Below are 284446 nucleotides of genomic sequence, written 5' to 3' on the forward strand. Positions count from 1 at the left end.
TTTATGTCAATCTTCTGACTTTTCATTTTAAGACTGGCGGTTTTTTATTTATTTGATGTATAGCGTTGGGCCTGGCTTGGGTTGTGGATAATCTGCGCTTAGAGCTTTTTGATCCATTTTCCAAAAAGATTATTTTAATCTCTTCCGCCCTTCCCCCAGCCCGTCTCGCCACACCAAAGGATAATTATTTATCCTCTTGGCTCACCTCGCTTCCACGAGGCCACCGTTTAATACTGGCCAGATGCTAGGGGCAGAGGAGTCGGGGTCACTTTTCGTACAAGGGATGCAATATGGCACAGTAGCAACAATTTGAGGCAGCGGGACAAAAGGACTAAATCCCTATTTAAGTAAACTCTTGCAAAACACAGTTTTCTTGCTTGTCTGTACCCTGGGCCAGGCAGAGGCCAGACTGACCCTGGGACCGTTTTGAGCAGTCCCTGGGATGCTCTGGTTTGCTGTGACAAGTTGTTGGACCAAGCGAGCAGAGAGCAAGCAAACAGGCAAAACCTTCAGCCAGAGCCAGGCAGCTCCACAGCACCCAACTTTGCCTCCGCTCCCTAAATTCTACCTCCAAAGAAAGGCAGCAGCAAAGACCTTCTGCCTCGTCAGCTGCTCAATTTTAACAGCTCTGAGGTTGTTCTGGAAGAAATGACCATATTCATATTCAAAAGCTCTAAACTGTCCCAAAACAACAGCCAGTGCTATTTCCTTCAAAGGCATCTCTAAAGCCGAGCACTGGAAATGGCTGGGTTTGGTGTTCAAGCCGATGATTAGGGTGAATGTCACCAATCTCGGGACAGACAGAGCCGGGAAGTACGTACAGGCTGATAAAGGAAACTGGAAATCCCATCAAAAATATGATTCAGAATATTTTCCCTTTCTCTTCTTCCTTCTTTTGTCGTTAGCAATCCTCCTCTTCCTTCTCACCCGGTCCCGGAGGGTAATTTGTCTCTATGGCTTGTGGAGGCTACTTGAAAAACTTCAATTAGCGAAGAAAGGTTCGAGCCCTGTATTTGCAGCACTTCCATTTCTTGGTTTTGCTGAACCTCTGTCTTCATGGAGATTACACACTAATCTTAATTAGGAAGTGGAAAAGAGGGGCTTTTTAGCCTGTGTTATTCAACTTTGATCTGACTCGCTCTCTTTCATTCTGGCAGAAAAACATTTCAAAGGCTTCCAGGAGCTTTCGTCTAATGGCATTGACCAGAGGCACTGTCAGTCTTGCTGTAGAAGAGAAAAATGCACCGATATTGGCAGTTTCTCATGGAGTGTAATAATGCCCTTAGCAGCTAGCTCTGATTAGACATATTTTTAAATTTAAGGTCATATGCTTTTCCTTGGGTGGTTCACATTTAAGAGTCTATAATACATCTCATGTTATGTTTTGGTTAGCTTTTTAGCCAGTCAAAGAGAAATTCGCAGTCTCTTACTTTAGGTTTCACAGGCAGCTATTAAACACGCTTAAATACACTGAATATTTTTAAGAAACCTCAGGCACTTTATCCCCAAAAAGGAGTAGGGACTCCACATCCAATCTTCCTTCCTTCTGGTGTAGCATTGACATGTTGAGTGGATTTGTTTACAAGGTGGGCTGAGCTAGATGGTCCCGTCCTGCTCATTAATGTTTATTTAGCAAGTATCAGAACCACAACCAGCTTAATAGGAGAGGGTTGGGTTTTTTGCCATCTTTTCTGGAAGATGATGTTTGCGTCGGACACGTAAATGCAGTCATGGGGGACAGCAGTGCACTGATTGGAACCCCGGGAGATGTCACCTTCTGTAGAGGAAATGCACATAGTACAATAGGTCATCGCATCTACATTGAATTAAGTTGTAGTACAAATCTTCACAGTCTCTGTCATTATTTTGGTTTTAAGAGTAAATGGTACGATGGAAATGCACTGGTGGACGTCTCTGGTTTTTGTGCTCACACTCGTGCCTCACTGCTTTAGCTGTCATGCCGATGTCCTCCTCTCCAGGCTGTGTAGAGCCCTCAGCAATAATACATTATCAACATCCTCTTTGTGGGCACCAGCAATCAAACACTGATAGACTCATACAAAGTGTTTCAGTTCAGACTACTCCTTTCTTCCTTCTGTTTTGCTAACGGGGGTTGTCAATACAAAGCGCACGCTGAGCTGGGAATTGGGCCCAGCCTGGAATTTCACTCTGAAGTTACTGTTGGAGAAGGGGGAGGTTTGGTGACGTTAGTCAAAACTATATACCTGTTTACTGCAAGATGGAAAATCCAGGTTTTGCTAATATGTGAAACATGGGCCTTCAGATGAGGTTTAGTAATTAAAACAAGCAAAACAACCACCCCGAGACAGGATACTCTCTTCCTTGTCATGTTCTTCTTGTTGAGCAGCCCAGATGGTTTCTCACTGGGATCTCCCGCTACCTTTATTGAAAATAATAATTAAAAAAAGAAATAAATATGGGGTTTTCAAAAGCAGGCAAACCTCCCCAGCAAAAGCTCCCATTCAGTGCTAACAATTCCTCTTGATTTCAATAGAGGAAGACCTGGGGCGACCCTAAGCATGTGTGGAAGTCTTCACCCTGTCTCTGGGAAAGAAAGAAGTTTTACGGTTGGCTAAACTTCCTCAGTCCCTCAGCTGTCTTCCTCCTTTCCCAGGACGCAAGCGTCTCCTCCCTTCAGATGCCAAAGAGCTGTTTTTTGGTAAATAGTCCAAGCCATAGTGGCAATGACCTCTGTCTGCGGAACTGTCAGATTGTCTTTTGCAAGAGCCATGGGAAATGCGTCAGGAGAAGGGATGCCAAGGGATGCCAAAGTGGGTCACTTTGGCACCTCGCTGCCCTTCTTCTTAATTACAGGTAATTCAGCATTACAAATATCACCGTATGTAATAAGCAGGCTAGAGTGTGGAAACTAGCTTCCCAGGCTGTCCAAAATGCAGAAGACCTCACAGCTCCAACCCTAAATTTTCTATCCCGGAAAAAATGGCCCAACAGCATCCTTCAGGGACAGGCTAGTACCAATTTCTGATCTAGAGATGCTCGGGCAGCTACAGAGGCTGGGAAAGAGGCCAGGATCAGCCATCCGAAGGGGTAGCCGAGGATGCTATTTATAGGACTGTTCTGCTAGCAAATGAAACGTGAACCCTGCCTGGTCAGGGCTGAGGGCAGAGCCTGCCCTGAAGGGGCTGTGCAAAAGTCTGTTCCCCCCCTCGGGACATTGTCAGAGACATAAACCGAGCGGTGTCATCTCCCAAGCCTTCAGCGAGCGGTGCCGTATTATCAGTGCCGCATCCGTGCAGCCATGTATGAATTAAATATCACATGAATACATTCATCCTACCTGTAGAGCTTGATCTGACATCCCGAGAAACCAGTCAGCTATGTATAATAAAGAGCTATTGGTGCTTCAAAGGACCCAGGTTACACGAATCAATTCTCTCTTTCAAAAGTAGCCTGAGATTTGACTTCCCTTCTTTTTTTTATTTTAACAAGACCCAACAAGAAGAGAGATAGGGAGAGTCCTCAGATTGTACTGAATTTTGGATTAGTTCCTGTAATACAGGAAACTTAAATATATTTCTAACTATAGCAGGATATATTTTATATTTAGGAAAGGGCAGCAATGAGTGATTCTAAATGTAGCCTAGCTGAAGATGGACAATTTAGCAATAAATAGATTTCCAAGTTGTAATGAGGAGGAAATAATTGGTAAGGGGAAGTGTTTATCCTTGCAGAGTTGCCTCGAGAAAGGAGGACCTGCTTGTTCAGCTCAGGCGTGTTGGCACACGCAGCGCTGTCACGCTGGAGTGCAGGAGAAGGGACAAACCCATCATGAAAAAGAGCAATATTTTCTCCATTTCACCCCTGAATTTGACTTCAGCGCAACATCTGGGGGAAGGAGCCCTGATCACTGCAACGGTGAAAGACGCCGTGTGCTCGGTGGTTCTTGCTCCAAGCATTGAGCAAGTTTCCGTTTTTTATTTTAATGGGATGGGGTTTCCTCTTACTGAATGAGGCACAACCAAACCAGGTTTACATCTGCCTCTGTAGTTCAGCTCCTTCCTTTGTATTCCTTTGTATTCCTTTGTATTCCTTTGTAGTCCTTCAGGATAGGATGCTCTCTCTCTCTTCTGCCTCCCTAAATGACTCATTAGCTTCTCATGGTATTTTGCTGTCTTAGCTGGCTTCCAATTTTCTTGAAGTATCATTTTGATCACCTCAACCGCTCCAGTCCCTCCCTGTGTCACGCCTAGCAGAGGTAGGGCCAGACCATCAGAGATACTCGTCAGCATGACTCCAGTGAAAACCGTGAAATTCAGCTGCTTTTTGACAATGTGTGGATGTGACGGAGAGATCTTGCCGGAGCCAAACGAGGTTCTGATACACCTTAGATTGTGCATGTCAGAGTGACTCACAGCCCGTGGAGGTGGGAACAGCAGTTGGGGGGCAAATAAAATTTTATTTTTCCTTTGTTTTCTTTGCTTAAGATGAAAGAATGAACCCAAATCCTTTTCAATATTTTTTTCCCCTCACTTTATAACTCCCCTTCCCATAATGATTTTTCCTCCAAGGTGTCAATGGGGGCATCCTTCAGGACAAAATACCAATCAAGAGGATCCCAGTTAATTGTTTCAGGCAAACCTGTATAAGGTAAATGAATCAACCCCACTGAATGTTTTTTCCTTCCCTTTTGCTTTTTCTTATTATGGGTTGGTCAGTACTTAGGGATGGTGTTGATAAGCTAATAGCCAATTAGGAGTCTAATCACGTGCCATCTGGAATGAAAGGAAAATGCCAGGGAGAAGTGAAACGCAGATTTAATATTTCTGAAGGAGAAAACCACCGCAGTGCTTGCAGTGTGCCTTATGGAAGCGCCTGGGTCTGCAGGGACTGCCAGGCAGGGCTGTCCTAGGGATAGGCGTAGGCATAGGGATAGGGATAGGGATGGGGACAAGGACGGGGACAGTCCCTTGCTGCTTTCAGTGGAGGCAGATCTCGCTTCCCCTCCCGATGGGCTCCAGCTGCACGCACACGGAAGGCAGAGCTGGTTTTGCAGCGTGAAACTGTTGCCACTTCTCTTTGAAGTGTTCAGTGAATATAATCTTGTTTTTCCAGACCCTTATCTACCTCGTATAAACTAAGGATTGGCAAACATTTCATCCCTGCCAGGGAAGGTGTGAGAAGGAGATTAATACATCTGTCTTTCAGCCCTAAGATGGGTCCTGCCTCACTTTTCCGAGACAGGGTTTGGGTCTTTGTGCTACAAAACGCTTCTTGACTCCGTGAGCGACTGTAACCTGAGCATCTGAAAGTCTGACCTGCACCAGCTCATCACAGGCTTCCTTTGGGCCAACTTGAACGGTCAGGACCCAAGTGCCATGCCTTGAATGCAATTAGCACCCCATCCTCTTTCCCGTTGCTTGCGGTGACTGTGGTGGAAGCAGGCATCCCAGGCTTACTGCCCAGATCCACGAAGCAACTTCTCCCCAGGAAGGCTCTGCTGTCTAGGACCTGGGGTTCAAGAGAAATCCTCTACTAGTACAGCGTGTAACCTCCGGTTAGAAAGACAGCATGTCAGAAAAAAAAGATGTCTTCTGGACAAAGTCCTGTGAGCTCCTTCCTCAGGGCACAAAGCAAACCACAGCTCAGGGATTTGGCCCCTTCGGGAGAAAAACTGCAGCCTTCCCCTCTCCCAGAGGGATGTGCCCAGCTACAACACTGTCCCTGGTGGTCCCTGTCTCCAAGAGGAGAGAAAGCTGCCCTGGGGTCAGGGCAGAGTGCAACAAGGCAGGTACCTTGCCCTTGGACCTGTTTAAAAGGTGGAGATGGTCTTCACTTTTTCACAGCCCATGACTCTGCAAAAATGGCTGTGAAAGAATAAATCTGCCTTTTTGTGTTTTTTGTCGTGTGTTTAAGGAAAGACTTATGAGGCAGCGGCGGCAGCCAGGTGTCTGAGGTGGGGCACTGTAGGAGGGAGGGATGGAGAGGCACCGACCACAGTTGGAGACCAGAAATAGTGGAGCCCCATGTGGGGAGCTGCTGTTGATGGGAGCTGGCAGTCACCAGAGGCTTGATCAGGGCGATCAGCGTCGTTCCTCCAAATGGAGGGAGGAACAGGCACAAACACCTGCCGTGAGCTGCCTGCCTGCAACAGATAGCTGTTCCGCTGGATTGCTCTGCGTGACCAGACAAGGCTTAAAGGATAAACGCAGAGGCTTTGTGTTCAGGTAACTTAATGCACATTCAGAAACAGAGAAAGCAGTGATCTCGGGCAGTGACTTTCTCCAAGCTCTCAATGCAGGCAGGTTTCCTCTTCCATAAACTTGCGTCTTAATGGGTGAAGGAGGGAATCTGTGCTTCCCCCCCACCCCCTTTCTTTTTTTTAGTGGGATTTTTGTATTTTCCACTTAAATAAGTATTTGGTATTTGGTAGTTGGTATTTGGATGGCTTATCCAAGCAATTCTGCTTCCTACTTCCTCTGCCCTCTCCCACCCAGAAGATCTCAGCATCTCATGGCCTGGATGGAGAAAAACTGCCGTTTTCATTTTACAGGGAACCGATGGACAGAGAAACAAAGTGATTGATCAAGATTAATCTGTGGCAAAGCAGAGTCCCCAACCCTGAATCCTACCTTGTGGGTTATTCTTGCTCTGTATGCCTTTAATAAGAGCAGATTTGGACCTAGAAATCAGGCTACATTCATGCTCAATGTAGCATGAAATCCCCCAGTCTATACAACATCTCTGGAGATTTGGGTTGCTTGTATGCAAGATCTGGCTTTCAGTTCTGGCTCCTGATTTTAATTTCCGATCGAATACAGGTGCTTGGCTCGGGAGCCTGCATTGCTTCTGGTCCTGAATGCTAATTCCAACCAAGCCGTACGAAAGAGCTATTGTAAATGTGATAAGGAAGCACTGAGAGCTAGCGTTAGAGTCTCAGCTGATTGTAAACTGATACTGCTCCCTTGTTTAAGTGGAAAATTAGCTGGAAAAAAATCATTAAAATATGGTAGACATTTTCTTCAGGCTCTTCTGAGGGCTGTTGTTTCTTGATGCATTCAAATAAGGTCTGTATTCCCTGTGCCCTTGTAATACAGAGCAACTGTCTGTCAAAAAGTACATGACTATCTGCTGTCTGTTCTCTGTTCTATTGTAATTAAGGCACTAGGAATGTTTATGGGATTTGGGCCCTTGCATTTAATGAATGTTGGACTTGTGCCTCCATTTTAATCAAGTGTGGGACTGGTTATTATTAACGCAGGACTTCGGATGCACATGGCTGCTTACAGAGTTAATGAAGATAGATTCCTTTCCCGGAATAGATTACAAGCCCAGGTCCTGCAACCACTGACTCTGAGGTGTTCTTGGTGAGTAAGTCATCGCAGAAAATCATGAGCTCCTGCAAGATGAGCAAACTCTGAAGAACAGCAAGAACTGCCCCTGCGAAGGATGCTCTTGTGGTGGGAAATGAGTAGGAGACCAGTGGGATTTTCTTGCTTTGGATTAAAGTTGGGCTGGACTCTAGAAAACAAAAGATAGCAAGAGATGAATTTTGGGCAGCACCAATCGTTTTGAACTCTGATGAGGCAATTTGTTCCAGGCACCAGGGTACCGAGGTCTTGACACTCTGCTGCACGCGCTCCCCATCCATCACACCCCCCAGCATGACACAGGCTCAGTCCCTTGTTTGTCACAGCGTTCCTTCTTCTTGTGTCCCTTCTGCCCTTCATCTGCCTTAAGGCACATAATGTATGGATCTGTACCTCCTTGTGTCTCCAACTGCAAAATAAAGATAGTACTAGTTCTTGCCTACTTAGGCAGTTTTCAGGCAAATCCCATCTATTATGTGTCTGTGCATCATTTTGCACAGTGGAGCATGGTGGTAGTTAGGGGTTCTTGGTTGCAGAATAATACAAACACTAACCGAGTGGAAAAAATACGGGAAAATAGGACAACGTGAAGGGCATGGATAAAACCCATGAGGTCAGGGATTTCAGGCCATGGCTGGCATGATCAAGTGTTGGCAACAGTTCTGCTTCAAGCTGGAGGTTGGATTAGAGACTTCCAGAAGCCCTTTCCAGCCAACACTGCTATAATTTGGTGATTACTAATAAAGTTAGCACACTCTGAATTTCGTTATTTTTAAAAGAGAGCAGTTAGGTGAATAAACCTACGCCTCCTGAGATTCATGTCTGAATTGCATTGGAAGAAAGATACTTGGTGTTTAATCCATTGTAAGGCAGCTCTGCGGCCTGACACCTGAAGGTACTGTTTAAATGGTCTGAAAAGACTGGATGGATGGATGGATGGATGGATGGATGGATGGATGGGTGGGTGGATGGAGGGATGGATGCTCCAGAAAGCTCACAAAGGACAAGCTCACAGATGCAGCCAGACACGACTGCCTCCTCTTTTAATTTAAAAAACAAGTCTAGGATTCTAAGGTAACAGAAAGAGTCACAACATTGCATTTTAGGCTAAGAAACCAGGATTTAAGACACCTGGGACCTTTTTGGACTCCTTTGTAATGCTGTGGATGCTGTGTTGACCCCAGCAGCCAGTACCTGCGGAGCAGAAATTTCAGTGCATTGGCGACTTTTGGACATTTTTGGGGTAGATATTATCAAGGTAATATTTTTTGTCTGTCAAAAGTTTTTTTTCTCTTCCACCACAGGGGATGAATTTTGACTTTTGACTCATTTCCTTGGGTTTCCCACTGAGACCAGATCTGTCAGCTGTAATGCAGGAAAGGGACTTGAATGCAGTCGCTCTTGGTGTGACAAAATAACAGTATGCTCATTATCATAGTCTGAAATCACACCATATTGTGGTTCTCAGGATAGCAAAATATCTCCTTCCCTTAGCTGTCTGGCTGAATGACGTTATTTGTGTCCAGATGCTATCGTACTGGATCGGATTGTGCTGTTGCAAAAAGCACTAAATTAAAGCTCCCAAACCACTGCTTACTGCCCAAAGACTGTCTCCTGCTGCCATATTCAGCGCTTATCACCCAGTAAAAGGGAATAGCATCTTTTTCCATGATCCTGATGCCTGACAAAGCTACGTTCATTTTTGCAATATTTGCCTTGTCTTACATTGTAGAGAGGAAAAGGACTGACGGGAGGGCGGTGATTAGGTTCCGTAATCCTAGCCTCCACATCAGCATGGATGGGTCCAGGGTGCCAGCTCAAATGATCATGTTAGATTGACTTAATGAGAGAAGCCTAAGCAAATACATTTCACCGTCTGAAGGGATAAAAGCGTATATAAGGTTTTCCACTCTGCTCATCTGGTGAGCTTAACCTTGTCATGCCATAACTTGATTTCATTTGATTATGTGCTTATGTGATTTAGCAGAAAAACTGAAAAGGGAGAGTACAGCACTTGCATATGGGTCTATGCAGTTTAGATAACCAAGTGCTGTTTCTATTTTGATAAGAACAGCCACCACTGGGTCATCAGCGGAGTCAACTTTGTGTCTACCCTTCTGCTGTTCAGCTGCCCAGGGAGGCTGTGAAGTCTCCATCCTTGGAGACATTCAAAAATTGATTGCAAAAGGGCCCGAGCAACCTGGTTTGACGTCAAAGCTTGGTCTAACGTTGCAGTCCTCCTTGCTTGGGGAGGGTGCCTGGAGAAGGAGGCACCCAGAGGTTTCCTCCAGCTTCAGCAACTCTGCATGGAGTCGCATGGGGGAAATGAGCTGCGTTTTCCTCGGGAAAACCACTCCTTTCAGCACTTCAGTGGTTACACAGACGGGGCCCATATAAATTACAATGTCAAGAAAAGTAACCAAAGCATGAAATTCCTTCTTCACCCTGAGTATATTGGAATTGATTCATTGTCATGAGAAATGTGCTCACGCTTGGCAATAAATCCTTTCACCTCTCTTTCAATGTGCACTGAACACCCATATGCAAAAGCTGATTCTTTTTCCGATGTTTTTTTTTGACGTGAGTTTCTGTGCAGTTTTGTAGTAACAAAGGGACCTGGTAGCTACAATGGGCTGTTGCAATAAACACCCTTAGAAAAGAAAGTGATGAAACAGCCCTTAACATGCCATCTTGCAAATCTGTCGTCATACTCTGAGCAAACGTGGTAGGCTGTGTGCCTATCCTTATTTACGCATATAAACTGGATTCTGCTTTCAGGCAAATCGTGGTGTGTATAAAACTGGACATAGGCTGTCCCTTTGAAAACTTCACGCTGAACTGTGTGACTCCATATTTTGCTGGCTTTAACCTAAACTTTGAAAACTGAAGAGAGTTGTCTGCATAAATGCATTTATACTAACTGGTAGTAGCACTCACCCTCCCTAACACATCGCTAATTTGATTAGAATTCCAATTTTTAAAAAATGTTGGAGGAACCTGACATGAAGAAGACCCAATATATCATCTTTCATTTCTGCTATATTCTCATGGTGGTTTGTTTTCAAGCAAAGCAGAATAAGTCTGTTTGATCATCTACAATATATCTTATTCTTACTGCAGGATATAATGCTTGGTAGAAGCTAATTCACGCTGAACGACCAGCTGTTCTTACATGCCTTTGAGAAAACAAAATGGTTTGATTACAGCTCCCAAGCCACAAAACCAGGAAGAAAAAAAAAAAAAAGAGATTAGGAATACGAGCGTGCCAGAAATGGTCCTTTCCCCAGGCACTGCTTTGTGAGGACTGGGCTTTTCTTGTTGGGATGAATCTTGGCAGCGAGGAGGGCAGCATCATCCTTTTACTGAGGTGTTTCAAGAACTGCATGTCCTGGGGACACGGGCAAAGCTCCCAGGGACATCCTGGTGTCTCGAATGCTCCTGTAGAATTGCAGAGTTGATAGAGCTGCAGAGGGGGCGGCAACAGAGTTAAGGAAACGCAAACTCATTTCAAATGCGAATACCAAGGCAACAGTTTGCATTAAAAGTTAGCAGCTCTGAATGTCAGGGAAAGAGTTTTACAGGCTTCATCTGCTTCATTTCAGGCAAGACCTCCAAATGTAGGCAGGCTGCTATTTCCAGAAATCTGGGCTGGAAAGGGAAAAGTTGCCCGGAAAGGGCCTGTAATCATTTCCGTGGTAGCAGTGACCCGGGTAACTCTCATGTCCCATGAGGGAGCTCTGCAGGGGGCCTGGGAGGATGGGGGGTCCCAAAGGAGGACTACAATGGCAGGAGTGGAGAGAGGATGGTCCAAACTTACGGAGACAGTAACGACTGAGACAGTATGACTTGGGAACTGGCTACAGACTTGCTGGAGAGCGGCAGCAGAAGAGGAGATGTCTGGCAATGCCGGAAGGCTGCAGTTTGAAAAACAGGAGGACAAGAACCCCAGATGGGCCAAGATTCATGTTGCTTTGGAAGAGGAAGGTTCAAGGGTCTGGCTCATCCTGTGACCTCACGCTTCTTCCTCATGTGCTGTAGAATCTCCATTTTTTTGCAACAGGATTTCAGGTTAAAAAGAAAAATAAACACAGCTTTCAAATTAAACAGAAGCTGATGTTATCTCAACAGTTTCAGCCGCCACTTGCCAAGTTCTGCTCTGGCACAAACGGGTCTCTTCCATCTGGTGTGTATTTCCAGCTCTCTAAATTGAAGTTCTGTCCATGTGATCCATTTTCTGTAACACAAAACTTCACGGACCATTTCTAGCATCTCCCTCTGCCTCTCTGTCCCTCTATTTCCTGGCTTTGCAGGCGATAACGGGATTTCTCCTGCCAGCACGGGCCATCACCATAGACTGCTGCATAGTCTCTGCACTGAGAACATGGGCTGGGATCCCACCGGAGGTCCCTGGGTACCACTTTAAAAAAATACAAGCCCAAGTGGAACAGCATCTCCAGCACACGAAGAAGCTCTGAGATGCAAGATGCTTGTTTCCTCCAGGACACCGTGCTCAGATCTGGAGGATAGGATTTAAACCTTTCAAAAACGCTACCTGATTTCTGTTTCTTTTAGTTTTGTGCCTCAGCCACCATTACAGTTAATAATGTCTGTAACTGTTGTTATTGCATACATTTTCTTTAAAAAGAATTTTTCTATTGAAGAAAGACCGGAGGCACTGGATAACATTTTCTTTAAACTGTGCAATTAAAAACAAAGTGTCCGAGAGTTAATAACCAAAGCAGATGTTAGCTCAAAATCTAAACCTATTATTTTTAAAATCTGCTCTTGATTGACTTATGCTAATGCACTATTTTATTATCATGAGAAATTGTAGCTTGCCTTGTGGTTTAACATTCTAATTACAGAGATAACACTTGTTTTGTGTGCCTGCGATAAACGCAGACTTTTAATTCACTCAGCAAATAGTAGCATGGCAGGGACTGGCCAGGGTTATGCGTCTGCAGCTCTACAGAGGGCAAAACCCAGGAGCTCTCAACATCTGAAGAAGCTATCAGAGTGTCTTTATGCCTTGTCTACATGGGGAATTAATGAGAGTGTCTCCAGCAAAGTCTTTCTTTCCGTGGTTGTCCCTGTGCACGCCCAAAGACAAGCTGGCTCGACTGTGCATAAAGCCGGTGGCCGGGAGTACTAGGACTAAGAGATATTTACGATATTTATTTATTGTCTACATCCCCCGTTACTGCTCCAGAGGGGGAGATACACTGGAGATAGTATCCATGAGAGGTGAAGAGCAGGCTGTGATGCTGTTCTGCTGGCTTTTGATTTCTGAACAGGGAACTCATTAAATGCTTTTAAAAACCCTCGCAAAGAAAGCAGCTTCTTGTAACAACCCCCAGCCAAGGTGAAAGGCGAAAGTCTCTGTGCCTAGGAGGGACAGGTCACGAGTCAGTTTGGAGCTTTCTTCGCAAGCCCTCCATCTGTCTGCCCACCCTTCTGTGAAAAACAAAGCTTGGGTTTTTTCTTCTATTTTGCCAACATTACTAAAGATACTTTAGCCAAAGGCAAGAGAACACAACCTCTTTTTTCCTTTTTTCCTCTGTAGAAATTGCTTTTTTTTTTTTTTTTTTTTGCTTAGCACAAATAATATCTTGCACAAAATTGAAAACTACAGTGCAAGGACTCACAAGAACATAAATTTCCAGGAATCAGATACCCATCTCATCAGCCACTACATCTATGAGATGCCTGGAGATTTATCTGACTACACATTAATACGACACCCATAACCAGAAAGGTTTTAAGACTTTTTCCAAAACCGCGTGAGCAAAAGTCTGTGCTGTGTCTTCAGTAGACTCTGACCGTACCAGATGCCTTCACCGTAGGAGCCCACAAACTGTGGTTATGCTCAGTCATGGTCACTAGATCACCAGTCCATGCGTGTGTCTTGTGATGCCCTTCATGTACTGCTGTTTACTAAGGATGTACCTGGTTTGCTTAGCGGGATGTGAGAGGTGCTTGGGAGCATCTTCGTTGCTATCCAAAAGCCACACGTGGCATTGGAGAGTGTCCCTGGGCAAAGCCCAGCTGTGTGGCTCCTGAGAAGGATGCTGGGCATCCCACATGATATGGATTAGAGGAACGGATCTGGGCAGGGGTAATGAGGGACCTCATCAGCTCTTATAAATGCGAGCAGCTCCAATGGAGGTGCACCCATTGGCCAGCAGACAACTGAGAACCACCTTCAGGCAAAACCAGTGACCTCAACTCTTTGTCCAAAGGGCTGAATAGGACAAAGAAATCACTGTATATCCTCTGGAACAAGTCTTTCTTCAGATTACAGAGGCAAGTTCTGCTGCTTGTGTTGCCTCCTGCCCACATCAGCTGCCCTGCCTTTCTGCTGCGGAGCGGCTGGAGAAAATTGCCAGGCTATAATCAAGATATTTTTCAAGTGACTCCAACTGTTAAAAAAATGTGAAGGTCATGGGGCTGTTTTCTCCCCTCCTTCTTCTAAAATCCATTTTTATACAGATCAATATCTGTGAAGATTGAAGGAGAAAACAGACTTTGGGAAGCAAACCTTATCTGCTTGGAAGCAGGGCAAGAACACGATGCTCCCCAGCAGTGTTGTATTAAGGAGCAGGATTTATTGTCAGAGGCCAAGGTTGGCTTCTCTTTCATTCTTCAGCCACCTCCTTCCTTTCAGTGTCTCTCATTTCTGCCCAGCACAGCAAGAGGGTGAGCAGCAAATACAGCTCGGCACCTCTGGCACATCCATTCCCCTACATTTCAGAGGAATTTTCACTTTGCATGGAAAAGGACTGAGCTTTCATGCCACCAGCTGGAACAGGCGGTTTCTGGTTATTGGAAATCTTGGAAATGAAAGGAATAGGAAGGGTTCTTGGTGTTTGGTTTTGGTTTTTTTGTTTTTGTTTTTTTTTTTTCCCTCTCCCCCCCACCATTTAGCCAGTATGGTTGAGGTGGAGTTTTGAGATTCAGCCAGTTTGATCAAATTTCCCCTTTTGCAGCCAATGTGGTGAAGAGCCTATTTAAGATTTACTCTTGGAACCCCCTCACAATGCGGCAGATAACACTCCCGAATGCTGCTGAACTTTGTGTTAGCGATCCAGTGCTTGGCTTTTTCCCCCTCCTTCTCCAAGAAAAGCCTCGGCTGCTGGGCAGCAGCAGGACCTTCCCCACGTCCCCGTGCTGTCCCTGTGCCTGGGTGCGAGTGCACAGGCTGGTCTGCCATAGGAGGCGGCAGCCTGAGATTCCAGGGGGAAATGGGATGGCTGAAGAGCTCATATTTCTGCAGAACCTGTGGTTTTTAGTCCCGCCTTTGCAAAAACTCCAACCCATTAAAGCAGTTTCTCTGGCATTTTGGATAAAGCCACCTTGCACACTTTGTGCCCTAGCAACCTGCAGAAATTTGATTTGAAAAAAAGCCACCCCTATTCTTCTCTCAGCCATCCCATTTCTGTATCAAATACCCTATCGATATCCATCACATAGCATCTCCTCCAAAGATGAGCTTCAGCATCCCAAACCTCTCTCCATTAGGAAGAGATGAAGTAAATCAGCTCCCCGGCTGGTCCCCAAGGCATCCACCCTGTAGTGGAAGATTGAATTGCACCATTGCCTTTTATGACTAATGCAGAGTAATCATACTAAGGCTTTACAAAGTGCCATATGTCTTCAAAGAGCTGTACGTCCATTAGCTAAATAGCACTGCTCAACACAGGAAAGCAAGCCATAATGCAAGCTGGGGACAAACAGTGCACATTCTCCTCCCTTTGAAATACAACTTGTGGGACCTTGACCCCTTTTTCGCAGGACAGTGTCCCAAGTCTTTGGATACAGAGGAGATGAGCACAACCCCCATAATCCGCAGGAGAAAATGCAAGCGAGAGAAGGCAGGACCCAATTAGTACCACCGCACTAATAAATATCCCAAATTAACCAAATAATGCATCGACTCTGGAAATAAAGCTCCTGCACCCTCTGCTGGGGAGAGAGTCACGGATGCACAGCCTGGCATGCCAACGCTGTCCTGGTCGGACGCTGTCCTTTAAAAGGAATTTAAAAAGTGCTTATTTTACCAGGGAAATACCAGCAGGGCTGTGGCTGAGCTGCCCTTGCAGGGTCAAAGGGGTCCATGCATTTAAAGAGGCACCATAGGTTGGACAGGAGGAAGTGGGACCATCCTGCTTCACCTCTCCTTTATTGCTCCCTTATTTTCAGGACAGAAAACCCAGATTTTTTCCTTTAATTCCTTTCCTCGAACCTCCCCACTCGAGCCCAAGCGAGGACCCGTGCAAATGGGACATCTGACATTTCAGTGCAGCGATGGGCGGTGGGGATGCGGTGGCAGCGACAGACATGTGCGCGTCCGGGTCTGCTGCTCCCGAGGGATTCACACACCAACTGAGACCTCTGCAGACACTCGGCTTTGCCATGTGCCACCAGCAGACGAACGGGCCGGAGCAGGAGAAGACCTGATGTGCAGGTGGTGCTCACACCACCCCTGACTCATGCCAGGAGCTCTTCATCCTTCAACTGAGAAACAGACGACTAATAAAGACCTCGTCTTTTCTTTCCTGACACTAGAAAAATTTGTTATTTTATGTAAGAATGAAAATCAGGACAGACCTGAGCATACCCCAGACCTGAGTCCCTGCTCTGGTACCCCCTCCCTGGACCGGTGCATCCCCCAATTCACTGGTGGACCTGCAGCTGGACCTACAGGTATCTGAGCTGCAGCATGATCAGGGGCATCGAGGCACCCACAGCAAAACCAGGTGTGAAACTCAGCTGGTGGAGACAGGAAAGTCTATCCCCTACCCCAGCCTTCCCTGCCATGCTGAAGGAGAAAGCCTGCAGACCCCGGATGAGAAGGAAGATTTGAATAATATATTTGATGCTATCAATAAATCATGGAATAAAACCAAAATAGTTTTCTTGTCCTAGGGCAAGAAGACAGGAGACATGAGTACTTGAGTCTTTGGTAGTTGCCTAGCCGGCAGCTTTGCATACTTCACAGAATACCTTTTTCACAGAATACCACAGAATTCCTTAAAGAATACAGATTTTGCCCCGTTTAGGAAGCCAATCTCACTGAATCCCTTTGATTTTGCCAACAATGCTGTTTCCACTCTACAAACAGCAAGGGTGAGACATCCTAAGGGAGATCTCCGAAAACCAGGGAAGACCCCAGACTTTGCCTGTGTTCCTCCCTTATTTAGGAGAAAGGAAATCCAGACGCTTTGCCCTGCTGAGCTGGGATTGCGGGCACAGCCTGTGTGTGTGCTCAATTCTGGGAGCAATCTCCTGCTTCTCCCAGGAAAAAAACAGCTCTGAGGTGGCTGGTCGTAAGGGATGCTTCCCTGGGAGCCCCCAGAAACTCCACTGTGTTTGTCCAAGTGGTGCTTAACTATAATTACCGAGCACGTAGGTGGCTTTCTGGACTCCGAAAGACTCAGAAGTTCAGGTGGAAAAGGGAGCAAGTGAGTCTGCTCCCACGAAGGTGATGCTCTGCGGCAGCAGGCGGGTTCCCGGCGCGGTTCTTCGGCAGCGTGGTCGCTCTGCCATCTAGGGTCTGGCTCCGCGGCGGGTGCACGCCTCCAGCGAGCCTGCCTGCCTCGCCAAGAGGAGCTCTGACTTTTCTGCAGGACGGACTGGAGGGGAAATTCCAGCTTTGAGCTCCTTCTGGGGGCAGTTCATGCGACGCACGCCATGCACGCGTGCAGCAGCGCGCTGCTCGGGGACGAGCCTTGAAGCGGCAACGCTGCCTGCATCTCTGCAGGCGGTTGCAAGTGCATCTGCAAATGCATCTTTGACCCTGCTCGGGCAGGGGCGTTGGACTAGATGATCTCCAGAGGTCCCTTCCAACCCTATGATTCTATGATTCTGGCAGAGGGAGATCCAGAGGGATCATCACCTCCTTCGGTCACGTCACCACTGGGCAGAAGCTGTTCTGTCTGACTTTACTTTTTTATTCACTATTTCAAACCCTTTCCACCCAAGGAAAACGTGCCTCCGTGTGTTTGCCCCAGCGAAGCCCTCTTTGTGCGTAGCAGGGAGCTGGGATTACACGGCGCACCAGTTAATCTATCTATCACGCCTCGGTGTGTGCTGCCGTTTGGCTTAACCACTTAATTAAAACTGCCCTAATTGATTTATATTCACTGGCTCCTTCATGCTCTGATTTCAGGAAAAGCTTCAGCTGAGTCAGGAGAAGGCAAAGAATAAAAACCACATTTTAGTATTCGTCTTCTACAGAAGAAACCAGGACCCAAAAAGACACAGACGTGGCGTTTGTATCTTGGTGAGGAGAACCGGCCCCAAACCTACGCACCACTTTTGTGATTAAAAAGGAATTGAGCAGAAAGCTACAAAAATGAAAGGAATGCCAGGTCAACAAAAACTTGACATCAGTGCTGACGAGTGGCTGAGGGAGAAAAAGAAACGGCAAGGATTTCTACTCATTTTGGGTACTAGAAAGTTGGAGTGACAAAGTGCATCAGTGCAGCTAAAACATTTGTTCAATAAATCATCAGGAAATATGTAATTCATAAATTTGGTCCTGGGGGAGTACCTGGGACTGACTCACCTGAAGCTGAGAAATCCCTGAAAGCCAAAGGGGAAAGAGGAGCTCGGGGGCATTTGTTTGTTTCCTTTAGTTTAATAGTTTAAAGAGTAATCTTGCTGGCTTTGCAGCAGTATCCAAAACTCTCCTCTCTCTGTCTCTGACTTGCCTCCTGTTAACAGTCCTTCGAGGGCAAGGAGGTGAAAAATTTGCTCATGAGTTTTGTGTGAAAAATCCCATGTTCCATTATTCACCGAGTTCTTTATTCGTGCCAAATTATATAACCTTTTAAAGCGTGTCCCATGCTCTCTTCCTCTTCCTTCCACTTCATTTTATGTCTTTCTCTTTAGCTATGTATTACTAACTTCCTCATATAAAAAGAGAGCGACCACCTTGCTGAAAAAGGTTCCTCTTTCCAGAAAGATACTGTATGGCCAAAACCACCATTAGGTTACTATTGATGGAAACAGGAGAGAGCTGCCAAGAACGTAATGAGGGTAAATGATACCCCAGAGCAGTGCTGGAGTAGCATTAAATGGATCGGAGAGATTTCATTCACGGTTCTGCCACTGAGTTATTGCGCATTTTTGGAAAGAAGAAAGGTTTCTGCCCAGCCAGGGCTGGAAACCCAAATGCTGGAGTCAGGTGTGTTGGTGGCATCAAAAACCAGAGTTGTGGGTTTTTGTCTTTTTCACCTTGGACTGAGAAGCTTCAGGTGTCTTAAACTGAGTGCCCAAAAGTAGGACTCAGATTTTACGACCTGACCCCTCCTCTTGTGACGACTCCTGCTTACCCCTCCGGTGAATAAGGAAGAAATGTTTCTTTAATTTTCAAGGATAGTATATGGTTTAATTAGTCAGGGAACGAGGCACAGAAATACCCAGGTTGGGATTCTGCTTAGGAAGAGAGCTTGGCAGAGTTTTGGGCAATGTGTTCATCCTGCAGAAGCTCATACCCTGTCACTGCATATGCCATCCCAAATAACCATGCTCATTCGGGAACACAACTTTTACTTTACTCCTTAAACCAGCTGCTTTTGCCCAGTTGGAGTCAGTGGGCTGTAAACCCCTGTGGGAGCATCCCCGTGTTACCGCCATGTCCTTGTGTTATCGCAGCTCCTCAGGACCCAGTGCCTGGCATCCCAATAGATCATGCGGTAAAAAGCACGGAGGGTAAAATATCCCTGCCCAGAGAAATTAAATAAAAATAATTTCCCCTTAAGCAGCTTTAGCTGTGAGAAGACCAGGTAGATATTTTCCTATGATAGCCAGGGCAACTGCAATCCTAAGGAATTTGGATGCCTTGTATTCATATGTATTTCTTCTAAAGCTCCAGCGTTTACTTCTGCTCCGCAAAAAAGGGACATTTCCCACTGCAGGGAAAAGGGTCTTCCTGATTTTTCCTCTGGACCAGACTATCGGGGCACTGGAGGCCAATTGCCAAGAGACAGCAATGCCTCTTTCTGCGTGGTCTCCCCTGGCGGGGTGGTGAACCTGCGAGCGAGGACTCTGGGTCTGCTGGGCAGCTCTGCTCCGCTCCAGCACAGGAGGTACCACGTCTGGCTCCACCAGCATCCCTGCCCGGGCGGTGGGAGAAGCTGCAGGACAGCGTCTGGGCACAGCACACGCCAACGCACCGGCCTGTTCAGGTGATGGGGGAACATGATTTAGCAAGCCGAGAATTTTCCTGCTTATCTCACTGGAGTGGAACATAACGAGATAAAACACAAGGATGTTATTTAAGTACGCCTTAATGTGCTGCCTCCATTGGGAAACGCTCGCACCTGGCCTCCTTTAATAGCTTTGGGGAGGACGGGAGCTGCCGAGGGCTTGGAGCCAAGTCATCTGGTACAACCAGGGGGCTGCTGTGCCTGAAGCAAACCGGTTTTTCTGCCAAGCCTCTTCCCCCGCCATGTCCAGATGACTGGCAGGCTTTTTAAAATCCAGGCACTGGTTCATCTCGATTCTCGTACTTCATCTTTCTGGGAAAAAAAAAAAAATCAGGGTGGAGGGAGGGATTTTACTTTTTCCTTTTCTCTTGCAAAATGGAAGCACTGGTTCATCAGCCAACCTCACTACAGAAAACAGCGTCAGTCCGTACACTTCGCTCCTAGAGAGCTCTCCAAAAGCCAGCATGCGCTTACTTAACTTAGGACAGAGGCCTGCTAAGCAAGATAACTCGTGGGACAGATACAGGTCCCTTTCCAGTGCCATTCCTTGGATCCGAGCCCCATTGGGTGACACCAGCCTCAATTTTTAGCACGGTGATAAGGAGCTGGCACGGGGGGCAAAGAGCTTCGGTAGCCATCCTTCATCTGTCAGGATGCGGCTGATGTCCAACCTTAAGAAAATCAATATTGTTAAAGGATTGTCTAAGGGACACTGAGGGCACTTGAGATTTCTAAGCTTGGATTTTATATGTCAGAAAGACAAACATTGTCTTGCGTTGGAAATAAGAAAGGGAGGTGTGAAGGTTTAATGCCAGGAAGGGTCAGGCCCTCGGTCACCATCTCGGTCTCCTCCATCAGCCATTAAACATGTCCCCAAAGCACCAAGAAATCACCAGAAATAAACAAACAAAGTGAACAGAAGTGCAAAGAAAAATAAATGTGTATTTCATCTCATGAAGGTTAAATCTCTGGTATTTTTACTGAATGCAAATTTTCCATTCTGATGCTTTGAGGCTTAAATTAATGATTGTGATTATTTAATTTTCCTCCGTTTCCCTTCCAATTGCAACCGTCACTCTTGTTTTTAGCATCACACGTACACAGTTTTGCAGCTGCCACAGTCATTCGCGTGAAGGTACACGCTGCATCATGCTCAACGCTTCGGTGTAAAAGTCTGGGCTACGTCGCTCTTCGGCGGTGCTAATGTAAAACCGTCTGTGACTGTGTCATTCGGCTTCTAGCTATTCCCTTAGAAAACTACAGGTCATTCCCTTGGCATCTGTCCCTATAAAATGTACATCGCACAAAGTCATGATTGAAAATGTACAGAGGAAATTACACATTCACCAAAAAAAAAAAAAAGGGGGAAAAAAAAAAGAAAAATAAAAAGTCCGATCGCTATTTTACAAGAGAAAGTGTGTACCATTCAATACATACAAAATGTTTTAAAATTGTACATAAGTACCAAAGGCATTATGAGAGATTCTTTGGAGATGAAACGAAAGTGCAAAAAAAGCCAAGGCAACAGAGCAAATTAAAGGAAGCAAAGCAGCAGCTGCCTTTGCTTTCTAAAGGACAACCAAACTCCCATGCTCAGCTGGGCCCCGGGTTTGCTCCGGCGGGAGGTGAGGGGGTGCAGCACCCGCGCTCGCCCCAAGCGAGAAGGGCCTGTCCCACTCCGAAATCCACCCCTCGGCTCACCCCCAGCACAAAGGCATCAACCGTTTTTCAGCCTAGTTAAGGCCAAATGAGCCAGATGCTGTTATAAACCGTGAGAGCTTCGAGGCATCTCAGGGAAACGGCAACATTCTCCAGCAATGGATGTACCCTTTGCTTAGAAACCTATTTGGGACCGAAGTGGCTCTTACTGCTGACAACTTTGGACCTAAAGATGAATTCCAGGCCAATGTAAAAATCTGATTGCTATTTTTTCATTGGCATCCATCAGTATTTAACTGGAAAAGTTAGCTCTTCATGCCTTTGTTTATTTAGATTGAACACTGAAGGGTAAGTTCTACCCAATATAGCTCTTATATCTGAAAACACGGGCAAAATTAAACCCCAGAGGATGATTCATTTGTTGAGGTTGGCGAAATCTCTGCATAGGGGCAATTGGAATCTGCGGGCTGATCTGCTTGGAAAATCAGATTTATTGATTTGTCATTTCTTTCATAACTCTAAGATCAAAAATGGGCTTTTGATGACTCTTTTCTTAAATGTCTCTTAACTAGGGGCTTTTTAAAATACATAGGCAAAGGTACGAGCAGGACCCACAGGGCAGCAGGATCCTCTGCCTGGGCATTAGCCCATACCCGGACGATGCCGGGTTTGTGGCAGACCATGGCACTGCCCACCTGGGTGTCACCCAGGGTGACCGGTGGCACTGCTGCCATCAGGGTCACCCTGTCACAGCACGTCCAGCCTTTGCCCTTGGCTCTCTGATGGCCCAGGACAGCGGTTTGGCTACACGTCCCGGGAATGGGCTTTTTGGTTTGGAGTTGGAATTGGCACTGGCCGCTATATGCTTTTGTTTGTTCGTTCCAAAGGAAGCCAAAGAAATTATCATCTGAAGCAACTACACCGCTCCGCTGCATGGCCCGTGCTGCCTTCGGAGGTGGGATTTCTCCTCGGGATGGGCAGTTGCGCATCAATCCCCTTTGCAAATCTTCCTTTTTATTAGAAACACGTTATTGAAATACTCTTTTGTTTTGGTCTTACCCACTCTCCCACCTCCAAAAAAAAAGAACGTTTTGGTCCCCTGTGCATCTCAGATGCAGCTTTATCTGGTTTGAAGCGCGTGCGCGCATGTGTTTGTGTAAACATACACGTACAGCAAGACATACATGCATGTACGCAAACAGCACGCACACACTTTTGCAGCCAAAGTTGTGTTGTCCTTTTATCTTGCAGGTTATGACAAAGATAAACTGTGAGCTTCATTCAATCTGTACAGAATTTACAGTTCAGATGAATAGCAATGAAGAAAATATAGAAATACAGCAGTTGTGAAGTATTCTCGGGCTGTGTGTGTTTGTTTTGTTCAGGTATTTTTTAAGTAACGTTACAGAGGCAATCTCATGTATTTTAGTTTCCCAGTAAAATCTGTTTAAAGAAGCATTCAAACGAAGTGTATTTCTTAACGAAACAGGATCTTCCTTTTTCTCTTTTCCCACTTATGTCGAGTCACGTCACAAACTAGGCAGGTAACACTTGGTGTGGTGTCTGTTCGACGCACATACGCGTATTACAGGTAGTGATACTTATCAGCGTTTGGCATGTAATGTGCAATCTGTGTGCGGTATATGTGGACAGTGTGCCAAAGAGACACTAAGCAAGATAAATTTCATAAATACAATGTCTATAGCGGAGAAACAGGAATATAGTTTTCGTGTGTGGAGCGTCGCTGTATAAGAACAGTGGCACCCACCTATACGAATTACCGATAAAAGAATAAAACATTTATAAGAATAATTTATTGAATCTCCTAAAGCATTTGATATACCACGCAGCAACTGCAACTATGTTTAAAATCTGCTCTTGACTTAAAATAACAAAATCTCTGTCATTTATCAGCTGTATCTTCCTTTACCTTGGTGTTCCTGAAAGTCTCAGGTTCTCTACCCTGTGCGTGAATTTTTTGAGAAAAAGTGAAGAAACTCGAAATTCTAGGGTCTGGGTTTGGGTGGTGGGGAAGAGTAACCAACACAGAAGGGTCCCCATCCTGCCTGACGACAGGAGAACGGGATATCTTCAGCTCCAGGGAAGATGCTGGAGCAGCGGGAATAACCGGGCAGGACAGAAAAGACCTGTCACTTCCTTTGATGACTTCTCAGGTCATCAGCAAGGCTGAACATGGTGTCTACAGAGATGCGAAAGGACTGAGCCTTCTATATCCACATCTGTAACTAACCCCTTTCACGAGCATCACTGCATACGTGAAACACTGGGTCACGGCCACTGTGTTGGTCAGGTTTAAGGGATCACCGTGAAATGCTGCTTCTACTTTTAATGGGAGGTGCTCATGGCACGCTAAAATAAGGAGGCATTTTCTCATCTTGGCTTGCAAGGCATGTGCCCACCTTTTCTCGTGTGGAGCATCTCCCCAGGTCCACAGTCGTCAGTGTCAAATGGAGATGAAATTCCAGGGGAGGCTTCACCAGCAGCATGACATTCAGCCTTGGTTTGGGGCCAGAACCATCCAAACTGGAGATTTTGGCATGGCTTCTACCTGAAACCATTAACCCTGCCCTAAAATTATAGGCGTAGCTGCAGGTGAAACCTAGCCTGAGCTTGGCACTGAGTTTCGGAAAGCTTTGCGGTTAGCTCAAGTTTCTCAGGACTAGGCAAAGAGATGCTGCTTGAACAATTCATCTGCGTCTGTATTTACAGGAATTAGGAGAGGGCAAGATGCTCCCACATTCACTGGCAGCATTGGAAATAGCACACCATGGACCGGCTGCTTTCCGTTTGTCCCCACTACCGAGCTGGAGCCTGGCATGCAAAGCCACACGCGTGGACCGCTGAAGGGGACTGGGGTCTTTGAAAGCAGCTCTTGCTTCAGGGAGCAAAAGCATCAACGCTGTTAGAGTCTGTAAGACGTTCAGCTTGACCAGAAAACCTGAACCGAACCCTCATCCCTGTTTCACTGCAATCAGCCAAAGCCAAGGGGACAAACCCTCGCAGGGCGCTGCACCGCACGGCAAATCGGACTCCATCCCTGCGCTGGAAGGCTCCAGCAGAACAAACCAGGGATGTGTTGAGGCCACGGTGGCTCAATGACGAAGCAAATAAATTGCCAATAAAAAGCAAAACTGTCATGCTAACAAAACATGAAGGTTCTCTGGTACATCTAGTGAGGCCAGGCCAAAAGCAAGTCTCAGAGCAGAGTTCTGGCATTACATCTTCACTTGTATATAGTCTGGACAAGGAAGGTGAGGACACGGGACCAGTGTCAAACTAGGTTATGGCAGCGGCGTGAAGAGATACAAGAGACTGCAAACACCAGTGAGGTGAGCAAACCCCGAAGGCCTCATGACAGTCTGGTGTTACAGCGGGGAGAACTCTGGCAAAACATTTACAGAGATATGAAGGTAGCTCCACGCCTCTCCATAAGGAGAGTAAGAGCTGCCTCCGCAAGGAATGGACATGGCACAGCTGCAGGGTCCCGAGAGCCCCAGGGGCTGTAGACAAGGGTGGATGCAATTTCCGAAGTGGGGTTTCCAAAGTTTGGGAGTCACATTCCCCCTGTGCCGGCCTGCGGGCACAAACGCTCATGCACGCCAGAGCTGGATGCAGGCGAGAGAACCCTATGGGAATTAAACCAGACATATGGCAAGTCCCACACACGTGGGATCAAACGGCATCTCCGAAACGAAGACCAGGCCTCCATCCTTGGCACTGCCTGCCTTGTCCTGCCTGCTCCTCCAAACCCTCAGAAAGGGGTACCTGGGATGCTCTTCCTCAGAGGCATCTGGGTGGAAAAGAGGTTTTTATACACAGCCAACACAATTTGTATTTTTTCCTCCCCGAGTACACGTTTCAAGGAACCACAGGTACAAATGTGGTTTTCTTCCCCCTACTTTACAAGCAGTATCAGCGGAGTTCGTGCATGCTGTATGGGAGGGATGGGGCGATGACCAGCCGCAGCATGAAAGACACTTGGTATATCAGTGTTACCTACAGAAGCACCGCAGCACCCTACGTGATGGGTCGCTGGGAGGACGGCCTCTCCCCAAAATGATGCTTTTGGCAATGTCACCTCGTTGGGTACTACAGCAATCTGGGAGTGCAGATACAGCTGGAGCACGTTGCTGTCTACTCATCTCAGGCTGCATGCAGTAGCAGGCAAAATTGAGAGTACAGTCCGTGAGATAGTCCGGAAAGCACATTCATACGTTAAAAAGGACCCGGCTGCTCCTCCTGCAGCAGCCGCTCCTTGCTGCTACCTAAATTATAAGCGTGATTAATATTGTATCAAAACGTGTGTAATCCCTCTCCCTCTAGACACTAATATAAGGCAAGCAGTATTGTGTCACTGGGGCATCAAACACTAAGATATACTAAAGAAGATTCCTATGCGTTATTATTATCCTTATTATTAAAAAAAAAAAAAAAACCAACCCTATTGTTATTGTTAAAAAAACCAACGAACCCACACCCGCGCTCTAAGCAGATTTTGCTCCGTGGCGCAGAAAAGTCGGGGTGTTTGTGTGCTAAAAGCAAGAGTTTGCTTTTCCAAAGCTCCGAGCAGCAGCGACCCACGCGGGGCTCGGGGTGGGGGGCTGCTGCCCTCACCCCCGCGCCACGGAGCCCCGCATCGCAGCCTCCGCGTTACTGCAGGTGAAGGAGCTTTTGTATCTGATTTCCTTGTTTTTCATTCACGAAAAGGAAGCGGATGACAACAGAAGATGCCGACCCACGGCGGAGAGCGGGTGAGAGGAGGCGGGGGGCGCGGGTCGGGGGACCACAGGGGTGACGGAGAGAAAGGGCTGGAGGCTCGGGGCTCGCTCAGCCCGAGCGTGGATGGAGGAAAAGAAGTCCTTAGCCTGCTCCTGGGCTTTTCAACATTCCCAATAAAACACTCACTGCTAAGGGTCTAACTCCTGGAAAACTCCTTAGGAATTTCAGGTTCTCTTTTAATACTTGTATTTTGTTTTTAGCAACAATGTCGCCGTGACCATAGCAGATAGAAGGGAAATGAGGTTTGCAGTAGCTCCCTCTTGAGAAAAATAGAAGTAAATGTGTTTTTCTTCTCTCTTGGGTAACTGTTAGGAAGGGGAGCGTTTGCATCTGAGGTGATGCTCTGGCTTCTCAGGCAGATTACACAAACTTGTTCTAAAAATCCACGTAATTTAAAATCTTAAAAATCAATTAAAAATTTAAAAATATACCTATTTAGCTGTAAATAGCAACGGCCCCACAGAATTTATTCGGATCTATTAGTCAGCATTTGAAATAAAATACATTTTTAGAAAACCTGATCTATCACATAGTCTGTCTAAAGAAATATAATGGCTTTCTGAGCTGGACAAGAGGTTTGTTTTCAGTGAGTTCCTTGACAGTTTTGTTTTAAAAATTATCAATAAGAAAATGAGTCAACAAGGAAATTCACACACAAAATCTGCACTTGAGTAACACCGAAGTCCCTTCCCAAATATTGGGAAGCACTTATGGCTAGTGCTCTGTTCCTATGTCTCGGGGTCACATCATGGAAGGCCGCCTGCACAGAGATGGCAACATCTGCAGCCACATCTCCTGTTCGGAGACATGAACTCCTTGACGACTTGAACTCCCGCTCGGACCTGAAGCACCCAAAAACTGACTGTGGCTTCAGGTCCCAGTCTCAGGGACTGCTCCATCCTGCAGGTGGGACCATTTGCAGTATTTCTCTCCGCACCCAGACCCAGATTGTGAAAAAAAAAAAAAAAAAAAAAAGTCCAAAGGTTTCTTGGAGACCAGATCCCAGGCTCTGGTCCAAGGCCACGGCTTCACATTCAGCACAGAGGCACCTCGAACCCAGGCTCTGTGCACACGACCACGTGTGGGCACAGGCACCCCCGCAGCACTTCAGCATGGCCTGCTGGAAATTCGGCTTTCACATCTCCTTCAGCTCCTCTTGGTCTCCTCTGTCCACACTCGGCATTGGCTAAAACTTGTTTCTGTCCTCCAAAAAATGCAGAACCGGATTTGGGAGGAACAGGGGAGCAAAGACCGGACCAAGAGAGGCTCAGCAGAGGGACAAAATTTGCCTAATGCTCCATTTAAAGGTCTTTATCATCGGGATTGTTTTATTAGCAAAACAAAACACGCTTATTTTCTTTTAATCCAGTGATTATGACTTCTTGTGGGAGATCACCACCAGGAGTGTGTGACACAGGCACGGGGGAATCGAGGGATTGTAAGTGAAGAAGTATTGGACTGTGATTTAGGACACGAATGAAATTATTTATGTCAATAAGCAACAAGCAGGCTCTGTTATCATTTACGCAGGCATAAATAATTCCATGGAAATAAGGAGCATTATTTGGAGCTAATTCTGGTGCAAGTTAACCCCAAAATCCAGGTCTTTTTGCCTGTTTGAATGAGAATTGATGATTTATGGCATGGTTGTGGATGGAGGCATGTGTCAGAATTCCTTTGGAATGATGCCACAGATAAAGGTGGGATATTTCTTACACCTTCCAAATAAAATTCTCTGTGAAATTTGTAACAGTAAGACACAATCTGTGCTGCATGTATATAAAACCAGTTTTCTCTAATCGGTGATTACGGGACAAATCCAACACCTTTTAAAGGTACAAATCAGAAGATCTCTATAAACTCTGGTGTAGTAACTTGAAGAGGGAAAACACAATTCTTCCTAAAGGACGTAAAAGACTGCCGGACGTCAATCTGTGGAAAACTCACGAGGACACAGCGGAACTGCATCTCCTTGGGACACACTCGCAATATCTGCTTTCAAGGGTGTAACATCGTCTGGGCAGGAGAAAGGGATTTTTCAATAAGAACTAGGAAATGGACATTCAAAATAGAGCCAACAGGGCTTCAACACCAGGACACGATGCAAATTACATCCCATAAAAATTGTGCCTGTGCCTTGAAGTCCTGTTCACTTTGCCTCCTATAGTAAAACCCAGTCATGTACCTGTGCTGCAATAGGGCTGCATGTCATCATCTTCATCCTCATCTGGTTATCGGACCCTTTATATCATATCCTTCTGCACCAAATTTCCAGCAGGCCTTGAAAAGTAATTGCAAACAAATAAGATAATAAAACTTTGCTATCTCTGACTTGGGCAAAAATTTGCAGAGAGCAGCTGGCTGGAGCAACGTTGACTTTTGCCTCATCCGATTCAATTTCCGTTCTTGTGGTCACCAGAAAACACACGCCATCAAGTCTGATTTGGGACCTGCTGACGTTTCTTGCCCTACCAGAAGGCATCATTTTGCAACACGCCAGGGGCAAATCTGCACAATTTGCAGCCATTTTGCATTCAAAGATTTCTCTGTATGGAAGTCAAGGGCATCCCTGGGGTCACTCTGCACAAAGAAATCTGGAGCCAAAAAGGAGTTTGGGAGCACAAGCAGAGAGGGAAAAATTGCAGGAGGTAACAAAAAAATGGATCAAATGGGAAAGAAAGGAACTAGCATGGCTGGAAGCCTACGTTCCCTCTAAGAAAAATGTTTTCCCCTCCTGAACGGTGAAAAATGGCAGGAAAAATTGTGCAGAGCCTTTCCCCACCCCTCAATCTCACGTGAAGACCTGCGTGTTGGTCCTGAGCATTAGCAAAAAGGATGGTTTTATTTCCCACCTGCAAGCTGCCGGACTGCACCCACATCTTCCCTAAGGCCAAAATAGTCCTGGGTCTCCCCTGGTTGCTGCCTCTGGTCAAACAACCAGGAGGAGAGAAAAAGGCTGTGATTCTCCTTTCACCTCAAGCAAGTCAGCGTACAACCTCTCAAAGGCCACACCAAAATGAAATTGTCACCTAAATATCCTTAACAGGCTCTTGATACGACACAGGGAAAATGTGGAGAGATGGGGTTTGAAACCACAGGCACAGCCCCAGCAGAAACACACACGGGATTTGGGCTGGAGATGCACGAGAGGGTTCAGAGGCACAATGCCAGCCACAGTGTCCCAGCCCTGGAGATGGATCCCAAACACAACTTTTCCTGACCCACCCCCTTGCAAAAACCCCCCACCAACCTATCCATGTAAAGGATCACTTTGTGACTTTGTTCTGGTCCCAAAAGAAACTTTGAGCATCACTTTTTCCCGTGCCTTCCCCCAGCTAAACGTGCTGTTGAGGTTCCTGGTAACAACACAAAGATCCTTCCAAGAGAAAGTACTTTAACAACAACGAAACGGGGCAGACTTGGACTGGCACAGCTTGCGGGCAAGCACAGGTAAGAGGCTTCTGAAAGACCATGAAGAAACGAAGAAGCACCTCTTAACTCAGCTTGAGGGACCCAAACAAAACCAAAGGATGTCCCAAGAACATGGGTGTGAGATTCTTGGCAGGGCAGAAGAAGAAAGGGAAGATTTTCACGGGGCATAGTGTGTGCAAAAGTGTTCAGGCACGATGCAAACTGTAAGAAAAGTGCCCGCTCTGACCAACAGGGCTTCAAAAGGATGGAGCTCAGCACTTAACTCGCAGCAACGCGGGGACCACAGTGTCTCGCATACCCCCCCTCTCTCTGTGGCCCGGTGTGGCTGTGAATCCACAGCACCGCTGCTGGCCACGAGACTGGCTTCACACCGTGGCAGCCCTCCAGAGGGGTTGCCTTTGGTTTGCCTATGCTTCCAAAGCACCTCCAGGTCCGTTGTCAACGGGAGGAGAGATAATTACATATAATACATGGTTTAAAACATAAAATTCCAGCCCCACAGTCTGTTATCCTCCTCCTCTGTCTCATTTCTCTGCCCTCTGGGTTGTCTCTCTTCTTACACTCAAGCTCGTATTTCTTAGTTTTCCAGTCTCATAAGATGGGATAATTTCCAAACCATTCTGGTTCAGAGCAGTATCCCAACCTGTCCCACTCTGAGGCCATGTCTTCTGTTCATGCAAGTATTCCAGCCACCATCCCCCTCCTCCAGGGGCCTATGCAACATTTCCATGTATTATACTGGAATTATTCCACCTTCCTGACAGTTAATGAAGAACCAGAAAGTAACAACCCCCCTGTAATGACACGTGACCTGAAATCTAAGCCAGAAACAGACACATGTTCATTCTGCGACCCCAAAATACCTAAAGGTGTAATTACCAGTGCCATGACATGGCAATTCCCACCTAACACTCCAAAAGCCCTGGCTGGGTGATTTATTCCTGCCCTGCACTTCTGAAAATTCCCAAGAAATGCAAATTGCCTACCCTGCACCATGACATAATTTCACCTAATGATCTTAGAAAGAGAGTATGAAAGAAATCTGGACTTCACGGCTCCAGTTCGCTCACCACCGTGACCTCTTCCACAAATGCAGGCTTGGACCTGCTCATTCACCCCCCAGAGTAAGCTGCAAGAAAGTATCCGCCAGCTAAGGATGTCCTAGAGGGAGGAAAACCTTAGCTGTCAATCTCCTTGAGAAGTTCAACACGTGGACAGCTGGAGTGGGCAGCTGCCAGCGCTTGGTCGTGGCTCGGTGGTTGCGAGAAGGCTTCACTGCCTGGGGGCCGACCAGCCCATGTCACTGAAGGGTCCCTCGCCCGTGGCCGACCTGGGAGGAGGACCGCAGGGCGTGCAGAGGTCAGAATCGGTGTCTGATTCCCCTTCTGCAATGTAGGGTCTGATTTTGGCCACGGCTGCATAGCAACCGTTGTTAAGGATGTCCAAATTCTCTTTGGACTGGGAGATGCTAAAGCCGCTGAAAGAGCGCTCCAGTTCCTCGTGGTCTACCGAGGGGATGGAGATGGACGTGTCGCTGTCTCTCATGGCACTCTCGTGGTGTTTGGTTGTAATGTCTTCGTTCCTCAGGTACTCTGCGCTCGCCCTGTGCCCACCGCTGTACGCTGACAAGGAGCGCTCGTGGGAGGGCGGAGGTGGGATGCGGACCAGCGAGCCGGGGTCTCCGACGGGCGAGGAGCCATGGCTTTGCCGCTGGTAGACCTGCTGCTGGCATGACGTCGAGGGCGGGCACGTGTTGGTTGGGGCTGGTGGGGCAGAGAAGTTCTTCTGACCCATGGAGCTGGTAGACCTGATGATCTTGATGATGCAGCCGTTCTTGTCAATGTGCTCCCTGCTGTCTTCGGGGCTGTGGTAGGGAGGGGCTGGGTCTGGTTCTTTGGACCCAAAATAAGCCTCCGTCTCCGTTGGTGGGATGCCCATCCGCTGCATGTAAATGTTCACCAGGAAGTCTAGCTTCTTCTCCATTGACTGAACCTGCAAAACACCACAGTTCAGTGCTACACGCTGCACGCAGGTGGAAGCACCTTAACATCCTGAGTACAAGCAACTTCCAACCCATCTAGGCAGAAGTGTGGGGCTGGGCTTCATAGATGACCTCAGCCTACACCGACCTACACCAAACCGAAACTTTTAGTAAATACTAATTTATTCTGAAGCGTAATCTATTCTGGAGCATTTAATTCTCCACCTTGTTACAGGGTTTTCCATAAGCTCCTATAATCTTTTTGACAGGCGCCAAATTCCAGGAAAGCTGGAGCACACTCGCATCCTTTCAGTTCCTTACTGCATTTGGCACTTGCCTGGGCTCAGGTGGCCACGGGGATTTCTGAGCCTTATCCTCTAGGAAGATTTTAATCTTTGGCAAGGCCAGCAGCTACAGCAGTCAGGCTCACGGACTCGTTTGAAACATGTCTAGTATGGTGGCAAAGAAATCAATGTGACATTTTCAAAAATAATGTAGACTTTTGGTAAAATCTCTAAAAAAGAAAGACTATATGCCAAGGACTCCAAAGCGCCTGTTTTGAAAGTAGTCCTTAGGCTTCTAAGACATTTAGTGCCCTTTCATAACATTCACCTTGTTTCTTCTTCAAAATATTCTTAGCTCTTACTTGTTTTTTCTAAATGGGAAAATTTGCCCACTGGGGAAAAATAAGGCAAGAAAAAAACTAACACAATGCATGCAACACCTTCTACTAAGAACTTCCTCCTGACCCAATATACCTGTTTTTCAACTTTTCCAAGCCTGCCCATCATGCTGGGGTCTTCAGGCAGCTCCCCCTCCGCCGGCCCTTTGGTCCGATCCTTGTCAGTCATGGAGGATCCTCTCCCAACGATCTGGTCAACTCTACCGGGATCAGAAAATCCCCCCGCCCCCGGAAAAGGACCTGGAGTCAGTTGGAGGCAGCAGGCGAGGAAGGCTCCACTCGTCGCGCCTCCATGGGACAAAGCAACAGCCTTTCGCCCAACTAACACTCCAAATTACTCACAGACACGCAGTGGCACTGAAGTGTTAATTCAGATGCAAAATTCAGAGCAGTATTAGCAGAGTTTGAAATTATCCATTTCTGTTTATACAGATAAAACCTGGCACATTATGCACAGTAAATTTACCCGCTGCAAAGAATTTCTTTAACTGGCTTTCTTCCAAATCATTTAACTTCTTATTTGCACTGAAAAATTATTATTTTGGGGGAAGATCAAGTTTTCTGTCTAGCATATGTCAACGGGATTTTTTTCAGTCCTTGCAGCAGTTTCTTCTTCTCGATGCAAATGTAAGTGTATAATTCTCATGCCCATGAAAATGAGCCGCTTGCCCTAAGATCCAGACAAAGGGATGTCGTGCTAACTGGTTTAGTGGAGTTACATCAAGTCTGAATTTGGTCATAACTCACCAAATATTCCCAAATTGTCTTCATCTCAATGCTATGGCAATTCACACCTGTATCATTAGACAGTTTCTATTAGCAGGGCTCCAAGCTGGTAACAGCAGAGGACGCTCCTGCCAAATCAGCAGCTAAAGCTACTGGGCATGTTGTTGGCACTAACTTCTTTACGCACGTTACATTTGCAACTCCTCGTTCCCAGTCTAGAAACACCTGGGTTGATATACAGCTCCATATGGAAAGGAAGACGGATGGCAGAGCCAGTTTGGAGGCTGGAAGTCAATTTTATTTGAGGCATCAAATATAAATTTTATAGAGAGTAAACACTGGGGCTTCTTGATCCCTCAAAAGTCAGAGGAGCAACTCGGTTTTGGAAGAGCTTCTTAACGGCAGCCCTGTTTATAACCTAATTCTACACCAGGCAAACTTTACTCTTGCATAATGCACCAAACGTAAGGGTGGCGGGGGAAAAGAAGGGTTAATTAATCTGACTGAAACCAAGTTGAGGTATCTTGAGCGGAAAACTCAAAATGCTTCTTACGCAGTTCTGCCGTGTGGGCCATGGGTCCATGCACCAGGAGGAGGAAAAGGAAGGAGCTGAACACAGACAGACAGGGAAAATGAACAAACAAAAACCAAGGAAAGGAATGAGACGTGAGGCTATTTCCAACACAAGAGCCATCTCTTTTCTTTACATTTGACAGGGACTTAATACGTATGTTGGCTGTTGACATTAAGGGGCAGATATCGGTGGGTATGGACCAGCGGGGCTCCCTTGGCTTATATTAGACCAACAGCAGTTTACAGCACCAGAAGATCTGGCTCAAAGAGATGAAGTGGATGAGCACATCACACCAAAGACAGAAAATATAAGCCAACAATTATTTTAGAGTTTATCTTTGATCCCAGAAGATACTTCATTTGGGCAGGGATGCGACAGAATACCGTTCCGTTTAAAAAGTCATGTTTGATCCTTTGCTTAGCAACATAAGCACAGGAGTACAAGGAGCACCAAGTGCTATAATTACAAGTGTGAGGAATATGCATGCCTTATTTCTCTCTTGTAATGGGAGAAGCAAATTATTGACACGTACAGGAACTCCCCACAAGGGATGCAATTACTGACATGACATACAGCACAAGAAATCCTACGACAATGTTGCTACCATGTAAGCAAAGAGGTATTAAATTGGATACCTCGGGCTACCTTGGTTTGGAATCACAAGTCAAGGCGTAGTACAGCCACTGTACGATCTCCTCTCCTGTATGCACAAGCAAGTAGACTAGTAAAACAATGAACATGCATTTAAAGAGGCCCAAAGTCTAAATGCTACTGAATATTGTGGAAGGCCAAGAAAAAACCGGGTGCTCTGTCCTCGTGTCCCATCTAGCCCAGCACTAACACTGAAACGTGTCCACTAATGCAAATGAGATGTCCTTCAACAGCTGCTGAGTAGAGCAGGGAGGCAGGACAGACTGTAACACAGAGAGGAAAACTGAACATTGCCATGCTATGGAGTATCGTAATAGCAGAAATAGTCTTGTACAACGCTATTTCTAATCTCGCGGAAACTGAGGAAGGACAGCTTCTGCTCTCTGCTACGTCCTTAAGAGGAGAGCTATCCTGTAAGTGAGCCTTGCACGATCCATGTAAAGCACAGGAGGCCAGCTGGCACTTCACAGATGAAGTGATCACTAGTACCATATAGAAAAACACCATCTTCTTCCATCACCTTCAGGCTGGACACAACTTGCCTGTGGACCTGCTGTGATTTAAAAGCAGGACTGCAGCACTTCATAGAGCTCACCCACAAAGCATTCAGAAGCCCTTGCCCATATGCTGTTGATATCAGAGCCCAGGACAAATCCTGCTGGATTTATTCCCTTTGTGTCTATACTTTAACATAGTCCTGACCCCTGAGGTGGTCATCTTCCACAGCTCTGAGGAACTGGAGAGCCAGATCTCACCTTGGAGGCAGGGTCTGCACCGAGGAGGTGCAATGGGCAGCTGTGAACAACTGACTTCAGCGCAGGGAGGGGAGAAGGTGGTGAACCAATCTTCTTTTGACGGGAGAAACCAGGCTCAAGGTCTCCCACTCCTTTGCTCCCCACGGCAGAAGTCAGACCAGAGGAGAGTGCTCCTACCCTCAGCAAAGTGCACAGATTTCATTTGTGCCTTATCTGATACAAGAGAAGAGAGGAATTTCCTTGCGAGCTCCCAACCTACCTGTGCCTGGCTGGGCACTGCACAGAGCAGGAGGTCCTCTTAGCCACTATAAAAGAATTTGAAGTTTTGTCCAAATTGGGCAGCAAAGCTCAAAAGATGAAGAAGAGAGAACATATTCCACCTTGGCAAGCACAGGGGAATAGTGTATGTTCCTACTGCGTGACAAAGGACCACGAATCTTCTGAGATGCCAAATCCCACCTCTGCACTACATCCCGCGGGGAGCCTTGTGCCTTCCCAACACTGATCTTGGCTGTGTCGAATACACACATGCAGAGGGAAGAATTCGGCTGAGGCTTTGGAAGAGTCAGCCCTCTGCTTTTGCCTGCGTGGCAGAAGAGGATTCAGAGATTTCTAACGATGCGTGACAAACTGTGCCATCTGCTGTCCTTGATAGGCTCTGCTGGGTCTTAGTTTGGGAGGGAGAGAGAAAGAGGGTTGCTCTTTAAAGTGCACTTTGATATCTTTCCTTCTTTCTAATGGTACAAAAAAAATGTAAAGTCTTGCATCAGCCACAGTGCAGGTTTTCTCATGCTTCATTATGCTTCATGCTAACAGTGCATGCAAAGAGGTGTAATATGTCACCCTCGGGCCAGAAGCAGACATCAAAAGGTCAAACGGCTCAAATGAGATAAAAATGAAGTGTTTGGGAATATATATTCGATTCTTTTCTTTTTTTTTTTTTCTTTATCTCTTATAATTTTTTGTACACAATCCAGGCATTGAAGCCAAACCCCCTTCATCCATGTCACAGGACTGGCTACTTACCTCCTCATTTCACAATAAAGTTTGCTCTAGACATATTTTGACCAATATCTCTTGGCTAAAAATTACAGCTGAGGTTGCACCTATTCTGTGTTAAATCAGCCGATCAAGGGAATTCGATCCGAATTGTCCCTGTGTGCAACTGTCTATGTTTGCGTGGAGCAAACACCTTCAGCCAAACCACAGCCGTGGACCTCCACTGGAATCCAGCTGCCTTTGCTGGGAGATACTTGCAGAAACCTTTTTGGCTGAACCGAGCCCTTGTCACTAGAGCACCACAGCGCAATCCACGGGGTGGAGACAGCTCACGGGACATCATTCCGTTTTGCTGGGCAGCATTTGGCTGAAACAGGGGTGCGCAGGCTAAAAAGGAGAAGCCGGTAGAGCCCATGGGGACCCCACAGCATGTGTCCCCCTGGCGCAGACCCACGTGGCGCTGAGATGATGAAGGCCAATGGCAGCAGCAGAGCCTGACCCAGAGTTTTTGGAGTTGGGCTTGGGGCTGCTCAGAGCTCTGGTTCCCATCCATCGGGCACCTCGAGAACCTCACAAGTGCCACCGGTGTCTGTGGGAGGATGCAGCTGCCGAAAATTAAGCACAGCATAAGGCTTTTAATGGGTGGGAGCAGAGATTTCAGCAGCCTTCTGTGCTCTGCTGCTTTCTGGAGCCTCTCAGCCACAGCTCAATACAGAAGAAATGAGGGAATTCAATGAAAAAGGGAGCAATTATTAAGTTTCAATGTCCCAGGAGCCTAGTGGGCATGTGCAAATAGATTTTTAATCTGGCCATCAGTATTAGAAACTGTAAAAACAGGGGGGGGAAACTCATTGACGTTAAGCTGATACAGCAACAGGCTTGGATTGAATAAAATAAATATCCCAGTGTGAGGTGTTGGGCTTCCTCCCCCGTTATCCCTCAATCACCTTTTCTGGCTGCGAGGCACAAGCTTTCACATGAAAATCTTACTTCTAATGAAGGCTTGTCGCACAGCTGATCTTATAGGTTAAATACAACAAAATCCATCTGTATGTATTTTTGTAGGTATTTTCATTTTAAAATCAAAATGTTTTGGCAGATAAGAAAGTTATTTCCTTTTTGAAACTAGTTTTGGGCCTCATCATTTGGCAGGGAGGAGAAATGGGAAAAATGCTTTTCTGGGAGCATCTTTTTTCCAAGCATAATGCTTTGGGCTTCTGGAAAATTCCCTTTTTTTTTTTTTTTTTTTTTTTAATCTTTGAGCTAGCTGAGTGGGAAAAGGTAAGCTTTCAATATTCCTTTTACTCACATTCCTCTAGCGAAGATTACTCAGAGCAGCTTAAATAAAAATCAAGAGATTTGTCATGTATTAGCTCTTAGGGAGGGCAAATATATTTAGAAAAAAAAAAAAAATACTTGAGGCTAAGCTTGCTGCATTTAAAAATCACCTACTATTTGTGCTGGGAAAATGACTTTCTGGCAAATATTTATACCTGCCCTGGGCTCCAGTGGTCTCAATACAAGGTGAAAATAGAGCTCGGCTCGTGGCCCCGCTGACCAGACCTCAGGATGCCCTCAAATGGGAACTTCAGTGAGAATACGTTCCTCGTGGCATCAGCTTCAGGTACAGCTTTACTTAAGGAGAGAACTTAATGAGGGCAATGAGAAAAACCTCGCTGCACGACTGAGGGCTGGGTTTGATTCCTGCTCTTCTTTTTGCTTGCAAAAACAGGATTTTTTTTTTTTTTTTTTTTTTGAATATGAGTCCCGCATCTGAAATATTTCAACACCGTTTGTTCCTCCGTGGTCGGTGGAGTCGCATCGGCAAGAAAAAGAGACCACTTTGTTCTTCGGGTATGAAACACTTTAAACACTTCATTCTTACTTTGCCCACTGAAGTAAACTCACTTCGTAGCACAAAGAGCTGCAGAGGCTCCTTCGCTCGTGTGTGGAGTGTTTCATCTTTTAGCCAGTAGATCATTTATATTGGCTTTGTGGGTAAATATTCCACCTTTTACATTTGAAGAGAGCCTTATAAAATATGGGATTTTAAAAAGATACATTTTTGCTTTCTAACACCTAGAAGAAGACTGAAAATAGAAAATACGCTAGCTGAAGAAACTGATGATTATTGATGACTGTATGAAAATCCTCTTTTTTTTTTTTCCTTTCTTTTTTTTTTTTTTGCCTTTGGCTTGCCTAGTGTGAAAGCTCATTACGGAAAGTAAATCAGAGCGTACCCAGAGTGGCAAGCCCTTCTGAGTCACGATTTAGCAAGCTGCACTGCTAAGTGATAAATGCCGTCATATAACTGGCATGAAAGGGGTTTGACATTAAGCAAATGAAAAATCCAGAGAAAGCGGCGTTTGGTGAATCCTAACCTAGGCGAGTATTGGGGAGATTCTTTGGAAGAATACATGGGTCCTTTGGTTGGATACTTCTTATGCCGGGGAGTTGAAGGGGGCGGGGGACCCACAATCATATCTATCCTGGCAAAGTAAATAAGAAAAAAAGACACCAGCAAAATGCATAATGAAGAAACACGTAGAGAAAAGTTGGTCAGAAAAGTTGCAGAAAGAAACAACTGAAAAACAGAACGACAGAGAAAGAAAGAGAGAGACGCTGAAAATATATTCCGCTGGAAACAGAAGGCTCTGTCCTACCACCTGGTTGTCGGTGAAAGCCAGAGTCTTACCCACCCTGGTGTAAGATTTGGGGATTTAGGCACCACTGAAACATCATTAGGAGATCCCCCCGCCCCAGATATAACAGGCAACATGCTTTACCCTCTGGAATATATTTGTATATGTGTAGAATATCCCATTGAGGTGGTTGGATATGAACCAACAACAAATATTCATTCTCCTTTAAGTTCCAGTGCTAGATAACACATCCTCAGCTAGTTCAGAAAAGCATGAGTTGCCGGAGTCGGTGAGACACGCTGCGGGATTGTACAACTCAATGAATGGGAGACATCCATGGCTGGCAAGGTGTCAGGATGAGACACGGGACAATGTCAACACAACACTAAAAAGAGCACATTACAGACACACCACAGTGACAGAGACATTCATGATTAAAGAGGAAAGTGCATGTAACACCCCAGAAATTTGCTGGAATGCAGCTTTAATCCACTAAAGCCCTGTCTACGGGAGGTCACAGCCAGCCCTGCCAAGCTGGGCTGGCAGGGAGAACACAGTGCTTTGATTGCTGATGGAAAAGGAAATAAAAATATCTGCTCTCCTCTGAGCAGGCCCGTGATGACCTCCCTGGAGTCCACCGTATGGGTGCACTGTACTTCTAGCACCAGCTGGGTCATGCCCCAACGTTGCCCATGGCCACCCCAGGCACACACCTCGTCTACAGGGTGTCCCTTCCAGTTCTACTGGACAAGTGATCAGCCACGGGACCTCTTGGTGCCCACCTGGCTTTGATGATGAGTGCTTCGAAGGATGACCCCAAGGGGCTCTGCTCCCATCACCATCACTGGTCTCCTGCTCAGTGGGGACAGTGAAACCAGTGAAGCTTCCTGGTAGCCCTGGAGCCCAAATCCAGGTACTTCACACTTTTAAAGCAGTTCCTGGTCCTCCTGACTTCCCTGTGCTGGGGTGGATAGCCTAGCCCAGCCTCAGCAACCTCAGCCTCGCCGTCCCATGGGTACAGCTGAAAGGAGAATTCAGTTTGGTCTTTGAAAGTTGATATTCCTTACCCCCAACCTCCCCCAGAGAAGCAGCCAACCAAACCGCTTTGTCTGTGCAGCACATCACCTCGGAGGACCGGCAATGGGAGACTTGGGTGGACGGTGAGGCAACCTGCCACACCAGCTTGGGGGGCTGAAAACTCAGGTGTCCCCCCTGGAGCCAGTGGAGACGACAACCCCAACGGCTCACTACCCACTGAGGCAGCCGGGACGCCTCACATTTCAGGTCATTAAAGTTAGGAAATATAAATCCCCCTCCTCCCTCTCCAGATTCAGCTACATGTCTTGGATCTATAACCGTTGAATTTGTACTGAACAGGGGGTGAGAGGCTCAACCAGAGGAAATTCTCCAGGATATTTTAGTCTCCCTCGCAAGGGAGAATTTACCTTCTGGCTGCATATCTGGAAATGGGAAACGCACAGCGTGCAGCAAGGCTGAGAAAGTTACCTCTGCTGCTTGAAGATCAAAAATAGCAGAGTTAAAATGGTCTCTGAGAGGTTAATGGGAGAAGAGAGATTCCTCTTTTTCCTAAGACAATTTTCCTGTTCCACTCCTGGGGTTCCCATTAACTGCCTGCGTACCCAGACACACTTTTTTGCACATTTTCTGACTCTGCCAGGGACCTAGATGGGTTTGAAATTAAAGGAAAACGTCTCAAATGGCTTCCAGAGGAAGCTGGGCTGCCACAGCCATCAAGGGAGATACTCCCAGTATACAAATAAATGGAAAATTATTTTGACTGGAGATAGCCTATGGCCAAGCCTTGGCTCTGTTCTGGATGTCCTTCGAGCTCAGCAGAACTGGGGCTACTTCTGCTGAGCCGACACAGCTGGGGGGTGCTGGGGGCTTGGGGTCCAGCGTCCAACGTGGGACGTCAGGGCGGAGGGAGGAGTGGTCAGGCAAAAAGGTTTAGCTCAGGTCCTCTGGTCAGGGGACCGAATTCACCTGGGTTTCTTTGCAGGAGAAATAATTGGGTGACTGTAGTGAAAAATGAAATTTTAAATGCCCTTCTTGGTTCCATTTGCCCCTTTTTTGCATTTTTTCCCCTGCTAAAACTAACTCATCTCCCCCTAAAATTTGAGCACAGAGGACGAAAGGCAGCTCGGTGAAACCACACCTACGTCGGTGGGCTTGGATGAGAAAGCCCCATCTGCACGTACTTTTGCCGGACTGCACCATCCCAGGAGGGATTTCTCCTGAAACAGCTTAGCATCCGACGGGCGGGAGGAAGGTGCTGCTTCCTCGCTGCCCCCTCTGCCCATCACAGCCGGCTCACACCCAGCACACCAGATTTTATTTTCTATCGCTCCCAGAAAGGTACCCAATTGTCCAGATCAGCCTTAAAACTGGGGCACTGAACCTTTGCTATCCTGCCAGGAAGATCACTGAGATATGGACCTGCTGTACTTATAGGATATAATATAATAACAGAAACTCCCAAAGTAAGGCCTGGAGGAGGACGAGCCGTGTTTTATGTGTGTATGCCCTGGGGTGGGCATTAAGGCAGTTTTAGTGGCATAACACCCCCCTTTGCAGTCCCTGTCCTGCTCATCCCTGTGGGTTCCAGCCACAAGCACCGAAGTTTTCCTTGAGGCTTTCTCTTAGGAAGAAAAAGAATAAGTGGTAGCTGCAAAGGAAAGTGTCTCTCTCCTGGGAACACCTCCACAACGAACAAAAAACAGGGAAAAAATGAAGCAAAGGGAGGGGTCTCTTGCCTGGCCTGAAGGTTTTTAATCCGGGAGAGCATGTCCAGGTGACCAGCTGAATACTGCTCGATGACATCCATCACGTCGTAGGGACGAAGGCTCTCCTTAAACTTGCGCTTGGAGACCAGAAATCTCATAATGCTGCAGGAGACGGAGAGGAAAGAGAAAATATAGTCCCTGGGCTGCAGCCTGACCTGCTTAGTGGCAGATAAAAAACACCACGGGGAGCAGCTGTGGAAGGAAAATGGAATAAATCCCAACCCTGTGGGTGTGGGAGAGGATGCGGCAATAGGAGAGGGGAAGGGGGTTGCGGGGGCCGAAGCCCTGTCTGCAACGGGGGGTCCCCGATGCCCCTCGGACTATCAGCTGTGCGAATGTCCTCTCTGCATTGCTTTTCTAAATGTCAGCGTTAAATCTCAAAGCTGGTGAGAATGATCATTTGGATGCATCCCTGCGGGGGATTTTCCTGTTTCTCCATTTATTCCTTCCCTCAGCAAAAATTGCCCTTTCTGGCAGAATTTTCTGTAAAGGAGGGCAGGCCACCCAGGGGAAAAACAGCCTGCAGCACAGACATTTCAGCATTTGCCACCTTTGCTTGGACTTTAAATTTTTTAGATTCCACCCCCCCCCCATTATTTATTTTTCCAGACCGCTTTCCCGCTCTCCCTCTCTTACCACACTGCCCTGATGCTGACTTTCAGTCCTGGTGTCAAATCTTCCGTCACAAACTCGCAGTTGCAGCTTTTGTTCTCATCAGGAATGTCTTCTCCGGGGAGGCTTGCTTCTGGGTTTGGGAGAGGGAGAAACAAAGACAACGTGTTACCATTTCCCGTGCCGCGCGAGAAAACGCAAGTCGGATTACAAACAGCGATCCCAGGAGATATCTTTGTTGAGCATCCCCATGGGAGCATTTCCCAAGACGTGTTATGGTGACATCCAGCAATGCCAACTGCAGCTCTCATCCATCTCTAGATGCCTGACCCTTCCTCCTTTCCCCACCCCTATATACATAAATATATACATTATCACGGGTGCCAACAGGGGTTTTCTTATCTCTTATTATACTCTGAGCTGAAGGACTGGAAGGGGCAGGAGACCTGGCTGGCAGCTCTGCCCTTCCTGGGTGGAGATGGAGAAGACGTTGGGGCTGGATGAGGCTTTGGGATCCGGCGCAGCGTCCCAAGTCCTCACCTTCTGAGTTTTGCCGCGACGCCGCTCCCTTGATGCGGAAAGCTTGCCGGGCTCGGCTGCGGTCTCCGAAGCTCCAGCTCTTGGGGACTTTGCTCGGGCTGTCCTCGATGCTCTGGTCAGCGCTGGGGGACCTCCGGATGCCCTGAGCCTGTGGAGAGCCTTTCCCTTTGGTGCCAGCACCGCGGGGACTGGAGAAGACACGATCTTTCAAACTGACCTTCTGACTGTTCAGAGAAACACGTTGAAACAAAGACAAAAAGGAGACAGCAGGAGGAGTCATTCTGGAAACCACGCAGTCCTTCCCCACCAGCCATTAGAAACCAAGAGCACTTCCAAGCAGCAGTGAGATGTAGTTTTGCTGTTGGCTTTTTTTTTTTTCCAAAAAAAAAAAATTAATATTTATTTTCTTTCTTTTTTTTTTTTTTTTTTTTTTTTTAAAGAAAGCATTGTAGAAATGTTTCCACCATAATGAGTGAAATGGGGATGATTATTAAGAGAGAGAAAATAATGAGGACTTAAACAGAAGCCCCTCGTGGGATGCCAGGGCTGGCGGGACAGAATGACGTTAAACAATGAAGTTATGACTCCTTAAATCACTGATCGGCTCCGATCACGAGCGAGGAAGCTTTTCTTTCACAACTGCCTTCCAAAACCCTACATCTAATAAGAAAATACTAATTAAAAACAGCCTTTATCTTGAACTTTTAACTTTCTTGGAAACACTTCACTTCTCGTGCTCAGATCTGCCCTTTCCCTTTCTGCAACTCCTGTGTTTCCTCCCTCTTCAAACATGATCTGCCCCTTTTATATGTTCTGAAGAGTTTCTCTTTTCCCAGTCGTATATTTAAATACTTAAATACAAACACTTAAATGTGCAACTCCCTTGTATCCTATAAAGATTCGATCTAAAAGCTAGCTAACATCTAGCTGCAGCTCTGCTACCGGTGTCATGAACACGCAAAGCAAAATTTTACAACTTCGGAATATGGCATTTTATTGTTGTTTTTCTATTAGAATCCCACTTCTTTAAAACCTTGCAATTATGGTTTGAAAAGAAAATCTCTCCAGAAACAGAGATGATCTCACTGGGAAATAGTCCGCGGACCACCCAGCTGGAATTATTTTCCAAATTCTGAAATTTGTACTTAAAAAACTTTCACCCAAATGAAGATGATGAATTTTCACGTGAAAATTGCAAAACAAAAAAAAAAAAAAAAGATTTTGTGACTCTTTATGAAAGGGCAAACTTTATAGAGACAGCGCTGGGGAAACCAAACTGCAATTAGTTTTGGATAATTTGGTATTTTCTGAATAGCAATTGAATATTAAAATACACTAATAGAGGTTAGACAACCAGTGCAAGGCACTTGCACGTACAGACAATATTTTTTATATAGGTGAGTCAAAGCTGAGTAAAAATGCAGATTTAATTCCCGATACTCTGCGCCATCGCAGTAGCCACTTATCGTTTTGCCGCCAATGCTCTGACTCAATTTGCGGGAAGAACATTGCAGGAATTCTGGTTTCCACACCAGATTTCCAGGTCACCAACCAAAGACCTGGGTGGTTTTTTTTTCTGTCTCCCAGCATCGCCACCTCAAAACTCAGAGCCAAACAGTCCTCCTTTGCCTTCCAAACTGGCACAAGGTTCTTCAACCAGAACTTAAGTGCTGATATTTGAAGCAAAGCAAAACCCAGCTCCCTTTTCCCCAGCCATGTCGGCTGCACCGTGCTGACGGGAACAGACGCTTGTTTTTGCCAGTAAAGGAAGAAGACGTGACTCGAAGACACACAGGGAGCAGATTTGTTGAGTAAGAAGGTGCTATTTTTACAAAGTCACTTCACATTGCGAGACGCCGAACATTTACAGGGAGAGAAAGGTGCTTAGGCAGCATTTTCGGGAGTGGCGCAGCGCGATCCCGGGGGGGTCACCGCTGTCCTGATGAACGACCCCCAGGGAACGGGCTGCCAGGCAGGGCTATCCGTGGCCACCGGCTGGGCAACGATTTCACATCGAAAGATTGGTTTGAGAGAAAATACAATTTGTTCATGACCAAGTCAGAAAAGGCGGAATTCTTCCAATTAATGACGCATTTTTAAAATTCAGGGAAGTACTGGAGAGGTCATGCCCAGCGTGCTGCCCACCTGCAGGGTCTGTCTGAAAGCCCCGGGGCCAACAGATGTTGAGCGTAGCTGAAAATCAGATCAGAGGTACAAATCCACACAGGAATCTAGGAACAAGCACGTGCCTAAATACCTTTCTGGATGTAAGCCTTAGTTGCTAATGCTACCAAAATCCTCGCACACAATGAGCCAAACGGTTAAAAGCAATTCTGATTCTGTGTTTCCTGGATTAGAAACCAGATTGAAAATTTTTTTGTCGTTTAAGCCTAAATAGGCCAATTGGATTTTTTTTTTTTTCCCTTTATTTTAGTTGATTTTACAGAAGAATATTCCTGGATTCTACTGCATTCCAGTAGTACTAATAGTTTGAACTACCTGGTCTTTTTTAAAAGCAAGTTTTATAAAAACAAATCGGCAACACACCAATATCCAGAATTCAAAGCGATCTCTTTATGCCTTGTCCTCTGCTGAGTTGCTCCCATCACCGACCTCAGCGTGAAACCAATTGCCTGTCCCTGAGTAAAGCAGGGCCTTTTCTTTGGGCCCCTTTTCCACTCCCACCATAAATGTGCCGCAAACGTTTGCGAGAATCACAAAAGGCAAGAAAGAACGCGTTGAACTCGGCGAGGAATATGAGCAAGGAGTTTCAAGCCTGCTAGCATGAGGTGCAACGCTTCTACACATGAAAAAATCGCTTAGAAATCTGATGAACAATTAAGATCTGGGTGGGTTTTGCTCCTGAGTACTCACTACTCAGAAAAAAACCCGACGCTTCTTTGTTTTAACGTAGACAACATGAGACAACACGGACAATTAATAGAATTTTTCCTTCTGCCATGCAATTCTCTCATTGGAAATGACACCTGGAATCACATGCAAGTACAACCCCTGCAGAGGAGGATGCTGTTGGGGTCTGCAGGAGCTGGTAGGAAAGAGTCCAAAAGAAATACAGACATATATAGAGATATATGTTGTCAGCTAATCCAAGATCATGTTCTCATTCAACCAGAACGTCATGCAGAGTGACGCAGAGTGTCTGGGAGGAGGGGTCTTTGGATGGCGCTCGAGCGGATGGAAAATGAGCCTCAGTTGGGTGGGAAGTGCCCGTGTCGGTGACATGAGCGTGAGGAGCGCAGTAAATCCAGCCACACACGACAACATGAACTGAAGCTTGGAACTGTGATAGCTAAGAGGGGGGTGAGCACGGGGCAGGCGCCCTGCTCGTTCCAGGGGAAAGAAAACCGTGGCTTTGCAACCACAGACAAAGATTATGGGAAGCCGTAACAGCGTAATGGGGCGGGGGCTTTAGTTCCTGGGTCTTCAGAACCAATTTCAGTTGGCATCTATTAAAAACATTCAACAACAAAACAATTATGTTTCCAAGCTGACTCTGGGGAAAGTTTACAAAACTTTCAGCTTTTCACTTGAATACAGCAAAGGACAGAAACTGAGTTGACCTTTTCTCTGCTGCCAGTCGGAACACGAGAGCCCACGCTGGACGACCACGCTAAGGACCAACCCGCGGTCCCACCGCTGATGGAAAGATGCTCGTTGCATTAGTGGGCTGTGCATTTAGGTTCGTTTAGGTCCAAGAGCCCAGCACTCAGCAGCCAAATATGTGTGATATGAACTAACCTTCAAATATGAATATTAACTAACCTTCAAATAAGCTGCCATCAGCCTCCTTAGGATGCTGGGGACTTCAGCTCCTGTTTGAAACCCTCTGGTCTGGGGCTCATTCCACAGTCCTCTACAGTGTCAAACCAGCACTTTTAAAGAATGTGGACTCATTACGTGAGCCGTAATTTCGGGTCAATAAAAAGTATCACCTGTAATGTCTCATCATTGATTCTAAACTACTCCTGAGCAATTATTTCACTTTCTCCTTTCATTTTGTAGGCAGCAAATGTTAGCCAAACCGAGTCGGACTAGGGTGGACTCAGATCCGTCTCTGCATACGAACTCAAGCAGGAACAGCGTTCATTCTTCTGAGAAGCCATGGCCAGGAGAAAGAGGTTCTCTCCTGTTGGGAAATGAGTCTGGTTTTAAATCCAGAGTTTGTGCTGAGCTCGTGGCGTATGAGAACAGCTTGTTAAAACCAGGCGGGAGCGCTGGGAATGAATGACAGCCTTTGTGGCTATGGCTGGGCTCCAGTCTGGTCGCAGCTGTGAATAAGAGGCAGAAACCAATTACTGGAGACATGGAGGAAGGGAAAATACATTTGTGTGTGCAAAACTTGCCACGACTAGAGCAGAAATCAAGAGAGGACCAGGCTCAAGCCTGGTTTGCCTCCAGTGATTTCAGAAAAGCCACTGCAAAGGTGAATTCAGCCCAGAGAATGGAGTTTCTAGGAGGAGAGGAACCTGGGCATAAGGAAAACAAAAGGTCAGCCAATGATCAATGCCATGGTGAGTAATCCCTCTTCTCTTCCTCGTCGACAACCACGGTGTTAGACGTGGGTTGAAGGGAGTCATAACGAGACAGACCAGAGCTGCACCATCCCCACAGCCACCACTTAAGGCTGGCCGAGCATGGGGCCTCGGGTGAGCAAAGGGACACTGGAGCCAGACACGTCTTTAACCTCGGCCTTTGGTATTTTGCAGCACTGCTGTTACGATCACCCCTCTCTTCCTAACTCACAGCCTTTCTTCCCCAAACTGACGTTGAGCGCTCTCAAACACCACATCACACATACCCTGCAGCTTCTCGCAACCTTTTGCTGTTTGCCAGCTCAGCTCTTCTGCATTTCAGGAGCAGGGCAAAACCAGCTAGATTGCATCTTTGAGCTGGCTGATTATTCCTAAACAAGACTTTAAGAAACACACCACAGCCAGACCCGCAGGCCAGCCAAGGGCTCTGCAAAACACCTTTCTTTCCCCGGCCTGCGTGCCATTTCTTCCCACTGTCAGGTCTCCGTGGTGCCTTCATCTCTCCGAGTAGACGCCAGGAAAGTCTCTAACAAAGCAGAATACGATAGGCCTGATAATCTGGCTTGGTATAGTTACATTACTGTCTGAAAATGCAGGCATTATTGCATTTATTGACTAGAGATCATTGGTTTAGTACATTAAGAAACCACAGCTTCTAAGCAGTTTTCTATTAATTTACCTACATTGAGTTTTCCATGATTGCCTCATCGTTTACTGTTATTTTGTTATATGCATCCTAGATGAAGGCTTTTAGCACTCAGCCTTAGATGCATCAAAGGGCTGGCATCTGCCCCTAAGAGTTTGTGCAGTGGGGGATTGCAGGCAGGTAGCCCAAGGGTCCAGGAAAACAGGAGATTTGAATTATCCTTACGTCCCTTCAAGGTTAACCTATAGTTTTCCTAAAGCACAGTGTATAAAACACTACGCTCAGGATGGATGCAGGTATCAAAGATGCTCTTGTAGCTAACCTGAAGTTCAAGACTTCTCTTTCAGTGGAAGAACCAGTCTGTAACCCTCCGTCTCAGGGTCTCCAATGGATTAAGATGAACTTGAGACAATAATTTGTTTCATCCTCCCTTTCCCTTGCAGAACTCAAGATGGGGGAGATGAAATGAGGACCACAGTGGGAAGGAATTCAGTAGGAAATAGAAAACAATTATACTGGCGTTACCAATTAACAATTCATGCCTAGGAAGACATGCAAGGAAGACATTACGATCAGAGTGGCTGATTTTCCAGAAAACAGAACTGGACGCGGACAGGTGAGAGGACAGCATTACGAATATCACTGCTTGCTTTAATCTCTGCCAAAAACAACCCCAACGTTAAGCCATTAAAAGGAGCCTTTCTCTGGGGAGCAGTCCCTACTTGCACTACGCCTCTGCCTCCAAGGATGAAACAGCCTCACCTGGCAAGCGGCAACACCACACAAGTCATGATAACTTTATTTTTTTTCAGCTAGACTATTGACCAAATCTTTGCCACTTGGGAACGTATTGAAATGCTGCCTGTGCAACTGATGATCACCCAATATTTAAACCAGACCTTTCATGGATAAGCTTCAAGGAAGGCCACAGTACCGTCAAAACACGTAGCAGGAGGCTAACTCAAAGATTCAGGCTATTTATCCAGGGACAAGGGATTTTCTACCATGGAGAACTGCTTATTATGAAACCTCGATGATGCCCCCGTCCTCTTTGTTACCCATTCGGAGATGGGATTTACCACACTACTCCTGAGTTCTGGTACACTCAAGTCTCAGGCGTGAGTCTTAGCCTCCAGACTGACAGATAATAAAAATAGCCAGCAGGGAAAAAAATAGCAAGAAAAGAAAAGATACAAGTTGGAACAATTAATGGAGAAAATCAGAGATACATATACTTTTTGAAACTGCAGTTTGTTGGCTTTCTGAGGGAGACAGAGACTGGTGATTTTGAGAATTAAAACGGACTCCAAAAAAGAGCATGCAAAAATCCGATTTCACAAACATGCGGCATCGCTCAGTGCCCTGCCACTCCTGGGCTTCCACCTGCCTGGCTGCGGGGGGAAGAGCTGATGGGGTTCACCTGCCAGCATTCACCGCATGCAAACTCTGGGCGTTGCTAATTCAAGAAGGTGCACGTTTGCTGCTGAGAAGCAGTGTCTGGGGCGGGGGAAGAGGCTCTTCCAGCGCAGGCGCGGAAGTAGACGCCGTATTTGTGCGTAAGTAAAATCTGTGTACCCTTACGGCCATCAGATGGGTGCGCTAAGGGATGCTCACTGGGAATTCTCTGAAGCCGCCTAACAATTGTCAGCTTGATGAAAAAGATGAAAACTCTGCCCGAACGAAACCCCCTGCTCTAGCTAGCTGTTCCCCACGGGATCTAGAAACAGAACCATTCACAATGCCAATGTCAACGCTACGGGGAACCCGTATCCCCTACGCCTGGTGGGACAGGCTGAGATTAGTCCTTCTCTAGCTGCGTAGTAGAGGTGCTAGATAGGTAAGCCATGGCTTCCAAAGGCCACAAGACCAGGAAAAGTCAATTTGTAGTGTTCAGAGAGCCAAAGGAACGGTGATTGAGCAGAGGTAGGAAGCTGGTATTTCTATTGCTACTAACTCGATATTGCCGTCCAGTGCAATTCAATTTGCAAGGATTCCCTGCACCTTGAGGAGGGATGGAGTGATAGGGAGGAAGGGGTCTTTTAAAAAAAAAAAAAAAAATTAATTTTTTTAATTTTTAATTTTTTTTCCATCGTTTGTTAATCTTCAGTTCCTGGCCTCCTTCCTTGCTGAGCAGACACTGCTTGCTAGCCCAGACCAAATTCCCCATCCTCGTCTCTTTGATTCACATGTTCTGCACGATTAGCAGACAAGGAAGCCTCTAATTTCTGAGCGGGCAATGGGGAGGCTCTTTCACCTTTTTTTTTTTTTTTTTTTTTTCCACTCATCTAGTACCTCTATTAAGCAGAGAAGTGATCAGAACGGGTGGTAGCAGGGTAGAGGGAGAATGAGCCGTGCAGCTTTTGATTAGTTCCGTGCGACGCATTTCCCGTGGTACCTAGAGTTTCCTGAGCAGCATCCGCATAGTGACTCTCTGCACGGTTTGCTTTTACTGGAAATGAGGGGAGAGTAAAAATTAGACCTGGAAGCAAATGCCAGACAGGAAACTTTTGATTACTGACTCTAGGTTTAAAAGACAGGTGTTTTGAGGGCCGGGTTCATGACAGGATTTTTCTGTTTGAGCGTTAAATGGGAAAAAAAAATAAAATATAAAAATCAAGGGGGTTTCCAAAATTTGTCTCACTGTGGTCAATAAGTTAGAAATGATGCACTCTGCATTGAATGGGTGGCGTCAGCTCATCTACAATTGACTGAGTCCTGCAGGAAGACTTTTTTTCATCCGCCTTGGAAACAAAAAGTAGTCTCTTCCTCTAAACAGATAAAAAAGACTTTTTTTTCAATTGTCTAAGCCATGGAGAGCCAAAACTTTAACTTATTTTGGTCAACGACATCCAAAAGTTTCAAATTTCTTTTTTTTTTTTTTCAAAAGAAAAAAAAATCACAAAAAGAGCAAGTTTATCTGCAAATTATTTGCACTTCTCATAGAGGAAATGGCATTATATTAAGCCTGGCATTAAAAAAAAAATAGAGATATAGAAACGGAGTGTGGTGCGGTCTTTTATAGGAAAGGATTTGAAAAATCTGCGTTCACGCATCTGGTTCTCGTTAATGCTTTTTAGACGGGCCCTACCACTTCTGGGGAGTCGCTGGCTCGGCTGAGGCACCACCACAGCTCCTGTGAGCGCCCATCCCAAATCGCTGCTCAGGCACTGCCCTGCCAGGAGATCGCCACCACGACCAGGGTCCTCCACGCCATGGAGCAGCCCTCTACCTGCGGAAGGGTAATGACGTGGCCCCCGTCACCCCACCTGGCCCCCAGCGGGCGTCACTTGCTGAGCTCATGGACAGACCGAAAAGGCTGAAGGGCATAAAAACCCAACCTCGTTTTACACTTGAACTCAGCAATCGGAGGAGCTCGTGGGCACACACAGAAGGAATTCGCAGGAATTCTTTCTGCTTCGCAGCGCCCCGTGCAAGCTCAGCCGACACCCCCCTCTCCATCCTGGGGACTCCTCAGGTACCCGCAATGGGACCCCGCATCCCCGGGGACCGGTGGTGCTACGGGGGCTGTTCTGGAGCCGGGGTCTGAGCATCGCGGCGGGGGAGTGGGATATTCAGCATGCAGAGCCTCAGGGAGACAGGTGGGTTACTCTCCTCTTAGTCTCCTCTGTGGTCCCCATGGAAAGATGCAGTCCCTTCTGCGCAAATAATCCGCTCCCCTAAAGGCAACTGATTATTTCCAGATTACTGTCAGTCCCAGCATGAGTCTCTGACACCAGCTGAGGTGGTTAGGAGGTCAAACGCCAACCCAGACTAACACGGCCCATCGGGCTCCTGTGATTGACACCGGTTTCCATGGGCTTAGTGACACCTCGGACACCCTAGGCTGGATGAGCAGGGGCCCACTGAGTCACCCAAAGGCATCCTCCAGTGCCTACAAAAGCCTTAATCACACCCCTGAACGGAGATATTAATGTAGTGTGTATCTCAGACAGACATATACATACACTGATATATAGATAGGTATACGCACAGATATACACACACATTACAAGGCGGCCCAGCCCAGCATTCACTCAATGTTAACGGCCAAGGTCTTGCTGGGTTCATTAGGGTCGAGAACGAGCCACAGCTGTGGACGACCTTCCAAAGAGGTTCCTCTCATCACCTACAGGACTGAACTCATGCTGGACAAAGTAATCTGAGTTTTAGCTTCCCAGTTCCCTGGAATCCTTCTGTTTCTTTTTCTCTGATATTAATGCATTATCACGATCATTTGGGTCATTGATTTTTAGCTTTTCACCCAATCGCACTTTGGAAAATACAAGAGGAAAAAATGTGGTCACGGATGCCTTCAGATGTTGATCAAACCATCTGTTAAAGAGCATCTGCAGCTCACATTTCGTATAGAAGCCTCCGTAGTCCTGGCTAACCGTACCTTCGTCTTTTTGACATTACAATCAGAAGACAAAATAAACAGAGACGAGATGCCACAGCGAATTTCCAGCCTGATTCACATGGGAGCAATCGAACCCCGTTACCACTCTGGTTTGCTGGCTTTTTGCAGCAGGAGGGGTGAGACAAGCCCCGTCAGAGAGCAGCCCTCCTTCCCTGGGGTTAGGAGGCAGAGAGGACTCATCGATGGACCCTGCACGAGAGCAGCCTGGGCTCAGATGGGCACTACCTGCTCCTGCAGCAGCAGCTGGGCCGGGGAAGGGCAGGAGCCGCTTCTCCTGGCCAAGGCAGATGGTAGGGCGGACGCGGCACCCGAAGCGACGGGCAACAGAGGAGGCTCCGTAAGCAGTTTTTTTAAAAAGGGAGGAAAGTAAAGGAAAAAGGGGGAAGAGGTAGGTAGCATGTAGAAAACGGCCAGCATCTTTTCCGCTCATCGCAGCTCCACGTCACGGGGAGGTGAGCTCCGGCCCCCCCGCCCCGAGCAGGTCAGCTCCCAGCTTCCCGGCACTCGGGCATAGATGGATGCAGACAAGCTCGTGGTGGAAAACAAAACAGAAATGACAGAGAAAGGACGTAACCTGTCTCTCAGATCGGCTGTCCCATGTTACACCAACTCCAAATCAAAAGCCACCCGAGTAATTCCAGGTGACCCTGAGCCTCCGCCACGCTAACCCCATCGTCTCCCCGTGTCCTCCCGTCCCAGGCAGCAGCTCCGCGAGCTCTGCCTGGGCAGAAATCAGCACGGCCACAGCGGCACCGGAGCCAGAGGGCAAGACCCCGCGTGCTGGGGCGCCTGAGATGCTCCTGACCTTGCAAGGCAATGCTGGTCTGGCACAGCACGTTCCCACGAGCCGTGCCAGCATCCCTTCTCTGACTTAAAATGCATTAAGATGCAAAATAGCGGAAAAAACGTTCCTGTTCTGTTTGCTGTAAGGACTTTGCGGTGTATCAGTTACGGAAAGAGGGATATAGGAAATCAGCCACTCTCTACACATAACTACAACGGGAGGAAGATCCAGCTATCTCCAGATGAGAGACTGTGTCTCCTTACATCGATGGGAAGTGGAAAATCCTTTGCCAGCTGAAGCAATAAAAGTGTGGTGCTGGGGTCGCCTATGAGAGAAGATTCATGCCGAGGAGTTTCCTAAGAGAAACAGTCATCAGCGACAGACCACGGCGGGATGATTAACCCGTGGGTGGGCTGAGAAACAGGACAAGCTTTCTGTTCTAAGGGCAGGATGACACATCGAGCATCATTGACAGCCTGCTGGAAATCAAAGCGGGTGGGAGATTTGGGATGTGAATCTAAAAGATCCAGAAACTTTTATTTGTGAGGCCCCCTGAATGTAGGGACCATTGTGCGAAATTCCTTCCGGAGGTCTGAGACATTATCAGATGGAAAAGGGCAGCGGGAGCAGGTAGAAAAACAAAACACAGAAGGGAAGAGCTTTGCTGTGGCAGCTGAACTGAACAATACGGCAAGGACTCTAACGCCATGTCCACGGCAGCTGCAGACCCTCAGCTTCAGGGTCTGGTTTAGCACCTTACAACAGAGGGCAACAAAACCCTCAGTGCCACAAGAGACAGACGCGCTACAGGAGCAGGAAAGCAGCATTTGGAAACGACCCCGACAAAGGAGCTATATATAGTAAAAAAAAAAAACTCTGAAAAAGGGCAGTGAAAGGCTATATTTACTTCCTTCTGTGACACGAGATTAAGAAAGCAATGTAGAGAATGGGTGTAGAAAGGGAAAAATCTGCAACCTTTACAAAGAAACACATCCAACCTGGAGTTTTAACTGGTGAAAATGAACCCTGGAAGATGGGACTGAAATTTAAAAATAAGAAATAAGACTACTGCCTCAGAAATAAGACTAGGGCCTGCGATTGCAGGGATGATGGCTGGTGTGACCCTACGAGGGACCGCCCGTCCTAAGATTTCCTCGGCTAACGGAGCCGATGGGGTTGGAAAGAGATTTTGTCTCATCGCACGGTCGTATGCCTGTGAGAAATGTGGATCTACCCTTGGATGCATCCAACGTGTGTCACTGCTGAGACAGGGCAGTGGAGCAGCCAGGCCCCTGGGACGGAACGCCGACCCTCCTGATGGCATGGGCGGGTGGCCAGGATTTCAGTCCTGCTCTGCTCCCAGGGAACGCTTCCCATGAAATGCTCCCCCTGCTTTAATACGGCTGGATGGAGGCTGCCTTCGCTCTCGCCACACAGGCTGAGACCCCACGTAGGAAAAAAAAATAAAAAATAGTAATTCTGGATAGTTGAAACATGATCTTGGCGATTTGGATTATTTGGTAGGAAAAGTGGATGGAGCGCCGTGGAGGTTCTGCTTGCAAAGAAAAGCTCAAATTAAAGACAGAAAAAAGAGGGAGGGAAGGGGCAAAAAGGAAGGAAGGATGAAATTTTCCTCCCTTTACTCAGCACCGTATCTACCCAGATATCTTTAGTTGGATTTAATGCCAGGGAAAAATTAGTTTCTGGCCTCTTATAAGCTAAAAGGCACAGCAGAAAATTACATCTGCAAAATGCCAGGCTCCAGTTATACTTCTGGAAAACGTACTCAGTCTTTACAATATTTAGGCTGTAAGCTGTGTTTTGAGATATGAGATGGAAGATCCGAAAGCCAAGCAGATGATCTCCACAGATCATCGGTTCTGCGTCTTGCCTCCCAAGAAAAAAAAAATGAGATTCAGCCCCAGAACTACTTCTTAAAAAAAAAAAAAAAAAAAAGGGAAAATATCGGACAAAAAATCCCAGAATTAAATACTTCTAAGGTGATGAAAAGCATCCGAAAAGTGTCCCAAATACCAGCCCTGTTGCTTTCCCTGGGACATGTGAATAGAGAAAAGCTCTCCCCTCGGTGAGATTTATGGCTGCCCTTGGAAGGTGCTCGCCACGTCTCAGAGGGCGCCCGGCTGAGTGCGCTCTGCGTGGTGGACTGGAGGCGTGGAGGGAGGACGGAGCGGGGACCGTGCTTCATCCAGAGGTTGTGAGGCCAAAGGGAATGGGGTGGAGACAGGGTGTCCCTGCCATGCAACGTCGTGCCGGGCCAGAGAACCCTCCTGCGTCCCACGGCGCAGCAGGTCCCACGCAGCCCCGTGCAGCGCCCTGCAGCGAGAGGAGCTCAGGAGAAGTCGCTAACTCGGTGACATGGTGACGGCTTCGTGTTCCCATGTCACCTCCGCCTGGCGCGGCGTTGGGTGATGGAGACATCGGCAAAGCACCACCTACCCATCGGCACTCACTGAGCCTGCGTTATACTCCTTCAGCTACGACTCCAGCAACAAAAGTAAATAAAAAAGCAGCATAAACCAAAGCCCTGCCATCACCCGGAGGAGTGTCCGCCGGCTCTGCCCGTGCTGCCCACCGCTCTCTCTAGCCCCCGCAGCCTGGCTATCCTCGCAGCTACAGCCCGAGGCAGACTGGAAGGAAGACAGGATTTAAGGTCCAGCATACACGTAGATACGTTGGACTGCCACAGCACAGAAAAAGCACGTTAATACCTAGAATGCTTCCCTCGATGGCGCCACGACATGGTACACACACGCACACACGTACATAGAAATCTACAGGGAATGCATGGGAATGGCGTGTTGGCAGTGATACAGACCTTGGCGATGGTTCGGGCTGCTGCTCTTTCCTTTAAACAGAAGCAATAGTACATTAGCATGGTGTCAGGTGGCAAAAGATGTTGCTGCTTCACTGTTAAAACATAACGAAAGGACAATACCAAACAATACAACTAAGTGGAAGTTGTGGACAGAAGAGAGGGAAAGGAGCACTTAATTCCCGGAGTTTCTGGCCCGGACAGAAGATCACTGGAGACTCACACAACCTCAGAGAAGACACATACAACGCACAGGGTTGAAGAGTTTATCCCAACCCATCCTTGTGCCTAGGCATGACTGGGACACCTGACGGTCGTGTGATTTGTGTGAGCACAGGAGGACTTCTGTGGGCTCAGAGAGCGGCCCCCTCTCCTTCGGAAATGCACCTCCCTGTCTTGTTTCTGCACACAGGGAAGGACCCGCACGGCTCCCGTGGCCCTGGTGCTTTTCTTTCCTGGCCATTGGGACTGAGCTAATGACAGATCTCTTGATGCATGGCTTCATGCTGCCATGATAACGCGTGGTGCTGGGGGGACACTGGCGGGAAGGAGTACGGACCCCTGCCCTGACCCCCTGACACCCCAGGTGGGGCTGCTGCCTCCAAAACCCTTGGCGGCTACTTTACCAAAGGAGCTGGCAAAGGCTAGGCGGAGGGAGTGGGACACCACAATTTTTGTATGCGGTTTTGTCCTGAGAACCCAAGCCGCTTGATTGCCCTGAAAAACCATTGACACTGAGGACAAAGTGAGCCAAACACTTCCAAAGGGGTGGGCGTAACACTGCAAGCCAAGCTAAGCAGAAAAAAATAATCTCACCTTCACTGACAAGGCATCTTGGTGGCATTTCCCTCCACCAGTGAGGGAAACCTCCTCTGCCTTCAACTACTCTGATTCATGGGTTCTTCACACTGGGAAACTGCATTCAATCTGGGGGCTCGAAGCAGCCTTGCCCCTGCAGCCCCACAAGAGAGGGAGCAGGCTGCGTTCCTCGGCGGATAAGGGTCTGCCTGCCCTGTCACCGGGCAGTCTAAGGGACAAATCTGACTGTGAGAAGACCTGGGCAGGAGGAGCTCGGTTCCCTCCGAGCAGGATGCTGTACCAGCCCTGGCCCTGCCTCCACCCTGCAGCGACCGCTGGGATCTGCGCAGACCCCGACCCCTCTCCCTTAGGCTGAAGGCGGGAGCCTGAAGAGGCTGAAAAAAAATACCCCTCCACCCTCTGCTCCTTGCTCAGACAAGCTTGGAAGCCCAGCCTCAGTCATTAGCTCAAATACTCACATTTTAAAGTTAGAAGTCTGACCCACGGGTTTACAGATCTCTACCCTCTGCCAAGACGCACAGCCCAGGACAGGTCCCGTCCCACACCTCCCCAGGTGGCCCCGATGCCCACCGGCACGGCCAGCATCTCTCCATCCCTCCCAGGGTCTGCACACTCCCCATTCAACTGGGGCAACCTCACCTGCTTCAAAAAAACCCACGAGAATTACCCCTCCTGAGCGTAGTTTTAAGCTGCAGGGTTCCTGGCCTTCTGGGCCAATCCTGTACACCTTGCCACAGCAAATTTAGCAAAAATTTCTCACCGCTCCAACCTTGCCTGCTCTCGAGGGCGGCGAGGGAAGGCTGGAGGGAACGGAGAATGAACTAACACATCGTGGGCCTGAGTCTCCTCTGAGGGTGGTGAGGAGGGAGAAAGGTCAGACGAAAACTGTGAACACTGCCTGGCTGAGAACCTCTGAAAATACGACTTTGCATTTTCAGTCAAGCACTGTAACATCACTCCAGAGCCAAGCTAGGCTGAAGAAATTCAGGTACAGCATGGGAGAGGGATGGGGAGGAGGTCGCTGAACAACCCAGGGGGGACCTGCTGCCAAAACCTCTCACATCTTCAAGGCTGTCCATATGCAAAAAGGCAGGAAGGAAAAAAAAAAAAAAAAAAACAAAAGGAAAAAAAATAAGAAAAAAAAAAAAAACAAAACCAAAAGAAAAAGGTTGCAAAGTGTGTGCTTTCCAAGCTCTCTTAACTCTGCTGCTAACCTGAATGTCAGTCCCGATTTGCTCTTCAGGTTCCTCAGGAGCTCCAGCTGGTTCAGAGGAGGGATGAGTCTAGAGGGAGAAAATAAAGACCGTTAATATTCCAGCAGAACTGATTTCAGAGCCTCCTGTCTTGGAAACTTCCCCCGCTGCCCCATCCTTTCAACTAGAACCAGCTTTGTGCCACCAACTGCAACCAGGGGACAGCTCGGGAAGGATGGAGAAGGGTTTGGCTGCTACTTCCAACAGTGTCCTACGGCAGAGCGGTGGGGTAAGAGAGAGAGAGCGACAGCAAGAGAGAGAGAGAAACTTGTCTGCACCACCGGATTTCAAACCTCCCAAAAAAACAAGCGGCTGCCAGGGTTTCTGAGCAGCACGGCGGTGTTTTGGCAGGAGAGCTCTGTCACCACCTGTAAGTCTAGAGGTTGCCGTTGCTTTGTTTGGAGCTTTGGTTGTGCGTTAAGTGGAGAGAAGCTCCAGTTTTGGAGGTAAAAGGGAAAACTCAACCCTGGTGCTCTTGGGAATGCGGGGAGGAATGGCAGGGAGCAGCTTATAGGGCAGAGAAAACAGGGACCTGGGGTCGGTAGCATCCCAGGATGCTCTGGGGTCAAGTTTAGCCAATTCCCTACTGTTTGTGTTAGGTTTTACCCCAAAATGAGGCAAAATCATGTATCGTTGCCTTCTGGATCAGGAAGGAATCTTTTTCAGGAAGAAAAAGAACCTGACAATGGGAATCCTGGCTAATAATAATAAAAAAACACCCAATGCACAAACACCCTGTTGCCTATCCTGCTGTCGTGCTAAAAGATGCTGAATTAGCTCCCGCATCCGCTTTTGCTTTCTTCCCTCAGCCCCGGGCAGACCGGGGCTTGCTCTGTAAATATTTAACGCTGACATTCACAGTCAAGTTTTCAAGCGAGAGAGACGTGAGGTGTCGGGGGAAGGACGGAGAACGCTGCACGCGGTTGGGAAGAGTCGCATCTACTTCAGAGCGCGCCTGGGGACCCTGCAGTCGAGGTCAAGGCCAACGGGGCTCATCCCGTGGCTTGCTGCAAACTCCTTTCTGGGCCACCAGCGGTGCCCTTGTCAAAGCATTGACGTGCCACACGCCATCGCTGTGCCCAGAGGGTGCAAAGTCAGCAGAGCAGTTGCCTCCGGTCGCGCTTGTGACAAGCGAGGGGGAGGATGCACCAGGGCAGGGATGAAGGGGAGGATGAGGGGTTGCTGGCGGGCTGGGAACGGGCTGCCTCCAGTTGCCCATATCTGGGTGATCGGGGCCACAGCCCAAAGAGCCACAACCCCAAGGCAGCGTATACTTATGGCTTTGCCGGAAAACGAGCCACGAATGTTTTAATGAAAGCAAGAAGGACCTACTCAAACTGTCCCAAACCTGCGGCTTAGGACTGGAAGGAAAGGGGTGTAAGTGGTTGCACACTAACAGACCAGTCTCGGCTGAGGTGCTGTAAGAAACGGGGCTGTTTCGTACTGTAAAATAAAAGTAGACATATTCATGTCCACACTTTTTTCAGCCATTACGAGACCAATAGTTTCACATTTTTCCTCTAACTGGAAAAAAAAAACAAAACAGAAAACCACCTGGAAAAGCCTCTCCTCTGCATGCACAAAACTCATCCTCCAACCCGCAGTTGCTCAGCACAGCAGATTTGCTGTTCCCAAGATTGAGGCAATCAGAAAATTTTCCAATCCTAAGTATGGAGGAAAGAATAAAAATAGGCCTGAAAATTTTGGCTCGGCTCCCCAGTCCAGCCCTGTTCGCTTCCATCCAGAGAAGAGCACATCTTGATCTGACGAATTAATGATCCTCTTCACTCAAGACGTCAGGAAGAAGCTGACCTTGGTGCAGCGGAGCAGCGCGCGAGCGCTGGGCTGTCACCTCCCTTCAAACCCACCAGAGGGTTTGCAGATTCCTTCCAAGATAGGAGATGGTGGTGCATAAAATCAAGCACAAAGTGTACCCAGCAGTTAATGAAGGGTGCACAACTCTTCTTCTTTGGTGAGTTAGTTTTTCAGGGAGGTCCATACTCAGCAGAACATAGGACAACAGCCCCGCTTTTTCCAGCTGAGATCACAAATCCAGTGCTCCCAGCGATGCAAGTCTCAGAGCTGAAGAGCTCATTACCTCGCTGGATTGAAGGATTCCGGATCCCAGAAGGAGCTCCTGCCTTTGCATTAGCCCATAACACAAGCCTACAGCGTGCTGAAGGTGGCAACCTCCTGGGCCACCACAGGTGAAGACACAAAAGCAAGCACAGAAATTTACCATTTCTGTGGTTGGGTGATGGGCCGGGTGCACGTGTGGTGGAAAAAAAACCAGTGTTTTACCGAAACAATAATTATTAAAAATGGGTGTAAACTCACCCATGTGCTTGACGTGAAATTTAATCTGCGTTGAAAGCTCAGCATAACCCGTCTTGGCTTGGGGAACAGCTACTGCATTGCACTATTTCACCAGAACCTCAAAGAAAAGGCAGGGCTCAGCACAACGCTTTAACTGAGCTTTGCTAGGAAATGCTGGATGGAGGGCACCCTGCACTGGTGTCTGCGCGCCCGGGGGACAGGTGCCACCGGTGCCACCGTGTCCTCCAGAGACGTGGAGAACAGACCTCCGGCTGGGGCATCTCACATTTTCTCTCTCTCCTCCTGGTCCGTATGTCACTTGTTAGCAAGGGAAGGACGTTTGGGTTAAAAGGGAGCGAGGTGAGAAGATCTGCACGCCACGGGAACACACACAGCTCATGCTACCCACCACAGCAACGCTTCTGAGTTTTCGGGAACTCGGAAGAGGACCCAGCAGTACCTAGAGCTGCATCCCACCACCCCTCCAAGCACAGCACAGAGAAACGCCACACTAACTCCAGGTGCCGGCTCACCCCGTCCAAAGGGAAGGGAAAATTTCTATTCCTGGAAGCACAGATAACGTTCAAGCATCTGGGGACGGCAGGGATATCATGCCTCTGGCCAGGACACCATCAAAACCCCACAACACGAGGAGGGCAGCAGCACACAACAGTGGGTGGGAGCACACACAGAACCGCGCACGCACCGCGACACGCACGCAGAGACCACGATGATTTTGTTGAACAGCCCCAATGTGAACAATTAGGAAAAGGGTGACAAGGAGATGGATGCCGGAATGGGATGGGGACTTAAATGAGTTTCCATGCTGTGTTGGAGTTCCTATAATGAGCCAATTACTGTGCTAACCATGACTTTACGTCCCCAACCTAAGCTATTTTTCATAACTGAGAACATTTATGAAACTTATAAAATATTTTACTGTAAGAAATGGGATGGAAGTGACACATCCTTATTTCACGCCCAGCAGTAGAAAAGTGTCTGGTTCTCACAACAGGCTGTTGATTAGGACAACAGGAAAATACATTCATAATATTATGCTTGCAATTCATTGATGCCATTTGCTGCAAATTAGCCACACAAAGTGGTAAGTGTGATTTACTAAGGCCGTAAAATTTGCATCTGCGAAAACTGGAACCAGGTTTGGAAATCAGGCACTAAATCACATCAGCTCGAACGGCATTAATGCATCTAGTGAGGATTTAAACCGCTCTAAGAACAGAGCTTGGCTCACAGTCTTGAAATGCAAGCCATTTATTCCCCATCTTAAAATATTGACTTTACCCCTTCAGATACCCGCCTCACATAAAACACACCTGCGACTTGAAAATCTACTCTTTTCTGCAGAACCTGAGATAATATTATTTATAATAAATCTTACCCAGCCACACACAGGTCTTTTCGTTTGGATTCATCCCAAAAGGCTAAGCCTCAGAGTGAAGAACTGGGGCTAAGAACTGCTTGGCTTTAGGTCAGTCTTGGAAGAAAACACTGAAATGGAAAAGTCCTGCTGAGATGGGGCATCCCTTTCCCAAAAATCAGGCCGGATTACTAGGAGAAATGAATGACCATTTCAGTTTAGCATTCCAGATCTCTCTCTCCTCCAGATGTTGTCCTCAAAAGCAGGCACGGCTGCTGCTGGGATTTGACCCTGTGCTACCACTGATGCGTCCCACGGTGCCACCACACCAGCACACTCAGCAAACGCAGCGTTACTTGGTGGGCACAGCTCCTACAGCACGAAGTGAGGTAGATGACACAATGAAGGGTGGGAAAAGAGGGACGGAGGAAGGGGAACACGCAGGAGCGATGGCAGAGGGAAAATGGAAGCGTGAACGGGGAAGTTTTCTTGCTAAGCGTTGTACGAATTGGAGGAGGTTGGTAAGACCATCAAGAAATCATCCTTAAAAAAGCAAGCTTATCAAGCGCTCTCCCAGTCTCCTTCCTTAAATTGTCCTTTTGGCAGACAGTTTCCCAACACTTGTGTGTACCAATAGCTAAGATGTACATGGAGGTGCATGGAGTTAGTCTGTAGGCAGCAGGATGGGGCGTCTGTTTGGGCTTTCACTCATTCCTTTGAAAAAACTGATCTTCAGAGCTTTCTTTTTTTTTTTTTTTTTTTTTTTAATTAAAGGCTTTGCACGTTACAGTCCCAAACGAAGAACAAGGAGTGACATGACACACAGTTTCAGAGTCACATGCACTTCATACCTGGAGGCACCGTACGTTTGCGTTTGCGTGCTTTTCAAGTGTTTTCACCAAAGAAAACCAAAGGGATAAGAGAAAGAAAAAAAATAAGGGGGAAAGACAGGGTGGAGGAAAGGGGAAAAGAAACAGAATAAAGAAAATTAGCATATGAACGAAGTGTATCCCCGGGAGCAGATGCGCTGTGACCAGGCAGCGGGGTCAGAAACCACCGTGTGCCCGTGTCACCCTCAGGGACAGGCAGCTGGCACCTTGCTCCGAAAGCAAACGGGCACCAGAGAGCAGGGAAAATACGGGGGCCTCCGAGAGACCGCTCATGAGACATGCACAGCCCTCGGTCCCAGCAGCCAGCGACTCCTCGGGCTGCGCTGCTGACTCGGGCACGATGTGCTGGTGGCTTTTGTTAAAGACCAATACATGGACATCGGCGAGACCAAGGTCTTGTTCTCACGAGTGACAATAAAGAGCAGATTTTTTTTTTTTTCCAGCAAATCTAGTGGCTGATGCACAACAGGTTACGGAGTCTGGGCGCACCAAGCTATGCATGCATTACAAGCCCAAACCCTACCTGCACACGCAGGAGCCTCATGCAAATTTCAGATTTGGTTCTACCCACGTTTTCAATTTAAAGATGAAATCTGAAATAACTCTCAGAGGCCACCATATTTTCCCCCGAACGAGTGAGACCAGCTCTACTGCAGTGATTTGAGTGATGTTCTGGAGACACGTCAGCTCCTCCAAGGCATGTGGAACAATTTTCTCTTATCAAGCATATCAGTCTTTTTGGAGATGCCTTGGGCAGATAGGAACGCTCAAGTCACAGGGCTCCCGCTAAGAGGAATAAGCAGCCCGGTGTTGAGCAGAAAGGGTCCCAGGCATCCGGGAGGGAGACGGGGATATTGTGTTCCTCCAACCCACTCCCTAACGCCGCTGTGCATCGCAGCGGCAGGGCAGCGGCCATCGCCTTCCTGCGGCGCTGGGCTCCACGTGCCGCTGAGGCTGCACCAGCGCATCCGCCAGCCGGCTTAGAGAAGTGGGTAGACGAGGACAGATGGACAGTGTGAGTGATGGAAGCTGCAGCCAGAACATACAGTTACCCCCTCTTTTTTTATAGTTGGGTTGGTTTTTTTTTTTTTCCTAGTTGTTTTTTTTTTTTTCTCTGATTAATTTATCTGCCTGCATCCAAAATATATTCGAAAGAGGTTCGCTGCTTTCTCGGTTAAAAAAATAAAAAAATAAAATCCAATTCAACTAACGGCTGAATCCATCGGTGCGCCCACACCTCACCCTCCCAGGTGATCTTCGCTTCGCCTGCGCACAGACAGGAGTTGGGATTTAAGGGTGAAGCTGGGAGAGCAGAAACCTGTGTCCAGGGAAGCCCAGGGAGCAGCAGCACCCGCGGCATCAGCCAGCAAAACTGCTACAACTTTATCCCGGCGTTTTATTCAAGACAGCCAGGCGCTTCACCACACTACATTTTTTTTGCTCTTTCACCACCCCAAAAGTTTTTATTTAGCCTGTTCTGGAGCTCTTTAGTTTAGTTTTCATGCGTGTCTTAGCTCCATGGGAAATACAGGTTTCCTGGATTAAGCAGCAAGTATTTACCCCAGCACGCCCTCGTGCAAGAGGGTGTCGCTGTACGTCTGGCCGCGTGGTAAGTTCAGTCTTTCGAATGGCAGTAAAACCTGACCAAGTCCACTGAAACCGGCCCCTGGCTTTCTGCGTTTTGCAGCGGACTTTGGACCAGGCTCCGGTCCTCACCCTCCCCAGTAGCTGATCTCAGCCAGCGCCGCCAACGCGCGGCGAGAAGGTCAAGTACTGGGAGAGGGGGTGGGTTTAATGCTATTGGAAAACAGGTTTGGTCTGTTTTGTTGGGTTGTTGGTTTGGGTTTTTTTTTTTTTTTAAGCAAAATCGTGAAGTCGGTTCATAAATCTCTGGGGGGGGGTGGAAATAATCGATCAGACACACACCGGGAACAAATCCAATGAAAACTTACTGACCACGACAATGTGACTTCCAACAGGTTTTTAAGATGGTTTAAGAGGCTGGCTGCTGCGCTTCAAATACAGGCTAATGCTTACCCTAGGAAATACATCCAGATTGCCTGGCCAAGGGCTAAAAGGCACCACTTTTCGTGGCAAAACATAAAGGGATTCACACCTGCAGTGGCACGACCCGGTGCTGGAGCGCAGCCCTGCGTGGGAGCAGGGAGATGGAGCACAGTGAGCCCCATCACAGCCAAGAAAACCCCGCGAAGCTACGGGAACATCTAACCAACACGCCCGACTCCTGCACAAACCCAAAGAGATCTGGGTAGCCCCTAAAAACACGCGAGAAAGGGATGCAACAGCCCTGCCCGGGATGCAGTGCAGTGGAAAATGAAAAGCAATCTTTTGCATTTTAGGTGCTGGGGAAGCCTCCTCCTCCTCGATGCCACCAACCCCAAGAGCGGCATGGGGGATGCAGTGCTTCCCCACGTCCCGGAGGCACAGCGCAGGACTCTGTCCCCATCTCCATGAAGCTCCAAATCCCAAGAGGCTGTGAATTCCCACAGCCCTGCTATAACCTGTGTTGTTTCAGCTGAAAGAGCTGCCTGGGTACAGTGACGAGTTACCTCTCCTCAAAGCAAGACAGATGGACGCTGCTAAAAGACAGCGGTGCTTTATCAGCATCATCCGTCACGGCTCCGCCGTCCCTTCCCCACTCATGTCAACAGATCGTGATGGATAAATGAAATCCAAGAAATGGGAAAACGCTCACTGAATCCCGATTTGGTTTTCCTCCTCTTACAGAACAAAAGAAAAAAAAGGAAAGGAAAGGAGGAGCCAGGGCAAATGCACCTGGGGAGAGAGCTGGGCCAGGCGAGGGAGGGAGAGAAGTTTGCTGAAAGGCAGAAGGACCATTAGAGACCAGCTGGAGCGGTGAGGAGAGCCCGGGCAAGGGCACAAGGAGGGGGGCATTTACCTACGATCCAGAGCAGCTCGGGAGGGAGGTCTTCACACCTGGGCACGGCAACTGTCACAACACAACGCAACTACCAGCGGACGTGGAGAAATAAAGGTGAAAAGAAGAGCACGTACACACACAAACACAAAAAGAAGAAAAAACAAAAAACACACAACAGGGAAATTAAAATCAAGTCAAAAAGAAATACACCAAAAAAACAAAACCAAAAAAAAACCAAAGCAAAAAAACTCCAAAAGAAAAAGCATATACCGGCCTTTAAGAGGCCTTCAAATCAACTTTTTCAACTTAAAAAAATAAAGAAACGAAACAATATATCCAGATAACAAAAATAAATATGGAGACGGTGGCACCATGAGGAAGGCGGTGGAAGAGGGAGGTGGAGGAGGAGGTACCTGTACATGGGGACGGTGACGGTGCGTTCGTAGTACTGCCAGGTGGAGTGCAGGTCCGTCCGGGACAGGTTGGTGGCATAAAATCTCCAAGCCGCCTGTGGAGGAGACACGGTGGGATGGTGGCCCCAGGTGTGCCCAGCACTACCCTGGGTTTTATAAACCTCAGCCAACACCGAGTCCTCCCTCTGTTTTCTGTGGGACGGTTCTGACATTCTGCCTTTTCCTTGATTTGAGACATGACAAATTCGGGGCGGTACCACGATACTCCGGACGATGTGAGCCCGGGTAAAAGTGCTGTGGGTCCCAGGCGTTCGCTGCCAGGGTGAGGTCAGGGATCAAATGGGTGTTGTCGCACGTCAGGGAGTTAAAAAAATTTGGAGAGAGAGGAGCAGGGGAATGTCAAATGACTCTAATTTCAAATCACCAAGGCCAGCCTTCTGCGCAGACATCTGTTATCGTGAAGAAAATGCTCCCAATGGTAACTTTATATCAGTATAAATAATCTCTTTGGGGAGGGGAAAAAAAAAAATTTGGTGAAAACAGACTGTCCTAATGCATTTGTCTTGCTGCGCTGGGCTGGATTTCGTTCCTTTTCTCCCCCGGATTGCCTACAACATACGCTATTTTCCCATGGTTGATTTCCTGGCATTTATTCCCAGACAAGACCAGTCACCAGCTGCTGTCTCACACCTCACACACACAGCCCCGTTTTTCACCTGACCGTCTCCTCCTCTATTTCTAAAAAAAAAAAAAAAATAATTAAGCCTCCCCAAACTGGGGTGACAACCCCCCAGGGCTCCTCGGATGCGCTCCTCACCTGAATCAGGCCCGCTGCTGGGTTTCGCCTCTTCTCAAAGTGCTTTTGTCGATGCTGCTCTTGAACCTTCAGAGCAAACCCCGAACCCAAGATGCCCTGGGCAAGAGAACGAAAACCTGCAGTTAGCAGGGTGTTAGTTTCCACTAAAAAGTTGCAGCAAACTTTCCCTCCAAAGGTTTATTCTGGATCATTTTTCGCTTGGAACGCACGGGGGGAAGAAGGAGAAGCCTCCATCCGAGGCAGCACTGGCAGAAGCTCCCCCTGAAGGGGCTGCAGACTCTGCTGGCGCTCACGGGAATTGCTGCTTTTACCAAACTACCTCCAGCTGGCTGATAAAATACAACACAACCACACCGTGCTGGCATTCAGCAAATTATCCCCGCGGGGGAAAATCAGATCCATGCAACACGCTGAAATTTGCTGCGAAAGGGTTGGGGGTAATTTGCTGAAATGGCGTAATCGCCCCTAGGAAGAGCCCTTGGCAGGAAAAAAAATGGTTTCACTTCAATAAATATTTCTGCAGAGCCAAATCTAGAGTTTCCATCCCGTTCGCTCATACACACAGTGCCCGAGCTGTGGATATTCAGACAGGTTTTCCCCTCTTCTCCCGTTTTTGACTCAAAAGCCACGGAGCAGCCGCGGTCGGGAGGTCTCTGGGTGCATCACGCCGCTGTTACGTTGCCACCAGCTCCTGGGGCTGGGGACAACGCGCAGCCGAGCTCAGCCCCACTCTCCCCAGCGAGGTGCTTACGGCAGGAAGGGCGAAGAAGGAGACGCCGATGAGCGTGAACGTCGCCGCCAGCAGCCGCCCGTTCCAGGTCTGCGGGTACTTGTCCCCGTAGCCGATGGTGGTGAGAGTAATCTGCAGGGAGGAGAGAGATCACCGCACAGCCCTCGGTCAGATAGCCCTAAAACTGAACCAACACAGCCAAAACTCCCACCAACACCGGAGTGGGACATGGAGGAGCCAGGGCCACCACGTGCCCCGAGCTGAGCAAGTCGAGGTGCGGCTCGGAGGACACCGGCTGCTCGGGACGGGCACCTGGGCGGGCAGGAGCGATGCCCTGCCACCCTCCCTGCTCCACACACTGAGTTTTCAAGGCCGGTCGGGAGCGTTTTCTCGCCTTCGGCTGACACGGAGGGAGCTGCCATCTGGCGCAGAGGCTTGCGGCAGCTCGGAGCCTCCCCTGGGAGATGGGGTTGCGCCTTCGGCAGGGGAAGGGAACCGGCAGAGCTCCCGCAAACTCCCTTTTCGGCATCTCACGAAAGAACGCAGGGCGAGCTGCATGCATAAAGAACTGATGCTATTTATTCCTAATGAAAAAAGCTGATGTTGTTTATTCCTAATCTTCCCAGCACTGCCTATTAGCCGGTCTCCTTTCCTATTTAAACACAGCGTATTAGCCCAACAGGGTGAATTACGGCTGCTTCATACAACCTAATTTAGGGATGTTTTTTCCCCCTCCTCGGTATTTTTGCAGTGCACCAGGAGAGCGCTGGCAAGCTGCCGTGCGTGCATTTTGGGGAAGGAACCGAGAGATTTGTTGGAGACAAAGAATCCCCAGAACTCCAAATTGCAGGAAAAGATGCATTTGCCCACTTCGGTCCACGGACATCACTAATGGGAAATGTTGGGTATTCCCTGAGGCTTCCGAGAGGATTTAGAGAGCCTGGGACTGGCAGGGCAAGGCAGGGAGAGATTAGGAACATCTTCTTGTGAGAATTCTGCTCAACGGACCCCAACATCCCTGTTGTCTCCGTCCCAAAGCCACCACGGACAAAGCTGCCCCCAGGGACAGGAGCCGACACCGTGCTGATGTGGCTTTAGAAACCTCATGCCTTCAACTTAGAATAAAATCATTTTTACACAAATGGAAGTATGATCCCAAAGCACTGTTTAATTGGACCCACTAAAAGCCCTATCAATTAGACGCCATTTGGACAAAGTGGTTAGAGAATGCATCTACATGGCTATTCCTCACTGAAACACAATGTCGAAGCAACGCGCTCTCCATAATCACTGCACAGTTGAATAAATTTTTTTTTTTTTTATAATTTATATAGACATCTACAAGGATTGCATCTACTAAGATCCGACCAAGGGATAAGTTTCTGAACATGACATTTAATTTATTTTGCCCATCTTTTAACATCTGTCTGTATTGGACCCGTCAGTTGGACCACAGCAAAATCTGTTTATTTTCATGAAGCTCAAATTTTACTCCCAGCAGCTTCTCAGTGGCAAAACAGTCTGGTGCATCTCCATGTCCTGAAATGGGGAAGGGGTGATCCTCTGCCAACGGCTCGCACAGCCTGGGAAGCAGGAGGGATGAATCTGCGCATGGCTCTCCCGAGACTGAGCGCTAATTATGGGCTGCCACTTTTTCCTCATTGTTTATTTTCTAGTTATGTCAAATTGGGCTTTGTTTTTGTTTTTCTGTCATAACCAAGGGGCTCGAAAGGCAATTTACTGCTTCTTTCCCTTTGTTGGAACAGAGGAGCTGCTTGATCAGCCGATTCCTCCCCAAGCCTGTTATTGGGATTTGATCACATCTGGGGGCTTTTCATTACGTGCTTTGTAATCAAGGCCAAAGTAGCGCCACAGTGTCGGAGCAGAAGAACAATAACGCAAGAAGATTAGAACGTCATTAAGTCTCTCTTTGTTAATCGGGTAATCCAATAATTCACACGCACACACAGAGCAAACTGAAAGTATTGCCCTTTCCTCCTTTCTCAGCAAAGATGTGAAGGGGGAATGCTTTCAGCGCTCAAGTCTTTCTGGTACTTAGACCCTATTAATTTTATAAAATTTATTCCAGCATGTTTAACAACGCGTTGCCCGAGGGTGATTATAAATAATTAAAGGACGGCAGCGCTTGTCAAAACTATGATCAAAGCACGCCGTAGCACGGGGCCTTCATCTGACCTGCCTCTGCTGTCGCGACAGAGCTCAATCTCACGACTGAGAGCACGCCCAGAGTTCCCAGTTTCTTTGCAGCTCCAGCTAATTCAAGACGTTCGAACCCCTAACATTTTCTATGAGGTTTATTTAAGAAAAAAAGAGCTAAATGGAGCAGCCTGAAGCCTTTTAATAAAAATGTTAACTAAGCACTCCGTAAGTTGATTCCTCGCATAAGTGATAGAAGATGGAGGGTTAATGGACATTTTATTTTAATAACCAGCAGCTGTTCTAGGAAAATTACTTACCAGACCCCACCAGAGTGCATCTGCGTATGTATCAAAGTGCTCATTTTCTCCTTTCTCGGCCAAGTATACCAGGAAAGAGGCCAGGATGAGGCACAGGAAGCCAATATACCAGGCAGTAATCAGCTCCTGCAAGATCATTAAGGAATAGAAGAGAATAATTGCAATCCTGGTGTCCGTCTCCGAAAGCCGAGTTACTTTGCTTGCGGATGGGCCTCAGATCTGAACTTCCCCTGCATTTTCTTAGGTTTCGGGGCTCCGGTTGGAGATCAGTAGTGACACTTTTTTGAGACGGAAACACGTAGCGGTGGTGGCCCCGCCACACGCATGGGGCAATCCCTGTCCTGAAGACCCCCATCATCTAAACACACACAGCAAATGGAGAAGGAAAGGGAGTCTTAATAGCTCCATTATTTCAAGATGCCAAACTGGGACTAAAAAAGAAAAAATAATATTTCCCCAGTTCTCACAGGGAAGGGGGGTTAAAACTGAAATGGGAACCCCAAATCCCTGGGGACTCTGCTTAGGGCAGGTCCCTTCTGCTAACTGGAGGGGAGCTACAAAGCTGGGGTCTGGATAGAATATCCCCCAATTTCAGGGAAGTTTTAATTCAGAATTCACAGGAGTGATTGGTTTTGGATGAAGTTAATACAGCAATGGACAAAAAAGCCACAAAATCCCTGTGATTTTTACGTAGATCCGGACAAGCTGGCTAAGCTTTTCAATGGGAAAAGTGCAGGAAACAGGAGAAAATTCAAATTAATAATTCAGCAGCAGGGAACAAAAAAAGCGATCAACAAACTCTTCCCAAACCGGAGAACGGTGCCTTACACCCGGGACCAGTTCTGCAACTGGTCCATGATCTCACACTGGGAGGAGGAACCCAGCACAACACTCGTGCCTGCGAGAGGCTGCCGCTCGCAGGATGCGCTTTCAGAAACGCTTTGAAGCATAGACAAAGAGCTGGCAACACCACCTGTGCTTAACGAGGCTGCTGGCTAATTGCTAACTCTTTGAAATGAGCTGTGTCAGTGTGCAGGTGGTCGCTATGTTCAAGATACTCCCTGCAAACATCCGAACATCCCTCCTTTCTCTCCTCTGCTGGTCGGAGGGCTCCATCGGACCTGGTGTCTGACTTTGCATTGCTCCCCGCATTACTCTGCGGTGACTTTCCAATCTCCCCAGGCCTGGGAGATGTCTGGGGTGGAGAACTGAACCAAAGGGGCGTCTCTGGTGGGGAGAAACACGAAGAGCAACTCAACATCCTTGCCTAGGGCTTGCTCACCTTACTGTGTGCGTAGACCACAGAGCCCAGGAGCTTCCAGGTGCCTCCCCGCCGGTCCATGCGGATCATGCGCAGGATCTGCAGGAACCTCAAACTCCTGAGCGCCGAGGTGGCAAAGACGTTCCCTTGGGACCCCGCTGCCAGCACGGCGATGGACGCGATCAGCACCATGATGTCTGCACCAACAGAGAGCACTGAAAGCTGAAGAAATGCTGCTGAACCACGACCAAACGGGGTGGCGCACCTACTGCCGCCGGCAGCAGAGGCTGTGCAGGAAAGCTGTCTTGTGTCAGTTGTACCTTGTACTGGAAGGACAACCTGGATGAAAGGAGCCACTACGCACCTTATGGAAACACCCTAGTTTCTTTCTCCACACTCATCCTTCCTATAGAAAACGTGTCAAATACTGCAAAGCCTGAATTCTGCTATGATTCAGTGTTAACACCGCTAAACTGGATTAAATCCTTGCAAACTGCATGCCCTTTTTTTAATCAGCCGCAGCTGCCTGTTACAGTGTCACACAGAGGTGTGAATTCCCCTTGTCTAAATTGGGAATGAAAACCTCGAGGTCCACCATAGCAATCTTAGGGTGCTCACGGACGCAGAAAGGCCAAGAAAAAGGCCAACGAAAAAAAGCCTTGCTCTATATATCCCAAATTTGAGGATCCTGAGAACTTCCCTCTTCCCTGGTTTTCTATGCAAATTTTATAGGGGTGCTTTTCTGTGGAATAAGCTAAAAACCTGCACGTGACCATTGCCAGCTCCCGGACCTTTGAAAGCAGGCTTCATAGCGCACGGCACGGCCTCTCTGCCCACTCCTTACCCCGTCAAAAATAACTGCTGTGCACAGATGGCCCCTTTCACAAGAGGACCGCCAAGTACTTCACAAACAAGAATTAATTAAGTCTCATAACTCCCTTGTGAGGCACCTCATCAGCACCGGGGAAGGCAAAGTGAGACACCGAGAGCTTCAACGACACCGAGCGATTCAGTGTCGAGGTTGGACACGGGATCGCAGGATCCCAGCGCCTGTGCTCAGCTTCTCCTGGCTGAATCCCCCTTCTGCGGCCATGGGCAGTTGTCAGCGATGCCTGGGGTACACGCAGGGCCACGGGATGGCTCCCCGGTCTGCAGAAAACAGGGTGGACCTCGTGCAGAATAACAAAAAACATGCCCATGGATTAGGACTTTGGCCTCTGCACTCTTTCCCTTCTCAAGGCAACCGTGAAGCAGCTGAGGGTCAACTCCCAAAACCCATACAATCGGAGCACTGTGTAAGCAAGAGCCCGCAATAGCCATTTTGGTCTGGGAAATCGGACGCAGGTCTTACCGATGACGCAGAAAGGCTTGCGGGCAAATTTTAACCTTCCCCTCCAGCCCCGGTATCGGCAGCAGCAGCCAGCCGCCCAGATCCTCACAAAGTATTCGACCCCAAACACCACGATGGTGACGATTTCCTGAGAGGGAGACAACGCCATCAGTGGAGAAAGCAGCGTGATGGAGAGCACGCTCCAGAACCAAGTACCAACCCATAACCTAAACTCCGCACACCTCAGAAAACACATCACAGAGCTCTCTGCACCATTAAATGGAGAGCCCAGGCTTGAATGATTGTCAGATCTTTGCTGTTGCGTCTTCCATCACCCTCCCCTGGAGTGGTGAGAGGTACCGCACATTGTAGCCGTGAACTAGAATTTTGCACCTTCTTATATTGTTTTTGTGTCCCACGTTACAGCATTGATGAGTACATACTTATCATAGAATCATCTAGGTTGGAAGGGACCTTTACGATCATCAGGTCTAACTATCAACCCAACACTGCCAAACCCACCACCAACCCATGTCCCCCACCGCCACACCTACCTGGCTTTTAAATACCTCCAGGGATGGCGATTCCACCACTTCCCTGGGCAGCCTTGTTCCAATGCTTGATAACCCTTTCGGTGAAGAGATTTTTCCTAATACACATCCTAAACCTCCCCTGGCGCAACTTGAGGCTGTTTCCTCTTGTCCTATCACCTATCACCTGGGAGAAGACACCGAGTCTCCAGGACTTGGAACTAAACGATCTTTAAGGTCCCTTCCAACCTAAACCATTCCATGCTCTATGACTTGGCTAGGTTAACGCTGAGCAGATCAGGGAAGACCAGAGATGGAAATCACTGGCTACTTCACCCTAAGACTCTTAATAAGCTATTTGAGCTTTTTCCCTAGAAAATTGGCCTGGTTGTCTCTGTGTTCTGGGCCATCTGGTGCAGGGGCGGTGGAGATCCTCCATCCTTTGATGCCAAGTGAGCATGCCGATGCTGTGCATCGCAGCTCCTTCCATCACCACCCGAACACCTGCACGTTCCCTTTCCTCCCATTTCTTTACTAGCGGCGCTTGCCTCAGCTTTGTCATGTGTCAAACCTGACGAAGCCCTAATTAGCCTGCAGTGCCTTTTGATGCCGATGTAGGGCAGGGACTGGGGAAGAGGAAGAAAGACAAAAGGCAGGGAGAGGCGTGAATCCGGCAGCCCCGCGCCGTGGCGGTGCGTGCAGGATCTCTCTGCGGGCTCTTGATGGCAGAAGCCACGCTGTCAGCGCGAGGGATGCCAGGCTATTTAAGGAACGAAAGTCTGCAGCTTGATGTCGGATCAAACAGTTGCAGGGACGTGGGAGAGGAGCAGGCTGCTCCCTACGCAGCGCACCGGCAGCTTTAAATACTGGGAGCTGCTGGACATCAAACTGCTTTTCAGTGGGGATCAGTCTTGCTACTGGGCTTTGCAATTGAAGATAAATGCAGAAAAAGTTTAGGAAGAAGGGTTTTAAGGGATCTTTAAAAATATTTTTAGTTTATTCCTGATCCAGATTTCTCCTTTTCACATTTTCCCTATTTCTTACCTGCAGGTGCCAGTGGTCCCCTTCTCACAAGCCACAATTTAAATTCTTGCCCAAGTTAAACACCCCCAACCTCGGTATTTTGTGTGCTTTTGACCTTGTTTTAATGCCTCGCTGATGGCTTCATTTGCAGCCCTCCACTTACCAGGATGTAAAGGGCCCCTTCTGAGCTGTTCTGGTACTCATCGATGGTCGAAAAGACAGACAGCACCAGGCAGGAGAAAACTAGTAGAAAACTATAGAACACAAAAATAAAAAGAGAGAGAGAGAGAGAGCGCACATGAGTCTCCAGAGCGGGAATTTTTCACACTTCATCAGACTAATCCAGAGAGCATTTTTGGACGTATTTCTCTAGGAGTATTTACTATGCTGCTCCTACAACACCATGTAAAAAGGGAGAGCAGAGTCCCTGGTTTTACTAACTGGAAGGGTTATAAGCAGACGGACCCACTGGACTGTTCCCAGTTTGGCCAGTTCCAACCCAATTCCTCTCCCAGCTGCTGGCTCTGATCACCTCTGACATTATTTCCCCAAGGAACTGTCAAGCTCTTACTGCAACGCGCTTTCAACAAGCGTGCAAACAACGAGGGAAACGCTCGTTTATTAACACGATAAGCGGTGCCCAGACTGGCTGATGAGCAGGAGCCGGGCTGAACGCGAACCCCGACAGAACTCCCCTGATGCTCCGCTTATGCATTCTCCTTACACAGGAGTGGGATTGCATTTCCCCTCCTTGCCAAGGTAGGACATTTTCCGGCGGATTTCATGTTCCTTTCCACAGCTACAGAGGTGTCCTGGCATCCGCTCACAGACGGAGAAGGTTTCCACCAGCCCGAGATGCCCACTGCTTGCTCAAACAAAAGGAGGGAAATTAATTTACTAAAGATCTATTTACTGACACAATAAAGTAGGCCAGCTCAGGGAGAAACTAAAAGCTGCATTCTTTAAAAGCATTAAATAATTCATCTGTCTGGCTTTGTCTCGCATTCCTACAAACTGCATATTGAATATTTATAAGGTACGGTTCAGCTGGTGGGTTCTGCTCCTTTTCGTTGTATAAAGAGAAGGAGTTTCACGCCATGCGCGTCGTGCTTGTGGCTTCACAATGACCATTAATGTCACAATAACAAGTCAAAACCGGGGAATTTGCAGTATTTATTTGAACCACAGGCTGAACCGTCCCCTGCCTGCTGGAGGTAAGGGACCTTCGGAGCCATCTCGGCGAAGGCTGCGTTTTGTCAGCAGCGAGATGAATTCAGTGCAGACCAGATAAGGACAATTGCCTGATTTCTCTCTGCAAATTTCCTCTTCTCACACCAGATCTGATACCCAGAGACTTGAAACAACCTCAAGAGACCAAGAAAAACATCCCTTGCAATCCCACTCACGATGTCCCTAATGTCTCCTTGTGTCTCACTTAAAATGCTTTTTTGTCCCCCAGCTGGTCTCTTAAAACCCCTTGCCATAAACAAGCCTACCACAACCCGCCCTGCAGCCAAACGGGTTCCATCCATCCCTCCAGGTCCCCGGGAGCTGGGGACCCACCGTGGTGGGGGAAGCAGAGCCCCGCATGGCTGAAGGGAGGGAGCTGCAACTGGGTCAAGGCAGCCCCACTGCTGGGGTGGCCCAGATTTGGCTGCAAACTCCTACGTTGGAGTGAGAAACAAATGAATAATCAATGAAAGAAGAAAGAGAAGAGGAAAACAAAAACAACAGATAATGGAAAGGGAAGAGGGGGAAAAGAAAATCCTACATTTTCTGATTAAAGAAGTAGAATCTGGGTTGTATTTTTATGACCAAACATCACAACAAAATGCCTGGGGAGGTGCTGGAAGCGCCAATATCAACATGGACTTGCACACTGCGTTGGGTTAGGTGACCACCTCGGAGGGATCCAGAATGACGCCACGTTCAAATGATGAGTCCTAGGAGGGACAAACGCCACAAGAAAGCGGATTGCTGTACATTAAATTTGTCATTAGACATGTATTGATTGGGTAGAAGAAAGAAAGGAAAAACAATTGTATCGCCTTGAATCCCAAGGGTGGATTGTGCAAGCAGCAGTTACATGGGGAGAGCCAGAGCAGCTCCGGGGGCTGCTGGGGCAGTGGGATGCCCAGGTGCCGCCTCTTCCCTTCCCCAGCACACGGCTGCAGCCTTGTCCCCAGCCTCTCCGTTCCCTCACCTCCCTGGGGCCAGCTCGGGGCTGCTGTAATTTCGGCTCTACGCTCTCCAGGGCTCTCATTGCCGGGGAGACCTGATGCAGATCATGCTTGCAGGGCCAGCGTTAATTACAGCACTGCCAAGCACGGGAAGCAACAGGGAAGGCACCAGCTTCTTCAGTGAAGTATGGGAGCTCCACGGCCAAATCCCACGTGGACCAAAATCTCCCTGCCTCAGTCCCGATGGGGACATTCAGCCACCAGGTAAGGAACGATCCTGCCAGCAAGGGATGCAGGCACTGGCTCATCACAGGGTGAGATGCTCAAGCATCCCAAAATAGCTCCACAGTGATGCACAGCTGCTCTGTTTGACCCTGTGGTCCGCAAACCTCTGGGAGGCTGTAAAAGGAGACTAAGAACATGAAACCTTTCTTTGCCCCCCTTTCTTTGGAGGCTATATGACTCCTGGGAGGCTTTGCAGGATCTGTAGACCCCTTATGAATAAGGGTTGGAAGAAGAAAGCCGAGAGGTATGTCCACACCGGAGATGGCGCGTGTCCTCTGAGCTCCCCCGGAGGAGGGCAGTGGGGAACAGGAAGGCTGACTCTGCTTTAATTTCACCTAATCTACCCAGACAGCGCAGGAAAGGGCTCCAGACAATAATGGATAGCTAGGGAAAGGGAAACAGGCCAATAAATAGTGTAGGGGTTGGGAAGAATCTAATTTTTAAAGCTACATATCTAATCAAAGCAAATTATGTCTGCAGCCTGACTCTGGGTAATGTTAATGTGCAATAAGGAACGTTAATTATGTCCCGTCTAATGATTTTTACATTAAAGATGCCAATTCTGTTTAGAGCTTTGGGAGAAGACAATATCCTCCTCCTGAGCAGGCAGGAGCTGGGTCCTACGCAAGGCACGGCTGGAGCCGGCACCAGCCTCTCCCAAACCCAGGCCAGGGTGCTAAGAGTGGGCTTTGGACCACTGTCCCCTCCATGGAGCAATGGCACAGAGGAAGGTGGCTCCAGCCTCCTGGAGCCACTGGAGAAGGACACACCTCATGTCACTGCATCTTCTCCCCCCCTACCCGTTCCGACGGGCACCCAAGCACCTTCTGCTGTTGGGCATCCCCCACTCCTGTCGCTTAGACCTTTACGCTCAGCCCAGACTCAGCTGCACAAATCTGACTGCTGCTAATACTAATACATCCAAAGTCCTCCCAAAGTCTGGCTTTACATCCAAAGGTTACGTTGACTTAAAACGCCCATACAAGCTTCTTATTACAACCGATAAATCCCAGCACAAAAATCTGCATATCCAGATTTCATACCCATCGTGCTTCATGTGAGCAATACAAAAAAGAAATGACTGAACTCCCTCTCAAAAAAAAAAAAACTTACTTAAAATGACTTGAAACAGGAAAGACTGTCCTTTTCTTTTCTTTTTTTTCCCCTCAGCAAAAGCATATGATGGAATCATCATCAAGCTTTTCAGGTTAATCATCTCATTTGCCTTCCAAAAGAAACCCCCTTGGAATCTACATAGCCATTTACATAAGAATTTTAAAAGACCTTTAAGTTTATTCCTGAAATACTTGTATTCAGATAACATTCACCCGACATCCAAAAGCTTTGGGCTTCCTCTGATGGAGCACGGGATGCCTGGATGCGATGGGGATGGATACGATACAAGGAGGCAGCCCAAGCTGGTAACAAGCCACTGTGCTTGTTATACACTTTGCTGGCTTTCCCTGGAATTGGGAAAGGGAATTAAAGATCTAATTAAAAAGAGCAAAGCCGGAAAGGAAGGAGTATTTTATGACAGGTATTTTGAGAGCTGCACAATGGAAAACAACTGAAAACATTTAAAACTCTTAAAAATTACTTTGGGGATGTAAAAACGGCACTGATAATTGTGCTAAAATAAAACCAAAATGCTGACGGGCGATCCATCTGTAATCCCAGCAATCCGTTTGCTGCGGTCTCCGTAAAGCCCTGGCTTTCAACTATCTGAAACTTCAACGTAAATCACAGGGCCATGAAAACGCAGCAACAACAATAAACCAAGGCGAAAGAACATCCGCACTGAAGAGAAACAGAGATTGTCAAACGCCTTTTGACACTCAGAGGGCCTCATAACCAGAACGGGAGCATTTACAGCTCTGCTCAAACCTCCGGTGAATCAGAAGCAGAACTCTGATAACGCCATGACTTTTCCAGGGGTAAAGACGCTGCGCGTTGCACCTACCCTTAGCCAGGAGCATCCATCATCTTTATTCATGTCGGCAACCCTGCCGTGATTTGTAACCCAGCTCTTCATTTACAAGGCTAAACACGAGCCTAAATGCCTCACTCCGGCTTTCCACATCCCTCAGTCTCGGCCAAAATCATCTTCCAAGGCGACTTCTGTCACTAGCAGAGCCGAAAATAGAAGCAGGGAGTCCTGCCTTTCGGTCCTGTGCCTTAATAAATGCTCTCCTTTCCCAAAATAGCTCCTGATGGCGTCTCATTCCCCGCAGGTTCGGCCGTGCCCAGCCCAGGTCTCACTCCTCGGAGGAGCCTGGAGGCTCCCCGGGCACCCAGCGGGTAGAAAACATTCCCTATGAGCAACACACAGGCTGGCTCCAAGGCGGGGATTCTCATTGTTTATACACTTTTTAATAAATCTTTAGCAAAAGCCTCTCTGGGACAACGTTAATAGCTCCTGTGCCTCCTCGGTGCACTGAGATGATGGCTGAGCAGCCCCGATAAGACGCACCTTGTTCGTACAAAGCCATAAAGCGTGCTAAGGACGGTGACGTAAAACGTGCAACAGAGCATCTCCAGAGGACCCAAGCAGTTTCCTGGAGGAGGCTGCAGTGTGGGAATTGAGAGGTAGGAATTAATCAGGCTACAGAGAATCAGGTCTTAAGAGATCGCAGATCACGTTACAGGGGTGGCACTGGGGTGGGAAGGAAAACGAGAGGGTTTACGTTCCCGACGAGCCCCAAGAAACGCCCCCCAGCCCCCCGTGCACAGATGCAGCAAACCTGCTCTCCTGGCTGCCCGACAGCAACGTGGCAAAACGCAGGAGGTGGTTTTCCAGCAGATCGGGTTTTTTTGGGGTCTTCCCCGGACACGTGGCCAGGAGCGGGAACGCTGCTGGCCGAACACAGCACCCTGCTTCCCCGCTCCGGCTCCCCTCCAGCCACAGAAACATGCCTGCACATTTACACCCCAGGGAAACAGAGGGGGATGAGATCTCCTTTGCACCAGTTTTTTTTTTGGGGGGGCAGGGGGAAGGTCATTTTCTGCTTTATGGGCACACAAGGAGCATTCACAAATCCATTCCAGCAAACTAAGGAAAAAGGAATAGGTGTCCATAGCTTCACTCTATGGGCACAAGTCACAAAACTTCTCTTCCCCTGCCTTCCCTCTATTTAGGCAGCACGTTTCTCAGCTAGGAAAAGGGCAGGATACGGGCTCACATTTGTTTTCTCCTTCAACAGCTACCACTTCTGAAATCAGTTCCCACTCCAAGAGCTCCTCCAGCCTTTCCCTCTTGCTTGTATCAGAGCCAGAGAGCAGCAACAGCATCATCTTCCCCGACTGCCCAGAGCCGGAGTCCCCACCTGGACCCATGAACAGCAGGAATTTGAGCAGAAATGGGTTTTATGTGATGTATCTTTGCATGACCCGGTCCAGTAAAGGATCATGTGTCTCCACACTTCCAAGCCAGAGTGAGCCTAAGAGCTTTTCTGGATTGAAGCCTGAAAGGACAAAAGCCAACTGGAAATGACAGGGAATGGAGATCAAGATCTGAACGTTTACAGCAGAAAAAGGGGTTAAATTTAAGGAATCGGTTGTTTGTTTTGCAGGCTGGCTCTATTCATTTAACTTACTCAAGGCAACTCAACTCAGAGTAAAAGCCTTATTAATAATAATCACCGCATGCAAAGTTCTAGCTCAAATGTTCCTCTCCATCCTCGTCTAACATGAATCACTGGGAAATGCTTGTCTGCGTATTCTCCGTGCCCTGCGCACGCAGCCTCCGAGGAGCCAGATGTCTGGAGGAAAACCCAAAGTATTAATCAAGCCCATGCACCTGCCAGAAGAGTCTGTCTCCGCTGCGATTCAGCGCTGCCGGGATGAGGTTTTCGTTTAAAAACTTAGTGGGGAGAAATATATTCATGCAGCTGCAGAAACGGTTCACGGGAGAGAAAATCCTAAAGACCACAGTGCGATTACGGTGCGTTGGGAGGTAAATTAAGAGTACAAAACATTGGACATTTAAGTAATTCTTAAAATGTCTGCGCAGGCATTTACTCAGAGCGCATTCATTGATTTTAATGTGAGGGAAAGTTGCTGTCTCATGCAATGCCCGTATTATTCAGATTGAAATCTGAGCACTGCGCTGTTTCATCCCGCAGGGTATTCCCCCAAAAGAGCCTGTGCTTCCTCCCCACCTCTGAGAAACCATTACTGGCGAGCACAGGGACACGAGCCTTCCTCATCTAACCTTTACCTGCATATGGAGATCAAGTCATTTCCGTTTCTTACGGGCGAAGCCCTGCTTTTCTGCAACACCTCAAGAAAAATGAATTAAATAAATTTAAGATTTATACCGCATGGTTGGAGCAGGCAGGAATAAAAAAAAAAAAAAAATCTTCTTGCTGATGTCAAGCTTCTTTGACTGACCTGGGCAAGTCACTTGGCCTGACTTAACTGAGCTCGAAAACTGGGTTAAAAGCAAGATGCCCCTGTAAAATGTAATGCTGCATCTCATCTAAACATTCCTCGAGGGAACGGGATATACAAAAATAGGCTCCGGTCTAATTGCAGATAGGAAGATCATCTCAAAATGTGCAGGGCTGGTTCCCGCTGCAGACAGGAATAGTAGCTGGTTTTTCAAAGGTCTGTCCCAGAATCAGCGATTCAGCTGGAGCCCGAGGTTTCCTGCCCGCGAAGGACAAGCTCTGTCTCGCTGAGCTCCTCGAGCTTCGCTTCCCCGGCTCTGACTTTGCACTGGTTTTATAGCACCAAGACTTACTTCTAAACCGAGCATCCTCACCGAGAGCATCCGCAGGGAGCTGCCGGCACAGAGGCTCGGCGGCTCCCAGCAGCCGCACGAACCGTCTACGGATCCCCAGCAGGCAACTAAACAGCTCAAAATCTCAAGGTTGACTTTAAAAATCTCACTTTCCCCATGCCTCAGCCCACGGTTTACGCTTCTGTAAAGGCAGGACCGCAGAGCTGTGCTCCGGGGCTCCCTCCCAGCTAACGGCGAAGGACAGCGGAGATTTTGGGTCCATCCCCAGCTTCGTGCCTCGATAACGAGAAGACAAGAACGTGGCTTCTCGGAGCCAGCGGCTAACGGATAATGCCAAAGCATAAAACGCAAGCATTACCAAAGCACCGCTAATTTCATTTGCTCATCAGTTTATTTAATTAACCGAGTCTTGGTGAAAAGAAAGAAGTATTTGCAAACTGCCCGTATAACATGTCCTAGAGTTGGTAATTTTTGCCATCTGTTCAATTTTACTTCTCTCGTCCCAGCTAGTGACTAGGAAGGAGCTCCGAGCCAAAAAGCAGGAGAGCTCATTCACGGCCTTTTGATTTTAGTCCCCAGAAGACGATGACCCTCAAGCTGGATAAAAAAATATACCCAGAGGAATAACGGGAGTGCTATAACCAGCAGAAACCGCAACTCTCCCCCACTCAGACTGGTACAAATCAGGAATAACCCCCTGAAAGCCACGGGGGCTGCACTGCCAGGAGAGCGCGTCCAGCTCAGCTGGATCCAAACCCCGCGATGCCCAAGAGACACCCGAGTTTGGCACGCAAAAAAACGCAGGATTAGGTCCAACGACAAGAAATAAAAGGCCAGCGGCCAGTTTCGGAGCTCTGCATCCCTTCCCCACAGCAGCAGGAGGGTGCGCTCCTCCACGGCAAAGGTGGTAGAATACGGCCCTGGTGCTTTTCACGTCCGCCGGGATGGAAGGTCTCTACTGGGAGCAGTGCCTGGGCCATGCGGACAGGGGGGCCCGGGGGAGCCGCTCAGGGTGAGAGGATGCAAACAAACCCAGATCTCCGGAGAGCTCAGGCTTAAAAAGGCAGCGCTCTTTAGCCCTAAAAAAATTGCTGAAACAGTTGGTTATGCTGCATGGAGGGGAGGGCATCAAAACAGCTGCCAGTCAAACTCCGCTCAACTTTGCCACTAATATAACTATTTCGGGTCTTCCAGGAGCTTCAAAGTCCTTTTCCACCAATCTCCCCTCTACAGCAGTAAAGTTTCCCTGAGCCAGATTTTTCCTGGGGAGCCAGATTTGTCCCCGAGGAGCGATGGGGAGATGCTCCTGCCACCACCCACGCCGGTGTCCCCTTTTGCTCAGGGCAGAGAACAGCCAGCTCGTGACACCCGCCCCACCTGCACAGGCAGCACCAGGTCTGCCAGGGCACAGCCTCTCCTCACACCGGACAAATTAATCCCCAGCACCAACGGGTGGTTAATCACTTCTGTTATCTCTTGCTTCTTCTCCAGCATAACTCAAATGCAACAAGCGGGTGGCCAGGTGTGGATGGGTGAGCGGGTGAACCCCCGTCATACAGCGCCCTTTGCAGGGGGACAGGCTGCCCAGGGAGGAGGACAAAGCAATGGTCCTGCCAGAAGAAATAAATAGAAGAAATAAAGGCAACCTCCATTACAAGGGAGCCGCCTTTTTAAAGCCTTTCAGGCTGGGCAGCTTTGGGGGCTTGTTGAGAGCCAGCATGTGCCGACCGGGGCTTTGTGGCTTGCCTGGATACTTGCAAAGAAGACGGCATTGCCTCCTCTACAGCTCCCCAAAATCCTCCCTGAGTGGAAGAGGGGAGGAATGATGTGTGTCTCCCCCAGTCCCTGCGGCGCAGCCATTCGCAGCCCAGCGCCACACTTTAATCTCGTTTAAGGCCACCCTACCCAGCAGGTTCCCGAGCCCCGTGCCTGGCCCTCGCGGCTACAAACCATCCACAGGCAGGGGCAGCCAGGAACCAGCCCCAGCATCGCCCGGGTGCACGAATGCACCTCTCCGGCTATCCCGCTTCCTAAGGCAACGAGGCTCCTGCCATCGCCCTCTCTGGCTCCCTCACTGTCCCTACCTAATGTTTGGACCCATTGGCCAATTTTCGTCAAACCTGCCGAAGCACAGAGACCCAGCGATGGGCAGCAACAAGGAGGGGTGCACCCAAGGGTTTGCCCCTCGGAGGAGGCTGCCGTGGGAGCGTGGTGGGGCCAGCACATGCCATCGAGCCTGGGAGAGCCACAAGCTCGCGGGAACGAGCTCCCCCGCTCCGCAAAGGACAGGTTTGTTCCCTTCTCCTTATTTCCCCGCGCCAGTAAACACAACAATAAATAGCAAGCTGCAGGAGGCAGATGATTGTGTGATGAAAGGTGGAAAACATCTAAAAATGATTTAAAGCAGGGAGGAGGAAAGGAAGAGAGTGCTGCGGATTATATTCTCCGAGGAGGAGGAGGAGGAGTTCGGCTGGTGAAAGGCAGCAGAGACAGGGAAGGTTTTTCCTGCCCACCCCGCAGCTCCTTGCTCCAGGCGATGCTCAGGTCCTCCGTGCGGGTCCCTCTTTGCAGAGGTCCCTGGACCCAACCCTGACATGGGACCCCACCAGCTCCAGCCCTGGGATGGACTGGGAGCAAGGCCAGCACCGCAGGGGCCAGACCCACGGCCTTTTAAAGCTCATAAGTAACAGGGACACAGGGCACGGACACATTAAAGCTGAAGAGAGATTAACTAGCTGCCATTTCAACACGCCGGTAAATCAAAGTCGATGGAAGCCATATGCTCTGCTGGGAAGCATCCATCTCGTTGCCAGGGAAACATCCTTCCCATTTAAAATGGCAGGCAAAAGCTTGCAAAAACCTGCTTTTAACCCCCTTTTCTCAGGCACGATCCAAGTCCCCCGGCAGCTCCCCGTGTGCCGTACCACCGCCTGGGAGAGCTGCCACGGCTTAACTCGGGAGCTGGAGAAGGGGACGGGGCCTCTCCCAGCAGGTCCAAGGAAATCAGACACAGGCTGACAGCACTGTGACCCCGCGTCACAATTTCCAGCTCATTCTCAAGCCGGTTTCCATGGTTTATGCTCTGGGAAAAACAGGGATCACCTGCCTGGGTCACATCACGCAGCTCCGCTCGGGGATGCTGCAGATGAGTGATCCAGGAGGTGCCCAGCTGTGAGGCAAGAGACTTCCAGAGCCAGGGAATAACCGGATTACTGCTGCTTAAACCCAGCCACGTGCAAAGCAGCAGGTACCACCCGATGTCTTACAAGTAACAAGGAAAAAAACGTGACCTTGGAAATTACGGCAATCTGCAGCCAGGGCTTCAGGCTGGCAGGAATAACGATAAACCCATCACTGAGCTCCGCAGCTGGCTGCAGTCTGCAGCTGGCCTTGGGTCTCCTCCTCTGCATCTGCACCTTCTTGTTGTTCCCCCTAAGCCGAAATCATAGAATCATAGCATCTTCATGGATGGAAAGGACCTTTGAGATTGAGTCCAACCATACACACACACAAAAAAAAAAACCAACCCCTCACAACAAAAAAACCCCACAACCTACAATCTCTGCCACTAGTGCATGGCCTGAAGTGCCAAATCTAGATGTTTCTTAAATACCTCTAGTGATGGTGACTCAGCCACCTCCCTGGGCAGGCTGTTCAGTGCCTGACCACTCTTTCAGTAAAGTAATTCCTCCTAATATCTAACCTAAACCTCCCCTGCCGCAGCTTCAGACCATTTCCTCTGGTCCTGTCATTATTCACCTGGGAGAAGAGGCCAACATCCACCGCTCTACACCCTCCTTTCAGGGAGTTGTAGAGGGCAATGAGGTCTCCCCTCAGCCTCCTCTTCTCCAAGCTAAACATGCCCAGCTCCCTCAGCCTCTCCTCATATCACTTGATCACCATCATTGCCCAAAAATGCAGCCAGGATGGTTTGCCGAGGTCTCCGCTGGCTGATGGAGGTGAAGGCGATGGGGGGGGTGAGGAAGGGGCACCCCCAGAGCACAATTAATCCAGCATCAGGGGAGTCACAGCAGCACACACTCTCCAGCCTATTAATGCTAATGAATTTGCATGGGATTTTGTTTTAGACAGAAGATACAGACCAGCAGCCACGTGGGTACTGGGACAGAAAAGCGGACATCCTCCCGCAAAGATGTTACTTCTCTGTGTTTACTTCCAACCTCAGGCTCTCATAATTTTTTTTGCCCCTTTTTTTTTTTTTTAATTCTTCTCATTTATTGTAAATCCCACAAGCAGATGAAGCCAACTGTTAAAGTACGGAAACCGAGTATTTTCTATTCTGATAAGTAGCTGTGCTCTAACAACCTTTATAATGGAGACCAGAGACAATATTTAATAATTCAAAGCCGAGGAAGGCCTGACGGGACAAGGATACATGCTGAAGTCTCCCTGTCTGTATGGGAAATGGTTCTTACTGCAGGAGGAGGGAGAGGCTAGGGTTACAGCACGGGGAGCAGGGATGCTGCATTATACCGCTGGCATCCCGAGGCGCTAAATTCCTCCGTACCTCAGCTCCCAAACTGGAAAACAGGGGTAACGATTCCCCCCAGGCCACGGGGGCACAGCTGAGGTTAAGCCCACAAATAGCTCAAGGCATGCCCATGGCCCTCAGCAACGAATAAGTCCTCCTAGAGCCTGGCACAACAGCACCTGCAAAGCACGCCAGAAACCAAGGCTCCCGTGGACCAGCGCCAACAGCAGCATCTTAAGTGACAGCGCAAAGCCACCGGGGAGCACGCAAGAGCAACGTCCTCCAGCACACGACACCAGGGCATGCCCAGCACCGCAGCCAAGGTGTTAGTCCTCCCCCTGTACCACATCTCAAGGCGGTTGCCACAGCCCTGAATCCCTTCTCCCAGCCGCTCAACTTGGCTCTTAACGCCGGTGGCAGCAGCCGGTGCGGAGCCTGCGAGCAGACGCTGCAGCACGACTTCTCCACCAGGGCATCCTGCTCCCGCCAGCGCCGGGACGGAGTCACCTTCACTTGGTGGCATCGTAGCAAGATCTCCCCGGCGACTCGTCAGCCGGCTCCGAGATACGCTCGGGCTGTCTGGGAATTATGTCACCAGGCACTGTAAATATCAAATGGCCCTTTTATGATCCTGCGCGCTCCTTCCTACCTCCTTCCTTGGCTCGGAGCCTCGCGAGTGGTCTGTGCTGCGCGTTGAGGACACCGACAGTGATAAAAAGCAATGAATGGATAATAGCCAGGTAGTATTTCGAGTTACAGCATCATCAGCCTGCTGCTAAGCCGAAGCGGGAGCAGCTCCCCGTCCATCCTGGTTGTGTAACTCGGCCTCGCAGGACCTTCCCCGTAATTACAGGGCCTTTTCCTGCAGTCCCGTGGGGGCCGAATGCTGCATCCGTGAAAGGATGCTCAGAGGTTAGCCTCCTCTCTAGCACATTTTTTTTTTTCAGTCTTCCCTAGAAACAGCAAAGAGCGAGAGGAAGCAGGAGACAAAAAAAAAAAAAAAAAGGTTTAATTAATCTTCATTTAATTTCTGCTGTGCTTTCAGCAAATGAAACATAAGCTGTCCCATCAGGTCTGGGCTACCTCCCTGGGCTGCTCTACCAGCCCTTGTGTTTCACACATGGGATGCACATCCCGCCGCAGCAGCAGGGAATGCCATTGGGGTTGGCTCCGGCCACTCTTCCCAACTCACATCCCACGGGGACACGGCTGCAGGGCAGACAGGCCTCCCCCGTCACGGATGGGGGCTGGCAACCCGTTAGCTTAATGAATTTCTCTGGAATTTTTAATAGCCGTCTGCTCCCACGTGGAGAAGGGCCAAACGAGCAAGGCTAGGTAGGACTGGAACTCGTTTTGGAGGTTCAGCCCGTTTCTCTGCAGGGAGCTGGGGCTTGGGAGGTGCTCCCCACTGAGGACACCCCGGGGTGGGCTTATTGGCTCTGCAGGGTGTTTGCAAGGAGGGACAGGAAAAATGGCAAATTCAATGGAGGTGTTCCCCAGGTGCCCAAGTTCTTGCATACGGATGGGTCAAGCTCAGGACACCCAGGCAACATCAACTCCTGTCTACTAGCAGGTCTCCCAGATTTGCTTTTTCCAAAGCACAAGGTGGAGACCTGAGGTTGGGATATGCCTCACACACACACACAGAGAATGGTTCGGGTTGGAAGGGACCTTAAAGATCACCCAGTTCCAACCCCCTGCCCTGGGCAGGGACACCTCCCACCAGCCCAGGTTGCTCCAAGCCCCGTCCAACCTGGCCTTGAACCCCTCCAGGGATGGGGCAGCCACAGCTTCTCTGGGCAACCTGGGCCAGGGGCTCACCCCCCTCACAGCAAAGAATTTCTTCCTGATATTTAATCTAAACTCATCTACTTGTAGACGTCTCCATCTCCCAGCAGAAACAATGGGACAGAGACACCTTTAGAGTCCCATTCACTTCTCTTATTCAGGCACTTTCATTACCTTTCCCTGTACTCACAACCTCAAATCATTCCCCCCATACTAAGGCAGGTTAATCCATCACCAACTTAAAACCAAGTTCAGACCTACAGCTGTGTTATTTATCCCCGACTCAGATGGGAGACCCACTGATTCACAGGCTCGGCAGCTCGCTCTGTGCCATTTCGCACGACTCGAGATGCTCCCAACCACCCGCAAACAGGCATCGGGGGGAGCGCAGGCGCAGGGCCTGGAGGGGCAGCTCAGAGAAGGTTTCAAATTATATCTGATTTCTGTTGCGGAAAAGAAGAACATCAGCAACAACAAAAGGTCAAGGCAGAAATTCTTCCCACCCTTCATTAGCTGGTACAGTAAGACAGAAGCTGCTAAATAAGGAAAGCATTAAAAACATCTAGATGTTAAAGGGGAAAACGTGGGAAAGAAGAAAAATCCAGTGCAAAATTCTGTGACTGCATGTCATGCCTGGCAAATTGCAGACAAAGAGCTCAGAAAATTCTCCTTTTCTCTAGGTCTCTTTCCTTCCTTACAGGAATAGCCATAATTAAGAAAAAGACAACCACAGCAATGTGCATCCAGCAGCCGTAAGGACCAAACCACGAGGTCACATTAACAAAGTTTCTTTAGCGCTGATACGGATTAAATGCATCGGTCCCTCAGGCTATGGAGACAGAGCCCTCATGAAGTGCCAGCAATTTAGTTCAAGACATAATGACATGAGGACTTGTCCCTCTGGCTCAGGGTGATGCTTAATTGGGTGTGAAGCCAGCTTTTGGATGAACATTGCCATTAGCACGCTGGCTTCTTTGCAGCTCCCCCGAGAACTGTTAGGTGAGGGGCTCTGCTTGCACCCCCAAACTCACACGCAGCAAGGTAGCTTTCTACAAGGCCACCAAGCAAGCACGGGATGTGGCTGAAAAGGGCCATCCCAGGAGACAAGACACAGTGAAAACCCGGCAGCTCCTGCACTGATGATGTCTCAGAGGAGCCCATCTTCATCTGCCCGTGGCACCTCCAGTCCCTGCTCTGACAGCAACGGAGAATTACAGCCACTCTCCTAAGTGGAATATCTCATCTCATCAGAAATATCTCATCTCTCCTAAGTAAGAAAAATCTCACCAACCAAAAACTCAACAGTGTCAGCAAATCAACCTTAGGGAAGAACAGGAGGTCCAAATCGTGCTTTCCTCTTGCTCACAACCTCCTGTAGAGCAAGACTTGCTCCTGGCCATGGACACACAGTACGCTGTGTCCTAGCAGCTATGCCACACGGACACGGACAAGAAGTCGCACGCAAACTCCTACCCGTGCTCCAAACAGCCATGCTCCTTCAGCCAGGAGAGAGGGGATCAGCAGCACGAATCTTCCAAACGATGGAGCCAGTTTGAGGGTTGGTTTTGCTGCTCATTCAAGCCTGGAGTCTTTATATAGAGTCAGGGCAGGATCCAAAAGCGGAAGAGAGACACCCACTCCCAGGGAGTGTAACACACACACTGAAATAAATAGCTCCCTGCCTAAGGAGATGACTCAGGGATCTCACTAGTCCTTAAAGCACAAATCATTGCTAATAAACCCTAGGAGACTTGGGGGAAGGCCCAGTGAGGGGTTAACCCGACAAGACATGGTATTTCCAGCCGTGCCAGACATAGAGGAAGGACGAGTAACCACAGAATTAAACCACTGTCCAACACTGAAGCAATGGCCACACCAGCCTGAGCCCTTCGTGCCGTCTACCTCCTCCAAGAGCAGTGAATAGTCCTTGTTACTGGGGAGAGGTTTTGGTTTTCACTGCCCCTCCTGGAAGCACTCAGGCCTAACCACTGCATGGCTTGACGTGGCAGGAGCAACGCGGCCTCGCTCCCTGCTTGTCCAGCTATCAGATACAGATATTTATATTTAACTCCTTTGCTCTCCTCCTGAGTGACAGATGGAGTGCTCTTACATCCCTTATTATGTTCTTCAGATCAGGTAACAAACCTCCGAGCAAGCACAAACTCAATTAATGGCCACTTCGAGACTCCGAGTTGTGCGAAAGCCCATAAACACGCAGGAAAAAAAGCCTCCCAGTGCTGTCATTTTGCTGCCGCGTACAACACTCGAACAGTGAGAAAGGCGACAAGCCCAATTCACAGCCCTCTACGCGCCGCATTTGCAATGAACAGCAAGACCACAGCGAACTGCCCCAGTATGGGTGAGCCACGGCCCCGGGAAGACGCGCCTTCGTTCTCCCAGCCCAAAGTTAACTCCGCTGAGGTCCTCAGACCACGGGATTTCCCTCCAAGATAAACCGGCCCGTGTCTCTGAGAGTCTGCTCCGGCCAAAACAAACCCCGCTTTCTTTTGCAAACCCAAGGAGCATGAATAGAAACCAACCCACCAATTCAAAAGCAAATGAGAAGCCGGGCAAACACTGTTAAAAAGAAAAAGCCGAGCAAAGATAACATTTACCAGCCCTTCCCTGACAACTGCTTTATGCCTTTCATCTGTCTTGTCTGTTCAATACAGTAAGTCCTTAAAGCAGGGACTGGCTCTTTTTGGCTTGACATACAGAAGAGAAGCTTGTAGACCTCTATTTCCATTAGGGGTGCTCACACGCTGCTGTTAATATTAATGGAGTATTGTTTTCCCCTTGGTTTTCACTTTAACTACTATTTGACTGAAGTTTTCCTTTTTCTTTTGTGCCGCGTATTACTTGTTCCAAGCGTATCAAAGCAAAGTTGGAACAAGCACACACAGCAGGTACCCAGACACAAGCTACCGCATTCACACGCGAGACGGAGAAGAGGTGTACGTGAGTCACCTTTGAGTCAGGATTTCTGCTAGGTTTTGTTTGGTTTTGTTTTTTTTTTTTTTTTCCCCGGGCATCATCGTAACTTTATGGAGGGTGACAGCGTATCCGTGGAAGCAGCACTAGGATTGCCTCTCCTGCTGTGCTCATCCACCGCAGCATGCGACAGCAGCTCAGTTATCGCCCCAGCCGTATTTTGCGTCGACACTGTCACCTCCCCCTGGCTGGCAAAGCTCGAAATGAGAAAGCAGGACTTCCAGGCAGAACAGGGTTTGTTTACAAATGAGGCATTTGTGAATCCCTGGGAAAGACCCTCCGGAAGGCAAAAATCTCTGTGTCTTTTGATCTTGTCCTGAAGAGACCAAGTGCCAGCCACGATGGACGGCCGGGATCCTCAGATGGAGTGCGGTCACCTCCCAACCCACGCAGGGACAGACGCTCCCTCTGACCTTGCCTGTCCTCTTGTTTCTTTGCCCTGTCCCACCCTCCCGCGGGAGGATTAAAAAAAGGAGGATTTCTGAACGAACACTGACCACTGGGCACTCTCCTCTGAGAGCCTAAACACAACTGTAGCTGCTTATGAACGTTAATCAGTATTAATAAGGCTTGATTATCTTCTGATTTCCCCTGGGTCCCGGGGGTTGGAGGTCCATGAGTTGATCAGGCTTTGCTATAAAGGTTCTTTTCCCAAAACCTTTTCTCAAACATTGCTGAGTAAATGTGGATCTCGGATCCTGGTCATCCTGTTTCAATGCGGATCAGCCCCATCTCTCGCCGTGACCTTACCTGGCAGAGTGTCCACGGGGGAGTTCTGGCTCTGAACTCCCCAGTTCCTACAGGCTGGGGCAGGAGGTGGGAGATGCCTCGACTCACTCCAGTTTTCAGTTTGAAGTTGTGCCAGGCTCCGTCTTCCCTCTCTGTTGTCTGGACTCATCCCCCCCAGCTTTCCCCTAAGGTATGCAAGGGAACTTGCATCAACTCTCTGCCATCAACAGAGAGAAATGGGCACTTCCAGAAGGCAGCCCTGCCCACCTGAGATCTGCACGGAGGCTCCTATGGGATTTCCACGAGGAACCCAGCAGGTATCTGAGCATCACCGAACCCCAGCTGAACGCCCACTCCACCTGCGACGTCTGGCCATTGTATGCACTGAAACAAATCCAGTGAGTGCTCGGTCACGGGGCTCGCACAGACAAGGCTGCTGCTGCGCCCAGCACTCCAGGCGACCCTCATGGAGCTTTAAACCCCCTCCCTACAGCAGCAAGAGCGAAAGGCGAGAAGATCTTGCAGCCAGTGACTTATGTGAGATGCTCCCCAGCAAACAACACTATATGTAATTAATTCAGTGTTTTAGAATAAATGCACATGACTCCCACCCCCCAAAAAAACACCTTCCATGTAAGTGTCACAGGAGGCTGCATTCGCAGCTTACCCAGGACAAGGCCAGGAGAACCGCGTGGGGAGCTGAGGTCACCCCCAGCTTCAGTGGGCTGACCAAGTACCACCCAACTCATTCTTACTGGAGAAAAACGTCATTTTTCTTTTACCTTGGGTGGGTGGGCACATCCACCAAGGGACCATATTTAAATACCTACTCCTGTAGTCCTGGTGGGGCCATCTTTTGCCATAGGCGAGTGTCAGAGTAGCCCAAATGGTTTTGGCTTGTGACCCAATGAGGAGCCATTTAAACATACGGTGGTGAAGGACCCAGCTGTGCCAGCCAAACCCTTTGGCACTCCCTGGTTTTGCCCTCGTGTGCTCACTGATCAAATCACCTTGCAACACGCCTCATGCCTAAAGACATTCGAGAAGCTCAGCTCAGACCACCACAATAACCTGGTTTTGAAATCGGGTTCCTTTTTGGCCGTTGGGGGCTAAAAGCCATTGTGTTATTCTGCAGCAATGTGCACCTCGGTGCTGGAGACCTCCTCTCTCTCTGATGCAGTGGGAACTGGGGACATTTCACTCCAGCACAGACGGGCTCACGTTTGCCTGAGAAGCACACCGTAGACACAGTTTAATCCTTTGTAGGAACCACTCTCCATCTTTCTCAGCTCTCCTGTATCTTCTCTACAGGAGATTACATAGCAGAAAAAGGGACTGGCACATCTTCCTGCCACCACAATTTAAAGAGGAATCTGTCCCTCAAGAACTGCCTGAGAAACCAGCTGAGCATTTGGGCTACCTTAAAAAGGATTATGCAGGGCTACGTGTTTGCTGCTTAAATCCCAGATGCCAAATACTAAATGTATGTGGGTTTTTTTTTTCCTGGTGAGCCCCACTGATGCCTAACTGACAGGCAAACCCTCTACCCTGCCCCACCAAACAAACCACACCGTGTCTCACCCTGCTGACGTCCCTTCCCTCTGCTGCAATGCAAAAAAAAAAAGAAAAGAAAAATCAAGAAATCTAATTTTTGCTAACTACATCTCTTTAAGCAATGCCCATCTTTCCTTTAGGGTGGGATTTCGGGCTTGCTTTTGGGGTTATTCCCTTTTATGATAAATTGAGCCATAGGAAGTCTCACCTGGTTGAGGTGTGCTGCAGCACAGAAAGGAGGTCACCCAGAGGATCGGCTTGTTTTTCATTTCTTTAATGTCAGTGTGGGGCGAATGTGACGGCTGGAACGTGACACATTAAAGCGACTGAAATCAGGTTGCTCCCACCAAGCTCTGACTAAGCAGCTGGAGAGGAGCTCGTGAGGCATCACACCGCGGAGGTCCCTGGTCCCCAGGACAGGCACAACTGCACAGCTGAGCTCAAAGCCCAGCAGGTCCATTAAATTCAACGCTTACGGGAGACCTCTATTGGCACCTCCATCCCACATACTCAACTAGGAGGTGGGGAGGAGAACCCAAGAGGTCCCTGCACATTGCTGGTGGATGGGCTGAGTTTGGTGGCATCACACCTCCTAGCAATACCCCGGTCTGTGGGTGAGGGCTTGCCATGAAACACCACCCCTCGCTGCTTGGGGATGGATAAATGAGACTGGCCAACTAAATTTACGCGTCTTAAAACCATTATTGAAAAAGTAAGTGGAAAACAAAACAAAACACAAGAGCTGCCTAAAAATCCAACCCAGGCAGCAGAAAAATGGCTGCGGGTTCCCAGACTCGTTCCATCTGATGCAAAAGATCATCTGGGAATGGATCTATATGAAACAACCTTGTTTTCATCAGTCCCTGAGGAGGGGAAGGAATCAGAAAAGCGGCGACCTCTGCACCGAGAAACCCTGGACCTTCAGGGAAGCAATCGCATCAACTCTCCATCCTCCCACCGCGCCAACCGTGGCCATGCCAGGATGCGGGCGGCACAGGGAGGAGACTTTCTGGAGAGAGAGGTGGCTTCTGGCTAGGTTAAAAGGGAAGAACAAACGGGACGGGGATGGCACAAGGAAATTTTAATAAATTAGATGGGGAGGAAGTGTTCTTCCTTATTATAATTTAAGTCCGTGCACTTGCTTAATTAACTGAATGCATGGTGCACAGTATGCGGATAAAAAATGCACCCAAACTATTTTTAACGCAGTTAAAAAGACGCATTAAGGTTGTAAATTCAAAGTAGGAAACGCAAGGATCGCGTTGGCCCTGGGCACACAGCTTTAGAAGTCTCTGAATACAGGCTGTTTTCTTGCTACTGCCCCAAATCCAGCCCCCGTCTTCAGCTCAGGGACCAAAGACGAGCAGCTCACCGGGGGGGATCAGCAAACGCGTCTCCGGATGCATCAGGCCACGGGGGTGCCCTCTGCAAGCACCTGGCTGAGGCTGGCACAGAACACAGCGATCCCTCTCGAAATAAGAGGGCAGGTAGGGACAAAAATCACTTTCAAGTATCGCAGCCCTACAAACTCAGCACCACTGAGCACAGGGCAGGTTACAATAACCAAGGTAAAAGGACTAGAAGAAAAAAAAAAAATAAATTATTAAAAGAAATAAAATGGAAGCATTTCGGAAGCAAAATGCCTCCCCATGCAGAGAAGGTCTACCACAAGATCTAAGTGCTGCTGCATCCCTCAAAAAGCCTGGCCTGCTATTCAGGCACAAGCTCAACTTTTCAAGTTTCAGCTCAACCTTGAGCAGAATGAGGCCACGTGCGGCATTGCCAGGGCTCTGTCAAAAAAAAAAAAAAAAAAAAGAAAAAAAAGGGGGGGAGGAGGGGGAATAGAAAAGAAAGGCGCTGAGATAAATACTGGGAGAAGATGCGAGACAGGGGAGGCTCAGACCTCCGGCAGCCAGAGCCCGCCTCCAGCCATGCTCAAAAGTGGGACCCATCAGGCTCAGCTGTCCATGGGGCTTCACAAAATATATATATTATTATATACATAAACACGCAGCTACCATGAGCAGGTCACCCAGTTGTGTCAGTGTAGGAAGAGCTAGTAAGTACAAAAATGAATCACAGCACAGAAATATAAAATAGTGCTTTTGCTCGCAGAGGTAACGGCGCTTTTACAGAGGCAACATCTGAGATGAGACCACGTTAACGCGTTTGGGGCTGAGGGGTGGGAGTTGCTCTGAATTTCCCTGGTTTCTTATGCATGAAATGGTGCAAAAGGGAACGAGCGATGACTGGAAGAAGAGGTGGGGAAAGAAATCGGGTGGATTGGATCTGGGATGCAGCACTGGAAATAAATGCAACTTGCAGAGGCATCTCGAGGCGGTGCAGCAGTCACCCGGTGTGATACCAGCCTGGGAGATGGGCCTCTGCAGATCGGCATTTCTCAGAGGTACTTATGCAGAAGCACCTCTCAGATTCGTTAAAACACGTCCATGCTGGAAGAGTCTCTACAGTTTGTGTCTTGGCGCTTGGGTGCAGGGTGGCTGCCCGAGCAGCACAGCAGCCCTACGCCTAAAAACGCTGTAGGGGTCTGTAAGAATCTGCAGGAGCTAAAAATCCAGCCTCGCAGGGTCACAAACTCATCTCTACAAGCTAAAATCCAACCTCACAGGGTCACAAACTCATTCACGCTGGAAACAGGTCCTAAATCTTCATGGAAGAAAGCCCCTGCGAGCAGCGGGAGCAGAGATACAGGGATGTTGGTAGATGGGGTCCGGGATGGAGGGGCTGAGCGATGCACAGCCCAACACGGTGGCAGGACGGGGTCCCCCAGCCACAGCCTCCCTCGGGGCCCCCACTCCGGCGGTATGAAGGGTAAAAGTGTTTTTGTGCTCAAGGCTTTGGCACAAAATGGTGTTTTGGGCAGGAGGAGATGGTGTGACCCCAGTAGCGCAGGTAGGGCACTGCACCAGCCATCGGGACGTCGGGGGGTGGCTCCAGCTCGCCCGTACAAACTTCATGACCTTGAGCCAGTCCCTTCACCCTCCCATATCTTTAAAAAGCTTAGTGGCTGCTTATTCATCTGCCCTGCCTGTCTGGATTACAGACACCCAGAAAACCCTCTCCCTGCCCCACGCAAACACATGCGCATCTGGCACAGGCCATGCCAGGCTCGCCCAGCCAACAGAGGGCACTAACTGGTGCATGGGCTTATCCTGGTGATTTGTATGATGTCTAACATACCCTTCAGCTCTTTAAATAATATATTAGCAAACTGCGAAGGCTAAACCTATGATGTGTATAGTCCAGAAGATTGGATTCCATATAACTTCCCGACACACTGTTAAAAAAATTAATTATATCACCAATGCTTCACAGACTTTGGTGCAATTACCACCTCAGCCCTGAATCCAGCCTCCATGCCTCCATTTCCCAATGGGTGCGAGAGTGGGGGGTCAGAGGATGGTTTCGCAGTGGTTACGTCTCCCGGCTCCTTGAGCATCTGCCCCAAGGTGATCCAGGGAGGTTGCCCAGCTCCCAGCGCATCCCAGGCCAGCGGTTTCTGATGGGAGAGCACGGCTCCACATGGTGTCACGGCAGGTACAAGTGGAGTCACGAGCCCAGGAGAGATGCAGCTGCTTGGGCTGGGGCAGGGGGGGGGAAAGGCATGTCGGGGATGCGGCTACGTGATGAGAGCCAAGGGGCACCGCAGCCTGGCACCAGGGACGGGGCATTCACAGGGAAAGTGAGCCCTGACAGGAGGTCAGTTTGGGGTGTCCCCGCTCCTGCCCTGTGAGGATTACCAGCTGCCCAAAAAAATGTCACCGCAGAGAGCCGGGTGGGTCAGAAGTTAAGACGGAGTAGCTGAAGAAGCCAAGGATGCTTATAAACCCCTCGCAGTCAGGGCTACCGCTTGCCATTTGGCTTTCATCCCCTTCCACCTCTGTCATTGTCACCCCAGTGTCCCCAAGCTGGGGTGTCACCTGTATTTAATAGCTTACAGCGCAGGCTGCACCCAACGTCCCCCCATCCTCGGCGCACACACAAGCAAGCACCCGGCTCGCAACGCGAACGCTTGGCCCCTCCACGCGATTCTGGAGGATTTTGCGACACAAACCATCTACAAGTCGAGGGGACGGCCCTGAGCATGGAGGATGCTCAGGAGTCCCAGCGTTGGACTCCACACTCCTCATCGCAACCACAACTGAGCTCCACAGACACTCCCTCTTCTCTTTTCTCCCATTTCCCTGGGGGAACGAGCTCCCAGAAGGACCCCAACCCGCTGCAGCGCATGGCAAATCTCCCCCTTCCCACCCAGCCAGCATTTCACCGACTGGACTCACCAACACCTCCCTGGAAGGCCTCAATGTACAAAATGGCTGAGGACCAGAAAGCATATCCCGACACCTTATCTGAGAATGGCATAACAGCAAAATAACGGGGGGAAAAAAAAAACCCCGAAAGGCCCAAAAAATCCTCTTGCCGGGGCTGACAGAGGCCCTAGCCATGATGAAAAACACGCAAACAAAAAAAAACCCACCGGCACCAAGGGAACGAGCACCCAAGCCTGAGCCCAGGCCTGCAGAAGAGCCTGGTGGGACTGTGGAAAGTCCCAGAGGGAAGGGAGTTGCAGTAACACAGCAATTTATCTTGACCCTCCCTTTGCAATCCTCCAAACAACGGGAAGTCATCTGCGCTCCCTATGCAGCAATGCCTTCAGATATGGGCATCTTTCTGCCAAACGGCGGGTCAGATGTGGCCATTTCTGGCAAAAAAAAAAAAAAGGGGGTGGCAGCGGGGAAATGTGCACCCTGGGACTGCTCCTTTGTTTACCGCTCCATGGCTGTGCAGTCAGGAAGCCCCAGACACCGATTAGCATTTCTTTCTAGACTCATCTTCCATTCAGCCACTTCCCACAGGGGGACAAGAAATACCTCCAGAAGCCAGCGCAGAGCCACAAAACCAACCCCCGGCCCCCAAACCCTCCGCAGCAACCAAAAATGGGGCCGGGGGGGGTGGGGAGGGGGAAGGAGGAGGGAAGGAGAGACAGTGCCTGAGCAGAGCTTTTTTGTTCCCCTGCTCACAGCATTGCTATGGTGATTTCAAGCAAGACGGAGGAGCAGTCCCTACCCATCGCTCCCGCTGCTCCAGCCCCCTGCACCGACCGCAGGGAGCGGCCCCTTCCCCCGCCAGCGGGAGCGGGCAGGAGGAAGGCGGGGGACGCCAGGGGACCGGTGCATTGCATCTCCCCGGGGAGCCACCCCCCATCTCTGCAGGGACAGCTTCTCCCCCGCCCCGGATTGCCCTCCCCACCGTCACACACCCCGTCCGCGGGCGCAGCGTGCCCGGGTACCGGCAAAGGGATGCAGCGGCGGCCCGGCTGCTCGCGGGGGAGGCGGAGGAGAGTTGGGGGGGGGGGGAGGCTCAGCCTCCGCTACCCCCTAGCATCCCCCCGGGGGCTCCCCAACCAGCCCTGGCACCCGGCATCCCCTCCCTGCACCCGCTCTGCAGCTGGAGCATCCTTCGGCATGCGTTTTGGGGGGGGGGGGTGGGGAGGGGGATGGAGAGAGGGGGCTGTCAAGGGCAGATCCGGACCGGGTGCGTGTGGAGGTCTCTCCCATGGGGTTTGCGCCCCCCCTCCCCAAATTCCTTTTACTCACACGTATGCGTGGTAAATGAAAGCCCAGCCCCGCGGTCTCTCCAGCACATTGTAGAGGAAATTCTGCAGCTTGCGGTAAAAAGCATTCCTTTTGGGGGGCTTCCCGCTGCCCGACACCCCGGAGCGCGGCTTGCTGAGGATGCTGCCCCGCTTGGTGCTCTCGGAGCCGGCGATGAGGAGCGCTCCGTCCCGGCTGGAGTCCGGGGCTCCCGGGTCCAGCCCCACGAAGCCCACCTTCAGCTTCTTTTCGGCGGCGGGTCCCGGGTAGACGCCTCCGTTGCGGGATTTCTGCACCATGGTGGCGGTCGGGGGAGGGGGGTGGGATGGGGGGGGGGGGGGGGGCGGCGGGGCCGGGGGCGGCGGGGGGCTCCGCCCGCGCTCCCCGCCGCTGCTCCGCGCCCGGCGCAGGCGAAGCCGCAGGAGCCGGCTGCAATCTGCTCCGCCAGCGCCGCCCCGCCCGCGCCCCCGCCCCCTTAACCCTTGCCCTCCCGAGCCGGCCCCCTGCAAAGGCAGCCTCCGGCAGTTTTTCCCCCACACCCACGCACCCCCCACCCCGAAAAATCCGGGTTCGGCACCCCCTACCCGAAAGGAAGGAAAAAAAAAAAAGCAAAAAAAAAAAGCAGGCTCTGGGTTTTTCCCCAGAAATCGAGATCCGGAATCGTCCACCACAAACAAGGTTCCCGCATCCCCCCCCCTCAAGAAGACTCCCACGTTCACACACACGCACCCCCAAAGAAGGCTCCAGCATCCCCCAAAAGAATACTCCCACATCCCCCCGCCCAAATAAGGCTCCAGCACCCCCCCAAAGAAGTCTCCCACGTCCTTCTCTAAAATCAAGTTCTGGCACCTTTCCCCTGCCCCCAAGCCAGGGTCCAATGTCTCCTCCCAGAACCAGGCTCTGGCATCTCCCCCCCCTGCAAAATCACCACGGGTGGGGTCCTTCTGCAAAGGCCACATGAGAAGGGCTGGGAACAGCCTGCCATGGGCGCCCATCCCCATGGCTTCAATGTGGTCCCACTGGCAGCGGGTACAGACACTGATGGATGTTCATGAGAAGGACCCAAGTCCATATGCCATCTCCACTCGGCCACCAGACCTGCTTAACCCCACCACACATCTCCTTGTGCAAAGCCATTCCCTTCGTCCATGCTTCCCCAAGCTCCAACCTGCCCTCTTAAGGTTTGAAAGCCCAAAGTCAGCTTGCTTCACCCACCGAAGCTCCACCGTGATGTGGTCACAAAGCTCCCAGCACAGGAAGTCCATCTCCAGATGTGCTGACCCAAATCAGCTCTTTAACACACCCTATTGATTATGGGCCAGCATTACCATTTTCACCCATACACCATGGCTCGCTTCTGCCCCAAGGATTATTTCCTACTGACACACCTTCACAAAACTCAGGAGAAGACAGGTAGGGTGCCGAGGTGAGGCAGAGGTTCCTTCCCCATACAATTATCCTCCATGGAAAAGGGTCATTGTAGTGCAACGGGAAGACCACCTGCTTCAAGGTGGTCTTCCACAAAATCAAGCCCACGACCACCAGCTGCTACTGCAGGGAATTTTCTACCCCTTACAACCCAACAAGTCATTGATGATCTGTGAACTGCACACTTCTGCCTGTTCCGTTGTAAGCAAGCAATGCTTTAGGACAGGCTTTTTGTACATAAATAAAGTTGCAAGCTCAGATGAGCTGCTTGTTTCAAGACAAAGTACTTTGCCGCAATGTGGAAGTAGCAAAACGGTTGCCCAAAGTTTTGTGATGTGCAGGAAGCACACCGGGCTGCCTTTCAGTTCCCTCTCTTCTGAGGGTCTGCAGTTGGAAAACCAGTCCTGCCGCTCTGTATCATTGACATGCTTTTCCTGAAATTCACATTTAAATAAGAAAATCAACGTAACCTTCCGGAGCGCATTTCCCAAGTCCTGGCTTTTTGGCCCTCTCCTTGTGCCTCAGGAGAATCCCAACAACAACGAATGGACAAGAGGAGCATTGAGACTAAAACTGCTGCCATTTACTCTCCAAATCCTACCATGTATGTTAAAAGAAGAGCCAGCATGGAGCAGCCCTACATTTTTATGAGCAGTATGTTTCCCATGACCCATATTCTCTCCACCGCACGGCTGGAAGAGGAGTCATCTCTGCAAGGCAGGCAGAAAACTAAAGCTGGGTTAAATAATGGAAAAACAGATCTGCAAGTATGTCAGTGAATAAATTACTCAATTCAGCGAGGGGCCGTTCTATTCATTATTTGTGAACACTTGTAAGATCATTAGTGTTCTTTAATAGGGTAGCCAATTACAAATGTGCCTGGCACTAAAGTACAAAGTGCATTATTATAGATCCAGCGACGCAGTCCAAAAGCAGGAAATATCCCCCTCCACAGAAAGGCCAACAACAAACAGAGGAAGCAATTTTCAATTAACAAATTCAAGATTACTAACAGTCTGTGAGCCCTAAAGCAGAATCTAAATTCATCGCACTCCTCTTTCCCTAATTAGTTGGTCATTTGTGGCGTCATACTGCAGCACAGCTTTGGGTATCACGTATCTCCAAGACCATCAAAAAACAAGAGTGAGCCAAGGGAGGGGATGGGATTTCATCCTTCCCAAGCCATGGATGGGCCGAGGGAAGGCACAGTGTGGTTGTAGCAACTGTCAGGGCTTTTTGCTCCACTTGGGAGGGAGGTAAAACCTCAGACAAAGACAAGCAAGTCCTTGTGAGCCAGCAGCACCAAGAATGGTCTCCATATATAAAACAGAGCAGACCTTGGGAGGTGGAAAAGACCTGGAATTGTGGATGAAGACCCACTCTAGCCTTGCCCCTTCCCTCCTTTCTCCTTGGGCTCTTAGGGCATCTCTAACTCTTTCTCTACAGACAATATTCCATGGGTTGGAACTGCAAGTTGGAGTGTTCAGAAGCAGTATGGTGGAGCAGAGAGGGCTTTGTCTTGGGTGGCAGGAGAGCAGGTCTGGTGGTCCCCCCACCAAATCACGCTGGTTTCCCGTGCCAGCCCGCCAGCTCCCAGAGCTGTGATCCGGTTTACACAGTGCCTGGCGAGTTGCAGCCCTGAGAGGGGCGGTGCTCTCTTGGGAACAACTGAGATCTAAACACTAATCGAGCCGCGATGTCCTGCCACCGAGTCTGCGGCAGGCAATTTTGAAGACGAAGTCAGTCGTGTTGCTACTTCTGCTGGGGGGGGGGGGGGAAAGACACAGCCACTAACACTGTGCCAATTAATGAGGTACATAAAAGCAGTACTGGGAAGGTGCTTTTATCTGTTCCAAGGACATTATGTCTCCACAAACAAACAGAATTACTGAGTCAGTTCTTTACTTTCAACACTACTGACGGCTTTGAAACACAAACACCGTGGCAGATTAGACCCAGAAGGTAAGATGAAAGCTATCAAGCTAAGTTAAGATACAGAAAGTCCATGCTCCGTCCTCTGGCAATTTTTGAGACATAGTAAGAAATGACTGGTGTGAAATATGTAGAAAGAGTCCAGGGATATATTTCTGCTTGAAACACTGAACCAGAACCCTTTGTCCACGCTGGTGGTTTGTGTGAACTGTGCTACCCATAGCCTGGGTTTTCTCACTCCCAGCTTTCTTCCAGAGCTATTTTCAAAACCTAAAGCAGATGGCTTTATCTCCGCTTGTACAGGAGGCTACACCATCCGAGCAAACCTAACCTGCCAGGAGCAAAGGCATGAAGAGCTCGGTCTTTCTACACCTGGTGTCCACACATCTCCCCCAGCTTCGGCCACCCCCCTTGCCTCTCACAACCCCACCCTCTCCTCTGAGCAGCAAACAGCCCCCAGGAACCCATGTTTATTGATTAGACACATCTTCACTGCTTGGCCAACAGGTACTCTTTCTAACATGTGCCAAACCATTTTGGGTTTTGAAACCTGACCCAAGAGAGAGGTTGGTTCATACAAGGGATTCAGCCTGGAAAGTGATGCTTCTCCAGCATTAGGGTTTGAGCCCACAGGGGAAAATGCTGTGAGAAACAAGTTCTGGTGCATAAATGGAGAAATTTGCAGATTTCCAACGGATAAAGATGAGCGTGACAAGGGGATGCACACTTCTGGCTAGAACATAAGCCAGTGCTCAGCAAAGGCTTCGTCATTTGGGATGGGGAGATTTGGGCCCAGCTGCAGAGAACTGGTTTCCTGTTGGGACCAGTACTGTTCAATATCTTCATCAATGTCATAGGCAGGGGGATCGAGGGCACTCTCAGCCAGTTTGCAGATGACACCAAGCTGAGTGGTGCGGTTGACATGCCTGAGGGACAGGATGCCACCTAGAGGTACCTGGACAGGTTTGAGAAGCGGGCCCATGTGAATCTCATGAGGTTCAACAAGGCCAAGTGCGGGGTCCTGCACCTGGGTCAGGGCAACTCCCAGTATCAACACAGGCTGGGGATGAAGGGATGGAGAGCAGCCCTGCAAAGAAGGACTTGGGGGTGCTGGTTGGTAAGAAGCTCAACATGAGATGACAATGTGTGCTCGCAGCCCGGGCTGCATCACCAGCAGCACGGCCACCTAAAATGAAGATACACCAGTTGGTTGTCCAGTTTCAATTAAATCTGACAGCCTCAAGGCTAATTGCATTTGTGTCAATTTTCATGAAAACAAGAAACCTAGAGAGAGGCAGAGTCTTCCTAATGCCACCTCCTTCCCCCTCCAAAGGGGATCCCAAAGTGTGATCTCATCTTTATCAGATGCCAGAGAAGGTGCCCAAGAGGACACCACCCCTTCCAGCCACTAAAACGCTTCAATCTGAATTTGTGACTAACACACTGATAAAAAGCCAGACTTCCATCCTCCTGGTGCTGACAGAGCTACTTATTTTATGTTTACTGGATGCAAAATTTCTGTGCCACCATCCATCTTCCTCTCCTGTTCTTAGACAGCACCTACCTCGTCAGAGGCTGCTCCAGCAAAACCCAGGACATATCATGCCGTATGAGATTGGCTTGAGCTCGAGCTGGAAGCATCTGAGTGCACAAACAGAAATCTCCCTGAGTTGCACTGAATTAACCTGGAAGGAAGACACACACGTACTTCTTTCACAACTAGAAAGCTTAAGTTTCTCCTTTCTAAGGGTGATTAAAATTGCTGACATCTAAATATTCATTTGTGCTTTGTAGGCCTAACTGTAAAAAAAACAGTTACTGGAAGGAACATCTACTCAATTGGGCACTTGAAAGGAGAAGCAATGGGGAAAAGCAAAGTTAGGGTGGATTCTATTGAATTAGACTGGGTTACACTCAGAGTGCCCAGAAATATGAAAATAAGCATCTTGGTCGCATGGGGACTGGTGCCCGCGCCATTTCCCTTAGCGCCTTGTGGTCACCCTGCTCCTGCCCCTCTCAGCCCCTTCCCCTGGCAAATTCCCCACTGATCAGGACTCCTTCCCCATCTCTACATGATGCGCTTCCTTCATTAGCCTCCAGCTCTGTCTTTGCCCTAGCCTCCTTTGAGACCACATGCAATTCCCTTTCTTCATTTATATTGTTACCTTGAAGGTATTTTTAGCCTGTGACCATGTTGCCCCTGAGCCTTCCTTTTCCCAGACTCTGTAAATTTAGCTCTCTTAGTCATTCCTCACATCTCCCAGCACTCACGTTCTTCCTCCTGACCTCCTTGGGTTTCTGCTTCCTCCTGCACCCGCAAGGACCAAAGCCACACGACTCCAATCACCTCTGTGCTCTTAGACCTCATTTCCCAAGACAAGGCTGCTCCAGGACCTCCTCCCCCCAACCCTGGGGCCACCACAGGCTCCTTGTAGGTGACCCCTCAGGGACATGGAGTGACTTAGAAGACTTCCCATCAGCAACCCCCTCCCAGTTTCTCCATCCTACAACATACAGCTTTATAGGAATAAAACCAACCTGGTTTTGCGTGGGAGCTCTTCCAGCCTTGCCAGGTCTCAGGAATGATTCTTCTCCTAGCGAAGCACCTCCCAGGACCATAACTGCATCCTTGCTGGGGCCCAGTCCCACAAAACCCTTTAGGTGCTTTGTTCCCATTCAAGCACCTACCTCCCACCAACTTCAATGTTGAATTGAAACCTGCACGAATATTTAGGGACTGGAGGTTGTCACCAGAAAGAAAAAGCCCATACTGAAGTAGCTAACAACTCTGACACATCTTATCTGAGAGATGAATCGTGCAGGAGCACACAGGATTGCTCTGCTTTCTTCTACTCTTGAGGGAAGGAGGTGGGGGGGAAGCCAACTAATATAAATAGGCTCCAAATGGTCCCAGGTGTCCTGGGTTAGGAGGGAGGGATATTCCAGAGCTGGGCTCCACCCCACCTTGGAGGGCTACTGTGGGGACAGAAGGGGGTTTGGGGAATAGGATAGGAAGTAGTTTCTGTTGGGGTGTTACAGGCCTTGGAGAGATAAGCCCATCTTGCCCCAGTGACAGCTGGGGGGTGTTACCCCTTGGAGAAGAGAAGGGAAATGGGGTGTAGTGTACGGGGTTAAAAAAAAAAAAGGCAAGTATTCTGTTGGGAAAGTGCCAGGCAGACCTGGCTGTCTCCGTGCTCCTGCCTCTGCCACAACATACGGTGTGTCACACACAAAGAAAAATTCTTGAAGTAACTAAATTCATAGTTTCTCTGCACCATGAGCTTTTGCTGCAGGCTTGCTTCAGTCTTTCAGCCTGGGAAATCAAGAGAACATGAAGGGACAGGGGTTTATGATTTATTTATCTTTAACCTGAGGTCCTTAGGAAAGCTGGTGTACGTGCATCTGCCTCTCTCTTCTCTTTTTTAATAACTGCAGAGCTTATGGGCAATTTTTGTCTTAGTTCGTTAAAGGAGGGAGACAGTGATGCTGTGTATTGGACATCAGAGAACCTACCCCTGACTTTTCAAAACACAAATCCCTGGGAAAATGCAGCCCCCTGGTTCTGCTGCTTCTGAAACTGCTTCTTTTTGGGCTCTTTTTAGATGCCCTGGGAGGGGCAGAGAGTTTCTGCTAAACATCTCGGTGCCTGGGTACTCTACAAGGCAGGCAGGATCAAGGCGGAGGGGCAGGTTCCCTCGGGCGAAGCTGATGCTGTGTCTGCAGGACGACATTTCCTCACTTCCAGCCTTATTTTCATGCAGCCCCTGTTTTGTTCTTGCAACTTGGTCTTGGTGCGTAGTGGTCCAAAGGCTGTTCCTGTCCTCTGGGCATCCGGATGCTCTGGCTGCACACGCAAAACATCTCATCCAGCATCTCCACGTGCTCTCCTGTGTGTGCAGACAGTGGGAGAAGCAGGCGAGGGTGGTTTTAAAAAGGAGATGTGTTTGTAGCCTGGGCTGGCAACGGCTCAGCTGCCCAGGCCACCCTTCAAGAGGGACTTCACCTCCACCTGAAGATGTGGTCAGCCACAGCCACCCCTCCCTGTCCCCCTTCTCCCGCATATTTCCCATGGTCCCCATGGAGATCTGTGGCCGGAGATGTCCTGAGGCACCAAAGCATATCGACCTGCAGTGACACGCTTCCCTCGCAGCAATCGCTCTAATGGGAACCGCTCAGAGAATCCAAGACGCCGGCGCAGCTCCATTAATCACAGCTGCCTCCCGCCTGGCACGGGCTGCCCTCCCTCATCCCCGCGCTCCTTCAGGTTGGCGCCAGGGGAGAAGTCCACGCTGTGTCCTTGGAGCTGGAATGCATCGGAGAGGAGCGTCCCATCATGCTGACGTGTGAGCAGTGGCAGGGGCTGGCACAGGCAACGCACCCTCCGCCCCGTACTCGCACTCCACACCAGAACACAGGCTCAGAAGCATGCAACTTTCACTAAGTAGCTGCTCTCACCCCATCAGCTCCCCACAGAGGAGATTTGGGGATCATCCTGCCCTCTTTCCCCTTCTTGCAGCCCCATCCCAAAGGCTGGCCGCTTCCAGACTCATCATTCCTAAGTGCTCGGCGGGCAGGCATTCGCTGCGGCTGGCCGGGACTGCAAAAAGCATTTAGCAGATATAAGGCATGAAAATAGTGCCAGACAGGGGGTGATTAGAAATCATTTAGACTAGGCAAAACCAGGCCACCCTAAATTTGCGGGCAGCCTGACACATGGAAGGAGTGGTTGTGAACGGAGCTGAAATGAATTATTTGAAGATGCTGCAGTACCTCTACGTAAAACATACAAGATACCAGAGCACTTGCTTGGCGGCAGGAGTGGGTGTCTGGCCGGGATCTTGGCCCTGGGCCGTGTTACAGCTCGGATTTCTCCATCAGATCAGCAATATCTTTGCCCAGGGGTGAGAAGGATGGGGCACGGTGCATTGCCCTGGCCGGAGCTGCTGCTTTGGGCTCCCCCGGCTGAGAATGCACCTCACACCGAAAACGGGTATCTCAAATAGGGGGATGCTGAGGGAGGTGCTTAAAGGAAATGAGTAAAAAACCTCCCAGGTTTAGTCCTTGACATCTTACAAAATGCTGGGGGAGGGCCTGGCTTGCTGTCCCCCTCCCTGAATTTGTGCCTCTCCAGGGCAGGATTTGGCCAAGGGTGGCTGATGCACTTTGTGAAGGGGGCATGGTGGAAGCAGGATGGAGAGACGAGACCCACCCCGGCGTGGGAGGTTCTTCTCTGCCCTGACCAGCCTTTTTTCCACCCTTCTGGTCTTACCCATCATCTGTTTCCCAGGGAAACTGGGAAACTGCCCAAGGAGAAGGCAAGAGGCTGCTGTTGGACACAGCTCCCCAGGCAAAGGTGTTGGTCAGCGATGAACTCACTTTCCGAGGTCGCATTGTCATGGACTTCGTGCTGCATGTGCGTCATTCTCACCTCTGGCATAGATGATTCAGCATCTCCGTCACCAGCAGGCGATGGCAGGACCCACATGGGTGATGTCCTCTGGCGATGCTGGTGTTCAGAGGGCTGGAGTGTACCTTGGCCCCCTGGCACTTGGTGCCATCAGCTTCCAAGGTAGCAGGAATGGGATGGAAGGTCAGGAGATCTCCACTTGGTCTTCCCCCATAGTTGGGGTGAGTTTTCAGATGCCATTGAAATACTCCAGACGCCATCAAGGCTTTGAGTCAACATGAGACAGGCAGAACCTCACTGCCCGTGAGGTTCAGCAAAACATACTGGGAGGCTGGTGACAGATGAAAGGAGCAATGGGAAAGGAGCTGCCTCAACCGGAGAGGCTTTCTCACGCGTCCAAGCTGCCATGCAATGCTCCACACCGGCCTAGTGGCATGCTGCCCATGCTGGGTTTCTGCTGGGACGTGCCCAGGTGGACAAGGGGCTGCGGCTGAAGCTTTAACTCGCTTCCAAGCGCAGAAGGGCAGCGGGCGGCTCAAGTTCGCCCAGCTCAGCATCTGCAGCACGGGTTCCACTTGCAGTCTTGCAAAAACCTTATAAATTTTTTAGAGCAGCCCAAAGTGCCTGCTGAGTCGGCCAATCAGCTCTGGTGGATTAAGGAAACTTACCTTAAATTATTAACAGCACACAGCCAGACACGAGGCCCGTGGGGTAGAGGTGGGAAAGGAGAAGTTACTCATTCCTCCTTTTCCAGTGGGTGCCATGAGAGCAGCCAGCACCAGGCTGGGAATGGGAAGAGGTGTCCACCCGTGCCTTGGAAGATGGTCCTTTTTTTGGCTCTTCCCATCTCCGTCAGGAAAGCCCAAACGAGGAATCAGTGCTACACTGTACGCGCGGCATCGTGGAGATGACGTCCCTTTTGGAAACTGGATGCTGGTCCAGCTCCCCCTGCACCTCCGTCTCCTTCCCTCTTCTTCCAGGTCCATTGGTTTCTCAAACACCCTCTTGACGAGCTGATCCGCAGCAGTACAGGAGAGCCAGCCCTGAAGCCTTTTGACTTTCCTACAACCTCTAGTAATTTTCCCCCCACGAGCTTTAAATTTTCTGGTAATACAATCCCATTTGCAAACTCCGGTCCCCAAAGAAATGCCAATAAGCACTTTGCAGCTCCCCAGGCTGTACCCTTTGCTTCGCTTACGGACGCGCTGCCTGCCAGGGCCCGGCTTTGCAGAGGTGGGACGTGGGGCTGGGGTTCCTCCTCTCCTTGGCAGCTGCTCCAGGAGGACTTTGTCCCTGTTTCCACGAGATGGCATCGCTGAGACCGCTATGGAAAGGAAGCATCCACCGAGGCGGCTGCAGGGAAGAGAGTGATGAAAAATGCCTCCAAAATAATCTAAAGTTGCTTTTGGTGAAGGAAAAAATGCCTCTGAGTTCTCAGTTGTGAGGTCCCTGGCCGTGGCGGGGAGGAATTGGAGGAGAAGTCAGTGTTTTAAAATGCATCTCAGCAGCACAGCCCTATATATCACCTGCCACGGGCCACACAACACCCACCTGCTCTCACAGGGTGATGATGGCTCTCGAATCAACTCGAGTTCGCCACAGTGTTTGCCAAAAGCCATCTGTGGCCCAGTTCAGGGTGATGCTGGGTTGCTCGTAATTTTGGTAGAACCCCAAAATGGGTCACCCTTGCCAAACAAAGCACTGTCCCCCAGTGCGCCTGCAAGCCCTGTGGGGTCAGGCGATGATTCGCACATTGGTCAATGTTCCAGTCCCAAAACCCAGATCCACAATGAGTCTTCAAACCCCAGGTCTGGGTGGAAGCAGGTCATGGCTTCATTTGATTTGCGATCCCCGGAAAATCAGCACACTTCATTTTCTTTTTTTGAACCTCATGCTTTGAAGTGGGTTTAAAATAGAATATTTCTGCTAAATCTCTCTCTCTACAGAGCCTGCCCCAAACGGAGGATGCTGCTGCAGACATCTCACTTCAGGCCCTGTCTCTTCTTTCTGACCCTGCAGATTACCCGGGGTTCTGACTGTGCTGAAATCAGGCTGAAAATTTGGACCTGCTGTGAGCTGTGAGCAGGTTTGAGTTAAATCCGCTGGGGTTTATATTCTCCCTTTTCTGCAGCTACACCGTTAATTACCGCACCACTTGCGCATCGCTCCCAGGGCGTCTTTCGCAGCTCCCCTGGCATATTTCTATGGAAACGTAGCTGTGGTTTTGTCAAACTTGGTTTTGCTTTTAAAATAGCTACAGAGGACCAGGTGCAGACTTTGCTCCTGCTCTTCTCTGACCTGACGCCAAGGCTGTCCCCGCTCCTGCTGTGCCAGGGACTGGCTTCCACTGGGGACCAGAGAGCTGGAGGTTCCTGCCCAGCGTAGGAGGGACGTTCCCACTAGAGTTCATGTTCCTGCTGCTTTTAAGGACAGAGGAAAAATATGCTTGTGATGGTGTTCTCCTGCCCTGCTTGGAAATACCCAGGAAGGGGTGCAAGTCCGCTGTGCTGGCTCAAGGAAAACGTGCCTCAGGAGCTGGGACATGCAGGAGGAGCTGGAAGAGGAGATTAAACTGTCAGTGGGAAAACAGCCTTCTTCCACGGTCGCACTGTGCCTGGAGGGATCCCCACGTCCCCTTCCAATTTGTGGCATGCCAAGGACACGGCGCTTCATAAAGCCCAAATACTACAAAGACCTTGGGCATCAAATCCATTTCTGCGGATGAAGCTGGTGGCTGCTGCGGGTGTGGAAAGGGGCGAGGAGCCTCAGCGGCCCGTGCACAGAGTTTTGGGGAACGTGTCTCAGTGAGCTCACGTGTGTCTGTCTGCTGTCAGACCCAGACATGGGATGGGGACAGTGTCGGAGGAGCAGGCGGTGGTGGCTTCATGAAGGACTCTCTGTAATTCAGCTTGTCATCTGCTCCTTGAGGCTCTGCCTGGGGGAACTTAGTGTTGCAGATCGACAGATGTTAATTAGGATCATTAAGGGCTCCTGCAACACAAACAGTAATGATAGTTGTGCCTCTGGAGCTCTTCTGGGAAGGACCTTGCACGATGCCGTCCTTCACAAAGCCTGTGCATGGCATCCGCTCCCAGCGCTGTGGCTTCTCCTAAAAGGCGAGTGATGAGCACAGAGACCCTCAGGATGCCCCAGCACGCTGCTAACCCCACCTTCAGGGGGCGAATGTCCCTTGGAAATGTCCCTGGAGCACTGTGGTGGGGTGGGAGCTGCACTCTCACATCTCCTCCCTCCCTCTCCCTGCCCCGCCGTACCACCTCCTGCTCCTCCCCGCGCTCAGTGCTCCCACCCTTTCCTCCTCCAAGCCTCTGGCTGTCGCATTTTGGTCATTCCTAACCACTCGGGCAACCACAACCCTTTGGATTGGGACAGCTGCTACTGGGTGGAGTGAGGAGAGGCAAAGACCTCACCGGGGCTGCAAGTTTGCAATGGGAGCCAAGGCACCATCCTGGGTGAAGACCATGAGTTTTGGGGTTTCTTAGGAGTCCTGAGTTACATCTGGGCTCCAGCACTTGGCTTTAATCAGGGAGAAACACTCCCGCCGTGTTGTTTGGAAAGGGCTTGAGGATCCACCGTGTGTGAGGCAAAGAAGTGAGTACAGAGAATCACGGAATGGTTTGTGTTGGAAGGGACCTTAAAGATCACCTAGTTCCAACCCCCCTGCCCTGGGCAGGGACACCTCCCACTTGCCACTTCTCCCAGAATGATGGGAATAAAAGCAATGCTGCCAGCCCTTCCAGGAGGCATGGGGTATGCTATTCGCTTTCTTTAAATGGCATAACTGTAGGAGGTTAACTTAAGCTTATTTTGCATGGAAAAAAATTATAATAAAGGCCCTGGTAATTGATATTAGAGGGTTGAGCGGGTTAAGGAGAATACCAAAACTGCTGTAAGAGCAGCTCCTGCTTTAGGCCAGAGGAATGGAATCAGCCCAGACACCTGCATCACTCAAGGGGGGAGACCTGGGGAAGGGCTGGGCGCTGGGTGACACCCTGAATACGTGTGCCCAACTCTCCTCCTCCCTCCAAATTTCCATCCCAGCCCTGTCTGTGCCCATCCCCACCATCTGCTCTATGTGGGAGCACACGAAACCCATCAAAACCAGCCCCTCTCAAGGACAGACGCACACACAGAGCTCCACACCTTTTGGGTTGGTTGGTTTGTTTTGATTTTTTTTTTTTGTTTGGGTTTTTTTTTTTCCACTGTGGATGTTGTACCAGTTTTATTGGTAAAATTAACATGAAGCCTCACAAACGCTGGAACATGCTTTTCCTTTTAAAGAATTTCCACTGGACCTTAATGGTGAGCATCCAGTCGTTGACATATAAACTCTTACAAGCTGATGTGCACACATGCGCCCGGGGGAGACGGTGGCAGCGTCCTGGTGTCAGGGATGGTTTCTGCGCGATGCACTGGGAGCCCACAATTCATTTGCCAGCCTTCTGGGCCTTCTGGGCAGACTTGGTGACTTTACCAGCCCCACCGCTTTTCTTCTCCACGTTCTTGATGACGCCCACGGCCACGGTCTGCCGCATGTCACGGACAGCGAAGCGGCCTGTGGGATGGAGAGTGGTGGGACATGAGTGAAACGTGGCCACCTTGCCTTCCCTAAGGCTGAGCTCTTGTGGGTGGGTGACGGTGGGATCTACACCCACCACTCGTGGTGCCATGCGTTACCCCTGTCCTTGGAGCAGGTTCCTGCAGGAGCAAGCTCTGAGCCATCAACCCTTGCTCTGACCACCAAGCTAGCCCTGGTGCTCCTCTCTGTTTAAATATCTATTTATTAAACTTAAATCACATCTGCTCTCTGCAAGCTCCCAGCATTGCTAAAGCTTCCAGATGTGCAAAGTCATCCAAGGAAAGCATCGCACTTCCCTGCCTTAAAAGGTGACCTCTAGTGAGCAAACTTCTCTCTTTCTTCTCCTGACCGGTTGTGTTTTAGGGCAGAGATGGGGAAGCTGAAAAATCTTTCTGCATTCAGAAATTATCAGGGTTTAGTAACCTTGAGGGCAAGGTCCTGTTAGTCCCAGAGGGAAACCCCAGCCTTGCCTTTGGAAACCCAGCTCAGGAGAGAGTCCCTCCCACCCCACCAGCCCTAAAACAGTTTATGCATCAGTTTTGCACTCCCAGCACAGGGGGGAGCAATAAAACATCCTCAGCTCCCTCCCCAGTCTAACTGGTGGGGGATACTGGGAGAGGCTTAGCACATCTGGTGTGTGCTACACCCAAAGAGCCTTCATGCTCCTCCACAGGAGACCTCCAAAGAGCCGTTCCCTTACCAAGGGGTGGGTACTGGGAGAAGCTCTCCACACACATCGGCTTGCCAGGGATCATCTCCACGATGGCTGCGTCACCCGATTTCAGGGACTTGGGGTTGTCCTCCAGCTTCTTGCCAGAGCGCCGGTCGATCTTCTCCTTCAGCTCGGCAAACTTGCAGGCGATGTGTGCGGTGTGGCAGTCGATGACGGGCGAGTAGCCGGCACTGATCTGGCCGGGGTGGTTCAGGATGATCACCTGGGGGACAGAGCGGTGTCAGGGCAAGGCTGGGAGCTGGATAATGGTGTTAAACCGTGCATGGTGGCACCACCAGCTCTGCTGACCTGAGATGTGAACTGAGCTGCCTCCTGCGGCGGGTCCGACTTGCTGTCCCCACAGACATTCCCACGGCGGATGTCCTTGACGGAGACGTTCTTCACATTGAAGCCAACGTTGTCCCCAGGCAGCGCCTCGCTCAGGGCCTCGTGGTGCATCTCCACAGACTTCACCTCAGTGGTGATGTTCACAGGCGCAAAGGTGACCACCATGCCAGGCCGCAGGATGCCGGTCTCCACCCGGCCCACGGGGACTGTGCCGATCCCTGCGGAGACAGGGACAGAGCAGACCAAAATGTAACCTCCTTGGCATATCCCTGAGCCAGAGCCTGGCTGCAGCAAAAGCAAGATATCTCCAGTGGCTTTCACCAAAGACTAAGTTTGCTCCTTGCCCCCAAAAAAACAGTTTTTAGCTGCAAGATCAACATTAGGATCTTCAAAGATACCATGAGTCCGTCCTTTCTACCCAATGTTTTGTAAAAAAGGAGTAACACCATCATCAGAAAGCCATGAGCAATCCATGTGCCCTGAAAGCTCTTCCTTTGTAGCAGCTGTGGCATCTCCTGCATGGAGGTCTGGGCACAGCACAGTATGTGCAACAACACGCTCCACATCCCTGATGGCCACACCATCAGCACGGGACGAGGCCCAGCTGTGCCAGGGAATGAGGGCAGCTAATTAAATGAAGGGGACATTTTACACCCTGTGTCATCAGAAGACTGCAGGAAAACTCACCTTTGGAGTCAGGTGAAGAAGTATTAAGAGAAACAACCTCAAAAAGGGGTTGGGGAGGTTGGCTGGACCCATCCACTCCTCCACATCCACCCTGCTGCCTCCACGTCCCTCCTTCCCACGGTGTCTCTGCTCTCTAAGGACCTGCCTCTTGGTAACACCATATCTCTTTGCCCCAGCTGAGGTAGGACACAGACCTGCTCACCACCTTTTGTCTCCATTGCAAAGAAAAGACTGCATTGAAAAGCCTGCTAAACCCCATGTTCAATCCCTGCCTGGTTTCTGTAGTGCACGCGTTCTTGGAAAAATGTGGAAAAGGGCTCGAAATGGCTGTTTCTGCCTGATCTGGCAGCCGGGAGAGTCAGCAGGGCTGCCCACTGCTGCCAGCAGGTCAGAGAGCTCACGGGATATTTATAGCTCCGGAAAGTGTCCCCATCACCGCTCCAGAGGGAAAGGGAGACGCGCCGACCAATGCACTCCCTACATGGCTGGTGCCACAGTCCGGCTGGGCAGACGGAGGTGCCGGTGATGGACACCAGCATTTGGGAAGCATGGCCAGAGCGCGGCCAAGCTGCCACACACCAGCCTCACCGGTGGCCCTCCCCGCTGGCCCTGTCCCTCATCCAGGCTCCAGCACGTTTTTGCTGCCTCCATCTTGCCCCACCAGCCGTGACCTCTGGGACTCCCAGACTTGCAGCCTTTTTGGTGTCGTGTGTACCCTGGGGAGAGCTCACAAACCTGCTGCTCCCCTCCACTCCCTGGGCACCTTCGGACAAGTCACCCTCCAACCCCAGATAGTCCAGTCTCAAACAAGGTCTTTCCCCTGGAGCTACCACCCTTCTCCCCAACATCATCTCAAGTTTGAGTCCAGTCCCTCCAGTTTCACAATACCTGGAAATGTCATTCCCAAATTCCCACGGAATGAAGACTCCGGTTAAAGCAGAGGGAAGAGGGAAAGCGGCAAGGCTTTTGCTCACCTCCGATCTTGTAGACGTCCTGGAGGGGCAGGCGCAGGGGTTTATCTGTGGGGCGGGTCGGGGGCAGGATGGTGTCCAGGGCCTCCAAGAGGGACACCCCGCTGGCGTTGCCTTCCTTGCGCTCCACCTTCCAGCCTTTGAACCAAGGCATCTGGAAACAGAGCAGCAACAACATGCACTGAGTGTGCCCGTCCTCAGAGGCGAGCCCAGAGAGACGTCCCACCAGGACAACCTTCATGGAGTCAGTCCAACCACGTCCTGGCTTTTCCTGGGGACTGGGGAGCTCTTTGTGCTTCACCATCCCTGCAGGCTTATCTGTACCCCCTTGCTCAATCTCCCTCCTCTCTCTTAGAAAATTGCAAAACATGCATTAACATGAGAAAAAAAGGATGGAAGTGGTTAAATCCATCAAACTCACTGTCTCCATTCCCAACACCAACCTATGCATGTTGCCTTCCTATGCCAGCTTCCTGGATCCTGCCCTCCAGTGATGATGGCACAGGGACTACAGGGTCTCCAGCCAAGTCCTAGCTACAAAGCGTTCAACCTTCAGTCCTGGGAACTGAGTTTCTTCAAGGTGAGCCCCAGAAAGACCCTTCTCCCTGCTCACTCCTGCCACCACCCCCCTACAGGGTTTAGTTTTTGAACCCTGGCTTGGGAGGATGCTGGAAACCTGGGGCTTGCACTAGGGCTGCAAAGGGGCAGGGTTGTTTTTCACCTCTGCTCCTGCCCTAAATTGGACCCTTGAAGCTAAGATTGGCCAGAAAAGAGGCAGAGAGGTAGGAAAACGTGCTCAGCAGAGGCCATGGTTTGATGCAGGGAACACAGGGCCTTCCTGGGGTGATGGTGCACGTCTGTAGGGCTTGCCAGCAAGAAAAATTCAGTCCTGGGTCTGAAACAGCCCTGATACAACAAACAGAGCTCAGTCTGCAAGGTCTTTCCCCCTTCCTCTGCATAGAGAGGTTTAGACAATATTTTCCCACTCAGACGTAAAACGCTGCCCGTGTGCCCCAGCTCCATCGCACACGTTATGGACGTGGCTTTTCCCTCAGGCACCAATGCCAGTGGCACAGTGCAATGGACATGGGGCTGGGGCTAGGGGTCAAACGGGACCCCCATAGTGCCCCCGGTTTCACAGCCATCCCTGGAGGACACGGCTGGTTTCCCACCCTTCGATCTGCACCGCTTTTGGGAAGGAGCAAGGGGAAAAGCTGGGTCCAGCCAGGGAATTCAGCCTGCGTGTTCAGGCCAGCCTCCTTCAGAGGGTCACAGCTGACACCAATTGTCTTCCTTGGTGACAGTGGCAGGAGGAGCCTGGGGACACTTTTGCAGAGGGATCCTTCCCAGGACACGGCAGCTATTGCTACGCAGGCGGCCCTGGTGCCGGGCTAACAGCTCGGCGAAATGAGAAATCCATCCAGCCGGTGACGGAGCCGCATGTGATGCGCAGGATGAGTCAGACCTTCCCCCCAGCCTGCTGTCGCAGCCCAAAACGCCGGGCAGGTGCCCGTGCCAGCAGCTGACCCCGTGGCCACCAGCCCACGGGCTCTGTCTTGAGGGTGACAGTCACCGTGTGCCCGCAGCTCCCGTCCCTCTGCCCCTGTATGGCCAGGGGACATGGAGAAATGGCAACCTCTGTCCCGTGACGCCTGGCTGTCAGAGACATCCCTTTTCCTTTTGGTGCATTATCCGGAGAACTTCTGACATCCCAAGAATCAGATAAAGACACCCTTTGACACCTTCTGGGAGCAAATCCACTCTGCCAAACCTCGGCACGTCCCCAGGGTGAGAAGCATCTGCAAAACCTGGTTTGTGCTGCCTCCTAGGGCTGCCCAAGTAAAACCTCTCTTATGTATTCCCCAAATCTGCTTCCCAAAGAGCAATTCCAATTCCACCAATGTGGAATGTGACCACCAATTGGATGCGACCAAACCCCCCAGCCAGACCGGTTAAACTGCAGGCTCAAGCTCCCATAAACAACAGCTGAGCTCCAACTCTTTGGCACCCCACGTGCATTCTACGGAGCAGTCGCCTTTCTCTGATTTTATCCCAACGCCTGTGAGCATCCCAACGCACCCACCCCACACACCCCGACCTTGCACCGCAGACTGGCTGCGTTTGGGTTGCAGCATCCCGCGGGGTGCAGGTCCCTCAAAACACATCGAGTGGCCCGGGTCTGTCAGCCGCAGCAGCAGAAAGCTGGCTTCACATGAAACCCCGTTTGCCAAAAAGCTCTCAAATGTCAAACTTTGATGCAATTTTTTTTTTTTTTTTGCATTTGGCCTGCGGATGCTGTGCTACAGGGCAGTGGGCTGGAGCCTCCCACGCAGAGCTGGCTCCAGCCTGACGTACCACCACACCTCCTCTCGCCCGGAGGTGACAGGAGCCGCAGGGACGTCACGGGTCTAATCCCCACTTTCTGATAAGTCCCCTGACAGACAGACAAGTCACTTGACTGCCTTGTGCCTTGGTGAAACCCAGCCAGAAACTGTGAGTGAAAAAAAAAATCAGAGCTTTTTTGGGTGAGGAACGAGAGGAGAGATATCTACACCAGCTTCCTGCTCAAGCTTTCCTAGATGTGGTGCAATATGGGGAGGAGGAGTCTGTCCCAAGCCTGGCAAAGGCAGGATGGGGACCACAGCATTGGGAGGACGCTGCACCCTCTCCAGCAAAGCTCATGCTGATCCAGACCTCTGGCCAGGCTTTCTTCCCAATTCCCCAGCTCAGGCTGGGAAATTGGGAATTCCCAGGCTGGGAACCCGCCCTGGAGCCAGCTGCCTCCCTACAGCAGAGAGGTGAGCTATTCCGGCCCCTGCCTCCTCTCAGGCAGTGCATCACACTGAGAACATGCTTTGCTTCCAGAGGAAGGAGGCCAACAAGCCCCATCCCGCTCTGTGCCTCCCCTCCGCAGCCTATTAATAGGAGAATGGTCGGGGATCATCTTCCCGGCCCAGCAGCTGCTGACATTTGGAGCCTGTCTGATTAGAGGCACCCAGGAACTATGCGGCTGGGTTTGGCATGGCCGCGGCTGACCTTTATCCCAGCTCCGCTCCTCAAGGGACAGGAATCTCCCAAGCACCCCAAAAATTCCTCCCGTCCAAGCCAGCCCCAAGTGAGCTGCCTTTCCCGTGCAAGGCTGGGAGACGTGTTTCACGATGGTGTGAGCTTGCACCGCAGCGCTCTTCTAGCTTGGGCTCGTGATCTCAATTGCTCAGTTGACCTCCCTCAATTGCTGCTATCCTCATACGTCGCCTCCTTCGTCACAGAGCCCTGACCCGTAATCCACCGCTGAAATCCTAAAGCACCCTTAAGCATCAAATTTCCCATTGGTTTCACAAGGGATGGCTGGGCGTTTCTGGTCTGAGCAACTTGCTCAAGGTCACCCAGAAGCCAGCAGGAGAACAGGGACCTTCCTCTGGCCAGAACTTTCCAGCCCACCGTTTGTTTAGAAGACTAAAGCTGGGGTAGCTTTTCCTCCAAAAAAAGAGTATCAGAGTAGCAACTGTTATTGGCAGCCTGCCTGCCAAGAAGCTCTCGTCCTTCTTCAAGCTCTTCTTTCTTCCATGTTGTCATATGAAATAATGGCAAGGCCTCACACAGAGCACCCTGACTTTGTGCGCCCACCACCCCCACCACTGACGCACAAAGGGAGAGATCTGGTAAAAACTAACTGGAGAAAGACCAAACCCAAATGGATGCTCCAGGAAACCACGATTTTGGCATGGGAAACCTGGTACCTCCTCAAGAAAAAAAATCACCTTAAAAAGTGAGATGCCAGCACTGGAGCTGGAGGTGTGGCTGCCACAGTGGCACATGGCACTGATGGGGAAGGACACCCAATACCCAACACGTGGGAGCTCGGCTGCATGGTGAGAGCCGTTACAAGCCTGCAACCAGACCATGTTATTTGCCTTAGAAAACAAAGCCCTAAAACCACACACAGTATTCCTGCTGAGAGTGGCAGTTGCTGCGGATGGCTCTAATGTCACCGTGGGTCTGACGATGCGAAACCCTCAAATCACATCCCAGAAGCAAAGCCGTACAGATCATCTCCTGAAGATGCTCGTGTTTAGCCGCTGGGGTGCCTGGCCATGGTACAGCAACCAGCTTGCCCGTGAACAGTGGGCCCATTCATCCTGCCTTGGCGCAATCAGAGCTACGTGACAAACACGTCTATGCTGGCAGCACGGGCCATTACGCACAACGGGAACGTGAAACGTGCCTGCGGTTTTCAGGGCACGGAGGTCAGCTCCAGCCTGGACCAGGGTAGTCAGGATGGAGGGAAAAGTCTAACACAACACACACTTACATTGGGAGAGGGCTCCAGCATGTTGTCTCCATGCCAGCCCGAGATGGGCACGAAGGGAACTGTGGCTGGGTTGTAGCCGATCTTCTTGATGTAGGCGCTGACCTCCTTGACGATCTCGTCGTAGCGCTTCTCGCTGTACGGGGGCTCTGTGGAATCCATCTTGTTGATGCCCACGATGAGCTGCTTCACCCCCAGGGTGTAAGCCAGCAGGGCGTGCTCACGAGTCTGCCCGTTCTTGGAGATGCCTGCTTCAAATTCACCAACGCCGGCAGCAACGATCAGGACGGCGCAGTCAGCCTGGGAGGAGAGAGCTAATGAATTGCTTCTGTCCCCAGAGAGCACTGCTCCTGGTGACACCCCTGAGAGCTTTGAGTAAGTCCCAGATGAACATTACTCAGAATAAGGACGGCTTGGACAGACCCCCTGCCAGGCACTACCCATAACCCTGCTGATCTACCTCAAAACTGACCTAACTGTGTTATTTCAGACCTGCCAACTGTGCATGGTTTTGCAGCATGGGCTGGAAACCAGGATGGGTCCCTCCAGGTTACATGACTCTAATGAGGACCTCACCTTGATCGTCCAGGGATGCACAGCCAAGGCCTTATCTAAAACCCTACTGAAGTCTTGCAAATAGTCTCCTTGGGCGACGGGTGAGACTCCAGCTGTGGAAACTGTTCCCCAGATTACTCCTGTACCCAGAACCCACAGCAGAAGCTGCCTGGGTTTGACAGAAAGCCATGCCCAGCGCAACTGGCATCACAACGGGAATCTCGCTGGGCACGCAGGGAGGCTCATCCAGCACCCATCAACCACAGGGAGATGCAGGAACGTCCTGCAGTGCTACAAGGGGAAACCACCCTATGCTGGAAGGGGAGACCATTGAGTTTGGCAACGTGATGTGTTTTATGGGACAAAGACAGCTGTTTCAAGAAAAAGGAAGGATAAAAGATCCAGGAGTCTCCTTTAGCCAATAAAACCTAGGGGACTCTTGGAAGTTTCTTGTATACCTCAGTTGGCTGAGGCTAAAATAATGTGGAGATATGCTCACAGAAAGGTCTGTAGCTCACAGCATCCCACTTCCCAGAGGGTCCATATTCATCCTCACCTCCTCCAAGTAGGGCAAATGGGGTGGAGAAACCACCTCTTTGTGCCCAAGGAGGCCCTTTCTACCAGATGTCCAGTGAGGTGCAGGACCATGACATGCTGGTGCTACCCAGCCTCTTGCATGGACCCTACTCAACACTCCTTGATGTCTGCTGTCTCAACTACCCACCTCCAAAAGGACTCCAACAGCACCTACATGACCCTGGGCTTGTCAGCAAGTCTCACCCTCCCACCTCCAGCAGCCCCCCAACCCCTGGCCACCATTTCTCACCTGGGAGGTCCCGGTGATCATGTTCTTGATGAAGTCCCTGTGGCCAGGCGCGTCAATGATGGTGATGTAGTACTTGGTGGTCTCGAACTTCCACAGGGAGATGTCAATAGTGATGCCACGCTCACGCTCAGCCTTCAGCTTGTCCAGCACCCAGGCGTATTTGAAGGACCCCTTCCCCATCTGGCCAACACAAAGGCAAGAGCCGGTGAGAAACCCAAGCCAATAGCACTGGTGCCAGTAACCCACCCTCCAGGGCACATCTCAAGCTCACATAGGCAGAGGGTCACGTTGCAAACATTGAAGGCAAGATTCCCTAAATTCAATGGCAACTGTGATCTATTTAATAATAAATATAGGTAAAGGGGGATATTGTTCTCAACACGTTCCTTAACAGGATGGAGGAGAGGCTGGAAGAAGAGCTGTGAAGTGAGTTTGTGAGTGGGGCTGGATGGGCAGGGGCTGGAGGCAGTGACCCACGAGGTCTCCTCCATGAAATGCCATGGTCCTGCACTGCTGCCGGGGTGGTGCTAGAGAACCACACTTCAATGGTGGAAAGCTTCTTATTGTTGCATTTTAATCTATTGAGTGAACCTGTGAGGCAGCTGGTTAATGAGAAAGGGCACTGCTGCATGATGGGGGTGTAGGAGGGGAATGGGTTAAAAGAAAATGAAAGGCGAGATGGTTGCTATGAGCAGAATAGAAACGTGATTGATTTTTGCCACGGAGTGTGTGAATTCAAACATGAAAAGCTACTGGGAGCTGCAGCCAGACCAACTGTTGTTGCCAAATGGCCAAAATCTCAGCCAGCATTGTAATGCAGAAAATCACGCTGGGTGAGATCAGCTACAGTAAATCTCTCTGTCCTGTGATAAAGCACACCCCCTTGCTAAAGCCATGACGTCACTGCTGGACCTCTTTCTCCTTCGGGTTGGTGTCCTTTCACGTCATGCCCCCAGGGAGAGCAGGACTTCCTCTCCCCCACCCCCAGCCCGGAGGTGGTGCTCCCAGTCTGAGCTGGGATCCTGCCACCGTGGAGGTGGGGCAGGAGACGACCACCCTTTACTGACCCCGCTGTGTGCTGGGGGAGTCTGGGGAGCCCAGGGGTTAATGGGCATCGATCATCAGCTCCTGGCCTCAGACGCAAGGTTGTTGTGTTTGTTTTTTTTTAAAGATGGAAAATGGGATTTAGGTCATTTGTGGATGATTTAATGGGCTCTAACCACTGTGCAAGGACAGGGCTGTGATACCCTGCTCCCATCCATCCATCCATCCATCCATCCATCCATCCCCGTGTTTTCTGCAACCGCGGCTCCTCCTGGCGTATCAATGCATAAAATTCATTATGGGCAATTATAAATCACCGGTCCAGAGGGACGCGCTTCCTGATTGCAGGCAGCGAACGCTTCAGTGACGGTCCTCGCCAAGAAGCCTAACGCAGCATCACCGTGCCCGGGGATGGCTCTTGCCCCCGGCTCCTGCACTCCATCCCCGTGCCCGGCCAGCACAAGGAATTAATGGTGCCGGCTCCTTTACGTAACAGCTGAGCGCTGCGATGACTTTGCAGCTCGCTCTGGAGGATTACGGGCAAAATCCTAAAGCCAGGGGCAAGCTTCCCCGTCTCCTGGGAGGGGACGCCGGGTTGAGATGGTGATGCCCCATCCCCGCTGGGCAGCTGGGAGCTCTGGCGCCCGCAGGAAGGGCAGTCGGGGGGTGGAAAGATCCAGAATCAAATCTCTGCTCCTCAGCATCCTCCTGGCATCGGGCTTAGTGAGGAGGCAGAGCAGGAGCTCAGAGGTTATCCCTTTCCAGCACGCACATCCAACCGCTCTCTTGCCAGGGGGAAGGGGAGGGGGTCGTTAGAGCGTGCTCATTTACTGCGGGAATTGGCGGAGATAACACCATGGGTTTCCCACGGTGCAATATTATGGCACATTAGTATTGTGCAATGCATTAATAAGGGGCAGTTCTCAGGCAGGAGCTCCATCAGCACATCCCACAGCCTTTCACCCATCGGCAGCCTAGTCCTTCCCTTCGGGATGGGGAAACTGAGGCAGGGAGCAGACCCCCGGCTCTCCTGCGGGAGCCGAGTGGAAATCGGCACCTTATGGCAGGCACCCGCGACCGCGCACACAAACAGCCGGTCGTCTGCTGTGGGAACCCCCCCAGAACTCGGCATCATACATAACTTGAAGACAAATGAGATCCTTTATTTAGCAAACAGCTTCCCTCCTTTCACGGGGTATATTCAGTTACCCAGAGCTGTTGTTGAAAAAAAAAAAAAAACAAAAAAAAAAAAAACAAAAAAAAACCAACCCAGGGTATTATCTAGCTTTGCACAATACCTTCCCTGTTCAGTGCCAGAAACAGCCTGATTTTCCTTGATCAAACCCCAGCGGAGGGACAGCTTTCTATTTGGAGACCACAAATACTGATTTTTTTTTTTTTTAAAATAGAACAACTTTTCTTTCAGAGATACTGTTACCCTCTGCCCCCTCCCCGAGTCAAAAAGAAAAAAAATAATCCTTTCTCTTTCCTCTTAAAAAAAATAAAATAAAATAAAATAGAATATCAGACCCTGGGGGGGGTTTTTTGTTGGCTTTTTGGGTGCACACAGGCCTCCATTTCCTGCGAATGCCACCTAATGGAAGAAAACCCTTCCCCAGCCCTGCATCAGAAAATGGAGTCTGGAAGCTCAGTCAATAGGCTATTAATAGCAGCTCCCAGTCCCCGCGTATTCTGGCAAGTCAGTGAAAGTGTCTGTTCAATTAAAATAGCCGCAATCACATCGACAATAACCTAATCACGCCATACCCCAGCCGTAGGTAAAGGGGCGGGGGGGGGTGGGGGGAATATACGGAGGGATATCGGCGATCATTTTAATCCGGGGGGGAGCCGTCGTTTTGTAGGAAGGAAGAAGCTCTTGGCTTAAGGGCTGGCAAAAAGGGCTGACAGCGAGGGGGGAAAACGAGTGGTTTAGCTCGGATGCTACCGGCAAATTCTAAGGGTTAAGACAGACCGACAGCAAAAACGTCTAATCCAGAGTGACAGCTCTGCAAACCTCTTTTTTCACCCACCCCACCCCCCCTCCATTGAAATATGGCATCTTGCCCAGAAAATAAATAAATAAATAAATAAAATCGAGGGATATATCTGCATTAAAAATTCCTGGAACGATGACGACAAGCCATCTTCTGAGCGACCGGATCTGCCCTATCAATAACACAGCCAGGCTGTTCCCGGCTCGCCCGCCTCTCTAGAATTTACCATCGTTAATTGCCCAGAGCTTCCAATTCATGTTTTCCTCCCCAAAGCCTGTTTCTTCCTCTTCAATCTCTGTGTTTGCCACGTTATAGGTGTTGGGGGGTGCTGTACTGTGGGACACCCCGCTAACGCACACGCCGGGGCATTGCTGCGAATGTCACCATTGTAAGAGCTGAACAAAAGGATTTAATCTAAATGCTCATACGTCGCGCCAGCTTTTCTGTATTACAGGCTACCAGTCAAGCTACACATCAGGCCATAGGCTTGAGAAAAATGAGAATGGGTTGGTTTTGGTTTTTTTTTTTTTTTAACAAAATGGATCAAACGATTGCTCCAGCTGATGCTGCACCTTGTCCCCAGCAGGCGCTGGAACTGGGTGCTTCGGAGCGAAATTCAGAGAGTCCTGCACTACGCAGCGAGGGATTATCAGGTTTTCCTCCTTGTGCACTATATTTAGAAGGAATTTCATGCCCTGAAGCACTATGGTTTGTTCCAGAACCCTAACCCCACCTTGCAGACCTCGCCGTGCCCCTGCCCTCATTAACAGCCTGCGGCAGGGAGTCCCCCAGCTCCGGAGAAGAGGGTGGCGAGCGCCCAAATGGCCTATTTTCCCAAGGCCAGAGGAGTCAGGAAGACCCAGGGGTACAGAGGGGAAAAAAAAAAAAAAAAGAGATGAGAACAAAGGGAGAAAGAGAAGGGCAGCGCCAGGAAAAAGGGAATAGTGCCCATGGGACACTTGTGGGGCATCCGTATGGGGCATCCCTGTGGGTGGGAGTGTGGGGTGGGGGGGGCACGCTGGGGGATGGGCTCCTCACCTCGGCAGCTTCTTTCTCAAATTTCTCAATGGTCCTTTTGTCAATGCCCCCGCATTTGTAGATGAGGTGCCCGGTGGTGGTGGATTTCCCAGAGTCCACATGCCCAATGACGACGATGTTGATGTGCGTCTTCTCCTTCCCCATGTCGGTGGGCTACGCGGGGCTGGCGGCGGTGGGGAGGGCTGCGGGAACGCGGCTGCGTTTTTGGGGAGGCTGCGGGGCAAAGAGGCAGGCGTGTCAAAAGACCCCCCCGTGACAGCACCCTCCCAGCCCCATCGGGGATGGCTCTCCTCCCCTCGCCCCACCTTCCTGCTGGACCACGCGCCCCATCCCCCCCGGGGGTGCCCGGCCTCGTCTGGTACCTCTGCCCGCCCTGGGATTGAGCCAGCTGGGCTATTTCTAGCCACCACGTACAGCCTCCAAGTCTCAGCAAGATGCCGTGTTATTCGGCGTCCTGCCCTCCACTGCCGTCCTGGAGACCCCCAGTTCCCAGGACTACGTCATCGCTGCCTCGAAGGTGCCCTTCCTCCTCGGAAAAAACCTTCCCACCGGCTCAGGGTTGCTACTGCTGCCTTCTCGGTCTTTCCAAACCCGAGGGCATCTCCTCCATGTCGTGGGTGCCCAGGGAGGAGCCATGGGTGCCTGTCCCTGCGGGCTGCCCTCGCCGCTCCCAAGCTGCGCATGGTTCGGGTGACAACATGGTGTCCGCAAAATGGGACGGACAAAAATAGCCCTCACCCGCTCCCCCCCGAGCAGGGCTGCAAATAGCGGGGCTGCCCAAAGCTCGGCGGCACCCACGGTGAGCGTGTGCGTGTGGGGGGTTTCGTTATATTTTGCTGCCATGAATCTGGATGAAACAGGGGGAGGAGGGTGAAAAAGGCAAATCGATAGATCCGGGGAGCTGTTCTGGCATCTCCCAGCGTTACCATGGCTCTGCAGCTGCCACACGAACCCGGCACAATTAGGAGCTTTAATTTGACGTCTAATAAAATCCAATTTTACAAACCTGCCCATAAAAGTAAAGGAGGTCAGGAGGAGTTTGCCGCTCTAATAGCGATGCAGTCATGCGGGGAGCAACGTCCCCCGCCAGAAGCCCCCCCTGGGCAGCAGAGCCCTGGCTGCCCCCTCCCTCCCTGCCTTTGATCGTGGGATCCAGCCGGGATCTGGCCGTTTCCCAGCTCCGCTCCCTGGTGCGGGTCCCGCTCCCCGGTGCGCACCCCCAGCCCCTCGGGTGGGCAATGCGGGGGCGATGCGGGAACCAGGGATTTGTGTTGATTTAATTTATTTTTTTTGTATATTTTTTTTCCAAGGAGCTAAAGGCTGGGGCGGGAGGAAGGGCGGGGGGGGTGGTGGTGGGGGAGCGGGGTATTTCCCACCTGCGGGAAGAAGCACCTGCGGGATGAAGGAATGGCCCGGCCCCATCCTCTCCCTCACAGCCTGGGGTACCCCCCCCGCAACATGGGCTGGGGGCAGCAGCACCACCCCATGCACAAGGCGCGGGGGGGGATGCATTGACCCGCCACAGCCCCTGGGGCAGGACACCCCTCCCCTTCCAAAGCCCCCCCGCCTCCATCCTCCCCTCTGCGGAGCGGCCCCATCCCGGCGCGGCGCGGCGCAGCCCGGGGGGGTCCCGGAGCTCTTACCGGAGCGGCGGTCGGGGCGGCAGAGGCTGCCAGCTTGGGCTCCGGCGGCTTTATCTCCCCGGGAGGGGCCCACCTATTGACGGCGACAGCGCAATGCAGCGACCCCCCCGCACTACGGCAATGCGGTACCGGGCGGGGGAGGAGGAGGCGCGCCGGGGGGAGGAGGAGGAGGAGGAGGAGGAGGAGGGACGGAGCAGGGTAAAGGAGGGGGGGAGAGACGGGAGACGGTGCTGCGAGGGAGGGAGGGAGGGAAGGAAGGCAGGCAGGAAGGCAGGAAGGAAGGAAGGTGGAGGGATGGGAGAAACGGAGGGGTGGAAGATGGAGGGATGGGAAGGAAGGGATGGGAAGGATGGGCGCTGAAGGGGTGGGAGGAAGATGGAGGGATGGGAGAAACGGAGCGGTGGGAGAAATGGAGAGGTGGGGGAGAGATGGAGGGATGGGAAGATGGAAGGATGGATGGAAGGCAGAGGTCGGAGGCAGACAGCAGGGGGGAAGATGGGTGGGAGGAAGGTGGAGGTATAAAAGATGGAGAGACAGGAGATATAGAAGAGATGTAGGGATGGAAGATGACGGCACAAGAGAGATATGGAAAGATGGGGAGAAGGAGAGATTGGAGATAGAGGGATAGGAAGAAGATGGAGGCATAGAGGGAGATGGAAGAAAGGGCTTTTTGGAAGAGAGGGGAATTTATGGAAATCCTGGTCCAGGGGAGTGGCGTAGATGGAGGCCAAGTGGGGCTTGGACCCCCTTGGATCCCCCTTGTCAGCCTGGGGGTGAAGGGACAGGGCTGGCGTGGGACAGGAGCCCAGGGCCACCAAGTACCACAGCCCTTGCTCTATCCCTAGCGAGGCCAGTGGTGCAAAAGGGCTGTTTTCCCACACGTGCTGGGAGGAGAGGGGTCCCTGCACGGCACTCGGGGCAAACACGTCCCAGGGCAAAGCCTCGCAGGCACCAACCCACATTTCTGCCTCAGTGGAAAAGCGTTAGCCCAGGAGCAAACAGCAAAGCAAGGGACAAGGAGAGCAAAACAGATTTCTGCACCTGCAGCGCGTATATTTGCTGCTCAGGAATCTGTGGTTTATTAAAAACACCTCATTTAAGGGGAGATGGGGTTCGAGTCCCAGGAGGACAAGGAAACCACAAGTAATTTCCTTTGGTAATACCACGACATTTTCTTTGCATAAAAAAAAATATAACCATGTAGTGGTCAGAATATTTATACCTGTGTCAACTGTGAAATTACAAGGCTAATGCAAAATTTTCTGTGTCCCAAAGACAAATATAGGTCAAAGAAAAGCTAATTTTGAATTAAATTACAGTCCAGGCCATTTCTAGGGCCCAGACCATCCTTCCAGTGAACGTAACAGCTAAATCAAGTATTCTTAGGTACTCTCATGAAGGTACTCTTACCTTCACAGTCTAAGGGTTAAAAACTGACACATCATGTAGACTAAAATGCTACTAACCTCACATTAAGGCTTAAAGAGAGACTTTATTTTTTTCATGAATGTTACAGTTCACTGGTACTTTCTTAGAAACATGATAGGAAAGATATCTTTTATGCAGCATTCCTTGCGCGACCTAAAATCCCTGAGTGCCAGGAAAAATAAACCTCCAAGAGGAAGACCGTAACCCAGCATTTAAAGGGATTGACCCAGCCTTGCTTTAGGGTAGGAGCAGTAGCGTTACCCTGGGTCTGGGATGTGCTGGGGATGGACATTAGGTGCGATAACGCCTAGGAGGGGTGGGTATATAAATTCCTTATTCTTCCTATCCGTATTTTAGGGCTTTGCCAAAAAAATAATCTCCCCTTTTTATACAAGGGCTGCAGGCAGCCTGGAAGCTAATGAAGCCTTCGTGGAGACGGAGTAAATCCCAGGTCCTGCTGGGGCCAAGGCAGTGCCTGACGGAGCTCTCCTCTCTCCATTCTTTCTCCAGTAAAGAGAATTTGGATTTTTATCCCTTTTCCCAGGCAGGGAAAAGAGAAATGGGCAGTGCACTGTGCTTTACTTCTGCAACAAAATGAAGTGTGCCGGGCCATCGGACTATAAATAGTAGGAGACACGAGTAGAAGGGAGGGCTGGGGGACCTGGCTAATCCTGGCTGGGTTAAGCCACCTTACGCCCAGCCTCCGAGAAGCTTAAAGCCACAGCTCTGTGCCCAGGTCTGGCCGGTGCCTGGAAAAAAGGGGTTCACCAAACATGTGTGGTTCCTGTGGACCATCATGCCCAATTAGAACTATTTTCGCTCCTGGAAAACAGTGGCAATCTGTCCTGAAACGTTCAGCTACGTAAAATAAAAGAGACCTGAGCAGCCAAAATCCGGGGGCAGCTGAAGTTTAGCACCTCGTCTCCATCCATCTGGCTTCAGACTCAGGTCCCAGCTGAAAAAATTCCTGTACATCCTATTTAGGCGTGATTCCGCCACCCCAAAAATCACCACCAAATGATTTGGGGTCACTCAAGAAAACAGAAGCCACCCTGAAGGGACAGGCAGGCTGCACACATGCGTGGCAGGTACCTCTCACCCCTTTCACCATCACCTCCACCCCACCCAGCCCCCGGGTTAGGATCTGATGCTTTAAGCTGTGCTAAAATTCCCATTCGTCCAGCCATAATAATTGTGATTATTTTTTTTTCCCAAAGAGGCCCTGCACGGTGTGACCGGGAGAGTGAATAATCCGCAGTGCCGGTAATTTGTATGTATCTGGGATGCAAACACCCCAGGCTGCCTGCCTGGATTTGCCTTCACGCTGGGGGTGTTTCCTCCCGTGAGCAACGCGTTCAGCTAACTGAGCGCTTGTGGTTTTGTCTCTGTAAAATGCATCAGGTCTCCTTTGAAGGCGAGGGTTTGGGCAGAGCATCCAGCAGCCACGAGGGATGTCTGCCCTGATGTCGTCCCAGAAGCCCTGCCCTCGCGGGGGAAAAGCCAGGGCTGGAGACAGGAATGACTACAAATTGCTATTTCCTTCCTTCTTCACGGGCAAAGCAATAGAGGTATTTTCCCTGAAAAGCAGAAATGCAGCGTCTTATGCTGGTCTCATGCAATAGCCATCGGAAAAGCAGATCAGAGGCGTGTAGGGCAGCAGTTGTCCTCCACAAAGGAATTGTCCTTCCATAAAGGGCAGCTTTATGGATGGGGTGAACGCTCTTAGGTTTCCTTCTTCCCATGCTCAGGCTTCCAGCTCCTTCCACACCAGTTTTGGAGGCTTTGCAGAGACTTTGCACCCAGATGTTTTGGCATTTGCTGTCTGCTAGAAGCAGACAAGCTCAAAACACCAAGACCCGGGCCATCCTCTCCTTGTCTACACAACATGCATTCCATGGCAAACCTGAGTGCCAGTGCTGGAGCACATAAAACGGGTATTCTCAATTCAGTAAAACCCCAGTTTAACTGGGGTTAAGACGCGATGGGATTCCCCGCTGTATCTCCCAGAGGTTTCTAGAGCGTGTTTACATGAGGTTGGCTTTGAGGTCAACCTTTCCAGGCCCCCGTGTTGACGTGTCATGCCTCTCTCCGTGTGTTTGCCTGGCAGCAATCACGGCCCAAGGCACCAAACAGGAGAAGATTTCATTAAATTAAAGGTTTTCCAGCTCACGCTCGTGCTGTAGACCTGGAGAGGGGAGATGAAGACAGAAATGATGGGACAGAAAAGCAGGGGAGGGAGGGGAAGGGGAGTATTTTGAGGTCCTGCACTCAGCACATGCTGCTGATACCTTTAAATCGGAGCCAGAGGTTTAAAAATAAACTTTGGAAGCGATAACAAGATGCCCAAGCCCTCCAGCCAGCCGGCCAGCTGGGGATGGTGTCTGGTGTCACCCCTGCTGGGACAGCAGCATGCCTTGTGCAGGGTGGGCTTGCACCCAAGGACCCACCGTCCTGCTCACACCTTTGGGACCTGCCCCCCGGGGTTTCGGTGTAGCCACAGCCATGGGGTGCCCAAGGCGATCCGAGGTAGCAATTCTGAAGGGACAATGGCCTTTAAAATTGTCCCCATCCATCCTGGGCATGGTGGTAGCACGTGGGTCCAGGCACGCTGTGGAGATGCTCCTCCAGAATCCCCTTTTCCGCCAAACGGCTGAGTTCTGGGGTCAAGACTGGGAAATCCCTCCACTCGAGGGCAGCTATGCCCTGGCACTGGTGTTTGTAGGTATTTACCCCTAAAACTCAGCTCTGCCATGGAAAGCCTCTGGGGTCGTGGGTGCCGAGGCATCTTCCACATCGGCTCCCGGTGCCCACGTTCACCTGGGAGCCCAGCACAACAGCTTCTCATCTTAAACACTTTTTAATAACAGCCAGCCATCATGCGGTCATGGAGCGAAACTCCTCCCCCAGCGGTAACTCAACGGCCTTAATAACTCTCCTTCCTTTATTAAAATGCCGCGTACGAGCGGCGGATGTTGCTAAGGCTGCGCATTTGGACCAGGAAGGAACGCAGGGCTGTCCCCAGGGTGCCAGGCGCCGGGGCCATCAGGGCAGCTGGGGGAGATGGGGCCACCCCTGGCTGCGTTACCTGACCCCCCCCGTCAGTGCCAACTTAAGCTGTGAATCCTGTTGCAACGATGCAGGGGAGCAAAATCTCTGCGTGTGGCACAAATCCCCGATGAGCTGGGAGCCCCGCGCAGCCCGGGGACCCGTCTGCCACCTTTCACCCTCCAGCTGGGCTTGGTGGGAGCCAGTACGGAGATCAGCCTGGCAGGCTGGCCTGATTTCTAATCCCTTTCCTTAAGAAACCACAACACACACGTAACCCTGTACCTCTATGTCCCCAGCAAGCAGCTCGCAGGCTTCTTGGCCCAAATTCAGCCAGGTTGAGAGAGCGGTGGTGGTCTCAGAGATAAAATGATTGGAAACTCATCCCTAGGGATGCAGCTCCTCCTGCATCTGACGTTGCTCCCTCATCCCACCTCTCCAAGCTCAGCAGCACCCCAGGGGTTACAAGACACCCTTGGGTGCACATCCCCAGGTCAAAGGCAGCAGCTCCTCACCTAAACTCGGATTTCCTTGGAAGAGTTTAACTCCTGCACGGCTCCTCACCCTCCAAACTGTCATTTTAATGTCACTGCTCTATTTCTTCCAGTTCTCCAAGATGCCGCTGGCAGGGAAGAGGATGCGGAGGATAAAACTGCTCAGTCTGAGCTGTTGTCCATCTGGGAAGCAGCCAGGATGAACATTTCCATGCTCTGAAATCATTTTTAGCACCAGGTGAGGAGAAAAACACCACCTCAAATGCATCTCATTAGGGACACCCTGACATTTCCGACACCTGGATGTAGCATCTGCGGGGGCTGCGAGAAGCTGATCCTGTAAATCTCCCCGTGTGCCGAGGAGGGGACAGACCCTGATCTAGGTCAAGCCCAGGTGAGATAAGACACCTCTTCCCTCTGGTTTAGTGCTGTTTGCAGGATGCTGGGTTGCTCCTGGACCACACTGGTTTTACAGCAAAGGCGACCGGTGCCGTATCAAGCTACAAGAGCTTGATGTGTTTGTTTTGGCAGCCGTGCGCATCTCCGAGTTAGGAAAAGCCTGCACTAATCCTGGGGATGGCTTTTCTTATTAAACCACGGCCACTGAGCTGAAAGAGCCCTGCCTGCCTGTATCTTCTGATCGCTTTAGTCAAAGGGCTGCTAATGGAGATACCTGGCTAACAGCATAAGCTTCGGGTGCATTCAGAGGGAAAAATAAGGATCAGGGAACTTAATGAGAAAATTCATTGCTGAACCAACCCCATCAAAGCCCAAGGATTTATATTAGCGTGGAATCTGTTTGCATATGATGGCAGTGAAATCTCCCTCACTCCCACGATGGAGATGCTGCTCTAAGAGTTTTCTGTAGAGAGATGGATCCTGCTCAGCGCCGCTGCTGGTTTCTGCAGGGCGATTTTCCGGTTTTCCCAAAGGAACAGATGGGCCAAAAGTCAGGAACTCGTGGGACCAAGTTCACCTAAAGCCTCTGGGTTACAACAAGCAGTGGTCATCTCTCTTCACTGCTCTTTCCAGATTGGAGATGTTCCTTTTGCATAGGCAAATCAGGCAGTTTGTGGCTTTCTGCCTCATTCTCTCCACAATGTGTGTATTTGCAGATCAGACTCAAAATTTTGGGGGGCGCTGATGCCCATTCCCCGAGCCTTTTGGGAAATCAGCCTTGGATGCCCGCACCCCTTGGCACAAACTGGAGGTGAGGAGAGCAGCGCTGCTCCCGGCGCTGCGGGGACAGTGGTGTGTGCCCCGATCCGACTTTGGCTTATTCTCCTGCCAAGGTGGCACAGACTCCTGCCTGTGTCGAGCCATGGCGCGACCATGGGTTTGAGCTCGCAAACGCTCTTCCTCTGACCTCTGTGCGGCTGCAAAGGGCAGAGAGGAGCTGGTGGCCCCCGTGTAGCGTCTGGGGTGAACATTTTGGCTATTTTTTATCCATAGGTGGCAGCAGCTGCCTGCACAGGACGGACGCTGCCCGGATCCCAAACCCGGCACGGAGCAACGCAGCCGGGAAAACGCAGCGCAGGAGGAGGAAGAGGAGGAGGAGGAGGAGGGCAGAGGCTGAGCACAGGTCGCACCTGCTCCCTCCTCACCATCGTGCGGTCCTCAGTAGGGGGAGAATTAAGCAAAACCCCCAGCGGAGCAGGATCAGGCCCTGCAGCGCTATAGCGAGCTCCAATCTGCAGTTCTGCCGTGCCGGTGGTGGGAATTGCTCCGGCGCAGGGTGGTGGGGAAGGGGCTGCTGGGCGGCTTTCTCACCGTTCACCGAATTCCTGAAGCCACTGGGATGTCGCATCCCCAGAGGGAATCTGACAGCAGCATTAAGCCTCACTGGTGGGGCGCTGGGGCGCCCCAGCGTTAGCTGAGACCCAGCTGCGATGTCCCCCAAGTGCTGGCAGAGCCCAGAGGCAGCAGCTCCTTCGGCTCCGCAGCCTTTGCTGGTGGCCAGATGTTTCTGCCACGTATGAAATGTGACAAGAAAGGCTATTTCCCAACGGCGCACACAACCAGCAGATAACAAAAGCTGGTTGTAACATGGAGGCCGGAGAGCCAGATTTAATTAAAAAAAAAAAAAAAAAAAAAAAAAGGAAAACATGGAAACTTTGCTCAAAAGCAAACTGTAAGGAGAGTTGCAGTCAACTCAGAGGCTCTAATTAGAGGAAAATCAAAGAGAAAAATCTATCCAAATCTTGTCATCTGCTTCCTTTTAAAATAATTGATTCCTGATCAATACAAAGCAAATTTATCTTCCTCTTCTCAACACACCCAGGACAGGCTTTATCCTGGGAAACCAGGCTGGATGCTCCATCAGTCCGCCCCGGCTGCTCCGTCCCACTGCTGCTGCTCCCGCTGCATCATTAAGGTGAAACGGATTTGGCTTTGGGGTGAAGAGCAAAGCAGGAAGGTTTTGTTGGAGACTGTAATTCATCCGCCCGAGGAGACCGATCCCCCCTGGACCCACGAAGCCCCGATTCATCCCCCGCTGCCATGGGTGCAGCCCCGGTGCCATGGGTGAGCGCCGGTGCTATCTGCTGTGTGAGCTGATCCTTTAAAGAGCAGCCCCAAGCGCGGGTGTAAGCGGCGTCGCTGCGCAAAGGGACTAGGAAGTGTTTGTTCGTCTCTGCTCTATCATTAATTAAAGCAATTAGCCCACTCAGACTCAGTGGGGTACAAAGCCATCCTGTACCCGCTGGGGAGAATATACTCCATTATAAAATATAATCTCTCTATCAATATACTTTTATTGCTCTGAAGATTATTAGAGTGATTTAGGGTACAGGGCTACATCTCTCAGGAAGGATTTGAGGAGGAACCAGAGAAACGACACAGCTTCTCTAAAACAAAAGTGACTTTTCAGATCTGAAGCACCCAAATTTTAGCCTTTCTATCTTTCCCATCTGGGCCAGAAAAACCTCCTGAGCTCACTCCCTGGGGCTTTTTGTGGTTTGCAGCCAGCAAGGCTGGCCTGGGGGTACCCAGGACCCCGAAATTATACCATGGATCAAACCTAATCCTGAGGCACAAAAGCAAAGCTGGATGCTGGGCATGAAAACAACCGCGTGGCGGTTTAAACTGCCCGTCGGTATTTGTGTATTCAAAGTCCATCGCAGCCTTTAGCCAACTCCTGCCCTGGAAAGAGCTGAGTCGGCACCACCCACAGGGAAACTGAGGCACGGCTGGGGCAACTTGGTCCCGAGCTGGATCACGCATGCTCCTGTGTTGGTCCTTAAACCACTGGGGTAAATAAAACAATTAATTGTTTTTATTTGAGGTTTATTAACCTCTGGGGTAAATAAACAATTTATTTACAGCCTTGTGGTGCCAAGGCTTTCCCCGAAGCTGTCCCGGCCGATTTCCTGGGAGCATCCACATGGGCTGTGCATGAGGGAAGGCGCCCGTCCCAGTGGTGATGGCTGGAGTATTGCCCGGTGCCATGGGACAGGTGGGGGGAACTGGGGACATGGGTCACCCAGGGTGTCCCCATGCGGGGGCGGGGGCTGAGGAACACAGCCTCAAGGGCAGCTCAGCCCTTTTGCAGCCTCACGAGCTGCGTGGGGAGATCAATGTCCTCCTGGAGCGACCCGGCGCTGCCTCTCCTGGAGCTGGCACGTAAGGGGTGACTCCAGTTTAATAACAAAAATCACAGAGTGGGGCAGGAATGAACCCCATTGCACCAAGAGCTTGTGCCAGAACCACCCCAGGCTGGGATACGAGCTCCCTCCTGTCTTTGGCCTAAAATGGCCTAAAATGCCTAAAGCATCGCCCCCCAAAAACGTTGTTTCCTGCAGTTGCACTCAAACTGCAACAATTTTATTGCAAACCCTGAGCGTGCCGGCCTGCAGCTCTGCCCGGAAGTATTACTGAATTTGGGAGAGAGAATAAATAAACAGCTTTAGCTATAGCAAATATCAGGCTGCCTTTGTGGAGATACTGCGAGGCTCTGAGTGTTTTGACACCTAAAAGTGGGTTCACTTTGTGTTTTCAGCCACATTTTCACTCCATGCAGAAAGCAATTTTCTGTAGTTTTGTAGATTCGGCACTGCCTTGGCTCTTAGGACTCGTACCCTGCAATACCAGTGGTTTATATACCACCATCCATATAGTACGTTATACCGGCACGCAAATATTGAGTCATATTTCGGTGTGGGTTGCAGTTAGGCCTTGCTGCAGGCTTTTTCCTCTAAAATAAATTTTTTTTCTCCCAAATTAATACAGCCCAGCCAGCTCAGAATCCCTCCAAACACATATTTATCTATCTATTCATTTATACTCTAATTTTGAAGCCCCCCCCCCGCCCCGGGTACGGCCGATCCCGCCCGGCCGGTGCTCGGCGCTGCGGACCCGCTGCCCGCGGAGGCCCCGCCCCCCGCGGGGGGAAGGGGCGTGTCTTGCCGCGCCCCCACATCCCAATTGGCGGAGATGTCGTGGGGGCGTGGCCAGAGGGGATATAACGGCGGGGCGGGGGGCGGAGCCGGCAGCACCGCGGCTCAGGCCGTGCGGTGCGGAGCGGACGCAGACGCTGCGTTCCCCGGGCGGCGCCGCCGCCGCCCCGCTGCCCTAGTGCCCGCCCGCCGGACCCCGCCGCCCAGGCCCAGGTGAGCTGCGACCGGGTGTCGGGGAAGGGGGGTGTAACGGGGCAGCCTGTATCAATGTGGGGAGTGGGTGGGGGTTGCTTTGGAAAGGGTCAGCTGCAAGGCTGCACCCAGTTAGGGTGAAACTTCTGGGAGAGGGCTCCGTGCCTCAGTTTCCCCACCAAGGGCTACTGTATTAACGGGGCCGTGGGCGCGTGGAGGGCGTTCTGTAGCAGGACACCCAACAAGTGGGCGCATCGTTAGGCCAGGGAAGGCCTCATCAGGAGCTGGGGAGGAGCTGGACAGCCGGGGGATGGTGGTAGGGGGGGTCCCGGGGCGCGGGGTGCCTCCCTCCGCACTCGGCTCACAGCCCGGGTCGGTGCTTTTGCTGTTCATTGGGATGGCGGGGAGGGCTCGGCGTCCTCCTGCAGGCCCAGGGAACAGTGGCTTGTGCTGGCAAGTGGCACCTTTGGCTGTCTGGGCCTTCTTGGAGTTTGCTTGAAGAAAGGGGGGGGGTCAGACCGTGGGGTGTGGGAAGAGTCAGCGTCTTAGCCGGAGGGGGCGGGGGGTGCTTTGTACCAGGAGGAGAAAAATACTTTTCAAGTTCAGAATTGGGCATGCTGGGGCCAGGGAGAGGGATTTTCTTGCCCGGAGAGGAGGATGGAGGGGAGGGGGATGCGTTGTGCAGGGCTGGGAGTTTTGCCCCCCGGCTTGGGGGGTGGCGGAGGTGATGCTGGGGACAGGCTGGGGCTGGAACCCCTCGCACAAAACCCCTCCTCGGTGTGTGCCCCGAGCTGAACGCTCCTTTGCTACTTATGCAATCTCTGCTGGGGATGTCGTAACTCCCCGGCGTGGGTACGGCGAAGGGAACAGCATTTCTGCAAGAAAGCAAAAAAACCGCTGTGGGAAAGGTGCTGTGCAGACTTGCCAGGCCTCTGCTCCCTGTGATCTTGCGAGCAGTTGTTTTCGAGGGAATTATTTTGGCTCAGCTCTGCAGCTGCGGGTTTGAACCATGTGTAGCACCATGAGCACTGACCCCTGTAGCCAGGGCGATGCCGCTGGTGGGATCACAAATCGCTCGGAAAAATCACATTTAAAGCATTTAAACTCATGTGTGGGTACAGGTCAGGCCCTGGGTGGGTGGGGGCTGCGCTGAGGCCCCCCTGCAATGACGGCTGCCCCCTTTTTTGCTTGCAGGTTTTTAGATCTGCACAAGAACCGAGATCGAGAACCATGGCATCCATCCCATCCAGCGGCTCGCTCATGGCGACGCACAACTACCACAGAAGTAAGGGCGTGCGCCGGGGGCTGGGGGGGGCTCGGGGAGGTGGGAAATGGGCAGGATGCCCTGCCAGGCTCGAGGGGACGTGGCTCCGACAGAGGTGACGCTCAGGTTTAAGAGCCCAAGGAGAGCCGGCAGGCTCCTTGCTGAGAAAGGAGGGCAGCCAGCAGCCGTCCCCTCCTGCTGCTCGGACCCTCCCTGGGACTACCACAGCCCCTGCCCAGTTTGTACCAGTTGGAGATGGGTCTTGCAGACTCCTTCACTTGTTAAGGTGAGGGGAGGTGATGGCTTCGAATGCATCTTGCACTGTTGCTGGTGGAAATGAGCTGCAAAGCCAGTCTGGGCAATGGTAGCTACCGGTAGCTCTCCAGGGGAGAGGCTTTCTGGTTTAATGGATTGCCTAAACCAGAGGGAATTACAGTATTCCCCTTGAGGTGGAACTAGGAGCAGGCTTGTAGCAGCTGGACTAAAATTGCATGGATTATATGCAGGAATCTGCATCTTCTTGGCCTCAAGTCATCTGCAAAGGCGTCCCAAGTGTTGCATACAGATGCAAAGCCATTAAATAATGTCCTTGGGATTGCAAGTCTTTTCCTGCAGAGGGGTTCAGGTGCTTTTCTGCAGCCTGCTCTTGGCCAGCTCGTAACCTCGCCAGTGTATTTCCTTCCCAGTGGTTTTTATTGACTTGGCACTAAAGCTGGGCAAGTACTGGAAGGAGGTAGTGACGAGACTGAGCCGTGTCGCCCCAGGGACGGCCACATCAAGACCGTGCTCTGCTTTTCATGGCACGACCAAGGGTCAGGGGTGGCTCTGATGGCCACGATTTCTCCACAGGGCGCCTGAGCTCCACATCCAGCAACAGCTCCTGCGGCAGCTCGGAGTACTCTGGGGAGGTCATCCCCCACCCCCCGGGTAAGTGCGACCTGTGCCAGCTCAGGGGATTCTTCTGCCAGCCCCTCCAGTGCAAGTCTTACTGGAGGTGACCCGGCCTCTCCTTGTGGGATGAGACCGGGGTGGCAGCGGGGCTGCCTGGGTTGCGCTGACATGGACCTTCCTTGGCATGTGGTGTTCCCCCAGGTCTGCCCAAGTCCGACCCCGGCCACTGGTGGGCCAGCTTCTTCTTTGGGAAGACGACTCAGCCGGCCATGACAACCGTGTCGGAGTCCCCGGAGAGGTGAGTGCTTTCCTAGGAGGAGGTGATGCAGGGGAGTGCCATTACAGCACAGTGGGGGACGTCCCTCAAGGTGCATCCTGACCCAAGGGTCCCTTCATGCCCAGGGGCACCCCCTCCTTTGCTCAAAAATAAATGCAGGGCGACAACGCAATGGCCTGACCCTTCCTCTGCTCTCTCTTGCAGCCTGGGAGCGCTGCGGGTGACAGCAGGACCGATGGCGTGTGGCTTGGTGCCGGCCCCAGGAGCGGGACGGCGGCGCCATGCCAGTGAGCCCAGCTCCGGGCCCTCAGCATGAGCGGGTGGGCAGCTGCTCCCCACACCGGCGGGCACAGCCCCTTCCCCCCCCTCACCCCGTAGAGTAGGCAGGCTGCTCCAAGGCAAAGGTGATAAAAAAAAAAAAAAAGGTGATAAAAAAAGCACAGCAAACCCCCTTGATGATTCCCACACCAGCCTTTTTACTCTTTTCTTAATGCAACTACGCCCTTTCCGCGCAGACTCGGTAACACGTTTTATTTACCTTGTACTTGTACAATGGCAACTAATAAAGTCGAGCAGCCTTTTAAAACCCTGAGGGCTGTTCTTCATCCGGGGAGGGAGGCGGAGCGGCGCTGCAGATGTCGGTGGGGACGGATGGGGACACGGCACAGAGTCCCACCGCAGCATTTCCCACAGGGTCTGGTAGCGCCGGCTGGCACGGTGGTGGTGGTGCCAGTGACTCACTGGTGCGTGTGTGTTTTGCATGTGAGCAAGATCCGGACGGGCTGCTGTGATGCTGCAGATGCCTCCCCCCACCTTTTCCTCCTCCCTTGGCTGCACAGCCTGTCCCTGCTGGCGCTGAACTCGTTTTCCACCCCAAGCACAAAGCCCTGCCCTGCTCCCATGCCTTGCGGGGGTAGGAGTGAGCGCCTGGGTCTGGTCAGGGCTGGGGGAAGGATTTGGGTGCAGAGTCAGCCCTCCATAACCAAGGGAGAAATAAGGCTCGCTCAGGGCTCGCGTTTCGTGGGTCTGGTGTCAGGATGGAGCTCAGGGGGTGCAATGGGCTGGGCAGTCCTGGCACCCAGCTGGCCCACGTGCTGTGCTGCCCTGAGCAGTGTTTTGGCTGATGTTTGCCTTGAATTAGTCAGCTGGCTGTTTGACCCTTCTCCGATCAGCCTGAGAGCTGGGGCGTGCTCCTCCTAAAGCACTGAGAAAACAAGAGCCTGCAGGTGCCAGCGTGCGAGGGGGCAAGGTCCCTGTTCCTCCTGTTCCTGCTGGAGGCAAACAAAACCCTGGCAGGGCTCGATTTAAAGGTGCCAAATCTTCCTGCTCTGCTCTGCTTTGAGCCCCAGCAGTGGGTACGGGACAGTCCCTGTGTGCACCAGGTGTTCGATGGCAGCCGGGGGCTGTGGGACCCCTGAGCGGTGACTTTGTACCCCCCTTTGTACTGTGCGGGCAGGGGCGAAGGGCAGACCCGGGTTCAGGGAGCAGCTGGCGGGGGGGAGGTGGCTGCTCCGCTTTTCATCCATGCTGGAGGGGCATCCAGGGTCGCTTCCAGCCCTGCTCCTTGGTTCTTGTAGGGAAAAGTGTTGTGTAAGCTTTTCCTTGAGCTCTGCATCTCCAGGCAGCGCTCCTTGTCCTCGGGGTCTGTGTCCCCTCTGTCCCTAGGAGGGGCCGGGGCAGCACTGGGACCTCCACTGCCCCTGCGGAAGCGTTGCATCCAAAGGGAATGGCTGGGGGGGGTGGTTCACCAAGGTCATCAGCAGCCTTGTGTGGACACTTTGGACCCCGGAGGCTGCCAGCACCCTTGGGGTCACCTCCATGTCCACGTCAGCACGTCACCCCACGGCTGATATGACGTGACTTCCAGCGGGGCAGCAAACTGCTGGGGGATAGGGGGAGGCGTTGTGCCTACAAGCGTATGGCTGTGTATCACAGGAGGCACGTGGCAGCCTCTAAAGTTTGCAAAACACAGAAAAATCAAGCAAAAAAAAAAAAAAATTCCTTTCTGAGGAAGGCAAGACGGGGCGTGCTGTCTGGCTGGTGAGCTGGGAAGGGTGGCTGTGGGACTGGCTCGTACCAGCAAGTGTTGCCCCGGGGTCTTCCCATGTCCCGGCAACCCCCTTTGGCTGCTGATTGCCCCCGGGGATGCCTCGGGGGAGCAGCGGGGTCTCATCAGCTGCTGGTTCCCAGCCGAAGCCCCGTGTTTTGGAGAGAGAAATATTTTTTCCAAGCCCACAAGCAGATTAAAGTGTGGACGCACAAAGGTAAAGTCAATATTGCTGTGTTTGCTTGTTGGTCTCGTGACTGCAGAGGGTCAAACCCAGCGACTGTCCCCAGGAACACTGGGGGGGGGGGGCGGGCTGTGGCACAGCAAAGGCACCAATCCTCCGTCCCTGGTTTTCAGGTGGGTGCTTTCCCTGGCCTGACCCAGCTCTGGCCGCCTGCCGCGATGCCCCCAGCACTTCGGTGCTCCTCCATGCCTGTTTCGGACACTACGTGAAGGTTCCCACATTGCTGCCGGGCAAGTCGGAGTTACAGCCGTGACCGCAGCATCAGTGAGTGGCTGCCCTGATGCCAGCGGCTCCCTATCCAGCGGAGCAAAACTGCCTGAAGAAGCCCTGCTGAATTAAAGGCGATTTTTCTGAACGTCTGTAAAGTCTCACAAACTCAGGCTCCTGCTCTGCTGGAGGTGAAAAAGACCAGGGAGAGCCTGATACCCGCCACCAGACTGAGTTCCCAGGCAGCTTCATGGCATTGCTGGGAGCCAAGACCTCGGCATCGCCTTGATCGCGTGGGGTGCCTGGTGCTTTTGGGGCCTTTTTGCCCCTTGGCAGCACTCAGACATGTTAAAACGCACCTGACAGCCAAGCATGTTTATTTTAGTGCTGTTTCCATCCCCACTGCGGTGCGGGGGAGGTGGGGGGGGGTCGGTCTCTTTTCCCAAGTAACAAGTGATAGGATGAGAGAAAACCGCCCGAAGTTGCACCAGGGGAGGTTTAGATTTGATATTAGGAAAAATTTCTCCACCAAAAGGGTTGTCGCGCATTGGAACGGGCTGTCCAGGGAAGCGGCTGGAGGGATTTAAAAAGACGCGTAGACGTGGCGCTGAGGGACATGGGTTAGGGGTGGACTTGGCAGTGTTGGGTTAACTCAAGGATCTTACGGGTCTTTTCCAGCCTGAACGATTCTATGATTCCAGCTGATTTCCCCTGTCTCGGGTCATCGTGCTGCCCAGCTGTGGTGGGATATCAGGGATTCATTGGGCAGCAGAAGCGAGACAAACAAAGGGGCTTTTTATATACCATACCCCTCCCTAAACATCCCCCCCTGCCAGGCTTGCTCTCGGAGGGGCAAGCACTCGTCTCCCATGGCACCAAACCCCCCCAGGGACAGACGTTCCCCCCGCTTCTGCTCCCCAGCTGCCTCCTGCCTCCGTGGTTTGACTGTTGATTAACTCACATCTTTGGGCAAAAAAACCAGCCGGTGCTTTCCGCTCGCCCTCGTCCCTTGCAGCGTCCCTCGTGCCACCCCGCCGCCTCCGAGGAGCCCTCGCAGCAGCCCCGCCATGAGAAATATTTCCTTTTCCTTGCCTGCCTCTTGCTGCTTGGGGAATTTTGATTTATTTATTTATTATGGTTTTTTTTCCCTCCAGCAGCTTTGCTTCCCCCTCACCCTTCAAAAGCCAGGGTGGGACCTTAAAAATAGCAGCAAGCTCAAATGCGTCGCGTTGGCCCGACACTGTTTTCGAATGCCACTCGGTCAAATTGAACCCACAAAGGGGGAACGTGCCAGGCTGAAACCAGAGCAGGCGAATGCCTTCGACAACACGTGTTTGCAATGCCCACCTCGGAGGGGTTCGGAAAGCAGTGGGGACCCTTTGCCTTTGGGGAATGGATTTTGGGAAGAGCCCGGTCCCTGTAGCGGGGTCGATTCTGGGTGGGGGGGAGCTGGGTGCCCTGCCCAGGCTGAGATTCTGGAAGACGATGAGAAAATCTGGGCTCCCCCCACCAACTCTGTCTACTTTTAGACGGTGAGTAATGACTCAGAGAAATGCCAAACCCCAGCAGACCGTGCGGGAGGGCAAACCCAAGCAGTGGATCGGCTTTTAATGGAGTTGTGGAGGAGGAAGGAAAAGCTGCCGTGGGCAGCGCCAGCTTGGCCCGTGTCCCCATGTCCCCCCCCGCTCCACACCACCTGTCACAAACCCATGGTTCGTGGCCACGCACGTGACGCCCGCGGTCCTGCCAGCCCCACTGGCTTCCGCAGGGACCCCGCGGCTCCCCACGCCAGCCCCGGCCACCCCACGCACACCCCGCTCCTCCTGCTTCGTTTTCAGCTCCATCTGGTGGCAGCCAGACCTGCAAATCTAATATCTCGCTGCACCACGTGTGTCCCAGCGCTTCGGTGACGGTCAATAAACCCATCGCCCGCCGGCCGCGGCTTCGGGCTTCAGTTTCTCATGGGAGGGGACCTGGGCTGTGCGCACGTGTGCTCAGCGCGCAGGTGTTTGATCAGGCTGCAAAATGCTTTGCAAGGTGAGGGTTTCCTCTTGCAACCGCGTCCAAACGCCGCAGCAAACCCAACCTTTTTTTAGCTTTTTCCAGCTGCGAACGGTCTAACGCGGAGCTGCTGCCTTCCCCGGGGCACAGCTGCAGCTCACGAGGGCTCGGCAGCCCCTCACCCTTGCTCGGGCGTCAGAGGAAGCGTGGCCGGATCCGAATTTATCACGCACCTAAACCGCATTCCTGCATCCCCTTTGCAGGCCCCTCGCGCACGGAGACTTGCCCAATTAACAGCCCGACTCGTTTCTGCCGTTCCGCCCAGCGCGGGGGCGGCTCAGGCGTGGAGCGTGTTGCATAAACTTTATTAACGTGATACATTCCAGCTCTGCCGTTGCTCCAGTCCTACCGCTCCCCCCCGTCTCCTGCAAACAGGCCCCGTGGGCTTGTCGGGAGGAACCCTAAACCCCAGCAGTCCCGGCTGCGGGAGGTGGGCTGTCACCCCCCCCCCCGCAGGGCGTTCTCCCCACCACCAGTGCGCCGAGCGCATCGGTGCTCAAGCAGCCCCAGGCAGGCTGCCCGTCCCGGCCTCCCGCTCTGGCACTGCTCCCGGGGACGCTTTTCACCGAGTCCTTCCACTGCCGCCAAGGACAGCCCGGCCTCCCAGAGCGTGCGTGGGGGGACAAAAGGTCCCCCAAGGTCCCCCTGCGATGCCGTACCCCGGCGTAGGGCAAGGAGCTGGGGAGCGGTGGCAGCATCTCCTGGCTTTGCACCATGGGTGCGATGAAGAGCAAAGCAGCTTTTTACCAAGTGCTGCCTGCACCTGGGCTAAGCAGGTGTTAAATATTTGAAGCCAAGACATCCATTTTTCTTGGAATAACCACACGATGGTGAGGAAGGCAACGAGCCAGAGCCCCGGCAGGAGATGCCTGTGCAGGGTCCTCGGGGCAAGCAGGGCTGCTGCCTGGGATAGGGGTGGCAGAGGCACACAGTTTAATGCACACCTGCATGAACAGAGACCAAATAGACACAAAAAAGGTTATATCTGCGGTTGCAAGAGCGGGACTGGTCGCAAACGATTGCTTCCTGGGCAGGGAGGGGAGCAGCGTGGCGAGGGCCGAGGGTCCAGCGATGCCCCGCAAGGACTCACGTGGCTGGATGCACACACATTTATTGATAAATACACCGGACACACGCTACAAGAAAAATCAAGTGGAGCCACAACTCAACACAAACTACAAACCTTCACGTCGGCGTGGGGAGCGGCAGGGACCTCCCACCCTACTGGCTGAATGAAGATGTAAACTCTGGGTGATGCCTTCGCTGCCACGGGGCTTTTCCAGACTGCTGCACTGCCAAGCGCTGGCACCGAGTTCTCCCCAACTCATTGCCTTCTCCTTTGTCCACCTCCCTGCATCCTGAGCGAGAGGGGACACGGGCTGTTTTTTGGGGTGGGTTGTGCTTTTCTTGGAGCCCTGCCAGACGGCAAACCAAACCAGGAGGAAGGAGCCGCTTGGCAAGAGCTGGCCTGGAGAGGCTCGTGCAGGAAGGATGGTGGGAAGGGGTCCCTCAGGAGAGGGAGCTGAGCAGCCGTCTGTAGATGAAGCCCAGCTTCTCCCGCAGAGCCAGGAAGGTAGGACGCTCCTCCGTGTTGACGTTCCAGCACTCCAGCATGATGCTGTAGATCTCGGGAGGGCAGGAGCTGGGCCGGGGAAGGCGGTAGCCCCTGGTGATTTGCCGTACGGTTTCTTGGTTTGTCATTCCTGCAAGGAAGGAGAAGGTGCCCCTCAATCTAATGTCCCCAAAGGATGCCCTGAAGGTACACCCACAACGGGCCAAGACGTCAACTGACGCTGCTGTGAAATGGTGTCTCTCTGCCACAAGGTTGGTAGAGGCTGTGAGAGATCATCCAGTCCATACCACCTTCCTGTCCCCGGCTCCGGCACCCCCTCTGCAAGCACTGAAAATCCCTCTAAGCAATCCCCAAAGTGGACAAAAACTTGCTCAAATCCCTCTAAGCAATCCCCAAAGTGGACAAGAACTTGCTCATGCTCTACGAGCTGCTTCCACATCCCTCGGGGAAGGGAAAATATAACAATTCATGACGCGTTGGCTTTTGGGGACCATGGGCAAGCTGCCTGGTGTGTGGACGGAGCGGCACTGGAGGGGGCTGGTGGCCCTACCTTCATACGGGATCTGTCCGTACGTGAAGACTTCGTAGAGCAGAATCCCGTAGGACCAGACATCGGACTTGAGGGAGTAGGTGCGGTAGTTGGCTGCCTCCGGGGCTGTCCACTTCACTGGGATTTTCGTGCTGCTGCTGGTGGAATAAATGTCATCCTAAAAAGCAATGGGAGGTGGGGCATGAGAGATGGTATGATGCACGCAGCCACTGCTTTTGAGTGTTTGCTGGGGTTGTGGGCTGGGAAAGGGGACAGCAAGGGAACAGCTGAAGCATGGAGCAGCTTGGCGGCCTGGGGTGATAGGAGGGACCACAGCATCCCACTGACCAACCTTGAGGAGCCGGGCAAGTCCAAAATCAGCGATTTTGCAGGTGAGTTCCTCTCCCACCAGGATGTTTCTGGCCGCCAGATCCCGGTGGACAATGTGCTTCTCCTCCAGGTACCTCATCCCATCTGCCACTTGGCAGGCGATGTTGAGCAGGTGGGAGGTGCCCAGGGACTTCCCTTCAGGACCTGTTAACCCAGACAATCCGAGCGTTGGTTGCAGTCTAGCAACATCTATTTTGGGTGTTGTGGTTTGGAAGGAGACCTTGTGCTGACAACATGGGACCCAGGGAACGTGTAAAACCTTAGGTCCTGCCTGACCGTCCTGGTTGTGCCACATGGGAAGTTCAGCATGGCCATGTGCTCCTTGGGAATGGGACTGGGGTGAGCTCTGAAAGGCACCCTGTGCTGCAATGAGGACACAGACGTCCACGGCTCATTCGAAGCTAAAGGTGACCTTCTGCCATGCAAATCTCCAGCCAGGCCTCTCAACCCGTCCTACCTGCAAGCTCCAGCTCCTCCGGCACCAAATGCTGCTGGAGGCCCAGCTAAAAACGAGGTCAGTGTAGGGGAGGAGGGGGGTGTACCCAGTAGAAAAACAGGTCTTGGTGAGAGCTGTTTGTCTTGTTTCCCTTCAGGACTAATTACTGAGTCAGGAAAAGAAAGCCAAGGAAAATAAACTGATGGCCAGGTGATGAATGGACCGTGGCCTGTTACCAGCTCTGCGGGTGAACAAAACTATGCTGCTGGACCCAGGAGGAGGTTCAGGCGTTTCATTCCTAATGAAGGCAGAGTTGCCCAAACACAGGAGAGAGGTTCCTTTCCACTGATGGGAGCTGGCAGCCCACAGGTGGGTGAACAAGGAGGGAGGAAGGTCCCTACCAGCGCAGTTGGGCTCCCTGGGATTGAAATGGACTCAACCCATATGGACACCCAAAGGATCACACCAGACTGCATCTATGGATCCTGGGTTCACCCAAGACCATCTCTGCCAAGCTCCCATGGATTTCTCTGCATTACCACTGATCTAAGCTGGGTGGAAACAAGGCTTTCTCTCTCTTAGGGTCCTCACTTGGGTTCGTAGGGCCATTCCAGGCCATGCCATTCCAGGGCATGGAAAGCATTTGCAGGGAAGTGCTGCCCCAGGAGCCCATTCCCCACAGTGCCATTGCCGGTACTCACTGTTGAGGTAGCTGTGGAGGTTGCCTTTCCGCATGAGCTCAGTGATGATATACACGGGCTCATCTAGCGAGCAGACAGCATGCAGCTGGATCAGCTTCTCATGCCTCAGGCGCTTCAGGTTCTGAATCTCCTTGGTGAAGTCTTCTGCCTTCATGTCAGCTGGGGGAGAAAGCCAACAAGACTGTTGTGAGCTACTTTCTCACATGGATGTTGGGACCTCAGCACCTCCAACTGGGACGAGGACCTTTTTCCTCCTCACAGCCCACCCCTGCTCTCGAAGTTCACGTCTGCACACCCTATGTCTCAGATCCAGACACTCAGAGGTGTTTTCCACAGGGCTTTGGATCCCATTTTCAGAATCATAGTCCCGTCAGGACTTGACTTATCACAAAACCATTGGGCAGAGATGATTTATAAAGGTGAAGCCCAAGCTTAGGTGGGTACACAGAAGAAGTACAGTGGCTACTGGCCAGGTCCTACCACAGTTTCCTTGATAACACAGACACAGTGACCAGGAGGACTCGGAAACAAAAGGGGGTGAAAGATGTGGCAGTGGACGAGAGACCCAGTTGTCCACTGTTACCATCTGCTCCTCCACCTACCTTTTATGATCTTGATGGCCACCGGCACCGTGTTCCTCCACAGTCCCTCCCACACCTCTCCGAAGTAGCCCTCTCCCAGCTTCCTCCGCAGGGTGAACTCCCAGCGCGGGCGCTCCCAGCCGTCCCTCTCGGGGGGGGTCTGTGAAATGGGCATTGCACGCTTGGACCAGCCGGGCAGGACCTGCTGGTGGAGCCTGCACCAGCTCTTGATGCCCACCAAGGCCCAGTGGCCGTGGAGGAGTGAGCAGGACATGGTGCTCCACCACCCACATTCCACTGGGGCTGGAACCCGGGCGTTGCTTTCCCCTCTGTTCACTGGGGGCACAAAGCATGTGGGGCATCCTCTGCTGGGAGCCAACGTGTGCAAGGGAGGAGATTTTTGGAGACTATATGAAATACCAGGAATTCAAGTCATAATTCCCTCCTCATCAAACCTCAAATGTGGCTTTTCTCCATTTCCGCCAATAAATAGAAATGGGTAAATGAATATTATTGCATATTATGGCTGATTTAGACTTTGGCTCATTAAGAATTTCTTTTATCTTACACCTTTTAATTTCACTCTCGAATTATTCACATATTTAATTGTCATTTCTAAGGCATAATTGGTGAATGGAATTCTAATCAGGAAATGAGTCGGCAATTTGGGATTAATACTCTAATTGGATTTATGGGTGCCACACTAATTGGCATAAAAACTATATAAAAGCAATGTGGTCTTATACTCTAGGAAAAACATTGGAAGCGCCGGTATTTCCAGATTCAGTATTGAAGGGATTTGTAACTACGCGGTTTCTAGTCTTTGAGATGGAGAAGACATTTCAGGGAAGATATTTCAGAAAAGCCTGTGCATTTTGGCTGGTCAAAAATACATATAAATGCAATGCCCGGCCTTAACATGGATGATAAGAGGTGATGCTTGCAGCTATGCTAATGGTGTATTTTAAATTTAGTTTAATAAACCTCAAATCCCAAGTGGATAGACCAATTATTTCTATTTTTTCCTAATTTCTCTTTCCTTTTTTCCACCCTGGCCACCTTTGGGAGCTCGGCCGAGCCACGCTGTTGGCGTACGCACCGCGGGGCTGCAGGGCTGCAGCAAGGGGCTCTGGATGACCTTCCAGTGCTTGGTGTAGAAGGCGAGGAGTTCCTCCATGTCGGGGAAGGGATGTCCCTTCTGGATGTAGAGGCTGCCCCCGGGGCTCTTGCAGATTCGGAAGTGGCTGACCTTGGCGTGGTTGCGCACTGCGGGGAAGCCCAGGAGGGGGAAAAACTCAGCTCGTGCCATCGCCGGCTCCTTCCCACTTCCCTGCTGACTCTCACCCTCTCTCCTTTCCAGGCACCTGCTCTATTAATTTTCCCCCTGTACTGGGCACTGGTGAGGCCCCACCTCGAGTGCCGTGTCCAGTTTTGGGCTCCTCACCACAGAAAAGACATTGGAGCGTGTCCAGAGAAGGGCAACGGAGCTGGTGAGGGGTCTGGAGCACGAGTCTGGTGAGGAGCGGCTGAGGGAGCTGGGGGTGTCCAGCCTGGAGAAAAGGGGGCTGAGGGGAGACCTTCTCACTCTCTGCAGCTCCCTGAAAGGAGGGGGGAGCCGGGGGGGTCGGTCTCTTCTCCCAAGGAACAGGCGATGGGACAAGAGGAAACAGCCTCAAGTTGCACCAGGGGAAGTTTAGATTGGATAGTAGGAAAAATTTTTACACTGAAAGTGGTACTAAGCGTTGGAACAGGCTGCCCAGGGAAGTGGTTGAGGCACCATCCCTGGAGGGATTTAAAAGACGGGTAGACATGGTGCTTAGAGATGCGGTTTAGTGATGGCTTTTGTCAGCGTTAGGTTGGTGGTTGGACTCGATGATCTGAAAGGTGCCTTCCAACCTGGGCAATTCTATGATTAATTCACCCTAAAGCAACCCAATTTGCCCCTGGGGTATTACATCCCCCTCCCCATCACCCCCTTTGCTCCCGCCTCCGGGCTCAGAAGACTCCTGGCCGTGTGGGGCTCGTTTGGACCAGGGAGGTGATGCTTTATTAGCGGGGATAATCCCCCATGCAAACGAACCGCTCAGAGAGCGGCAGAGTTCGGGGCTGCTGGATGAAGCCGGGGCTGCTGGATGAAGCCAGGGCAGCCGGAGCTCCCACAGGCTGCAGCCCGGGGGTGATGGGTGGGATGCAGCATTCGCTGGGAATTTCTCAGGATTGATTTTACACGCATCGGACCAGATCATAACGACGCTGCCTGGTCCGAAACTCCCTGAATTCAGATTTCTGTAGGCGGGAGCAGCCCAGGCCTTGGCCACCTGGAGTGACGGCGTGGTTTTAGACAAGCCTCAGATGACAAAAGCCGCTGGAATTAAATCCTGGGAGTTAGCGCCACGAAACCATCATTAAGCCGCTGTCAATTGCTTATGGCTTTCATATCCTGGGCGGGAGCAACGTACTTTCCTCTGCCACGGTAATTTGGCAATCCATACCTGCATCTATTAGCTTTCCCCACGCTTTTAGAAAGCGGCCGATTCACTTGAGGCCGTAAAGCGCTTTAAACTTATTTCCGTGTTTTTCACCCCGTGCTGACCAAGCCAGGAGCTGCCCCTAAGGAACAGCCTGGTTCCTTTCCCTCTGCTCATTTTCTCGGGATAATTGCCACAAAATTACCTGAGAGAGAGTACTCGCCCTTGCTGCTCTCGCTGTCCCGGACGAGGAAGGAGCCGTGCTGGTTGGGAGGCGAGAGGAGGAGCTGCTCCGCTTCGTTTCGGCTGATCTTGCTGAAGTACCAGCTGGGGGAGCAGAGCGAAGGGGGTAAGAGATGGGGGTAAGAGATGGGGCAGGGATGGTCCCGCATCCAGGCCAGGGGCTCCTGCACCTTCTGACTGCGAGCAGCTCCCTCCCACCATCTGCTCATCGCTGGTAGCCACCGAGCGAGCAGCACGGTGGTCAGCCCATGGCTCAGAGCCTGCCAACGCGGCTGCCGGCACACCCCCGCCACTGCCAGCCTGCATCGGGGCTGCTTCAGCCCATTGGTTTTGCAGGCACATGGTGCATTTTATCGCAGCTTTGTGGGCTGCAAACCATTTCCTCCAGCAGTGTCTGGTCACCGCTGTGTCGAGCTGGCCAGGTCTCAGCTCCATCCCCAAATCAGGAAGTTTGCAACCCTGGCTCAGTGCAGGAGTGAGGTGAGCACCTGGGCTGACGGCCTGCGGGGAATAAAGCACCAACCACCCGGTGCTGAGCAGAGGACGCTCTGGTGGGTTTGCACCCACATGTCCTGCCACGAGAGCCACAGCTCAGGGTCGCTTTGCACATCTTGACCGGCGGCTCATGGACACAACCAGCTCTCAGAGCCCGTGAGCAAACCTCATCAATGAAAACACCCCCAGGAACTGCCCTGTGCTGCTCCAGACGTGGCAGCGCTGGTTGGGGACCTCAGCAGCACCCAGCCAGGAGGCAGGACCCAGCCAAACCCCTCTTCGTGCCCCATCAGTGCCAAGATTCATCACCAAATCTCTGGCAAGAAAAGGCAGGTTTGTGGCTGGGTCCCGACCCAGCAGGACGCACGGGAGCGCGGGGCTGCTTCCTCCAGCCTGACACAGCCGGGAGGTGAGAAGCCGAAGGTTTCGTCATTAGCTGGGATCGCCAGCGTCTGAGAAGCTGTGCAGGAAATTATACGTGATGGGGTTACACAGCTGAACAAATTACCACCCAGCTCCGACCCGCGGCTCCGCACAGTCTGCGTGCTCGCCGCTCGCTCCGGCTACAACGCCGCGCTTGCAGCCTGCCCAGGCGTTCTGTGCCATGGGACCAAAGCAGTGAGCCGACCTGGGGTCCTCACCGGTGTGGTCCCACCACAGTCCAAATCAGACTGGATCTGCCTTTCTCCAAAGCAGACTGGATCTGCCCTTCTCCAAAGCACACACAGGGAGGGTTTCTCCCATCCCACTGGCTGCAATCACTGCCCCTGCATTCCAGGACCCCTTCCCAGGCTCCCCCTCCTCCTTTCCTTTCCCTGCAGCGCAGGGCGAGCGCTAGGGGAGGCTGCAGGCGCTCACACCCATCCCATCCACACGTTCCCCATCGCTGGCCGTGACTCAGGGCCTGGCACAGAGGGAACAGCGGTGTCTCGGGGCGCTTTGCCCGGCGTGTCAGGACCAGGCTGCCTTATGCAACGATGAGCCTGGGCTTTCCTCAGCTGAGCAAGGGCTGAGACATCAACCCCAGCTCCACGTCGGGCGGAAGAGGCACCGTCAGGGAGGGAACCCCCAGCCCCAGATGAGCAGGAGCCGGCCGGTGGCAGCAGCAGCGGTACGGCTTGGCCCTACAGAGCTCCAGGCTTCCCAACAGGTCCCATCCAAACTGCTTCTCCCCACACTCCCGGGCTCTTTGGAGCTGGCAGGGCTCAGGCAGAAGCTTCCCCAGCTCCCTCCTGTCTCCCCTTTAACGCAGGGCAAGAGGGAGAGGAGCCACAACAAGCAGGAGCCCGTTTATTTGGCACCCAAGCTGCACCCATGCACACCATGGCACCGCACCACAGCCCGGAGCCGCCTCATCCCATGCGAGGATGATGCACCCGGGAAGGGGGACCAGCATCTCTGTCCCCGGCGCATCCCCCAGACAGGATGTGCTGAAACGCCCCCACCCCACCACTGACAGCTGCAGGAGCTTCACCGTGGGGATGCTCCGGTGAGGGAAGGTCCCCTCTCAGACCCATCACCGCTGGTGGCAAAAGCAGGGGACAAGGAGCTCCCTTTCCCTGGGCAAGGACGTGGTCCAGCCTGGCCCAGCCTCCATCCCTCTACGGGTCCAGAGCACGGGATACTTACGGTCGGTGAGTGGAGGTGCCCTGGCTGAGGTTGGCCACGTAGGCAGCAGGAACGTAGCCCATGGCCGGCTCCCCCAGCAGCCGCCGGGCTAAGACATACTCTCCTTCTTCTCTGAGGACACGCAGTTTGTCCCCTGCGCTTACGCTCAGTTCCTCCTCGCTCCGGGCTGTGAAAGCGTATAAAGCGATAAAAAGAGAGGACTTGGGGATGAAGGAAATGGAGTTCGGCTCTGAGTGCAGCGAAACAGAATCGGAACCAAGATACCCCAGCGAGCAGCTCTCCGGCACGGAGCGGGGACGGAGTTTGTTCCAGAAGGACGTCAGGAAGGTCAAACGCTTCCGGACAAACTGCTCCATCCCCGGTGGATGCGGTGGATGCGGTGGTCTATGCCACCGCGCTCCTCGAGGCCGGAGGAAGGGGCAATCCCGGGCTCATGCCGCCGGCCGGGCGGCTCATGCCGCCGTCCCGCGTCCCTCGCGCGCGTCTGGGCGCTCGCCGGCCCTTCCCGGCGAACTTCCTATTTCTGAAAGTGAAACTGGTTGGTCTGGTGGGACCAGTCTGTCTGCAGGTGGGATGAGTCTGCAGGCGGGAGTCCCACGCTCAGACCCGCGGGCACATCTGGGAGACGGGCACAGCTGGAGCCAGGCTCGCTGCTCTCGAAGAAGGAGAACGGCGCTTCCCTGTTTTTTTTTAATTATTATTTTAAAGCGCGCTCTCCTGCTTCTTACAGGAGCACCGGTAAACACAGCTCTCTGTTCTTCAAGCAGCTCTTGTGACAAGTGGCTGACTCCAGTTAATAGTCTTGATCTCACTTGTGTGGGAGGGTATTTTCTTTTTTTTTTCCATAGGAAAATAATTGCATCCACACATGCGTGAGAGTTAAAACAGAGTTAAGGAAATGACCTTAGAAGAGATCTGAAGCGGTTTGGATATTTGCTGGGTGGATATTGCGGGATTTATAAACACAAGATCCTTTTTCCTTTCGGTCTGCAGTGACCTCCCAGGGCCACCCCACTACAGCATTTGCCTCCTCCCACAAGTTCCCCATTGCAGAGGATCTCTAGGGAATCCACTTCCCAGATCCACTAGGACCTGGCTCTGGCTCAGCCTCCAGCACAGACGGATCCCCCTCAGCATCGGGAGGTCCTCGTCTGGGGCAGGGTCTGGACCAGCCCCGGGTGCCTGCGTGGCCCCCGGAGCCGAGCCCTGGCACAAAACCCCCAGCTCCTGCTGCCGTCAGCACCCCACGCTCCTCCCAGCGTGGTCACACTCGGACGCAGACACGCTACAACCCCCCCGCCAAACCCCCGCGTCCACAGGGATCAGCCAAAGGAGGGAGATTTCCACTTTGCATCTTGCACGGGCACTTTAAGCCGCCTGAAGATCGCGGATCCCAACGGAGAAACCCCAACGCCAGCCCCCGCCAGCCCCCGCCTGGGTTTTGTCATTTAACTGTTCCATTTAATTAGTGGGAGTTTTGCGCCTGGCAGCTCTGCTCCTGGCCTTGGGCCCATTATTTCGATCCTCCTCTGCTTGCAATTGGTCCGGGTAGCTCATTTTGGGTGGGCAGCGGGGTTTTGAAAGAGGCAGCTTAAAAAAATAAATTATAGAAAATTAATGGTAGGGGTCTGGGCTGCAGGCTACGACGGTATGGCGTGTGAAGAACAGACTGGAGCCATCCCTGGGTCAACGGCTCTGGGCTTGCCGTGTCCTGGATGTCCCATGACGCCAAAAAAAGCTGGATTTCAATATTTGTGTTGAGGGTCTTTCCTCACCCAGGGCAGAGGGCAGGAGCACGCAGCGCTCCGTGAACATGCCCTGTGCACTGCTGCAGGTGGGAACTAGGAAAAAAGGGAGTCTTTAATCAAATAATCTGCTCCCTACTTACCAAAGTAACACCTGAATACATCGGTAATCCTCCCAACATCTCGCCCCACCAGCCCGGCGCGCTGCCTTGCTCTTGCTCTGCCTGGCACGCGGGGATGTGTAATTTCTCTGGATGTTTTTCCGAATTCCACACAGGGAGGGGAGGAGAGGACGGAACGCAGAAGGGTCTGCAACCCGTGGGGAAGGGACATCCCCCTCTGCTGTCCTTCTGCCGTGCTTCTGGCATGTCTGCGCCTCCCGTCACGCTCCATCAGGAGGAAAATGGGCTGCTCGGTTATGCATTTGGAGATTATCTGATTAGATCGAGCACCCAACGTTTATGCCTTACTGTTTTGAATGGGGACTTGGTAAACTTGTGGTTTGCAGAAGGAGACTGGAGAGGGATTTACCTTTATTGACCTTCGCCAGATTAGATTCTGTAGTGGTACAAGCGATAGACAAGTGCAGCTGATTTGTAACACGCAAGGCTTGGGATCTTGATTTGCACCTAAATGAAAGAGTACTTCAAAATGACAAACACCCCTGAGGACTAAATACTGCCTCTGAGCTGAACTTCCCAGACATGCATAACACACACTCATCCCTGCAAACCCGTGTCTGCACAGGACACGCACACACAGCTCCGGGTCCCACGCCAGGAAGCAGCTGATAAATCACAACCTTTTTCTAGTATCTTTTTTTTAATTTTATTTTATTTTATTTTCCTATTAAGTTCCAGGAGCATCCCTGCTGCTTTGAATCCCTTTGGTACTATAAAACACCTAAAAATTTAAAAAAAAAAAAAAAAAGAAGAAGAGAAAAAGCACGTTTATAAAAGTTTCTGGTCCTTGCAGCGTGGGAAGGAAGGTGGGAGGACGCAGGAAAAGTGAGAAAGAGAAGGAAGGCACAGATATCTGGTGGATCAAGTATTTTCTCATTAGTCCCTGTCACCAGCTCAACAAGGATGTGTTAAAAACCAATCCGTCCACAGATTTGGGGCTGTGGTGGATGCACAGGGACTTTAGTTCTAGCACCACTAAAAAAGCACCTTCAACGAGCACCAAAACCAGGAGAGGTGTTGGGTAGAGCCGGTTACATAGTCCTGGTTTGGTTGCAGAGCACCTGGGAGCAATAAACACAAACAGCACTTTGCATTCACCCCTGTGTCTAATACTGCACATCGTGTTCTCCCGGACTAATTGACAGAAACCAGCAGCTCCCCTCCACTAACGAGAGCGCCCATTACGGCTAATGATTTGAGGTTCTGTTCCAGGTCCTGTTACGTTTACAGTCAAAAGACATCTTACGGCAAAGAGACTTTTGGGGTGGGGGGGGGAAAAAAAAAGGAAGAGAAACATAAATCAAATTAATCCCCCAAAGGGGTAGAAAGTTGGAGAATGTCGAGGAAAATGTTTTTTTGAGCACTGGGCACGTAATGGCAGGTCACTCGCAGGGTCACGTAACCGAGGATGCGCCACCGGTCACCCAATGCCCGGCAAAGCACAGCGGCCGATCTGGGCACGGCCATGTCTGGCATCCCGTCCCCAAGCGCCCAAACAGCCGGGAGACTCCCCCGAGCCGTGGGTTCACCTCGGCGCTGCTGGCAGGGAGGGCCAGCCCAGCCCAAACGCTGCTTGCCGGGGCCCTGAGGGTCCTCTTCCTCTTCCTGTTGGCCTGAGAAGATGGCTGGGAGGTTGTTTTGGGTTTCATATTTATTTTTTTTTTTTTTTTTTTCAGATTTCTCCAGATGCTTCCTGGTACCACAGTGCATTTGAGAAAGGCTTTGCCTCTGAACGCGTTGTTTCAGTTGGGTGCCCGTGGGACATTTCGGACAAGGGGTGGTGGACGGTGACAGCACTGTGTGGGAAGAGGAGCAGAGCAGAACAGTGGCACTAAAGCAGCTTCAGTTGTTCTCCATTTCCTGGGGACCAAGGAAGAAAGTGGCATCTCGGCAGAGTGCTGGGTCTCTCCCCATCCCCAGAGGTGAATGGTCCAGGGGCTGAGGGGCTCATGGACCGTCAGTGCAGAGGGTTCAATACAGGCAGAAGTAGGGTCGTCCTGGGACAGGCAGCGGTACAGGAGGTGTGAGAGGAGGCAGAGCATCGTGGGGTCTGGTGGCCGCTGTTTCCGTGGGAGTGGGTTGGGACTGGCTGGTGGAGAGCGGGAGCGCAGGTCACAGGGCACCTGAAACGGCACAGGAAAGCGGAAAATCTCTACAGGAGGGAGCCGGCGGCAGAACGAGCTGTTTGAACAGTGCCTGGCAGGTCTGGGGCATGCAGGACTCCAGCACCAAAACAGCAACAGCCCTTTAAAAACACAGAAATACTTTTCAGGCACCCTATAAAGCCCGCAGCGCTCTGCAGGGATCTGCAAATGACGACGAGGAAAAGCCAACTCGTGCGTCACACTGCGATTTACGTCAAATTTCTAAAGGGGAATCACTGTTCAACTGGAAAATCTATACGGACCAACACACCAGATCAGAGGAAAACAGCGTGGCCAGCCTACAGGCTTCCCCTTCTGCTTTCTGCTGAGATTATCAGCACAGACCAGCCTTTGCTTGCCCTCTCCTGTAATCTAACTGCCAGAGGATGCTCCTTCTAGTACAGACTGCCTGGCAGAGCAACGCTTCTGCATAACTCTTCTGCTCCGGTCCCTGCAGTAATCATCTGCAACACGTAAAACCCATTAAACACCTCCTCCAGACTGGCAGGTGCCAGCGCGTTGTTCATCCTCTCTTTCAAGGCTGCAGGGATCTCCACGGAAAGCGGGCTAAGGAAGCTCAGCCTGTGCTCTCCGTGCCCCTAAACACAGGGCACTGCAGGTCTGGCAGCTTTCTGCCACAGCTCCTGCCACCGCCAAGCAGCAGCGGGAGTCCCCAGGTGCTGACAGTGACTTTAAATGTGCTCTTGAACATCCTCAACTGCCTCGTCTGGAGCTGAGCAAACAGAGGACCGGTGCTTTCAGAGAGGTGCACGGTGACTCAGTTATTGAGGGGGAAATCTCTGTCAATATGTAGGCAAATGACGGATTGCTCCATCTGCCCAGATGCCCTTGTTACCCTGAGGAGGAACCAGTCCATCTACTCCATCACTGCGCTCTGTGATATCTCTCCCCACAAAGGTCCTTTGCAGGCTGTTGGATTTGGGCTTGGGACATTAAGTGTTGCTAGAAGAAACCTACCCAGAGTCCCAGGAGAACAGGCCTGAGAGACCTCGCCCAGTCCACCTAGTCCATCCTATACTTATGTCTTTCCCCATCTTTGCCGAACCTGTTCTTGAAAGACCTCCAGGAATGGATACGCCACAACGTCCCCAGACAACCCATTCCAGTGAGTCACTAATCATTACTGGTAGGAGTGAGTGTCTAACCTGCTGCATTTAAGCCTATTACCTCTTGTCCCATTCATCACCGGATTGCTCCATTCCTTCCTGCAACAGTCTCTCTGCTCAGGTGTCCCACCGCAGGCTCGGCAGCACGACGCTGATCCACCTCTTGGACCCCAGCCCAGAACAAGCACACTGACCTTATATGAACAGGCAACACGGTCATCTTTTTCTCCATTTGTCTCCAGTCTTCTTCCCCTGCCCGTGCGCGCTGGTGTTCCTGTGGTGCCACCTCAGCTGGCTCTCTAGTGTATTCACCTGGTGGGGACGAGAAAGCAGCAGCACTAAGAAGAGTCCGCACTGTTGCACAGATAATCTCTAACCTGTCCCAAATACAAGAAGAAAACACCAGCTCAAGTTACCTTCACTGAGGCTCAAACTTGCATTTTACCCTCCAGTTGTAGAGGTCTGAGCTCACAGAGCTCACCTTCATCTCTCCCCTCCCTACTCTACCTCTTCTCTACCTGCCGCTAGTTCCCTCCACTCAGATGGTTGTTCTTGGCTCTGGAGGGCACAGAAGTCGCAGAGGCTGCCCGTAGCGAACAGCTAAATCCTGCTCCTGGGGTGACTCCATGGAAGACAAAGTTTTACCTGTTTCCGTAGGGAAGCAACTGTCTTCTCCAGTTCCGCCACAAGGGACTCGAGATTCTCTCTGGAGGAAGGGCTTGGAGAAGGCGCCTCATTTCTGGGGCGAGGGATAAGAAGTGAAAGGGATTATGCAAACGGCAGCTCGCTGCATGAAAGAATCATTTTGCCTTCTCCAGTATCAGCCTCCAAGTGAGCATCAAACAGAAGGCCCCAACACCCAGATTCACCTGCCAACAGATGCCAACTGAACAGCCACCCAGCCTAGATATTTAAATACCAGAGTCGGGCTCTGCACTAAAGTGTTGGAGGACTTTGACTGAGCTCAGCATCTACCTACTGAAACACTCCTGACCTCCAGACCTCTGCAGAATGCCCATTTCAAAGGCCTGAACGGACTGAGTTATTAAAAACTTCTCTTATGCTTCATCAAATGGAAGTAAAAGAAGCGGAGATACCACACCTGGGGAAGGCAGGCTTATGCTTGGCAGGGTTTTCTTCTGGGTAGCTGAAGCCAGGAGACCTTTTGCTTCGGAACCGCTGAGAAAGAGCCCCGAATTGCCCACGCGTCTGGCAGTCTTGGGAAGGAAGGGAAAGTCTGCAGTGATCATTCGTGTTTAAAGCAGAAGCGTGTGGATTGAAGGCAGCGCAAGGCAGCACTGCCCTCCTTCACCACCCACCCTTGACACATCTCACGCCGGAGGGGAGGAGGCAACAAAGGTGTGTAACAGGGCATGCCTCACGCATGGATTCCCATGTCTCAGCTGGACATCTGTAGCCAGAATATAGCACAAAGGGACAATCTATGGTTTAACAGCAGAGTTTTAGACTCCAGACTGAATCTGTGAAGTGACACGTGGTGGGGATCACCATGCCTACGTCCTGCTGCAGTCTCAACAGCACAAGCTATTGGCTGCTGCCAGAGACAGACGCCCTCAGCCAGGCGGACCTTTGGACAGACTCAATGAAGCTAACAGGCTTCTTCGAGAGGTGGCTGATGCCCTGTGCCTGTCAGTGTTTAAGAGCTGTATGGACAATGCCTTTAAAAATTTGCTTTAACTTTTGGTCAGCCCTGGAGCGGTCGGGCAGTTGGACTCCTGCACGCATCCCTTTGCTGGTTCTCATGGTGTACCATGAAACCAGCTCCTGGTATTTCCTATAAGCTGGTGGCATGTGATGGATGCCACCCAGAGCCATCCCCACGTCAGTCAGTGGTGGAGCAGCCTCCTTCCTTACCCTCACAACAGTCCTGCCACAATCGGAGGTCCACCGCGGGAATCTCTTCACAGCCGACCATGCCCTGTGGGTACGATGCCACCCGGAAGACATCTCTCTGGAGCTGCTGGATGTGGTCACTGTTGTCACAGATGACACGAGCAAGGGATGTCTGTCGGATCTGAGTCAGCTGCGCTGGCGTGAAGACTCCGGGATTCTCATACCAAAATCTGCAGTGGGTTGTAATCACAGCGTGACTCAGGAGTAGGAGAGGAGGACGGGGAGTGAAGCTGGGAGGAAGAGAAGAGTTCCCCTACGTCTGTGTGGCAGCACCCACACCCCTCAAAAGGAGCTTTTATTCTGGTGTCAGGCAAACACAGACTGCCCTTTTCCGAACCCATGAATCCCCATGAGCTGCTGGCCGGAGCTGCAAGGTGCCACCACCTGAAGGTAGAGGCCCTGGCAGGGGAATCCCGGGGCTCGCACAGCTCTGCTGTAGCAGGTTGGGACACGGGTGATCAATGTTCCTGCCCCAAGCGCATCAACAGGCAAAGACGTGTCTTATTCACACAAGCAGCAAATAGGAATTAGAAGGAAGGTCCTGCAGACAATTTCTAGCATTTTCGGGAGACATTGGGCACATCCTCAATGGTGCCCAGAGTCCTGCAGTGAAGTGAGAATCATTAAATCAGGAAAAGACACATTGACGGCAACTGTGGCAAGTCCTTCTGCCAATGCGCTGGACAGAGGAGACCCTTCCTCATATCGTAAGACAAGAAATAATAAAAAATTACAGGTTTTCATTCTCCCAGTAGGGAGCAAATCCTCCCAATCAGAATACTAAAGACGTTGGGTTGACTCCAATGATAATACCTATCTCCATCCCTCAGCCTTCTGAACTGCGTGGTTAACAGGCACATCAGTGTTGGTCCAACTCTGGTACCAGGAACAAGATCCTCCACCATCAGTGCTGGAAACAGGTCAATGTTTTTAGTAGTTCCATATAAACTGCAGGATAGAAGATAATAATAAAAAAAAAAACAACTTAAAAGACTACCGAAGAGAGGAGATAAAATAAGTCTGATAACATCATAGGAATTTGTATGGAAGGAACTCATCTGGACAATATTTATAATGGTCTTATCTAAAAGACAATGGGATAAAGGCCTGCCTTGGAAAGAGGCAGCCAGTGCAGATAGGATGCTGTTCAGTCTCACTGGAAAATAGCTCCAAGGCTCAATCTGCTCCCAAACTACACCACAGCGGTGCCTGATGACATTCCACTCAGAACCAGACTGATCACTTGGAGAGACCTCATTTGTCTTACCCCGTTCTTAAACCACAGCTATTACCCTTTCTTAACATCTGTGGGTAGCAATATCTGGGAAGGTTATTTGATGGGTGCCCTGGGAGGAGCAGAAACTTCTCACTGACTGATCTCCAGTCATTTTGATGCTTCCAAGTCCAAGCTACAGTACCTCCTGAGCTTTTCCCTGATCTCCAAGTTCTTTATCTCATTTCTGAGGTCCTCAAACTCCTGTGCAGACGAGAGGTTGCAGAAGACCCTGAAGTCGTTGTAAGGTGGGATGCCATGGTCTCGCCCTCTCTGGATGTTGATAGCGGCCAAGTCCAACGAGACAGAGTGTGCCATGGAGAAGAGTTTCTCTGTCAGCTCCATGTTGAGGAGTTCAGAGGGGATCCGCATTTTCCCAGGAACCCCAAACAGCCCACGGAGGAGGGGGTCGATCCCACCCTCCTGTGTGATCCTGAAAGGGGAGAAGAAGGCTTTGTGCAGGGGGATGTGGCCTTGGCGGATGGGCTGGAAGGTTTCATTCAGCCGATACAGGATGGGGTTGATCAAGGTGTGCCCAAAGCGGAAGGCAGCAGTGGCAAAGGCGTTGAGAATCCCCGCATTGATGTTGGGGTTGTAGCCTTTGTACTCACCCAGCATCTTCATCCCAGCTTCCCCAAGGACCTTGGGGAGCCACTGGGCATAGGTGATGTGCTGCATCTGGGCACCCACAATCTTCCGTGCCTCATGATACAGGAGGTCTCCATCCCAGTGGGGATTGAGGGCCGACAGCTCCGTGGCAATGCGGTTGTGCTCCCTGAACCAAAGCGTGTGCATGGCTGTGAGACCCAGCTGCTCGTTGGCACGGTGGTCTCCTGCCAGGAAGCACGGCACGGGGCTCTCGTTCTCATCTCTCATGCACTCAGTGGGTGGCCCTACAGCAAAGGGAAGGAGATGCTTCCCCGAGCTCGGCACAACTTGCCCTTGCTTCAGCAGCCCGTTTTGGCTGCTCAGATCCCGCAGCTCCTGCGACTCCTGCTCTGTGCTGCCGTAAACATTGGAGGCATCGATGTAAGATGTCAAGTGGTTGATCTGCTCCCTGGCATATACGGAGTTCATCAGCAGGGAGGTCATCCCGCTGCCGCACACGGGACTTGAGCGGACAAAGAACATGCAGCGCCCATTCCTCACACGGGGGTCGTTAGCAGGGACCATGACGGAGAAGCAAGGCGGGTCGTTGCTGCACACCTGGCTGCAGGGTGCTCCATCTGAGAAGCGGGACATGCTAATGGCTGCCACCGTCTGGTCCATGTCGTGGTCCAGAAACTGGCCCCACTGCATGAGCATGTGCGTGAATTGGTCATCGGGGGTGACGGTCTCAGTCCCGACCATGGCGGTGGAGACGAGGCGGGGTAGAGGAAGGGGCAGGTCCCTGGCATCTTCTGCCAAGGAAAATCCCCGGGGGAGGTTAAATCCGTTCTGGTAGGCGGGTTTGAGGAGCCTCTGGAAGGCTGTGAGAGACGCACCCCACATCGGGTGCTGGAGGTTGTTGCAAGACCCATCGTGGGTCCTGTACTTCTTGTGGAAGCAGATATTGGAGCAGTTTGGCGTGCGGCGGTGGGCAGAGCAGCCCGACAGGTTGGCAATCATGTTCAGGTAGTGAGGGGACACCAAGTCGTTGTAGCGATAGCCTGCCAAGGAAAAGGCAAAGCACCAGGTCAGACCACGGCCGCTGTAGTCACCCGGTTCCTACCACCCCGTTCAGGGCTCTGTGTGAAACCCACTGCCGGGACTGTCAGGGTGGACAAGGGAAGGCCAGGTGCCTGATTGTGGTGTTGCTATGTAATTTATGGAATAAATGACGCATGGCATCGCCAACAGGCCCACAGAGAAGAAAAGAAGGGGAAAAGAGTTTAGTACAAACTGCACAGAGGTGGAAACCAGAAATGTTGTGACTTGCAGACCAAACTGTGGGGATGGTCTTGGTCTCTTGGTCTCGGGTTTATTTTACATCTGGGTTATTACTGCCGCCTCGAGCACCATTGACCATCCAAACCCTACGTGACGAGCAGCAGGGAAACCGTGGGTGACTGCCAGGGCGACACGCCACGCGAAAGCGCTGAATAATGCCGCACTGTGCAGATGCTGACAGGGCAACGAGGAGGAGAGGCTGGCCGTCCGACCAGCCCAGGCGAGGCCGGCAGCCCGGAGAGAGACTCCTCGCAGCCTGGAATACATCCAGGCAGGCAAAAATATTCACGGGCCCCAAATGTACATGCCTGCTACACGATGACTCACACGTATAGGTGGAAACACGGAGTGCACAGGAATGTCTGTCGTATATAAAGGAAATCTCAGCTAGCAAGCTTTGGAGTCCAGCTGCTGGATGCTTGGACCTCACTAGGTGGTTTTGGTGTTGCGTTGCTTTGTTGCTTGCTATCCTGCCTCGATAAAAGGAAGCTGAGTGCCTGGAACCCGTGTGAGTTTGTAGCTAAGAGGTCAAAGTAGCACAAAGACAGAGGAGAAAGTCAGGAGTGATATTCCCTTTCCCCTGTTACAGCACCCAAATACTCCAGAGTTTTCAGTATTATTCCCATTGCCAATTGGAGGGCAGGAAGCATCCCTGACCACGATGCTGAGGGACTGAACCCCAGATCCACAAAGGTACCCCTTTGTGAGTTAGATGGTTAAATATTTTTAAAGATTAGGGCTTTCATAGCCAGTCAAGTAATCTTTAGCAAAACGGGGAACCGAACCACTTTGCTGAGTACCGCGTAACCTCAGGCCCAGCCCTCAGGCTGGTATGAAACCCATGAGATGGAAGAGAGCATTGCAACCCAGACAGCACGTTTCTAGACATACCCAAAACTGCGCTTTTTAAACTTCCTGGATATTTACACATGGTGTTTTAATTTGATCCTACGCACAAAGTTAAGAAGGGGAATGGAATCTCTCCTACCTGTGACATTCATATCCACGATCAGACCCTGTTGCACGTGTTCCTGAATCAGCTGCAAGGTCCTTTCAAAGATCTCACCCGCCCTGGCTGTTTCAAGGGTGTAGGGGTCCCGGGGGTAACGGAAAAGGGCCAGCAAGTCATTGGGCGTCTTGGGGCGTCTGTTTCAAGGAGTTAGAAGTGATGCAGGAACGTTAACATAAATCGACTCTGTTCAGGGCAACGAGACTCTACAGGCAGCGAGAGCCAGGCTCTGAGCCTGGTCTGGTCCTCGACCCCCAAAACCAGAGCATAAGACCAACGGGGCTTGCCGGCATATCGCAGATGGTTAAAGAAAGGGTATTCTTCCTCAGGAAAACACACGTATTTAATTTCCTCAGCATCTCTGTTTTCTTCTGCTATAGTAAGTTATTTTTCACTTTTCAACAGCTGAAACCCAGAGGTTTTAGGCTTAATACAAACTGTCTTCCTTTTCAATAAAAACATATATTGGGGTGGAAGAGGGGGGAATTACCATTCACTCGGGAAGTCATTTTTCATCGAGGAAATGATTAGAATTATTATATTATTATTTCTGTTCACCCTACACAAAGTCAGTTGCATTTACAAAACGACTACGCTGATTGTTTTCTTTTCTATGCGCTGTCTCTGGAGCCAGCTCCAGCTGACAAAACGTACGTTGCAGATACAAGCGACATAAGAGGCGATATCTGTGTATCGGATTTCTCCAGAATCCCAAATGCCTGTTATGAAGCTCTATCACACCCTCACATCTACGTGGTGCAGCTTCAACCTCCGATACCCCAAACAATACTGTAGCTTTCATTTGCGGATTGTCAACGATAAAATGAGACGTGAGAAAGCTTTGTTGTCTCTTTTTTTTTTAATCCCTTTTCTGCTTCAAGTCTCAGGTCACAGCGTTTCACGCACTTACTTGCTAAACAGCTCAGTGCGCGTTGAATTGATGGCGTGGTCCACGCTGCTGATGGCTTCCCGTATTGACGTGGCTACAAACGTGTCACCGCTCCGACCCACATCCGTGGCTTTCCAAAGCAGAAAGAAAGAACAAAAAAATTATAAATTTACTTTGATATTAAATTGCCTTCCAAGCTCAAAAGCATCTGTGTACAAGCCTACGAGTAACTCCACGGCAGCTCAAACTCCGTTTCCATTTGCAACACAAACATCAGTGATTTATTTTATTTTTTTTTAAAATAGATAATTCTGAAGAAGAAATCAGCCGCCTGAAAAAGAAGGTGACGTTTTCCGGAGATGGCTATGGCATACATATTCAGAGTTTGCTCCTGTACAGCTTTGCAAATAAATGCCTGCTTTGGTTGGTGGTTAAACTGGAAAAAGAAGATGTAAAAAATCACAGCGGGTTAACCCAAAACAATGTATTTACTTCCCACGAAAGAAACTTTGAAAATTCATGACATTGATTTGAACTTATTGCTCATACAATAATTTTCCATTTGTGGAACACTTCTAATTCAGTTCAACTTTAGCATTAGCACATCAGATACATCGTTTTAAAACAAAAAAGAAAGCTTCTGTTTGAATATCTTCAGAAGGAAACACACAAATTCTTAAAAATTGCTACAGAATGCATTTTTTTAAGCCAGGGCCTTTGTCCCAGCTGAACAAACCAGCTCCCGTATGGCTACCGGCGTTTGCAATAGCCAGCTGGAAAATGAGCTACCAATCAAGAATAAATCACAGAAATTACCTTAGGAATAATTTCAAACAACGAAGAAATTTCAATTATTCTCAGCTCCTCGCATACAATTCCTGTACAAAAAAATGATTCTAAATTCACCTAACAAGCTACTCGCTATTCATGCTGGTTATTCCTGCGTGCTTGAGGAATAGCCCTCCACTTAAATTTTTAACCTTATTGCTTGCCTTTGATTTTTTTCCCGTGTTGGTTCGTCCTTACCCTCTAAGAAGGACAATTTCCACTCTCGACCTCTGGTTTGAGTAGAAGAGGAGCGCTACGCCTCTGCATTCATCACAGCTCCCCTAACGCACGGAGCGGTAGCTTGAAATCGAGCGACTCATTTCCCACCCCAAGGGACCCGGCGAACATTTAAAACCCCGTATTTGCAGCGACAACGTTGTTCTCCTCCTCCCTCCCCCGGCGTGCGAGGGTACAGTCAGACGGTGACTTGTGAGCGTGTTGGCACATCTTAATAAGTTTCTCCCTCCCAGCAGAGGCAGTAACTACACGCATGCCGACAGCTTGGCATGCAGGAGGTGGTTTAAGACACCACCTTTGGCTTTACAGGGAGAAACTCAAGAAGAGCGTGGCCAGCAGGTGGAGGGAGGTCATCCTCCCCCTCTGCCCTGCCCTGGGGAGGCCACGTCTGGAGCACTGGGCCCAGTTCTGGGCTCCCCGGTTCCAGAAGGACAGGGAACTGCTGGAGAGGGGACAGCAAAGGGCTGCCAAGATGGTGAGGGGACTGGAACACCTCTCTTATGAAGAAAGGCTGAGAGATTTGGGTCTCTTCAATCTGGAAAAAAGACGGCTGAGGAGGGATCTTATCAACACTTATAAATACTGAAAGGGGGGGTGTCAGGAGGATGGGGCCAGGCTCTTCTCAGTGGCGCCCGGCGACAGGACAAGAGGTAACGGGCACAAACTTGAGCATGGGAAGTTCCATCTCAACATGAGGAGGAACTTTTTCCTTTGAGGGTGGCAGAGCCCTGACACAGGCTGCCCCGAGAGGTGGTGGAGTCTCCGTCTCTGGAGACGTCCCAACCCCGCCTGGACGCGTTCCTGTGCCACCTGCTCTGGGTGACCCTGCTCTGGCAGGGGGTTGGAGGAGATGATCTCCAGAGGTCCCTTCCGACCCTGTGATTCTATGATTCTATGAAACTGCAGCTCAGCTGAGAGAACAGCAAGGACCAGTTGGGAGGTGCATGGGCTACACAACTCATCAACGCCCGTGAGGGACCAGGCTGCAAAGAAGCTAAAGAAATAAGACAGTTGTCCGTTCCAAGTGTAGGCATCATCACAGCTATAGGCCCTCCTTACAGGAGAGCAGGAAGGAGACTCAGGAGGAGCACAGGAGATGATACCCTACCGGTGATGGTGAGCTGCATAGCGCTGGAGGTGAAGCCAAAAGGGTTTCTTGCTATGCACTCGTATCTGCCCTGGTCAGCCACGCCGAGGTCTTGAATGGAGAGGGTCCCGTCTTGGCTTATGTGGAACTTGCCACTCTCTGTGATCTGGATACCCTCCTGTTGCACCATCAAAAGACAGAAAACGCGTCAGGGTACGGAAAGCTTCCCACCATCCCAGCCTTCAGCCTGTTCAGCAAACCCGCAGGCAGATGCGATGAACTAATGTGGCCACCAGATGTTAGCATTGCTCTTTCCAGAGAAACCAGAAAGGCATCCGAGGACATCTGCTCCTGCCCGAACCCCCTGCGAGGAGGTCCTTGGCTCAGCTCCTTCACCCTGGTCCACCTCCAGGCACTCACTGCGGGGCACAGACACCCCACGCCTTTCTCCGAACTTCTTACAGATGGGCTGGCTGGAGCGCGCCCTGTGCCCTGATGTTGTCATAGAAGTTTCATGGCACATAAAAAAGGCTAAATGTCTTCAGTTTTGGGACAACCTGAAACCAACAGAGTTTTGTTGGCCTTGAACTGCAGGTACCAGCTTTTGCTGGCTCTGGGCAGGATCGTGATCAAAGTGCTGCGAGCAGCAGCACGCTCAAACCCGACCTCTCAATTCGGCTGGTGGCAGAAGTGGCTTCAGGTTTCACTTTTTTATTCTCCTGTTCCTTAACATCTTCCTGCTGCCCTGCCCCCATCTAATGTTTACTGTGCTGCCCTCCCAGGCTCTTTTCTTCTGCTCCAGATGTTGGTTGGAGCCCAAGGCAAGCTGCAAGGTCACCTCCCACGAGACCCTCTGCGGGGTAACTGAGGCTCCAGCATTTTCCCCCAATTTGTTCTGTGCCTGACCGTGCTCGCAGGCAGGGCAGGTCCCAGGGAAGGTCCCAGGTATTGTACTACGGCACAGCAGGAAAACGTCTAAAGAGCTTCATCTAATGAATTCTTGAAAAGAGCAGTGAGGCTGCAGATCATGGCCTTGCCCCATCAAAGCTGGAGCCAACCATCATCCTCCAGTTCCACATATGGGAATGCTGGAAATAAGGACCAACTACTCAGGAAAAAAAAAAAAAATTTACATTTTTTTCCAGGAATAGTCAATCAAGCGTTTCTAATATCCTGGACAGCCACTGGCTTCAAGTTACTCGTTTGGAAGAAAGAACAAGAAAAAACAGGAATGTGCATTGCAAGGCTTCGAGCCTGAGAAAGTGCAACATTCTTTCAGATCATTAAAAAACCCAAATCAGTGGAAATGTTGGTCCTTAAATTTTCATCAAACACAACTTCTTCCATGTGTATTGCATGAAGGGATTTAACTAGTTGAGCCGGGAGAGGTGTTTAACGCAAGAGTTGTCTAAAGCCCCCAGGGAGGAGCCATCCTGCTTCCCGGTGACGGTTGAGTACTCGATTCACCTCTTACCTTGACCCAGGTTATGGTGGGCCGCGGATCTCCTTGGGCAGCGCAGGTAATCGCGACGTCCTGGCCTGTCTCTGCCACCACGTCTTGGGGGGGATGAAGGAACACGGGTATCACTGTGCAACACGGGGAGGGGGGGAAAGTCACAAGTGCAAGAAATGCATCAAGGAAAAGAGAGAAATCGGCGTGCAAAACATCTCAGCACGGGGACACCAGAGCTGCTGGGGCTCCTCCTGCCGCTGCAAGGGCTCTTCAAAGGGTGTCAAGTTCACCCGTGCTCTCTGTCTCTCCACCAAGTCCTCTGTAATTTACGGTCATTATTTTCTGCTCCTGTGTGTCCCTACTTGGGGCAATCACATAGGAATGTGCTGGGTTCTCTGTCATTTAAAATCTTTAATTCAAAGGCTTTCTAGAAAAGATGCTGTAGCTGAAACAGGGATCGTGAACCGATCCAGCAGGAGGCTCTCCGGCAAGCGTTAGTCAGGTTACCTGAAATAACTATATTGATCCTGCTGTGAAAGATTCAACTAAACTATTCTGTGAATTCTGTGCTTGAAGCATCACTAATTTTGCGTTTCTAGCTAGTTTCCTTCCCTCCAGTTTACCGCTAGTAAAACTCAGCCATGTTTGCGAACGAGCAGGGACGTTTGCTTGTTCAGAACGATTATTTATATGGAAGCGAAAAAGAAAATTAAAATATGAAAGCATTCCTGTGTAACTTGTATTTTACAGAGGCTTGACTTTAGAATACCCAAATTTAGGTTGAACCTATGACCTGGTAGCTAATGTTTAAGACAAATGTATCCAGAGCCAGAGTTAAATCTTCCTGAGAAGGAAACGTTTTGTTTTGCAGAATATTTCCTTTAAAAAAGAACGTTACAATTCATTCTGTAGGAAAGCCAAAATTTAAAAATAGCAAAAGCAAGATTACTAAGAATTTAGTACAATTTTTTGTAAACCCTCTGACAAAAATCCTTTTCTTCTCCTTTACCGAACTAATTTTCTTAATAACAACTCCCAAACTCATTAAAGGGCCGCATTTTTCACTCAAACTGGCCAGGTATCAGGGCTCACCTGATGGGCTTTAAAGGCCGTTTCTGATCACAGAAGCCCAGGTGCTTATCCGTGCAGATGCCAACCGATACCATCCCCTTCTCTGGCCACACCAGAGGAGTTTCCCTCCCATGGTTATACTTTTTCCAGACTACCAGATACGTTTCCACGGAAAACTGAAGCGGCTTCTTCCAATTTACAAATCTTGGCACTCTGGAAACCTCTTTAAAGTTTCACACCAACTGATGGAGCTCTCGTGGCTTGACGTCTTCTCCCAGGGAAATGCAAAAGCCCATCCCATAGGAACCAGGGCGAGTCCCTGCCTTGTCAGACAGTCTGTTATTTACCGTAACGTTAAATTAATGACACACATTCGCCAGCCCTAATTCCCCACAGCCTCACCAGCGTACCTCGTGGGGTCACCGACAGCTGTACCGGCAGGGTCCTCACTCCGATGGCGCTGATGGCATGGCATTCGTACTGGCCTTGGTCATGCAAAGCAACCCTCATCACCCGCAGGGTACCCGTGGAGAGGACGCTGTGCCTCCGGTCATTCGGCAGTGGCCCACCTGGTCAAACAAGCAGCGTGATTTGTTAATTGTCAGTGAGATTTCTCTTCCCGTCCCTGGAGGTATCTGTGAGAGTTCAAAATTTCATTTCCTTCCCAACATGACATCAGCCACCCTGAAATACCATCTTCGTCTTGCTAAGTGAGGAACAGGACAGATGCTGCTCTTCCCACACCCAGCATCATGACTGAGTTGTCTAAGTAACTGGAAAGGAGCTGGTACCCTTTTTCTTTCCTCGTAAGCCTTTTCTTAGTGCAAATCGCAGATTTACTGACACCTGATGGAGAGAGAATCTGTGTTCAATTACCCAAACATCTAGCATTGTCTTTTTTAATTTGGTATTTCCATTTCCTTTGGTTTGGAAACTGCGTTGTTTCAATATTTCCTCTATTTAAGGAGAAAAGTTCAAAATTAAACTGCTTTACCAAACCCAAACAAAATTATTAGAACTTCTCCGTTTAGTGATCTTTTTTTTTTTTTTAATATTCCATTTTTCCTCCAAATAAGGGCTCTATTTATTCATCCCAAATACCAAAAGGAATCTGAGTCCTCCCCACACTGTCAAAAGTGGCTTTGAGAATGAGCCATGCTCCATCACTTCTCCTCTTGTCCTGCTCTTAGCATGCCCTCTGTGGAAGCACTGAAAGCCTGGTTGATCTTTGGATTGCTGCGGGACCCAGCAAACCTGGTTACAAAGCAGTTATTAACCTTACTTCTTGTCACTGTGCTCTTTCCACATCTCTAAGAGATACTTTCTGTAATCTGGGCAGCGGAGGCAAACAGGTTAAAGGAGATGGAGAACACGCTGGTGGAGGAGAATTTCAGCTGGACCTTCTTAACTCCGTGTCAGGGCTATTGCTGTGGAAGCTGGAAAACAATAGCCATGAATTCTCCGCAGCACTAAACCATTAATTATGGCTTGTGAAGCATAAGGAAAAGCTGGAGGGCCAAGCGTTATTGGCTTCTGTCCCAGAAAGTGCTGGATGGGATCAGTCCGGTGAAGCCAGCGCTAACAATCATCCGAGACTTTAAAAGTTCACCACCACCTGTTGGCCCAAAGTGGTTTTTCCTAAGCTAAAAGGAACCTCAGAGGTGTGTCAGCGGTGAACGGAGCTCTCCCGCAACGCGCTCCCCAAGAGCAGCAAATCAATGACAATGACGGAGAGCTGGTACATGGCCATACCCACTGCCTTGGGAGTGTCCAGACCCTGCCTTTTCAAAGGAGGTAGGAAGCCACTGCAGGAGGAAGCTTGAGGCTTTCCGTGGGTTTCATGCTGATGAAAAACAGCACACTCCTTCCTTCTGACATGATGACTTAGTGTGTTAAAGACCTAAGAGGCTCCTTCCTCAGTGCTTAGCATCATCCTTGGTGATCTACGACATACCTCCTAGTGTGACTAGGTCTGTGCTGACCACCATCTGTCCTGTGCCACCACTGCAAGTCATCGCCCTGGACCAGCAGCTTGTCTGTCCTCACCCGCACCCCGTGGATGGTAGCACAGAAAAGAAAGAAAGCCTGAGTCAAGTGAGGCCATACCTGCCCTCGTCCAGGCAATGATGGGTGGAGGGTGACCCTCAGCAGAGCAGGGGAAATCCACACTTTGTCCCTCAGTCACTGTCTGATCAGTGGGGATGAGGAGAAACCTGGGAGAATCTGGAGGGGAAAGCAATGACTGAGCAGCAGCAAAGACCCAGGCAACAAGCTCAGGTTAATTCTTAGTTCATGGGGGCAGAACCAGCCACAGGGCTTAAATACAGCACTTTATCCCAGAAATTTCATCAGCCTGAGACTCCTCACCTTGCACTATGATCCTTGCTGTCGCCTGGATGGATCCCTCGGTGTTGCTGGCATTGCAGTTGTACTGTCCTTGGTCCGAGAAGGTGACGTTCTGAATGAAGAGTCCTCCAGAGCTGGTGATAGTGAAACGGGAATCCTGCGGTAAAGGAGAGCCTGTGCCAAGGGTCCAACTGATGCGAGGGTGGGGGTGCCCAGAGACCCCACACTCCAAGGTGACGCTTTCCCCAATCAGCACTTCAGTGTTCTGCGGCTGGATCACAAAAGTGGGCTTGGCTGCAAGGAAACAAGTGCTTCAGAAACCAGAAGCCCTACTGCCTCCTCAGCTGTGGGCAGAAATTGCTTGGACTCCTCATGCAGCCCAGCTAGCGGCCACCCGGCTCTCCCCTGACCTCCAAATCCTTCACGTGAGAACTCCCCCAGTGCTGCTACTTCCTACCACGTCCCCAAGCTGGTCACTTAGTGCTGGAGCACCCCCAGCACCTGTGTCCCCTTCACCCTTGATACCTCTGTCACGCAGAATTCATCCCAGCCTCCAAACTCTCTCCCCAGCCCCAAATTACCTTCAATCTCTAAACCCCCAGTTTCCCACTCCCATGAAGGAACCCCCTAAAGCTCAGACCACACTACACCGTTAGCCACTCTCTTCCCAACCCGAGATGCGCCTACAAGAGGTGCACAAGACTCAATTACATGGCGTGCCAAAATAGCGCAGAACGACTTCTTGTGTCTTGACCTCCCCAGCTATGTTCTTGGCCATGCACTGGTAGACGCCTTTGTCCGACTCCTTGGTATTCTGGATCATCAAGGTACCGTCTTGCAACAGGTTCAGGCGACTGTCATCTTTCATGTCAATCTCGTTACTGAAAAACAACCACAAACAAGCAAAATACAAAAGGAGTAAAGACTGGTGGTGGTCTTCCCCCGCGCTGCTGGGGGAGCGGTGGGGCTTTGCGTGCATTGCAGTAGGTTGGTGTTCCTTGGAGCTATTCTGAGACTTCATGAAATTTATAGCAAGAGTTATGATTTACAGCACTGAGCTCCGGCTCCAGCTCCGGTTTACTCCCTGGGTGAGCTACTTTTCCTCTCACCACTAATGACATAAAACATTTACAGCCCATCGGGACAGCATACTGTTCCCATGCAATAGCATCATTGCCATTGTCAGGGCATCTAGGCCCAGAAAGCTTGTTCTCATTATTTACTAAGTGCAAATATAATAATGAATTAATATTGTTATTGTGTGCAGACGTTTCTATTCGAAAGGGCTCAAAGGCCTCAGGGGGGCAAAAAGCTCTGAGTAAGTCACTGTGGGACCCCAACACAGCTTGGACTCCAACCCAACCCGAGAGCTGTGAAATATCTTCTTTCTTTCTACAATGACCTGCGACTCCTGGATCCCCGCCCGCGGCAGAAGGTCCCACTGCTGCATCCCATTTGTCCCAGCACGAAGGAATCTTGGATGGCTGCAGATGATTGAAGAGGGAGAAGGGACCTCTCTCCCCCTAGGACAAAGGCTGAATCCACTATGCAAACTAATATGCTTGCTGGGCATTTATTTAATTCCCCTGATGTCTCCTCACTCTAGTTATATCTCGTTTGTGGAACATTTATTATCATTACCCCTCTTACAATGCTATTTTTGGGAGCCTGCCAGCATTTCCCTAACAAAACCTTCCTTCCAGGGGACTTAACTCAGCCATAAACTTTTGCTCTGTGCTGAAACTCTGCCTGGTGGGGAGTTAGCTGAAGAAGCATACATCGATCATTTTTATTAATAACTGAGCCCTATTCAGGCTCCCACAGACAAGAAGCTCGTAAAGCAGCAAAGTTACTTCACTTCCACAGTGGGCAACTGCTTGAGCACAGAATATTTTATTGTGCAGCATTTCCCAGAAACAATTTAGCATCTAGCGTAGCCATGTATTTTGTCAGCGTTGCTGTATAGAATGATAATCCATACGCTGCTTTGCAAGGTCTGTCTTTCAGCGGAGCACAGTGATTTTTCCCTTTGAAAAAAAGCCATTCTCCCGGCCTGCTAGGCCTTCAGTGAGAAAAACCTAGAGACTAGCAGCATTTCAGCAGTTAATAAATGGCAAGCGCGGTGGCTTAGAGCAACACGAAATACTAATTTTATTATTATTTTTTTTTTCTGATCAAAAGACAATTGCTTTCAGCCTGCAGAGCATGTTTCTGGGGAAGTTATAAGCTCTTGGAATCCATTACAAATGCAGACGAAACATTTCGAATGCAGATGAAAACGCCACTTGGATTATGTGGTCACCAGAGAATGGTATTAAAAGGAAGGTAAATACAATCCATGGAATATCCATTTCTTTTTTTTTTTTTTTTTACGTTGCGTGAAACAGCTTTTGTAATTACAGGCAGTCACTGAGGAGCTCGGTGCTTGAAAACCTTTGCCACCCCAGGGCTCATTGTGCGCGACTTACTTGTTGTGCAGCCAAATAATTGCAGGCTTTGGGTTGCCTTCTGCCCTGCAGGTGAAATAAACTGTGTTTCCCAAGAGGACGTCGACGTCGTGGGGTTCGGAGGTTATGCGAGGTCTCTCTGCAAAAGACCGTTTTAACACAACCCAGTCTAGAGCGGCACAAAACCACTTACAGCCCAACCGGAGCTTCGTGGGCAACGCAACCCCCGTCCTGCAGCCCCCGAGCAAGCAGGCACCAACGGAGCCCTCAGCACAATGGCACCCACTCTGAGCCACACAAGATTTCTCACCACCATCAGCAAAAATGACATCAGGGAGGGAAGAGCATCATTCATCTGAGCCCGCTAAAAGCCCTGGAGAATTGAAGAGGCTGTTCCTACTGCCAGTGCTGCCCCTCTGCTCCGCCCTGGTGAGACCCCACCTGGAGTGCCGTGTCCAGCTCTGGAGTCCCCAGCACAAGGACATGGACCTGTTGGAACGGGTCCAGAGGAGGGACATGAAGATGATCACGGGGCTGGAGCCCCTGTGCTATGAAGACAGGATGAGATAGTTGGGGGGGTTCAGCCTGGAGAAGAGAAGGCTCCGGGGAGACCTTAGAGCCCCTTCCAGTCCCTAAAGGGGCTCCAGGAAAGCTGGGGAGGGACTCTGGATCAGGGAGGGGAGCCATAGGATGAGGGGGTATGGTTTTAAACTGAAAGAGCAGAAATTCAGATTAGATATCAGGAAGAAATTCTTTGCTGTGAGGGTGGTGAGCCCCTGGCCCAGGTTGCCCAGAGAAGCTGTGGCTGCCCCATCCCTGGAGGGGTTCAAGGCCAGGTTGGACGGGGCTTGGAGCAACCTGGGCTGGTGGGAGGTGTCCCTGCCCAGGGCAGGGGGTGGCACTGGGATGATCTTTAAGCTCCCTTCGACCCAAACCATTCTGTGATTCTGTGTCGGGCAGTGGATCAGCTCCCCGCTCAGCCCCAGGCAGCACTGGGACAAAACAGACCTGGCTGTGCGCTGGCTCACTAGAGCTGCCCCAAGACTTGATCCCTGGCTCCCCCAAAACAAGCGAAGAAGTCAGTGGCATCCTCACTCGGGTTGTTTTTCTGCCCCTGGCCGCCTGCGGCTCTCAGCAACTGCCTTCTCCATCTGAACACAGCGCCAGCTCTCTGCAAATCACACCATTTCTCTTTCGGCAGGATTTCATTCATTATGTCCCTAATTCATCAGCTGATCCCTATTCAGCCAAGCCTTTCACTACGTGCTTCACTTTTAAGATGTACTCAAGCACTAAACAAGTTAAACATTTAAAGGATGTGTGAAAATGGGAAGGAATTTATGTACGTGATCTGGAGCGCTTGATCTTGGTTCTGCAGAATACTTACCCGTCTAACAATCTGTACGCTCACCAGTAATCCAGTAAAACCAGCTGGATTATTCATAAGACTAAATGAGGACCTGCCACTTTCTCCAGTGGAGGGTCTGTGCCCTTACTCCTTAGATCTCAAGTTAACGGCTTGGCAACTTGTCCCCAGTGGCAACGCCAGTGCGGGACCAAACCCACCACAGCCCCGTGGTACAAAACGCTGATCCAGCGCAGATTTGCTCCGCTGTCCCACATCTGCTAAAATGCGGTGGGTTAACTCGATGCCAGCAGGCCTCGTACCGACTCAGATATCAGCTGCCTGCATCGTTAGAGCTTTACGCTGAATTATGCATCGTTTGTCTTCTCCAGCTGGCACAATACCAGCGTAAAAGCCTAATGCCAGCAAAATCTTCCCACCAGGTGCTCTGGCTAATTTGACTGACACCCCACTGTGCGCCCGTGCCTCAACCAGAACAAATTTACATTAACTTTGTTTAAAAATACACGGCTGTACCGTGGCAGCGGGTATGTGCTGGGGACACCTCGTCGTGTGGCACATCCACTTGCAGCGGATCCCACTCCATGTGTCCCCAGCTGCTTTCTCTAGACCCTTCCTATTCCCACCCCCCCCAGCCCTGAGGTTATGGACCCATTTGTGCCAATTCAACTCTTTGCATGGCTGTGCCCTAAATTAAGCTATGAAATGGTCAAAATTTTTTTAAAAAATAAGATCATAGGGGAAAAGTAGAATTCAAGGGAGGGTTCTTCAAAATCCGACTGATCTCACACATCTGGCTCACAGCACGGCCATGACGGGCATATCCAGGAGGGATGCTGGGAGCTGGCCCGGGGGACTGGGAACATCTCACACTGACTCTACCAGCAGTGAAGCGTCAGGGAACCGCAGCCTGCTGATGCCCGCGCTTAGAAGTCGAAGTTTTATCTTCTTCTACATGAAATATTTAACTTTGGGATTTTTCAGAACAAAACCTTTCATTTCAAAATGGCGTTTTTCAGTGAGAAATTATCTAAATGGAAAGACTAACTGCTTAACAAAGGCAATACATTGCCACAGCCAAACAAAGCATTCGGCTACGGATCTACTAAGAGTTTGCTTAGGCTTTCAGTTGTGTTTCCAGCCTCCCCTTCTGTTCAGCCCAATATGGGACATTTCTTCTAGTTGCTGGTTTAACCACTGGCCCCAGTAGGTCCTTTACTGGTCCTACTCTACCTAAAAACCAAGACAACACCTGCCAGCTGAAACAGAGCTGCTGCCAACCCCCACGCGACTTTCTCCGCGTTATCCTGATAACTCGCATGACCCCGCTGGGACTTTCCCATTTCAGCAGTAAAAGGATGGAGAAAGCAGGATGCCAGGGCAGGGAAGAGGGAGGGAAAGGGGTGGAGGAAGCGATTCCCAGACCAGAGCCCAGCTCCACGGGCTGAGGGTGGCCGGTGGAGGGCTTTGACCTCGCTCACCGCAGTTAAACTCCTGGGCCGTCAAGGTGACGATGGAGCGCCCGTGCAGCTCCCGCGGCGCCTCGCAGGTGGCGGCCGTCTGGATGCTGCCCTGCTCGGCGTATTTCCTCAGCAGCTCAGCCAGCCACATCAAGTCGCAGTCGCAAAGCAAGGCGTTGGAGTCCAGCCGCCTGCAAGACCGAGGAAAAGGCAGGTCATTTCCCAGCCTCTGGCAGCTGCCTCCTTCTCCGGGACATGGCGGGGGAACAGTCCTCCAGAGCGAAGGATCACCTGGCTGTGCCTCCCCGCGTTGCGTTATATCCCAAGTGAAAATTTGAGATATTTCATTCCCACAATGTTTAAATAGGATGCTTAACCACGTCAGAAGGATTTTGTTGAAAAACTATCATCTCCCATCAGCCGTTCCAGTTTCAAACGAAAATTATTCTTTCAAACTCTATTATGTATTTTGGGCTTAATTTGAGGCACAGAGACACACTGAAATATTGGTATTTCCCCCAGGATGGAGATTTCAGCCTCTACTGAATTCTGTAAGAGCAGCAGACAATACCACCTCTGTCAGAGCTTTCTATGCTCTTTCACTCTCAGCTCAAAAAAAATCCCCCTTGATTTTAGCGTGCATCGGATCACCCTCTGTCTGTGCCCAGCTGCCAGAGGCTGGAGCATTCCTGCACAACTATAAGAACTTTTATTACTGCAACGTCGCCCTGAGCCATGCCGAATGGCGCACTGGTGACCTCCCTGCGCGCCCGTGCTCTTCCCTCCACTGACCTCATCCCCATGCGCAGTGCTATGCACAAGGACGAATAAAGATTACAGGGGGATTAGTCGATGCCCCCTTCCCCACTGGCAGTTTTACAGGAGATGGGCCAGGGCCATTGGAATAAAAAACATGGAAGAAAGGTCTAACGTTTCCAGGGACAAACATTTGAGAATGTGAGATTTCACACAAAGCCCCGACGGAGCATTTCATAGACACCCCACCTTTTTCTCTGACATGTACAGGCAACATTTCACAAGTTATTCCCTCTTAAAGAGAAGTGAGGAATTTTACCTGCTTGCAGAAATCATGGAGGGCTGCAGTGAGAAACGCATTATTTTCTCGTAGTTCAAAATCATGGCAGAACACCAAAATTCTGTAATTTTTGCTTTTTTCCCCAACACACGTCATAGAACTTATTTCCAGGGATCATAAAAGACAAACAAAGCAAAGTTCGGGGGGGTTTAAGCAAGCAAAAAGTAAGCTGAAAAGACAGCCAGGTTATGTGGGAATAATACACCGAGGCATTTCTTCATGGGATAAGAATCATGCACCTCGGCACCCCTCTGAGTATTTTCAATCTCTAGAAAAAAAAGCCTTTTCTTTTACGACTATGACTTTTCCTTCCCTGTTAGATACTGATCTGAAGACACGACCGAGGTCATATCTGTGACTTGGACTTCCTACATTTTCGAAGGATGTTTTATGGGTTCAAGCTGTGTAGGACAGCAGAGGGTTGTGAGGACTTTCCAGGAACGTTCATTCCTGTGGTATTTTTGGGCTGTAAGAAGATTATAGTTAGATTATAATTAGACGCTACCATGAAGAAACCACTAACTGGTTAAATGAGCTTTCACGTCCAATCAAAACTGTTTTATAAACTTCGCAGCGGCCTTAGAAGTGCAACAACCGAAAGCTTTGCCAACCAGGCGCATTTTTGCTCAGGTCCAGGCCATCTGATCAAAGATAAACAACTGCTCTTTGCAGGCAATGTTTTTTACTTACAGCCGTTTGAGGGATTCCAGTTGAGAGAATGTCCCTGGATGAATCCTGGAAATCTTGTTGTTGTGCAAGAATCTGCAGTGGGAGAACCCATGCCAAAACATTATTCAGTATTTGCACTACGCGGATGGTAACATCCCAGGTCAAAACTCAGTTTAAATACAAAGTCTGCTCATCAAAACGGAGCTTGCTTTTTAAATTTACTGTGGTTGTTTCCACGAGCTATAGGGATTTCATCCATTTGCAACTGCAATGCAATACGCCAAAGCGGAGAGCGGGTGTGGACTGGAAACAGTGACTCAGAAACGTGATGTAACAGGTTTAAACTGGAACCTTAAAATTAATCTGCTTCATGCTCTGCAAAGGGAGGAGAAAGGGCATGAAATCCCCCCAGACTGGACCCACCCTGTGTTTTCTGCGCCTGGGTCAGCTCCAGCTTAGAGGGGACCTTTTCTTTTCACCCCTGCAGAAGAGACGGCAGTTTTACAAGGGCAGGCACTGAAGTAAGGCTCCAGCAGAAGATGCTAGACTAAACGTAGTCATTAACCCAAATCCATGAGTAGATCTAATTCAGACAACAACAGCCTAAGCTGGGTTTATCTCCGAAAAAGGTGAAGCAAATTCTCACTTCCAGAGTCTCAGCACACAGGTGAGACTCCCCAGTTCTTAGAAAAAAAAAAACGCTGATTGCCCTAAAATGCATCAATGGGGACGAAGATGGGATAATTAACTCTCCATTCCCATAACAGAGGGGGAAATTTCGTCACATCAGTTACATCTAAAACTCGTAAGAGACCATTGACAAAAGATAGGAAGCAATTTTAGTAGATGGTGGAACAGGAGAGAAACGCAGAAGGAGCACAGCTTGCATGCAAATGTCTGCACACACACGTGTACGCGTGAGTTCCGCCTAGCTGGATGCTGACAAACCTTCCCCTAAAATTTAAAACCAGAATTTTTGTTGGATCAAATACAGAGACTGAGAACAGCCACGGCGTGCAGATCCAGGGCTGAATTTTCCTAATGGTGTTTGGATCCCATGATTTTCTTTTCCCGTCATGTATGGACGTAAGGCACATTCCCATGCAGCACCAAAGGGTCTGTTGGTTTCACCATGGAGTGGGAAACATCATGAGAACTTTCGTCCTAGTGGCTACATTACTATTAGAAGCAATTCTGGGGAGCAGGCGCCGCAGGACTTTGTTTCCTAACTGCTTTCAAGAAGAACGCGTGTTTTTCGTGTTAGATTTTCTTCTTACTTTATTCCTTTTCCACCCCCTTTTTTTCGTACGCGCTGCCCAACACTGACTAATGTTGACCTTATGGTCAGAGTAAAATTTCAATTGGCTTGGCCAACTGTAGGGCTTTCTGCAGATTTACCCCTACTTAGGTGGAAACATGAATATAGCACAAGACGGGAAATTCCCTTCATACTCTCAGTAACCCTTCTACTTGGCAAGTACATAAAATCTCCTTCTTCAAGGAAGCTTCTTTTTGCATTTCCCTCCATTTTGAAGATCACACTTCATGCTACCAAAATGGTTAGATAAAAACAAAGGGATTTTTCCCCTTCTCCTCACCCCCTTACTCCCAAGAAAGGTCCCATCTTTACTTACAGCCTTTCAAGTTTCGGCAGGTCACTAAAAGTCTCCAGCTCCAGACTTTCCAGGTTGTTGAAATGCAGGTAGCTGCCGTGCAGAAAATCACAGAGGGCAGGGTTACAGATTGCAATTTAAAAGCTAGAAGATCGTTTCGGACCAATCCCCCCAACACCCACCCATTGGGCACCACACGTCTCAGGGCAGATGGGGAGAAGCCAGCGTTCACTTTAGCATCTCCGCTTTCCACGTGCAAACGCAGTAGCCAATGCTGTTTTTTCCCTATTCTGCCAATTATTTGCTCTTTCTATTAATAAATTAAAACACACAAAGAAAGAAGGACAGATTTGGTCTTCCCTGAAGCCCAAGACCACCACCATCGCTGTGAATTGCCTGTTGCGCTGTTAAGGGATGCCCATGGAGATGCAGTAGCAGCTGCTCCCATCTGAGTACCGTACGGGATCCTCTAGTGCCTTGGCATTCCCCAACACATCCCTGGATCATCAGGGAGGAAGAAAGGAAGGAACAGCCTTACTACAAGGCACTTGTTCCCAGCCTTGGAATTGCAATGTTTCTGAGTGGGATCATGAGTTTGCTGAGAGTTCATTTGTAGAAAAAGGCCCTGAATAACCTGTTCCTGTTTGTTGCTGGAGGTTGGACTGGAGACACCCAAAGGTCTCTTCCAGCCTGCGTTTGTCTGGGATTGTAGCAGGGGCTCCCAGCACGTGCATCCCCCCAGCACGGGCAGAAACGGCTGCCATTGGGCTATTCTCTTTCTGCGGAGGGAAGGCGGAATCTCCAAAGACAGAGACGGTGCAGTCCCTGGTGCAGTCAGCTGGAACACTTGGATCCAAATGGCACATTAATGCGAACAGCCCACTTCTTGCTAATACAGGTTAATATTTTTAGTTCCATTGAAATCTCAAGCGTGACCTGCTATTCCAGAGGCCTGGGAGACCTTCTGCACTGCCCCGGGTCACCCCTTGCCTTCAGCAACGGAGACCTGGGGTCTGCAGAGCGACGCACCGCGACACCTGAGACTCCCTGTTCCCATTCACCGGCACAACTGACACATTCCTGACCTTTACGTGCACTTCAGCACGGTTTCAAAGTTGCCTAAACTCTTCTCCCTTATTTCACACAGGCATAAATTTCACAGCAGACGCTGATTAATCACGGATCTACAAATACTCATTCTGCTATTGTAGCTGAGTGCATTGAGAAATAATTGCCTAAGCCGCCACATGGCTGTTTGATTTGTAATGGAAGGATTCATGATAAATGGTCCGCTATCAAGAGCGCAAACCGAGAGATGGTGACTCAGATTCTGCAGCGGAGGGCAACAGCGGGGAGAGACGTACGCGCTTTAATAAGTCTCAGATGTCTCCTGTCATTGCTTTGGACCTGGAGGAAAGCATCTGATACCGTCCATCAATCGGGTGCTACTTTTTCTTGAAAAGCTGGCTTGTGGGGTACAGAAAACGGGGTAGGATTTGAGCAAAGCTAATTCTTTTGGAACCATGCCTGCCCGGGATTGAAAACAGATGGGACTTTCAGCGGGTTGTTTGTTGGTTTTGTGGGTTTGTTGTTTTTTTTTTTCCTTTTATTCATGACATCAAGTCTGGAACGCTTATTGTTAAAGTATCACTCTGGCCAGCATCATCTCCTCTCTAAGCATAGCTGAGCCGGTATCTCCTTCCTATTTCTCTCCCAGGCATCCTTGCTGAGCCGGCTGATGAAAAACCATCTTGTATCCACGGCTGGTAGCACACCTATTATTGAGCTTGCCTAAAACTTCCCGTTAGACTCTGTCCGCTTGTGCTGCAGCCTAGAGAACAAGCCGAAGCCTGTCCCTTTTACAGCAAAATCCTCAGTTATGTTCCAGCCCTATAAACACTGTCATTTGGCACAATCCATGAATTAGAACGCTTTCACCTTTGGTCCCAGTTCTCCAGTGATGCAAATAATTCCTATACTTCAAACATCCATGCTCACACTCTCGCCATATGTACACACGTATTTACACACATGCACATAATATATCATGAGCCCGGCATGAAAAATCCAATCCCAGTTTATCAAGACGCTTTAGAAGAGTCAGACCTCAGTCTTCCCATCTCGCCTTGAGCACGGAGCACAGAGTCAAACCCCAAAACGTCTTTCAATAAACAGCACAGATTTACAATACACAGAAGGGGAGCAAATAAGGACTGCCAGAGTGTCACCGTGATGGGCTCCAGCTGCCGGGAAAACATGGGAGGCTCCTTTCATCCCAGAGTGCCAGGCAGCTTGGAGGGAAGGTCATTACTTTGGTTTTTTGGGTCCATCATCTTCCCTCCATTGCAGTTTCCAGATGCTTTACAGCACGCGAGCACCACCATCACTCCCCCACAAATACCCCGCAGCCCCAGCTCTCAGCTCGCACTTCATCCATTTGTTTTCGGCAACGGTTTGGGTAACAGAGAAACTCAACCAGCTCCCTCCGTTCAAGCAAAGAGCCAGATCCTACTGGCTGCTCCAGGAGTCCCAGCAGACACAAACACAGCAGGCCAGCTGCCTTCTGCTTCAAGCCATCCTACAGACCCCTATCTCCTCCCATCGTAAGGTCCTTGGATGTGAAGGGAATCAGAAGCACAGCTGGGCTCTTCCTATGCTCCAGAGGTTTAGGGTCAGGAGCAAAATTATGGGACGTCAGTAGGAAGAGACCCCAGCATTAACTAACCAAGATCATACTGGGACCAGCTGTTTTCAAATGAAGCCAGTGTAGTCTTGCAAAGCCGGATGATAAAAGAGCAGAAGCCTCATCCTACTCCTTGCTAAGTGTCTGGTACTCTCCACTACTGGAACCACAGCGCTTGGGTTAGAGGAGCCAATAAATCAGCTCTCATGCACACCACACTCAGTGACAAACAAGGCTTGTTTGTACTTACAGCTGTTCCAGAGAACGGAGCCCGTTGAAGGCATGTTGCTGGATGCTCTGAATTTCATTTTTATAAAGGTAGCTTTCAAAAGGAGAGAAAAAAAACCCAACATTAGGCTAACTGATCAGCAGTCGTGTTTTAAAGAGACACAGGAAAACAGCTGTGAACCTCAACCCAGCGCAGAGCTTGCTGACTGGATTCAAGGGCAACGTTTTATAGCTGTGACATGAACATCCAGGAATTCTGAGCACCAAAAATACGTCCTTGACCAGCAAACATTAAAAGTGGCTTGTTAAATTTCAAAGAGGTTAAGAAATTACTGAGCTATCAACTCACAGGTATTTCAGGTTCTCCAGATCTTCAAAGGATCTTCTCACAATTTGTTTTATTTGATTATTGTTCAGCAGCCTGTTCAAATCAAGAAAGAAAAACACAACCAGTGAATTCAGCGCACGTGAGACTTGTGGCATTTCTGTTCCTGGAGGCCCACTGAAAAATCCTGAGCCCACGTCTCACACAGTTTAAGACTGGAATGGGTTAGCAGATCAAAGCTTAGGTACTCGCACCAGCTAAGTCAACGAGAAGGTTTCTTGCCCAGAGGTGCCAAGTGCTTCCAATACGTACAATGTTCAAAGACTTTTCTTTACCTTTTGCCACAGTAGTTTTCAGCCAAAGTTATAACTTTGGCCGGGAAAGGATGAAGGGAAGTGAGAAAAGTTATAACTTTGGCCAGGAAAGGATGAGGGGAAGGGAGACAGGCAGAAGGAAGTGGATGGGAGGGAGAAATTAAATCACTGCTCTTGTACAAGCGCAACAGGTTTTGAAGGTGCAGGGTTGTGTTCAACAACGTGTGAGCAGGAACATGCAGAGACAGTTTTTAAGAGCACAAATGCAGTTTAAAATACCAGTTCACAGTGGAGTTACAGGAGTTATAAAATGTTCTGATCAGTTTGTATACAAATACGTACAAATTAAAAAGAAATAAATACAGATCTGACTCGTGAGGGTATTCAGAGACAGCCTCTTTCGATCTAGAGAGAGCCTTGGGCCAGATTTTAGTACAAAACCTATGGACAACATCACACTGGCAAGCAATCTCCGACTTGTATGTGCAGTTGCCATGACTGGGCATGCAAACGCTGGCCGGTGCCAACGACCAGAAACACAGCTCAACCTTCTCATAACCACGCTGCGTGCAACAGCGGCCACCACGCAGCTGAATGGCTACAAAAACCTCCTCTGCAACCGCTGCCAAGCCCAACACTGAGAAAACTAAATAAATCACTTATAAATAGCTCTTCATAATAGACGACGTTTAACTGTTCATCGTGGCTGCCTGACCACACTCCTGTGGGTCTTTCACCGTGGTACCCCACTGATGGTCGTACCTGGCAAAGCTCGCTGCGGCCGCGGAGCTGGTGGAGCTTACAGCCCAATAGCTCAGAGCAGGGATTTCACTGTCGACACTTAGTTTTAAAATTCCTACATGGAGATATGGATGGAGAGGAGAGCTGCGACCGTGTACTGCAAAGATTTCTTTTTCTAGGGTTGTAGGAAAAACTGCTCTTCCCTCTGCAAGCAGCCAGACCTTACAATGGTGGGTCAAATTCAACACGTGCATTGCACGTGCATTTTCTATTTTACAAGCTCCTTTTTGTGATATCCATGCTCCTCAGAAACGATCTGCCAGCAGACAGCAGGTGAGGAGACAGTTCCACACTTTCCCAGCAGTAAAGCCCAATCTTCTGTCCCATTTTGCTGGAGAAACTAGGGTGGGCAGGGCATCAGCCAGCCCCTGGCACTGCAAGAAAAGGTCCCTTCCTGGCAAGAACACTTCGTGGAGGTAAAGGATGGAGATAAAACACAAAGAGATGGGGAAAAATGGAAGAAAATGTGTGGGAAAAGAAGATGAAAATAAAATCAAATGCCTCAGGGATGCAAAGATAAAGGTGCCGGAAATATATTATGGCAGCTTCACACATTACCACCAGGCAACTGAGTCACACCACCTTTCCACCACCTTGTTCTCAGGCAGAGTATTACATTAAGGGTCCAAAAAGCACATAAGAAACTTGAGTGCAAAGAAACCTTTGGAAATCAGAACAGTAAGGGTTTGTTAAAAATCTCACTACCTTTGATTTGACCATCCTCTGTTGACCAGCTACCCTGCCACCACGGATGTGGTGCCACATCTGCACGTTGCCAGGGATGCGGACAAGCAGCCCGAAGAGGTTAAGGCAGAAAGTTGCTGGAAAGTTTCTGCACAGCTGGAAGCAATGGCTCAATACACACGGCTGAGGTCAAACAGCCCGATTTCACTCATATGGATGCAAAAATGATGTCAAGTCCTTGGAACACACGATCCTGCTTTGACAGCCAGATATGCTGAGTGGAAATACAGCCCCCGAACACCAACCCAAAGGTTTATTTGAGGATTGAACACCCAAGGACTGGAAATAACTGCTTGAGAGCGGCGCGGGAGAGGGCTTTTATCTATTTACCCACAGGACAAAGACAACACAGGCACCGACCGTGCGCGCTTCCTTCCCTGCCCTCTGCCAGCGCGCTTTCATCTGCAGCCAGGGGAGGACGAAGGCAGCTTGTTCTCTGTTATCTGATCCTTGGCTCTACTTCTGAGGATGCCAGATGCGCTGACAGACGGGTGCCAGCTCCCATGTCATTCCCACGGACGCGAGCACCCTGCCATGCAACCGCCATCCGCCGCCTGTTTCACAGGGGGCACGAGACGACGACCAGGTGAGCAGGTCCTGGAGGCAGGGTCACACCAACGGCACCACGACGGCCTGCACTCCTTCACTCACCCTTTGTCTTTAATGCAATGAGTTCGGACCAGGACTGAAGTCCAGGGGGGATTTCAAATTGCAACATGTTGCCTGACTGCGTTTTGGTGCTATTTAAAAGCATTAACCTAGTCCGTTTTTTTGTCTTGGCTGTTTAGGACAGTTCAAGGGGATGTAATCAGTGATCCAAGCCAAAGACGACAAATTCTGGAAGTTCAGATGGCATGCAGTACACAGGCCTCTTATCTCATCGTCTGATACTTAAAAATTTGTTCGTTGCCTGATTAAAGGTTAAAAAGCGTATGGAAGAAGCCATCTCTGTTTCCTGTCTCAGGATTCCCCATTGTAATAGGAGGATATGTTCTGGAAAAAACTCAAAAGTGAGATAATTTATGAAGTCCATCATAGCCCACATATTCCAAAATGCTGCTTTCAGAGAAATCCATAGACAAGACAGCGCATCTGGCTCCTAGAAAGACTTTAAATGGCTTGAGCACAGCTGTCTGCTCTCGACTCCTGTGCAATTCGCCCACAGGCAGAGAAATATGTGAAATCCTGGCATGACCTGGATATTGATCCCAGCTGCAATCAATAGCAAACCGCCCAAATTCCTGCTAACGTTAAAGAGGACTGAATGCTAGGATCTACTGCTAACCAGATCTGCTGGGAAAGCATGCTCTGGCAGACAGAAGCTGGAAAGATCATTATTGATGCGTGTCTTAACTCTACCCTTTAGCAAAACAAGCTAAATTAAAAGTATCAGAAGTACGTTTCTCAGAGCTTATCAAAAGATGGCAGAATAGTGTGGCATTCCCCTTCGTGCCAGCTGGTGAACTGGGCTCCAAATGAGGAGGTGGACTCAATCGTACAGGTTTTCTTCCTGAAAAATTCTTCTGAGATCTAAAGCACCATGAGATCTGGCCCAGATTCACTAAGATTCACTAACATTTTACATTCAGTTTCCTTTAGGTTTTATGTCCTGAGCACCCCTCCCTTCTCCTCCCCCACCCGCTCCCCGGGTTGCCAAGCACAGGCTTAAGTTGCATTAAATGAGTCGTTTTCTGTTTTGAAGAATGTATTAAATGATGTGACAGTACAGAATTCAGCCTCAAAATGTGTACTCTTTCCTCTTTTCGTTTGACAAACCACATGCTACAGTCATTGTGACATAACAGCTATTTTTTTCTTCCCACCATTAATAGGAATCATCACGTAGTGTATTTAAAGGGGGAGAAAAAGTGAGTTTAATGTTCAGCCATGCATCCTCCCTTGTTGACAGAATGATCTGGAATAGCCATTTCCCATATTTGAAGGGGAAACTTTTATTCTGAGATCCAAGCAGGCTCCGACATCCCCTCCTTGCTGGCAGGAACATGTTCTCTCAAGAGCTACTAGAGGGTTCAAGACAGAGCCTCCACATTACTCCTGTCATTCACCCTGAAACCCTTTACAAGCAGCATCTAAAGGAGAGCTGCAGTGCTCACCAGAAGTGCCTTTTGCTCTCAACTAAGTAGAAAGAGAAATATGACATGAGCAGGCCATCGAAAGGGCAAAGGAACAAGCAGAAGCACATATCACGGTGTGGTCTCCACAGAGTCCCTACTCTCTAGGATGCCCTTGCCACAGGCAGAACAAAATACATACCGGGGAAGTTAAGAATCAGTGCTTTGGTCCCAGGGTGGGACATTTCTACAGACAATGCTGGAGAGACTCAAGTAGCAACAACCATCTGGTCGCGATGGCCTTGGTTTGAAAGTACAGCAATCGACCAGTTGGGTCAACGTGGCTGGGTGCTGACCTCCTGCGGGAACACGTAAGGGGACAGTCATGCAGGGGTGTCGTCATCCATCCCCACCCGAAGATGACCTAAAGGAGAAAAAACTGGAAAGCAAGGAGACGCTACGCCTCGCCATGGGCTCGCAATGTGTTTGCTGCCTTCCCCAGTCCACCACCTGCTGTGAGCTAACGTTGGGGTAAGCGATGCGGCTGGCGCTGGCAAACTCAAGCCAAACATCTGTTGAGGAGCTGCGGGTATTTTGTGCGTGGCATACAAGAGGGTCTTCCCCTCCTTCTCTCTGCTACCCTTTTTTTTTTTTTACCGAGGGGACATATTAATGGTTTAAAAATGCACAAAGGACATCCTGACACCAACATCTGCATGGAAACTAAGAGCAAATAGGAAGGGATGAGGAAACCTTCAACTCTTAAGACCTTTAGGCAAGAGGACTTCTCCAATGCACACAACATTGCAGAAAGCCAACGAGCAAGCTCCCAGCGGTGCGGCATTTAGGACAATCGCTTATTACCTGTGGGACCAGGAATCCCCAGCCAGAAAAATAAAATGAGTGTATCTCTTCCACAAACAGACAGGGCTCCTGTTTTTAATTTTAAAGCAGTGCTCTGTAATTTATCAAATCTCCCACACCAGGGAGAGAAGAGAGGAGAGCCAGGGGATGGTTTGAGCTGTCAAAAAAGCCCCACTGGACGTTCACGGCAGGCTCCAATTCTGTCAGTCTGACAGCCCACCTCCCCGCATCCCACGCAGGCTACAAAGGTTTCCTTATCAGGGTGGTTTATAAACTGTCAAACTTGGACATACTACAGCCATCCTGCCCCTAAAGGAGGTGCAGAACAGAAGCTTCACCAGAATCTGCTGCCCTTCCTCTGCCAGGCCAAAGCACTGTTGGAAAAGGCTGTTTATTTGCTTAAGGAATATTAATTTAAGTGCCATGGCAGAAAGCTGCAAGCTCAGAGCTCTGCATATGGAACCTGAGCTATTCTGTCCTCCAAACCTCTTGCTTCAAATATGCTGGCCAAACTTTCCCGGCAAGTCTCTCTGGGATTTTAAAGGATTTATTCTCTTTATCGCTTGAAAACCTATATGAATCCTCAGGCAAAAGTTTATCATCTAAGAAACATCAGCAGATTCTTCAGCTCTTATCAGTTTTGATGTGGGAATTGGACAAACCAAAGCTCCTGGAGAACTAAATTTGCTTTAGGAGTGCGAGGTCTGACGTTCTTTCATTCAGTTATCAAGCTCCTCATCCGTGGGAGTTAACTACTACGAGTGTGAGAATAACCGATTTTTCCAGTTTGCTGGCCAAACCTGGAAGTACAACCAAGCGTAAGAAGTACTATGTGAACGGAAAGGTTTCCTTTGCAAAACCAGTTGATTTTCAGAATTCAAATATAAAAATGCAGTATTTTGTTAGAGCGGTGTTTCACCTAGTCCAGTATTCCAGCTCCGATGGACTAACATCACAGGACGGTGTTTAGGGAATGCAGGACAGCCTGTCCACCATCTGTGCAAAACACACTCCTCTTACTGCCTCGGCATCCATGATCACGAGGTTAGGGATGTTAGGGGGTAAATTCCTGCCTATTCCCTTCAGGATGGACTTTCATGGACTCGCTGTCCTTCAGGTCCCTGTCCAGGAGGGTACGGAGACAGAAAGCAAAAAGAATTGGACAAATTCATGGAGCATGAGCAGGTATCACGTACAGGTTCTCCACCTCAGCCAGGCTGCGTATCTATATCTAGCTTTAAGCAGAGTGGCAGGAGGCAGAAAGAAAGAAGCAGAAGTTCTTGCAGATGTCAGGGAACTGCCCAGACCGCGGCACTGGCAGGGCAGGAACTGGGAGCTCTTACAAAGCTCCGCAGGTTGGGTGGAGCGCCTCTCCAAGCGAAGGCTTGCCAGCATCCTGAGATTCCCCAGGGTTCGGCTGAAACTAGCCTGGCGGTCCTGCCGAGCTGCCTGCCAAACATCTGTCTGCATCACACAGAGATGACATAATTTGGAACGGTTTGTTTTCTCGACTCAGGAGAGCTTCAGGGGTGGAAGAGCAGGTCTGGAGATCACGATGCCTCAGCAGAGCTTTGTGATAAGGTAAAACCCTACGGACTCAGGCTCTGTTTTCTCCCTAGATATCTTGGTCACATTTATCACCCCCTCTCAAATGACAGAAATCCATCCAAAGTATCCTTTCTCTCTATTATTTTTGGTAATTAAGTACCACATGGTGCTGTTTGAGAGACTAACACGGGCTGTTCTTGTGCTCTGGATGAACAGCATCATCGGCAATAAAGGTTTCCACCACTCTGCTAGTTGACCACCTTGTCCTATGAGCAGGAGCCTGGGCCATGAGCAGGGTACTTTGAAGCCTCCTGCAGTCATGGTTTGGCCAATCAGTCCCACACACACGGTGGAACAATCTTTAGCAAATGTTGATTTTTAAAAGATAGCTATTGAGCAGGTCTCGATGATAAAGTCCTGCTGTATTCCCACTCTTTCTACAACTTCTTACAATTGACCGAAGGCCTTATTGCCCAGGTCTTCTTTACAGGATCAGGGACTTCAGATCTCTCAAGGTCAGACAGAAACCCTGGACTCTCTCTTGCCGTTTGGGATCATTAATGTACAAACCCCAAAAATACGAACGCCTAGCATGCAGCGTAGGTTCCCAAGCAAGTCGGTTTGCCTCGCAGAGAGATTTGAGCTTGGACCTGGAAATCTTACAGCTGTTAGCGCCATGTTACAGCTCGGATAATCAGATCTGAGTCTCAACAAGCCAATTACATCCAGCACAGTGCTGCGCCGACACGGCTTCTGTTCCTGATTTGGGAGCTGGTTTGTTTTCAGCTCCTTGGCTACACGATGCAGATGTACTCGTGTCTATCTTCAAAGCCTCAGCCTTACAGCGGCAAGAAGCAGCAAAGGCTCCCACTGTTTCCTTTGAGCAGAGTGAGAAACTCGTTAGCAGAGGAGTGCATTACACCGACGTGAGCACGCCTGCTCGGGCTGGGATGCAAGACTGAAGGAACTGCGTTCCACTCCCATTCCTACCTGCAGCAGGGTAAACGTAGGCATTTGTTCCAGGGCAAGGCTTAGGAACAAGACTGCATTTGGAAGGATGCGCTGTCACTTCGGTCAAAGTCATGTTGAGCAACTGATGTGATTTACGCGTTTGAGACGGTCATAGACTAGAAGAAAATTTTAACGCATCCCTCCGCTATCTTGATCCCAGGCCAGCTCGTTTTCATAGGCTGCTCTAAAGCCACACCTGCGGAAACATCCTCAGGCAGCGGCAGTATGCATCAGGATTTTTAATTATTTTTTTTAAAAAGACAGGTTAATTGCCAAAATGAAAGTTAGTAAAATGCACATTTAATTAATAAAAGGGTAAGAAACATGATCCTAGGTAGGACAGAGAGAATTTTAAAGCTTCAGTTGGATATGCACAACTTGGCTGAAATAACTAAAACATCAAGGCCATCTTCAAGCCAATCTAGCGGATAGTACTAACAAAAGTAAAAGATGGATTATCCTCAGTGCAGGATCACCGAGTGGAACTTACAGCGTGTTGAGGTTCTTCAGTCTTTTGAAGGCTCCAGGTTGTATCTCCTTGATGTGGTTGAAGCGTAAATCTCTAAAAGCAGAAAAATACAATCACTGCACTTGCGACATAAACAAGCCATTAGCAAACAGCATCGTCCACAGGAGGAAGGGAGGAGGGCTGCTGGGAGAGTCTGTCACACCAGGTCTACGTGAACTGAAGAATCATAGAATCATAGAATCTTGAGATCATTGAGTCCAACCAACCAGAAATGGAGACAAAGACCAGGGAAGGGAGTGGAGAAGGAATGGGGACGATGGCTTTAGAAAAAACAAGGACTGAAAGGACTCGAGTGATCCTCTCCACGAACACCGGAGAAGCTCTGCTGCTCAATACCCCAAGTTCACGTGCAATCACGCTTGCATCTCAAACTGATTTGTAGAGGAATGCACATCATCATGCGGACCCATTTTTTAGCTCCCTAGCCAAATTATCTTTGCCCTAAAATGGTTAAATCTGATCAAATAACCTCATGTAATAAGCATTTCACATTCTGCTCTGCAATGCTCCAAGAATCAGAACAGCTTATCGCTGCCTGCGTTTCAAATTTGTGCCAACTTCAATTAGAATTAGTGGAGTCCAGGGGATTCTGGCAAATTTCAAGGGCTGTCCATGTAACTACATCGACTTGGAGGCCTAAAACATGGATTTTTGATTGCTAATGAGATAATAAAATAAGAGCTAAGTGGTTTAACCTGGTTAACCAAGTAGAAACACTTCTATAGGGAATGTGCATTGATTTGGAACCTTCCACGGTCCACTGTATTATAACAATTCGCAGAAGACTGACAAATGGTTTTTTGCTGCTAGTTTCTATCCAAAGCACAACAATGAAGTTGCTTTATTTTCTCCTACGCTGCCCGATCTGTCACATTTAGAGAAAACGCAGCTATTTCTCTGTTTAAGGCAGCCTTTTAAGCGCGTTCGCTTGAAGAGGGAAAAACACGGGGATATGCTGAACTGCCCGTCATTCCGGTGGTAAATTACAGAGCATTTGGAGGCAGAGTTTAAAACAAGAATTCTACAAATAGCTACAAGTTCAACACTTACTTATTTTTAGAACAGACATCAACAAGAGTTGCGTTCGCATAAAATTAAGATTAGGAAGAGGGGCATTCATTGCAGGTGGCTGTACACTCAAAACCAACCGTGAGCAACCAAGGGGGCTGGAATACCTTTAAGCAAGAACTCGAGAAGGGGACACACAGTAAGTAAAGCTGATTTTATCTTAAGATGTAACGTTTCTTTAGCTTCACAGTTTGCAGAACTAGTTATTTTATGTAAAAAACAAATCCCACTAAATTTTCTTACTTTTTAGGCACAAAATGCACAGCATTTTTCCCATTTTTCCTTAACTCAAGTTACCCTGAAATATTAAATCTCTGCCTTGCTTCCCCTTTGTTATCACTGAATGCAACAGCACACACGCCAGGGGAAGTTGGCTTTTCTCTTGTGTTTTCCCCATTCTGTCACTTTTCAACTCTGAACAAAGGAAAAGGAAGACTAATGTAGGGAGAAGTCTCTCCCCTTTCTTCGTGGTAAGTATCGAACAGAGCAGAGTTAGAGGGCAGGAAGGAATACAGCTTCAATATTTAAAAAAAAAAAAAAAAAAAAAGTGTTGGAATTGTAATTTACAACCACCATTCGTCCTCTGCAAACTGCAGCCCCGAAGGATCATCCTTGGGAATTGCAGTTTTTAACGGTAACTTCCCCTTTGACATTTTGGGGTGTGTTTGGCTTTTACGTGCGTTGCTTCAAACGCACATTTCTTGCTCTTCTCGTTGGAAGGTGTTACATATCCCTCTTATCCCGACATATCTGATGTCGTAAATTTGAGGATATCTGTATGGATTTTTCAAGGCAATGGCTGACACCATAAAGCCAAATACAATTAAACATTGGCAAAGGTGACAGCACAACGCGCTGACTACTCTCCACGGCCTCGTTAAAAGAAAACGAGGAAAGACGAGACCATGAAGAAAGCTGAAGAAATGCAAACTTGATTTATGCACTGTAACGCACAGACACCAACCCTGCTTGCCCGGGGGGGGCTGTAAAGAGCGGCGTAATTAGTCCAGGCAGCTGTCTACAGGTAATAGGGAACATAACAAATAAATGGAAGAAATACACAGGGGTCAGGGCTGACGCTGTTCATGCTCATGGAAGGCAGCAGGGAGCAGGCGGTGAAGCGTAAAATATCACTTTGGGTCACAGGCTGCAGGTGGGGGAAAAAAAAAATCCGGCTATTTTAATGAACAAAGACAACTGCGATCCTTCACAGCCCAGCATTCACACGTAAGTGCACAGCTTCCACAGCTGAAACAAAAAGCAACACCCAGGACCACAGGTGACTGAAAACACCTCTGAAAACGCAGAAAAATCAACCACGAGCTCCTCCGCTCCCAGGGTTGTTTTCACTATGGGCCGCTTGCCGAAAACAGCTCCTTGGAAACGGTGCTGTGGGAGTTTGCGCCTGGACTCCAGCTCCCCAAGCAAGTCCGGCCTCCCAGGCGGGGGGTTTCTTCACCTGCGAGAACAGCAAAGCCCAGCGGGGCTGCAGAGCCCGGCAGCGGCGACCCTGTGACACCGACAGAGGTGCCACGGCTGTGGCTTGGCTGGACCACCTCTGAGCTGCTGAGAAGCGCATGGATGGAGAGATGCCTCCCGATAGCTCCCGCTGCTGAGCGAACAACAGGGGTCTGGTTTCATGCAGGAACTTTTCCCCTACACCATCCCCAAGGAGCACATAATAAAACTTAGCTTATTATTTCAATAAAATATCTCGATGTTTCTTCTGTTTTCTATTCCAGATAAGACCTTTAAATGAGTCCCTGGACCCCAGCTGTCTTGCACTCCCTTGGAAAGCTCGCTCTCCCGTTTACTCTTCATCTCACTAAGGCAGCAGCTTTCCCCACGGACAAAAAAAAAGGGAACTGAAACACTGCATGTCTACTCCGAGCACTTCATTTCAAGAAATGATGTGAATTAACTGGAGAGAATCCAGAGGAAAGCAATGGGAATGATCTGAAGTCAAGAAAACATGACAATGAAAAGAACTGCAATGGCTTATTCAGCCACAGATACAATAACTATGTCAGCACATTGCTCCAAATAGAAAAGGGCAAGTCACTGGCTAGAACTGTAGATTCAGATTTTTATATTCTTTTTTAAAAAAAAGCAAGGCTAATGAAACACTCAGGTGGACTGCAGGTGAGACAGTCGCTAGCCGCACACGCTTAGGTCGTGGGGATCCTGGAGGCAGAAGGAAGGACTAGACTATTTTGCTCCCTGTACCCAAGAAAGCAGTAAAAAGAAGTTAGTGTGGATGTCCCTGCACAGCAAAGCAAGCCCCTGGAGGCCGAGAGGAACCCACACCTTCCTCCTTACCACTGCACTTAAAAAAAATGACTTTGGTTCCTCCATAGTGTTTTCCCCCAGCCCTTGCCTTACCCGAAGCTCGGCTGGTAACGAACGCCGTGAAGGGCTGCACTGGGAAATTCCTGGCTTGCGTGTATTTGAGAACATTCCCAACAGAGCTTGTCCCCTCTTACACAGAAACGCCTGTTTCTCTCTATTCCCAGGGCATTCACTCTGGAAACTTTACGTTTCTTTTCACCAACAAGTGTGCTTTTTTCCCGGGACCCACCACAGGGCTTCTCCCGTGCCAGCCCGTTCCAGCTGCCGTGTGTGCCAGCAGCTGGGCTCCCTCACTCCCGCCTGCTTCCTTCCACCTTGGAATTTGCAAAATGAGGGGAAAAGAAAAAAAAAAAGAAAAAAAAAAAAAAGAATCCCTTGTGATTCAACTCTCCTCCACATTTTCAAAGCGGCTGTCTGGATTTACCAGATACCTTTCCACAAGGAACAACAGGAATAGCTGCTGCTGAAGGATCTCAGATCCTTTTCTACTGTCACCTCTGCAGTGCCTGGAGGCCTGGGAGCGTCCTGCAGAGAACCAGACAATCGTAGGATAGTTTGGGTTGGAAGGGACCTTTTAAGGTCATCTAGTCCAGCCCCCAATACTGATCACACAATACCGATCCCGCCGGACAATACCGGCTTGACGGGCTCAGCAGAAAACCTCACCAAACCCTCATCCCAATGCACCATAGCTTTGACAGAAAACCCGGCTGGGATACGTGGGTAATTTAGGATCTGCCACTGAAATAACTCACCTTTGCTGACTCTGGAAACTCTTAACCCCGTTGCAGAGGCTGATCAAAAAACCCCCGGAATTTGCAAATGGATGAGGAAACAGGTCTTTACAAAATGACACTGGAATCTTTCTGATCCTCTCAGCTGCTATCAGAACAATCACTCCTGAAAGCATCGTGTTAAATAATTAACAGCGATTAGCATATAAAGCAATCAATGGCTTTTACAAGAAACTTCCACTTCTATTTAATCTATTTAGGCTTTTACAGAATCATGTATTACTATGTTAACTAAGCAGATAATTAGCTACAAGAGGTATTTTACTGCAGTTCCACGGAAATTGCTGGGTTTTGTTTCACTGAAGCATCTTTTGTGTTAAGAACATTGTGCACAGCAATGATGCTGGCGGTTCTGGACCATTTCACCCAGAACTGGTTGAGTAAGTGGCAGACACTCAATCACTATCAACAAAGAGGCAGAGAGTAAAGGTGGTTTTACAGAGATAAGACATTGAGGTTCCTCCCAGTGTTTCCTGGGGAAGGGAGGGCGTGAAAGAAATCCTAAATGCAATTTGAAAGTCAAGTTTCCCCGTATATAAGAGCCAGAGCATTTATCAGAAAGATGATCATTTTTCTTACTTATCCACAGAACATCGGAGTCCGCTCTGCAGGTTTCCCTGTCCTGCCAAACAGCTCCAGAACTGGCAGGAAGGGAAAACAGCCTTGCTGAGATAGAAATGAAGTCTTCCAGACTCACTGTCATCGGCTCCCCAGCTCAGGAATGTCCTTCTCACACACGAGTCCGCAAATGGCTTTAATAAATGACAACCTTCAACTCCCAACCCCTACATGGCCAGCTGAGCGTTGCCATCTCTGTTAGACAGATGAGGAGGCCGCAGGGAGGCTCGGGGCTGGGGGATTTTCCAAGTCTTGGCTATTTTGGGGTGTACCAGCTTAAGACATCAAGATTTGACTGTTCGAGGAGCAAAGAGGAAGGAAAATATGTTCAGCATGGAAATACTAGTTAACCAGATTATACGATCAGGGATGGAACACAGAAGAGCAAGCAGATGCAGAGGTTCACGCTGCAGAACAGGCTGTTGTTCTCTGTTGCACTGCTTACATTTTAAAGTTTTCAGGATGGGCACACTAGATTTTAATTACGGAATTAACCACAGGCATTCCTGAAACCAGCTTTTTAAGATTTCAGCTCCCACAAACAGGGATCAGATTTTCGAAAGGGCTCCCTCTGCGTCAGCTGGGGCAAGCCAGTAACTCAGCGGTCACCGCACCAGGCTGTTCTGGTCCCACCTTTTCTCTGCACAGAAGCTGGCGTCAATGTTGCACTTCACAGCCTGGCCCCGAAGGCAGTGCCAGGGCAGGAGGGGGCCGCTGGTGCTTCATCCCTGGTGGAATCATCTCATCCACAGCCACAGAGCATCCCTTTAGCTCTTGACAGCAAAGGCAGGAGCAAAGAACACCTTCAAAACATAGTTTTGGCCCTGGACACATATTCAAGGAGGGAGATTACACTGCAAACTGTTGACCTCATCGATCTTAGATAATTTGAGCTATTAAGCATTAGCAGTGGGGATGGAGATTAGGGTCTGATTCTAATCAAACCAGCTAAGTCTACTCTTGAGCATTCATGTCAGCAAGGAGAAGGATTCTTTTAACCTAATGCATGTTTCCTTTGCACCATCTTTTCAAGACATTGCACACATCAAGCGAAGACAACTTTCCCTCCTCCTGATGTTCTGACCCTCATTCTGGAAGGAGTAAAAGACAAATTTCCCAGTGTAAAGACGTATTTACCTTTTTCATTGAGTCCAAGAAGCAGTAGCGCCATGCCAGCTTAAACAAACTGCTGGGGCACTCTTTAATATCAAGTCTTGTGTAGCACAAGTGTAAGCTTTATTCTTTCTTAACAGCATGACCATTTAAGTCTTTACCCAGAACACACACACATTCTTTCACCAAAAAATACTGACTTCTCCTTATAAAGCACAGGAAAAAATCCTGGTACACCTAGGGGGAGGAAGGATGCGGTGAGGTCAATGAAAATGCAAATACTCAAGCGGGAACCAGCTGATGAAGCACTGTGAAGCGCAGCGAAGGCAGGATTTCTAAATACTTGAGGCAGCTACAATCCCAAGAGTTAGGATGTTTTCATTAAAAGATGTCAGAATGTTTCTAGGAAGGAAAATATGTTTAAAATACCTTCTCTCCCCATTTTCCTTCCAATGAAGGGACTTCTATAAACAGAACACACAGAAGGCTTTGGTCACCTCTAAAAGGCTCAATGAGGATTAAATACTAGAGCAAAAGAAGGCAGAAAGAGATCACACCTGGCACATCCAGAGCGTGTGGGTGTGCGTTTAATGCCTGCATATAAGTCTATCACACGCAGAGGAAATGAGTAATCCATTCTTCAACCCAAAGCGCACGACAGAGACCGCAAAGGGAACAGCATTTCCAAGAAACTCATTTGCTCGGTAAACCTTTCCCCAACAAATGTATAAAGTTCCTTCTCAAAACTGTTCCTTAAGACAGAGCGGGAGAGCTACACCCTGTCCTACCGCCTTCCCTACTGCAGTGCAACGACCTGCGGGAGGACGAAAGGAACCGAGCGGCCACCAAACAAGCAGCACGACGACCAAGGGAAACAAAACTTGCCAAGCTGGCCATGCCCAATTAGCAACCAGGTCTGTGAACAAGTGGGTCACCTTCAGTTCATGCCAGCGATGAGTTCAGATCCCAGATACCGCGCCGCCTTTGCTTGTGCCCTCAGCTATGCTTGTCTAGAAGGGCTCATTCATTATGTGCTATGCATAATGCAGAAAGGAGAATAACCACGGATAATTGGATTGCAAGCCATTAGCTGCCAGCCAGAGGGGAACTTCTTTCCATAGATTTCTTCTACTCGTGCCCACACATTTCAAAGTTTATTGTTTCAAATGTCACACTGTAGAACAAATGACTTAGAAGGTTAAAGACCTATTGAAATTTTCTGAGTCTATGTTTCACAGCTGTTCCCTTCTTTGGGCTGCTGGCAAAAAGAACTGCTTGAATCCCAGCGGTAACCAGCAGATCACATCTGGATAATCAGGTTCCAGTTGAACAGACAGCATCCAAAATACGTTTGCAGTTGTACACCATGAATTTTTATAGATTACTTATCTGTACACGTGTAGCCATTCCTGCCATCCTATTCTCTGCCCAGGATGAAATGAACAGACTTCATTACCAAAGACAAATAGTCTATTGCTAAAACCAGACACTGGGCCAGATCCTCAGCTGCACCCAGCTGGGACTGGGAAGGGAGGAGGGAAATGGCGACCAAAGAGGAGCCAGTAACAGCTCATCAATCCTGGAACTGGTTCCATGCCAACCCCAGCATCGCTCGGAGAAGGCTATGGGCTGCTCCAAGTTACGCCAGCTGGCTACAGCCCCGAGGGGGCCATCTGCCAACGGGGCTCGTTGAAGCACAGCGTGTGCCGGCTAGAAGACTTCCCCACTCTTCAAGGATTGTTAGAGAGAGGGTGGCACGGAGTCATGGAGGTCAGAAAGTCCCAAACTCTCAACTTCAAAGCAAACTCCATCTGGAAACTGCAGCTGTTCCAAGAGGGAACCGAGCTGGAGCCTGGGATCGGCGTTTGTATCTGCAGTCACAGACTCCGTCCTATTCATACCAAAGGGCAAATGTGGAAAATATCACAATCCCACATTTTCTACTCAGAATAACTCCATGATCAAGACTATTCCTGCTATAATTCTGAATGTTCACTCTGACACAACGGTCCTCCCAGGAGAAAGATTAACATACCAAAAAGCTGGACCAGTCAGGGGCTTGGTTAAGAAGGATTCTTTGATCTTTCACGATTGAAAAAAGTTTAATTATTCAAATGCTTTTTATAACAGATACAACGGGATGCTGGCTGGCAAATGCATTTACATACATTAGATCTCCAAGATAACCAGAAAGTCAGGATTTTTACTTGCCACACACCACACAAAGGCACATGATCTGCCAACAGAGAACACTTACCAGGCTCATGTGGCTTTGCATCTATGGGGAACTCTGCTCATCAGTATGAGTTTTGCTTATAATTATGCAGGCAGTATTAAAAGAGAAAAAAACCAGATAAATCTCCTTAAAAATACTGATCGATAAAGGAAGTAATCTCATTTTGGAATATTACTACTTTTAGATCTCATGCCTGTACCCTTTAGTTAATGTTTAAAAACCCTATCTCCCATTCAAGGCTATGCCTGTCACGTTAAAATAAACAAATAAGCTTTCCAAATTGTTAAGCAGGCAAAACACGGACCATTTACAAGCAGTGTATGTTCAAACCAGTTAGAGCTGGAGAGAGGGAATTAGGCTGACTGTATACAATGCACAGGAAAACGTGGCCACCTTTCTAGATTGAGTTTTCCGGACAACTAAATGTCCCTTACTTTATAGGAAGATACTACCTGGAATTTTACTAAAGCTGCAAGGACAAGCACAGAAAGTATGAAGTGTGCTGTCGGCAGAGGGCATTTAGAAATCCACCATTCCAGTACTGAAAAAAAGTTGGTGACCACAGTAAATTTCCCAAATTCAAAAGATCACTACCAGAAACACACTCAGGCAATCCAGTGTGAGAGTAAACGTCTCACTTCAGAGAACAGAAATCAAGCTTTACTGAGCTCAGACATATCCCAGTTCGGCCAAACCTTTCCCCCTGCTAAAATCTATGTTTAAACAAGGAGAAACACGTTATTTTGCTAAAATCCAACAGTGTAAGGGTATTTTAAATATTTCAGTATTTCAAGATGTAGGGGGATAAGGAGGGAAAAAAGCGTAGTGACCATGTGGAGAGTCAGACTCTGCAAGTTGCTGTACGAGCAGATAACCCCTACCCAGACAAGAACTGCCCAGTTTCAGAGTGTAGAATCACCGCTCCATCGCCAGCCTTGGGGGAGAGCAAGTCCAGGATCTGATCTGCCCCATGGCAGGGGGACTCCCAAGTGTAACCAGTTTCCCCAACAGCACAGCTCTGGCAGCTGGAGCAAGCGTAGGCATTTTCCCCGCGTGCCACTAATGAAACAGCTTCGGCGGTTTCCATCCACCAAAGCAGATCCGGATGGCAGCAATTCAAACGCCAGCATCCTGCCCACATCCCGCTCCTTAGGCTGCCGGCAGAAGCAAATGCACGAGCAGCATCAGTGAGATGTTTACAGGAGAACGGCTGGTATAGATGTTCTGGCTGAGAGCAAATTTGGTTTGTTACAAGCCCAGGGGAAAAACTTCTCAAACTAGCGCTGAAAAAGTTTTACAATCGGCAGCAGTTTAAGGACAATGCGTATAAAGATAAGCTTTTGACAAATCTTTCCTACCATTTTACAAAAAAAAGCCTTTCAAACCAAGCGATCATCTAAGAGTAGCACAAGGGGAAGTACTTTGTCACTGCATCTTAAACCCACCTTTAAATTTAACTACTTAACCACAGGGAAGTGCTCTTCTGGCACTATCGGGAAGAGCTGCTGGGGAGGTTCCAAGCCTTATGTGCCCTTTTCCTCACCTTTTCCCATCCAAACGGGCTCAGACAGCAGCTCCCTCTCCAACAGGTACTTTATTTCTCAAGGAATATGTGACTTGCCACAATATACAAACCAAGCCTTAAGTTTGGTTTGTATAGTTCAGATAGAGACTGGAAAACCAGCACTTAAAAGTCTAGGAAAGAAATAGGGTTGTATTTATTAGAAGTGTTCTTTTCTGTAGAGACAAAAGCCTGAACTGCAAAATTTCCTCTCTCCCCCTACACTCACATACAAAGCCTTCTCAAATGTAAACTGTGTACCTTTCTATAAGTTCAGTTTAACGCTCGTAATGTTTGATTCTCCAAAACTCCTCCAGTGATCATGCTGGCATTGCTCTTATTAAATTTTTCAGTTCCCTTGATTATCCTGTTAACAATTAACCGATGCTAAAAGAAGCAGTTTCTGTTTCATGCTTTAAAAGCGTGGAAGAGTTTGTCATGCAGACAATTCAGCAGAAAAAAAAAAAAAGGAAGATAAAAACCATGCCTTTGGCCTCGACTTTTTCTTTCCTCTTTCTAAAGAGCAAGCAGGTAAGAAAGGCAGTAAATGCAATGGTTACTCACAGTATGTTTGTCTGGGGTGGGATTTCGGGGATGGTTTCCAACATCAGATGCATGCATCTTACTGTAGTCCTGAAGCAGAGGCAGCGACTGGGACAGGAGCAGGAGAAACTGGGCAAGAGGAGAAAACACAAAAAGCCTGGAAGAGCGGCAGGTTTGAGCAGCATGGTGTTCGCTGGAGTGTATTTGCCTCAAATCTGAACTGCAGGGAGCTGACAAAAAGAAAAAAAAAAAAAAAAAGTTTCCCAGCCCTGAGGTCCAGGAGGAGGGGACTCATCAGCATGTGTTTGCAATTAAATTAAGGCAGTTTGACAGTCCAACCGCCCACCCTCTCTGCCATTATGTACATCACTGAAGATCAGACTGTTCCCTCCCCTCTTTTAATTGTGGTGCTGAAATACAGACTCTAAATTTTGATTTATTTTTGCCTTGTTTCTTATCTGGAACAGCAAGTTAACTCCTCACCTTCTCCTGCGGAACGCACCTTTGTGGACAACGACTGAAAAACGCCCCTGTGCTTTCAGAGCTGAGCAGGGACGCGGATGGCCCAGGGTCAGGGTTTTTTATGTCCAAATTTTTGCCTTAGCAAACTCTCTGCAAACTAAGGAGAGCATCTTATCTAACAGCCTGTCAAACGTATCAGGCGGTTAGGCTTTTAGGACAGAGACTGTCTCTTATTATATGTACTTAAAACATCCAGCAAAAATACAGCTCCAACCATTGATGGGACCGTGGAACGCTACAGATAAGTGATCATAAAGGGGAGATCACTAACAGAGATAAATAACCTGCAAATAAAGACAAAAAACATTCTGTAAAGTTTCTTATGCAGAGTAAAAGCCAACTCATATCAGAGACCTTTTAGCTAGTATAATTTATTTCTGCGAGGATGTCATTTGGAAAAATGTCAGGATTTTGGAGAAATGAAAAGCAATTGAGGGGTGAAGAGGGAACGAAACAATGACATCAACTGACTTTGAACCGTAGGAAACGCAGATCTCTGTTTGTTTCTCTCACTAGGTGACAAAACTGAGATGCAAAAGGGAGGACCTGATTCCAGTTGAATTAATCACCTTTTACTGATACAAAGATGCTTAGTGTGAGAACAGCTTGTGTTTAGGTTTTAAATTATTACTACACAAGATCCTAAACGTGCAGGTTTAACGCGAGTGAGAGGCATTAATGCTCACGAGAATATAAAGGTAGTTGCGGAATTCCAAGCACGGCACCATTCCACATTACCTGGAAAAGCCAACGAGAGTTCCCATCACCCTGCATCAGTCTGCTTTACACTGTAAGCTACAACATAATTAACGTGACAAAACGGCACCTAACAAGAGTGACATTTAAACCTCTTCTCCCTTTGGGTTGTCACTTGAACTTTTGGGGACAGAGTGTTGTGTTTTGGGGTTTCACTTACAAATTTCACGTCATAGATGGTTAAAGCTGTATTTTTTCCCAGCTCTAAAAAGGGCGTTATACGGCAGATATTGTGCATCTAGTCCTCAGGTGATCTGTTGTTTGTTTGCCCTGACATCACTTCGGAATCCAAGCAAGTTCTCTGAACTCCTCCCCGCTCCCCCTGCGGGCCCAGCTCATGGATTTGAGCAGAGTGTCCTCTAGTGGCCACCCAACCCGAAAACAGGTTGTAAAAGGCGGAATTACCTGCTTCAGCCTTTATAAATATATAAATATATATATATATATATATATATCTCTCACAATTGGCAGCTGAGAGCAGATTACTCCAGGTAAATGACAGCTTTTAATTCCAGTTTGAGAAATGAAGTGCATTAGAAGTGCGTCCTTCACGTGCATCAGAAAAGACGAGAGCCTGATCACTCCCCATATCATCTCTTTCCAAAATACATTGAACTCTTAACAGGCTAACACAGCTACTTAGGAGCTGCTCTGTAAACATTTCTAGGAGAATAAACAAAGATGCTCTCTTCAAACCACGCTTCAGTATTTAGGGAAGTCATGAACGTCCTCCCTGGCACCTCTGGCCTCTTTACAAATACAAGGCTTTTGCCTTCTGCCTCCGATTACATCTTGGTGCATAAACTCTGAGCTCTAAAACAACCATCTGCCAAATAAATCCCTTCCAGGTTTATTTGTCTTGCTCACGGGAGAGCTGGGCAAGGCATCACTCATGTTTCGAGACGTACAGTCTCAGGAATCTTATTTCAGCACCTGGCTGCGGGGTGGGTGGCTGCTTCTGGAAGGATTAATGGGTGTTTGCCTACCACTTTGTGGGAATGGGAGCTTCAGCCAAGTCAGCAGATTTAGCAGCGGCCACGCCACAGGGAATAATCCCAGTACAAAAAGGCAAGTTCTGCAACCTACTCATTTCTTTAGAAGCACATCTTCACTTCAACTTGAAACATACCTCTTCTACCTCGCTTATCTACCCTTCGTGACAAAATGGGATGTTTGCGAGATGTTATGAAACACTAGCAATCACAGTTCACTTACTCTGGCATTAATTTAACTTAATTTCTATCAACATGACAAATTGCTTAAAAAGGAACGTGCCGCTCAGAACAAGAACCAAAAGTTAACTCCTAAGCAACGAGAATGAAATTTAACGCTTGCATCCTGTGCTTAAGCGTTTCCAGTCTCTGCTGGACAGACTTTTTTTTTTTTTACACCAGTAGAATGCAAGGCAATCTGCTTTTGTTTTTCAGGTGTGGTGCTTTTTCCCCCCCACGCTCTTCTTTGCTTTATTTTTAACTATCACGTCTGCCCCAGTAGAAAGATTTCACTGGAGTATGTGCCCTGAAAAGCTCATCACTACTTCCCAGGGAACTGTGATGTTATGTGTTTTACTATGAAGTGAACATAAACATTACCTGACAAATTTAATTTACTTGATACCATTTGTGTGACACATCCATAGCAGAAAAGGATATTATTTTTTTTTTTCAAGCAAGCATCCCATCAAGAAAACATTAACACTGAACTAGTCTCATGCTATAGTCGGTAAAAGGACATCCATCATACACACGGGTGACAGGAAGAAACGCAGAATACAGGTAATTATCCTGCGGAATAAAGGTTAGCAGATGAATTTAATTAGCAACAGCTGTATTTGCTATTATGATCAGTTTCCTATTGCAGCTGAAGCTAAGGTACTATTCTCAATACTAGTGAAATGGAAGCTCTTAAAAACCTGCATTAATTAAGCCCTGAAACAGAGCACAGGAGACAAGGGGGGAGCTGCAGTTCAAAAATGCATTAAACAAACTCCTGACATGTTTGGTTTAGGCAATTCCTTGAAGTACAAAAATGGAGTAAATGACCTCTTGGTATCTGTTCTCTACAGTTCTAGCAGCCAGGTAAGTGAATTCACTCTTAAACTGTTCTAATATAGTAAATCTAGATCAGTGCTACGTGTGCGAATTCCAACATACACCTTGCACAACTCCATTACATAAAGGTTTAGAAATCATCAGCTGAGCAGGTTTCTTTTGAGAGATTATATTCTAAGGAGTTAATCTAAAACTATGCATCCGCACCATATTATTAAGTGCTTTTTCTAGGGTTCTAGTGTCTTAACCTTCAATTATGGAAAGAGTACCTATCTACAAAGTATTCTAAACACAACATGATGCAAAGCCATTTTAAGAAGGCTAAAAAGTCTTTACTGAATTTATTGATACAGAAACACTTATTAATAAGTTTAAATTGCGTAACACTTTTGCATGCCTCCGGCCAATTTAACTCTAGTTTCTACACATAGATTTTTTTCAACTTACACACTGATGATTAAAGCAGCTTGAAGTTCATTTGTTTCTTGCAAATTTTCCACAGTATTGAAACCTAAGAGGTGTCACATACAATTGAGGACTACTTAGAACACAACAGGAAACAGTCAGAGCAGGTAAAATTCCTAGATACAGTCTATACAAAACCAGTTATGCTACAATTACTCTATTAGAAACGCGTACAAAACTACAGTGCAAGTGCTTGTGCACAGGGAAAATGTATTTACAGTTCCCCTTCATTTACAGGCTATAAGCAATACTATTTCACAGTTATATTACACATAAAATTTGCACTGTGGGTTTATTTGGATAGGTGGTTTTTTGGACAAGGGGACAATTTGACAACCCAGAACATAAAATTTCTGTATATATATTTTTTATTTATTCAACCTTATCCAGGAAAAATAGCAGTATTTTATGCATCTTATAGAAAGCTACAAAAATCTAGCAAATGTAATAAAAAAAGGCAAATCTGGTGAAAAATCTGATAAAATATCTTTTACGACCCGGGGCGGGATGGGGGTAAAATCAAACAGGGATGAATGAAAGATAATTGTCCCTCAACTGGTCAGCTTTAAAAGAATCTCAGCAAGGTTTACAGGTTTTACAAACCTGAAGTTTAATGTCATTTTTAAAGCAACTTCTTTAAAAGTTTTGTAATTAACAAACGGAAAGATGACCTGGTAGCCAAAAGTAGGAGGCACCCTGTACTATGTAGGGATGTGGAAACTGTGCCACAATACAGAAAGGCACACACCTAGTTTGACAGCTGTTAAGCAGAAATGCCTCACAATTACAGAGGCGACACCCTTTGGGGGAGCACAGAGAAACGTTACACATAGATTCTGTCAAGCCTCCATTTACCACTATATTCAGGATTTTCGTTTGGAGAAAGTTGCCAGAATGACAAGATGGATACTTGTATGTTTACAGGAAACCATCAGCTCAGTGGCCACAGATCTGCCCCATTTAAAATAAAGAAATAAAAAATCTGAGGGAGCAAGATAGCTTGGGGTACCATTTAGACCAGAAGTGGAGACTTAGGAAACCAGAGGCAAAACACAGCCTACGACCGCGTGTGTGCCAGCGGCCACATAACACTGTATTATCAGATAATATTCTCAAAGATATACAAAAAGCCTATTAAGCAAGGAAGAATTCTCCACCTCAGGATTAGACATACAAGAGTTAACCATTTATTTTCAAAGCCGCACAGAACTTTGAAACACTATTTATCATTAAGCAACCTGTGCAACTCAGTACCATTAACCGAAAACCCAGCGTATTTTTGGCAAGACAGTCTTCATTCATCTATTCCTCAGAAAATTAGGAGATTGTACCAAAAACAACAAAAAAAAAGATATCAAAGAGATACCAACTCAAGTGCTTCTAATGGGGCAACGCCTTAACATCGCTTCATTACCTACTGAGAGGGGGTTTCTCACTCCCCCCAGCTTTAGGAGTATTTCACATCAATACAAGCTCAAGAGTTTCTTTCTAGCCTTTACCAGTTTAGGTATATTTTTCAAACAGGCTGAACCAAGTAAACTTCCACTTCTAAACATGGTACCTCCTTCCGGCACCGTTACAGGAAGACTTGGGAATAAAAATTTGAGTTCACATCCACTGAACTGCAGAGTGTAACATCCTTCTATATGAGCTTGCTAAAACAACTACTTAATTGTTGCAGGAATAAATCCACCTACGAAGTTGATCAACTTCATTCCACCTACCGTATGTAGGCCATGTGTGCACAAGTTGTATTCTAGTCACCTTGCTACAGCAGGGGCACACACACAGGAACACCTAAGAACTGCATCAATTTGGCTTTCTAGACTGTTTTCAAGTTCTACGTACTCTCCACAAAACTACATTTGGCTGAATTACCGGGACACAAGCCACTCCACTCAGGCTAGCGCTCTGCACTTCACTCTGTTCAGCCCCGCAGACGTATGTTCTCATAAAATAGCAAAATCCACAGATTCTGCTTTCACAGTCAGTTTTCACAAACTCACTGCTACGAATCTCCTCTCTATCCTCTTCCCCATTGAAAATTACTCTGTAAACATTTCCAGAGACCAGTCACAACCCTGACTACCCTAGCATCCTGTCAAAGCGAATCAGCTTCGCAACTCTTCACTTGCCTCCATTGCTTTAAAAAAAAAAAAAACAAAACAAATTTGCCTCTCTGTTAGACTAATTCACTAGAACAGGTGTTTCCCATTAAGAAAACCAATATTCTGTAAAACACCTTTACCTTTTAATGAAAAATTATATATAGTTTATACACAAAACTGAGACAAACCAAAGGGGAGCTGATGCTTTCCTTCTCATTCAAAACCCGGATGCCACAAGGCCAGATGCCAAAAATCCTTTCCTTTCTGTAAAAGTTGTGCTTTTTCAGATTACTGGAAGAAACAAGATTTGCCAGGTCAGTTTTCACTAATAATCTCATCCTCCATTAAACACACACCACAGTAAACACATGGCAGGTTTAGTGGGAGAGAGCACAGACGGCAACGGTCTTCGGGGAACTGCTTAAGAATATTTAAAAACTGCAATTCAGTAGAGCAGCCACGAGATTTTTAGAATATCTCTGTGCAGTTAGTTTCAGGGAATTAAATCCTCCTCTCCACAAGCAGCTGAGCATTTCACCAACTTGCTTCCTAAGGAATCCCTGCTGTAGGATAAAACTATAGCACACAACTGAGAAGAAAGAAGAAACTCAAAAAAAGCTATAATGTTTAAGTGTACAGCAGCCACATTCCCCAGCTAGCCTACTGCCTTGGGTGGTCATATTAGCAGGCAAACAAGTGGTATACATTTGTCAAGCCCTAAGTAGTACTTTATTTTCTGCCTACTTCCCAGTTTCTAGGAGGAGGAAATTACTTTTCCCTGTAATAAAGCAGGTAATATTTCAAGGGATCAGGCAAAGGCAGACTCAAGACCTTTTCTCTCAAAAAGTTTACAGGAGGATCTGGCTTCAGTTCAGAGGGTTTAGTTTCTTCCTCTTCTTGTCTCTCATCCTCGAGATCCTCACTGTTGTTGTTATCATCTGATGGGTTGGAGATACGACTAGCGAAGACCTCTTTGTCCAAGAAAACAATAGTTTCCATGCGACGGCGACGCACACGTCTTCGTTTAAATCTTGGGGGGTTCTTCAGCCCATTTCCATTTTTGTTCATTGTTTCTTGATGTATAATTTTTTTAATGGTTCCTCGGATGGCTATGCGAGCCAGATCCTGGAGGCTGCGAACAGCCACTGGGGCTAAAACAAAACGAAAACCATGAACAGATATGGAGAAACTCCCCTCAAGAGTACTCATAGGAAAAGCTGTACTTGCTTAAATTCAATCAGGCCACTTGAATTCCTTCCTCTGGTTACAAAAACAGCTCTATTCAACTCCTGTCAACTCAGATAAACTGTATTGTAACTTTCCAAGCAAAATTTAATTATGCATTTCTCTCATTAACTGAAGAAAAAAAAGAATGGGATGAAAGAAGAGTTTCATATTTTGATGTCAAGTCCTCACAGTTATTTTAAGATACACGTCTTAAAAGATTATACGAATGCAGACTTAGTGACTGAAACTGTGACTGTTTCATAACTTAAAAAAAGATATTTTCCTACTGTAGAGAGCTAGACGCTAGACCTGAAGTCTATTTAACTCTTCCATAAAATGATTTTTCTATTGTGAAGTTACTTCAGCTTTGCCAAGTTTTTCACTTATAAAACACGAGTACTATCTATGCTCTTCAAAAACTGCTTTAGACTTCACATACTAAAATCAAGTTAAACTGAAACAAACAAACCCACTTGTCTTCTACTGACAAGTAAGCATTCCTGTGACCTGAATGATGGAACCAGAAAAAAACTGCATGTAATACATATGCAGGTCCCATTACAAAGCCACCACACAAAGTATGCTGAAACAGGCACTTAATGGACTTTATAGCACTGTAGGGACTGCTTACTGAGCTGCTTTTTGTCATGCAAAGACACCTTTCCAGAATAAGAACAAAGCCTGACTAATCTCTTTATGGAAGTATCTCTGTCTTCATGTGTTCTTAAGAGGCCTCTCCGCACTTTAGTCTTAATCTGAAGATTGAGGCCACTGTGTACGAGCTGCATTTCAGACAGCTAACCAAAAATTGCACAACTTCTATCCCTCAAGTGTTCCAGGTTCAGGATAATTCTGAATTGCTGGCCAGTGAGAACCTTTGAGTAGATATAAAGTTCATCTGCACGTACTGCTTATGTATTTTCCATCACCATGGCAAATGCCTGAGAACTATGACAGTACACAATTCAGGATTGGAACAGATGTCTGCATGTGCAAAAGCAATGATCAAACATCCCACAAAGTTTAGGTACAATTCCACAAGAAAGCATTTGTGTTTAGAATCCGTTTTACACAATTCTGATTCTTGCACCAGGCCTCCGCAGATATCCTCAAAGATAGACTGGGATCCAACACAAGACTCAGACAGCTGTTCAAAGGAGGAAGCAGTTGGAGTAATTTTCCTTGAAAGGATTCATAGGGATGCAATATCTAAGGAAGCAAGGTGCAGCTTATAGCCAAACAGCAAGAGAAACCTCCCCCATACTCAAGAATGTCTGTACTCACGCAAGTGAACAAGCCTTGATTTTCCTGAATCTGCGTGGTTAGGCTGAATCAAAGGAGCAAAAGAAACAGCAAGAATCTTCTTGGTCTCCCAGGCAGAAGGACCAGTACGAGTTATCTTAGTCAACTAAACCAAAACAAGGAGATTATTGTCCATTGTGTGAACTACAGTAAGATTTTTGAACAAAAAAAGTGAACAAACGACTTTTCTGCTTGGACAAGTGGTTAAAGTACCAGAAGCTACAACAGTAAGAGTTGGGTAAAAAGGAGAAACACTGCTGGGTTTTTTTAGAAAATTGAGAACTCCTTACAGGATTAGCCCCAAGGAACTTCATCTATTACAACAGAGTATGTGCACTGACAGTTTGGGACATCCCACTTTCCCAATTCTGAACCAGAACAGCCATGTCTGATTACTGAGAAAACATGTCAGTCACTGACGAACATCCACTCTTGAAGCAATTACTGGATTTCTGTTCCAGCTCAAATCTCCCGCACTAACTCACTGCAAAGCATCTTGCTGGGAAGAAACTCTGCACTCTGCTCTTCTCAACTACCCTGACAGAGACAAAAGGTCAGATACGACACCTCAGCCATACATGTCCATTAAAACAGCACACCTTTACACCAAAAAGATAACCTGAATTACAATCTTGAGTTCACATACAGGGCAGTTGCCCACTTTTTACTAAAAAGAATCTACTGACACTTGGAAATGGGGACAAGCTCTTTCAAAAGCCAGTTAGGGTGTAAAAATTTTGTATTTCACTAGATTATGTAACTTGAACAACATCTTGCTGACATTCTTCTGCAGCATGAAACTAAATTTGCAATTAACAGCAAAAGATTGGAATATGTGAAAAACTGGTAGAACTGTGATTTTTTATTTTTTTTTAAATTATGAAGAGTGCAACGTTCAGTTTCCACTTCGTGAAAACCGGTGCACTTAATGCTTTCTCCAATCTGTGACAAGAAGGGCAAACTAAAGGAAGAGCTATTGACTAAACGGAGATCAAAATTAAGAATGACTGAAAGAGAAACATGGGTAGAAAGAAACTCAACCTTCTCTTCTAGAGGCATGACAAGAATTCCCCCAACTTTCAACAGATTCTTCATGTAGTCTTCATGTTCCTTCTGTACCCCAGCACCACAGTAAACACGGTCATACTGAGTACAGTCCGGAGAAATCTCTAAACAATTGCCGGTAACAAAAGATGGCTCACAAAATTCAAATCTGAAAATGAAGAAGATATGTATCATTCAAGATTCTTACAAATTTATCCAATTAATTTTTTTCATGATTCTAGAAAAATGAAACAATGAAAAATACTTGGGGAAAAAACCCAGTTTCACAGAATTTCTCCTCTGAAGCCTCTATATTCTAGATATTATCAGAACAGACCACAGCTAGAAGTCTCAAAACCACAGAACAATGAGCTGAGAATTCACAGATGAAAGTCTCCAAAGGACAAGGATGCATAATTTCATACTTGAGTTGCATATAACTCTTCAGAACGAGCTATTTTTAGTCACCTGATGCTGACTTGGTTATAATACACATATATAAACATTAGACCTGCAATTCCAAATGTTTGAAGTCTTTTAAGGACTGCACCAGGGTTTTTTTGGCATTTCCAAAAGCTTTTAAATCGTTTTCAGATGTTGTGGGGAAGTATGACCTGATGCTTCAAAAATAAGCTTTGCTGAAGCCGGTGGAAGTTTTGCCATTAGCTTCAAAAGAACTGTGATTTCACCCTTCATAAAAAGTGCTTTTGCCTGTAGCATTTCTGATTCAGTTTAGAAGATAAATGAAATATTCTGTGATGCTTCTGGTTTTCTTACATGCTCCGAATCTACATAAGCTTTAAACCCCACATTTAAGGGCTGATTTTGATAGTTGTACAACATATCCATTCTTCTACTCTATCTTGACAGGCAGCTCAATATAGCACCTATTTATTCCTAAACACTTCCTGAAGCTTTCTGCTTCTGCAAAGCCTGCTAGACATTCAGAGCAGCCAGCTAACAGTTCCTGCACACAGTGTTCTAACAGCACAACCCAGCAGCCATTTCTCTCAGCAATGCCAATTTTCCAGTCATATTGGTTTCTGAATTCAGCTCACTTTTGCTCCACGGCTATTCGTCTGGAGAGAGAAAAAGAGTCTTCCTAAAACATCTATTCAAACAGCAGCAATGTCACTCTGAAAAAAAACGTCAGTGATCTATGTGCAAGTACCTTCCAGACTGAAAACTTTCAGCCTGCTGCCAACATCTAAAAAATACAGCCCTCTCAGCAGCAGTTTTCCAGTACAGCAGTAACAGGACAAGGCTGAGTAGTTTAAATTCCAGCATGTAATGACTTTAATTTTCTTCCTCCCATGAGAGGAGGACTATCAGGTATCCAGAGATGTTTTACTTCTCTGTTTGAACAAACTGTGAGATGGATCCAAAAATATGACAGTTACAACTTTTATTGCTGAGGTTACTATTGGCAATGGTTATCTTGCTGGAAAGTTATTACTTGTGACAGCAGCAGAATGGAGGTTCTAAGGAAGAACATAAATCAAATGCCGAGCAGTTTTAGTACCAACTTTATCATCATAAAGCTACCTTCATATTTTAAAACACCATTTTTCTTCTTCTGAGATAAAACATATTAGGCCACCACAGAAATCAGTTCATATTCTTCTGATAACCATGCATGCTCTCAGATCACAAACATTAACTATTCGTGTTATTTGCAAGTTTCAAGTTGTTACCTGCAAGTGCATTTTAAAAATAGGTAACCTTCTTCAGCTTCCTCTAAGCTCTGCAACAGCAGCACCGCTATTAAAAACACTGCAAAAATTTCTGAAACTCCCCCACAATACACATCAGCTTAGAAGGTCACACACTGCAGCTCAGCTAGCGTAAGGAGCCAGAATCCACAGATTACCCTGAATCCAGAGCTGACACATGGGAGCAAGAACTGCCGTGACTAAATCCAAATGCACAACATGAATCCAAACGAGTATTCCACATTCTTACTTGTCAAAGCTGTCACTTGTTTTAATGAAGAAGTCCAATTTCTGCTTCGCATATTCTATCACATCGGAATGAAGCTCCACACCATGGTTAACACCAAAAGGACCTACAAATTTAGAACAGTAGGATAATGGTAACAGGCAACAAAAAACCCAGCAGGACTGAATACAGCTTTGGTTACTTCCTATAACAGATTGTTCCTCGAGTGTCAGACAGTCAGCGCTTGTGTAGGGTCAGCTATCTTAGTACTACAGCAGGAATTGCAACCCTATACCTGCAATTTCTGGCAGTGAACGAGGCCATTTTGCACAATTGATTTTGAATCATTTGCTCTTAACTATGCAGGAAATTCCTCTGTAGGAGGGAAATGCTGATACTACCACCTGGAAAAAATTCCAACACAGAAAAAATAGCCTGCATTTTTAATAAATCCCTCAAAAAACCCCTTTATGTTACTTTTATACCCCCTTGTTGATATGCTAAAAAACTCCTCAAAGGAATCGGGAACGGTCCTCAATTAACAGCAAAAATAAATTAGAAAATACAGAAGTTGTTCAGCACTCATGCTTTTTATTCAGAATTGACTCAGTAACTTTTCCAAAAATTCAAAAGAATTCAAAAGTAACATATTGGCATCCTAGGTAATGTCAGCAAACCTAGCAGAAAATGGGAGATGGGAGCAAGGCTCTATCCCGACAACATTTCAGCAGTTAAATTTCTTGATACCCCCACAAAAGAAAAATATGTACCCTGTAGGCATTTGTTATCTATCCTGGCAGCACGGTTGCTGACTGAAATACTTAAGGGTGAACTGCAGTTGTGTAATTGCAGTTTGATGCTTCACTTTGTGCCAACTGTAGATGTGGTCACGAAGTCAGTTCTGATGCACTAACTGCTTTTCAGAGACTTTTCCTGCCTGTTGGTTGGTGAGAGTCAAAACTGGATCTCAAACATGTTTCTGTCTAGACAGGACAGTGTAAAAACAAACAAGACACAAAGCAGCTGTGGTCACAGGTTTCTGTGGACACGCTCAATCCCAGGTTAAACATGGCACTCCTGCTTCCAAGGACTTCCAAGCACTGTTCTTGCTTAAGGGGCAACAAACCCAAGTTTGTGTCCAGTCCTGCAGGAATCCACTACAGCCACCTGCGCAATTACATCGTTGCGTGTTCTGAACTGCCACAGAAACCTGGTTCCCACCCAGTTCCAGAGAAAACGTTGCAAGAATCCTGATAAATCCTCCAGTTGGATTAATGCACTCTCTACTTTTCTAGCTACCTTTTAGTTTCATTACTTGAGGAATGCTTCATTCCCGATTTCAAAACTCTATTTTTCAACCTGACGTAAACAGTTAACATGATTGAAAAGGTATTTACCCAAGATGAGTCCAACCATAGAACTCAGATAACCAGTGCCACTGCCAAGATTCAAAAATGACAGTCCTGGTTGCAGATCCAAAGCTTCCATCACCTCAGAGTAAATGCATGGTGCTGAGAGATGAATATTTCCATGCTTCCATGCCAAGTCCTTATAGGCATTGTCTTTGAACTCTTCCAGGTAGTAATCTGCTCGATCAATGGCTCGGAACGCCTGTTCTACCAGTTCTGTCCGGATGTATTGTGCCTCCTTCAGGTTATCAATTAATTCATCGTTATCTTCTCCTGCACTCACTGCACCTCCCATCTTCACAAGTTTTCTACAAGCACTAAAACTAAAACAACAATAAAGGAAGGTGAGGCATATAATATGCACTTCAACACTAAATTATGTTGTTGTAGATGGAAGTACTTTGAGAGACCTTTAGGTACTCTAAGGAAGGCAAGTAGCAGAAAAACATTACCACCAGCACCCTCATCCCCCATTCAAACAATGAAAAACAAAATGCAGCAGATCTGGCATCCAGTACCTGACACTAGTGGGGAAAAAATCACAATAGACAATTTAAATGTGGAATGGCTGTCTTCAAACACTACCAATGTTTTACTAGCATGTCAGCTTTTCCACTGAACCCTTTTATATAAAGGATTATTCTAGCTCCTGTGCTCATAGGTCATTTTTCAGAGCAAATCCAACCAGCAGTGCAAGCCTGGCTTGCCTGTCAGAATTCTTGCCACACAGAGACTTTATATCTCTAATAGCATCAAGGGGAAATTAAGATACTAAGACAAAGGCAGCAAGAAACAGAAAAATCTCAAATTGCATGTTCAAAGAAAATGTATCAGGATGCTGAGTTCACAGAGGTTAAGAAAACCTCTGACCTAGAGTATAAGCTTGCTTATTTTAGGAAATAACACTTTCACACAGCTCATCTTTAAACCTTGAGCCACCTTCATCAGTAAAACGGTTAACGATACAGATAGCAACAGCAGAAAGAATTTCCACTGAAGCCTGTGGAATTTCTTAGGTTCTCTTAAGTCCTAGATGAGCTAACTCCCAATTTGGAAACTCTTCAGGGACGCAGATTTACGAATTACGAATACTTCTGACTTCACTGACATGATCACCTCCAGCAACCTTTTCAGGCTTGTTGGCGAAGGGGAAAGAAAAGCAAGCACCTTCCCTGACTCTGCATTACACCAAGCATGGCTATACGCTTCATGTGGTAAAACATCTATATATTTTAAAGAAAAAGGTATAGAGGGAGAAGAACATAGAAGAACTTGTCACTCAAAATTAATCTAGCTTTTCTTTCCTACCTGTATCTTTAAATAAAAAATCCTTTTCAGAAAACACAACATGATTTTTTTTAAATGCCTTTATTTACAATGCCTTTCTCTGCTCACAATAACAATAACCACAGAAGCAGCAGCTTTAGAGTTCATTCCTGGATTCAGATCTGCCTACAGCTAAATTGTTGGGGTTTATTTGTTACATTCAGCAGAAGCAAATTATACACTTTCATTTTCAGAGGAAACAAAGAAAAGCTACAGGAGTCTAAAGAAATTTCACAGTTATTCAAATAACATACCATCCTGATTACCTGTAGAGACACACAGACTAGGATATACTTAGGCAGGGAACTCGAGCCAGCTTTTAACATATTCCTGTCTCAAACACAACAATCCAGTTTCAGACCATTAATAAGACTTAAAAAAATGCCACCCCTCTCCTTTCTATCATTACTCCTTCATTTTCTCTACAATAAATGATTGTGTTTTATTACTTCACAGTGGAAATGCATCAAGTTGAAGGCTTAGGTGGGTTTATCAGCCAATTTGATTTATTTTTTTCCCTTCTCTAATACACCTATCAATTTGTTGCATCTGCACGTATAGGGCTGATTATATCTTCCGTCAGTATGCTTTATATAACATTCTGCATTAAAATACTCTCTTCCCTGAGGGTATTGATTCCCTTGACTTTCTTTTGTATATTTTGTTCTTGGCCGTACTTCTTTTCTTCCACTTAAGCTCTTTTTGCTATTAAAAATCTAAATTTTTAGCTTTAAAGCATGAATAAAAAGTTGCACCTTCAACAGTGTTCTGCTTTCAATGCCCAGCAAATTATTTCTGATTCACGCAAGCCCCACTGGGACCTGGTTTTAGCTCAACTATATGACCAACAACCAGTTCTTCCATGTTGTACAACATGGAAGACCTTTTTCTAATGGAGATCAAGGAATCTCCAAGTTGTGACAGGTATCGGTTACTTCTGAAATGATTACTTTTATTGGACACTAGCTTACTTCCAATAACATGCATGTTTTATATGCAGAACATAGAACTCTGACATTTAAATTCCTCTTCGGATAATTCCTCATCTTCCTTTAACCTTGTTTCCCTTCTCCTATTGGAAGGGGGAAACAAGACTACGAGTAGGACTTATTTTTAACAAACTTTTTAAAACAAGATCCTCTTACTCCACAATTAGCACAGTTGCACTTTTCACGCTTCTAGGTAAAGCACAGATTTCCACAAATCTGAGCAGGCACAAAGTTCACATGCAAAAATTATGATGGATAGCAGATCACAACACAAACACCACACCAAGCAGCCATTTAGTATTGAAAGAGCCCTTTAGTATTGAAAGAGCCCTTCAACTGCATGTTGCCATCTTCTCCTTTAACAAAAACAAAACAGAAAAACAAACAAACAAGCTACAAAAAACCCCAAGTCTGACATGAGAAGCTGCATTCAGATGCCCGAAACAAACACTGAAATTAAAGCAATTTCTTCCAAGGCAAACACCAGCAGATGCAGAGGGGAAGACTCAAAACAATACACAAGGCACAAAAATGCAATTCTTCACCCCAACAGATTTCCAGGGTAATCCCTGCTCTGACATAATACGCTCCAGAAGAAATAACAAAGGTGAGAGTGTTTACCGACCAAAAAAAAGTTACAGTTGGCACAGGTTTCGATATGATCCCCTCTAACCGTCTCAAATAACAACTTAAAAAGCCCCACATCATATAGCTCCATCACTACCTGCGTTATCAGGCTGCTGCCGAGGAGATGAGAGTGGGAGGGAGATCTAGGAAAGCCTGATGTTGATAACCCCCCCTCACCCTCGGCCTTAATTACAGCTGGGCGGCCTCGCTCTCCACACAGCACCGCTGCCTCCAGCCCTGCCCGCAGCCCCAGTGCGGCCCTGGGGGAGCCCGGCCCGCCCTGACAGGGAGACGGTGCTGGGGCGGGGGAGAGACCACGAGAGGGGACATACCCCCACCCAGGGGCACCCCCCGCAGGAACGACAGCCCCAGTGCCGAAGGAAGGCACTGAAGGGGATACAGCGGCCCGAGGGGGGGAACCGCGGCCTGAGGGGGGGGCAACACGGCTCCAGACGGGGCTGAGGTGAAGGGGCGGGGAAGGATGCTGCAGCGGCCCGGTGAGGTCAGGTCCAGCCGAGACCGGCCGCACCTCAGCGGACAGAGTCTCCTCGCCCCCCGGCCGTACCTGAGCGGCGGGTCGGCTCGGTGCAGCCCGTTCCCTCCCGGGCCCGGCGGTGCGGCCGTCCCGCAGCGGTAAACACTACCCAGCTGAGCGCCGGCCCCGCCACTGCGCAGGCGCGGCGCGCACCACCGCGGCGGGGAGGGGGAGTGCGGGGCAGACCACTGCGGCCCGGTGCGGGGGGGGGAGGGGGGAGCGCGGTCTGTACCATGCAGACCCGGCGCGGGAGGGGGGGAAGGCTGTACCACTGCGGGGCAGCGCGTAACGCCGGTCCCTGAGGGGACACCCGGCAGGGCCCAGGGCGGGGGTGGCTGGGGTGGTCCGGGCTCCAGAGCAGCAGGAGCTCGCCCTTCCCTGGCAGTGAATACAACCAGGGCCTGTATATGGGATCTACTTACAGGACCTACTTATGGGGCCTATGTATGAGGCCTGTGTATGAGCCTTGCGTACAGGGCCTGCATATGGGGCCTATAGGCCAGGCCTTAATACAAGCCAGGCCAACACACAGGGCCTGCGGGTCAGAGCTAAATACAGACCATCCCAAAGTACAAACTGTATCTAAATACAGCCTAAGTCAACAGGCCGGGCCTATAGGCAGGGCCTAAGTATGAACCAGAGCTACAGATGGAGGCTAAATGCAGATGGAGCCAACAGACCAGGCTTAAACATGGCCTGGGCCCGCAGCCTGGGGATGTGGGCTGGGCCAAAATGCAGACCAGGTCTAAATACAGACCGAGCCAACAGCCTGTACCCACAGGTCCAGACTCTATACAAACCAAGACTAAATATGGACAGGACTCTCTTTTCCTGATATTTCCCGTTTCACAGCCCCTGGGAACTTCTTCCCATCCCAGCGTGCCTGCCTTCCCCCAGCCCTGTACCCCTTACCCTGCCCTAATTTCTGGCTCCCAGCACATGGCTGCAATTTCCACACCTGCTCCTTCAGCTCAGTGCCCAGTTCTCCCAGTTCTCCCAGTCCTCATCCCCCGCAGGACGCCTCCACAGCGCACCCCGGGTGGAATCGGGGCTTCCCAGGGTGCGGGTGCGGATGCGCGGAGCAGCCCAGCAGTGGGAGCCGGCGAGGAGCTGGGGAGACGCCAGTCTCCAGCTGGCACACACAGTCCTCGTGCTGTAGCTAAACCTCCCGCATGAAGCGCCGCCAACACCAGATGTTCTGATATCATTAGTCAGGCTTAGGGGAAAAATCATGGAAACTTAGAAAAAAAACACCACTCCGGGAGCTAATTGATATTTTGCATTTTGAGCCTATGAACACCCAACATGAGTCACATGCTTAGACTTTATTATTTTTTTTCTGCAACCATAAATGCCAGAAAGAAAATCACTGAGAAAAAAAATAAGTGAGATGCGGATTCACCTGACTCCAGGGGCTGGGGCTTGAAGGAAACATGGATTATTGCGAGACTGACACAATATCTGACTTTCCATTCGTGCAGCGTAGGGATCCCTGTCCCCTCATGTGGTTTGTCTGAGCATTCGGCACCTGATTTAGATTTTACCCAGTGACGTAGGCTCCTTCAGTGGTTGTGACATGGCAGGGCCTGACAAGACATGGGGTGGGTCCTCTCACCCATCTCAGAATGAGAAAAATTATCCTCTAAAAGCACGTGTCTGCCTTCATTTGCAAGTGACCCACACAGCAATGGCTGAGGCTACGGGATCTGTGTGACCATTAAGGCTGCAGATCAAACAAAATTGTCCGGCCTGGCCTTAGATCCAGGACTTGATACTACGTATGGCTACAAAATGAGAAGAAATAACCACATCTAGAGAAGGGGCTTCCTGATTTAAGTTGTTTGGAGATAAATAGTGAAAAAAAGAAATAGCTATCCTTCTAGACACAACAAGCCCGCAGTGGAAAAAAAATAAGAATTACCCTGGTAAATGAGACTCAAATAGGAGAAAGTGAATCAGCATCCGAGATGTATTTATGCTTTAAGGTGATTATCTCAGCTCCCTTCATTAACATGATAACAGCAGACTCGGCAAACAGGCACGGGGTAATACTGTAGATGTCTGCACTTTCATTTTGCAGAAGACAGCTGCCTGGGAGAATGGGATTATTCGCGGAGAGTGAGCGCTGAAACTCCTCCTTGCTGATTCAACCAAAACAGGACGTGGTGATTGCGCTCGCCTCGTCTTGTTTAATACGGAACGCACTCGAGCATAATGGCAACGCAGTTGAAATCTGCAAATGCAGAACAGACAAACTCTGTACACGTGTGATTGCAGGGCTTCCATTCAGCATCTGCTCCCCTTCCTGCTAGAAAAATAGCAGTTGGTTTATTTTTTGCCCAAAAATTGTTAAAATAAAAGCTGGGTAAAAAAATTGCCCATTATTGCTAGAGCAGCTGTGCTTTAGGCAAGAGCTCGCAGCAGCAGGGGCAGGGGGAGCACCACTGTGTCTCCCTTGAAATTGTTACTGAGGCAGAGAGGAAGATTGGTCCCTAAGAAGACCAGAAAGAGCCCGAGGAGTGTTTTAGGGATTCCCAAATACCCTCAGCCCTCCCAGGTGTATTCATGATTCCTTCCAGTCTTTCACCACTGGGATCTTGCAGCCCCTCCATTTCCAGACAGAGAATTAGAGGAATTAGCCAGGAGAAGCACCCAGGGGAGGCACTTTTTCACTGCAAGTCCCCACCTCATTGCCTGCACCCCAAAGAGGTCAGGGGGCACAGCCATGGGGAGGGACTAGCTGAAGGGAGACGGCCGCCCCCAAGGGACAGGTTGTTTTCTTCGCCTCTAACCCATACGCATCTCTGCAGCACGTGGCCCAAATCCTGGGCTAAGAGGGGGTGATTAACAGAAGCCCCATGCCAAGCTGTGCCCGGGCAGGCACTCTTTCGCTGCTGCATGGGCTCACCCCCAGCTTCCCACTGGCACCTGCTGGTTCTTCCCCCCTAGGAGCTGCTTTTCCCCTCTGGGTTCTTTGAAAATATAGTTATTGCTGAAAACACCTCCACGTAGGTGATAGCACCGGGCTCCAGCTCTGGAGGAAACCCAAAGTTGTCTGATAATATTGCCAAAAATACCCACATTTAGAAAAACAGAATGGTTGGGTATTTCATGATTTCATGGGTCTGCAATTGCTGATTCTTTTTTCCACTTCTTTCCCTGCACTATAAAAAGCCTTTCCCTTCATCCTTACGGCTCACCTGGGGCTTTGTTATCCATGAGTTATAGTCAGCAATAGATTAGTAACTCCTGCCTCTGCGTTGTCCGCAAATGCGTGTGGGCAGCTCCCCCCCCCAGCCTGAAGAGCCCCAGCAGCCTCTGAGCGTGGAAAAAAACAAAGTGGCATTGTGAAAGCAGGGCCTGGTGGCACTGGCTAAATCCCAGCATTATTACATTTCTCAGCCGCGTACCACAAGGTGTCTCCAGCAGTACAGGCATCGCAGCCGGCTTTGGAAGTTGCTCCTCAGCATCTTCCCCTGGGCTGGGACACGGCAGGGACTTGGCAGGAGCAAGTGCAATTCCTGTCCCTGCTCTCAGCAACCCCCAGCTCTGCAATCTTACCAGTAAGAATAGGTCTCCATCCTTCATTAGATGAGATATTTAATTGCTGAGAGCAAGCAATTTTCATGAGGGTAAGCTGAAGCCAAGATTTTTCTTGCGTTTCCTTGTCTTTATATCGCTATGTTAGTTTCCTCCTTCCTTTTTTTTAAACCAATTTCTTACGTAAATATTTTTAAAACACCAGGCAGCACGAATTAACTTCCAAAGTCCATCTTAGTGGTGGGCAATTAAAATGGGATATTTTTATTTATTTGAAAGAGCAAATAGTAGAAATTCACTGTAGCACCAGTGTCAGGGCCCGGCAGGCTGAGCTCGTGCGCTCGGGCAGCCTGACCTGCAGCAGTGCGGTACAGACGGCTCTTTAAGTCAGCCGGGTAATTTGTGGGTGACAGGATGACTCACATAAATTAAGAGCTGGAGGAGCATTAAATCATATGGTTATATTTTCATCATTTCCTTTTTTTTTGTTTGTTTTGGAAAATAGGCTCTGTTGTGTTTTGCGGTCAGGTTGGCACTATACCGCTTTCAGAAGCACATGCTCTATATGCATCCACACACACATATGCATATATGTAAATACATGCAGACATATGCATTTACACTAGTATTACTATTAACACACTAAGAGCAAATCTCTCGAGATCCTCCTGCCCATGCAAAGGGGGTGTGTGTGTGTGTGTGTGTGTGTGGGTGTGTGTGTGTGTCTCCTAAAGCTTTCCTCTTGCCTCACTTCATCAAAGGGCTCCGTGAATAATTGCTGAAGCAAGAGGAAGAACATATGTCTTGATTTCCACTGTATTGCACCGTGCATAACCACTGCCGCTTGGAAAAAGGACCTATAAAGACCTGGATTCATCTCACTTAACTGCATCGTCAAAGAGGAGCAGCCAGGAGAAGGTGCGACCTGGCTGAGAGTGAGAGAAAGCATCACCAGAGGTCCCTGCCCTTGGGGACATACAGCAGAGAGGTGTCTGTTCTCTCCTTGGTACTGCCCAGAGCACTGACGAGCCTCCTTCGGTGTCTTGTCTCTCTCCTGTCTCGTTATGGCCCATCTGCCATGATTTCAGAGAGGGCTGCTGAATAACAATCTCAACAATCAAGCTTTTCATATTTATGGGGGAAGAAAATGATTCCTGGAACTTTCAAGTGATTCACGGATTAAATAAAATCAATGGATTTTATGGATTCATAAATAACAGAAATACAAAAAGACGGCAGCCGTATCACATTTTCCTGCTCCTGCTTTGGCTTGGTAGTCCCATGGGACCCACCTGCAGACTCGCCTGTTGGGCTGCACCAGCCACAACTTTTGTCCATCTCCCCTTAAAAGGCAGGAGGGCTCAGCCGTCCTGCCCGGAAGGCCTTTCCGAAATTTCCCTCCTCCCGCAATAGGAAAACAGCTTCAGATTTCCAATGGAAATTCATTCCTGGCAGAGATGTGCCTTATTTGATCTCCTACTCGTATTATCCTCTAACTTAAATCATTCCTATTCCTCCCAGCCTGAATGTATTTATGAAGAGTAATCATATCCCCTCTTAACCTTTGTTTTTCTAGGCTAAACAAGCCAAGCTCTTTTAATCTCCTCTCCTAAGATAGGTTCTCCGTTCTGCTAATCACCCTGCCAGTCCTTCCCCGCACCTGTTCAAAGACAAATTCATCTTTCCTATTTCCAAAGAGAAGTCCCAGAACTACACACAATATCCCACACGAGGTGCTATCGACGCCGGTACTAATATTTCTCTGTGTCTACCGAATAAATGGTTTGTTGCATGAGCTTTTTTTTGCACAGCAAATGGATAATAGATACAAATCCATAAACTAATGACCATAACACAATCTTAGTTAAGGAGATTGCTGTTTGACTCAGCTGGGCATTCTGTTCCTTTGCATTTGTGGGTCCTGGTCCTTAGCAGGCCTTAATCAGTGGTTTTCCATATTTCATGTACCCTGGATGAGTGTCAGGACCCGGTGTTAAAGGAGGCACCGAGGGAAGTCTCGTCTGTGTTTCACTCAGCCTTTGCTCTGGCAAAACTCTCTTTGAAATCTCGGCTGAGGGTTTGAACGAGGAAGATGCAGAGTCAAATGATGAAAAGCATTTTGCGTTCGTCTCTTCTCTTTTCAAAATGATTTTCCAGTTTTACTCGGGGTTTAATTAAATTTCTGTGACCCAGGCAGGGAGTTCAGCCTTTCTTGATTAATGCTCTTTTAGGTGGCTCTGATAAGAATTTAGCATCAACAATTGAGCTAACAAGCCCCAGTGAACAGTTTATAGCAGGAGACTAATTCTATTAACGCTTCGCAGTGTCAGGACTCCACTTTGAGCTCGCAGCTGAGAGAAGGGATGGGGGAGAGGGAGCAAATGTAAAATTTGGCAACTAAATCACCAAGATTCAGCTTCTTTGTGGGCAGAGCTCATCTGGAAACTATTTTAGCTGACAACATCAGAATTTCACCTGTTCTTTTTTTTATTTTTTTTTTCTCTCCTGGCTGATGCTCTGCACTTTCTTGGCTCATTGTGATAACGGCTGGGAATAAGGAGTGGAACTGAATGGTGGCGTTGATAAGAGAAATGAAAGGGTAATGCGATGACATGATACTGGGGTAGAGCCTCTGCGGTTAGCCCTGCCCGTGCTGGATGTGTACTGGAGTACAGGATGGTCAGGACAAAGATGTTTGTGCTGACAGTTGCAAATTAGTCTGTTGTGAGGGAAAAAAATGAGGTTAACGCTCTGCAGAAATGCTTCTGTTACTTTTTGGTGACAACAGAAATATCTTGCAGGGCTGTTGTGATTCACAAGCATTTTCACTCTTTCTTTCCCTCTCTTCCCTACCCTGCTTAAGGTACCACTAAAAATCTCACTCTGTCTGTGCTAAAACAGGGCCTGATGCCATTAAACTGTAATGCAAAGTCTTGGCCAAGGTATCACAGTTGATGCACCTGTACAGAGCTTCTCACCTCCAGTACCTGGAGACCCCATTTCGTGCTTGTCTGCTTTGAGCTGCCCAGAAACCTCATGCAAGTGTCTCCTTCATGGGAGCCTGCGGAAACTGCAATATTATTTCAGGGATGTTGTTCTCCGTTCTCTCCTGGGCAGTCATCAAGGATAACTTCAGTCAACCAGATTACCTGGAAATTAGCTGAAAACAAGGCAACTTGGTGCTCTCTGCGTTGGTAGCAGAACTACAATCACACCAAATGGTGCAAGGTAGAAATCAGTGTCCATCACTGCATGACCTGCAGGTGCTAATCATTGCTTCTTGTGTTAACGAAGAGCACAGGTGCCTTTCTCCATCGCTGGACACCGTCTCCCCTTCCTCAAGGCACCCACTTAGGGCTCCCGCTCATTTCTGCTCTGCCAGGTCCATGCTGCCCACCGAGGCTTTAGGAGGACTGGGGATGCCCATGGCCAAAGAGGCTCTTCCAAAGCTGATGGCTGAGCAGGGAGTATGGGAAGCTGCGGCTCTGTTGGGACAGGGTTTTCCAGGAGCCATCCAGCACCCTTCAGAGCTTTCCGAGCAGTTTCTTCTGCCCTCCTGAAGAACAGGGATGGGCAGTAAGTGCTGCTGGAGCTGGTGTCCCCAAGGAAGGCTGCAGATGGGGGACGCCCGGCAGGGCTGGGTGGCTGCACCCGTATATTCATCCGTGCTGTGGTCTGTGACCCATGCTCACAGTATGTGCCCGTCTTTGTTTTATTTATTTTACAAAGCAGGCTAAAGATTCGATTAAATTATTTAGGCAATTTGATTACCTCTGCTGTCAGTGTGGTCGTCGGGGAGGATTAGCAGTGTCTCGGCCCTTCATCAGCAGGAGCTGGCAGGGGGGCAGACGTCCCACATCACACACTGCCTCCTGCGCAAACCCTGCCCCCTGTGCTCTTCATTTGGATGACAGCTCTTTGCCGCCCCTGGATGAAACCCATGGCAATATATGCCAAGGGCGCACAGACACCCTCCCTCACTCCTCCCCCCATGACTTTTGCTGCAGCATCGCTGCAAATTGCAGTTGTCAGCGGGGGAGCATGCTCATCAGGGGACTCCATCCATAATCACTATAAAGGGGATGCATGTATCTAAGTCCTGGATGCTCCCCAATATCAGATCACAGCAGGGACTGAGCTAATACCCATGTTCCCTCTCCTGAAAACTTGAAGACCCACTGAGAAAACACAGGCGAGGGAGGCTGTGACAACGCTCCCGACCTCTCAGGACAAGAGGCAGCCGGAGCATCGGTCCCCAAAGGCGCCTGCCTCCGCGATGCTGCTGGGACCGGGCTCATCGTAGGAGCCACATCGTGAGCGACCAGCGAGGGCCGACAAAGATCCTCCTGCCTTCATCTCTACAGCTGTTGAAAATGGCCCCGCGGACAAAGGGCAGCGTCCTCATTAAATTTCGCGGAGGGTTGCCATGTGGCCAGCAGAAATTTTGTTTTGTTTTATTTCGGTAAGCGGCATGGTAATATATTCACCACCTCTGAACGTAACGGGGTGACAGATGGGAGCTGGGCTCTGGCTTTCATGGGAAAGGCTCCTCTCAGCAGGGAGGCAGTAAGTTTCCCACCTAATCTTCTGTAACCTTCAGACTGCTAACAACTGTAAGAAGCAAAGCAATGGGTAGTTATTAAATTAATGACTTCATCCCCAAGCTGGTGATAAATATTTTACAGTTTTATCTCTCCACCCTGTAGACTGCTCTAGACAGGCTAGACTGTTTATTAATCTAGCTTCTGGATTTATGTTATTTAGTCGCTAAACAGCCTCAGCGTGGTTGGGCCAGATTATTAAATGTTGAAGCCCAAGAAGGAGTCCTCTGGCAAATGGCAAAACCTGAGGAGCTGATCCTTGATCTTGGGCTTGATGAGCTTCAGGCCAAAATCAACTCCCCTGCGGTGCTAAGGCCAGTTTACCCCTGTTTGGTTCCAAACCACTTGACCATTGCCTCTTGCATCATTTGGGTGGACTCTGGGACTTGTTGTGAGGAAGGAAGAGGCAAGGAAAAGTTTTGGCTTCAATAGGGACATGCAGGAGTTAACCGTGGCTATGATGCTGCGGGGTCAGACATCATATCTTAGCTTGCACCCATCCTCCCAGGGTGGTCCAGCCTTTCATGCTAGTTCTGGAGCTCAGGCAGAGCATATGTCCTTGCTCTATCCCTTCATGGCTCGTGTTTCTTCAGATCATCTCAGATAGTCACTGACATTCAAACAAAAGAGCGTTGCAGTTATATAAATGAAAGCGGGCTTTAATGGTTGTTATACTTCCTTGTTGACAGGGTCGAAAATGTCTTTAAATCTGACACTAGCGTTTTTACAACAATTGGTGATTTATTCATCCCTCCGAAAGAAGGGGATGAAGGCATCTGGAATAACGAGAGCTATTTGTCTGAAGAATGCATCATCCGCGTGCTTTCCCACAGCCTCAATCCCATGAGCCCTTCTGAACAAAGCAGAAGGTCGTTTCAGGATATATCTTCTCATAAAAGTGTAGGAGAAGTGAGTGTGATAACAAGTGCGGGCCAGAGCCTTTAATCCAGCCAAGCTCTGCTCGGTGCTGGCAGGAAGGGGGCAGTTTCCAGCTTGGGGGCTGCCCCATTGGCTGCAGTTTCATCTCCAGCCCATCCCGTCGCTCCCCAGCTTCAACATCATCTTCCCAGGGCCCAAGGGAGGTTGAATTTGATGCCAAATGGCAGCTCTGAAGAGGAAAGATGCCTTCTCTCCCCAGTGACCTGATGGGAAATGAGGCAACTCCTTCCTGACCACCCAGCTGTGTGGTCCAAGGGACCACAAGGGACCCCAGGGACACCTTGGTCATGGGAGCAGGGTGGGATGGACTGAGCCTTGAGAGTTGGGGGGGGGAACAAAAATCAGAAAAAAACGCGTGAGGCTGGGAGAGAACCCCCTTTCTGCACACACCCGAAAGACATCGCCGGAGCCCACGGCTCGCTGGGAAAGGCTGGGTAAACGTTGAGAAGTGGAAGGTACCACTTGAGCAGGAGAACGGAGGGATGTGTCGTTAGCAGCTTTTAACAATTAACAGTGGCATCAGTGAGGCCAAATGACACTCTCGTTGGTCAATGATTTATCGACATGTTTAGAAACAACCATATGCTGACAAGTATCTTTTCCCTTGCATCCTTGAAGCGAAAGACCCGCTCTCCTCTGCCGTCAGCTCTCACCCTACGCGTGTTGGAGGAGGCTTAAGAGCTCTCCTAAGCACACCTATAAACTGGCAGCGTACCATCTTAAACCAATTCAATTCCCTTCCCTGCGATAAAGGACGCCAGTTCAGAGAAGATAACATCTCACAGTGATGGCTCCCAAAGCTGCAATTTAACACAAATCTAACCGCTCTATTATGCGGCACAGCCAATTCGTTAAGAAAGGACAAGCGAGCATGTCTATTAGCTCTATCATCATAATCAAATATTGGCACAAGGAACCGCGCAGCGGTGCAAAGTCTAGCGAAACTCCCCATAAAACAATTATATGCCCTTCAGAAAAACAACATGCCAGCCAGTTTAGGTGAACCATCGCACAAGTCTCCCTGTTTTTCTCCTTTTAAGATCTGCAGCCCTTTGCAGAGGTGACAAAACCTCATCAGCTCTAAGCTGTGTCCAGCAAAGCCAGCCCTGGAATCCCACCAGCATGAAGCAAGAACATCCACTGCCGCCTCTCCAGGAGGGACCTCCTCTCCTCCACCATCCCTACAAGCCTGTCCTAAGTCTCCGTCAGTGGACCTGCCCCAGGACAGCTTGCAGACACCCAAGGAAGACAGAAAAAAAACCTTCCTCCGACGAACACCCATGGCCATGTACATGCTTGAGGAAAGGCTTTAAGAAATCTTCTTTCTACCCAAAACTTTCCTCCAGTTTTTTTTTCTGGCTACGGTTCTTACCCTTTTGGCTCCATTTCACTCTGCCTTTCACCCTCGTGTCTTTGCAGCACAGCCACCACCTCCCGCCTTAACCCAGCAGCGCTTGTGCCTCTGCACAGGGACGGTCAGGAAAGTTCAGCTCAGTTAATCAGGGAATTTCATTTCTTGGTGATGGACCTGCCTGAAATTCCCATCTGACCCAACTCACTCAGCTCTGAACGGCCTTAATATGATTTACCTTATTTCACCTTGGAAGCTACAGCTACAGCAAAGCGAAACTGAATTTCGGTGACTTCAGAAATGACATCTCCAACACGGAGACCGGTGAGAAATTCTCTTCATTGCCACCGCTTCAAAACATAAACCCTTTTACCAGTGAAAAAGCTCCGTTTTTCCAGGAAGGTAATCTGTGAACATTGCGGTCAGGCAGATGTAAGTGAGGAAATCTTGGTGACAAAACCAAGCCATCTCCCAGCATTTTACCTAAACCTCAGAGATCAATTTGATGAGGATTTTTTTGGTAAACGCCGGAGGGAAAAGCGTCCGTCTTTGTGTCCCGTCCCAGGGCTGGCACCTCCTGCACCGCTCCCGATGGCATCTCCTCTGCTCCCACACCGCCTGCGGGAGCAGGAAGCCGTGAAATCCCGAGGGATGCTGAGCGCTGGGGGTGCAGGATGCGACCCCTGCCCAGAGGAATGCTGCCTGCAGCCCCCCTGCCTTGGGAAGGGGCTCCAGCAACCGAGTAAATAAATACATACCTTCGCTCGGACTTTTGAGTCCCCCCATCATGGGAGCAGGGGGATTTTAGGCACCCGCTTGGCCGGATGGTGACAGCTCCTTGTTCTTCAAAGCCGTCAGAGGTACCAAACCTAAATTCCTCCTAAATCCCCCAAATTTAGAAGGCGGGGAGAGCCAGGTTTGGGGTGGGCAGCCCCTGGCCGCAGCTCCGAGGGGGGACACAACCCTCCAAGGGTGCAGGAGCAAGGACAAAGCCCATCAGGGACCCGTCGGGGACGTTGGCAGCAGCTCGAAGAAAGACCATAGGAACTAAAGTCACAAACAGAACTGGGTTTTATTACGAAATAACCCTGCCATTACATAAGGAAGTTCTGTCTGCAAAATACATTTCCTGAGGAAAGTAGATCACAGTATTCGTTTTCACAGAATAACATGTAGCCTGCTATAACTTTCAATGTGACTCTTTATTATTTAAATATTAACAGTATTCCTTCACATAAACAAGTACTCAGTCATCACATAACCGACACACAAACGACAAAATAAATATACAACAAGAGCACAGTTCATTTTTTTTTTCCCCGACTTAAATATTAAATAAATAATAAATACAGAATTTTCATTTCCTGTTATCAGTGCCTGAAACAATATGAATGAAAAAGAAAAGAAAAACCGAAAAAGTCTCTCTTCCCCCCGGTTGTCCCTGCCCCCACAAAAAAACAAACCAAAAAATTATCAAAATGTCTCAGTTATAAAATATCTTTAAAAAAATTCCCATCGTTAAAAGAATAAATAACAAAATATATAAAAAATAACTTGGTTGCATCAAAATTACAAGTAGGAGTTGTAGATAGGGTTTTTTTTTCTTTTTTTTCTTTTTTTGGAATATCATTTTTTTTATGGTCAAAAGTTTTAATTTTTAACTTTTTTTGCTTCTTTTATCTTCTTTTCTATGGTGCGGTGTCCAGTTTAAAATAAGTATAAAATTAATAAATAAAAAAGTTAAATAAATAGCAAAAAGTTAACATAAGGTGTTGTAAATATAAATTACATACATCTTGCCAAAATTAAATAATTTACAGGATAATTAAACTAACTACTTTTTTTTTTTCCTCTCTTTCTTCCAGGAAGTGCAATTTTTCTACTTTTAAATACTAACTGAATTGCAGTCACAATCAATTTGGACTCTATTTACATGTTAAGAACATTGTGTTTTTAACACCTCAAATTTTTTTTTTTTTTTTTTTTTTTTTATCCCTTTCTTTTGTATTTTTGCACTTGGAATGGGTTCTAAAATAAATGAACTCCTGGAGTCTGATCCTGCAAACACTTAAGCCTGGGAGCAAACCCTCCTGCGCCAGCCGCCCTCTGGAACTCGACGGGGAACCGACACGAGTCAAGACGCTCGTGAGCTTCGAGGCCGCATCCAGTGGCCGCTGCCATCGCTGGGAAGCTTCCTACTGACTTCTCCGAATTGCAGATTTTGCCCTAAATATCTGCAGGATTGGGCTCAAAACGCCACCACAGGCTCACCCTTTAGTATGGGTCAACAAAACCTTCCCCAGCTCCACCCGCTGCCGCCGGGAGGGATGCGGGAGGCAGGATGTGGGATGCGGATGCTCCTGGCACGGGGACCCCTCGCGGGGGTTTTGTCCCCCTCCGCTCCCCAGGTGTTTGGGGCAGGGGACGGTGAGCTGGGGCTGGGAGCGAACCCGCGGGGTGACAGCCGGCTCTGCGCGCCGTGGAGCGGGTGCTGCAGCGCAGCGTCACAAAGACATTCATAGAGTTGTTCTTTAAGTGCACAGTGGGCTGCGTGTACCGAGCTGCTTACAAAATGCTTCTTTGGAAGAATACCCAATACCTGAATACTCTTTTTTATATTATTTTTTTTCCTTTTCTTTTTTTTTTTTTTCTTTTTTTGCAGAATGGCGCGTGCGCTGTGATTTTGCGCAAAACGTAGAACACCAAACCAAAAATTACCCATTGCCCTGTGGATACCTGTAAGAAATCAACCACTGATTCACGGTAGGCAAGCACTTTGCTGGCCATCAATTAACATATCTCTTTTTGTTGGATTTTTTTGTTTCTTTTTTTTTTCTTTTTTTTTTTTTTTTTTTTTTTTTTGTTCCTCGCAATCTCAAACGTTCTCTGGCATTGATGTATGATCTCTGGACTGGCAGTACTGCGCCACTGTAAGGATGATCACAATAATGAAAAGAACCAGAACCGTCATCAAACAGACTTCCAAAAAATCATATACACCGGACCATGACACATCAAAGAATTCTTCTGTATGAAATATCTGGTATTGGCCTATTCATAATAGCTATTCTCATATTTAAGACAGACAAAGGAATACTGTAGTTGCAAACTCCAAAAGCTTCCCTGAGAACCTTTTTTCCATTGCGCTTTCCACTGGAGATCCAGAACTGCTCTTCAGATTTCTTTCAGAAAATAAAAATAAGCTACTTTATAATACTTCAGAGTTCCCATGCCCAGTGGATATCTGAACACCTCGGGGTTGGGAGGCCCAGCACAGGTTCAGATTTACAGGTAGCTTGCAGCTCCAGCACTTGTAGCAACACAGAACATAATTCATGTGTGAGTAGGTGATCTGGACATACGACCATAGACAACATGAGGGTTTAAGCCAGTCATACGCTAGTCTTGGATCAGACAAGACCCTGATTCTTGTCACGTTTTAACCCTTGGATCAACTCTGCAAGAGCGTGGCGGCTCAGGAAAGCTGCCTGCTCTTCGCCAGCTACGCAAGCCCCACAGCCTACTGGAGAGTTTAACCTTCCATCCTGATCTACCTCGTGGTCCAGGTAGAAAAATCCCACTTTTCTCAAGAAGGTCCAATGTTAAGTAAACGAGAAATTGAGTTCAATCAGTTCCACATCTCAGAAATGGCCTCTTGGTTACGTTTTGGTCCTTTTTTTTTTTTCCTTTTTTTTTTTTTCTTTTTTTTCATTCATTAAACAAGTTTTCTAACTTGTAAACCTGAATACTTGGAGGGAAAGTTCCATCTTACAGTCTGTTCGCTTGCTCGTCTCCATCCCATGGTACTAAACCTGGATGCCCTTGACAGCTTGCTTGATGCTCTCCAGCAGGTCCTTGTTCTCCGGGTTCTGGTAGCACTCCTGGTTGGTGTACATGTCGGTCAGCGTGTTCACGTACGCATCGAAGTTCTGCTCACTAATTGGCTCCTGCAGCCAAAAAAAAAAGGCAAATAAAAGCATTAGTAGCAGAGCAGGAAGAGGTTTCTTTGCAATTAATCATGTGTGTAGGTACCAACAGCCAAAGGTCTCCACGTCGGAGACGTTTTGTGTGTGGTGCTGGACATAGGGGAATCTCATCGTGCAATCCCTGATCCTGCCAGGTCTCAACCGAGTCCTTCATTTCATGCGTTGGCCTCGTGGAACTATTAACAGCATCAGGTTAAGCGTGTGCGGGCAGTTTGACAGGCTCGAGGCTGAATTAAGCCACGGAAATGAAGGGCGAGAGGACTGCTGAAGCATCACGGAGGGAATCAAAGGCAAAGTTAGGACAGGAGCCCGGTCACCTTGGGCTCGCGTCTGCCCACTCCGGCTCGCTGCTGCGGCGGTACGGCTTTTGCTTTTGAGGGGCATTATGGAAACCTTGCAACTCTCTAACTTGGAGTTAATGGGGGAAAAAAAGGAAAGGGAGAAGGAAGAAAAAGAACAGGAATAAAATGAGCATACATGTCTCGTGGGCATTATTTAATTGGAGTTGCCTGAAACCTTGAAAAAATATTTGCTGAACAGTTTATTTGACCTTTATGTGTCAAATACTTTACAGAAAAGCACTCGGCGAGCGGTTTTCTGCCAGTTAGGCAGCTGGGTGAATAGTATCCAAAACTGCTCTGCTGGAGGATGGCTTCTCTCCAACCAGCCTGAATTTAAGTACAAACCCCAATGAAAAGGATTCCCCTCCCCTCCCCCCCCAGAAAAAAAGATGGCAGGAAAAATAAATCAGACGCTTATTCCTCTGATCATCGCGACGGTCTTTATGAGTTGTAAGAGGACAGCTTCCCCAACAACAAGAGCCCCCCCCTCCACACACCTGGTTTTGACAACAGTAATTACATTCCTGGGAACAGAGAGAAGGTAATTAATAGCCTTTTGTGGTTTTACTATTTTAATGCAGTCTTTTCATTTTGCAGTAACTCTATGGTAACATGCTGTGGGCTGTTAGACCTTGTTAAATTAAACAAAATACACTCTCTTTAAGAATGCTATTCTTTGGCTGCCAGCTATTCAGAACTGAATTGAAACTACCTGCATTATAATAGGAGCTGTAAGATCTTTCTGACGTTGAAATCCAATCCCTCCTGATCTCTGCTTGTGCTGTCTTAGCCTAAAAGGCGCTGGGTGCCCTTGATAAAGTTTCCTATTTTGTGATAATGCTCCCAGATGTAATGAGACAGAACAATAGATACAAAAGGAGATCAGCAGAAAATGACAACAAAAGGGAGACATAATGCAAGCTTCAGAGATAAGGCAAAAGTACTGATCTTATAAAGGACACGAAGGTGTGTGTAGAGAAATTCTCCCACTCTTTAATTGAACCTAAGCCTTATCGTGGATTGGGTTTGGCACAGCTCCCTTGATCGCGCCGGCTGGGGCAAGCATCAAGGTTTCTTACCATGTGCGGAAGGCGGATATTGGCAAGACTTTGGATTAGAGCCTGGCTCAACCCTGAGAGCTCCAGGAACAGGGCTTCGTTTTGCTCCTCTATGATTTTGTTTTCCTCCTCAATGTTCTTCAGGTTCTTCTCCATGGTGGAGATCTGCAGAGCAAGGAGTACAGCAGGGTTACCGACCCTCACGCAATGGCACCCACCACCATGCCAAGGGGCTTGGCCATCCATCCGTGGGTCTGGATGCACGTCCAAGCACACAAACCTGCGACTGCAGTTTCACCATGGCCGCTTCCATCTCCGAGTTGGACTCGTTCAGCTCACTGATCTCCTTGTTCAGCTGCTTGATCTCTTCATCGTTCTCCAGAACTGCAGGAGGGAAGATCAAGGGCGGTCAGCAAACGCTTGCGGGAAAGGCAAAAATGTTGGGCTTTCTGCTGAGCCCGTCTTGTTGCGTAGACATCACCAAGTCCTCACCTTTGCTTTTACATCCTCAAAATGGGATGCTTATCTCACCTGGTTTGGTTTCTATTTTTATTTTTTTAGTAACCTTTTTAGCATCACAGTTCAGTGATACTTTATAGGTCACTATGTAAATGCAAAAGCCAACGCCAGCATAACAGTTGGAGTCCAGCACATCCCCACACCCTGCAGGGTTCATTGCCCTGAAAACTGAGGTCATTTTCTCCAGTCCTGAGTTTGGGAAGATGCCATTTAAAAAACTAATGCATGTCTTGCTTAGAAATTCCGAGGTTCATAAAATAAAGTAACATTTCTAGAAGAGTGCAGGTATTTATAGGTTCCAAACTATATAAGTATTCAAGTTAAATGCCTGAACCTCGTCAAATACCACAGAAACCTCAGTAATAGCACTGGAAATGCAAAGTGCCATCGCTAACAAAATTCCAGATCCAGAAATATCTCGGGATTAAAAGCCCTGAATAGGTGAAAAATGGCTGAACGACTGCAAGGGATTTATAAAAATACCAGTGAATATTTGGGAAAAAAAAAGCAAAACTGAACACAAACTAAATTTCAGCATTATGGTTTTTTGCCTGGAATTTCGCTATGGGAACTCCTTCTTTGTTGTTTCACCTGCTCCCTCACAGTGTGTCATTCAGGGAGCGCTGTTGGTACCACGCCGCCCCCAAACACCCAGGAACCCCAAGAAATAGGTGTTTCGTAGCACGTGATATCCTTGCAAATCTGTGGCCAGATTTCAGTAGTGGAAACCTGCCCGGTCTGCAAAGAAAAAGATGCAGGGGCTCAATACCCTGCCACACCTGCCAGGCAAAAGGAGTGAAAATCCTTACCATCGCTGGTCTTGAACTTTGTGTTGAGAATTTCATCCCCTGAGAGTTTTCCTTTCTTCCCAGCAAAAGTAGCTCTTGGACACCCTGACAAACTGAAAAAGCAAGTAAAAATGACTTTCATCAGCTCTAGGTATTTATAAGTGCTTATGTTCCCAACAAGAGCACGTACCATTTGGTGGAGTTCATGCTGCGAGACAGTTCTCCTAGAAGCTTTTTATGGTACAGAGGAAATTGCTTTATGAATAATGCCACAAAACTCCCCATTTATAAAAGGAGAGCAATTTTCTCTGAGCAAAGATTAAAAAACACATTGTTTCCTAAAAGAAAGGGCTTAAGTCTGGCTGGCTTGGGCATCAAATCCCTGCTTTGGGCACCAAAGTCCTGTTCTGGCTTGGTCATGGAAGGATTTTTCATGATTTTTGCCCAATCCACATCTCACCGTTGCAATGTTTAAACACCTACGTGTTTTCTTCCCTGCAGAAAATGCCAACCTTGGAGCAACCTGACTGAGGTCAGCATCAAAAGCACCAGCTCTGAGCCTTGCGTGAAATGCTGAACGATGCTCAAGCAGCATCTACAGGGACATAGGTTAGTCCATGGCAATTTTGTCATGCTTGCGATGATTTCAAACCTGTGATCTACCTTCTGTGAGTGAGGAAGCTCCCATTTGCATGGCCGGAGCCATCGCAGCCCGGGGTTGGGCAGGTTGGGCCTTCGTTCTTCAAGGACTTCCAGGAAAATGAGGAGCCGTTGAGCGATCCTTCCTTCTGCCTGCGGGCTGCGAGAGGGCACCCTGACGCGCTCCGGTGAGAGGCGTATTTGCCGCTGATGTGTCCAAGCCCAACGCAGCCAGGAACCGGACACCTGGGCACAGGGAATAACCAAAAATTACAGCATGGGAATGAAGAGGAACGTAAGAAAATTAGGGATGAACGGGAATGAGGAAGCCTGGGAAGCAATTGTTCACTCTTGGGGATCTCATGTGGACCTTACGCAGTAGATGCTCAGTTGATGGAAATCGCAGATGGGACGTTAAGAGCTGTGTCTGCGCCTTCAAAAGAGCCAAAGAGAACCAAGGTACATCCTGCAAGAGGGAACGACTGTGGAGGTCACATCACGCTCACACTTGCAGCAAAAGCAGGTCCCAATGGTGTCCAAAACTGTGTTTGGTGCCTCATCGAGGGCAAAGACGGCAGGCTGGGCTGCCTGACTTTGGATCCCGACGTTAACCAAGGGTGGCAAGCTTGCACCAAACCACCATGAGTTCCCAGCCAGTTCTGCCTGGTGTTACTGCCGAGGAGCCCAGGGTCATCAACTCTGTCACCCTACACTGTCACTGTCAACACGACCTAGGAGCACTCTCTGTACCCGTGGGGACACAACCCTTCCCCACGAACCAGCCCCTGACCCAGGAACCGGTCAGGCTTCAACCTGTGCACTGAGAAGCTGAAACCTTCTCCTTCAAGGAGCGCATCCGAGGGGTTTCTGAGCCCGTACCCCGTCAGCCAGGACAAATAAACCCTGGGGCACCGCTCAGCCTGCAGCCGCAGCACGGCCTCGCTTGCCTCCTCCTCCTCCTGCTTTCACATCCCGCGGCTACTGAGAGCTCAACCCGTGCTCACAAGGGGATAAAAGTGGGAATCACCATCAAGGCAACGCACGAACCCTCCCACCCCCGTGCTTCTGCCACCGTTTGCGGGCGGTTAAAGCACACAGGAGCTGCGAGGGGCGTCGTGGAAGCGCTGGCATGACTTGCGCTAAGTGCCAGGAGGACGATTACCTCTGGAGGCACCTCTCTCCCCCCGCGCGCAAACTCCCCGCCTAATGGACTGCCCGCTAAATTCGGGCATTCGACAGAGCCCGGCATATCTATTAAGGTTTTTGCTGTGGTTTGCATTTGTTTAAAGATGCCAGTCAATTATAAATACAGTTAACAGTTTATTACTCGAGGGAGGTTACTCCAAAAAAAAAAAAAAAAAAAAAGCAGGAGGTGGAAATAGGTAAGAAATGGCAAAAATGACCCCCGTGTCCTCAGTTTGAAGGCAGTTCGGGACTTTGAGTTTCCCCAGCAAAATACACGCTGAGCTGCTCCTGAAAATCGCAAGCTGCGTTTCGCCACAGAAATGATTACCCTGATTGTTTGTATTTCGTACAAAAGGGAGATGACAGCAGAAGGGGGGAGCTGTACACCCAGCCTTTTCCCAGGATAATTTGAAAAATGCTGATCTCGATTTTAATCAGCTGCAAATGCAGCACAATTCACTTATAATATCCCTGCCAGCAGGATCCTCAGTAAATTCATAACATCATTGCTTTTATATGATCACGAGCAAATTACTGAATCCTCAGGAGGAAAAGGAGAGCGGGGGGGGGGGAAGAGCGAGAGAGAAAGAGACAAACCCCAGCATTTAGTATGCAGCCGTTACGGCCCAGCCGTTACATATTTTACGCTGTTAATTTAACTTTCATTACATTTTCATTGTTAAAAAATAAACCAGAGCCTTATTGTGTAAAACAGCTAGCTCGGACATTTTTTTAAATTTTTTTTTTTTTTAATTATTTTTATTTAACGGAAGCACCAGTAGCGTTCCATCAATTAGGCAGCCGCGGATGCTTCCGTTTTATGCCAGGGCTGGGCTGAAGGTTGAGGTGATCTGTTCCATCACGTCTGCAGCAAATTACTTGAAGGATGAACAGCAAAAACAACAGGGACTGAATGACTTTCTCCTCGGCGGCGACGTGCAAAACTCGGCCGGGTTCCAAGTGGCGCTCGGTGCAGACGGGGGGATGGATTTAGAGCCAAAGCTCCTTAACGCAAACCCCCAGCAGGCACACCTTGCTGCGGGAGCCAGGACACGAGCTTTCCAAGGACTGGGGGAGGGCGGCAGCCGCGGGACCGCTGCACCTTGTTGTTTTGCACATCTCGGAGGAGGTTCTGCTCCTCCTGGGCGGACTGGAGGAGCGGGGGCTGCTGCCCATGCCGCCCTCACGTCCTCATGCCACAGAGACCCTCGCACCCGGCGCTGCCTGCACACTGCCCATGGAGCAGCAAAGCCACCACAAGCCTCCAAGGCCAGTCCAGGGGCGGACGGCGCTGGAAAATCCCAGCTCTGGTGGTGCTCCATCCCCATTTCTTGCCACTTTACCTTCCCAGCGTTTGTACCTTTAGGGCATGTCCTGGTTTCAGCTGGTAAAGAGTTAATTTTCTTTCTAGTCATTGCTGCGAAAGGGATGTCAATAATACCTATTGGGTTTAGTTGTTGCTAAGTGATGTTTACACTATTCAAGGACTTTTTTCAGCTTCCCATAGACGCATAGACAGAAGGATGGAATGAAATATTCCATACCATAGGTGTCATGCTCAGTATATAAACAGGGGTTAGCCGGGGGGCGGGAATCCGCAATCACTGCTCGGGATGATGCCAGTTCACTGGACGGTGAGAGTGACCTGTGTCATTGTTGTTGTTATTATTATTGTTATTTTCCTTTTCTGTTATTGTTTCTATTAAACTGTCTTTATCTCAACCCACCAGGTTTTTTTCTCTTTCCCCTCCTCTTTTTCCTCCCTCCTCCCCACACCCCTCGTGGGGGGGGAAACAGGGAGAGGTGAGCAAGCAGCGCATGGTTCTAGTTGCCAACTAGGAGAGCCCCAGCCCCTGGTGAGGATGCCGGGGGGGGGGACACCATCGTTCTGCTGGGGATGCCCCGACACCTCGTCCCACATTCCTGTACCAGCACCAGCTGCACCAGGACAAACCAGCCGTATAAAACCCCCTTTCTCCTTGCACTGGGAAGAAATCTCCCTGCAGAGAAACCGCAGTGGGGGAGTCCCTTGGCATATCCCGGACTGGTCCCAGCCCCGAATGGATGAGCAAAGCCACGGCTTTCCCAGCCCCGCAGGAGACGTGTCCCTGGGGAAAAGGTGGAGAGGGGTGACCTCCCAACGGGGGCCTTCGGCTGCGGTGAAAGAAGCAAACGTGCAACCGCCAGCACTTGCACAACAGCATTTGCTGCTTGTCCTTTCCTTCGCTACGTCACTGGTTAATGGCACAGCATTACAACGCCACCAGCAATTTACTGTATTTGAGCCAAAAAAGGACTTTTTCCCCCAGATTCTCAAGTAGGTTGCTTAATTTTTAATAAACTCCGCTAACTCCTGCTAATTATCGCACGGCTCATTTAACTGGGAGGCTTTCCTTCCTGTAGACTGAGGAGTAAGAACAGAGCAGATGGTTCAAATATCATCTTTCGCTTAAAGGTCCTTCCCCCGGCTGGCGCATCCCAGTTTCCCGCAGCCCCCGCGGGGCTCTTCCGCACCCCCCGCTTCCCACTCCTGCTCCAGGGCAAAACCCGGCTACGCGGAGGTATTCACCTCTGCCCTTCTGCAAGGGCAAGACCTGCCCTAGGGCTAAAATGGCGAAAAAAAGATGCATTTGGGGACAGTCTGCTGAGCCAGAGGGGTTTGGCCAGAAATGCCGGCGCTTACGGGCATCCAGAAACTCTTGGATGTGGTTGATAAGTTTTTCCGTGTTTCTTTTTGCCCCCCTCCACCTGCACTTGCTGGTGAGCGGACAGGCTCCAGAAAGGCTGGGGATGCTCTGGGTTAACCAAAAATAGGATGCTGGAATCAGTGCCGGTCCCAGCCCTGCCGTGAAGGCTTTGATGTCCTATAGCTGTGCGCGGGGTCGAGACACAGACCCCAAACCTCACATCAGGCCCTGGACGCCGAGCCTGCGATGCTGGGGCTTGCTAAAAGTCAGGAATAATGGATTTCGCAGCAAATGAAAGCTCCTGAGGCGGACTAAGGGATTTAAAATCTCTGTTCCCAGTAGGATAAACCCCCTGGGATGTTTCAAAAAATTCAGCCCGAGGCAGCAGAGACTTTTTCTGTTCGCTCTAAATATTCAGCCATGCTAAAGACTCTAGAAAAGGTGGCTTATTGGGGGTTACCGGCTCCTGACCTGACTCAGTGCCGGGTAGTTTCTATTTCTACTGTGTTCCTGGGAGTTAAGCAAACCCACCAGCACCACTCGCCCGCCCATTGCTGCCCAAAAACTGGCAACATTTCACTTGACTGTGGGGTTTTATCCTCCTTTACGGCACTGGTGATTTTTCCAGGCATTACATCAAGGACAGGTATGAGGGAAACTGTTCGCACCCCACCAACCTACACCTCACACCTTTAAAAACAAGGAAGAAAGAATACACCGTTACCTCCCCCAACTTCTGATTTTCCAATCAAATTTCGAAATTACACCACCATTTCGGGGATCGGGGAACAATGCCCCGGAAAGCAGCGGAAGAGTTTTGGCAGCAGAGTTTGGCGGGTAGAGGATGCTCCAAGCAGCGCCAGCGAGGGGGGATGCGGGATGGATGCTGCTCATCCCGCGGAAATCTGTGGGAGGCAAAGGGGACGGAGCGAAAGGGTCCTCTGGGGAGTTTTCTCCAGACTTACTTCATCAGCTCTGGGTCTTCTTTATCATCCTTTGTCGGGGTGATCTTGATCCCACTTTTCTTGGCACGAGGGCAGCCTGACAGACTGTGGTTAAAAAGAGAAGAAAGGGCTGTCTCACTGGCAGAATCACTGCATTTGCTATTCCCCCGCTTCAGTCATCTTTCCCTTGAATTTCGCACAGTGTTTTTGATCTCTCTCGTTTTGCAGCTTCACATCACGAGGAGAAGTCAGGAGGAAAAAAAAAATAATAAAAAATTGAGGGAGATGGACAGTAATTAATGGTGTCTAGATAAGAAGATATCTGCTAACAGCCTGCGATGTTTAATGGAATTGTTGAAACAGAAGGCTCAGATCTCTGCTATTAATGCTCTAAAGTGATAATAGAAGTCATAAATAGGTAGCATTATTAACGGGAACATTGCATCAGCTAAAATCTGACCCTTTGTCTTTTATTCTGTTGAAGGGAGCTTCTAATCAGATGCTGGAAACATCAAAAAAAAAAAGAGAAGTCAGATTAAAGAGATGAAAATAGGCTTCAGTTGTCAGTAACATTAATGTTTTATTCAGAACTTTACAACTCTGCCCACTGCAGGGGGAAGAAAAAAAAAAAAAAGAAACACAGAAAGAGGCTACAGAGGAAATAATTTAAGGGAGATCTTACCTTCTATGCGATGCATAATTTCCTGTTATGTGACCAGAGCCATCACAACCAGGAGTAGGGCACCTGCGGAGGAAAGGGATGCTCAGATTAGCCTGGGGACGCAAGCAGGGGATCGACGCTTTGCAACAGCTCATTTCAAAGAGAAATTTGGGGACTGTCAACACAGCAGCAGGTTTTTCTTCCTGCCCCTTCTCCCTCCATAAGAGCAAGGTCTGGTCTGTAATGTCCACGACGCCAAAGTCAACACATCACTGCATGATGTTGGCATTGGAGAGGAACATCTGTGGGAAAAGGCGGGGATGTTGGGAGCGTGGCAGGTAGGTGCTCTCCAGCAGAGGGACACGGGTCCCAGCCTTTGTCCCTACCACCATGAAGGGCACAGCTCAGATAACAAAGAAGCCAAAAAAAGACAAAAAGACCTCCAGGACAGTGTCCGTCTTCCTGAAGAAGATGCAGGGAGACGGCAGGTACCATCCAGAGCCATTGGGCTGAATGCAAAAATAGACAAGAAACCAGAAATATAGTCTACAACTCTGGGCAACTTGGCCATCAAGCTTTCTCCTCCGGGGCCACCTCGGCCAACACCAAGAGGAAGCCCAACAGAAGGTCTCAGCTCAGGTCTGGGTGATTTGGCAAGGGCTAATCTCACTGAGGGCAAACAGACACCCCACCCCAGGAGGGTCCTCAGAGTCATAGAATGGGTTGGAAGGGACCTTTAAAGCCCATCTAGTGCCACCCCCTGCCCCGGGCAGGGACACTTCCCACCAGACCAGGTTGCTCCAAGCCCCGTCCAACCTGGCCTTGAACACCTCCAGGGATGGGGCAGCCACAGCTTCTCTGGGCAACCTGGGCCAGGGGCTCACCACCCTCACAGCAAAGAATTTATTCCCAAGATCTCATCTAAATCTCCCCTCTCTCAGTTTAAAACTGTTACCCCTTGTCTCATCACTACAGGCCTTGGTAAAAAGTCTCTCTCCAGGGCCCTGAATACATCTGAATATGTCGGAAGGCCCTGAATAGTCCGTATATGTCTAAACCCATTTGATGCCTCTGATGGAAGTAATGAAGGAATAGGAGGGAAAAAGTTCGGTTGATTTTGGGTCTCCTCCTTCTGTAATACCATGGGCAAGGGACGGGGGTGTCTGCAGGGGGACAGCTGCCTGTGGAGCCTTGTGCTGGGGATCAGCAGGTCACCACACACGGTGCACCAGCAGCTTCTGGTGCTTCGGTGCAAAATCTGCCCCTTGGTCCTCAGCCGCTGCCGTTACAAAGAGGGCTTTGAAGATGCAGCCATGATCATGGGTTTGAAGGTAAGGATCCAACACTCCGGGGGCATGATTGAAAGCAAAGCCTGGAGAATAGTTCTGTGATCACACAAACCCCCACAAAGGCTAGCGGGGGCTGCGAGCCCTACCGAGCGGCGGCAAAGATAACGGCGCGAGTTAAGCACCACATCATTAAGGGCACAGAAGCGAGAAAGGTGAGGGGATATGAAGTACCCCGAGCACAAAGATCTGCTCCGAATGCTGTAGGTGACGCGGCGGACATAAAAGTTGTCATGGGGACAAGGAAGAGAGGCGAGGAGTGCTCGCCGAGGATGTGCACACCAGCCTGCCAATTAGCCAGGGCTGTTTGAGTCAAGTGATGAGGACGGGGGGGAGGAAAACCACCCTGCTGCCGTGGGACGAGCAGGAGATGCCCAGCCGCTCGCTTCTGAGCCAGAGCGAGCAAAGCTCACGGGATGATCACGGCTTGCAGAGTGTCCTTTCTCTTCGAGGGAGGATTTTGCTGCATCCCCACTTTCTCCTTCCCCACCTTTAAAGCCACCAGTGCCGCCTGGCTTGGTAGCACTGCTTGGTACCCTGCAGCAGAGCAGGGATTGATGTGTCTCTAGGACACCCCAGTGAACCGATGGGCATTTTTTGTTAGAAAATATAAAAATTCTCCTCTTTGCACCAGCTCTGAGGGAGGGTTTGGCATTTGCGGGTCATTGAATAGTTTCCATTTGTGAAAAAACCTGGCACCTCACCTAGGATGGGAGAGCAGGGACACATCCTGGTCCTGGAAGGGCGGCAGGGAGACGAAGTCAGGACCAAGGGTCGGCCTGCTCAGAGCCAGGAGCACATAAATGCACATAGGTCTGGTGCAGGAAGAGAAGGGAGACATCCAGCAGCACCCCGATGAGGGTGGAAATTCTCTAACTCGTTTAGAAATTACAGGTTTAGGAGATGGCTCTGACATTTCCCTGTTATACGCTGTTAAAGTAGAAAGCAAAACTATTTCTTTGTTGTTCTAGCTTCAGGGTGGGATGAAATTATGAAAACACTAACACCGAACTCCTTTTGCCTTTCAGGACTTTTGAAAAAAAGGGAGAGAAGTGATTTGAGTTTTATTTTTAATTATCTGGAGACAAATCATACCGACAGAGACCTTTTATTGCATGTTCCAGCCTGGAGCTATTTTTTTTATATCAGGGATATTAACCCCTGAAATAGAATTTATAATGGAAACACTGACATGGCTTATCTGGAGTTGTGGAAAGCGATGACTGCGCTATCTGTAATATCTCCAAATCCTCTTCCCTTCCTCCCTCCTCTGCTCCCATCCTCACCAGGACAGAATGAAAAAGGCAGTACTTGGGAAATAACATTAAAAAAGCTTTGTTTTGGCCAGAAATCTCCTGGTTTAAATAGTATTTTGATACAAAGTGCTGACACTGGGTGCCCAAGGGGAGTAGGATACTGCCCAGCAAGGCTCGGCGTGATGCTCGGTCTCAGGGACGACCCCGTTTGCTTTTTCTCCTTACTGGAAATGGGCACTGTTCCTGAGAGCTTTCAATATCTGTAACGCTAATTGCCTGGTCACTGGGCTATTCTTTAAGGCTGTTGGAGAAACACCAGTTCAGCAAAGCTCTCTTAAGAGGTACTTTCAAAATGTATATCGTCCATAATGCATGATTAAGTGTACTTAGTGCTAATCATGCGAGTCCTTTCCCTCCACGAGCATATTCTATTAATATCAACTAATCCAGCTACTTTTTCCACCCCTGTGATAAGGAGCAGGTGATTAACGAACATTTCTCCTGGCACCGGCGTCAGCAGTGGGGTGCGGTGCAGGCCTGGACCCACACTGACCTCTGGGCCACCAAAAAGGGATTTGGGGCTTTACTGACCACCTTAGTGACCAAAGGGGCTCCCCACCTGACTTGACCGTTCCTACCACGGCTCCAAACATCACTGATTGCATATAGGACACAGGACGTATTTATTTTCTTTTTATGATGAGCCTCTACAATGTGAAGTCCCTGATGAGGTTTGACTCTCCACAGGGGCTCTTCGGTTGTAGTTACGAATATCTCAGTGTCTAAATAATCCTGAAATGGGATTCAGCAAAGCAGGGAGCTCAGGGGGCTATATCAGCCTCCAAAAATTGGCTGGCTCCATGGAGGTGATGTTGGAAAAAAAATTCCCAGTTAGTTTTTCCCCAAAGGTGTAGGAAGGGTGGAGGAGGGTTTGGGTCCCCCCAGCGTCTCCATCTATTTTAAATACAATTTCTATTAAAACTTTCTTTAGGGGAGGCAACCTAAGACAGAATTTGGGAAACCCTCTTGTGAAGAATAAGCTCCTAGTGAAAATGAGGAGCTTTGGGAAGACAGCAGCCAAGCTGAAAACTGGATTCAGAGGATGATATTTGAATGAAAATGGGAACACCATGTTCCTCCCATCAAGAGCAGAAAAAGGAACAAAGAAATTCGTGTGCCCGTGAGCCCTTTGCCGTCGGCTCAGGATCCGGCCTCACCAAGCGTTTGCTCAGTCCCTCTTTCATTCCCCTCACAAATCAAACTCCCGTGGAAATGAATAGGAGCCTCTGTCACTGCATCCCAAACAACCCCTAAAATTCAGCCTAAAATTAGCATCCCAGGTTCTCCAAAAGAGCTGGCTTCTTTTCGCAATGTCCTGGTGGTATTTTCCCAGCTGTGTCTCTGCCCAAAAATAAAGCATGTGCCTTTATCTAGGCTTTGGATTATTAGAGAGCCGTACAAAAAACGTCGAATGAAAAGGGTTATGGCACAGACTAGGGAAGCAAGAGCTTGAGAAAAGACACCAAATGAAAAAGAAAATGGCATATTTCTACAGTGCCCAAAGGAAACCTGCCAGGGGTCCAGTTATTTCTGCTCGCTGCTGTGATCCCCCCTCCCCAAAATAAGCCTCATTCCATGATGCCGACTCCTCCCAACGCGGCAGCTGGAGGCTGGGCTCCACCAGAACTCCTCGCAGGCGGGTTTTGATCGTCTCTTTGAAAGGAGAAGGGAGGGGATGGAAAAGCAAAAGCAGAGCAAGAGGAGGGGGTGGCAGGGAGGGGGAAGAGAGAAAAAAGGGTGGAAAAAAAGAAAAAAAAAAAAAAGGAGTTCCAAGTTGAGCGCAAACATACTTGAGGTCAGCAGAGTGGGCAGCCATGAGGTTTCTGAGGCTCTTGTCAGCAAGAGGACAACCAGAAAGGCTGAAAGAGAAGAGATGGAATATCTGGATAAGCAAAAAAAAAAAAAAAGGGAAAAAGGAAAAAGAAAAAGGGCTGGGGCATGGGGAGGGAGAGGGGCAACAGAAGATGGGAGGAAACAAGGAAACAGAACTAAACTATCCACACGGTCAAAAAATACACTAAAAGAAAAAAAAAAAAGTAGTCTTTAGAGTCCATACCATGAAAAAAAGGTCAACCCACCTGCGGTGAGAGGCATAGTTTCCCGTTATGTGTCCACTGCCGTCACAGCCTGGGGTTGGGCAACTGGGCAACAACAAGAAGGAGTGTAAGTGCTGGAAAGGAACGGATTCACCGGAGAGCCACGGATCCGCACAGCCAGCTGAGCCCCCCTCGGGGTCTGTCTGCCCCTTACAGCGGCTCCTTCCATCGGACCTCGGCATGTGCTTCTGTGTTTGCATGCAAATAAACCAGCTGTTTCCCTTTCAGCTCCCTTTCCTCCCTTTTTTGTCACCAAAAAGATCACAAGGATCTTGGAAAAAAAATTTGAAAAAACTGAAAAACAAGATTTGTGGCAAATGTGAAGAAAGCGTTCAAAATACTTAAGTTGCCTGGTTTGCTCGGTGGCAGCAGAAGACTTAAAGCAGCCTGCTGGGTGGCACGAACACGCAGGCATGAACCCCACTGTCTCGGTGCTGCCAATTTGGATGATTTTTGCAATGCTGAAGCTATGAGAGGCCCAGAGCCAGCACTGATAGGAGGGTGTGGGAGCAGCAGTGATGCAGCGCTACGTGGTACCCACTCGTGTGCCGGCAGGAGGGCGATGGGAAGACAGAGGTGAGGAGCACCTTCACAGCGACTGCCATCAGTGCCTGGAGGTGGCCCAAGAACTACACCCAGACACGGAGCATCGAACAGGCACAGCAGGCAAGTCCGCTCCTGCCTTAACTACAGCTAATTCATTACAGCCCTTGGGCCAGGAAGGAGCAAGGATGCTAAATGGGGAGAGAAGGCTCAGGGCTGCCCACGACACCATTTATTTATTCCAGGGCTGTTTCCATCTAGGAAATTTCTCTACCCTTGTAATACAATTAAAGCACAGGAGGACTTCAGGGTTCTACCTCAGAAATTGCTATTCACATCGCTGCTGGGTTTTAACAAAGCCTTCAGAGCTTTGCGTAGGGCGGCTGGTCTGTGCTTTGCTCATTTAGGGAAGAGGCTGCTGCTGCTCTGCCCCCACGGATCTCCTCCCCGCCTGTCTGCTCCCTCAGCCTCCTGCTTGCGTGGCCAAATAACGAGCTGCGTTGTATAAGGTCAGCAAAAAGATGCCCGCTGACTCGTCCCTGTTTAACATATGGGAAGGTCAGACGCACAGGCCCACACGCAGCAGATCTGCTGGGATGCCTGGGAGGGCAGACCTCCCCATCCCGACCTCCAGACTGATCCCAACATCCCATTAGGTCAGAGGCAGGTCCAAGCTGCAGCGTTTGGGTCAGACTCTGAACATTAACTACTAGTTTGGGTATCAGGGTGGATGCAGAGCAACGCTCCACCTAGTAGAATAGACCTGGGTCTATATTTCCACCCACCCAATGCCACGAATACCCAGATGGAAGCTGGGTGAGGAGCTCTCTCCAATGTAAGGTGCAGCATGACAGCAGTCTTGCTGCAGCCCTGGTTCACATTTGGTGGCCCTGCAGTGTCACGGTGATGGGACCCATTGCTCTACGTTAAGCAGCCAACAAGTCCTGTTTTCCCAAGGAGGCACCTTCTGGTTCAACACCGCCATCGAGAAGGTACTGAGATCCCTTGGGTGCTCTTGGCTCTGCAGCATCACCCAGTGTCCCAAAATGAGGGGGCAGGAGATTAGACAGGATCCATCACTGTGCCAGAAACGCTCTTGCAGGAAAATACCAGCAAAACCAGTCCCTTGCAAGGAGGTTTCCATGTCCATGAATCCCAAGAGCACAGAGCTCCCCAAGAAGTCCCTTTCATAACTGGAGAGTCCGAAGGCCATGGGAATGTATTTTGCCTCAATGATCTGCACTTGGATGAGAATGGGATTTCTCTTTGAACTTTCAGTTGAACCACTTAAATGAGGGGAGACCAATCACAGTAAGAAAGGGAGCTACACTTCTAATTTTTAAAATGTATTTGCTAATAAACTTTGTCTCCTACCAGCCTGGCTGTGCTGGGTACATATTTTATACATTTTGGAGGAAGAGAGGAGGAGGCAGGACTTACGTGAGCAGCTCTTTCTTGATGTCCTTGGAGAGGAATTTAAGCTTGAAGTTGGTTAAAGTAACTTCCCCTGGGTATTTTCGTTCTTCAAAGTTTTCCTCCGACACTTCTTGCTCGTCAGCTTCCGAGGAGGCAAAAGAGTGAGCGGCAGGCTCTGACTGCAAGGAAACAGCAGGGAAAGTGGTTGTAGTGGGAAGGGATCCCAGGTTCATCCCAGTTAGTGCAGCATTGCCAACACTCCTGAACCCTTTGCAAGCGCCTCGCGGTACCCAAGCCAGAAATCAAATGGTCTGTACTTTCCCCTTTTTGTCAAACACATTTCTTCTATAAAGGGATTTACACTTGTCTCTCCCAAGGTCTCGAAGGGCTGGAGATCAGTGCAATCCCCCCATACTCATCCTCAGCAGCACCTGCCTCCCCAGTGCCGGGACACTCACCCCAGCCAAGAGGTAATGGCTGGGTTCCCCCACGTGCAAGGAGTAACATTAGTGGCATCTCCTAATGGCAGTTATAAATCATCCCGGGGAGCGTCACCAGGAGCATTACTGGTGCAAATGAGCTGAAAAGATTTACAACGAAGAAAGCAACGCAGACCCAGGACAACGCAAGTGGTGGGTTCTTCCTTGGCAAGAGCACCCCAATGTAACAAAGAGCACCCATGTTCACCCCAGGACAGCTCTGCCTCCTGCCTGATTGTCCACAGTTGATGTCTGGTAGCTAATAATACTTCTTTCCTAGGCTCAAAGGGCAAAGTAGGGGTTTGGGGAGAACGTAGGACAACTGTGAAAGCAAACATGGCATACAGTCCCCCATGAGGTGTTATTTGAATGTCAAGAGTCACCACTCACCTCTTCTGGCTCCTCTTCCCGCTGACGGTTTGGTTTAGTGTAGTCGATGGGCCCATCCCATTCATCCTGGCGGGAGGTCTGGCTGGACTGGGGGGAGGTCATGGTGCTGCTCGTGGCACTGGTACTGTTTTGGCGCTGGGACACATCTGGGGACTTCATGCTGGGACTACTGCTGCAGCTGCTGCTGCTGGGAAAGGTGCTCTCCCGTTTGCGGTGCTTGTTCATGCTCAAGTCCAGAGTCCCGTTTTCATCCACCTCAATGTCCATGGACTGAAAGGTTGGAAACATGCCCAGCGTTAGCAGCTGCCAGCAACTCCCTACGGGGATCTTACCCCGATTTGTCTTTTGCGCTGGGGGGGGGGCAAGTTATTCACGTCCCATCCTCTCCATCTTCAGTTGGAAGGAACTGAATGGAAGGGATGCTCTTTCATAAATATTGCAGAAACATGTCATGCAAATGCACCCCTGTTCTACCAGCAATGTGGCATTTTGACTCAGTTGCATCTAATGCCATTTAAGATGCCCTCTGGTATCTAAGACATCTGCCCAAGGCTGGGGGTGCAACAGGGGACTTCTGGAAAACCTGTGTTCCTCTGAAAAACAGAATCATAGAATGGTTCGGGTTGGAAGGGACCTTAAAGATCATCTAGTTCCAACCCCCCTGCCCTGTGCAGGGACACCTCCCACCAGACCAGGAGATCTATAGCTGGAGGTCAGACTAGGTGCAACTGAGGAATCTCAAATGGCATCAGATAGAGACCAGCGAGGAACTGAAACCAGCCCTAAGACTTTGCTTGGGAATGATGCTCTTCTCAGATAGGTAATTTGAACCACAATGTATCTCCATAACACACTGAGAGCCAAGATTACCTCCTCCAAACTGCATCACCCAAAGCCGGGAGGCAAAAGGGTGATACGTGATGAGTCTCTGCATTCCCTCTGTATTTCAAAATGAAAATGAAAGGAAGGGTAAAAAAAAAAAATAAAGGTGTTTCTCCCATCCCAAACTTAAAGTTTTAACTGGCTCTGCTGTGTGCTGGAGTGGTGGTCCCTGGGCTCACCTTGCCGGGGGCCTCTTGCTGCTTGGTGCTGAGATTCTCCGGCATTTCCCAGCAGCGGGTGGAGAGGTTGAGGATGGCAGTGGCAGCCATGTGTGCAGCCTCGGCGTCGTGGGAGTAGTCGAAGCCTGTGGAGGAAGATGAAGTGCTCTTCACGTAACTGCTGGAGGGGCTGTGGCTGGGGGAAGAGGCCTTTGGAAAAGGTTTGGCTGGAATAAAAAGAGAAGGAACAACACAAGGCTAATGTATAACCGGCACAGGCAGCGGGGAGAGGTTAAGTCAGTGTGACACAGGTAACGTATTAGCAGTTCCAGTCGCAACCTGTGGTTATTACCAATCCACGGCCTTTTTTGTTGCCCGGGACATGCGACAGGAGCAGTGCTGGCTGCGGCTTGTGCAACCGTCTCTCAGCGTGAAAACTCTGCCACCAAGTCCCCAAAACATGAGTGCTTTTCTTCATTAAAGCTACCCTTGGTGGAAGCAGTTAAAGGAGAAAGCTTAGAGAAGCTCCCTGGGTCTTTTTTTGTTGTCCATAACTTATCTGCAGAGCTGCCTTATGGGGAGATTTCTTGTAGCATGTTTGAAAACTTGCAATTTAAAAAATTACATTAATAGCAAAACCATAGCCATGAAATACGAGCTTCCGATGATGACACCAGTGAAATATGGATTTTCTGACAGCTGACATATCATTTAAATATGCCTGAATAACAGGATTTATTACACAGCCGCGTGCAGCCACAGCACCGCACTGTTACTGTGTGTCACAGCACGCAGCAGCGCAATCCTGGAGGTGTAATTTCTCTTTACACCCCATGAAATGAAAGCGAATATTTCCAAGGGTTAACCCACAATAAAACTTGCCCTAATCTGAAACCTGGTCCTGTTTAGGGAGGCCCTGACCCACCCACAGAGTCCCTCTGAACTCGGTAGTTTCAGTGGGTGCAAACCAGGGATCGTCTGATTTGGAACAGCCACGGGCTTGGATTCTGAATCAATTAATAGAATCTTCAGATTCCCAATTCATTTCACTCTGCCCTTTTTTGGGGGAAAAATCCACCCGCTTCAGTGGGAGTCTTGCTAGGGAAGACTTTGGCCTGACGATGGCGAAGCAGCAAGTCAACCTCGGTTGATGTGGCTACAGAGCACAGGGATTTCATTATTTCCATTACAAACTCGTAATATAAGACACTATAAAACGCTAATCTTCCCGAGGACTGCTTTCTTCCTCATTGTGTGCGTATATAATGCATATTGACATTAATGGGAGTTATGCACACACATGCAGGGGAATATAAATCCCTCTGGATGAAGATCTCTTTAAAATAAGTTCTCAGTGAAAGGAACAGATTTCCCTGCTATGATTGGCAATCATATTCATCTTGTCGCTTTGATTAACTCATTGGAGGTTTGCCCACATGGTTATTCTTGTGTATGGCTGCTTGTTTTCGAGTCCGGTTTAATCCATGTCTTTGCGGCGGGGTGCGGGTCTTTGCCAGCCCAACCCAACAGTATCCAGGACTGTGAGATGCCAATTTCAATTTCACACCGTAGGCTCAGAGATGCTTTTCTATTTCATAAGTATTTCTACCACTAATAGACTCGCAATCAGCAAATTAGTAAAATAAGTGATGAGAAAAAATAGAAAGGATTATCCTAGTGGGTCTGCTGGAATTATTTTTGTCAGTACAATTACCCTGAAAATTCTTTGCTAATATTGCAAATAACACAATCTATTCAGCAAGAGAATCACTTGTGCTGGGAAACAAATTACTTTTCCATCAGCCCTAACCCAGGATGACAGTGGCAGTTGTGCTCCCTGGCCTCCATCCAATTTCATTGTCTGATCCTTTACAGATTTAGTACTGTAATAAAGGGCGCTTCCATTGTAGTGCAACAACCGGGATGCTTTCAAGTACGAGCACTTTTTAGAGAGCAGCTGCACCAGGATTAAACAGGATTGTGGAAGTGGGATTAGCCAGACAGAAAGCCCTCTTGAGGCTGCTGACTTCTGCAAACTGGGCTCCTAAATCTTTTTTTTTTTTTTTTTTTTTCTCAGAAAGATGTCTTCAGGTGCACGTTTGGTGTCAGAGGGAAGGAGGAGGTTTAACCTCAGGCGGCGCCGGGCTGGCTCTCCATGCAGCTCCTGACAGCCCGGCCCCTGAGGGTTTATTCAGCCATTTCGTTTTCGCCCCCACTTTCGTTGCACAGCGTTGTAACCAGTGCAAGGTCCTCGGTACCGAGCAGAGGTGGGTGGCTACGACAGGAAAGAGCTGGGGGATAAGGGGTGGGTGATGGATAGGTAGCAGAGCTAGAGAGCCGAGCACAGCAGAGAAGACGAATGGGTGCAGTGGGTCATATATAAGATGGAAGAGAAGAAAACTATAATCCATTTAGCTAGATGAGGAAAGACAGATCAATAGATATGAACTGCAAAGCAACGGGGACCGACTGAGGACAACTATGTAACTTATCCCACCTAGAGACATCACTCAGATTAATGTTCCCGCCACTCGATGCAATTCTTCCCAAAGCCAAAGCGACTCTCCCCCAGGCAAAGCTTTCCCAGCAACCATGGGCTCCTCTCTCCACCAAAGGTGGGGACCTTGGGACCCAGCTCAGCCTCCCCATCCCCATTTCTCTCCCTGCTCCACAGCAGCAGGAGCACGGTCCCAAGACTCTTCCATCAACCCAAATCCACAATCCCAAGAGCCTCGCGACACATTGAGAAAGGCAGAAAATGCAAAACCCAGCCCAATCCCTGCTCCCAACTTACATTTAAAGGCTTTAGGTGAGGTTTCGCTAGTCTGAATCTTTGGGGCAAGCATGCGTTTGCCAAAAACCTGAGCATCAAAACTTGCATAATCGAAGGTGACCTTGGAGTACTTCTCCAGCTCCTTGGCCAGGTTGGCCCGGGGGGTTGCTGGGACCATGTTGGGCCGGTAGTTTCCGTACTGAGGGATCTCCAGTTGCTTCACAAAGCACATAGGCCTGAGGATGAAACAACGAACAACAGTGATTTCTCCTTTCCTCAACGAGACGGCTGTTGGGAGGGGACCAGACTTGATGGGGACATATAGCTGCACCTTGTCGCCGAGGGGTTACTAGGGAAGAGGAGGCAGCAACAGCCCTTTTGCTCTCCCTCAGCCAGTCATCTGCTTTGGGTCTTTTAGATGCCTTTTGTATTTTTCCCCCTTTTTTTCCTTTCCCGCCCCCCCCCCACCTCTTTTTCTCTTTCTAAGCAAAACACCAAGGTGCCGATCTCATCCAAAACGATATTCTTGCAGGCTGCCACGGCGTGACAGCATTTTCCGACAGCAGCAGAAACTTGGGCATCGCTCATTTATGGGAGCACGGCACAGGACGGCACACGAAGGCGTGAGGACCCCCCCAGTTTAGCTCTGCTCCCCCCTGAAGATTCATCACCGAGGCACCAGGGCCTCTCCTCTGCCTGCAGAGTCCCTCTTGAAGACCCGCTTCTGCTGGGCGGCCTATCATGAATCAATTTGTCTTGCATATAAATTGTATATAAATGGCCTATTGTTATTCTCCTTCCCGTGACCTCTTTCCACCAGCGAGTCCTCGGAGCGGGAGCTCCTTGGAGCATGGACCGTCCTCGTGATGCGCTCAGAGCGTTCTGTGCCCGGCGCGGGCTCCGCTGCAAATAAATAAGTAATCGCCCTAAATGGCCTTTCCAAAGCACCCAGCGCCGGTGCACCGGGGTGCTCGGCAGTCCTGGCGAGCAAATAAATACATTAATCAGCCCCCGGTGCCTTTGTGGGAGTGCTGCTTGGGGCTCGTACTTGCGGTTTTTGTCCTGCTCTCGTTGCAAAATAACTAACCATATTACAATCCATCTGTAGCCTCATGAATCACATCAGCTACGGAAGCCAGCATCTATCAGGGACATCCTTAATGTGAGACAGCCCTTTCTCCCGGGAAGATAGAGACGGGCGAAATAACAAAATAAATGTGACTGGTTTGGAAACGAGTGGCAGGTTTCTCTCCTCTGAACCGTGCGGGCAGAGGAAGAAAAGCCGATGGACTTAGGCGAAACTGCCATCGAGTGATTTATATGTAGCCTAAATCTCCTCCTCCCCCTCCCAAGCCCACCCTACTTATAATGCTAATATAATAGCCATCATTCTCTGGCAGTTTGCATTGCAGAGCGATCGGCACAAATGCCTTCTTGCTGCACTGGTAAAACCCTTTGGCCTGTAGCCTCAGCATTAATTGATGCTACAGAAGCAATTCATTGTCCTCAATGCCCTCCCTGGGATCATCAATTAAACATCTCCCCACCTTGGCGAGACCTATGATCGTAATAACAGGACTCAGCAGTATCAAGATCCAGCCGGAGGCAGCGGCAAGGGCTGCTCCGGCGAGCAGGGCACGGCGGGGAGGGCTGGGGCAGCGCGGGGACGCGGCGCGGGGCTCCGCGCTCTCATTTACCTGAGTATCCGGTCGGAATTGGAGCTGGTCTTCGAAGGATCACCAGACTGGGTTTGTTGCTTTTCATGCGATTTGGCTAATTTTTCAGCAGCAGCAATGGGGCACCCAGATAAACTGAGAAATGTTTGTTGGGTTTGTTTTTTTTTTTAAAGAAGGAGAAAAAAAGAAAAGAGAGAGAAGGAAACCAAGCGTGAGGGATGAGCGTAAAAGTCTTCATTTCAGGGACCCAGAGCTGCACTGTGCCCCTGAGAAAAGTGTTTGCATTTAAAGGTTTTTGGTTTTTTTTATTTTCATTATCCTAGATTACTTTTAGTCTTGGCAAGCAGCAAAGCAGCAAAACATCAAGTGCAAAATCTCTCCATGATGAGCCCCGGAGCTTCCCCAGTGCCCGGAGGTGGATCAAGGAGGCAGCTCCCCCAGGCTGAGCGCAGCAGGGGCAGAGGGGGACGGGCTGGTTTCTTTGAGTGGTTTTAGCAGTGAAATGGCATTTTTGATTTGTATTTATTTGGATCCGTTTGAAGGGAGCCTTCTGAGGGGCACTTGTGGGGAAGCATTTGCACTTCTGATGCTCGCGGCCACCGCGCCGGTGCCTGGGGGAGGTGGGGGGCTGTAATGGCTTCTTCTCGCACGAACCCTACGCGTGAGCCGGGCTCTGCCTCTTCAAGACCAGCTTGGCTCTTACAGCGATTGCTCAGGGAAGGTAAAACCCGCCCACAAGCAGAGCACACACACTCCCAGCAGATCCCAAGCCATCACGGGCACCTTCATGGCTGGAACAGCCAGCACCGAGGGACCCCCACCTCAGCCCCACGCAAAACCCAGGGCTACGACCCCGCCGGGTCTCAGCCCAAATCATTGTTCGCAAAGCTCACTCCATAACTCACTGACACCAGTGGATCACCTCGATCTCACTGTGATCACTTGCTGCCTGCACCAAACCCAGCTTCTCAATTAACCGAGCAGATTTCACTAATTTTCCTCTAGCAGCTACGGCTACGACAAAGCATCCACCAAGTTCCTCCACGGCTGGACGAGTAACAACACAAACTCACCTCACGCCTGCAAACACATCAACATCCACAGAGCTGTCACACTCTGACAATTATGCTCAAGAGCAACGTATGGGAAATCATAAATTCATGAGAGCATCCCTGTAGCACAAGCCAGTCTGGCTTTTTGGAAGGCTTCTAGCTTTTGGGAGCATCATCCACTCCGCTTGCAGCCTTCCCGTTTGTAAAAGTGCTGGGGTTTGTCCAAAGCCAGAACATGGGGTATAATTACAGATCCCAGAGTGTGACCCCGTCCCCTCCTGACCACATCTGCGCTGAGGTCCTACAGCACGAGGACACAAATTCCCAGCTCATCAATATCGCGGACTAATTTCAGCCTAAATATCGTGGAAATGTCTAGAAATCCAGCAAAGCGCCATACCACCAAACACAAACTTCACCTTCCAGTCAGCCACACCAGGCACCCCCTGCTTCCCCAGCACCAAACACCTCTTCCATGAAGACCCACCTGCATCTACCCCTCCGCAGTCCCACCTGGGAGCCCGGAAGCAATTGCTCTGCTCTATTCCCAGCCAGAAGACACTGCCCCGTCTTGCTTTCCCATGTTATTGTCTTAGGGTCATAGAATCATAGAAGGTTTGGGTTAGAAGGGACCTTAAAGATCGTCTAGTTCCACCCCCCTGCCCTGGGCAGGGACACCTCCCACTAGACCAGGCTGCTCAAAGCCCCATCCCGCCTGGCCTTGAACACCTTAGTTACACCATCTCTCAGTGCAAGAGTAAACCCAACATCTTTTGGGCTGGTTGCCCTCCCGCCAGCCTTGCCCTGGCCATTATGGAGAAGAAATCGAAGCTGGTACCTCCTGTGCGTGTTGCGGTTGCTGTTGACGTGACCCTGTCCTGTGCAGCCTGGCGTGGGGCATTTCAACACGTTCTCGTGCATCGCCAAGACTTTGGAGCGAGAAGGAGAAGGGGGGAGGGGAAGGGAAGCAAAAACAACTTGATAAAAATCAGAGACAAATTAAAAAAAAAAAAAAAAAAAAAAAAAAGACAGAATCATCAAGACTTCTGCGCTGGTTTCCTAGAAATCAGGGAACGTGAAATGCTCTAATTAGAATTTGTCTGTGTAGAGAAAAAAAGATTTCCAAGGCAGCGGTGCTCAGGTCAGCACTAGATTAGCGTCTCTGCCCACAGCTTGGGCTTTCTCCTCCTTCGCTGATTGCAATCCCGTTCTCCCCCCCGCCCCGCCCACCACCGTTTTGGAGCCAAGTCTCCCAATTTCAGGTAGTTTTAAGTGATTGAAGTTGTATCTCTGCTTTTATCCTTAGGACTAGTCTTTGTTTGATTATTTTTTATTTTTTTTTTAATTTTAATCTTCAGGATTATTGCTTCCTGCAGCGCTGACCTTAAAAGTAAAGAAAATAATTTGATTTGCAAGCCTTTCTGAAGCACACAGCTTCTGTTGCTTATTTATTAATGTTTCTTCTTGCATTCAAGCCTGTGTGAAGGTAGCTCTACTTTCCCCTTGTTTCCTGCAGTTCTGTGTTCATGGCAGGTCTGCAACTTTTGAAATTACTGATAAGGAAGGTCTCTTTTTTTTTTCATCTATTATGCTATTATCGTAAACATACAACATTGATTTTTATGTATATGCACAGGGAAAGCTATTTGGGATGCTGGTAGAGAGGTAGAAATAAAATATCTCTCTATGCCTATATATCTAAAAATCTGTTATGATGATGATAGATATTTTCTGTGAAATAGATGAATCTCGATGTAGAACCTTGTGAATTTTACCGTGATGAGAGTTTAGGGGGAGACTCAGCTATCCTGCGCATCCGAACGACTCCTCTCCTTTGCCGCACAGCAACACCTTGACCACATTTGGACGGCGAGAAACAACAGTTTCCCCTTCTTCCCAACATGATATCCCAAGCAGGGAAAAACACGTGATGACACTCAGTGTAAAGATGGGAACTGCTTGGCACACCTCTGGAGGCGGGCAGTCATTTTGAAAGCACCTCTTTGATTTTCAGAGAAGGGACCTCATTCTCCACAGGATGGTGCTAAAAATCTTTAGGAAGGGTAGGACTTCCTAGTAATCTCCATGGCGTTTCCCATGAAGAGCAATAACACTTTGGCAGATAGAAGCATCCCAGAGCAACTTGTAAAAACACCATCCCATGCCAGAAACTCTGTTATACCCTAAGGATTAACATCAGGCTTGTGTTAGGGACGCAGTCATAAAATTCACATCGTTTGGGAATATTTGGAGTGCTCATTGGCTTTGAGACAGCTCTACCGATCAGGTGTGAAATTCCCCCCAGGAAATAAGGCTTCAGACTCATTTAAACAACCCTTGTTATCCCACCATGTACTCACTCTCGGGAGGGATCCTGTCTTTGTGCGGACAACCAGAGAGGCTGCGATGGTGAGGGTAGAGTCCCGTCACGTGGCCGGTCCCATCGCAGCCAGGAGTCGGACATTTAATTTCTCGCTTCTCAGGTCTTGAGGGATCTATGGTGGGGAAAGGGCGGTGGGAAGCAGGTTAGCAGATTTGGAGGGGAAGAGGTGAAAAGGAGAGAAAAAATTGCCGAGGGTGCTTCCCACCACTTTTCCAGTCAAACAGGGAGAAACCTTGGGTTTGGAGGTTTGGGTTTGTTTTTTTTTTACTGAAGGGGGAATTGTAACACTGGAAGTTTTGAAATTTAAAATCAACAGAGCAATTTGAGCGCTAAGCCAGCGAGGAGCATGGAGCTGCTCACAGCCACCAAGCGGGCAGCCTGGCTCAGCGCCCGGGGCACTCCGCAGCCCCTGCCAAGTCCCTCGTGTTGCTGCGGTGGGACTCCTACCACTACTTTAAAACCCACTTGGATTTTAAACCAGCTCTACCACTTAAGCTGAGATTTTCAAGGCCAACTGGCAATTTAGCCAGGCAATTCCCCTGCTGAGGTGTAGAGGACACCATCATTTTGTGCATTTACTGTTGACCTCTAGGATGTCCCCCTCGCTCTGGGCATTGAGGATTTGTGGCTAAACTCCCTCTTGTTGGCTGTGAAACCCCCCAGCAGCCTGGTTCTCATGGGGTGCTGAGCAGACAAATTCGGCTGGGGACGGGAAGGAAGGAGACACGCGAAGGCTCGTCCCCATACCTTTGCCGTAGTAGCTCTTCCGGATGCTGTCCAGCGGTTTGCTCTGTTTCTCGTCCACCTGGAAATGCTTTACGTGCTCTCCTGGCAGCCGGCTGGGCTCCCGCACAATTTTCACCTGCTCAGCCTTCAGCGCAATGGCTTGTTCCAGCAGCCCCAGGTTCCCCCTCGTCATCATGTCATACATCTCTGACTCATCGGTCACCGCTGATTTCTGGGAGCGGGCATCGTCATCTTTGTCGTCGTCCGACCGGACCTCCACGATGACCGAGTACTCGGGCTTCGGGCTGAACTGCCCTTCACAGTGGCTTTTCTGGGTGTCCTGAGAAGTGTGAGGAGCTTCTTCGCAGATCACTTCAGGAGCCATGTCCTCCTCCTCTTCATCCTCCTCTTCTTCTTCCTCTTCCTCATCCTCTTCCTCCTCCTCCTCCTCATCTTCATCTTCCTCCTCCTCGTCCTCATCCTCTTCTGCTGCAGCCTTTTGCAGTTTGCAGGACTCCTCGCAGTTCGCATCGTCCCGGTGCTCCGAGCACAACTCGCTGCTGCGTTCGCTGGTGACCTCGATGACCTCCTCTGCATCCTCCGTCTGGATGATGATCTCCTTGTCACACTCCTCCTCCACTAACTCCTCTCCCGCATCCTCGTGAACCAGGTGCACAACGTTGGATGGTGGCTTGGAGCCCTGCAGCTCAGCTTCAGGCAGCTGCCCTTCGATGGCGAGGGTTTCCTCCGCTATTTGGCCTAGGTTTAGGAGAGAGTTGGCGATTATTTCTTGATAGCTGCTATAGTTGGCCTTGCTGGGCCCAGACGTACTTGTTGCCGTGTTTTGTCCATAATGGGTTGATTTTGCTGGGCTTCTCTCTGAGGGAATAAAACAGGAGAAAAGGGGGAAAAAAAAAAAAAAAGGAAAAGAGGAAAATTAAAAAAAAGAGGAAAATTAAAAAAAAGAGGAAAATTAAAAAAAAGAGGAAAATAAAAAAGGAGGAAGAGAGAAAGGAAAAAGGAGGAAGAGAGAAAGGAAAAAGGAGGAAAAGAGAAAGGAAAAAGGAAGAAAATAAAGTAATTACATAAGCTCGTAAACATCTCTTTGTCTTACTTAAGCTTAATTGAAACCAGAGTCTGGCTGTTATACCCCCGGAGCAGCCTAATTTATTGCATTTAGGAATGACAGGTAGAAAGGGAATTTCCATGTAGAAGCTTTCGTGGGACTCAGATGTGCGCGGCTTCCCAGCCCCCCACTGTCGGCAGCCATCTGGCTCCATCGCTCCCAATGCTCCCCAGACCAGGGGTTCAAAACCAGGTCCAACACAGTGTCAGGACCCCGGCTGGACACCCGGCTCGTTTGACTGTCACTCCTCCTCTCCGATAGCATCTGGATCCGGCCAGGAGGACGGCTCCTGCACCAAGGAATCCAGCCGAGCCCATCGAGGCACCGGTGCGGGACCCCGGCTGCCTTCCCCGCCGTCATCTGAGCCACGCAGCGAGCTCCTCTGTGCTTGGCGTGGGTCCTTCCCCAGGGAGCATCCCTGATGGAAAATCGCTCATTTTTAAGACACCAGAGACAATCTGTGCGTATCCCCTCTCAGCTTAACCAGAGCTTTACCGTTGTGCTTCCAGCGAACGTAATAATTGAAGGACCCATCCTGTACATAATTCAGAGGAGCTATAACTCCTGGTTATTAACACTCCCTGCCCTTTATTCATCTGCAGAACACAGCTCTGCAATCAATAATGATAAAGCACCTTCTGCCGGCTCAGGGCTGCGGGTCTCCTCCTGCTCCACCGCCTCCGCCTCGTCCTCCTCCAGCGTCCCCTCCGACTCCTCGGAGCCGGACTCCTCCTTCGCCTCGGCCTCCTCGCTGCCGTCGCTGTCGACGTTGTAGCCTTCATCCAAGGCCAGCTTGAGCGGATGGGATTTTCTCTTCGACACCAGATGTTCGGCCTCCGCATCCTGAAGTTTCCTCTTCTTTGCTAGAGGGCAGCTCTGTAAACTGCGGATGGGATCAAGGAGCAGAGAGGAGGCATTGCCGAGTGAGAAAGGCATGGCTACGGCATCTGAGCTGGTTAGGCAAAGGCAAGGGGGACAAATACGCAAATACTAAAGAAAAAAAAAAATCATCCAGCAGCCCAGATTTTTAGCTGGTTTAACCCTCCATGGCCAGAAGATCTGCTCTCAGACCTCAACTTTGGGCAAATACATCAACTTTTCTCAGGAGTCAGCGCAAGGATGCTGGGCTCACTCCAGCAGTCTGGCCCACGGGTAGTTAGGTGTTGTCCAGGGAGCAGCAGGACCAACAGCTCCCAGTGCTACTGTTGGTGATGGCCACCAGTGCCACCGTGAAACCAGGCAGGGCATGCAGTACTGGCCCCTGGGGCATGTCCACCAACTGCTCTGATTTCACCATTATAGAGCAATGAAAGCCATCAGTTAAGGCTGGCATGGACCCCAGGGCAGCCAGCGTGCTCCCATTTCCCCTTCGTGTCCATAGAGACACCAAACAGACCAAAATCTCTGCCTCCGACAGCTCCCATCAACCCCAGGCACCTGAGCCAGGTACATCTGCCATGGTTTGGGGTCTGGGGGAAGGCTACTGTCAGCCTGGTGGAGCCGATCCCCCAGGATCCCTCATGGACTGATGGAGAGACAGAAAACTGGCTCTTTGTGGGCAGATTTGGGGCAGGTGAGTTGGGTTGCTGCTCTGAACCAGCCTCTCTCCAAGTGAACGTCTGTCTGTGGGTTTCTTGCTGGCATTTTTCCATCCCCGCTACCTCCAACCCAGCCTCACCTTCTGTGTCTTGCATACTTTCCACGGATGTGTCCTGAGCCGTTACAGCCTGGGGTTGGACAGCTTGAGAGGGAAACAAGCAGCCATCAAGAACAGCAATAGGCCTCGGAGAATTCATTTTTAATTAGGAGTGTATAAACTGTGGTCAGTTAAACAGGTCCTGTGCCCAAGGAACAAAATAACCGCAAAAGAAAAGATAATTTCCCTCAAATGGTTCAGCTTGTCCCCTTGAATTCCAAGTGAGGAGGGCAGGAGAGCAGCCTTGCAGCTTGCTAAAAATTAATGAAATGACTCACCCCATTTAATTAGATGAACGGTTCATTATAGTTTTATGAGTATGTTTAATTAAAGATTTGCATGTGTAAGAGCAAGCTTTTAAAAAGCAGACAACTGCTGCACTCTGCTTCCCCACTGCCACCCTCTATTTTTCTTTTCCTCCGGTGCAGGAGGAAAACATGGGCTTTTCCCTTATTTGATGGCTTAGCAGGGAACTGGGGTTCCTTGAGCTAAGAAGTGGGTGGCTTTTGGGAAAGGGCGGGCTGGGAGGGGATCGAAGATATTTTAGCCAGCGTATGTTGGGTGGAGATCACCAGGACGAAAATCATGAAAATCACTTTTGGGGGAACGGATAGGATTTAGGTGACCAGGTCTCCCAAATCCCGGCGTTTGTTCCTGCTGCTCTGCAGAAGAGGATGAGTTAAGGACTTCCAGGGAGCTGCGGGCAGCGCTGGCAGCTGCTGCTGCCTTTGCCGTGGGCTGCATCCCTCATCCTGCTCGCTGCATCCCTCGGCACGGGGCCGCGCGCCTCCCCTGCAGGGGTAATTAGCCCCAGCTCCAGGAGCTACAAGGGCTCCAGATAAGAAGCATTAAAGCAAACATTTTCTGGCAAAACCAGATTATGGCATTGATTATAGGATGCCCAAGTGACTTGCCTGACGTCTAAGGAATTCTGGAGGCATGTAGGATTAATAACCTCATTTAGCACTGTATCACCCTCGGCCCGGGAAGTTGGAAGCGCTAATGAAATCTCTTGATGACAGCGCAAAGGGAGAAGGCATCGCCAGCCCAGAGGGGACCTGGCCAACCTGCTGTTCTCGGAGTAAAAGACACGGGACAACATTAAATAGTACCAAGTGCCAAGTCAGGCTTTAGGGACTCAATTCCTGCTCTCAGCAGAGAGCTCAGCCCTTGCAGAAAGCTGAGGATAAGGAGGATCTGAGCGCACTAATGGATGCAGCAGCTCTGGGTGCACCGGCGGGTTATTAATGGCTCAACTCCCCAGAACACCGTGCACAAGTCAGATCGCTGTGTTCAGAGAATATAATTCAACCCAAAACCAGGACAGGAAAAGGCTACTGAACTGTCAGGGGAGTAGGAATCCTTCCTTCGGGGAGACCGGCTTTCTTTAGCTTAGCAAAGCTAAAGCTAAGAGGTCAAATGACAGCAGTGTGTCCCCTAAGGGGACAGAGCTTTCTACATGAGGTGGATAAGTGGCCGTGGGTGTAAGCTGCGCCTCCCGGCCCCTCCAAGGTGAAGTCCTTCCTTCCTGCTGTCCCCTTTCCTCATGGCCCAATTCCAACCCAAGATGCTGAGCATCCTCCAACGCCATCACTTGAGGGACGGCTCCCACATTTTTTGGCGTGCACACACAGCCCGAGCCCCGCCGAGCCTGGGGTCCTGCCCCCCAGGAAGGCATCCCTTCCCCAGCAAAGCGCTCCGGGTCGTATATAAAAAGATCTCGTCCCGCTAACGTGTGTAACTGGAAGAATTGGAAGAGGGAGATCCCGCCTTCGCTGCTCCCCCTGCTGATGATCTGAAAGTCTATTTAATTTTAATTGCCCTCAGTCATGACTAAGGCCGCTCTGTCCTGAGCAGCCCCAGACACACTTTAAGCAACTACATGCCGCAAGACAGGGCGCTGTTTATGTTACCAGTGACTTGCCTGAAAAAGGCCTTATTCAGTGGGAAACAAGAGCAGCTCTGATGATGTTACAGGCTTTTATAAGCTTTCCTGCAACAATTAAAGCTGATTCCTGCCCACCCCCCCCCTTATTTTTGATGTGGTGAAATGAAGCCTGCACTAAAAAGTCAGTGGGAAAGAGCCAAGCGGTTCAGCATCGAGGTTTTCCGAAGCAGGTGGCAATTTGGGACGTCTCTGGCTTCGGTGTGTCACTTTTAATCCCTTTAAAAAACGCCAGCACAGAGGTGATGCTCGGCGTGCTCTGGGCCAGGCTTTCCCGTCCCTGCTCTCCTCTGGGGAGGTTTCATGTGCTTTGGCAGGAGTCCCGAAAAGAGGAAAGGGACTTCGAGGTCTATTAAAGCTGCTCTCCTTCCCCGCAAGAGCCACTGCACCGACCTGCTCTCCCCCTCTCCACAGCCTTGGTATGCTTGACAAAAGGGCCTCTTATTGTTATGCAGACGATGCCCTGCTTCCAATTAGTCGATTAATCGTCCAGTTAATCAGGCAATTAGGTGACAGCTGCAGAGATGGCTTTGTGGAGCGCTCTGTCCTGCCCCTTATATATGTCACCTGCTCCAATTACCACCTCCACTCAAGTGTTCAGCAATAAAAGTTGGAGAAGTGGCATGCCCGCCGCTCGCTCCTCCCGTCTCTCCAGAGTAATAGGAAAGTGGAGGAGCAGAAATGCTCTGAAATTGGGTTGGTTAAGGTCCAATTACTCTTTGACACACACGGCTTTCTAACGGTGGCTGCTAGAAAAGGCAGCCCCCGCTATTAACGCCTGTCCAGGTTAAAGACTCCTACCTCTTGCGTAAGCCCTTGTGCGAGGTTTAAAGGGAGCTTAGAGATGGGGGAGGCTGTTATTTATAATGAGAAGCTCTGTAGGGCTGCAAAGACTCGCTCCGGCTCTTTTGGCTGCTGCTGTTGGCATGCCAGCGCTGCTGAACGAGTGACAACAGGACCTCGGTGACTCAACGGGGGACACGGGGCCAAAGGAGGAGCATCTGGCACAAGAAGTGATGTGACACAGCATTGTTTAGGGGCAACAAGAGGATGTAAAATATATGGAAAAGAAACTCCGGTTAGTACGGTGTTGCCCCTAATAGTCTTGCAACACAGAACGTGGGCATCAGGTTTTGCTGGGGTTTAGATCTGGGGTGGGACAGAGGGCGGCTGGAGGGTCTCACGTCTAACGTGACCCATCCAGAGCTCCTGTTTTCATCCCTTTAACTCCTACAGTTCCTCTAATGTGCCTTGTCAAGTGGTGCCCCGAGGACTTGGACACCAGGAGATGCCCACCAAGACTTCCACCCCATTAGTCCCATGGGTTTGCTCCCCTCACCCAGGTTCCCAAGGCTGTAAAGAGCTGCAGGGCTTCGCCAAAGCCACCCCCAACGCGGGGCCTCATCTCCATCCCTCCCTCCCTCCCACCGCCGAGGAGGAGCAGGGTCCTTACCTCACCTCCTGGCCGATGAGCTCCGTGGGCACTGGGCGAAGGGGCGGGATGCAGCAATGGAAACAAACACAAGGTCAAAAACGCAACAGGGATGCCTGCTCCCCCCCGAGACATCCCCCTCCGCCAGGGGATCCTCTCCTGCCTGCAGCTGGGTTTCTACTGCCGCCTTGGGCATCCCAATTGGGAAAGAAAGGGCAAATCTATCCCGCCATCACTTACGACATGCCAACCTGTAGTAAATCATAATCCTGCCTTGTAAATCCTCACGCCTGTGCTTAATTTCAAGCACGTGAGTGTATGTTTGCAGCATCAGGGACTACCTCTCTCTCTAAATACATGACAACTTTAAAGTCAATGGAGGTGTACTGATATATGCACATATAACTCAAACACTTCTAAGTAAAGACCAAGTTTTCTCATGCCTTCTTCTCCATGTTTGCCTTTAAAATATGTTCCTGGATTACTTTTTGCACAGTTCTCTGCTCTTTTGCTGCAATGGCCACATTTACCTCTGTAACATCTACAGGCACAGCCACATTTTTGTCCTCCTCTTGTCACTGATGTGGGAGCCCCTGCCTGTGTTTGGACACACGGTAGGGGATGTATTACTTGGCTTTTAGGGTAAACAAGAGCTTGTAGGGTTTTTAGGGATTATTCCCCACTTGTGAAAAGAGTACTTCTCACTGCTTACAATAACAACACACAACAACATCGCAATGCTGCTGAAACCTTACACCCAGCCAGGAATCCAAATAATCGGGGGGGGGCGGGAATAAATCACAACACAAGTCTAAATTTGCCCAGGCTAAAAACCATAACGCGTTTGCTCAATTTGTTTGAGCTAATTGGGTTTCCTGGGATCCAGCTCCCGGTGGGATGACTCACAAGCTTCAACAAACTGGAGGCAGTGGCAAGTCCCAGGGTGTGTGCAATAAATTACCTTCTCACATCAAGAAACCCAGATTCAAGTGTGGCGAAGGCAGGGTGCGAGAAAATAAATAGAATCAGGGAGCTCTCATTAGCAACCTGAGCGAGCACCTTTATGTACATGCCACAAAGCAATAAAACCCAAACATCCAAGCTCGATTCAGCACAATTGGCAGCATCTGGGCTTGGTTTTGTTTATAAAAAGGTGCAGATGCTGAGGAGAGTGTGGGTCAGGACAAAGGAAGGTGGTCCAGCCCAGTCGTGGTCCCTGCAGGCATCCCACTTTTTCAGCCAGCCCCCTTCCTTCCTCGCTTCCAGCCACCTTTGCAATTCATCAAACCCACGGCCACAAAAAGGCACCGAAATGGAGAGGCTGGTCCGTAACCATCACGGGTGGCCATGGGACCACCCGAGGGGACACTCTGTGCTCCGTATCAGAGCCCTTCGCCTTCTCCCAGAGAGAAAGCATGCAGAGACAGACCTGCACGGGTTTGGGTTGGGTTTTTTGTTGTTTTTTTTTAAAGTCGGGAAATAGATAGCAATCAAGGGTTGTATTAACGAGTCGTTTGTCCTCACGTCCCTGCCGGGGGACGGCCCCGTTCACTTCTCCAGCATGCACTACTTCTGCCAGGCACTCTCAGATGTGCAACTTCAAAGCCCCTGGCAGAGTGAGCATGATGAAAGCCCCAGGAGCTGATCTGAAGCTCCAGCGATTGCGATTCCCCTAAAGCAAAGCATACAAAGGGGCTTTTTTTTTTTCCCCTATTATTTTTTAATTTTTTTCCTTCCCCTGAGTGTAGAGGATGAGGGTTAAATATTACGAGAACCTGTAAAGGTTTGTCCTTTGGAGTTTTCCAGGTTCATGGACGGATTTTAGTGGGGCTGGAGGTGGGGGCAGTGAGCATAATTTAAAGAGTTAAGCCTGGACCTGAAAAAATCAAAGCCCGATTGGAAGAAGCAAAGTGCAGGAGCTCAGGTCTGTACGTCCCCACGCTGGGGGATAACCAGCTGCTCACCTCTGATAGACTTCGACCGTGTGCGTGCTCTCTTATCGTCATTTTCTAAACTCATCTGGAATGGAAAGAAAAAATAATTGTTGAAAGATAACAAGAAAATTATCGTTGAAGGACCATCTCACGTGTGGCCGTTGCTCTGTGTAAATACCTGGGCGGTCAGGGAAAGCTTTCCCGCGTTTTGGAGACAGAGCTTTCGTGCGCTGATTTTGTCGCTCAACCCATAGTGCGCAAATTTAGCAACCTTAAATTAATTTCCGTGTCCTGGGACGCAACGAGGACTCTCTGCTGGTTGGGTACCGCGGAGGGACAAACACCCAGATGTGATGGCCTGTGATGGAAAACGGCTGCGTCTGAGATATCACTTGTCACAGCCAGAACTGATTTCTCCAGACTTACGCCACAGAAGTGCTGTGAGCGAGTAGCTGGCGCACGTAATTGTTCAGAAATCTCTGAATATGCAGCCGAGTTGATCTCGTTCCCCGAGAAGGGCAACTTTTTGTGTAGTGCCCTAAAGAGCAACCTCTCCTTTCAAATTTGACACAAAAAGGGTTGCATCTAAATAACCCCTGCAACGTGGACATCAAACGGGAGGGTCTGTGGGGAATACGGGCATGAATAAGTAACATCGGGGACTTCAAAGTGCTTGATATTAATTAAACATCACAACGTGCCACACGGTAGCGGGAGGCTGAAGTGCAGCCCCCTCTGGGGTGCAGCGCGGGGTCTTCACCCACGTCCCAGCGTCCGGGGGGAGCTTTGAAATCAGGCTGCGCCTGGATGTGGGGGGCAGCGAAAGCAGGGGACCTCCACGGCGGGGCAAAAAGATATGGCCGGAGTAATAGAAATGGTGTTTTTCCTGAAACTCGTCAATGAAGTTGCTGACGCGGTCAAAGAGCTGGTTTTACATCTCTTTACATCTCGCCCTCAACACAGACGCTCTCTCTGCGGGCAGGTGCATTTGGCAGCAAATGCCAAGGGGTGCTGCAGGATCAGGGTGAGAGCAGGGAGGTGGATCGTAGCCTGGTAGGTTGGGGACAGGAAAATTAGGGGTTTATAGTAGTATTACAGTCTGAGACATTTCCTCCTGGAATAACAGGAAGGAGAGAGGATGGAGGGGGGTCAGGGGGAAAGGACCATTTCCAAGAGGGATTTGACATACTAAACTGAAATTCTTTCGGGCACACACTCTTTGGAGCATCCCCAGCTGGAGGGGGATCCAGCCAGCTCCTGCACCATCCCTAAATGAGGAGGTTCCACAGCTAACCCCTCCCACACCCCCAGCGGAGGGGGACACAAGCGGCTGCTCCCCTTGGTCGAGGAGCAGGAAGGGGGACACGCGCGGAGCACATGCGGGGACAACGCACGCGTGATGTGTGCCACCGCATCCCCACGTGCACCTTGAAACTCTTTCTTGGTGGACACTGCTCACAGCCCCCAGCAGAAGGGGTCGGGGGTCCTCACCCATCACCCTTGAAGGATGCACCCGCTTGGTTGAGCCTCTCCCAAAGTTTGGGGATGGCAAGAAGGGAGGGAGGGAGAGGGGACGGAGGTCCCCAACCGATGGGGCACCGCAGCTGAAAACACCTCAAAGGGGAGGGACAAGATCTCCCCCAGTGCCCCTCTCTCTCCCACTGCCGCCCTCCAGAAACAGAGCCTTAACACGCCGTGATTTATGTGAGTTGGTAGACAGAGAGGTTAGAGAGAGGGGGGGGAGAAAAAGAAAAAAAAAAAAAAAAAAAGGGAAAAAAAAATCAAAACCTGGAGCAATTTATGCGTCCTGTCAGCATTCAGCTCGTGGCACCGCGGTGTTGTGCTTCACGTTTATTACAATCTTCCCAATAACACAGCAGACAATTACTATAATTTCTATTTTTAAAGCCCCGGTTCCCTGCGGACCAATGGCTCACGTTTAAAGTGTGGAGAGGAGCAGGTGTCAAAGGGACTTCATTACATTTATGAGCCTTTCAACGTCGGCGTGCGCTGAGCGAGCTAGCTAATGCCGCCGCCGCACGCCAACAATACGACTAATACGTTTGATTGCTGGGAGCCTGCCTCCAACCAAAATGAATTTCAGAGAGGGCTTTTTTTTTTTTTTTCTTCCCCCCCCTTTTTTTTTTTTTTGACAGTTTTCCTAGGGAACTGGCACGCGTTGGGCTGCTGCCTTGGCAATATGGGTTTCCTGCAGCTAAATTATTCAAAGCGGCAGAGGAGGGCAGGCTGCGGGGAAGCGTAATGGGCATCGCCCGCACCGTGCCAGCCAAAAAAGAGGAAGGGCTGGGACCCCGCAGGGACAGCAGGGAAAAAGCAGAACAAAACCTCCATCTCCTTAAACCCGCCCTTCGAGGACAAGGGTGAGATCCAATTTCACGTCAGGTTTGTCTTCAAAATTTAGGCATTGTGTCAGAGCTAACATCCAGGCGCCTCACTACGCCATAGCACCTCGCAACGCAATTCCTCCCATTGCCTTTGACACCTCTTTCAAGCCGGGATCAAACGCCCTGGGAACACAGGACCACACTCCGTCACCGCACGGGCAAAGGGGACAGGAGCCACCTAAGACAAGGACAGACCCAACCTTGCCAAGGACCGAAGGGCGGAAAAGCCAAAGAAGCTGCTTTGCCTGGCTTACCGTACAAAGCAGCCTTTTTCTTTCTTCTTTAATAAAATGAAACCTAAATTATTGTGGGTTTTCCCCCTAAAGAAGACCCCTTTACTGGGTTAGAGAACTTGACACAGCCCCACCACTCTCTATTTAAAATATTTCGCTGGCAGGATGGGCTGGGCTCTGCACACCCAGCCTCTGTTTTCTACCACCAGGCTCCTTTTTCCAGCTTAAATCACCAGCAGCATCGTCCTCAAAAATCTTCATTTCCCACCAAAGTGCAGAAACAGCAGGAAAAAAAAGATCCATTTCCGCGCTGAGCCCCTGCTCCTCCCCGGCAACTTAAATTAACTGACGTGGCCATTCCTGCGCTCCTGGAGCCCCCGTGGTTACGGGGCTCGGATGCCCGAAGGTTACGTGAAACCACTGGCCTTTATCGTTCGCCTCCTCAGCGAGAAGCCCTCTAGACAGATCGTCCTATCGCGAAATTTCGGGTCACATAGTGCATGTTTGCAGTCTTGGAGACGGACGGGGTATTTTCATTTGTTCTCCCTCTCGCTCACATAATAGCCAGGCCGAGAAGCAATCCGGGTTTCACTCATTATTTTAAGTCTGAATGGAAAACAAAGCAATCTGAAAGGAAACCTGCAAATAAATTATTGCTACCGGATGCCAGTCCCAGAGCACGTTAGTCCGGCTACAACACGACAGAAGTTCATGCTGCTTCTCCTCACCTTATCACTGGTTTATCTCTCATTTTACACCCAAATAAGCGTTTAGCAGGTTTCCCAACCCAATGCCATGGGACAATGCAGTGGCAAGGACCTCGCGCTGGGTCTCAGGGTACTTGCTGCAGGATTCATTGCCATCCTCTGCCACCGGCAGTCGGGGCAAGGTAACCTTGGGAACATCACTTCATCAGTATGTAGCGATAGGATGAGGAGCAATGGTTCTAAACTAGAGCAGGGCAGGTTTAGGTTAGACATTAGGAAGAAGTTCTTTACAATGAGGGTGGTGAAACACTGGCCCAGGTTGCCCAGAGAGGTGGGGGAGGCCCCATCCCTGGAGACATTCAAGGCCAGGCTGGATGAGGCTCTGAGCAACCTGATCTAGTGAAAGATGTCCCTGCTCACTGCAGGGGGGGTGGACTAGATGGCCTTTAGAGGTCCCTTCCAACCCAACACATTCTATGATTCTGTGATCTCTGGGGGCCCCTTTTTCACACCTTCTCTCTAAAGGTGCCGTGGGGCAGGGGCTATTTCTTACCAAGCACTCGTCCCGTGCTAAGGAGCTTCCTGACATGACCATAATGCAAGCTGTACTGACGATGTCCTGATGCTGCAAGTCTAAATCAATGAGTTTCAGACAGATAAACTTGAAAGACAGTTTAACCTGAGTCCAATGTGAATTTTAACAGCCTACTTACCTCCACGGTGACGGTCTGGCTCTGCGGCCAAGACTACAGCGATACAGCGCGGGAACAGCCACACTGATATGAAGTTTAATTTTATAGAGTACCTACGGGGTTGATATTTTCTTCTTCTTTCTTATCTTAATACACATTTCTTCTCCAACGGAAGACCGAGGTGCGAGCATAAAACCACTGGAGCCTCCCATGCACCGATGCCCAGGTGTGCCGGGGCTTTGACAGCTCTATGCAAATATGCCATTAAGGGCCATGCTGAAATTCCCCGTGGTCAGCGGTAATACTTTATATGTATTCAAGAGCACCACGGAGCTCAGAGAAAATAAACACGCTGAAAAAGCCTTCAGCTGGACAAAGGGAGGTGAGGATTCAGCGGGAATACTTATTTTACTCTGAAAGCAGCAGAGCTTCCGTCAGTGCTTATTTGCAGATATCGCAAAATGCCATTTGCAAGAAGCTGTGTCTGGGATTTAGAGGGACAAACGGACAGACAGAGCCTCTATTTTCAGTTAAAAACCTCCAAAATCTAAAATTTGCCTAGCAGCAGGTAAAGCAGGAGGAGGAAAATGGCAGAAGAAATTACATTTTTCCTACAGAAGTGTTGAAAAGCAGTTTTATACTTGGTCCTCCCCCTCTTCCAGCTCCAAAGAGCCCCTTCGTCAGCTCCTCATGGGAAAGCACAGGACCAAGTGCCCTAACGAGGTAGGACCCCACAACACCTCACTCTACCCTGGCCACGCGCGGTCAGAGGATGGTCCAGCTCCCACAACCCCGTTTCAGGGCTGGGTTCAAAGCCGGGATGAGGACAGGGAAGGGAGAAGGATGCTGTGTGGGAAACCTCCACCATCACCAGCCTTGTCCCAGCAAGCTCCTTCCAGCTCTCCCCAGGGAAGATTAATTTGCTGGTTAATTTGCACTGTTGCTTGCTGCTTCTTTCCTACACAAGGATCTCCTTAGCAGCCAACGAAGGGAGCACACCCCAAGGTCCAGCTGGACGCAGACTGTGGGGTGCATCACAGCCAGGGAGCAAAACAAGCAGCAAGGATGGGTTTGAGCGGCCATCCTGATTTCTCGTGGAGGGTTTTTATTTCCCACCCCATGAGGAATGCCCCCCTCTTGGCTACTGCAAGCTGAACACGGGTGGAGAGACCCAGATGCGGGTCTCCAGATCTCTCCCCCTGCTCTCTGCAAAGTGCCGCGGCACCATCAGCTGCTGCAGGAAATGAAGAGGGCCTCGTCCCGCTGGGCCTTCTCTAGCTGTTAGTTTTTAAGACAATTAATAAGGGGTGATGGAGGAAGAAACACCCCTTGATCAAGAGTCTCCCTCTACTTTTAAAAAAGGCTCAATAGTAGCTCCCAGCTGCTATTTTATAACCACACTCTGAGGTTAGAGGGTTGGTTTGTTTTTTTTCCCCAGCTTCTTCCTTTAGGGTCTTCCCTGCTGCTTGATTTAAATCCTCCTGACGTTCCACCTATTGCGAGTCCCATCCTCGGCTGAATAAACGACCGTCTGCCTTTTGCTCTCTCACTGCTTCCAGGAAAGGACACCCTGTGCCGTGTTCTCGGGCTTGGAGTTGGCAGGGGGCGGGAGGGGGAGGATTTTGCTTTGACATCTTTAGATGTGAAAGCGCAGCTTGTACCCACCTCAAATTAAAAATTACAGCTGTGTCACAACCATCCTCCTGAAGCCACACTGCGGGTTTTCATTTGCAGAAAGGGTCCAACCCCCACCCAAAAAAAAAAAAAAAAACCCACCACCCAAAAAAAAAAACCCCAAACCCCAACGCTGCGAATGAAACGCTTCCCCAGCGCTAATGCTCCGTAGCGATGGCAGAGGCATCCTCCGCACAAGTGAAGCGGACCAGAAAAGATGCTCCCGAGCATCACGTTTGACACAGCCGCGGCTGTACCCTGTGCTGCCGCAGCGCTGGCATTGGAGCATTAGGCTGGGGTGATTTCATATGCGGTAGTTTAAGTTGACACGCACTTTCCTCCTGACTGTTTGAAAGTGCTGCCACACGCCATCCAAACGCCGTTTGACGCGCAGAGAGACCTAAGCGGCTCCGTACGTGCCAACGGCTCTTACACCAGAAGAGGAGGGGGAGGAGAGGGGAAAAAAATACCGCAGTTCTTCAACCCTATTGTTTTCAAGCTCTGTAATAAGCTCTCCTTTTTCATAAGAATATCCTCGAGTGGCACAACGCATGACAATCGCTGAAGTGAGCTGTGTGTACAGCTCCAAAGAGGACTCGCTGGTGGCAGGGGATGGGCTCTGGTGGCCCCATCAATGTCAGCCCTACCTGTCCTGCTCTTCAGCGGTACCGTCAGCTAGCTCACCACGGCACAGGAGAAATAGAGGAGATTTGGGAGAGAAAGACTCATTTCTCCATCAGCCGCCGTGGCCCTGGACGAGCGCGAGGAGGAGGGTCCGTGCGGCCGGTCCCAGCTGGCTCCGCGCCTCTCCCCCGCGCTCCCCACGGATCTCGTTTCAGACCTGCCATGGGAAATTTTATCCCGCGCCTGGGCTTCTTTTACAGGCAAAAAATAAATAAGTAAACGTGCCCCACAACCCATTGTCCTTCACCGCTGCGCAGCCTGTGGATTACAAGCCGTAACTGGCGTGAAAAAACTGCATTTAAATACAATATGTATTTACGAGCGCACACGCAAGTGCAAGCGTGGGCACACGGCGCAGATCTGACGGTTGGAGAGGGACTGAGACCTCTCTCCCCCTTGAGAGCTAAGAGGGCTGCATATACACAATATCCAAGCCTAAACTATCCTAAGTTCTACCTGGATTTTAGGAAAATATAGCAGAAAATAAACATGCTGCTCCACTGATACGCAAAGAAATACTTTTTTTTTTTTTAATTTGCCTAAATGGATTTAAAGTAATGCATGGGGAAAGCTGCTCATAGAAAGTCGGCGACAGCCTTATCAAAGCCAGCCTCATCCGCCCTCTTCCTACTGAAGTTTTTATAACAAAGGACCAGAATTCATCTCGCTCTCACTCAGGCACCCCAGGCAGGAAGAGACGCGCAGGATCAGGCCCTCGCCTACCCTCGACATCCCTCGGTGGCACTCCTCCTGGACCCGGCTTTGCAGGACCAGCACTACCACCTCCAAAGGCTGCAGGTCCCCAAATCCCGCTCCCACTTCAGACGCCGCCCCCCACACCTCCTCCACTCCCCCCAGCCCAGTCACTCCATTAAAAACACAGATAAGCAGAGCTGGGGGTTGCAAGAAACAGTTAATACCAGCAACGTGCTTGGCAGAGGCAGAGCGCTAGATGAGCACCAGGTAGTAGGAATATTACCTTTTGTAATCATTGCTTTATTAACATACAACAATCTTATTAAATCTAATCTAAGTGCTTATTTGGCAGGTTCAATAGAAAAGCCTTAATTGAGCTCATTTTAAATATAGCAACAACTGCTTACTCTGCTTTCTAAGAAGGTGTGAGCTTTCCTGGCGACACCTGCTTGCAGCTGACAGCTTGTTAGTGAAGAAGGATGATTTTTAAGGGTGGATTTTTGCTGGTTTGGGGTTTTCCCAAGGCTCAGTTTATTTGGGGATACAGGAAGAGTCGGTAACATCAGTCACCCAAGAAAGGCTTCCTCCGCCGCCCAGGTGGGTCCATCCACCCGTCTGAGATGGTGCCTCGCTACCGAGGGGCCAAAATGGGACAGGAAGTGCCATTTGCGTAATGAGCAGCCCAGTTCTATGCTTAATTAAAGCTTCCTAATCTGCTGGCAGTGAATCTGCCAGGAGGTTTGACAGCCCTGGCTGGACCTCTTTCATCAGCCACAGCTGCAGCAGTAAATGAGCGGCTCTGTTGAGCCCCCAGGAGCCGCCCGGGGTCCCGGTGGGGATGAATGCCCCGCTTGTCTCCTCCAAAGACACCATGGCTTCACCTGGCGTACGAGGGGCTTCTTCCGACCAGCCGGCGCCTTGGAGAAAGGGCCTATTTTAACAGGCCTGGGACTGACCTAAATATCCAGCTCTGAGCCATCGTTGAAGGATGGGACCGGGGAGGAAGGGAAGGATTTAAATATCTGGACCCAAAGCCAAATCTTGACAGCTGGAAGCCCTCTTTGCCCGGATTCACCATGTTCAGCTGTAACAAGGAGACAGAGACTCCCAAGTCCTGCCCGTTGATTCGGGGACAGAAAAGGCTCCATTCCCCCAGGACCACCTGGTCCATAAGGGCCGGAGCAGCACACGGCCCTTATCCTGTGGCCAACACGTGGGGCAGGGCATCACCGTACCAAAAAAAAAGTGCATGCTTGTGGAGGATGAAGGGCTTTCTTGCTCACCTTGATGCGTGTGCCGTGCAGGCTGGTGGCTCCCTCGCAGCTGCTGATCTTCTCTCCACAGGTCCACCTCTGATTCAGCAGCTCGCCCCGAAACTCATTTTCTGAGGAGGGGAAGAGGAACACGAGGTCAGGACACAGAGTTAGCCCGACACCCCATCAGCAGCATCAACCAGAGGCAAAAATGCAACATATATTTGCTGCCTGCTTTCTCTAATGGCCATACAAATCCTGCCTGAGGGTCTCCAAGCCCCGAGCAGGACACCACGGTGCCCACACCAAGGCCAAGAGCCCCAGCTATGAAGAATTTGTGTGTGCAGCCTCAGCTTACCCCAACCAAGTGCTGCTCAGCTTGGTCCTCAGTTGGAAGACACAGCATTAACAGCGAGTGTCACTGGTGGGCTGGGCAAGGCAGCTGCCAGCACCGGCCCAGGGACCCCACGGTGCCCACAGCAGCCAGCAAAGGGCTTCTCCCTTACACCCTCTTCTCTTCTCTTCCCAGAGATGAAGTTAATTTTTAATCTTTCACAAAAATTCACACATCTAAAGCAGTGGAGGGGACCCATTAGCAGGACATCACTGAGAGCCGAGTGGCATCCCCACGCAGGTTTCCATGACAACTCTCGGTGACACCAGCGTTTTGGGAGTGGGTCATTACAGCGACACGCAGTGAAGGTGCAAAACACGGATCTCGAAGTTAAAGCTCTCGGACACAGAGCTGCTTTGGGAGCAAGGGAGGGCAGGCAGCGAGGAGCTTCCATCCGAAGAGAAAGTTTATGGGAAATACATACTTTACAAGCAGATTCTTGGCACTTTCCCTGTCATCTAGTACAACCTCAAACATCTCCAAGGGGCCAGGCACCGGCTCTGCCGCACAGGGATGGACCCACAGCGGCTGGGCCAGCGTGGAGGAGCTGCCGTGGCGCGGGAGCTGCGTGGCGCAGTTATTATTTATTATGATAACTTCCCCTCCCGCGCAGTTATTGCTCACGGCCATGAGATCAAGAGCGTTTGCCCCCCAGACTCTCGCCTGCGGGCCCTCAGCGTCACAGCTCACCTTGGCAAACCGCTGTCGCTTTGGGCGCCGCCGCCGCGAGCCTTCCCCTCGCATCTCTAATTGCGGCTCCCTCTGGCACCGAGCACTGAATAATTTACCGCCTGTCCTCCAAGTCTTGCTCCATTCATCTTCTACCACTGATGCAAAGGAAAAAGGAGAGCATCCCCCAGGAAGGAGGCACGTGAGGAGCTACACACATGCCTGTAGATTCATTCATCTCAGGCTGCTAATTGCCTGGGGAAGAGCTCAGGGCGGAGGCTCCGCTTCCTCTGCGAAACAGGCTCCTGTGCCTCCTTGACTTGATGCTTCTGTTATCGGGGTGATCTCAGAGACAGGGGAAGCAGGGAGAAGGCTCGCACGTGCCAAAGGAAACCTGTGGAAGGTGGGTGTTTCCAGCGACGGATAACTTGCTGGCTGTGTAGGACACCAGCCGAGCAACTTTGGATCTACTCTGCCACAAAGCAGCTTTTAGGAGAAAGCACAGCAAATAGCTAGGGCATTTATTTCTCCCCTGCCTGTGTCTGTTCTCTATCTACAAAACATTAAGAAACAACCAGTATAACCCACAGTGCTCTTGCAAGAATGAGTGCATTGAAACACTGGGATAATTCGATCCTGTGGTGACGTACAATCCAAGTGAGTGCCTAAGACAGATGACCGTGAAAGTCACCTTTGTGTGTTTGTCCAAAACCAGAGCTGTTCTGAAGCCAGGAAGGCAGCTGGGGGGACCTTTCTAGCTTTCATCTGTGTTGGATACTCTACTCCAAACCCTGTCTGAAGCACTGTGTTCCAGCCTGGACTCACAGGAAAGGCACAGGCCTTGGAAACAAAATCCAAGAGCTGCTGAAACGTTATTCTGCTTTGGAGAAGCTCCGAGGAAAGGGGAGCGGGGAGGCACAGATGGCCAGGCAGATGATGAAAACCAAGCAAAATGTGGGAAAGAAGCTAGAAAGGGACAGAAGAAAGGAGAACAGAGGGGAAAAACCATCAAATACGAAGAAATAAGGGTGTTTCTATGCCACATTCATAGGACAGTACAGCCTGCCTGCTTATCTGAAGCATTTCCCTGAGCATCCTTCTCCCAGGCAGTGTGTTTTAAAGCAGGAGCATTCTCTCTGGGATGCAGTGGGGACAGGAGCAGAGAGGGGGTTAAACTGTAGAACCAATGGATCCTGCATGCAAGATAACCCTAAAGAGAGCTTTAGAAGATTTCTGAAAGGTTAAGGCCGTGAGATTCAATCCCGAGGAGGAAAAAATAGCAAAACACAGACACACGCTTATCCTCTTTGGGCCTGTTTTGCTCACGTGTGCCTAAGTCGTAGGCTAAGGGTGAGCTCCGGAAGCTGCTGCGATAAATCTGGCCCAAGATGCCAACTTGTCCTTGTCACAGGCCCCGTCCCAACCTCCCCGTGCTGTCATCCCTGCGAGCAAGAGGACGGGAAGGGGCGGCATGTTGGGACGAAGAGCCCTGACCAGGCTGAAGGTGCGTTGGCCGCACCAGCTCATCATCCTCCTGCCCACTCCCGTCCCTCTGCCCAGCCCGGTTCAGATGGCCGAGGCAGCTCCGTCAACACACGAATCAGATTTCCTCTACTCTGTGCTGCTTAAATGCATCTGGTCTCTGGAGAGGATCAGCTTGCACTGATGGCTGTGCCCTTTCCACCTCGCCTCTGGACCCTGGGTTCAGCAGAAACGCAGCTCACTGTCTGTGTGAAGGACACTTCTTTTAACCCCTACTTGGGCCACCCAAGAGGAGATGCAAGATATTGCCTCACATGCAAGTTTTTGCCCACGGGAAGCATAGAATCATAGAATTGCTGAGGTTGGAAGGGACCTTTAAGATCATCAAGTCCAACCTTTAACCTACCCTGACAAAAGCCACTTCTAAACCATGTCCCTAAGTGCCCCATCTACCCTTTTTTTAAACACCTCCAGGGATGGTGAATCCACCACCTCCCTGGGCAGCCTATTCCAATGTTTAATAACCCTTTCAGTGAAAAAATGTTTCCTAATATCCAATCTAAACCTCCCCTGACGTAACTTGAACCTGTTTCCTCTCGTCCTATCACTTGTCACCAGGGAGAAGAGGTCAGCCCCCATCTCTCTACAACCTCCTTTCAGGTAGTTGTAGAGGGTGATAAGGTCTCCCCTCAGCCTCCTCTTCTCCAGGCTAAACACCCCCAGCTCCCTCAGTCGTTCCTCATAAGGTTTGTCCTCCAGACCCCTCACCAGCTTTGTAGCCCTTCTCTGGACACGCTCCAACACCTCAGTGTCCTTCTTGTAGCGAGGGGCCCAAAACTGAACGCAGTACTCCAGGTGGGGCCTCACCAGTGCCGAGTACAGGGGGATGATCACTTCCCTAGTCCGGCTCACCACGCTGTTCCTGATACAGGCCAGGATGCTGTTGGCCTTCTTGGCCACCTGGGCACACTGCTGGCTCGTATTCAGCCGGCTGTCAACCAACACCCCCAGGTCCTTTTCTGCCGGGCAGCTTTTGACCCACTCTGCCCCAATCCTGTAGCGCTGCGTGGGGTTGTTGTGACCCAAGTGCAGGACCCGGCACTTGGCCTTGTTGAACCTCATACCATTGGTCTCAGCCCATCGGTCCAGCCTGACCAGATCCCTCTGCAGAGCCAAGCAGATCCTGGAGGGAACAACACATTCTGGCGTCCCCTCCTGGCACCGAGCTGGGACAGCCAAAGCTCACAGCCAGGAGCACCCGCATCCGTTCCCCCTTGAAATAGGGGGAACCTGATGCTCAGCTGGTCTGGTAGGTCGCTGCCTGACCTTCACATCCCAAAGGAAATTACCAGCTCTCCCCCACCGCCTCCATCCTCACTAGCCACCAGCCAGTCAGGACTGGATCGCGCACTGGGGTCCCTCAGTAGACGGGCTGTTTTTCCCCATCAACATTTATGACAGTCCACCACCAAAACATCAGGGTGTCCTCTTCTGAATTAGGTTCTTTCCCGAACCTTGAAACTAACTGTCCCCTCCTGTCCTTCAGAAATAACAGCTGAGCAAAGTCAGCTCTGAACCAAAGTGTTGCAAGTTGTGCAAAACCCTGGCACGAAGGAGCAAGTTCCATGAAACCTTTGGGTCACCCTCATCAACTCCAGACAAAAAGATCGGGAAACCTGGGAGGAAACACATGCAATTCAGAGTGTTAATCAGACTTGGATGTGTTTTATTTTCTATTACCAAAGAAAGAAGAAAGCATTCATTTGCCAGAAAAAAATAATAACAATTAAACGTCCTAAAGAACGGCAGAAAGTTCCCCCAAAAATAAACCCAAAAAGCCTCACAGGAAGCTTTGGGGTACAGAAGGCGAATAGAAATAGAAGCAAGATGCTGCTCCCACACGTGTCCTTACGTTTGCGGGCTGCCTGCCGGCTGCGAGAGCAGCACCACCCCATCTCCAAAGCTACGCAGAGGTTACTTCTGCTATAGTAAAGTGATGGGGTCAGAAACGGGGTCCTTAGAGTAAAGATGAAGGCTTTGTTTCCTCATAAGACGTGTCACTGCATATTTAAACTGAAAGACTAGAAGAAAAACATATCCATCTTCATTTGCTCCCCCAACTGCAAGAAAAGGAAAAGGAGGAGAGTAAGATTTTTCTTCATCTTTGTTCAGGCACATTTTTCATGGGAAAGGTGAACCCTGCATTGACAAGGCAGCAACGAGCTGAGAACAGGCTGGGTCCTTCAGCGTCCCACCAGACAACGCGGGCTCACTTCTCAGGGCAAATACAGCGTCAGGGATTGGAGGGTGCCCTTCGGACCCCATCTTTCATATGAATTAAAAAAAAAAAAAACCAAAAACCAAAAAAACACAAACAAAACTCAAATCCAAATTTTACATCTTCTCTAAGCTGCAAAAGCCACCCATGGGCCCCTCCACCCCCTCTTGCACCACTTGCTGCCTAACACCTGTGAATTTTGTAGCACATCACCCACACATGCTGCTCTCTGTGGCCACCAGCCACTGCCTGGAGAACACCAGTAACTGAATTTGCTTTCCTGCGTGGCCCCAAAACCACGGTGCAGCCAGAGCTTCTCTTCTCTGGAAGAAGTTCTTTACACTGAGGGTGGTGAAACACTGGAACAGGCTGCCCAGAGAGGTGGGGGAGGCCCCATCCCTGGAGACACTCAAGGCCAGGCTTGATGAGGCTCTGAGCAACCTGATCTAGTGAAAGATGTCCCTGCTCACTGCAGGGGGTTGGACTAGATGGCCTTTAGAGGTCCCTTCCAACCCAACACATTCTATGATTCTATTATTCTGGACGCAACACGAGTCTTATCTTTAATTTTAGGCTTCAGTCTCAGCTCCCGGCTGCACCACTGAACCCCCTTGCTCAGCCCCCCCAGGACTCGGCACAGCCCAACCCGGCCTGAAGCCCGACTAATTGCCCCACGCTCCTGACCCAACCCTTGCCAAGAAAAGACTCCTCCAAGCCGAAACCCTGCACAAGTGGCTGCCAGTTCAGCCTTCACACACGCAGGAGTGCGGCAGTTATGCGTCAGGGGGCTTTTTTTTTTTAAGGGAGATGGATTAAAACCTCCATAGGGATCAAGATACACTGGAAAAAAAAAGTAGAACCCAGCTACTTTAGCAATTCTTCTCCATTCTTCTCTGATGCCAGGAGTGTTGGTTTAACCCCCTCTCAGGGCACAGAAATACCGTCTATTCAATGCAATTATCGCTGTTTACTGCGGCACGGCTATATTCAGTGCTTCAAATTTAGCTTCCCAAACATGCATTTAATTTAAGATTTAATACCGGATGTTAATTGTATATTGCACAGTAAATGACTGATCATTAAAACATATTAATTGAAAGTTTAACAGCTGTGTAATAGATATTACATCTCATACTTATCAGCAAATATGATTTAATAATCGGTTAGGATGGGATGTATGGATGGGAGACGTAGCACGGCCAGATGGATTGTGGGATGTTCTTTGCTGTTCGTTTGACAATCTAAAGAGACTTTTCCTTAGCACGTTTGGAAAGAAGCTTGGCAACCACCAAGCAGATGTTGAGCTTTGATGCTCTCACCTGGGGAGCTTACCTGGACAAGCTCCAAACAGGTTATAATGTCTATAAAAGGAAAAATGAGGGAGCCATGAGCAGTTTTCTCCTATAAAGCTGGGGTTGAGCTGCAGGGACCTGGCCCTGTGACTGCGTTTGCACCGACAGCAAAGCGGGGAACCAGTGAACGGGGAGCAAACACTGGGAGATGGTTGTCTTCCCCCAGCACCTGGGGAATCCTCTCCACCACGTTCAAGAATCACGGCCACCCTGTACTTTCTAACAGCGACTCTTATTTAAAGCAGGTTGACAAACGTCATTGCCCTTGATGAGGCATATGTGTATATCAGCCCATACACCCTGGGCTGGTCTCTGGGCAGTTGACTTGAGCACTCAGTCTCCCAATTCTCCTGCCCCCTGTCTCCATCATCGCATTGACCCAGCACATCCCACTCCCCCAGCCCGGGGCTCGCTGCTCCTCATCCCCATGTCACCCCCAGCCATGGCCCCCCTCCATGAAGCGCAGAGCCGGACAGTGCCTTGCTGCACTGCGTGGCTGTTCAGAGGCCCAACAACTCATTGTACCAGTGAGCTGAATTTTTGATCCCACAGCCCTGACAAGCGCACAATGCTGGCTTAACCCACTGTGCTACCGAACCACAGGATGCAACATCAAAGGTTATGAAATCTGTGATGCACACTCTGATCTTTTATTTTCCCCTTACCCAAAGGAAAGGAAGAGTTTTGATTTCAGCACGATCAAACCTTTCTAGTGCTTTCACTGCCAAACGGATGCTTGCAGCACGGGGTGCGTTGCTAACCAACTAAGCGACCAGCTCGGCACCAGCACGGCTCAGAGGTGTTTGCTGCCGACAGCCGAGCGCAGCCTTGCTCAGCTCCGCAGGTCCTTGGGACACAGAGGAGAGGAGGGGAGCACCAGGGCTTCCATCTGCCTGTGCAAAGGGGGAGAAGACAGGTCATCGCTAGGACGATGCCACTATTGCTCCTTCTCTGTCCTTCCAGCAATTCCCTCTGTAGTGCCCAGGGGCCAGCCAGCAGCCCCGGGAGCATCCCCCGCCTCGGCTCCCTCCCGCAGCAATGCACAAAGCACAAGTGACTCATGTCCTCCTTCCTGGCCCCATGCCACCTCATCTCTTGGCTCATCCTGCTTTTGATGCCATCAGCTGCCACCTCTGCCCAGGTGGCTGTGTCAGTCCTGCAGCTACCTCAGCCATGCCAACTCACGCTTTGCCCCTTGATACCACAGTGGCTTTGGATGCTTTTGAACTCTCTTTGCCAGGTCCTGGATGGGAAAGGGGAGTCATAGAATAGTTTGGGTTGGAAGGAACCTTAATGATCATCTAGTTCCAACCCCCCTGCCATGGGCAGGGACACTTCCTCAATGTCCCATCCAGCCTGGCCTTGAACCCCTCCAGGGATGGGGCAGCCACAGCTTCTCTGGGCAACCTGGGCCAGGGGCTCACCACCCTGACAGCAAAGAATTTTTTCCTGATATCTCATCTAAATCTACCCTCTTCCAGTTTAAAGCCATTACCCCTTGTCCTGTCGCTACATGCCCTTGTAAAAAGTCCCTCCCCAGCTTTTCTGGAGCCCCTTTAGGGACTGGAAGGGGCTTTAAGGTCTCCCCGGAGCCTTCTCTTCTCCAGGCTGAACCCCCCCAACTCTCCCAGCCTGTCCTTACAGCAGAGGGGCTCCAGCCTTTGCAGCATCTCTGTGGCCTCCTCTGGCCCTGCTCCATCAGGTCCACATCCTTCTCATGTTGGGGGTCCCAGAACTGGACACAGTATTCCAGGTGGCATCTCACCAAAGCAGATTAGAGGGGCAGAATCATGTCATTAGACCCGAATCATCTCTTTCCCATAGTCCTGGGATAGGACAAGGAGAAACTGGCTTAATCACAAGATTCAGATTTCCCAAACACAAGGACATGTTGCAATAGGAAGGGAAGAAGCGCCGAAACCCGCTCCTTGGAGAGGGAGCAAAGGGCTCGGTAATGAGGTTCAGCAGCGGGTTAAAGATCCACCAGGAGCAAGGTACAAACATCACCTTGCCATGGGACCCGGCACCCCCAGACCCCTGCGATGGCTGTGCTTCTGTCCTTCACCCAGGCCCCTCTCTCCATCCCTGCCCGGCAGCTCGGCACAGCGAGCCGTGAAGTGCTCTAGGGAAGGACCAACGTTTCACCCTGTCTCTCTGTATCACCCAGAGCTACGGGAGCTGAAGCCCTCGGTGCACCTATGATGCAAAGGAAGCAAATGAGGCTACCGTCTCTCCTCATTAAGAGCAATATTCATGCTCCAGCGTTCATGGCCAGTTAATAAGACTTTTCATTAGGGTCTTTTTTCTTTTCCCACAAAGTGGCAGAAGCACGCTACACAGTGCTGCAGAAGAGGTAAAAGGCGGTGGTTTTCACCTTCCATCCTCGTATCGCTTGTGTACTCTTCAAGAGGGGAATAAATGCCGCATGCCCACAGTAGCACTGCTGTCTGTGCATTGTTCTTAAGTATATTGATCAAAAAGAATAAAGAATGGACATCGGTCAACATCCCACCTTCCCCCAGCTCCTTGGGGGACCTGTCAAAATGCAAAGTCGCTCTGAGAGCGGAGAGCAGGGCCACCAACAATGGAAAAAAGGTGATGAGGTTCTCCACTGGAGAATCTCTTTGGGGTTTCACAAGGCCCAGGGCAACAGCAGGGCCTCAAAAAGCTCTCAGCCGATGCTGACGCCCTCCAAGATGAGAGCAAGACCTGAGCCATGGGCATCTCTGCCTCTTGCCCTCACCCTGCCAGCCGCAAAGAGTTGCCCAAAGTGTGCCTCTTCCTACTGCAATAGCAGGAACTTCATACGAGCCTGCTGATAAATTCCTCTCCAAACGTACCTCAGCCTGAACAAAAAAATTAATAAAAAAAAAATTAAAAAAATCAAGCAAATCCTGGTTTATCACTTCCAAATGACGAGTGCCAGCATCCCCCCCTCTACCAGGCTTATCCCCAGCACAGACAGCTCCTGCCACCGGCTCCGTCTCCAGCGTCCATCCTTCTGTGCGCGCCGGGGGAGCCCTGCTCAGCAATGCTCCTCTGCTTGCGCCCGGCGCGTGTGCAAGCAGGCGTGTAACACGTCAGGCGCGCAGGAGAGCATCTCTGAGAAACAGGATGGGTTTTTGTTTTTTTTTTTCTTTCTTCTTACACATTTTCCTCATTATTTTGTTCTAATTTGGCTTTCCTGGTACCTTCTCTATTCAATAAATGCCAAATGCAAACCACGTCCCTTAATCTCTGAAACGGCAGCTCACTGCTGAGAAAATAATATAGATGTAACTTCCAGCATCACACACTTTCTTTTCCATTTATATGCAAATGCCGACCTTTCACCCAAGCTGTCTCAAAGAAGTATTTCCTTAAAAATGCAAATAGCATGTTGCAGGCAGTTACTCTGGCTGAGTCTTTCTTATATTATTATTATTATTTCTTTTAACCTTACCAGCGCTGTAAAACACAACTGCTAAACTGCACCCCGGTAATAATTACTTTTCGTACCGAATCGAAAGCCTCCGTGGAGCCAATGTGTCGAAACACCAGCAGGAGAATTCATCGCGGTTGACTTTTGAGAGCTGGTTTTGGATAAGCGTGTCTTGGGCCAGGGGGAAGGAAGCAGCTCCAGGATGTGCTGCTGCCGCCGAAGGGAACGAGTCGATGGCTCAGGGTGAGGTTGCAAGAGCATCTTCAGTCTTGTAAAACCCTTCCCGCGGTGCTGCCGACAGGCAGAAGCCCTCAGTGAGGGGAAAACAACCTGTGTAAGCTGCTGAGGTTGGGTGGGGTGAGCACAGCGGGCACAAGGAGTATGTAAGCCCCCTGGTACTGCTGGTGTTGGACACAGATGTCCTTCCCCACCTGAGATTGTCTGGGAAGCCCTTTAGCATCTTGTGTGTGTGCGTGTGTGTGTGTACGGTGTATCTGTGCTGTACAAAGGGGCCCTGGTGCAGCAATAGGACGCCTGGGACTGAAGGTGAATAGTGAGAAGGGCGGTTGAGGAAGGGGTCGGTGGGGAAGCAGCCACGATGAGATGACGGATGCAGAGGAACAAACCAGATCAGGGGATTTCATCTCCCAGCTCCCGCCTCGTTCATCTCTCCTTCTCCCAGCCGTTTAGAAGGGTTAACTGGGGAGAGCAGCGTGGTGATGCTTCCACGTCCACCGTGGCAGTGGTCCCAGCGCCAGCAGCCACGTGCCAGACAGCCCTTGGCTTGCGTCTCCTCCCCCATGGGGATGGAGACACGTTGTCCCCCCACCCTGGGAGCACGAGCCCACCCCAGCAGGTTGAGAGGTGAAAGGAGGCATCAGGAATTGCCGCAAGCAAAGCTTCCCCTTTCTCACGGCTGGCCTTCGCCTGCACAGGGAGGTAGTCCCAACGTGGATGGAAGTCAAACAGACCAAGGTGGACGCGTTGACCCAGCTCAGGTATTTGACAACCTGTGTCCAAGCTGCTCCATCATCAGGTTGGAAGTCAAGAGAGAAGAGGAAGAGCGAG

The 284446-nt window shown here is 49.5% G+C and overlaps 6 protein-coding genes across 18 annotated transcripts; 1 reads left to right on the forward strand and 5 right to left on the reverse strand.

Moving 5' to 3' along the window:
• Window positions 1-30724: 30724 nt before the first annotated feature.
• On the reverse strand, window positions 30725-98464 carry KCNQ2 (potassium voltage-gated channel subfamily Q member 2). Of its 6 annotated transcripts, XM_054218316.1 has the most exons (18): window positions 98169-98464; window positions 73954-74044; window positions 72259-72385; window positions 70929-71104; window positions 69647-69772; window positions 67191-67301; window positions 66440-66535; window positions 65623-65717; window positions 62269-62298; window positions 57685-57753; window positions 55655-55684; window positions 50013-50066; window positions 42419-42642; window positions 41903-42011; window positions 41237-41368; window positions 38202-38309; window positions 32192-32315; window positions 30725-31444 (listed from the first exon to the last, which is right to left on the reverse strand). In XM_054218316.1, exons 1-18 carry the CDS (start codon window positions 98462-98464, stop codon window positions 30725-30727), a joined length of 2718 nt encoding a protein of 905 aa, XP_054074291.1. The 6 variants fall into 6 exon arrangements, with proteins under 6 accessions (XP_054074291.1, XP_054074292.1, XP_054074293.1 ...); XM_054218317.1 differs by lacking the exon at window positions 50013-50066; XM_054218318.1 differs by lacking the exon at window positions 38202-38309.
• A 12630-nt stretch (window positions 98465-111094) lies between these two features.
• Window positions 111095-125808, reverse strand: EEF1A2 (eukaryotic translation elongation factor 1 alpha 2). The gene is made up of 8 exons (XM_054218852.1): window positions 125657-125808; window positions 124014-124226; window positions 119938-120117; window positions 118560-118856; window positions 114251-114401; window positions 112551-112807; window positions 112230-112464; window positions 111095-111505 (listed from the first exon to the last, which is right to left on the reverse strand). Exons 2-8 carry the CDS (start codon window positions 124155-124157, stop codon window positions 111378-111380), a joined length of 1392 nt encoding a protein of 463 aa, XP_054074827.1. The 5' UTR covers window positions 124158-124226; window positions 125657-125808; the 3' UTR covers window positions 111095-111377.
• A 9295-nt stretch (window positions 125809-135103) lies between these two features.
• Window positions 135104-138227, forward strand: PPDPF (pancreatic progenitor cell differentiation and proliferation factor). The gene is made up of 5 exons (XM_054218802.1): window positions 135104-135230; window positions 136404-136494; window positions 137323-137400; window positions 137566-137662; window positions 137846-138227. The coding sequence occupies exons 2-5, from the start codon at window positions 136440-136442 to the stop codon at window positions 137955-137957; spliced, it is 342 nt and encodes a 113-aa protein (XP_054074777.1). The 5' UTR covers window positions 135104-135230; window positions 136404-136439; the 3' UTR covers window positions 137958-138227.
• A 5342-nt stretch (window positions 138228-143569) lies between these two features.
• Window positions 143570-151601, reverse strand: SRMS (src-related kinase lacking C-terminal regulatory tyrosine and N-terminal myristylation sites). The gene is made up of 8 exons (XM_054218800.1): window positions 151246-151601; window positions 149084-149205; window positions 147510-147676; window positions 146432-146570; window positions 145830-145988; window positions 144655-144836; window positions 144324-144480; window positions 143570-143903 (listed from the first exon to the last, which is right to left on the reverse strand). Exons 1-8 carry the CDS (start codon window positions 151599-151601, stop codon window positions 143710-143712), a joined length of 1476 nt encoding a protein of 491 aa, XP_054074775.1. The 3' UTR covers window positions 143570-143709.
• Window positions 151602-154822: 3221 nt separating this feature from the next.
• Window positions 154823-216964, reverse strand: PCMTD2 (protein-L-isoaspartate (D-aspartate) O-methyltransferase domain containing 2). 8 transcript variants are annotated; one of them, XM_054218039.1, is made up of 25 exons: window positions 216861-216964; window positions 213342-213670; window positions 211969-212071; window positions 200553-200660; window positions 190211-190282; window positions 182391-182462; window positions 182064-182135; window positions 179152-179223; window positions 177539-177610; window positions 175774-175943; window positions 172948-173065; window positions 171191-171360; window positions 170501-170773; window positions 170240-170356; window positions 168544-168702; window positions 167084-167196; window positions 165631-165787; window positions 163479-163587; window positions 162548-162705; window positions 159776-161279; window positions 159171-159305; window positions 158319-158527; window positions 157546-157660; window positions 157089-157182; window positions 154823-156755 (listed from the first exon to the last, which is right to left on the reverse strand). In XM_054218039.1, exons 2-25 carry the CDS (start codon window positions 213646-213648, stop codon window positions 156660-156662), a joined length of 4575 nt encoding a protein of 1524 aa, XP_054074014.1. In that variant the 5' UTR covers window positions 213649-213670; window positions 216861-216964; the 3' UTR covers window positions 154823-156659. The 8 variants fall into 8 exon arrangements, with proteins under 8 accessions (XP_054074014.1, XP_054074013.1, XP_054074015.1 ...); XM_054218038.1 differs by having other exon boundaries at window positions 213342-213676; window positions 216861-216960; XM_054218040.1 differs by lacking the exon at window positions 216861-216964 and having other exon boundaries at window positions 154823-155295; window positions 156638-156755; window positions 213342-213672.
• Window positions 216965-231067: 14103 nt separating this feature from the next.
• On the reverse strand, window positions 231068-265523 carry MYT1 (myelin transcription factor 1). Its single transcript, XM_054218715.1, has 21 exons — window positions 265469-265523; window positions 263526-263556; window positions 260110-260172; window positions 259065-259314; window positions 257327-258182; window positions 256557-256691; window positions 255035-255125; window positions 253166-253279; window positions 251490-251704; window positions 248717-248841; window positions 247656-247925; window positions 246811-246965; window positions 244810-244872; window positions 244522-244590; window positions 240091-240153; window positions 239430-239513; window positions 234617-234838; window positions 233975-234066; window positions 232927-233030; window positions 232668-232811; window positions 231068-231208 (listed from the first exon to the last, which is right to left on the reverse strand). Exons 1-21 carry the CDS (start codon window positions 265521-265523, stop codon window positions 231068-231070), a joined length of 3342 nt encoding a protein of 1113 aa, XP_054074690.1.
• Between the last annotated feature and the right edge of the window lie 18923 nt (window positions 265524-284446).

Source organism: Rissa tridactyla, chromosome 12 (assembly GCF_028500815.1).
Source record: "Rissa tridactyla isolate bRisTri1 chromosome 12, bRisTri1.patW.cur.20221130, whole genome shotgun sequence".
NCBI classification, from domain to species: Eukaryota; Metazoa; Chordata; class Aves; order Charadriiformes; family Laridae; genus Rissa; species Rissa tridactyla.

Bases quoted from the DNA above. Each gene is read 5' to 3' on its own strand.
- KCNQ2 (XM_054218316.1), bottom strand. From the start codon at position 98,464: ATGGTGCAGAAATCCCGCAACGGAGGCGTCTACCCGGGACCCGCCGCC. The intron at 55,685-57,684 runs GTTAGCAGCAGA...TTCTGTTTAAAG, and splicing joins AAATCGGGACTGACATTCAG to GAAAGAGCAGCAGCCCGAAC. The intron at 42,012-42,418 runs GTGAGGACTTGG...TCCCAAACCCAG, and splicing joins GTCGCGGCAAAACTCAGAAG to AAGCAAGCCTCCCCGGAGAA.
- EEF1A2 (XM_054218852.1), bottom strand. From the start codon at position 124,157: ATGGGGAAGGAGAAGACGCACATCAACATCGTCGTCATTGGGCATGTG. The intron at 120,118-124,013 runs GTGAGGAGCCCA...TGTGTTGGCCAG, and splicing joins TTGAGAAAGAAGCTGCCGAG to ATGGGGAAGGGGTCCTTCAA. The intron at 118,857-119,937 runs GTGAGAAATGGT...CTCTCCTCCCAG, and splicing joins TGATCACCGGGACCTCCCAG to GCTGACTGCGCCGTCCTGAT.
- PPDPF (XM_054218802.1), top strand. From the start codon at position 136,440: ATGGCATCCATCCCATCCAGCGGCTCGCTCATGGCGACGCACAACTAC. The intron at 136,495-137,322 runs GTAAGGGCGTGC...ATTTCTCCACAG, and splicing joins GACGCACAACTACCACAGAA to GGCGCCTGAGCTCCACATCC. The intron at 137,663-137,845 runs GTGAGTGCTTTC...TCTCTCTTGCAG, and splicing joins GTGTCGGAGTCCCCGGAGAG to CCTGGGAGCGCTGCGGGTGA.
- SRMS (XM_054218800.1), bottom strand. From the start codon at position 151,601: ATGGAGCAGTTTGTCCGGAAGCGTTTGACCTTCCTGACGTCCTTCTGG. The intron at 146,571-147,509 runs GTGCGTACGCCA...CCCATTTCACAG, and splicing joins TGCAGCCCTGCAGCCCCGCG to ACCCCCCCCGAGAGGGACGG. The intron at 144,481-144,654 runs GTTGGTCAGTGG...ATTGCTTTTTAG, and splicing joins GACTTGCCCGGCTCCTCAAG to GATGACATTTATTCCACCAG.
- PCMTD2 (XM_054218039.1), bottom strand. From the start codon at position 213,648: ATGGGAGGTGCAGTGAGTGCAGGAGAAGATAACGATGAATTAATTGAT. The intron at 167,197-168,543 runs GTACGCTGGTGA...CGTGTTGCACAG, and splicing joins GCTGTCGGTGACCCCACGAG to TGATACCCGTGTTCCTTCAT. The intron at 156,756-157,088 runs GTAAAACTTTGT...CGTCCCCACCAG, and splicing joins TTGCTTCCCTACGGAAACAG to GTGAATACACTAGAGAGCCA.
- MYT1 (XM_054218715.1), bottom strand. From the start codon at position 265,523: ATGAGTTTAGAAAATGACGATAAGAGAGCACGCACACGGTCGAAGTCT. The intron at 247,926-248,716 runs GTGAGCCCAGGG...CCAACCTTTCAG, and splicing joins AGCAAGAGGCCCCCGGCAAG to TCCATGGACATTGAGGTGGA. The intron at 233,031-233,974 runs GTAAGGATTTTC...TCCCTCCTGCAG, and splicing joins AAAGTTCAAGACCAGCGATG to TTCTGGAGAACGATGAAGAG.